The sequence below is a fragment of the Protopterus annectens genome, chromosome 12.part0 (assembly GCF_019279795.1).
Source record: "Protopterus annectens isolate FY-2018-M chromosome 12.part0, PAN1.0, whole genome shotgun sequence".
NCBI classification, from domain to species: Eukaryota; Metazoa; Chordata; order Ceratodontiformes; family Protopteridae; genus Protopterus; species Protopterus annectens.
This window is the reverse complement of record NC_056746.1, coordinates 646,067,958-646,356,315: the sequence shown is the minus strand read 5'-3', so window position 1 is coordinate 646,356,315 and position 288,358 is coordinate 646,067,958. Positions and strand designations below refer to the sequence as shown.

Here is a 288,358-nt window from a genome sequence, read left to right as displayed (position 1 = left end):
GATGTAGCGGACAGATGTTGGGCTGACACAGTGTCTTTCTTTGAGTGCACATTGTCTGTGCTGGAACATGTGGTTGGAGTTGGGTGTCAGATATGTGGATGTAGGCCAGCAACACCATCTGCTGAGAGTCCACATGGCCATGCACACTCACGCTCCCATAGTGTCAGTACCTCCAGCGCTACAAAAGGAAGTGTGCTGTTCACACCATTATGTGGCAGACCATGGGCATGTGGTCCTGGGCAGTCCTGTGGAGGACACAGACCCTGCTGACAGCAGTCACCATCATGTACTAACACCGCATCTGACCTTGGGCATGGTGGTGCACATGCTGCTCCTGGTGAAGCCAGTTCCCATATTCATAGCTGAAGACAGTGAACTGTCCACTCTACCATGAATGGTCTACAGCTATATACCATATGCACATGTAGGGCTAACACTGGCTTGAGAGTGTATACACACACTCTAACACCACTGTCACATGCAGGTCACCTACAGACACACACAGCACCTGTCCATGGCCCATCTAACCACAGCCCCTTCCTGACTCACACACATGCTGCCAACTGTTTGGCACAGCCTAGGCCTCTGGCATCCACACACCACACCCTGTGCATGTGATGATACCTGTGCCGCATCCCTGCCATCTGTGTCATCAATGTGGAGACCTACATATGTGTGTCCGATGCACATGGTGACTATATAACTTTACATGTGTTTGTTTAGTGCAGTAGTGTTATGCCATGACAGTTGTTGTGGGCCACGACAGGTACTGTATGCTGGCATGTCAGGACTGCACATCAAATGTTGTGTATGTTTGTTGTCTGATGCTACACTGGTGGTAGTATTACAGAATGACAGATGTGTCATGGACTTGTGTATGTTTTTGTCCCAGGAGTCTGAGAGGTTCAACTATGGACACATAGTGGCAATACATTGGCACAGGATGGCAAAGCAGAGCAGAGCTATGATGTCAGCAAGGTATGCCAGTATATGTGCATTGCTCCCTAGGTGCATGTGTGTAGAATGGTGTCAGTGACACTGGGGACAATCATCATCATCATGCTTTCATACCTTGTGACACACTCTACCACCCTTGTTACATGTCACCTGGCAATTCCACACATACAACTCTAGATGGTGGCAGACATCAATTATGCTTATGTAGAGGGGGCAACTTAGGGCCAGTGGCTAGTCACAGGGCCATAAAATTCATAACCGATGCACATGGGTAGGCCATATGGGCATGCCTTTAGTGCTGCAAGGGGACATATTTCCACACACACACACACACACACACACACACACACACACACACACACACACACACGTTGGATGCTGTGAGATTAGAACTCCTATCTATCTAGTAGTACACACTATAGGTCACAGTACTTATCGCATTTGCCACACTGTTTATTTGCTATTACACTGTCAGCCAGTGCTCTTAAGATGGATGACATCAGCAAGCCTTGCAAAGGAGGCCAATGCTAAGGCCAGCAGCTAGTCACTGGGCATAAAATGCATAATCATTGCACAGAGATAGCCCACACGGACTTGTCTGAAGTGCTGAATTGAGATATATTTATACACACACACACACACACACACACACACACACACACACACACACACACACACACACACACACACACGCACATGCACACACATACACACACACACAGTTGGATGATGTGAGATTAGAACTCCTACTTATCTAGTTATGCACACTATAGCTTGCAATATTTATCACATACCATACTGTTTATCTGATATTATACTCTCAGCCAATGCTCTTTCAAAATTCTTCATTACCCCTCCAATATACCCATACTAAATAAACTCATCACACCTTATAAAAATCTCAAGACACTCAGATCAGCCAACAAGCTACTAGTTACTACCTTGAAATCTCATAACAAATCAGGTGATTCCCTATTTGCAAACACTATCGGTTCTTACTGGAATAAACTTCCCATTGAACTGACCTCCCTAACATCATGTCACCTTTTCAAAAAACAGATAAAAAACCACCTACTAATTCACTGGCTATGCCCCTGCTCCAATCCTGACTGAGCATAGTACTGTTCATTACTCTAAACAGTCTGTTACTTGCAATTCTTTCCACTCCCTTTCTTACCTAGACTAACATCCTCAGCCCCCTTCACTGGACCTTCACTCTTTTCTCCAATCTTATTGCCTACTTCACCGTATAGCCATCCTCTCTCTATTTACTTTCCAGCCATACCTAGACCATCTTTATCCTACTACCATAGCATTTCATCTCTATCCTGCTTCCTCACTCTCCTTTTCAACTTGACTTTCTTAACATTTAACTATGTTAAAATACTTTTACCCTACGTAACCATATTCTATCCGCAATTCTTTCCACTCCTTTCTTACCTAGACTAACATCCTCAGCCCCTTCACTGGACCTTCACTCTTTTCTCCAATCTTATTGCCTACTTCACCGTATAGCCATCCTCTCTCTATTTACTTTCCAGCCATACCTAGACCATCTTTATCCTACTACCATAGCATTTCATCTCTATCCTGCTTCCTCACTCTCCTTTTCAACTTGACTTTCTTAACATTTAACTATGTTAAAATACTTTTACCCTACGTAACCATATTCTATCCACAATTTCTATCTATCTTTTCTCCATTTTCCCATAGCTTTACTACCTATCTACCTGTTTACCTTCTAACTTGCTTTTTTAACACTTGTAACCATCAGTTTCTTTCCCTCTGCTAACTACCGAATCTGTCTTCTAGCCTTCTGACCGATGATTAAATTATTTAGCTTTACTACAGATATCCTTAACTCAACTTTATATTTTTGTGCCTGAGCTTAACTCCTCAGCCACATAATGTGAACTCTGTTTGTTACCTACTTAAATTAGTCCAGGCAAACTGTATTTTGTCTTTGTACATTTTTGTTTTTTGTTTTTTTAAAAAAATTGATTTATTTAGTAAAGTATTCCTCATGTATTGTCTTAGTCTGATAGTGGAGCTTTTCTCCTCGGGCCTCTGCTGAAAATGGACATGTATCCAGCCAGACTAGCCCGGTTAACAAATGTAAAATAAAATAAATAAAATAAAATAAGGTAAATGACATTAGCAGGCTTTGTAAAGGAGGCCACTGTTGAGGCCAGCAGCTAGTCACTGGGCATAAAATACATAACCATTACACAGAGATAGCCCATACGGGCTTGTTTGAAGTGCCACCTGGGGACATATTTACACATACAGAGTAGGATGATGTGAGATTAAAACTCCTACCTATCTAGTCATGTACACTATAGCTTGCAGTATTTATCACATGTGCCATGCTGTTTAATTGATATGACACTGTCAGCCAGTGCTCTGAAGGTGAATGACATCAGTAGGCCTTGTAAAGGAGCCAATGTTGAGGCCAACAGCTAGTCACTGGGCATAAAACACATAACCATTGCACAGAGATAGCCCATACAGGCTTGTCTGAAGTGCTGCATGAGGGATATATTTACACACACACAGAGTTGGATGATGTGAGATTAGAATTCCTGCCTATCTAGTATTATACACTACAGCTCACAGTACCTATCACATGTGCCACAGGTTAAGTCTGTTGTATATGTTGATGCAGGCACAGTACTTGTGGAGTAGGCAAAGTGGCCTTGTGTTAGACAGCATGTGTGGCCTGCAAAATGATACTGCTTGCTGCTGTTATTGCATCTAGTGTCCTAGGGGTAGGATAACTGCTAATATCCCTGATATGTGTGTACACTTACCAGTCTGGCCATATGTGGCTGTTTACAGTTTGATAGGCAGACATGTGACCAGGGATAATATGTCCTGTCCAAGGCATGTTTGGCACCCATTGTACATTACACCACCTGCATACCTATGTCTGTCTACAGGGTAACAGTCCGCAGGCACAGGGGTCTGTGGGTGAGTGGATTATGTACTGTTGCAGCCTTGGTCTAGTGCCATCGGACAGCTGTTGTGATGTGTATGTGCAGATCACCCCAGCATTTAGGGGTATGTGGAGACATTCATACATCCCTGCCCATACTTATAGAAATGTGTATAACAATCTAGTTGTGCGTGTAAGTAATGTAAATGTGTTCTGTAGATGTATGTGGGGAGCCTATGTATCATTGTACTTTATATAGCTATATATACATCTTGTTATCATATATATATATATATATATATATATATATATATATATATATATATATATGCCATATACTGCTAGAGACACTAATCAAACATAAGGGGGGTAGGGAGAGACAGATATGTATACGTAGCTGTATGTATGTACAGACATATTGACACATAGCAGGTCTTTGGGCAGTAAAGGCAACAGATTCGGGCTTAAGTTAGCTAAGTGTAGGAGCATGCTCAGTGTGATTGTCAGTACTTTCAAGGTGACTCCAGGCCATAGCTACCTATACTCCAGTCCAGGATTATTGTGTACTGAAGTTACCTGTTATTGTCCAAGACATTCCCTGGCCATTTGCTGACCTTAATATGTGACTCATACTTCAGAACTGCACAGAGCTTTACAGACTGTACGGACTTTTGCCTCATATTTTTGGCCCATTTCACATGACATTATTTTTCTGATGGCAAATCAGTGAAGATTGCAGTTAATAAATAATGACAGACATTTGAGTTTCAAACTCCATGCACACCAGGAGTGATGCTAATGCAGAACCTGTTATTCTATCAACATTCTACATTTGTAGGAGCAAATATTTAAAACCTGTCTCAATTTGTGGGCCTTGGTCCCACTTTTATTAATTTTATTTGGCCAGATTTCCTGCTCTAAGAGGTTGAGAGGTATGATGTGATTGGGGTACATGGTGAAACACCACACACAGGGTGATGGTCTGCATACCTCTCCCTGTACATGTTTTTGCAGAATGTCCAGCATTTCACCCCATATGTCTGCTCTGTTCCTCATACATTTGTGGTTTTCTGGTGCCATACTGTAAACAGTGGTCACTGACTTGTAGTACCTACTGACACATTTAAGTGATGGTCTTTACATCCTGCAGCTAATCTGACCTGATGCAGCCTGCTGTTATACTAGCCATCTGCTTGCTTACTCAGAGCATGTATAATGTCTGACCATAGGTATGGCCCTTTGTGCCCACATTCACTTTGGCTTTGTCCAGCTTCCTTGCAGTAACAGATTGAGGGGTTATGACAGTCTGTGGGCTACCACCATATGGGTACCACACAAGCAAAAAATGTGGATGCTGCCAGATTCAAACCATCAGCACCATCACACATGCTATTGTGCCTGGCTCAGTGAGCCACACAAGTCACAAACAGAAGTTTAATCCCTTACACTATCAACAAGATAGAGGAATTGTCTGATTTACTGATATATCATTGCAGAATTTCTGTTACAGCAGTTGTATGGGAACGCTGATGTGCTTGGGGTGGGGGATGACCAGCCTATGCTCTGTTGGCATGGACAATGGTGTGACCATCCTGTGCTCCACTGTTTGGCATCTCCCTGGAATAATGTCATGGAGTTTCCAGCCTTGTGGCTTAGTGACTATTATGGGGCACATACTAGTGAACACAATACCTGTTGTCCCAGATAGCTATTAGATCTGTACAAATAGCCCAATAGCCCACTATAGACCCCTACAAGTAGCCCAGTAGCACATTATATACAACCCACTATATTCCCTTGCATACAGGGGGCAGGTCCACACATATGCTACCATATTGTAGTACCCCTTACAAGGGTGTACAGCAGAATGACTTACCTTGTGAATGCAGCAGTTGACAGACCTGTAATTTGGTGCTGACTTTGCCTGATGCATGCAGTCCACAGCCAATACATGGTGAGGTACAGGTTGTGTGGGCTGGCTGGCATCAGTTTTACTGATATGTATGTGAGTTGGAGTAAGGTGTCAGTCCCTATGGCCCTAGGTTGTCAGTACATGTGCTGTGCATTGTCTCTTGGCCAAGACCAGGGCATATTGGGCACGCCTACATCTGCCTACAGGGTGCAGCTGTGGTGATCTAGGCACTGGAGGGGGGCTGTGTATCCCTTCTCTTTGATGATCCTGCTGCAGCTGTTTCTGCAGGATCATAATGTGTAGCATGGCACATACTGTGAACATCTGTGCACATGTGGCTTGAGAGTACTGCAAGGCTCCACCAGATATATCTAGGCACTGGAGCCGTGACTTCAACAGTCCAAACACATGGTCTATGATGTTCCTGGTTTGTGCATGTGCCTCATTATGCCATTCTCTGGTGGGTGAGTGTGCATTTCTGATGGGTGTCATCATCCACGGTTCCAGTGCATAGCCAGCATCCCCAGTAAATGACCGTGTGGGATGTCCCCCTAGCAAACATTTGGTACAGCTGTGATGCATACCAGATATGGGAGGCATGATAACTGCCAGGGCTGCCAGCACACACATTTGTGATAATGCCCTGGGCATTGCACATGACATGGCAGTTGGAGTGGTACCCTTTGTGGTTGACATAGCTTCTACCCTCTACATCAGGTGGTGCCGTGATGTGTATATGAGTGCAATCTATGGCACCCAGTACCTCAGGGTAGTGTGCTACATGGTAGAAGAGCCGCATACTGCTGGCCCTCTCCTCTGGGGTGTGAGGAAAATAAATGTGCTCACTGGCATGTGGTAGCATGACATTCAGGAACTGGTGGAGTACCCTGGAAGTGGATGCATGTGAGAACCCCCATCATGTCCCCAGTTGGTCTTTGGAAAGTACCTGTAGCTAGTATCCTAAGGGCTACACATACCTTTGTTTCCAATGGGATGGGTTCCCCTCTGCTGGCTTTGGGTCTGAGTTGAGGTCTGCAGAGCTCAGTGAGTTCTTGTAGTATGTCCCTGTCTGCCCTGTAGCACTGTACAAGCTCCAGCTCATGTAGCTCTTGGTAGGTTACCCTGGGCCAGAACACTTTTCTCCTTCTCAGTCTAGGCCTATGGTCAGCATCAGCAACAGCTGCATTGACCTCAACATCTAGCACATACATATGTGGCAAACCCACAGCAGCCCCTAACATTCTCTAGGTTAAAATTCCCAAGTATGTACTCCAATGGTGCAGAGTATGGGGGAAAATCATATTATAGGGTGTATGCATACATTATAGGGCTCTACTGTAGGTGTAGCCTGTATGATTGGCTACCTATGATGCATTCCACCTGCTAAGTACATCATTAATGGGTTTAATGGCCCTAGTTTAAGTGAAATAGGGCTCATCAGTAATTAATATATCATTGGCTTTCTCAGCTTTATTTTTTTTTGACAGCTTTCCTTGCTGAGCACTGAGGTGCACCATGCAAACCAGCGCGGCACAGATAAACAATCTTAGCAGCAAGCAGACACATCCGAATTGAAGGTCACGCTCATCATGTCTGTGCACCATGCAAACACGCTCAAATACACTGAACCCCGCTAAGACATGTGCCCCAAAGTTAAACAAAGTTTAGCAGTCACAGGACACACATCCCAGCTGAGCAAAGCAGTGCACCATACAAACAGGCAACTCTGAGCTCCAATGAGCTTAAAAGTTTTATCCCCTTTTGATGTCAGCTACCTCTTCTGTGGACACCAACATGGTTCTGTGCCTACACAGATGGGATCTGCAGACACATATACCCATTTGTGCTATTCAGTAACCCAACTCATTTGCATACAGATCCGTGCACACTACCTGGAAACCACATGGTTTTAGGCCCTGCCTCATTAGCAACAACAGCAGTGTTACATTGTACATATCCCACGCAGGGTCCTGTACTACATTCATGTTACATACACACAATTCTGTTTTTTACAATATTTTTATATATTTTTCCCATAACAGCATGTTTGGGCACTGTGGTGCACCATGCAAACATACCCAGGGTATTAAAAAATAATAATTTTACATTATTTTCCATATGGTATTGGACACACAGTGGTTAGTTTTGCACATATCTGTCTCCTCTATACTATTTATGCCACTGTATGTACACTTTTACAGCCCCTGATATCATTTTTACATCTTGTACATTGAATTCTTTCCTGTACATTATGGATATGAACACGGGGTCTGCACGACTACCTGTATGCTTGCTGGATTGCTCTACCTGTCTCATTTGCATGCATTTCACATGCTTAGGTGATTTGCATGCCACGGACACTTCTGTGTTTGAATACTTGTGCACACCCCTCGGCTTAATTTACTAAATCGCACATCTGCTTACTTTTATATAAGCACAATGCCACAATGCCGACACAGAAAATAAGTCCATGTAGGCTTTGATAAATCTCCCCTATGTTTGTGAGAAGCCTAGTTATACAAGATTAATAACATAAGGAGCATTTTTAAATTAACACATTTGAAAAATTAAATATTGCTGGGGTTAGTGGATTGATAATTTATATATTCTACCATAATTTACGATATTGCAAATGTTTTATATATTGTTGCAGTTATTTGAAAATGTATGTTGAAATTAATATACTGGATAATTGATGAAGTCACATTTTTTTATTGTATTTAAAGAGAACTGGTGTACTGTCCTAATGTTTCTGATAAAGTCTTGAAATTAAAGGATAAGAGTGCTATAACACAAACATGGATTCACAAAGGGTTAGTGCAAGGCACAGTGTATTACAGTGCAGGTGGTGGCCATGTGCAGGGTGTAGGTAGCGCAAATACAGATACTGCACAACTGCACATGGATCACTTTAACAAAGTAGCCACTGCATACAAATGAGTCCATAATGGCATGTAAATTAAGAACCCCATGCAGATAAAGCACACAGAATATGTAAATGAGGGAATGCAAAATGGAAGACCATTTCAGAGGCATACAAAAAGGTGGTATTGCACGACTGCACTTACCCATTTTGAATGTCTAGATTTGTAGATGAAGAAACTATGCTAGGAACTGCAACAAGCAGTAGTAGAACTGCAATATGTGCTGGCAGCTGCTGTCAGACCCATTCCTCAAGATTCTGTATCTTGCAGCTTTGCTCAGCGATGGAGACAGTACCAGTACTGCCTGCCTTATCATTGCATGATAGATAGGTAGTGGACTGTTTCTGAGTGGAGAGGTATCCTGTAAGGAATCTAGTTGAACTGTCTTTCCCAGAAATGAAGATAAGGAGAATGTGAAGTAGTCTCATTTCTGTCGATACACAGGTGTGTGTAGCATTAACCTTCTTAGCTATGTCAGCCTTGCAGTGACCTACAGGAGAGACGTTAGAGATACTGCAGTTATCAGCCTGATGAATCCTAGACCAGTTCCTTAACATTATACTAGTTCTGGTTCCCCATAAACTATACAGAGAGAACTAACAAGATGCAGACCTTCTGTGAGAAAGACATTTCTACTGAGGTCTTGGACACCACAAACTGCAGCCATGGTGCTAGCCAGGCCCCTCCTGATACACTTTGCCAAGTGGTTTGCAGTTACCATGACATCATTTATAATTTATCTATGCACCACCCAGGCAGTACACATGATTTTATATATATATATATATATATATATATATATATATATATATATATATATATATATATATATATATATATCAGTAAGAGAATTTTCACATGATCACCTAGTTTGTAGGTGCACACACACACACACACACACACACACACACACACACACACACACACACACACACACACACACCAGAGAGATAGGCCTATACTCACAGGTACCATGCTTGCTAACAGCAGACTACATATAACATGTTATGTATTGCATTTGACTCCAGATAAGCCCTAGATCCATGGTTGGTGATCCCAATATGCAGCCCTCAGACATACAAGAAGTGTCCTGAAATACAGTGCATAGTGAAATCCAAAACATAGTGGAGCAGGTATTTATACTAATAATAAAGGGATACTGCTGATGTCTAGACACCTCCAGAGGGGTGCTGTAATATAGTCCAAACATATGAACTAAGATATTTGTTGTTATGTGCTTTGTTTCACAACACTGCATTGAGTAGACAAATGGACAGCAGGGGTACAGCATGGCAGCACCTACTATGTAAGTAACAGCAACAGTAGAAGATTAAGAAGGAGAGTAAGGGAGAAGCATGCAGAAGCAGAGCTTCACATGAAACAGAGGCAGACAGGTCTCATTGCAACACTGACAAAGTGACAGTGTCTAATCCACAAATATGGGCCATGACACAGACAACAGAGAAAAATATACACCTGCATTTTCATACCCAGACTGTGCAGGGCAGTGTGAGTGCTGGCCACACTGTGCGTCAGACATCAGTGCACCCAAACATGTTGGGGGGGGGGTTGGCAGGACACAGTTATCATTACTAGCACAAGTGGTTACAGAACTATAATGTGCGGGTAGGGTCACAGTACGTGAATGTGATGACTACACACTCTGGGAGGTTATGAGGAGTCAGGCATCACATCCACCAGTAGTGGGGTTGAGCTGCCACAATGTGATCATTGCTGGTGATCACTCAGTTGGCTTATGGTGCTGGGGCTGAATTTGGTCAATAGCAGGGAAGGGATAGCACTACACAACCACTCAAGGGGCATGCTAAGTGTTGACTTTGATGAATGATGCCACCCACAAGCTTGATGACAGCAATGACCAAGAGTGGCAGGTCATGGAATCACAGGTAGCACTAATGCTGTCTCACCAATGATCTGTGTAGTCAGACATGGAATAGATTCTGCCCACCCACCTCACATCCAGACCCTCCCACAGCCTGGGCTACATGGCCTGTGTAGACAGATCGAATGGCAGTTGCAATCTATCTCATGGATACACCTTATGAAGTAAACATTAGCCATCAGGGACCTAAGCAGTACTGTTGTCTTCCTGCACCTATGATCCTGATCACTGTGTAGTTGGTTGCCATTAAACTCTCACAAACTGTGGAACACACCAACCAGTTCCACAGTGATGTGTATAGCAGCTGTCTGTACCTAGATTCCTGACATGAATATCCATTGGTTGCTTTTGAGTGTCACATATGTAGCATGGACAGTGCTGGAGTCATGACAACACTGCACTTTCTGTGCTGCTCTCCATCTGATGGGTATGCCCACATTAGAAGCAACACACGTCAGATGCTGTATTGGCTGGGGATATAGGTGGAGTTCATGTGAATGTCTCAGGTAAAAGGTGTATGTCATGCTCAGTGAGGCCACTACCTTTACATAGCCTCTACAATGGTAGGATTATACTTCCTCCTGTAGTTGTAGACAATGTAATTGTGTCATTGGACCATGCCAGCTGCATGTTGTCTTCTTTGTCAGCCACAACTGCCCTGCTGATGACATCCCTGTATTGTCTTGTATTGGATATTCCAGTAGTGGAACCTATCAAAGCATGAAAATACATAACCCCATTGCCAGCACACAGACATATGCCTCCGTATCCCAGTGTGGAACATTAGCTTGATAGCCTCCTTGGCACCGTGTTGGAAGACATAACATGTTGTGCAAGATGTTGCATTTGCTGACCAGGGATCTCTAGAAAGACAGATATGCAGGTGGGCCTTGGTTAACCCCCCCTCTTCAGTCATGTAGTGATGTGTGCTACAGTCTATCATGATGGACACTACTTTGTGTCTCTCTCTACTGAAGCATGGGTGGATGATGCTAGTTCTGTTGCAAACGTCACACCATCTCCAGGCATGAGGTGCTGACCTCCCTCCAGGCTAGTTAAGGACACCAAAAATTCCTCATCCTCAGAAATCTGTTTCTGTGCTAGTAGTGCAGCCCCTGTGGTGGACATGTCTGGCACAATGTTCAATATTTTTTCCACTGCACCTGTTAAAGTGATTTATTATGACTGCATATAGCATTCATATCTTGCACCAGTCCCTGCCACATCTGGTCCCAGTGTTGCTTGCTTGCAGCGCCTTTTCCTAGGAGGTGCATACCATGTGTGCAGAGACTCTATAGTGATATTTCATTCTCCTAGTTAGTGAACTTTTCTAGGCATTTCCCCACTGGGTGGCCATGCCAGTACCTCCATACGTAAGATAAAAACTTGTCATTCAGTGGGTGATTATGCTGCATTCTGATATTCATATGATTATGACACTGGCACATTCCACCATATGGATATATTATAAAAAGCTGCAGTTAGTGTTGTGCAAAGTCTCAAGCTCCCCACCCCCAATATGGTTCTGTAGCCATTTTTCTATTTATGTCAGTGGAACCCCTCACTCTGCATGGCATGCACTGTATGTAGCATCCTGTGTACATAGCTAAATTCCCTCACACTACCTGGCACTAATGTACCATGCAAGTGCCATGGGATCCTACTTAAACATACCGTAAGACACATGCCTTCACAATCATTCTGGTTGTGGATGATGTGCTTTACCAGGCAGCAACCCTTCTTTAAGTCTGTAATGCCCCTGATTCACCAGCTTTTTCTTAAATTCCTCTATGACTTTGGCATTCAGTTGTAAGCAATGTTGCACAAGATGGTAATGCACTTTATATGAAGGCAGTTTTGCTGATAAAACACCAAAGTTTGTGAATCACATCTATGTGCAATAAACTTACCATAAATACTGGTGATAGCTATCCACATAATGTTTAGCATGAGCTATGTGACTTCTATACACATGCATACAGCTGTGTAAACATGAAGTGATGTGGTGTACTGCTATGAAGTGAGACATATGACTCAAAATGTATGTCCATGTGTGTGGGGCTATGATATTGTTCACTAAATGAATGTATTGACTAACCATAGTTATTTCTGGATGTGATAAATGCAGAACTCCTACATGGTGCTCCAGGGAGAGCAGGATTCTAGAGATAACCTGTGAGCCACTATGATGGACCTTCGAAGAAGGCTGACATGGGTCTATATCTTATAGTCGAACTGTGATAAGTTTGAATATGGAAATATCGAACCGAAATCTCTGAAATCTAAATACTTCGACAACTGAAAACATCGAAAATTGGAACTCCAAATAGCAACGGTCGACCAGCTTTACACCTGTACTACCTGAAATAATAAAGATAACACACAACCACTACACCAGTGAAACATTCCATAACACAACCCACCCACCACCTGAACTTATACTTCAAACATGTATGTGAATAATTATTGAAGTGTACTACTGGATATATATCCCACTAGCACATTACATGAAGCTGTGATTATAACATATGTTAAACTAAACAGAAGCAAAGAAACTCAACCTAAGTATTTACAATGCATTGTGCGCTTTACCACCGTCATTGCTATACCAGACTGTTAAAAGCATAGCTACTGCATTAACAAATTCCACGGCAGTATACTCTGACCTGTTTTGTATGAGAGCCTGCAGTCTCCATTGCCTTTCAATGTATTTATGTTTCTTGGGTGGCGAAGGGCAACCTGATCTCATGAATAACCATATGTCATCATCTCTGTTCTGGTCCCTAAGAAGTACGTTGATTACAGATTGTATGTCAGCAATGCATCTACCTAGAAGGCATCGGAGATGCCTATGCCATCCCTCGACATAATTCTGTGTTCTGGGTAGTGACAGTTGGTTCAGAGAATGTTCATCCCAGAACGCAACTGGAAACATTGGAGGGAATCGACTGACACCAGTAGTCCTTGTCTATTGCTTTCTAGGACGACCTAAGATATAAACTTCCGAGAAGTACAGCAGTAACTCCTTAGCATCAGGATAGAAGGTTTCACTAATAGACTTGAATGCTGCTGCTACATCCTCTACATTGAGAAAAGCAAGGGCAATCAGTTGTTTGACATCTAACTGCAATTTAACAGTTTTGCCATACACACTAGCTAACCCAAGCAACTGTATTTCCTCCACACTGCTTGTGTAAAATGTAAGAAACATCCCTTGCTTACCACAGAATTGAAATTATGCCTAACACTCTTAATGGCAGCCAAGTCAAAGTCTGTCAGAATATATTTCATTGTATATTCTAACTGAACTGAGGACAACAACTCATGCACACATTCCCACAGAAAGTTGTATGCCTTATAAGACTTCTTTGACATTAAAGAGAACACTAGCGGTAAACATTTAGTGGAATCCCCGAATGTTATCAACTCATGAATGGTATACAATTGCCTACATAGTCTACCGGTTGTAAGGAATATGCCATCCATGAACCATATCTGTGTAGTGCATAAACCTCGCAGGTTTTCTTTTGTACTAAACACCAATACATGGGTATTAGTATGAATGTCTGCCTTCCGAGCCTGTATGAACATGCCCTGTTTTAACGGGCATTTAGTTGTATCTACAGCACTAATGTTTGCAGCCACAGACCTATATGCTACCATTTTCCTCCGTCTGACTCTGTTAACCTGTTGCAGCATGGACCTCTTAGAAGGTAAAGTCATCATGTTTTCAACAGATGTAGTGCCAACGACATCATCCACCAGTATAGCTGGTATACTTGTACTTAACCTTGCAGTTTTCTTTAACACATGGCAGGCTCTATACTTTATTACCTCTGCCACATCAGGAGCATGCTGGTGACTAACAGACTTTAACAGAAAGTCTCTGTCAACTACCTTTTCCGTAATAGCCCTACCTCTACATTTATGCAACATCTTATATTTACAGCACCAGTACCCTTTTTTGTTGATGGTTTTCTCTAGATTATAGAAATATCTATCCACATGCAACATGTCTGTTCTCTTTTGTGACATTACAGTCTCACGAATTGTACCTACTATTCCAGGAGCAGGATGTGCAGTGGCAGCCATATTGCAATTCGGTCACAGCTAAGCGCACGGAAGAAAGCGTGACATGTTTACTTTTATACAGTTCAGCAGCAACATATATCATAATACACATCATGACATCTTTATACGTTATGTATATTATGGAGCACCTTTACGTGCATACACATTGTTTATGCTTATGACACTTTACATTATTTATTATGCTACTTCATGCATATGCATGCTTTCATCACAATGACGCTAAATGGCAGTGAGTACGGAAGGGCCAGCTATAACCATTCGGAGTTCTAAATTTTGATGTTTTGTGTTTTCGAAGTATTTAGATTTCAGAGTTTTCAGTTCGATATTGTCATATTCGAACTTATCACAGTTCGACTATATGATATAGACCCAGCTGACACTAGGTATGAGCTGGCATAGGTGTTGCATGATGCCACTGGGATCACCTACTCTGGGGAATGCATTCATCAATATAGTGATCTGAGGTGGTGCTACCCCAACCTGCTCTTCCAGTGAAAAGCAGAGGTTCAGCCAAATAAACCTGAGATGTACTGCAAGCATTTTTGATTAATTAGTAATATTTTCTTGTAGTATGTACACTATGGTGCAAATATGCTTAACAGCACATGCTTGGATTGCAGCTCTTGAGGGGAACACCTTAACATGTTTATGTATCACAGAAGGCTGGAGCATCACTCAAGGCAGCAGAGTGTGGATGTGTTCTGTGAAAATCCCATGTATAGCTGCTAGTGTGTTTCTATTATATCTGTGTATTTTCCCAATGTACCATTCTTCTTCTTCAGGTCCAGTTGTTATAGAGGAGGAGGAGGAAGATGAAGAGAAAGAAGAAGAGGTGCAGCCACACTCACCTGAGTCTCTGATAGCTGTATTCTCTGGTACTGGTGAATAGTGCCCACAACATCTGCCTCTTCAGGGGGGAGGGTGTTGCTTTTCTCCTGAAGGTGGACCAGAGGAATTTCCAGTCATATCGTAGCATGATATACAGAGACTGCTTGTTAATGAGGTGTGCCATCAACTGCATGCCTTAGCACCATGGATCATCTTCTGTCATGACTGACAGAGTTGTACAACTAGCAAGCCCTACAAACTGGGCTTCTGAAGGAGCATTAAGCCCTTAACATCAGTTACCCAAGTGATACCCGTGTTTGTTGACATCTGAGTCATCCTGGCAACCAACTATGACAGGAGTTTAACCCATCCCCTTTCTACTTTGTTGTTCCCTTATGTGTTGCTCCCTATTCCTTTTTTGGTAAGACTGATGAGATGCCATGGGTATAATTAAACTTTTGATGATGTATCAGGAACATAAACTAACAGTATTTACAGAATACCCAAATGCATGTTTTTATCACATTCTTTTTCTTAGTCTACTATTAGGAAAATATGGAATATGTGTGGTCTACTGTGTGGCACATAAAATATCTTGCACTGTAAATTTAGGACACAGACTTTATGATAAGTGGTAAAGCTGTGAGTCATAAAATCAAGATATTTATAATTTTCACTGCTGCAGTAGAATTTAGATTATATAGGTATATGGGTTGTATCCTGCCCGTTAGACAACAGCCAGCCAGCTTCACAAAGCACTGGCTTCCTCCCACACCTTCACTCTAACTACTAATTGAACAGCACAGTGGAGGGAAATAAGTAGTCAGAGTAAAGCAATCTTCAGCCCTTTCTTGCTTTCTTGATAGGCATCTAATCTCTTAGACTTTACAGGAGCAGCTGTTGGCCTTGAAGCTTCTTTCAGTTAAATAACTCTACACTGGAGAGCTCTTCCTCTTAAAATATTGTCTTTTAAGAAACATATTTGTTTTCATAGGTTCATAGGTTGGTACTAGGCTATCGGCCCTAGGGTCTATACAAGCCTAGCCATAACAATTCCCTGGCTATTTCTTCCCACAATATTTACTTCCCCAGACCCCTGTCTAGCTGACTGATGTGATCCCCGGGGTGAATTTCCTATCTCCCATCCAATCGTCAAGGTTCCTTTTGAAGAGGGCCAAAGAGGTGCTCTGCTTGACATGTAAGGGCAGTCTATTCCAGAGTCCGGGGAGTCTCTGGGTCAGGAACCTATCCCTCCAGCATGTTTTGTTTATTGTGATGACAAGGTTTAGATCCCTGGAGCATGTGGCACTGAGGGATTGGGATTTCTTTAAGTGTAGCATGTCCAACATGGCCTTGTATGTTAAGCAGAGATTGCCTCTGAGTAGATGATATGCGACAGAGTATAGCTGGAGTTTCTTTAGACGGTCAACACAGGGCATCTGCTTTAGGCCTGTGATTCTTTTAGTGAGGTATTTCTACAGCCTTTCCAGTTGTTGCAGATGTCTTGAGAGGTACATACCAAACGGGGCGTTGTATTCTATAACGGGTCTAATGAGGGATGACTACAGTGGGACAATGACCTCCTTTTTTTCTGGATGAAAAACCTTTAGTGATGAGGTGTGCTACATAGAAGGATTTCCTGACTGTTGTGATGATGTGGTTATCGAAGGTGAGACCACTGTCCACCTGTGTCCCTAAGTCTCTTATCACACTTTCAGTGTTTAGTGTACTGTCACCTATGTGGTAATTCATGGGTACATCTTTTTTCCCAAAGGTGATAACTATACATTTCTTGGCATTGAGCTTGAGCCCATGGCTCTGGCACTAAGCATTTGTTTCTGTAAGGCCCTTTTGTAGAATATCCACATAATATGGGGATTCAATAATGGCTCTCAGTTTGCAGTCATCTGTGAACTTTGTTAGCCAGAGTCCCTTAGTGTTGGCCTGTACTTCAGAGAAGTAGATGTCAAACAAGAGCAGTCCCAGGACTGAACCCTGTGGTACTCCACTTGTCGCTTGTCTGGAGCTGGATTTGGAGTCGGCTACCTTTACAGTGTGGTTTCTGTCAGTAAGCCAGTTGGCAACCCATCGAGTGATGTAGGGATTAATGCCCAGCTTAGTAAGTTTATCTATGATTCCAGAGTGGGGGATGGTGTCGAAGGCCTTGGCGAGGTCCAGATAGGCTGTGTGGATAGCCTTACCCTCATCTACAGCTCTGGAGACTGATTTGAAGAAGTCAGTCAGGTTCAGGAGACATGATCGGCCCTTCACAAACCCAAACTGGGTGGAGTCCAGTGTTTGAAGGTTGCCAATGTCTTTATTTATAAGTTCCATGATAATACGTTCCATGGCCTTGCAGATCAGGCTCGTCAGACTGATGGGGCAGTAGTTCCCAGGATCCAAGGTGGATCCCCCCTTGTGGAGTGGGATAACTGTAGCTGTGCGCCACTCAGTGGGAATGAAGCCTGAGGTGAGGCTATGATTAAACATGACACTTAGGTGAGGTGCCAGTTCATTTTGTAGTTCCCATAGTACACAGCCTGGGATATAGTCTGGTCCCATGGATGCTATATTCTTAGCTTTGAAGAGTGTGGTTTTTACCTGTGGTGGCTGTTATTACCAGAATTTGGCAATCTTTCAGTATTGAGATGGGCCCTTTGGGGGGGTGAGAGGGGGGTGAAGTTAGCACTGAATTGATCTACCTGGATGTTGGCAATATCCTTGGCATCAGTATATTTAATGCCATTCTGTTGTAGCTCAGAGCAGATCTGAGCATTGCCATTTAGATTCTTGACATAGCTATAGAATGCCTTGTGGTTGTCTTTGCAATCTTTGGGAATTTTATTTTCGTAACTAGCTTTGGAGGATTTTATGAGTGATCTCAGCTTCTTACTGAGGCTGGTAAGGGAGTTTTCTGCATCCTGGGATTTTCCTCTTTTCTGCAACAGTTTCTACCTTTTGTTGTAAAGTTTGTTTATGGCAGGGCCCACCAGATTGGCTTCCTTTTTTGGAGGAGAGTGTCTTGGTTCTATTTGGGATGGCATGATTCATGCACGAGTGGATCTGCACATACAGTGCCTTAGTGTAGGATTCAGCAGTCGAACTTTCAGTTCCCGTTTGCATGGGTGTCATGAAGTTTGTCACTTCTGACTTGAGTAGCATGAAGCTGGCTTTGGAGAAGTTTTTTAGTTTTATTCTATTTTTTAACGAAAATGGTATTTCCCCTTTAAAGATATCATTTTTTTCACAAAGTTCTTGTTAGGGACTGCATTTTGAGTTTAGGAGATTTTCTTTGCATGGGGGTGTTCTCTGGTAAATGTGTGCTGTTTTTGCTAATATTTAATGTTTGACGATACTTTGAAGAATCTGGAAGTGTTTTAAAGGGACAGAAAGCATTTTTGAAATGGTAATGCTTGTGCACACTTTCTGTCAACTTACCTGTTTTTTTTTCTGTCAGGGTGTTTCTGTTCTTTACTCATAGGCTGCCTAGGATGCTGCTCTAGCAGGGGCACTTTTCCAGTATTTATTTGATGCAGGTAGACCAAGATGGGGGCACCAGGTGGTGTGGTGGGGGGCTTCGTGGAGCCCTTTTGCCTAGGGCACCAGTTGATCTAAGGCCGCTCCTGTCTTTACTGTACTACATCTGACATGGATTTGTGCATTTTGCTTGTGTTTTACACATAAAGAAGTGTAAGTGTGTACATGCTGCTTGTAAACACTCATTTGGCCACTAATCTTCTGACTAATTCCTGGACTGCTCATTTATGTTAAGACTTCTTTCTAGACCTTAGCATGGATACTTACTCTGATCCTGACGATTCTTCTCCTGCTGTACCTAAAAGAAGAAACAACATTATAAAGAGCCTTAACCATCACCCAGGGCTCAGACAGTGCCTCAGCTATTGGTGGATGGACCTGTAATAGACAAACACTGTTTCTCAGACCACTCACCTGCTTCTCTGGGTTATGCTGGTGTATTCCTTTCAGCTACTATGGGCAGGGGATAAGCCACATCTTCTTCGGCCATTCTACTGTCTGATTCAGGCATGAGAGAACCATCTTCTTTGGGTCTGGGAGACATTCCAGGAGATGTTTATTGTGGCAACCTGGAAAAGAGACCTCTTGTCAGGGCTGAAGTCCCATCTCCTGGCTGGTCTTCTACAGTATTTACCTGTAAGGAAAAAACAAAAGATTAGGCATTGTTTATCTGAAGACATGGTATCTTGTTAGAAAATATGATTATCTTACCTTAGTAAAGTAATTGATAATCCTGGTACTCAAATGGCCATACATGAGGGCAATGTCAGTAAAAAAAAATCCTGAGGAAGGTCTGTCAGAGGATTCTGATTTGGACAGAGACAGAGCTAGTTCTCCTTTAGGCTCACTCACATGCTCGCCAATCTCATTAGGAAGAATTTTCTTTGTCTCTGACTATTTCCAGGATGAATGGAGTGTTTTTCTGGGAATAGGTGGATGTTCCCCCTGAATTGATGAGATATGTATGCTACAAGCAGATATACCTTATTCTACACCCATCCCTATTATTTTGTCAGCATAGGAAGATGTTTTTAATGTTGCCTGTTATAATCCTGACTCAGCCTTCATTCCTCCAAGAGGTAGACAGACTTTATAAAGTACCTCAAACTTACACATTTTTAGGTCTGACCCAGCAGCCATCTCTACCTCTTTGTCAGCGGGTAACAGACTGTTAATCAATAAAGAAGGTAAGGTATTGGATATATTTGGTAACAGATGTTTTTTCTTATTCCACTTTAGTTTACAAAATTCTTTAGCATCAGGCAAATATGTGGAAGTTTATTTTGATTTGTTTAGATAGTTTGAGGGGTATTCAGCAGCACTTCCTTCAAACCAGAATTTTTTATTTGAATTGTTCAGCCTAGTAGGAATAGAACCAGTGCCTAAAGATCAAAGGGTCAAAGGCTTTTACTACTTCTGGCACCAAAGAAATAATTTTTTGGAGACCAGTTCTAGATCTTTCCTTTCCCAACCCGTATGACAAAAGTACCAAAATTCAAAACACTGAACCTTCAAATTCTGTTACCTCCAATTCCTTTTCTGGGTGTCATGGTAACATTAGATTTAAAGGATGCATATCATCACATTCCCATAGCCACAGGCTTCAGGAAATTTCTCAGATTTTCTGTGTCTTGGTGCTTTATCAGTTCTCTGCATTACCTTAATTATTATCTACAACTCAATGGGTGTTTAAAATGTGGCAAGCTCCAGTGATAGCTCATTTCAGATGGAGTGACATTCTCAATTTAACGTATATAGATGACTTGCTTTTCTTTGCAGAGTCTTTTTACATGTGTCAAGTGTCGTTAATATGGCTTTCCACTTTTCTTGCCAATCTGGGATTCCAGATTAATATACAAAAAATATTATTACACAGGGTTGTATTTTTGGACTGCCTTCTAGACACTTCTCAGCAATAGGCTTTTCTTACTTGGGAGAATGTGGAAACTTTCCTGAGTTTCTCCAGCCAATCTCAGGCTTCTGCAAAAAGAATTTCACAAGATCTTAAGGTTCATGATTTCAGTGGCATACCAGGAGTGGGACAAAGGGGGCAGCCGCCCTGAGTGCAAAGTGTTAGGGGGAACAATCAAGAGTTCCTGCACTCCTTTTTTCTGTACTGAAATGCCAGTACAGAAAGGTATTTCAAGAGCTGAGGAGGAGGACATGGATCTGTGTAAAGCTAATTGGTACAAAAGTACCAATTGGCTTTCTGCAGTAGAAGCTGAAGTCTATTTTTTTAATTCTTCACATAGAGCTGGGGAAGGGGTACAGATTTGGCTGCTCCTCAGTTAGAGCTGGGTCATAGAGTTGGCTGATTGGTAGGAAAGTACCAATTAGATTTCTACAGTATAGGCTAAAGCCTTTTGTTTCCCTTTTTTTTTGCTCTAAGAGAGGTGGGGTGCTATTTTATTGGTCAGGCACCAGGTACTTGATGAGCCAACTACAGCCTAGCCAATGACCAGGATCCCACTGGTGATTAAATATTTGTCTGAGTTAAGTTATTTCCATCTGGCATTTCATATTTCTCTGTCAACTTACATCTTGTGACCATTTCAGCAAGTCTGCCCATGGATCCTTCCCTTTTTTTCCCTGTTCTTGATAGAACAGTTTCTGATAGGGGGTTTCATAGTACTGGGATATTAACTTTGTGCTGGAGAAATTAATAATGTCTCATTTTAAACCAGCTCATAGTTAAATAGTAGACTATTAGTCTGAAGACTATTGCAAGCTTAGTCAATAACTGAGATCAGAATCAAACCTTGGATCTTATATATGCGAGGCAAAGACCTTAACCATTATATCAACCCTCTGCTGTTGGCTGAATTTAAGGTTCATTACATGGGAGTCTGTAATTCTTAATGGTATGATGTCTGTAAGAAGAGTATCTGAGTTACAAGATCTCATCGTGGTTAAACCTTATTTGATTTTCCATAGATATAGGGTCTCATTAAGAATAAACCTGTCATTTACGCACAGAGTTCTTTCAAAGCTTATTTTGAATCAAGCCATCAGTCCCCCTGTGTTCTACCCAGATCTACACAACCAGGGAGAAAGGATTCTACATATGCTAGACATGCATAGACAACTCAAGTACTATATTGAGACAAAGTCCTTTACAAAAGGAAATCAGCTACTGATGTCTTACAACTGGACAAAGAAGGGACAACCTGTGTCAAAACAGACTATTCCAAGGTGGTCTTCTGCAATTGCCTTTTGTGATACTCACTATGGTAAATCTATTCCAATCAGTATAAGGCACATCCTACTAGACTCTTGGCATCTTCAATGGCATACTGGGAAGGGGAAGACTCTAAAGCATTCTAGAGGCAGCAATGTGGCCCTCTGTACATACTTTTACAAAGCATTACAAAGCATTACAAATTTGCTCTAAGAGAGGTGGGGTGCTATTTTATTGGTCAGGCACCAGGTAATTGATGAGCCAACTACAGCCTAGCCAATGACCAGGATCCCACTGGTGATTAAATATTTGTCTGAGTTAAGTTATTTCCATCTGGCATTTCATATTTCTCTGTCAACTTACATCTTGTGACCATTTCAGCAAGTCTGCCCATGGATCCTTCCCTTTTTTTCCCTGTTCTTGATAGAACAGTTTCTGATAGGGGGTTTCATAGTACTGGGATATTAACTTTGTGCTGGAGAAATTAATAATGTCTCATTTTAAACCAGCTCATAGTTAAATAGTAGACTATTAGTCTGAAGACTATTGCAAGCTTAGTCAATAACTGAGATCAGAATCAAACCTTGGATCTTATATATGCGAGGCAAAGACCTTAACCATTATATCAACCCTCTGCTGTTGGCTGAATTTAAGGTTCATTACATGGGAGTCTGTAATTCTTAATGGTATGATGTCTGTAAGAAGAGTATCTGAGTTACAAGATCTCATCGTGGTTAAACCTTATTTGATTTTCCATAGATATAGGGTCTCATTAAGAATAAACCTGTCATTTACGCACAGAGTTCTTTCAAAGCTTATTTTGAATCAAGCCATCAGTCCCCCTGTGTTCTACCCAGATCTACACAACCAGGGAGAAAGGATTCTACATATGCTAGACATGCATAGACAACTCAAGTACTATATTGAGACAAAGTCCTTTACAAAAGGAAATCAGCTACTGATGTCTTACAACTGGACAAAGAAGGGACAACCTGTGTCAAAACAGACTATTCCAAGGTGGTCTTCTGCAATTGCCTTTTGTGATACTCACTATGGTAAATCTATTCCAATCAGTATAAGGCACATCCTACTAGACTCTTGGCATCTTCAATGGCATACTGGGAAGGGGAAGACTCTAAAGCATTCTAGAGGCAGCAATGTGGCCCTCTGTACATACTTTTACAAAGCATTACAAAGCATTACAAATGAGATTCTTTTTCCAAATCTAGAAGTGACCATTCTCCAGGGGCTCCTGGACCTATACCCCCCCCCCCAGGTTGGTTAGACTTTGATAATCAACCCATAGAGCCTAAGGCTGCAGTTAGAGCGATGAACATAGTACAGTTGTATAAGCTGCACTTACCCATGACAGTAGATGTTCAAATTCCTCACTGCTGCAGTAGCTACACCCATCAACAAGCCATCCTCTTTTTTGTGTCACTTCTGAGGACATACATTTTTTTACTGTTATAGCGTTAGATGTACAAGATGAGTAAGCTTTTTTCTCTTTTTGGGCAAAAAAATTCTTAAGATTGCTTCACTCTCTTTGCTGATTTCCTTCCATTTGGTTGTCCAGTCAGTCAAAGTGAATGTGTGGGAGGCAGACAGAGCTTTATAAACCCATCTGTCTGTTGTATTCTATAGCCTAATGGCTACCGCAAGAGTGAGGAATGCGAGCATCTACTGTTATTAGCAAGCACAAATTGCACAACTGTACTTTCCATCATCCTGTGGTACAAGATACTTCATGTGTCACACAAACCAAGTCAATTTTCATACAACTTTTTGTTTGAATTATTATTTCCCATTCATTTTGAAATTCTGTTATTGAATATAGCGGTCTGTGGTCTGTTCAAGACATCTTTACATAGTTCCCTTAGTTTTTTATGAATGGGCTTTCTCATGAATTGTTCTCTGTTATATTGCTGAAATAACTTTCAATTAATTTTTAATAATGTTAGGTGTTAATTTGAAGTATGTTAGTGAGGATTATGTTAAGATATGTTAGTTTTATAGTTTAGATATTTTTATTTAGTCTATGATTACTTAGTGTAGAGTTATATATTCAGGTAATGTCATTCTTCTAATAAGTAATTGTTCTTTTTTTTTTCTTTTGTTTAATTATTCTGTTCTACTCATTCCTAGATGTTTGATGAAAGCTGACAGGGCTGTTTTGAAGGTATTTTGTGTGCACAGGTGTGTGTCTGTAAGTGTGTGTGTGTTTGTGTGCAATATGTAAGCTTTCATTTTTTTCTTTTACTTGACTGGGGCAGAGTTTTTTTAATCGATGATGTCAGCAGAGTTATAATAGTGCTTAATAATATGGGTAGGGCGGTGGAAAAATTGTGTGTGTGTGTGTGTGTGTGTGTGTGTGTGTGTGTGTGTGTGTGTGTGTGCGTGTGTGCGTGTGTGCGTGTGTGCGTGTGCGTGTGTGTGTGTGTGTGTGTGTGTGTGCGTGTGTGTGTGTGTGCGTGTGTGCTGTGTGCGTGTGCGTGTGCGTGTGTGTGTGTCTATGTGCATACTTACATCTGTATGTCATTTTTGGAATAAATTATGTACTTATGCCCAGTCACAAAATGGAGTAGAATTTAGTATGATATAGACAGCTGTACCTTTTATTTATACCCTGGATTCAGTAAAGCCTATAAGGTCATTTTTCACCATGTGTGTGTCACAGTGGGATGCGCACACTGGAACCCGAAGGTTTTGGATTCAATAAGCACCATGTAGAGGCGTGCACCCCCATGCAAACATGATAAACACTGTGGCATGCCAATTACAACATAAGCAGCTGAATTACATGCTAATTAACCAATCTAACATGGTGGAGCTATTCAACAAGCTATAAAGCATCCATATAGACACCATGCTGGTTTTCCATGTGAATTCCAAAACTTTTGGAATACAGTCATGAAAAGGAGTCTACACGGACAGAATGTTAGGGGCTGCTGCTGCTTTAATTCATTTGTATGTGCTACAGGCTGAAGCCACTGCAGTTGCTGCTGGTCATAGGCCCAGGCCAAGAAGGAGAAGAGTTTTCAGGCCCCATCTGATGTTTCACAACCTACATGATGTGGAAATTGAAGAGTGCTACAGGGTGGACAGGGACACACTACAGGAGCTCTGTGATCTCTGCCGTCTTCAACTCAGAGCCAGAGCCAACTGAGGGGAACCCATCCCAGTGGAGACAAAGGTATGTGTAGCCCTTAAAATCTTAGCTACAGGTACCTTTCAGAGACCAACAGGGGACATGCTGGGGGTGTCACAGGCATCAGCATCCAGCCACCCACAAAAGAACAGTCTAGCCTTGTTTGTGGCATAACAGTAACTCACCTTTGCTCCCCCACCCACAAAAGAACAGTCTATTCTTGTTTGTGCCATAACAGTAACTCACCCTTTGTCCCCCCACCCACAAAAGAACAGTCTATCCTTGTTTGTGCCACAACAGTAACTTACCTTTCCTCCACCACTACAAAAGAGCAGGAAAATTACACATTTTGCTAACAAACCATCTTTGAAATGCTAAAAGGCCTAGCAAAGGAACTGTCCTTAAAGCATTTGTACATATTTATTACAATGCCTTTCATGTTCATGTATTGGCAATCATGTATACCCCTGAAATGGCTTGGCAAACATGCCCATCTATCAGCACACTTCTAAGTAATGCATACAGATAAAAGTGTAAAATCCTTTGCTTCAGAATTTTCTTGAATACATTCCAGCATATGCAGTATGTAGCTGAACAAATGGAAGCATGCCTTCTGAAGTGCAATACTTCAATGTGCAGATGGGAGTTCCTCATTTGTTTGAACTTTCAAATGTTCAAAACTCATATGGCCGACACCATATGAGCAAACATATGAAAGGCTGACAAGTGATAGCGGAGATCCCACTACAGTGTGGTACTAGGAGATTCCCCTTTCCTGCACTGTAGTGCAATCTCGGAGTGAGAATATTTAAGTAGCAGGGGGTGTGGGGGGGTGCAGGGGGGCTTGTCCCCCTGCATAACACAGTTTTACTGTGTTTGCAGGTAGGTAACTGGTGCTATTTCAGGATGTCAGTCTTTTGGAATGTCGATCATATGGTGTCGGCCATATGAAAGTCTGCATTCTGAACGGTCGACATTCTGAATAGATCCATGCAGATATATCCCAAAGTATATATCTGTGTATCTTGAGTCTTCTTCACATAAACAAGTCTCCTCACCATCAGTTTGCCTAGCTACATGGTTGCATTTTTATATGGTGTCTAACACACATACACAACTGCCTGTACAGTCAAAAACCTTGAATTTGATTTGCTTGCTACTGTTGCGCTCCACTTACCATCGCACAAACACAGTGCTCAGAGGTGCACACTGCCGAGCACCATGTTTGTGTGATAGCAAGAGAAGAGCAGCATTTTCAAACAGTGTACGCACTCCCAGTAAACACAATAGCTGAAACTGGCAGGAAACCATTAGTCTGCATTGCTCTTAATCCTTGATAGATATGACAGACCTTTCTGGAGAAGGTGTCAGATTTAGGGCACAGAGAAGGGGTGTTCAGGAGTCCATGACTTTTATTGGATTCCTAGTTAAACACCACAGTGCCAAGCTTCTGCAGAGGGATTATTCTGGCTCTCAGTATAAGTCGGAAGATTGGGATAGTTTGTCCCAGGCTGTAACCAGTGACACCGGTATCCTGCGCACTGGTGACCAATGTAAGCATCACTATAATGACTTATGGTGGAGGAAGAGGGATACCCTTGATGCTTGGATCAAGGAATTTAGGACTGCAGATACTCCATGACTGTAGAACTATCAACTATAGAGAGCACTTGTAAGACTTAAAAGCTGAATATAGGCAAAACTTGTACTCTTAATGGTATTCTGTTATTTCTGTTCTGTTATTTCCACTACTACCATGGACCAGGAGGTCATTGTAAGAACTCATGGGGCTAGATTGGTGAGGATGAAGGAAGCATGTAGTATGTATTGCAGCAGAAGAGCAATGCTATTGCAGCATTAAAAGTGAAAGATAGCTTTTTTTGGTATTTTATAGAGATGTATCAAATTCAGCATGCATATCCCAACTGTAAAAGCAAGTATGAATGCATTAGTCTGTAACACAAACCAACAGAACAATATTAGACTTTAGTCGGAGGTTGTGAGTTCAAAGACCACAATTCCCAACTATACAATACTGTTAATTCTTTGATCATGTGTAACTAAAAGGTTTAAAGTAAAAGCTCTAGACCAGTGGCACACATACCCTGCTGTAAACGGTTATCTGTGTAATTGGAGCATGCATATGTGCAATATATTCACATGCCAGGGAGTACTTGCTGTAATCTGTAGTATAGTGTGCATCTGTTAGGAGCTGTTAGTCTTAAAAGTAATAAGTTATCTGTTAGGGGGTGGTAGTCTTAAAAATAAAGGTTAAGATAATAGAGTCAAATAATTGTATTAATGCATTGCATGTCAACGTGAAGGTATCAATCTTCTCTCTTTTTTCCCTCACCCCAATCCTTACCTCTGTTTTTTTTCATTTTATTCTTATTTTATTTAATTTTTTTATTTTTTGTTGTATTTTATTATGTGTCATCAAAGTGTGCCCATGTCTTCAATATGTACTACATCACTAAATGCTCCACAGCACAGCAGGGTAGGTCTGCACCACAGGACCCACCTGCCCTCCCTCCACCGGCTCCAGCACCGCTGCCCAACATGTCTGGGAGTCAACCTGGCTGCACCACATCTGGAGTCCCTGCACTACCTCCCCCTTCAGGTAGTCCTGTCCCAGAGGCCATTCCTCTGGTACCCTCCAGGAGCAGTAAGAGAGATAGTGATTTTTATCACTTGCACCGAGATGGCAGGGATGGTGCACAGAGTGGCTGCTCTCCCTCATTTTTCACAATAGTAGGAGGAGCAGAAGGAGACATTAAGTACTCCAGCCAGCAGCAGAGTGAAGTGATGGTGATGACAGTCAAGTGGGTGAGGACTTGATTCTCACTGTCACTCAGCTTGATGACCATGGGTTCTGAATGTCCCCACCCTCACCCCAATCATAGTGCCCCCAACCTTTTGTGTCCATCACCATCCCTGTCTCTTGTCTTGTTTGTCTTGTCTGTCTGCAACTGCTTCCTCACCTACCCAACTTACCTGACCCAGACATACCTACGTCCCTTCCCCAACATTCCTCTCTCTTTCAAGAAAAAAAATGGGCACCTGTCCAACAAAAAAGAATCCTCCCATACATAACTCCATTTTGCACACGTGTCTTCTTGACACACTTGATTGGGTCCAATTGGCTATACAACATGATTATATTATAGTCACCCCTCTCTCTGGTGGTAACAGTCCAAAGTCAGTTAATATTTTACACATATGATCACTTCACACTGTTAAAGAAATGGATAGCTATGGTTCTTTCTTACCTCTCTCCTGCACATTCCTGTCCTGCTTTCCCTTTGTTCTTCCCTCTGCTTGCTCCCCATTTCACCATTGTTCTGTCTTCCCCATTTCTTCTCTTTAATGCATTATTCCATGATGGTGCACATCGTGCATCAATGCACAGCAATGGTAATGCAAAAGTAGTTAAAATTATTACATACAACTGTATTCGAACCCAGTACTATCTGGCCCCAAAAAAGAAATGTATCACTGCATTAACTGCATTAATACATGCTGCCACAGTCAGTAAAGTAGCAGTTATATTCCAGAGACTCACTACTAACTGTCAGACTTTGTCCCCCCACTTGCTCCCCATTTCACCACTTTCTATCTACCCCGTTTTAACACCTTTAATTTGGTTAAAAAATATAATCACACAAAACACATAAGTAGCAGAAAAAGCAATGGATTCCTACACTTTTTGGGCTCCATGTTTGCGAGCAGGTATGCATTGTGCATTAATGCGGAGCAACAGTGAGTGGCGGCAAAATGTTGTGGTTATCTTGAAGTATTAGATGCACCTATATTTGAGCCCAGTACCATATGACCCAAAGAAGGAATGCATCTGTGCATTCACATGTGCTGCCACGGAGTCAGTTACGCAGCAGGTGTATTTCAGAGACTTAATACTAACTGTCAGGCTTTAGCAATGAGGCTCGCATTGGTGCACGGCTTACCTAAGTGCAAACGTGTGCATCTCACATGTGCACGCACTTTGCAAACCATTGTGCAAATCTGCTGCTCAATGTGCTATGAACATTTACATATTATGCTGTATTATTGCTGTTTACTGTCCATTTTGTGCCTGGCTATTCACCTGTGGCTGCTACAAGACTTGGAGTGCTTCTAAGACCATCTGGAAATACCAAGCTGATATTAGTATATTTTTGCACTTGCTTTGTTTCAGTGATATTTAACATTCTTGTGCTGCATTTATTTGTTGGTTGAATTTATCACTGTTTGCACTTAATTCCATCTGCTTTTTACTGTACTGCTCTTAGGTGGTTGTTTTAACAATATTCTGCAAGGGCTATGTTTTGTGAACATATCTCAGGGTTAGTAGACTTCACTGCAGGAATCCTTTCCTGTTCTGATTCTGTCTCCATTTTTCCCCACCCACCCGCCTAACTATTGTTGTATTCTTAAAACTTGCTTGCCTTTGAGTTGCCCACCTCTACTATAAAATTGATATTGTACACTCCTTCTAGTCCTATTGTATCACTTCATTCTATTGAATACAATGAGATCATTTGGAAAGGCCCACCCCCTTATTTTCTTAACCTTAAATTATCTTCTGTTTCCTCCTTTTCTTTCTTTCTTTTGCCTATTCCCAGTTAGGGGTTGCCACAGCAGAATTCCGGTCCACCAATGATTGGCAGTGGATTTTTACGGTGCCGAGTTGCCAGCCCGACACCCAACCTTCAAAGAAGGCACACCCATTCATGCATGCACCTACCTGTTTCCTTCCTTTCTACTTAACTAAAAACAAATTACCTTTATTCAGCTGCTTTTAGGGTATTTGTGCCTCTTCCGACTTTATTACTTTTATTTTGCTTTTGCCTCTTTTCTTAAAATTCAATTGCATTTATTACTGCTTGTTAGTAGCCTGATTAAAAAAAATTACACTTTATTCAGCTGCAGTTGCTGTATTTCTGTCTCTTCCTACTTTATTACTTTATTTTGCGTTTGCTGCTTGTTCTTAAAGTGTTCAATTGCATTTATTCTGTTGCATTTATTACTTCTTGATAGTAGCCTGATTAAATTGTCATTGTTACTCTAAGTCTCTCAGTTTTGATTTAAGGATTTGGGCTTCATGCTAGTTATTTTACATTAAGAATGTTTGTGGTCTAAATTCTTGTGGGAGAAGAGAGTAGCTTCTGCCCTTCTGAGCTGGGAATTGTTGGGTGCAGGCTTATTGTGCCTGTTGTTCTAAGTGTCTTTGTTCTGGTTTAAGGACTTGAGTTCTAAACCAGTTATTTTACATTAGGAAGATTTGTGGTCTGAACACTTTTGGCAAGAGAGGATAACCTACACTCTTCTAAGCTGGGAATTGCTGGTTGAAGGCTCATAGTGTCTGTTATCCTGAAAGTGTCTTAGTTCTGGTTTAAGCACTTGGGCTCCAAACCAGTTATTGTACATTGGGAAGGTTGTGGTCTAGACTCTTGTGGCAGGAGAGTGTGGCATACACCTCTTCTAAGCAGGGAATCGCTGGTAAAGGCTTATTGTGCCTGTTATTCTAAGTTTCTTTATTCTGGTTTAAGCACATGGGTTCCAAATCAGTTACTTTGCACTCGGAGGATTTGTGGTCTAAACTCCTGTGGCAGGAGAGGATGGATTACACCCTTCTAAGCTGAAGACTGCTGTTTGAAGGCTTATTTTGTCTGTTTTCTGAAGTGTCTTAGTTCTGGCTTATGCGCTTGGGCTCTAAAACAAGTTGTTTTACATTTAGACTCTTGTGGCAGGAGAGTGTGGCCTGCACCATTCTAAGCTGGGAATTGCTGTTGAATTGCTGCTTTATTTAAACTATTTTTGCTGTTGTGACTATGATTTTATGGACTTTGAACTTCTAGTGCTTCTGCATTTTATAGCATAGGCTAAATTCAAACTTGCTGAATCTAGACTGTTTGGTATTACTTGTGCACTAAAACCAGCTCTTCACTAAGTTACTGAAAGATCTGAGGCATCCGTTGCTTCCAACTAACTATAAGTGCCTGTTTTTGCTCTTATATTGCACTTTTAATTTGTATTTGCATTCTACTATCTGCTTGAATTGTCTGAACTGTTTTTGCCACATTTTCCTGTATATTGTACTAGTTAAGCTGTAGCATAGCCCAGTTCCACGTTTTGCTATTACTGCATCTATTTTATAAATTCTGAGCATCAAATTAAAGCCATCTTTGTTGGTGAAGACCCTTCTGCACCCTGGTAAAATGACAGTGCTGTCCGGGTCCCATCTATTCAAGGGTGATTGGAGTAGAGCACAGAGAGAGCACCCTTATTGGCTAGTTTGAGTTAAATGGGTTATTTCTTGTTTTATTTTAAGTCCTGTGTTTGGGCTTGTTTGCATGTAGTGCACCATTGTGCAATGCCGCATAGCTGTGGTTACCATTGGTGGTTACAGATGCAAATGTTTTGCTTGTTAAATTTTCCCTTAGCACTTTGCTTGTGCTCCTCCAGAGGTTTTTTGCACCCCTGCTCTACTGTCAGGTGGAACACTAAGCCTAGCCTTAGAGGTGCCAACACTACCTCTCACCCACTAGCCATTCCTAAGTATGACCTCTTTTCCTGACCATATACATTTACCTAACACTATGGATGGACAATTTCCCACAGTTTCTCTAGTCAGCTTGACTGACATGGGCATCCTAAGGCAGTGTAGCAACTGCCTCATGTTCAACGACAGCCATCTATTCCTAGTCCACACAAACTCGACATGCCAAAGATGCAACTATATTAAGAACCTTGAAATCATGCTCTCTCACACACCAGTCAGTACATATGACAATAAGCAGGTTGTCAGCATGCACACCTCACCTCCTACTCCACCCAAACCCACATCACACATACCTACATATGCAGAGATCCTTACCAGAAACATACCTAAACATCAGAGACCTCACAAACACAAACATAAGCATGCTACACATAATACTTCATCTGCAGAGTACAATACACATAATGGCTCAAGCTCCAGTCTCTCACCTGTCAAGCCCTTAACGCAAACCACAAAACCAAACATATTAGTCATAGGTGATTCCATCGTGAGACACACAGATGTCCTTCTCACCAGGCTGGATGAGGAAAAGGTCAGTCAGCTGTGTGTCAGGTGCCAGGATATGCCATATCACACAAGCACTCAAGTCTCTCAACAACAGGTACTGTTATGACTCTGTCATAGACCATGTTGGTGTGACCGACTTGTGATGTACTTCTGTGGACTATATGAAGAGAAACATGACTGAGGTCTCAGTCTATGTGTCTCAGACAGGTATATCCCTAGCCTTAAGCAGCATTTCACCTTCACCTAAAATGATGCCTCAATGCAAACAAAAAATGATTGACTTCAATAATTGGATAGTTTCTGGTGTCATTCTAAGGGGATCCAGTATCTGTCAGCCTCGGATGACATGATCGAAAAACTTTGATGCTTTGCCAGAGATGGTCTTCATCTGTCACCCCTGACATTTTGGCTGTTGGGTAAGGCTCTTGCCACCCTCATAGTGCTTTTTTTAGGCAGTGCCTCAAGGACAAAATATCCAGTGCAAAAACTCCATCTAAAAACAACCTCAAGGTTATGCTGGTAACAGGAAACTGCATTCACTGGAAGCAGTTCTCACCTTGGAAGATGCAAACATTTATGTAGGTACAGAGACCTGATTCAAGGCTGTGGAGAGCACCCCAAACATACCAGGTTACAGCTCCTTCCACACATTTAGACCACAAACTGAAGGCCTGAAAACTATGGGGAGGTGGTGTAAAAATATTCATTAAAGATAAATACACCTCAAGATTGGTTAAACAGCATGGTTCCCTGGAGATACTTCAGATGCAATTAACTATTGGTAGTACACCTGTTCAAGTCATTTCCAGCTACATGACCCCCTCCATGAATCAGGACATGACTCTGAATATTTGGATCTACTTGAGATTATCAAGATACATCTGAACACCATGGCTTTGGGTGACTTTAACTACCCATCCATTGACTGGGTAAATTACTTGTGCTCAAACCCACTTGCCCAAGGGTTCCTTGACTTTGTTATTTCCAAAGCCCTGGGCCAGCTGTTTGACACCCCCACAAGGGGTGCCAACATCCTAGATCTGATGCTTACCAGTATGGGGGACCACTGTGAGGTCTTCCCTGGTGAGATCTGGCCACAAAGCAGTCTCATTTGAAGTAACTAATATACCTGACCGCCCCCCCCCAACACCCAGTATCAACTAAACTAAAACACTTCTCCAAAGCAGATTATAACCTCTTATGGGATGGTATAAATAGCTTTACTGCCCCTGCCCCCTCAAATGGAACTGGCAACTATGCAGAGTTCTACACCAGTGCTTTATACAAACTCCTGTATAACTGTATTGACTCGGCCATACCTGATAGGACCAAAACAAGCTCCTCAAGGAAGAGCGAACTTGCTTGGTGGACAACTGCCATTAACAAGCTTTACAATAAAAGGAAGAGATTTCTATCAAAGAGTAAGAGGGAGCGAGCCCTAAAAGGGAAACACTCCCTGCTCAGCTTAAACAAGTGAGTAAGATTTCTTGTGAAGTCAGTCCTCCAAAGCAAACTATGAATCCAAATTAGCTTCCTCAACTAAAGACAACCATAAGGCATACATCCATAACCTCAAATGAAAGGCACAGATTTGTGCCACACTGGTAGTTAATGATACCACATATACTGAGCCTGTGAACAGAGCTAACCTGTTGGCCAACAGGTTCTGTGAAAACTTCACTCCCTTGTCCTCGCCACACGTACCCCATGACATCCCTACCACCTGTCCCCCACCTTGTATCTCTAAAGAGTAGGTCAGAAACACCCTCTCTAAGGCCAGAAATACAGCATCTATGGACCTGATAGCATCCCAGGCTGCATCCTACATGGGCTCCAACAAGAAATAGCAACACCATTGGGTACTTTTTTTAATCATAGTCTAAGCACCAGCTTCATCCCAGCTGAATGGAAAATGGCCACCATTATTCCCTTCCTCAAAGGTGGTGCTTCCACTGACCCTGGGAACTATAGACCTATTAGCCTGAATAGTCTTATCTGCAAGGCCATGAAGTGAATCATCATGGACCTTATCAACAAAGATAAAGGTAATCTCCAAACACTTGACCCAACTCAAGTTTGGATTTGTCAAAGGGAGATCATGCCTGTTAAATCTGGTGGACTTCTTTGAGACAGTCACCAAGGTCCAGGATGAGGGGAGATCTGTGCATATGGCCTACCAAGACTTATCCAAGGCATTTGACACTATCCACCACTCAGGCTTGACTAACTCACCCAGCTAGGTATCAATCCTTATATCATTAGATGGGTCACTAAGTGGCTCACTGATAGAATCCCTATAGTTAAAATAGGGGACTCCACCTCCAACAGCAGACCTGTAACCAGTGGTGTTCCACAGGGATCAGTCCTGGGACCTCTACTGTTTGGAATCTATTACTCTGAAGTACAAGCGAAAACTAAAGGTCTGTGGCTGACAAAGTTTGCTGATGATTGCAAACTGGGAGCGGTCATAGCATCTCCAAATTATGTCAACATCCTACAAGAGGAATGATTGGTGCCAAAGTCATGACCTTAAACTCAATGCAGAAAACTGTATTATCATCCATTTTGGTAAGGGCAATGTTCCTGCTAACTACCACATTAATAGCAACACAGTAAGTATGCACTCAGTGGTGACAGACCTGGCCACACAGTGGTAAAAATGGCATTCTGTGTTGCTCATCTCATAACTAAGGGCATTGCCTTCAGAAAAAAAGACGCTATTACCTCCCTGTACTCTTCCCTCATCAGGCCAATAATTGAGTACAACGCCCCTTTTGGTATGTACCTTTCCAAGCACCTGCAGCAATTGGAGAAACCAGAAAGGTTCCTCACAAGGAAAATTTAAGGTCTTCAGCATCTCTCCTATGTGGATCATCTGAAATCACTGTCACTTTAGTCTGTTTCATGCAGACTGCTCAGATGTGACCTCTGCCTTGCATACAAGGCAATCTCTGACCCTGCTTTATTGGAAATGCTCCATCTCCATAAGTCAAATGGAATACGGGTTACTCACTCTAAACACCTTAAACTGGTATGTGACATTAATGAAACCTGCTGGAGGGACAGATTTGTCTCCCATAGGTTACCACACCTTTGGAACAGACACCCAATATATGTCAAACAGAGCAGCTCTTTGGCCCTGTTTAAATGCAATCCCAACGATTAGATGGGTAACACTAAATTCACTCCAGGGGTTCCATCTGTGTCCCTCTTGGACAGGAACAATAGGTTCTGATTGTGGAAATAAGGGTAGAACCTGGCTAGGCTTGTAAGGGCCCTAGGGCCATTAGCCTAGTAAATTCCTATGATCCTATCACTTCCTGTGCATGACACAAAATTACATTTGGAAACATTACAAACTGAGGGAACTGTCTAACAGTATGCTACATATTTACAATAGATCCACATGACTGCACCCCCCCCCCCAAGAACTGCAACCCTGGAGTCTCAGTACTTTTTCCTCACAAATATCAACCACACTACAAAATGTAATATCAAACATTGTGTGCTATGCAATGCATATCAACCTGGTAACATGCACAACTACAACTATTGATCCATACACCTAAAAAACCTTAGCTGCAAGGCAAGTGCAGGAATCAGCATGGACCATATCCACAGGGAGATAGGTGACCTTTAGCATACTTGACCCTACTCATTTTGGTTTTGTCAAGGGTAGATCTTGCTTATTTATCCTTGTGAACTTCTTGGATACTGACCTCAAAGACCTGGATGAGACTTAACAGGACATAATGGCTATGTTGAGTTATCCAAGGCCTTTGACACTATACCCCATTCATGTCACAGTGAAGATCTCCCATCTGGGAATTATGCCATACAGTACTAGATGGATAGCCAACTGGCTCAACAATAGAAAACACAGTCTCAAAGTTGGGGACTGCATCTCCACCACTAGCCCATTCACTAGTGAAATACCACAAGGATGTATGCTGGGCCCTCAACTATTTGGAAAATACTTCCCTGAAGCATAGGCAACAGTAGATGGCTTGTGGTTTACCAAGTTTGCAGATGACTCATTGTCCCCTTTGTCAATGATGTACCCCTGCTTATTATGATATATGTAGCATCCCCTAAGCTCAAACACAGTGTTGTGAGACTTGGGAACATGATACCTATCTCCACTTTCATCACTATGTGTCTGTAGTGATGACACACACAATCTGCACTGCGCACATCATACATATGGACATCACATCCAAGACCAGGGTAGTCGTACCTCTGCTGTACTTTACCCTTATCGCACCAATAATGGAATACAATGCTCACATCTGTCTGTACCTCAGACACCTGCCGCAATTGGAGAAAACACAGGGTTATGCCTGGGAGAATCCCAGGCCTCCAAACATGACATACATGGAAAGATTGATATATATGTTACTGTACTCAGTATCATGCAGGCTGCTGACAGGTGACCTATGCCTGCCCTGCAGAGCAGTCTCAGACCCTGTCCTTCTGGAAATGATGGATGTCTGCACTTCAAATGGGACAAGAATAACTTGCTCCAGGGTTCTCAACTTAGCCTGTGACATAAACAGAACATGCTGTGGAGACAAATATATCCCACAATGATTCACGCTACTCTGTAATAGGCTCCCACTGCATGTGGAGCAGTGCTCCTCAATAACCCTGTTCAAGTGCAACCTTGAGTACTGGTTGGGTGATTGTAAAGTCACCTCTGGGCTGGCACCTATGTCCCGCATGGACAGGGCTAGTTGATGCTGCTCACAAACTCATTCTGCTAAATATGACCATCCAACTATGCTCAATAAGGGTACTTATGTTTTTACACAGTTAGGCTTTGAAACACCCTAGTGTTATTAGGATAGTGGCCTCATATGAACCTATGAAGCTATGTGCTTATGCAGGCCTCTAACCTGTTGCCCCCTACATGGCCTGCTATCATCTGCTATAAGTTCACCTGCATTCTAGTATAAATCAGACTTGTGCCGTGGTGCTTGCATAAAGTACTGGGTTCTGTAGTCTGTGTACTTAGGTAGGGGTTCTGTTCTCACTGCAGTTGACTTGGTGTGCAGGTGTGTGTGTGTGTGTGTGTGTGTGTGTGTGTGTGTGTGTGTGTGTGTGTGTTTAGACAGCAGTTGTATATTACAGTTAGTCCTCCAATGACATGGATTGCCACATTGTGATACTTGCATATGCCTACACATCCATTTCATTTCATGTAGGCCTCCTCACCCCTTGTCTCCCATATGGCCTGCTGATGTCATCTACTATAAGTTTTCCTGCGCTCCTATATAAATCAGACTTGTGCTGTGGCATTTCAATAAAGTACTGGGTTCTGTAGTCTGTGTACTTAGATAGGTATGGGTTCAATTCTCTCTGCAGTCAACTGCATGTGCGTTTGTGTGAGCTCATGCTCGACGTTACAGACAGCATTTTACACCAGCACATGGGACACTATTATCTTCTACTTCTCCTCAATAGACACTGTTGATACAGCTAAAAAGTGTTGTCTGGCACACTCCAAGTTGGACTTGAGCTGTGGCACTTATGTAAAGTACTGGATTCTGTAGTCTGTGTAATTAGATATGTAGGGGGTCTATTCTCACTGCAGTCAACTGGATGTGTGTGTGTGTGTGTGTGTGTGTGTGTGTGTGTGTGTGTGTGTGTGTGTGTGTGTGTGTGTGTGTGTGTGAGCTGTTGCTTGACATTAGACAGAGCATTTTACACCGGCATGTGGGATACTGTTATATTCTCCTAAACAGACACTGCCAATGTCATCAGCTATATCACATTTTGGATATACAGTACTCCCACCTGGGCAGGGTCAGAGAATGGCCTGGAGGCCAGGCAGAAGTCACCTCATCCTATACAGTAAAGATTACAGTGACATGGCTTTTAATCTATCCACATACATGATTTCATGGTTTGTAGGCCCTGTGTTATCTTGCTGAAAAGCCCTGTGGTCTCTCCAGCTGCTATATGTGTCTAGTAAGGTACATGTAAAAAATAGCATTATACTCTATTAGTGTTGTAATGAGGTTTGGCTACAGTGCTGTCATATAATACTAAGATCTCAATATGATGGTATGACTTACAATGTGCACAACATAGGCTTTCAGTAGCAGTGTGGACACTTGGTGGTCAGTGTTCAGATTGCTATCTACATGTGTTCCCAGTGCTTGCATCACTGGGTTTCTACATAGCAAGACTGTTGTCAATGCTGTGATTAATGTGGACCTCCACTTTTCAGACAGACAACACTAAAGACACACATTTCTGCATTTATCTGGAGTCTATATTACACCGTTGAAACATCTTTGCATCAAACACCACTTCATCAACACGTATTCAGCAAAATTCACTTCCACAATTCTCTGAATACTTAAAAGGCAAACAAATACTTGCCCTGCAACCCAACAGAACTAAATCTACCTAAACCAAACTCACCCATGTGGGGAGGCTACACCCCCACACCACCCCCCAACTAAATATATCAACTCCGAGATCACTCTACAGTGGAGAAAAAGGCAAAATTGTGTAGCTGGCCAACTACATCTTTGCCATTTAAGTATTCAGCGAATCGCAGAAGTGAATTTCACTGAATACATGTCAATGATGTGGTGCTCAATGTGAAGGTTTTTCAACAATGTAAAATAGACCGTTATTTGTACAACATGTGCTTTTGCCACCATTCAGTTGTGTATATTAGCTCCTCCTGTGCTATGTTATCACCATTGGTGGGCTCAAGTTCTACACAATATGCAAGAATCAGCAAACTTGGTAAGCCAAAGGCCATATACCTTAGCTTGAAATGTCGAGAAATACAGTTTAAACACTAAAGGGCCAAGCACAGATCCCTGATGTTTTCCAGTGGTGGCAGCTCTACTAGTACAGGTTGAGTCACCAAATTTCACATGATATGCTCTGTCAGTCAGCCAGTTGATTGCCCATCAGTTAATCCCCAGCTTCGGAGTTTCTCAATGATACCTCTGTGTGTGATTGTGTCAAAAGCCTAGGCCATATCACAATAAGCAGTATGCACTGTCTTACCTTCATCCAGGCCTATCACATGTAATCAATGGGCTATGACAATATTACAGATCACCTATGGCATGACTCAGCCCATATACCTTCCTGATATGGTGGAATACACACTTTAACACAGCTTCCACATGGCCTATGTTTCTGTGCAAGGGTCTACATCAACATTCATCCACCTGAGTAGGGGGGGGCAGCACCTGATGCATGCATGGATAGAGACATCCTGACTCTCCTCAACTCTGAGGTAGACCAACATGTCATCATGGACTTCTACATGTACACTAGAAATATTTCCGGTGTGTGTAACAGACCTCTGTGAGCTGTTAATGCTACTTCAGGTCTGTTACATCTCATATATGTCCTCATACAGGTCATTGAGGGTATGCATGATGACAACAGTATCATCTTGTGGAATTTGAACAGGTCAAGGCATTTAATACAAATCCACATTGAAGTATTCAGTCAACACTGTCATATGTTACCACGAATAGCATCATATGGGTGGACCGGTGTATGACATACGTGGCATCTCACTATGTCAAAATGTGTCACGTGACATATATCTCAGGTCCCATGATCACGTTAGTACAACAAGGGTGTCTGTTAGGCCCTTTTCTGCCCAGTAGTTAAGTGATGGACATCACAGATGACATGCATATGCTGTGTCCAAACAGTTGCCTGAAAGACCACAGCTTGTGGGCAATCATTGGCTCCAGGGCTGATATTAGTATAATACAGACAGTATCAACACATACCAAAAACTGCTGCCACAGCCTTGACAACACCTTCATGACAAGAAACATGGAGGGATTTGCTGAATCAGCAAACAGACACACCATCCAAGTACAATGTGGATATCACACTTTATAATCAGACCAATAGGTATGTGACCTTTGTCCTGGGGTAGAGGATAAATGGTATACCCACCAGCAAGTGGTCATAGTGCTGACTACTCCCTTGACTGTAACACACATACTGGATATTGAATGACATGCACATCAGAGGCCCATAATAACTTCATGGTTTCCAGCCTTCATTACACGGATAACTGTGTGCAATGCACCCTTCTTCATGTACCTTCCTGCACATTTTCCAGTGATGTGTAACTGAAGTGTATCACGTTTGATACAGTGTGCTGGCATACAGCTTATTGGCCATACCTAGGTATTTTTTCTGTGGAATATACATGACTGTCTGATGGTGTGGAACACCAATCAAGTTGTTACATCAGATGCATGTGTGCTACCTGTTCTGCTTATGCACAAACTGCATACATGGGTGTTTGACAACATTAATGGCATGTATCTCTTACAGGACAGTGTGAATTGTGCCATATATATATATATATATATATATATATATATATATATATATATTTATGTATATATATATATATATATATATATATATATATATATATATATATATGTATATATATGCATGTAGATAGATATCGATATACCATGCACACTAGGCAACTAGCCTGTATTGCCCATACTGTCGCATACAGGCATAGCAGTGTCTCTCATAGCACCTCCAGCAAATGTTACAGTGCCAGGACAGTGTGCATGATTACCCTCATACAGTGTGGATGTATCATAAAGTGTGTGTGTGTGTGTGTGTGTGTGTGTGTGTGTGTGTGTGTGTGTGTGTGTGTGTGTGTGTGTGTGTGTGTAGACTCATCTCTTATCACTCTACATCACATATGTTATGTCAGAGGCACAGGATTAGTGGTGGTATTATTCTGATATTGTCCATGATTGTGGTTGGTTATTGTAATGTTTTCCATGATCCTTTACCTGTGGCCACCTTGCTGGAGACCTCTGCTGAGAGTAAACTCCTATTCAGGCTTATCAGTTTGCACAGCTTCATAGTATGCAACCTACCTCAATTTTATGTCAGATCCCTGGTATATGTCATCTGCATTATTCATGTAAAGATGCTGATCTCACCAGACATCCTCCTCACTGTTATTTCACCTTGTGTGATAACTTACAGACAATGCATTTTTAATGTGCAGTCTGTACTGTACCACATTGACATATCCTTGGTGTTGCTGCTACAGCCATCTTCTATTGACATGCCCTCCTCTGTACATGAGGCAGCCCTCTTTCCCTGTGTTCATTCCTACAATTCATCTGTGTGTCCCTATTCAATACACACACTTCCCATGAGTGATCCTTTTACATGGCAGTCCCATGTCCTGTTACAGATCATTAACACAGCTTCAGTCAGGATGTCAGGAATGGGGTATCACAATACTCTGCACTGTAGGTACACTGTCCTGTACTGTCTTTGGACCATATACTTCACATTCATACGTTTCAACTGTCCTGATATTCCCAGGATGTCCAGATGTTTCCTTATCAAACTTGTGAGTTTCTGCCATATCACTGGGATGCTCTCTGCACTGATGTGACTCAATATTGCATACATTTGAGTGCAAACCTCTCAACTGTCCTGATTTCTGCAGGATGTCCAGATTTTGTCTCATATTTGTGATCTTTTCCTCATTACATTTTTGTTTTCTGGCAAATCATTGGTATGTCATTGCAGAGTGAAGTCAGAAACTGATGACTGATATTTGAGTTTCAAACTTCATACTCTTCAGGCAGTTCATGCTAATGTACAACCTATTTATTTTATCAACTTTCTAAGTTTGAAAGTGCAATATTAAATATCTGTCCCTATTTTTAGGCTTTCGTCCTCCGTTGTGTATGCCTTTGTCCCTATGTCTCGCACAAAGGGGATGGCAGGTAAGCTTGAGTTTCATTCTACCACATGTCTATGCAACATCTATGGCAAATGTGTCCCTATTTCTGGTTAAATGTTCCTGCATTATGTTGGCCCTTGTGGGGATATGTTGAACTAAGAGATTCAAAGCTATCTGTGAAGTCCTGGTAGTCAGTGTGGAATTCTGTGCAAATCCACGGACCGTAGGTGCTCTGTTTTACAAGGAATTTATATCTGTGTTTGCTTACATGGTTTCCTGGCCAGCAACACTGTTGCCAGCCACAAAACCTAGCTTAGGCATGCTGTGCCTCATTAATATGCATCGCACTCTTTTGTGCCCCACCCACCATCAAGCTTACATGTAAACTCCATCTATGTTCTGCACGTAGCCTACACTGAGTTTTTTGAATCCTGGGGATTATCTCTTTCTTTAAAATATATTGCAAAGCAACATGTATAAAAGCAACCTTATCTAATAATTTTAATTTCAGAATAATTTTATTTGCTCTAAAATGTAACACATCTGTAATGCTACAAAGTTTCTTGAACTAATGCTTCATGGCATATTTTACTTGCAGGTCAGTTATTTATCTTCATCTGTGATTCTCAATGACAAGCGTCTATTCCCATCTTTTCTTCGTACAACCCCAACTGATGACAACCAGGCTCAAGGACTAATTCAACTGGTGAAGTACTTTGGATGGACATGGATTGGGATGCTAGCAGTTAATGATGACTACGGACTAACGGGCGGCCAGTTTCTAAAGAATGAACTGGTCAAGGCTGGGGTCTGCATTGAGTTCTATGAAACATTTCCGGTGGTTAACACTGAAGGGCAGATGTCATATATAACAGAACTAATTAAGAGCTGCACAGCACGAACAATCATACTTTTCTCCAGTTATAACAGCATGTACCCATTAGTTGTAGAGATGGCCAAAAAAGGCATTACTGGCAAAACCTGGATTGCAACAGCAGCCTGGGCTGATACTAAAATCTTTTCTGAGAACATATTCTTAAATACACTGCAGGGAACTATTGGCATAATGTTCCGTGGTGGGGAGATTCTTGGATTCCAACAGTTTCTTCATAATCTCTATCCTTCTAGAACACCAGAGGATATTTTTATTGTACCATTCTGGGAAATGGTCTTTAACTGCAGTTGGATGGACTCACGTGGTAACATAACGACAAGTAATAGAAACAATGACACAAGGTATTGTACAGAATTTGAAGTTCTCTCAGGCCTTAACCTCACCTTTCTAGATACCAGCCATCTGACCTTCACTTACAATGTTTACCTTGCGGTATATGCTGTGGCGCATGCACTTAAAAGTCTGTACTCCTGCCAAGCAGAGGAAGGACCATTTGTAAATAGGACATGTGCTGGATTACCACTGTTTCAGCCCTGGCAGGTAAGGAACTATTGTTCAGGCTTCATGACTTTCGTATTTCTTTTTAGAACACATAGTAGTATCACCACTCTCGGCAGCCGCGGTGGTGTAGCGGTTAGTTTTGTTGCCTCACAGCAAGAGGTTCTCCCATTCAATCCTTGGCTGGGGTGCCTTCTGTGCAGAGTCTGCATGTCCTCCCTATGGCCATGTGGGTTTCTTCCGGGTGCTCCGGTTTACTCCCACGCCCCAAAGACATGCTGTAGGTAATTGGGCACTCTAAATTGGCCCTAGGTGTGAGTGCATGCATGCGTGTGTGCCTTCTGTGGAAGGTTGGGTGCCACGCTGGCAACTCAACACCATAAAACTCCACTGCCAATTATGAGTGGACAGGTGACCCACTGTGGTGACCCCTAACCAGGAAAAGCCAAAAGAAGAAGTATCACCACTCCATGTATTCTGAAGTAACAAAGTTATAGGCCTTGTAGATGTTAAACGTCCTTTATTGGACATTTCATTGAACTTCCTTTCAGGAGGGGGTCCTTCTCTAAAACACATGTTTGTCTAGTCATGATTTCAAAGATTTGTACTGCAGTTACTCCTCTCTCACAGCTTTTTCAGTTTCTGCAAAGATAAGTGATAATACCAATTTTTGCCACTAATATAATGCAAATGTCGCAAATGTCCCTGATATTACAAAACATATCTGATTAGGCCTCATGTTATTACCCTGTCTCGTGTGAAATTTTTTGAGTAAATCATTGACGAGTACATTGAGTGAATAATGTCAGTCACTGGTGTTTCATACTTCACATTGTACAGAAAATGCACAATAAAGCACAAGCATTTGTTCCAACTCTTTTTGTACATAGAGTAATATTCTACCCCATTATTTTTGTTTTTTCTCCCTGATTCTTGTGCAAAGAAATTGAGATCTATACTAGAACATATTCCTAGATGCTGCAGTTTGAAAGGCATGTTAATAATTTTGTTTAAGCTGACTGCAGGTTAAGACAGAGGGTCTATATCACATAGTTGAACTGTCATAAGTTTGACTATGTAAATATCAAACCCAGAAGTTCGAAATGCAAGAATTTAGAAGACTCAGAACAGCAATTTGTTTCCCAGGGAAAAAAAATCGCTGTTCCGGCACAAAAGGAAAAAAAAAACGAACACTTCAAACTCTTCGTAATGATTGTAGAATTAAATTGCTGTACAATTTTCATATCAATATAAGCACTTACACACGTAGGACTTCATCAGACTGAATAATAAGCACAACTTCTCCTGTGTGTGTGTGTGTGTGTGTGTGTGTGTGTGTGTGTGTGTGTGTGTGTGTGTGTGTGTGTGTGTGTGTGTGTGTGTGTATATATATATATATATATATATATATATAGATATATATATAGATATACATACATACATACACAAACTCTGCACCCATTAATACTTGCATTGTCTTCCTTTCAATAAAGTCTTAATTGTAATTAATACATTTAAATCTGGAGTACAACCTGCATTTACAATCAGTTATTCACTTAATGCAAGAATATTAAAAAAACTTTACAGGATGAGAGTTGAACAATATGTTTAAACTAATAGAATGCCATAATTAGCAAATGAGATCTTAACAATACACTGATGCTCAACAATACAATGTAGCCTCTGAAGCTTCAGTTCCAGGGAACTTCTTTCTACTGCAAGTTTTTTGTGTTTAAAAGAAAGCCCCGTGTCTACTGTAGATAACATTATCCGACATATGTTTTATTCCTGTATCATGTAGATGTAGTTTATTACTCACACAAGACCTTTCAGAGTTTTTTTATTAATTACCACTTTATTCCTTTATGCAGATTAGCTCTATTCAAATCACACGCTCTTTCGGAAATGAACTTGTCTCATCCAGTATGGCCTAGACTAGACAGTAGAGATTCAGTAGTTTTCATTGCTGGTCACCACCTTCAATTTTATATCTTGAGACTATGCTTTCCCAAGGACAGTAACATGCTATAGACAGTTAAACTGCAAATTTTACTAAGAGTTAATTGCTAAAAATATTTATATGAAGAAAACAGATGAGGTGCCCTACAACATTTCTCAAAGAAGCTGGTAAATGCTCTCATTTTTGGAATAATATGTTGATACCATCTATTTAACTAAAAAACTAAGCAAAGTAACAGACCTGTAGGCAACTTTCATTTGTCCCACTGCCTTTTGGAAGTGACAACTTGTAGCCACCGATGCATGAGCAGAACAGACAACTTTCATACTCTGCAAGAGTTTGGAGAGAGTTGGTTTATCTTTTTCAAGGGCTACACCTGAGAACATATAACAATATCCTACACCTTTACCTCTTGTATGGAGAAAAATATAAATGGACAAATAAAGGCTTTTACCAGGTTCAGTTAAAAAATAGCACAGACTCTGTTTTCATACATAATCTACAAATTCAGTGGCTCAAAGCACTGCCACTGGACCTAAACAGACAGGGAAATGAATTTATGAAGTAGAAGCCATTTCATACTATAAAGGCTCAAACTCCATTCCTGGAAGACTTAAAGGCTCAAACTCCATTCCTGGAAGACTTAAAGGCTGAAAACAAAATCACATGAGATTTGCAGTCCTCATGATGGTCATTTTGGAGTATAAAAAGAAACAATTAAGAGTGATTCTGATACCTGAAGCCATAGTTGTACACAGAATATCAAGTTAGATTTTTTTTTATTTTAGATGGACATTTCTTCAAAGATATATCTTTATGGTATATATATTCCTCTCCATAAAACAAGTTATTCTCTTTCTGTATATCAGCAACATTTGTTGGTGTTCATCTAAAATGGATACCACCTTCCTTGTATAGTCCTGGTTTGTTTAAATTATCTGCATAACCTATATCATTGAAACAAGGCATATTTCTTTTAAAAGTGTTATTTCTCACTATTTTGGAATTAAGATCCTTTCTTCTGGAGTGAGAATTATAGAAGAGATTGTGGCATAAGAAGCTAACAATTTGCTACATTAACCTCCTGTCTATCTATCTATCTATAGTAAATAAGAGAGTGCTTTCCATCCTGATGTATTTGCTTTCTAATTTATTCATGCACACCTACATTTCAGTAATATCCTGCCTTCTCTCTGCTCAGACATTTTAGTTCACATAAAATATGAGCTGTTCAAGTTCAATGTAGACAAGTTAGCATTACAAGTCCTTTTTAAATTTGCTTTTAAGTACACACATATATGGAATATTACACAGTCATCCAGATACAAAATGCTCCGAAGCTTTCTTGAGTTTGGTGCAAATTTGTGCTACTCTCTAGGACTATAAATTCCTTCTTATCATCTGACCCAACATTCATTCCTGTGATGTTGTTTATGGCATCTCCTCGTGACCTGTTCATTGGTTTGAGTCCATGTTTCAGTAGCCTGTTTCCTGCTCATTAACCTGGACACTTCCTTAACTTTTACAGACTCATGATGCTCTGATTTCACTTTTTTGCCTTTCCTAGACTTCATCTTTCTTTGCAGAAAATCATTGATCTGCCTGTCTTTCTCCTTTGTATTGCTGTCCTTTCTGGCCCTCCATTAGTATTTTTCTGTTATTTAAGTTGGCAGGCTGCTTAGCTTATACTTTACTTCTACTAACAGGATTTTAAAGTTCTGCTAAACTAAGTTCCTGTCCCTTAACATGATGCTTCACTCCAAAATCTGTACTATGATTCCTTTTCATATTTCTGAGATGGAAAAGTATTGTCATGCTAGGAACATTTGTCACATGATGAGACAAATCTGTTGCATCTCTTGAATTTTTTAACTTATTCTCTAACTCTTGAGTACAGTTCATTTATGACAACTATCTGACTTACTGGTCCTGCAGTAATGAAGAAAGTATGCAATATATTAAAGCACCTGAAATATGCTTCCTCTTCCAGGACTGGGCTGACACTCTATCAACCAAAATTACCCATCCTTCCCAACTGGCTACTTAAGGAGTCATTCACAACCATGATCCACAGTCAGCAGTGCATTTCCTCTCAGAACTCCATTTGTAGCAGCACAACACTGTTCACAAAACACAAGTAACTTTGGAACATGTGATATGTGCACACTTGGACAGTTCCGTGTATGGAGAAGACATGCAAATGTATGCGGCCAGCATAGTAATTCTGCCAATCATGATTAACAAACATGGCATACAGCTATTCATCACAATCTGCACCTCAATGAAGTTGTATAATATTACATTATATAGCATACATGGTAGTATGACTATAAAAGTGCTATAACAACTACATAATATAATATTGTGCACTCTGTCCTGCAGAATGTAATCAACAACTCAGGATTATAAAACTCTACATTCATTCACACACACACACACACACACACACACACACACACACACACACAGACACACACGCACACACACACACACACACACGCACACATGCACACGCACACGCACACACGCACACACAAAACCAACATAGGACATGCATAGAATAGAGTAAGATGTAATCTTAGCAACTGGCATATCATAATGCTGGTAGTATGTGAGAGTATAACCATTTGCATCCTTCTCAAATGACATTTCTTAATGTTGGTAGCACATGACAGTAAAGAAAGAGGCAACCTTAGCATCAGATATGAGATAGTAAGAAGTAGTAGCACAACGTTGCGAGTCCACAGATAGAATTTATTAATACACAAATAGTTAAGCGCTTTCATCAAACAGTATGACTTCGTCAGAACAATTAAAATGTGAACTTTCAGGCTTAAATAACCCACAGTTTGAATTCATTGGTCTAAAAATTAACAAATCATATTTCAAACATGCCAAATCTCATGAATAATGAAACAAATTAATAAGTCCAACATTAAACATGTGTACCATTACAATATATATATAAAAATAACAAATTTTTATATATATTTTTATATGAAAATTATAATGCAAAAATACAAAAGTATAAACTGTTGACATTTTTTAAAAAATACTTTGTTGCATATTAAAAATTACTTCACTGACTGAACAGCCAGTGTATTATACTAAATCTGCCTTCTCTTTCAAAACAGGCATAATTGAAAGGTGTTCATTAATGCCCGGGGGTTGGTCAGCAGCTAATCGGAGTTGCCACATCAATTCCTTCTTATGCAACCTGTTTTGCCAATCACCCCCCCTCACATCCACTGTGACAAAATCCAAAATACCAAACTTAAAACCACTAACATTTCTACACAAACCACTGTGTTTGTATAATGCATTAGTATTTTTTCCACATTTGATATCATATAAATGCTCATATATCCTGTTCTTCAACATCCTTTCCGTCTTTCCGACGTAGAATGAAGAACAGGAAGTACATTTAGCAAGATATACCAGTTTACTGGAACAACAGTTCCCATTTTTCAAGTAAATGTGACACTTATTGAGATTTTTAATAGTGATGTCACATTCAAACATTATATAGGAACAATAATGACATCTACCACAAGGCTTACTACCATATGAGTTTCTTTGTTTTTCATTGGAGTTTCTGGAAACCTCCACCAAGGATTTTATGTTACTACCTACTTTGGTGGAAAAAATGGGTTTATCACCAAGAACCCGGATTATTTCAGGGTTGGTTCTAAAAATATTCCAATTCTTTGACAGAGTTGTTTTAACTTGAGAATAAAGGAGACTAAACTGCACTACACATGCCTGTTGGAAATTAGTGCCAACCCTGGTATTACCAAAATCAACAGTATCAACTGGTTTGTGATTAATGCTACCCAGTAATGGTTTGTACACGGTACCCCATTTGTCACCAACCTCATGGAGTATTGAATCAATGAAGTACCCCGGGGTAGCCTCTCTCTAAAAACATCTTCCTTAAATTCTGAAATTCCAGTATCACGTCCTCTTTTATAGTGGTCATTCTGGCTATCCTCACTGCCTGCCCCTTTACAATACTTCTTTTTTGGTGGATAGGGTGCTGACTGGTATAATGTAAATATGCATTGCAAAATGTATTTTTTCTGTAAATTTTGGAGTGGAACCTGTTTTGTTTTTTAAAAATCTGCACATCAAGGAAGTTAATTTCCTGCTGGTGGTATTGAAAAGTAAATATTAAATACCTAGTAGTCTGATTTATATATTCCAAGAACCTAGGGATTCCTGCTACATCCCCTTTCCACACAATAAAAATGTCATCCAAAAATCTACCATAGTATGCAATGCAGGATGAAAATTCCATATCAGGTTGAAAAATATATTTTTGTTCCCACCCTAGAAGCACCAAGTTAGCATACAAAGGGGCACATGCAGCACCCATAGCAACTCCCTGCAGTTGTTTAAAATATTCACCACCAAAAAATATGAAATTATTCTCAAGAATCAGGCTCATTAACTCACATAAAAGTGATACCTCATCAGATTTTAAAACGGAGTGGGAGAAAAGAACTTCCTCGAAAAAATCTAGCCCTTCCAGTTTTGGAATACAAGAAAAAAGATCCTGTACATCAACTGTAAGAAACCAACAATCAGGTATCCAAATATCTTGCTTAAGCTGACCCAAGAAGTCCCAAGAATCCTTTAACAAGTGCGGAAATTTGCTGACAATGTGTTTTAGTTTCACATCCACATAAACCACTAGGTTATGCGTCTTGGATCCTGCGGCTGCAACTATGGGTCTGAACGGTGGTTTCCTAAAATCTTTGTGGACCTTCGGTATCCCAAAGATGGTTGGTATCCTAGGAAATTTGTTTGATAAAAAGTTGTAATGGTACACATGTTTAATGTTGGACTTATTTATTTGTTTCATTATTCATGAGATTTGGCATGTTTGAAATATGATTTGTTAATTTTAGACCAATGAATTCAAACTGTGGGTTATTTAAGCCTGAAAGTTCACATTTTAATTGTTCTGACGAAGTCATACTGTTTGATAAAAGCGCTTAACTATTTGTGTATTAATAAATTCTATCTGTGGACTCGCAACGTTGTGCTACTACTTCTTACTGGTTATACTTCAGCACTTCAACACCATCTGGTTGGACTATCAGATATGAGATAATGTAGGTAGCAGTTGCGAAAATTGTAAGACATAACCTTTATCAACTGAAATGTCATAATGAGTGCAGCAGGGAGAATACAGTAAGATGTAACCTTGGCAAATGACACATCATAATAAAGGTAAGAGGTGAGGATGTAAGTAAGGCATAAGTTTGGCAGCAGACATGTCAGTACTCAGGAAGGTGAAAAAAATGTAGTAAGAGGTAACCTTGACAACTGACACATCATAATGCAGATAGCACAAGAGAAGAGTATAATAAAAACTTAGCAAATGATGTGTTATAATACAGGCATCAGATGAGAATAGAATAATATGTATCTTTTTCAAGTGACACATCATAATGCAGGTGGTATATGAGAACAGAATAAGAAATATCCTTCACAACTGACATATAATGCAGGTAGCACATATATGAGAATAGAGTAAGATCTAAAGCTAGTAACTGACACGTTATACTGCAGATAGGGCAAGAGAACAGAGTAAGGTATAACAATGGCAACTGGCACATAATAATGTAAGTGGAATATTAAAACAGACTTAGATGTAACCTTAGCAACTGACATGACATAATGTGTCCAGCATATCTGAAGAGAATGCAGGTAGCATCTGAGAATATAGTGAACCATAACCTTACCAACTGGCACGTCATAATGCAGGTGGCAAAACAAACATACTAAGACATAACCTTAGCAACTGGCAATTCATAAGCCAGGTTTCACATGAAAATATAGTTAGGCATAACCTTAGCAACTTGCATGTCTCAGTGCAGCCAAAACCTGAGAACTGAGTGAAACATAACCATAGCAACAGATATGCTATGGTGCAGATAACATTCAAGAATATATTGCGACATATCACAATGGATGTAGTATGTGAGAAAATAGCAAGAGGTAACCTTGGCTGGACACATCATAATAAAGATAGCAGGGAAGAATATTGAAAGATGTAGCCTTTCCAACAGACACATCTTAATAAAGGTAGCAGATGAGAATACAGTAAATATAACCTTAGCAACTGGCACGTCATTTCACAGGCAGAAAATAAACTTAGCAACTAACACATCATAATGCAGGTAGCACAAAATAATTGAGTAAGATATCAGCTTAGTAACTGACATTTTATAATGTAGACAGCACAAGTGAACATTATAAGATACAACCTTGACAAATGGCACATCATAATTCAGGTAGCATTTGAGAATAGAATAAGATGTATCTTTTGCAAATGACAGGTTATATTGTAAATGGCACGAGAAAATAGAATAAGAAATAACCTTGGTGACTAACAAGTGATAAGGCAAGTACTATGTAAGAACATAGCAAGATGTAATGTTGGCAAATGACACATCATAATGCAGGTAACATTTTAGAATATAGTAGCACATATTCTTGGCAACTGACATGTCACAATTCAGATATCACAAGAGAATATAGTAGGATGTAACTTTGAGAACAAGCATGTCATAATGCAGGTAGCATGTTAGAATGTATTAAGACGTAACCTTGGCAAGTGGCATTCCATGAAGTAGGTAGCACATGAGAAAGTAATAAGACATAAACATAACAACTAGCATGTCATAATGCAGGTAACATGTGATAGTACTGTAAGACGTAACCTTGGTATGTCTCACATCATCATAATGCAGCTAGCACATGAGAGTATAGTAAAGTGTAACTTTGGCAAATGACACGTCATAACACGGGTCACACTTGAGAATATAGAGAAATATAACCTTAACCTTGTCAAATGACATTTCATAATCCTGCTAGCATGTGAGAATATACTAAGATGTAACTTTGGCAACCTACACATCATAACACTGATAGCATGTGAGAATATAAAGATGTAAACTTGTCATCTGACCAGACATAACGCAAGTAGCATGATAGATTATAGTCAGACATAAGCTTGGCAAATGGCATGTCATGATGCAGTTAGCACATGAGAATATTGTAAGATGTAAACTAGGCAACAGACATGTAATAATGCATTTAGCTGGTGGGAATATTGTAAGATATAACCTTGGCAATTGACAGGAGATAATGAAGGTAGGACATTCAGAATTTCTATCAAATTATCAATATTAGACAGTATATGTATCCCAGCACAATCAATTTTAGGAAAGATGTGCGTCATAATGCCATCAAAATTTGACAGCATGTATATCACAATTCTATCAACAATAGACAGGACACTTATCACCACACAATCAACATTCGGCAGATTGTGTATCACAACAAAATAAACACTTGTCAGGACATGTATCACAGCATTATTTATATAAGATAGGATACGTGACACAATATTACCAATATTAGGTAGTCTGTGCATCACAGCTCTATCAGCAATGCACAAGATGTGCATCACAGCTCTATCAGCAATGCACAAGCTGTGCATCACAGCACTATTAACATGATTTGTATCATAGCACTATCAATATTCAATAAAATACATATCACAACAGTGTCAACATTAGACAGTATGTGCATCACAACACTACCAACTTTAGATAGAATGTGTACCACATCACAATCAACATTCAGTAGGGTCTGTAACACAGTACAATCAACCTTAGTATGTGTTATCACCATGCTGTCATAATTAGTCACTATGTGTACCACAACAATATCAACATTAGACAGTATATGTATTATAACACTACTAACATTAGACAGAATGTTTATCACAGCACAATCAACATTCAGCAGGATGTCTGTCACAATACAATAAACATTATCGGTACGTATATCACAACACTATCATAATTAGACAGTATGTATTATCTCTGCTCTATCAGCATTAGACAGAATGTTTATCACAACACAGTCAGAATTCAGCAGGGTGTATATCACAATATAATCAACATTTGTTACAATATGTGTAACTATAATAGCAATATTAGACAGGATGTGTGTTACAACACTATCACTATTAGTCATTGAGTATCAGCATTAGACAGGATGTGTACCACAGCCCATAATGCTATCAACATTAGGCAAGATTTGTATTATAACACAATCAAAATTCAACAAGATGTGTCTTATTACAGTATCATCATTTGACAGGATATGTACTACGGAAGTATTGTAATTTGATTTGATGGATATCATAGCAATCAATATTAGACATTACATGTATCTCAACATTAGGGTGGCCACAGTGGTGCAGTGGTTAGTGTTGCTGCCTCACAGCAAGAGGTTCTCTGGTTCAATCCTCGGGTGGGGTGCCTACTGTGCAGAGTCTGCATGCCTCCCTGTGGTCGCCTGGGTTTCCTCCGGGTGCTCCGATTTCCACTCACATCCCAAAGACATGCTGTAGGTAGACTGGCCACTCTAAATTGACCCTAGGTGTGAGTGCGTGCATGTGTGTGCCTTCTGTGGAAGGTTGGGTGCCGGGCTGGCAACTCGACACTGTAAAAAACGCCACTGCCAATCATCGGCAGACAGGTGATCTACTGTGGCGACCCCTAACTGGGAAAAGCCGAAAGAAGAAGAAGACATATATCTCAACATTATCAGCATTAGTGTGTTTTCACCATCAATATTAGGATATATATCACAACACTATTAACAACAGACAGATTGTGTATCAAAACACCATCAACATTAGAAAACATGCTTGTCACAGAGCTGTCAGTATTAGGGTATGTATGACAACACAATCGTACCTCTCAGCTGTCCATACTTTCATAGAATGTCCAGATTTATGTCTCACATTATGGTCTGTTCTTCATAAAGTTTGTGGTTTTATGGCAAGCCATTGATTAGAGAAGTCATTAAATGATGATGCACATTTGTGTTTCAGACTTTACATCTTTTATAAAATGTATTCTAAAGCAAAACCTGTTATCCTACCAACTTTCTAAGTTTATAAGAGCAATAATTAAAATATGCCCCTGATTTGTGGCCTTTCCCCCCATTAGTTTTGGGTTTGTCCAGAATGTTTGCACTAACAGGTTGAGAGAGAGTAAACTGTCTTTATCCTCAGTGGCTGGTTGCTGTAAGCTGCTTAGCAGGTCAGTGCTTATTTGAATAACCAGTGTGTTCTTTTGTTCTATTATTGTGCTTTTCTGAGTTGCTATATGGTAAGCTGGCATGTGACCAACTATTAACCATCAGACTGACTGATAAACCAGATCCATAACAACTCTGATAAGCTGCTCTGAGTGTAGTCCCAGGGTGGTGAACACTGCATAACAACAATTTTTTTCTGTTTGACTTATAGTCATCTGTCATCCTGCATCTATTTCTCATTAATATTATGATGATTTTTACCTGGTCTTGCAATGTTATACAAGAGGCACTATCTTACTGTACTACCTTAACTATAACAATCCTGTGTTAGTTTGTGACTGACTAAGCAACTGCCTAACAAGAGAATATTTATTTTGATTTATATTTATATTGCCTAACAAGAGAATATTTATTTTGATTTATATTTTATATTTTATTTTTTTACCTCTGTTTTTCACTGTTTGTAAGAAGAAAGGGATAACTTGTAGATCTACTTTGATTTATATTTTGTTGCTTTACCTCTAATTTTCACTGTTTATTGGTTAGAAATGGACAGATTTTAGACAGGCAAACTCCAGCCAGCTAAAGGGCTTAGTCAGTTATAGATTCACACAGACTACAGACAGAACAACCCAGATCTTATCTGAAACAATTCTGTACTGATCTTATGACAAGGTGCTACTGTGAGCGACAGTGAGCAGAAGCTACTGGACCATTTGCATATGATGTAAAAGCAATCCAGCTTTGTGTCATTGGCACAGCTGGCACTGTAGGTCAGAGCAATGACTTTAATTTAGTTATATACTGTTTGTGTGATTTTTACCCGCGGTGGTGGTGCTGCGGTAGCGTTGTCGCCTCACAGTAAGACGCTGTCCGGTTCGATTCTCAGCTAGAGCATCTTCTGCATGGAAGACATGCGTGAATGAGCATACCTTCATTGAAGGTTGTGCATCAGGGCTGGTAACTCGGCATGTAAAAATCAACTACCAATCATTAGCAGACCGGAGTTCCACTGTGGTGACCCCTAACCGGGAAGAGCCGAAAGACACAACAACAACTGTTTGTGTGATTTTTCTCATGTAAGTTGACTTAAAATCTCTTTGAATTCTGTGGTAACCAATTTTAATTATCCATTTCCTTTAGAAGTCTTTGTTTGTACCTAAAAATGGATTCCTTAAACGAGTGTGCCATTAATGATTTGCTAAAGCACAGGTATCTTGTAGAGTGTAGTAATTGCTATGTATATTTAAAGGCATCATCTGATAACACAGTTGACCTGTGTCCTTCATGTCAGAAGCTGGATGATTTGTTTACCATTATTAGTAGGAAATCTAGACTTACTGATGATGGTTGCACTTGTGTAATTGGCACAGCTTGGTGAACAGTTGTCACATTTATCAATGACTGGACTGATAAGATAAATAACATTAGGTAAAGTGCAAATAGAACACATTTAGGAAAGGAAGCATCTATTGTCAGCAAAGATCACAAATCCCTATTAAAAATGATGCTACTGATAACAACTTTGGAATTCAGGGTACAAATGTGCAGCGATCTGAGGATTCAAATCCTGTAGAAGAAAAGAAAAAAAGAAAAAAGAAAAAACGGAAGCAGTTCACAACAAATAAGGATGACATATACATTGACTGATGTCTAAATTCAAAGAGGACATATTAAAAAGGACACTGTTTTGTTATGTAACACACAGATTACAGGGAATGATCATATTGTTCTATCAGAAAACTTTCAGTCGGGGCGGAGCCTAGATGGCCAACTGAGAGCAGTGACTTCTGAGAGCTCCATAAAGTAGTATAATAATATAGGAAAATGTTATTAACTTCAAGTTTAAAACGTCAGAAATCTATAAACTACTAAACTACATAAATATCAATTTTGGTGGAGATATATTTCCTGTTAAGTAATTTGGAGATATATTGAGTCACTGAATATGAACAACTCAAGGAATTCTCATCCAGATGCTGCTTTGAAAAGAGAACTGCAATTGATGACATCTACCTTAAAGGAACTATCTTTGAAGATGGATGGCTTTAAAAATGACTTAGAAAACCTCAAATTAAATTCTCAAAAACAGATTGACACTGTTAAGGAACTATTACAGCAACACCATACAACAATAAATATAGAAACTTCTCTAAATGACATTGAAGGGAGACTGAAAGAGGAAGAATTCCAAAAAGAATTTCTGCTTAAACAGAATACTTGGCTGCTTAACAAAATAGATGACTTAGAAAACAGGGAAAGGAGAAACAACATAAGGATCTTTGGTCTGCCTGAAAACACTGAAGGAGAAGACATTATTTCATTCTTAACCTGGATTCCTGAATTTTTAGACTTGAAAGAGGGACTTTCATTTGGAATTGAAAGGGCGCATAGAGCACTGAGGAAACCTGCTTCTAACTCAACAAATACTCCACCTAGATCCATAGTTATAAAAATTTCTTTCATTTCTGGACAAGGAACTAATATTAAAATCTGCTTGGAGAACATCACCCTTAAAATGCAATCAAAGCCTGATAAGGTTTGACAATAATTATTCTTCCAGAATACTAGAACAAAGGAAAAAAGTCTGGCCAATAATAAAATTGTTGAAACAAAACAACTTTAAAGGGCAGCTGGCCTTTCCAGCCAAGATAAAAATACTTTTTCCCAATTTGGTGAGAACCTTTAATGACTTAGAATAAGCTACTATATTCATCAAAAACAACAACATAGTGTCTATCACAGAAGAAATGGAATGGATGGCCCCTACTTTTAAAAGAATAAAAGAAACAAATCATTGGACTGATGCTAGAAAGAAGAATAAAAAAACTGATTCCAAGATAGCTGTCCCAAAAAATAAATCTTACAACTACATCTCTCAAAGTATCAACTGATATGGTACATCACTTGTCATCTGTTTTTATTTTAAAAAAGGAGGGTTTCTTAAACAACTGAGAAACAGTAATTATTTATTCAGAATGTTCAAAGAGTCCAATAATTCTTCACAAACAAAGGTAGGTCAAGATGGGTTACTATTTACATTATATATAAGCCAAACAAAGCAACATATAATACAAACATAGAAGTTTCTATTCCCCTACTTGAACTCAATGAATACTTATTGTGTTCATTTTCATTGATTTACTTATAATAATTAAAGTAATTAATTAACTGATTCAACAAGGTACCATTCATCAGAGTTCAGACTCAAATGTAACAAATTAACATCATATATAATAGCAGTAACAGTAGAGTGTTTTGAAAAAAAATGTCATGGAGACTAATGCCTTCTTCAGTTAAAATATGATTTAAAAACGTCATGTATATCCTGGTTAAATAATAGTAGCAAGTATAAATGTCATCATTAGTGTGTCTAAATATAATCATTATCAATTATGGCAGGTATCACAGCTACGAGTGCTGTTTGATCACTCCTAATATGGTGTGCATGGATGCAGCCATCTCTGGCAGGTAGTACAAATGTCATTATTATTCTTTCTAAACATAGTTAATATCAATTATGGCAGGTATCATAGCTTTGAGTGCTGTTTGATTAAGCCTGACATGGTGTATGTGGATGCAGGTGTGTCTGGCAGATGTTGTATGTTGCAGTTTTCATCTCTGGGAAGCTGTGGGTTGCGGCTTCTGATCAAGGTTTACTGATGTTTGTGTTTTAGGAAGAGACATTTGGTGTTTTAGCCTGGATCCAGGGGAGGGGGTGGATTAAACTGTGATATGGGATATTTTGGCTGAGAATAGTTTGTATATATATCTGCTGAGTGAGAGGTGGGAAGGCTGGAAGAATGTGTTATCTCTTGTTGTGGTGGCTTGTTGGGAGGTTTTTTTTTTTTTTTTTTTTATCTGTTTGCTCTCCGTTCTTTTCCTGGCTACTGTCTCACTGAAAGGGAGGGAATTTAGGCTTGAAGTTGCAGTGAATTGAAGCTTTGCTTCAGGTGCATCATGAGCCTCTGGTATACAGTACACAGACACATTAGCAGAAGCAGATGCTCCCAGGTTGCTCTGGTAATGGAGTCAGAGTGACGATAATGCTTAACGGCTCTGAGGAGCCTCCAAGATGATTCTCAGCAATTAAGTTTTTGGTTTAAAAAAAAATATATATATATATATATATATATATATATATATATATATATATATATGTTCATAGATTAGTACTAAGCTAACTGCCCTTGCGAGCCATTTTAAGCCTAGTCAATTGTCTTGTGTGAGACTCAAACCCTGCACCTTGTGTTTGTAAGGCAAACACCTTAACCATTAGGCCACCCTCCCACAAATAATCAGCCCTGTCAAGTCTCAAACCCAGTACCCTGCACACTACAGTTAGAGCAATGTACCACTACACCATTTGAGCTGTTTATATATATATATATATATATATATATATATATATATATAAAATAAAGGGGCTGTTTTAAACCATGTGCACACATATTGATGGTCTCCCAACACTTCGTTCAGCTCATTAAGTTGATTCTTGATAAAAAAAAAATAAAATAATAAGCGCAATTTTATATTTAAAATGTATTTTTGTCCAAACTCATTAAGGACTTACATAAGAGTGGAAGTCTGAGTTATTGTGAAAGACTAAGAGTACTTGGTCTTGTGCAATACCCTTTGCAGTGGTCTGGGAGGTGAGCTTGCTTGGATGTGTTGGGCATATGGGGATAGCTGATTCTAGGGGTGTTTGGGTTGCTGGGAAGCGCTAGAGAGTCATCAGATTTCCTTCATGGAAATATCTGTGGGAATGGAAGGTGTGTTAAGTGGTTCACTGGCAGAGTGGCCACTGCATGGAACAGGCTGGTAAAATGGAACAGGACAAATATTGGTTTGGATATTTTAAGAACAGCCTGGAAACACACCACATGAACTAGTGAATGGTATTCTGGCAAAACTGGATGGTCATTGTTGCCCGTGCTTGAAGTACTGATATGTGTGTATGTAAGGATGGAAATATACTTATAACAAATAAGAAACTAGAAGGGTCACATAATTTAAAGTCTATGGACTGTATAAACATGCTTGGAAGGAACTAATTATAAGAATAAGCATTACAGCGTGTGGTCTCTCAAATAAATAAGCAACAGCCAAAAAAAAAAAAACACAATAGTTATGTAATGTATGATTTTAGTAAATCTAGACATAAAATATATAATCATCATATGAGATGAAGCAGTCTGCTGAATTTAGATATTAAAGACAGGATTTAATAACATGGGCTTGTGTATAATAACACTACTGTCTTAACTTGTCATAAATGACATACACTACATTGAACATCAAGGGGAAGCATGATGATTTTCTTATATAAATAAATATGCATAACAAGTCATGTAATTGCTTTAACATGGATTGTAGTTTTTGTAACCCATCTTGACCATATAAAATACTTAAGCGGTTACCAAGGTAACTAATATTTATACATGACATCAAACTGACAAAGTTGTTCAACAGAAACAATAGAAGCTTGAAATGTCACAGAATGTAACAATCATATTCTGATCAAATAGTATTAAATTGACAATAGACACTCAGTTTAATAACATGGCCTTCTGTATAATAACACTACTGCTTTAACTTGTCATAAATGACATACACTATATTGAACATCAAGGGGAAGCATGATAATTTTCTCATATAAGTAAATGTGTATAACAAGTCATATAATTGCTTTAACTTGAATTGTGATTTTGTAACCCATCTTGACCATACATAATACTTAAGCTGTTAGCAAGGTAATTAATGTTTTATACATGACATCAAAGTGACAAAGTTGTTCAAGGGAAACAATAGAAGCCTGAACTAGGAATACAGAATGTAACAATCACACTCTGAACAAATAGTATTAAATTGACAATAATCACTCATTTTAACCTTTGCTGATTATATAAAATAGAATGTTGCTGTTTAAATCTAAAAACTTTCAGTATATGCCATACAATGGCAATTTATGAATATGGAATGGGAACTTGTAATCATTAATCACAATAAGTGAATTTGTTATTTTTAACCTATAAGCTCACTAATTTTATAATAAGGAATGATAGATATGAAAATCCTTATGTGTAGGAAATGGGGGGAAGAGGGATGCACTGATAATTAAAATGCACTAACTTTCATCAATGTTCACATAATACAAACTTGATGCTTTAAGTAAGTTAGCAACAAACAAAGTGATTACTTAAATGCTGGCAAACAATGAAATATAACTTCTGATATATCCAGTAAAATACATTGTATTATAAATATTAGGTATACATATTATTAACGTCTATTTATATTAAGTAATACATTTTGAAAGACTTCATCAGTAAGGGTGACTATGTTAAATAACTGTGTGCTATAATCTTTTATTGAGGTTTTATATATGATACATCCTACTTTACTATGATTGACTTGCTTGTCATCTATCTTTCATGTAAATATTAATTGTGTATACAATAAGCAGACATTTATATTAGAATTCTGTCTAATCTATAATAGTACTATATATGTTCAAGATAATATAAATATTGCTTATTCCTATAACAAATATTCTCCATATGATAATTCAATTTATGGAGCTCGGATGTTCTGGATTGTCATGGTATGAGTGATAATCTGATGGACATAGGTTTATCCATCAGATTAGGAATGATTTTCATTCCATGACTAGTGTGAATCTTAGTTTTGTTAACATTTATTAATTTAAATTTATTTCACAAAAACATTTTTAGTATGCCTGACCAAAACATTACTTTACTGGTAAACACTCAAAGTATAAAACTGATAATTTCCTTTAAAAGCTCAAACATATACTTTATAGTTATCAGAGGAAAATGTTTAATAGTCACAATAAAACAAAAAATACATAATCTAAATAACATAAGATGGATTTAACTTTATTATCTTTAAATACCAATGGCTTAAATAATCCTAGCAAGAGATCACATCTACTGAAATATTTAAAACTGAACAAAGCACAAATTCTCTTCCTTCAAGAAACTCATTTCAAAACAAATGACAATTACAAATGGAATCCTAAGGAATATATGATATTGGCACAATCCACTTATAAGACTAAGACAAAAGGGTTAACAATTTTATGGAAAACAAATGTGATTAACCCAGAAATCATTTATAAGTATGAAGATAAAGAAGGCCTTATGGTATTAGTAATAGTTAAATATAATAACAGATTATGGACCCTAGCCAATCTATACTGGTTCCCAGGCATTGGAACAGGAACTGTTAAAAAAACACTTGGATTTCATTTCCAATAATTATAAAGGCAACTTAATATTAGAGATTAACTGTATATTTTGTATTTATGAAACTACAAATAAAAGACTGCTGCATACATCTGCTGCATCAAAAGCTTTAAACAAGTGGGTAGAATCATTTCATCTTGTAGATACTTTCAAATTTAAAGAAGATAAATCTTTGTTCTTTTCCCCATCAAGATCACAGATTTGGTACCCAAACTAGAATAGATAAAATATTTGCTACCCATGACTTACACTCTAAAATCATTAATTTCTCAATCACTCCCTGCCCCTTTTCAGACCACAATTCATTGATACTAAAACTTCAAACTGGGTACAAACCATTAATCTTTAACTCCAGAATTCCAGCATATATAACTAAATTAAAGAGTTTAAACCCTAATTATTATCTGAATTACAGTTCTTCTTAGATATTAATTACACCACAGAGATAAATAAAATGATATGGGACTCATTAAAAGCTTACATATATGTTAAAACCCTAACTTGGTATAAAAAAATCAGAGAATGGGATTCTGAATTATTAGATCTACAGTCCAAACTTTTGTCAGTAAAAGCTGAAAAAAATCAAAATCATTTGAAGATGAAAAAGAAAGGAGAAGTATTAAACAATAAATACAATGAAATTCTAACACATAAAAACTAGTTTAGCTTTAGAAAAAATAAAAATTAATACCTTGGCCACTTCTCCCAAATAACTACATAATTTATCCACAAGAATCAAAATACAATCAAAAACTAATAACATTAAAAATATCTTCCATGAAAAGAAAGGAAAAAATGTTTCGGATATAGGTGACATTCTTTTTTTTTTTTTTTTACTCAAATGATTTTTATTTTGATGAAATACAATAATTTAATACAGTCATAAGATTCAATAACTATTTACAGTATTTACATTCAGCCTGACAAAAAGGATTCAGATAAAAACATTTGTAGTTAAATAATAATTTAATATATAAACTATGATAGTTAGGAAGAGTTTGGTTCCATCTGTAGGGTATCAATCAAATTCAAAACTTTCCTCTATGGACTATTAACTAATGGCTTAGAAAAAGTTCTTAACTATTTAGTTCTTTTCTCCATTAGTATGCATTTCTTCAGTGATGATAGGAATTCCTCCATTGTGGGTGCTACATTAGAGTTCCATCTTCTAGTTATACATTTTTTGGCTATTGCTAACATTGTTCACAACAAATACAGGTCATCTTTCTTCATATTATTACTATTAACAACATTCAATAAAATTAAGGACTTTGTCAAAACAAATATATCAGTATAGATAGCTTGAAGAAATGTGTTAATCTCATTCCAATATGGTTTAATATTAGTACAGTCATAACAAATATGAGACCAGTCAGCATTAGTGGACAGATGACATCTCCAACATACCTTGCTGTCTGAAGGGTTTATTTTTGAGAGTTTCTCAGGTGTCAAAAAGGATCTGTGTAGACATTTCCAATGAAAAAATCCTCTAGAATTGTAAGTAAGAAGTTAGTTTAACTGAAAACAAAATGTTTGTTTTATCTTCCATTGATAATGATACTTGAAACCCTTTAGTTAGGTATTGCCAGTAAGAATCTTTAGGAGCTATCGTATAGACAAGTAACGTGTTATATAGATATGATAATTCATTCTTAACACTGATATTATTATATAGAATTCCAAAAATCCAGTTTATAATTTTTGGTACGGTTTTGAAGGATGAATTATATATTATTCTACACATATCCTTTTTGTATGTTGTGACACTCTATAGAACCAACCAGTCATTAGGGGATAGGCCATAGATTGACAATATACTTTGTGTGTTCAAAGCTTGTTGATTTTCAATACATTGCAACCAACAAAATATGTTATTTTCCATTAAACCAAAAATCTCTCTATGTGTTTTATCAGGGAAATCCCTTGTAATAGTAAATGGTATTAAAAATCTATGCCACCATTTTAGATCTAAATCTGTGTTAATGAATTTTCTAAACACATCAAAAATATTGTTTATTAGTGTTAGTTTAGTTAATTTTGTTGTACTATACTGTAAATTTAAACTTAAATAGTGCCATATCTTATCTTTGTCAGTTACAAAAGCATTCTTTGATAAACAATTTTCATTCATTGGTATAATGGAGTGTAACTGTTTCCAGTTGGAAGAGTATCTAGGATTTATCCAATTCATCACTATTTTAATTATAGATGCTTTTATATAAGATTCAATCTCTGGGAATTTTAACCCTCCGCCCCCCTGTTCCCATTTTCTGATATGATGAGAATATGCCACTCTATTTATTTTGTGGTACCATAGGAATTTCATCAGAGTTGAAGTGATTTCTTTAAGTATTTTTTTTCCTGGTGGAAGTATAAAGGCTTCTGCTATATATAGTATTTTAGGTAACAAAACCATTTTTATCAGTTGTATCCTATCATCAAATGTTATAAACAAATTATTCCATTTGCTTATTAATGTCTTGATTAAGTCTATGGCTTTAGCATAGTTAAGCTGTAAAGTTTCCTCTATATTCTTGTCTAGGACTATTCCTAAATAGTTTAGAGTTGAAACTTGGTTTCCAATAATATGATTAACTGGAACCTGTATGTTCTTTTTTTTGTTTAATAATAAATATTTTGATTTAGATTTGTTGAAGGATAGTCCTGAAATTGTTTTGGAAATTTGTTGATACTATATCCACTACACCTAACACTTCCTTAGAGTTGGGTAAGGTAAGTAAGATATCATCAGCAAACATCATTTTAGAAATATACTGGTCATATATATTTATACCTCTTATCTTTGGGTTATTATGTATTTAAATGGCAAGTATTTCTATGGCCAGAGCAAATAGGATAGGAGACATGGGACATCCTTGTCTAGTACCTCTAGTGATTTGGATTACTTTGGAAGTAAAGGGACCTAATTTGACATATGCTAAATTATTTTCATAGATTTTCTTTATCATTGTTATAAAAAAGGGGGAGGTCAAATAGCTGTAAGACTTTAAATAAATAACCTCAATTTAAGGAGTCAAAGGTCTTTTGAATATCTAGACCTATTATCAATGCTTCATGGTTTCTTCTATTGAGGTAAACTATCAGAGTTAATACTCTTTTAATATTGTCCTGTGTATGTCTGTTATGTATGAAACCAGTCTGGTCTTCATTAATTATTTTAGATATGGGTATTTTCAATCTATTGACCATAATTGACATAAATAGTTTATAATCATTATTCAACAAAGAAATTGGTCTATATGAGTTGCAATAATTAGCGCCCTTATTCTCATTTAATATAGGGAAAATTAGAGAACATCTCCAAGAAAGAGGAATATTTGCTAATATTTGAACTTCAAGAAAAGTTTTATGTAGGAAAGAAATTATAGAAGAAGGGAACAGTCTATACATTTTGATAATTAAGCCATCTATTCCAGGTGCTTTATTAGACTTACTTCCTTTAATCCCATCTATAATTTCCTTTTGAGAAATAGCTTTTTGTAGATCTAACCTAAGTTCCTCAGGAATTCTTGTTATGTTGGGAACTATATTCTCTAACTTCTCATATTCATTTGTACTTATTTTATCTTTATGATGCTCTGCATAATGATAATTAAAAGTCTTTAGAATGTCCCCTAAGTCTGAGACTTTTTCCTTTTCCTTCATGAAAGATACTATCAATGTTATTCATTTTTGATTGTATCTTAACTTTCATAAATAGGTTATGAAGATGCTTAGGAGAGATAGCATAAGAATTTAATTTCAGTTTTTCCATAGCTAAATTATTTTTATGGGATAATATTTCATTGTATTTCTTATTTGCTTCCTCTATTTACCTCATTATCTGTAGCAATTAAGTTTTTATTACATTTAAGAGATAATATTTGATTTTAGAGTTGCTATAACTCTGAGTCCCATTTTTTAATTTTATTTTTGTACCAGCTAATGGTTTTACCATATAGATAGGCCTTAAGAGAATCCCAAACCATAATTGTGTTTGCTTCAAGTTTATAATTAATCTCTAAGAAAAGCTGAAGTTCAGAAGTTATCCAAAATTTAAAGTCTTTAATTTTTGTGATATATGAAGGAATCCTTGAAGTAATAACTAATTGATTTAATTCCAAGTGTATTGTTAACAACAGGGAATTATGATCTGAAAAGGGGCAAGGTTGTATTAAAAAATTCAAGATTTTAGAATAAAGATCTTTGACAAAGATCATTGACAAAAAGGCAGGAGTTAGAGCTGGATGTGGCAGAGTTAAAGATGTTAAGATTTGCACTGGGTGTGATGAGGGTGGACAGGATCAGGAATAAGTATATTAGAGGGTCAGCCCAGGTTGGAAGGCTTGGAGACAAAGCCAGAGAGGCAAGATTATGTTGGTTTAGACATGTGCTGAGGAGGGATGCTGAGCATATTGGGAAAAAGATGTTAAGGATGAAGCTGCCAGGTAACAGGAAAAGAGGAAGGCCTAAGATAAGGTTTATGGATATGGTGAGAGAGGACATGCAGGTGGTTGGTGTGACAGAGCAAGATGAAGAGAACAGGAAGAAATGGAAACAGATGATCCACTGTGGTGACCCCTAACAGGAAAAGCAGAAAGAAGATGATGAGAATAAAGATCTTGTGATATATAAATTTTATCTATTCTAGTTTGGGTACCATGTCTATAGTCCTGGTGTGAGAATAGTAAAGAATTTGGTCCCAAAGCATTAAAGGTATCTTTTAATTTAAACATTTCTGTCCATTTTTTTAACTGTTTGACTGAGGACAACAGTCTAAGAGATTTCCTATTGGTAGTTTCTGTAATATCTGTGATACAATTTAAATCGCCTCCTAGTATAATATTACCTTTAGAAGTAGTTGTAATAAAGTCTAAGTGTTTCTTAGCTTGTCCAACCCCCATACCCGGGAACCAGTATACATTAACCAGGGTCCAAATTCTATTATTAAACTTAAGTATAACTAAGGCCATGAGTCCAGCATTATCTACATGTTTGTAAATGAGTTGGGGATTTAAGAAAGTCTTTTTCCATAGAATTGTTACTCCTCTGGTCTTATTTTTACAAGAAGATTGCGCAAATAATGTGTATTCCTTTGGGTCCCACATAAATGTGTCATTTATTTTAAAGTATGTCTCTTGGAGAAAAATGACTTGAGCCTTGTTTAGTTTAAGATACCTTAGTAGATTGGCTCTCTTATATGGGTTGTTTAAGCCATTAGTATTTAAGGATATGAAAGTTAAATCCATATCAGAATTCTTTAAGATAGCAAATAATAAAGGAACTTGTATTAATAGAATCCTGTATACATAATACTCTTCCTGAATAGACAATAGAATATCAATTGTTGTAGTTCTATTTATCTCAATCCAAATAACTTTCCCCATGAAAGATAAAAGTAAAACAATTGTGTCAGACATTTTAAAACTAGAAAAACAGTTAAATAGCAAAAAATGTCTACATTTCCGATATAAACTTTAAAACACCCTATACATGGAATGAGATACATTGCTAGTCTAGCAAACAAAATTAAATCTGCTAGACTACCTATCCCAACCATCAACCTTTGTTGGTTCGAAAACAAAGTAAAAAATGGAGAATATTATAAATTAAGAGAAAAACAGTAGTGATAAACAACTAATCAGATGTTAATTCCAGTTAGGATTTAGAGATGAGTTACATATACTATTATTAGAAACATTAAACATTTATACAGTAATTATTCACTAAGGAACCAAGAGACATATTAGGGGATATGTATAATCTGAATTTAGTGTTTAACAGACTAAGGAAACATTAGTTTTATTAACAATCTAAATGATTACCCAAAATACCTAAGCATGTCATCTGTATTAGTTCTAATAAAACCTTCAAAATGGCAGAACAAATCAAAGAATCTTTTAGTATTTGTATTCACTTGCCCTCAGAATAAATCTTATCATGACAAACTCCCACTAAATAAAAACTTCATGAGAATTGGGTGTTAGCACATAGTGAGTGTGTGTCATTCCCAAAAGATGTTAACATAGATTTTTAGAAATATTCCATAAGATATATTTGCCCTTAATTAACTCCTAAACTTTTGGAATAGCAGATGTTTAAATAACTGACTAAAATCAACAATAATTAACTGGCATCAGTTAGAATGACAAAAAATAGTAAAAAACATTATTTATTTAAAACTTACTATGGATAACAGGTCTTAAAAGTGAATGGCTCAAAGACAGAATTAAGATAGAGATAGCTGTAAATATCTACCACAGTAACAGAGTAATACTGAAACTCATAACTTGTTTGTTGTGTTATCAGAAGTCATAGATATTACTGAGCTCTTTCCCTGTCATAAAGTGCTAATATACTAAAAGACATGACTTTATAATAACTGAAAACATGACATCTGAACTATAAAGAATATCTAGGATACAATAAGGAAATCAACATATTAAATGCAAAGTAATTATAGTTCAATCAAAATTATACATACATATATTTGCTAGGATTTAGTATGGTGTTCGAGTATCCTTACAGTTATTACCATTAGTCATAAGCATTTCCTGTAAATGTATAAGCCTATACTAAACACTTGCTAACTGCATAGGAATGTTATTTATAAAGATCTATTTATAAAAAAAAACTCCAGTATATTCACTAGAAATAGTGGCTATAATTAACTTTTTACAAGAAAACATAACATTTCTGTATATATTTGATCACAAAATATGGTCACTATTGTAAAAGGGAACCATGAATATGTTTGCAAACAGTGTAGCTCATAATTTCTGTAAAAGAAGACTACTATGCTATATTAACCAATCAGAGACTTGCCATTCACAATTAGGCTTGCATATACACATTAGATGTAATGTAATCTGATCTGCACGCATAGAATGCATGATGTCATGAGCTAAGTAAGAAATCTTCACTTATTAGATTTTAAACTGACATTTTCCCACCCAGCACACTACACAGTACAGTTTCCTGACCTCACTTTAACTGTGTGACAAAGTCTGCTTATTTACAGTAACAAATGCAAAGTTTAACTGTCAGATACTTTGAAATAGTAAAATAACATTCAATGCCAATGAGAGAGAAAGCAGTACTTTAACATTAAACTCTACAGGAAACATAACTTGTAACCATTTAAAAACCTTGTGCCATAAAACATGCAAGCATACAACTGTTACAGAGACCCCATTTATGTCAAAAGCTGGTAAACAACTTTTTGTTCACACAGGTACCAATATATATTCTGAAACAATCAGAAGTTATAAATATTAAAAAAAACTAGTTAATATATACTAAATTATAGATATGCCCTGTTATCCCATGTATCCAAAATAGTTTTGATAAATTAATCTAAACAGTGACTATGCCTGTGTAATGACTCAGAAGAACATTTAGCAGGGCAAAGGGCTATATATTATTTGAAATAAAGCATGTCATCTTAATGTCATAAAAGCAAAGATAGCTTACTGTTCAATTATATCACTCAATAAACCAGTAATATTATACTAATATACTAAAAGCATAAACAGTTATTTAATTTGTATATGAACAAAAAAAGTATAGAAATGAAAAAGCAAAAAAAAGAAAGAAAAGCAATAAGAAAAATATTGTCATGACATACCTTACTTGAAGATTTAGCAAGTATGAAACAAATTGGTAGTTTTCCATTAAACCCCTACCATGTGGTTTCACAAACTCCAGTCTGCAGACTTATGAAATATTTCAAACTGGAGTTAACAAATTTTCGGATTTACTATAACTAAATGATTCTCAATCAAGATGGGAGTAATTACAAGTAAAACGTCTGGCAATACGTTTCATCTCAGTCCAAAAATATCAATATTCACTCCAATATATTATCTAAATTCTGTAACAATAGTTTCTCTGAAGGAGGGTCAAGCCTCTTGCATCCCCACAAGTGGAAGCCCTGTTTGGACACCCTAACTCTGAGGATGTAAAAACTTGAAGAAAATGGTTAAGTTATGCAAAAAAAAAAACCTCTTTTTTCATCTTCTGCAAGTCTCGTGAACAAAAAGCAGAACACATCTGCGCAGTGCCACTTCCCAAGTACTAAAATGTCAGCAACACTTTTACTACCATCTTTTTCTGATTGGGATGTTTTTGTGAGCCCTTTAATGGTGCATCAACAACACAAGTGCTCCCGATTACTCTTTCCCTCTTTCGGAGAATTTTTATTAGAGAAAATGTAAGACTTCCAGCTTAAAAGCTATAACAGAATACTTGAATTGGATAATTAATGATTTTAACCTGAACTATGATTAGCTTGCACTACAGCATATGCCTTGGACTTCTTTAAAATGAAATATGGATATTAGTAAGTTACAAGAGTAATGCTAATGAACTTCTTGCAGAAGTAGACTTTATCAAATGACTGGAATATCAATATGAGATGAGAAGGTCTCCATAAAACATTAATGATAAACATCAGGGGAATTCTTATCATTATTAAATGTAGCCATATTAAAAAAGGAATTAGACTATGAGAACATGATCTCTGACTGGCATTAATATCTAACTGTTTTTTGACATTAACCTGCATTAATTTAAACAACCCACTAAAAAGAGCACCCACTATTAGAAATAGCCGGGCTGTGCCAAAAAGCTATTACAGACCATGTTGTGCGAAGTGGTAGGGCTTTAATGGAAAAGTAACAACAAATTGAAGTCCAGCTGCAGTAGAGGCTTTGAGAGATTTAGTGAGAACAGCAATCTTTGACTCAGTTTGTTGTTTTTTTTCTTTTTAACATCAGTCCAGGAAGATTTATCAGTAACTCTCTTCACAGATGCAGATGCCCATTCCATATCTTCAGGTAAGGAAATAATGTTATTGTTTTTAATAAAGGCAGTGGCTTCCTCTAGGGCATTAAATGAGCTCATTTCATTATGATATAGAATTTTTATTCTGGCAGGAAAGACAAGCTGAGTTTTGATGTTATTCTGCTTTAACAGTTTTATTAATGGCCAAGCTTTTTTCCTCTGTTCCAAAACCCTGGTAGAATAGTCATTATCAAACCTAATTGAGTTTTGATTAAATTTTAATGGATTTTTCCTCCAGGCAGATTTTAGGACCAACTCCTTGTCCAAATAAGATAGAAACTTTATGACTATTGATCTTGGAGGAGAGGAGGAGGAGGATGTTGACACTGGCTTTCCTAAAGCTCTGTGAGCCCTTTCAATACAAATTGACAGACCTCCTTTAAATCTAAAATCCCTGGAATCCAGGTATTCAGGAAAGAAATTATATCTTCTCCTTCAGCTCTCTCAGAGATGCCAAAAATCCTTATATTTGACATTCTCTCCCTGTTTTCCAGGTCATCCACTTTATTGAGAAGCCAAATGTTTTGTTTGATGAGAAAATCTTTCTGGCTTTCTTCTTCCTCCAGTCTTCCATCAAGGTCATACAAGGATGCTTCTAAGTGTGTTATTCTGGATTGATGCTGCTGCATAAGTTCCTTGAGAGAATCTGTTTGTTTCTGACAGTTTTCCTCGAGGTTTTGTAAATTCTCCTTAAAATCATCCATTTTAGTGAGAGTTCTTGTAGAGCAGATGTCACAAGCTGCATTTCTTTTTTTAAAGCCATGTCAGGATGAGAAGTCTTCAAAGTGCTCATCTCCACAAATGATATATTCTCCTTTATAATTTGACAGGAAAAACTTTCCTAAGTTCACCAAAGTTACTAATAATAGAGTTTATACTTTCATTTATCAATTATAAGTATTTTTGCTAAAATAAAATAAGTTATTTCCTGTTTTTTATATTAGTTTCATAGAGCTCTGAAAAACTGCTGCTATCAGTTGGCCATCTTGGCTCCACCCCGGATATAGGTGACATTCTTGATGCCTATAGAAATCACTATATGGAACATTTCCAAAAATAAGATATACATATTGATCAACTAAATCTAGATGAAAAATGTTCTAATATAAAAAAACCCAAAAAATTAAAACTAGATCTGCATGCACCCATATCCTACAAAGAAATTACAGACACAATACAAGACGGTAAAAATAATAAAGCTCCGGGTATAGATGGCATAATTATGGAAATATATAAACTTTTTCCTTCAAAGATACTACCCATTTTCCATAAAACTCTATTAGAAATTCAGTCACAAGCTTTAATGCCACCATCTTGGAGATATTCCTTAATCACACCAATCCTAAAGGAAAACAAATCCCCAAACCTCTGTACCTCATATAGACCTATATCATTATTAAATAATGACTATAAGATATTTATGACAATATTAACTAACATAATGAAAATACCACTATTCAAAACAATAAATAATGATCAAACTGGATTTATATATTATAGACACACGTATGACAATATTAAAAGGATAGTTTCTCTTATAGATCATGTTAATAAAGAAAATAAACACTCATGATCAGCTTAGATATAGAGAAAGCCTTTGATTCCCTAAATTGGGACTATTTATTCAAAATCCCAATGCTATTTGAATTTCCTGCATCCTTTGTTCATCTCCTAAAGAATATATATATATATATATATATATATATATATATATATATATATATATATATATATATATATATATATACAAATAATTAGGGCGTATGTCAAGTTAGGTCCTTTTACCTCTGAATCGATACATATAACAAAAGGCACTAAACAAGGATGTTCCATGTCACCGATTCTATTTGCTCTGGCTATTGAAATACTGGCAGATTCAATCTGTAACAATATAAAAATCAAAGGAATAGATGTTTATGAACAATACAATTCTAAAGTAATGCTATTTGCTGATGACATATTACTAACATTATCTAATACAAAAGAGACATTAGAAGAATTAGATATATTAATTGACAAATTCCACATGACTTCAGGACTCCATTTCAATAAATCAAAATTTTTATTTTTAAATAAAAAAAAGAACTGCAGACTAAGGGGGATCACATCATAGGGAAGCAAGAATCTTCCTTAAAATATATAGGAATTGAGGTATGCAAGGATAATAATGAATTAGTCTCACAAAGCTACAATAATATCATCAGTACAATTAAAATCTCTGTGGAAAAATGGAACAAAATAATATTAACATTTGAAGATAGACTACAGTTAATAAAATGGTTTTACTGGCCAAGATCCTATATATAGCCTTGGCAATACAACTGTTACCAGAAAGAAATATATTTAAAGAAATAAATACATGCCTAATAAAATTTTTATGGTTTCCCAAAAGAAACAGAATAGCTTTAATGCATCATATCAGAACATGGAAACAGGGAGGATTAAACTTTCCTGATATAGAAACATATATAAAAGCATCAATATCTAAAACAATCTCAAATTGGATAAGTCCAAATTACTCTGCAAATTGGAAAGAATTGCTAACTGTAATATCAATAAATGAATTTGGTTTACAAAAAAAATTCAAATAACAGATAAAAACAACTTGCCATGGCACATATTATGTATTAGTATGCAATATAACATAACTAAACCCACTAAAACTCGTATGATTAATTATTACATTGACTTATTTAGGAAAATTATTAATGCAAATATAGATTTAAAAATCTGGTTTGATCTTCTAACACCATTTATAGTCACAAAGAACTTTCCACATAAAATATATAGAGAAATGATTAATTCCTGGGAACAGAAAGGATTTGTTTGTTAGCTCCAATGTTTCAAAGAACTAAAAGTTTTAGATATGCAAGAAATAAAAACAACATACAAAATTCCACAACAGGACTGGCTAACTTTACAGAGTATTCTGTCATATTCACAAGATTTAAGTAGAATAATAAATTATTTGTTTAAAGACATACCTAACTTTACAAAATACACATATGAAATCATATATAATGACTTTGACATGGGAAACAGCATTTCAAAATTTTGCAAAATATTGATAAACTATAAAACAACACCCAAAACCTCACACTGGAAATATATAACAAAAGGACACTCAATACAGTTAACTGAAGATATTAAAACAAATATCTTATTATCGATAAAATATACATCCTTTACACAATGCTGGAAAGTTTTTAATTGGAAATGCTTGCACAGAGCATTCTTAACACCTGACAGAATCAATAAAATTAGTTCTTCCATAAAATGAATATGTTGGAGATATAAGCAAGTACACAATGCAGATTGGAACCACATTTTCTTTGACTGTGTTAAAATTAAACAATTTTTCAATGGTATTAATAACTTTCTACAAGCTTTATTTAATTAATCATTTTATTTAACTAAAGCTCTTGTATTATTAAATGTGAATGAAGGTCCTCATTTGAATAGGTCAAACATGTATCTAGTATGGACAATACTTGCAATTTCAAGGAAGTGTATAACAAGAGGATGGAATACAAACCCAATACCAACTCTGGAAGACATCTACAACCTACTGAAGACCACAGCATTATTGGAAATTAAAATGAAAGAACTAAGAATTTATCCAAAGTCATTTATCAATAACCCTTGGGAAAAAGTCTTATCATTGATTAACACTATACAATAATTGATCAGATACTCTGATAATGGATTGGACATACTTATAAAGTAACTGTATACATTAAGATCTGTTATAGTGTCAGGCAAATGTAAATAGTGTACACAGTTATTTAAGATGTTATGTATAAATACTATGAAATTCATTCAAATGTATTTGAAAAAAAATTTTGAGAAAAAAAGAAAACATTCAATCTGCAGAAAAAGGCATATTTGTTCAATAAGAAGGTAGAAAAAAGAAGCATGGGGCAGATGGAAATGAAGAAATCAGAACTGAACTTGGAAAGATGAAGAACATTACTGTAAGAAAAAAGATGAGAAAGACCAAAGTTGACAACGTGGCTCAAGCTGTGGATATTCAAAACCAGCTGAATAAGAACTGTATGCTTGCAAATGTAATAAACAATGAAAACAGTGGGATTAATAAGACTTATGGTGTTGAAGATCATTATTTTGTAACAATTGATAGAGCAGATATTATTGAATTAGACGTTGAAGATTCTTCAGATCTGAAGCAGTAAAGCTCTGAGAGGATCCAGTAAACAGTAGTTTAATGCACAAACAACATAAACACCATAAATGCTCACAAAAATATATTTTCATTTAACAGACACAGATGTAGGATTGAATAAAATCACTCCTATTTCAACAATCTCCCTTTACAAATCAATCAATGGGAAGTAAAACAATTAATTGATTAATGCAACTTGAACCAAAGCTAGAAACATATATATACATTACATACATAAACCAGAACCGGATATAAATTGTTCATTTTGCTGGATAAAAGCATAGGACATAGAACATAAAACAAACTATTAATTTAAAACCCATTAAAATCCATTAAAAACTAATGTCTCCTTCCAAATATATATAATTGTTAAAAATATTTGAGTTAAAATATTACTGTGATGTCCTAGAGGAATTTCAAATTTCTTGCATGAAACACAAGAGGGAAAAATAATAGTGGCTGGGGACATAAATTTGCTAGAAACAGACTGGAGTAATATTGATTCAGCAACATTAGTAATGACATTACTTACAATCCATGTTCAGGAACAACATTTGTTATAGATTGTAAAAACGTCTACCATGGAATGGAACATACTAGACGATGTTTGTGTTCCTAAGATAATGAGTTACTTCATGTCAAGTTCTACCACTGATAATGTGCAGTGATCATGGGGTTATAAAGGTTAAATTGTTGTTAAATAATTCTGCCAAGCTGAATTGTAGACCAATGCACAGAAGATTAATAACAGACTGTATGGAAGCAAAACTTTTACTATGCAAAACTAATTGGATTAATATTTTCAGTGGAAAAACTGCAGAAGGAATGCAGCAAATTTTGAAAGAGAATATCTTCAATGCAAAAAAATAAAAAATGTTTAACATTAGGATCTAGCACACAACGTCAGGAGGATATATTTCCATAAGAACAAGATACTTAATTAAAGTATGAGACAAAATATATAAGAAATGGAAAAGAAGTCTAATAATAACTTTGAAAACTGGAATTGACTGGATGGATGGACAAATTAAACAGCGTGAGACAGCATTAAGAAAAAATTTGCAGAAATGTTATATAAAGATATTGAACATATTAGGATACCATTTTATAGATACCTAAGATGTAGGAGTAAAGACATATAATATAAATTGATAAACTCTGATTCTAAAATTTATTCTCAGATACAACAGATTACAGATATATTTACAAAATATTATGCAAAGCAGTTTGGCTCCACAAAAACTGTGGTAAGCTGTCCTAGTAACATCCAGGTAACCTCTTCAGACACTGAAAAAGAACTATGCAAACATGACTTAATGCACAAGGAGGAGGAGTAATTAGCAACAATGACATGAGAACACTTCAGTTTGAATTTATAGTACCATTATATCTGTTATTCACCAGGTCATTTAAATATGGGGAGATTCATCAAGATTGGAGGCATGCACTTTTTAAAACCTGTCTTTAAGGGAAAGTGGAGTAAGACAAACCCAGAACCATACAGACCCAAAAGTTTATTTTCATGTTGTAGAAAAACAATGGGGAAGGTTATTCTGGATAAATTATTGTCAGAACTGGAAAGAGTGGGACTTGAAACATACCAGCAGTATATGTTGAAAATATATCTATAACCACCTGTAGCATGATGTTCTATAACAATATAAGTACAGCCATAAATGAAGAATTGTGTTGTGATGCAATTTATATAGACTTAACTTCAACATTTGATAGTGTCATCCACACAGTGACCCCAGGTACATTAGAATTTCAGAAACGTTAGCTTTTACAGTGGAGCAGGGGAAAGATTGTAATTAGTGCCCAAGTAGTAGGCAGCAGCTGGAGAGCATCACTTCATGCATCAGTGTGGGCTGAAAGAGCTGTAACAATGTAGCAAGCAAGAGAACAGGAGAAAATCAGTAGTAAATGTATCTGCACTAGCAAATGTAACTCACAGAAGGCACTGGAATGCAACTTTAAATAGGCAAATGATAAGCAGAATATAAGACTCTGGCATCCACAATGGAATGTAAACAGCTGTAGAAGCACATAAGCACAAATTCTGCAGCAAACATTACAGTACTGCCAATACTGCAATCCAAACTGGAGTCTAAAGCACCACATCAGGCAGAACTTTAATAGCAACAACGCTTTTGGAAACATGCAGTAAGAAATGACTGAGACTCAGATCCTACAGTAGCTCACAATTCTTCCACAATTGTAAATGAAACTACAACAATAAAGTTCCAGACTGACTTAAATATAAGCAGTTAACTTTTACAAATAATAATTCTTATTGAGATAGAAGTGCAGTATAATATATAAACAATGCTCAGATCTTGCAGTAATTCACAATTCTCCCACAAATGCAAATAAAGCTACAAGACTAATGTCACAGAACAATCTACTTTTTATACAAAATGAGACAAGTGGCAGAAATTTCAGAAATAGATAAATCAAAATGAACACGACTCTAAGTACTGCCTGCTAAGCTTTAGCAGTCTAAGGAGAGGACCTTCCCAGTTTCATTTGCTGATGCCCAATACAATAAGCAGGGGAGATGAAACTGGGATGAGCTTTTTAAGGCCAGGTATGCAGGGGATTAGCCTGGGAGGAGCTTCCAAGGCCAAATATACAGTACATGTAGGAAGCTCAAAAGCCTCCAAATTTAAAAGTACAACCTGGAAAACATGGTTGGGTGGAAACAAAATGGATTTAGACAATAAGAATAGTGCAGTAGTTTAAATATACCTTCCTGGATGCAAAATGGAGTCCAAATGCTTTGTTTGGTTTTACAGATGACATGATTCCCTTGCTTGTATTGTCAACAAATTCAAAGACCTAAGCATAAAGCCTTTTATTATGAAGGGAATAGCAAACTGGTTGTTAGTCAAAATGCAAGAAATTAAAACGGCTAGAGCTACTTCAGGAGGTAAAAAAGTGAGCAGTCATGTCCCTCAGGTATTTGGGCTAGGGCCTCTCCTACTTGGTATATATTTCTCTAACCTTCAAACCAGGGGTTTAGTGAGAGCTGTACAAAGCCTGCAACTAGGAAATGAATAGTCTCAGTGTCTGGAGTCCCTTCTCCTAAAAGGATGGGGGACCATTCTCCTGGTCAGGTAGAGGACTCAAAAAAGTGAAGGGAAAGAAATGATACAACTTCTCTCAGATGTCTCCCCCGCTCCTAGGTTGCAATACATAGAGGACATCATCTCTTCTGAGTCATCTACAGAGCAGAGCTCATCTGGAGAAAGCTTATCAGGATGGGTCTTAATTTCAGGTGGGCAAGGAAGGAGGAAGCAGATGTATAAAAAAGATTAGTTGATCCTGATGCCTCCAAACGTATATTTTGGATGTAAAATAATTCCTCCATAAACAATTACATATACTGCAGTAAGTTTGAAATATTAAGCAGAGGAACTATTTTACATCACAAATATGAAAAATATGCAGCAATAAAATACAGCAAATATAAAATAATTTAACAGATATCCTATTCTGTAAACACAGTAATGCCTGACTAGGTGGGTGTAATCAGGGAATTAACACCTTTTTATGGGTGTTAAGGCCCTCCAGCTGCAGTACCAGATTTCACTTCAACCCCCAGGATGTACAGTAATTCCTTGATAATGTCCACCCTGTCAAGCACTACTAGATGCCCCCTACTTGCCCCAATAACATAGAAGCTATGCTACAAAACCACCCTACTATTGCAAACAGGAAAAAGGTAAGTCAGCAAAAGACAGAAAAGGCTAATTAAAAAAAACTGGCAGGGATATAACCAGGAAAGGCCTGTGAGACCCAGAAAGGAAAAAGCAGTGACTACATAGAACTTCTCTCTCCCTTTTCTAAAACCTCACTCCCACCTCAGCCCCACCAGCAGGATTGTTAGAAGATTGTAACAATGTCTCCCAGTCTGGAGACTAAAAAAATACAAATAGGTTCTAACTGCAGGGAGACTGAGTCATTAAGTCAGTCATATATTATTTTTTTTCATTCTGCTTTATTCTGATTTTCTTGAACAGTCATGCCTGGTCTTCTGAGCTGTTCAACTAGCTCATCTACAGACAGACTCTGAAGGAGCTTTACTTGGGAAGTGCTATATAGACACATTCTCTCACCAAGGAAATAAAACCATGCTATTGCATCTTGCTTATGTCAAAGGTCTGACTATACACAAAGGCAGACCCATTTGCAGTGAGAAAAATGGAAGTTTGCCAAAAAGATGTTCAACTGAGACCACCTGCAATTAAACTGGACTCTTGACTAGAGAGGAGTTAGTGTTAATGTGCAGGGAATTACCTTCAGTTTTCTAGATTTCCCAGAGAGTGGATACAGAACCCAGGACTATTTTTCAGTGCCCATCAAGGGCCAAAGACACTTGCAAGGATTCTGTTAATGAAGGCCTCATGGGATGAAAAAAACATATTTTCATTTTGGACTTACAAGTGGTGTTTTACGTGGTTGACGGAATTACATTGAATTTATGTAAACTATTTTAGGTTCATAGGTTCATAGGTTCATACTAGGCTATCTGCCCTGGGGCATTTATAAGCCTAGCCCGATTGTGTTTGGCTTACGCCACCCCTTGATTTGAGTATACTGTGCCCTTTTTAAAGTTTAGTTTACTGTGCCTCTGTCTAATAGTGACACGGAAGTAATCCCCGGGACAAACCTACGATCCCCCATCCACTCATCAAGATTCTTCTTGAAGAGAGTCAGTGAGGTGCTCTGCTTAACATGAATTGGAATTCTATTCCAGAGTGAAGGGAGCCTCTGGGTTATGAATCTGTCCCTCCAGCATGTTCTATTTATTTCTGTGCTGAGGTTCAAATCCCTCGAGCGCGTGGCTCTAAGGGATTTAGATTTACTGAGGTGGAGCATGTCCATTAATTCTGGGTTGGACATAGCTTTATATGTCAGGCATAGATTGCCTCGAAGTAGGCGGTATGCAACTGAGTAGAGCTGGAGTTTTTTTAACCGAGCAGCATATGGCATCTGTTTGAGTTCCTTGATCCTCCTGGTGAGGTACTTTTGGGATCTTTCTAATTGCTGCAGGTGTCGGGTAAGGTACATCCCAAAGGTGCATTGTATTCTATGATGGACCTGATGAGGGATGAATAAAGGGGCACAATTACCTCTCTTGATCTAGATGTGAATCCTTTCATGATGAGGTGGGCTATGTAGAAGGTCTTTCTAACCACTTTGGCAATGTGGTTGTCAAAGGAGAGATGGTTATCAACTTGGGTCCCCAGATACCTAATTACTTTCTCTGTACTTAATGGGTTACCAACTATGTGGTAATTTGTGGGCACATTGTTTTTGCCAAAGGGTATGACTATACACTTTTTGGAATTTAGCTTTAGACCATGGCTCTGGCACCAGTTATCCGTCTCTGCGAGACCTTTTTGAAGGATGTTTGTGTCAGCTGGAGAGTCGATTATGGCGTCCAGTTTGCAGTCATCTGCGAACTTGGTGAGCCATAGTCCTCCCATGTTGGCCTGTACCTCAGAAAAGTAAATACTGAACAAGAGAGGTCCCAGGACAGAACCTTGTGGGACACCACTTGTGACCGGTTTCGAGTCTGACATGGCTCCAGCAACTCTGACTCTGTGGGTTCTGTCTTTGAGCCAGTTTGCGACCCATCTTGTGACATAGGGGTTTATATTTAGGCTGGATAGCTTATCTATGATGCCCGAGTGGGGTATTGTGTCAAATGCCTTTGCGAGGTCCAGATAGGCTGTGTGGACTACCTTCCCTTCATCTATGGCCTTGGTGACTGTTTCGAAGAAGTCGACCAGGTTCCAAAGGCAGGATCTGCCCTTGACAAAGCCAAATTGGGTAGGATCTAGTGTCTGTAGGTCCCCAATGTCTTTGTTTATGAGTTCCATGATGATCCTCTCCATAGCCTTGCAGACTAGGCTAGTCAGGCTTATGGGGCGATAGTTTCCAGGGTCCATAGAGGCGCCACCTTTGTGGACTGGGACCACTGTTGCTGTACACCATTCTTTGGGCACGTATCCTGTAGTGAGGCTGAGACTGTACAGCAGTTTTACTTGAGGGATTAGTTCTTCTTGGAGTTCATGTAGGACGCAACCCGGGACGCCATCTGGTCCCATAGAAGCAGTGTTTTTTGCTTTGGAGAGGGCGGCCTTCACCTGAGCATCAGAGATGTTTGGGAGGCTGCACTCTGCCGGGATAGATACTTGTTCTTTTGGGAGAAGTTTGCACTGAACCTGTCTGCCAGGATATTGGCGATGTCTGTGGGTTCAGTGTATTTTTTGTCGTTTAGAATCAACTCAGAACAAGTCTGGGAGTTGCATCCCAGGTTCCTAACATAGCTGAAAAAAGCCTTATGATTGTCTTTAGTGTCCTGTGCAATTTTTCTCTCGAAGCTGGCCTTGGAGGATTTTATGAGGGATCGTAATTTTTTGCTAGTACTGATCAGAGATGCCTTCCCTTTTAGGGATTTTGCTCTATCATGTAGTAGCTTCCTCCTTCTGTTGTACAGTTTATTTATGGCTGGGGTCCACCAGACTGGATGCCTGCCTTTGGATGATTGGGTTTTGATTTTGTTTGGGATAGCATGATCCATGCATTCCTGGAGATGTCCGTAGAATGCGTTTATATAGGATTCTGCAGTTTGGGCCATAGTTTCCACTGGCCCTGGGGCCTTGAAGGATTCCACTTCGGTTTTGAGAGGTGTGAAGTTCGCTTTTGAGAATTTTTTCACTGTGGTTTTCTGGGCTGGGGGTTGGGTCGGGATGTGGATATCCAGTGAAATTAATTTATGGTCTAATCTTACCAATGAGGGATATACTTCTGGTATGGAGCATAGAGTCCCCATGTTGGTAATGATCAGGTCTAGTATGTTTTCCCCTCTTGTGGAAGTGGTGACTAGTTGTTCCATAGCATTTGAGTTTATAAATTCCAGGAACCTTTGGGCTAAGGTGCTGGGGCTTGAGTAATGATCCCAGTCTATGTTTGGGTAGTTGAAGTCACCCAATATAATGGTGTTTGGAGAGATCTTCATGTTTTCCAATGTTTTCAGGAAAGCTGAGTGGGATTCCTGACTTTGAGAGGGTGGTCTGTAGGATGCTATAAACTGAAAAGCAGTCTTGCCCACTGTCAGTTGCACATGGATGGTCTCCGATGCTTCATGCAATGCCACTAACCTGGAGGTGTGGGTATCTTTGATGAATATGGAAACTCCCCCTCCTTTTGTGGTTCGGTCCGGGTTTTGGGGCCGAAAAGCATGATATGAGGTATAACCTGGTAGTGCTGGGGTGCTCTCTGGAGCCTTGAACCAGGTTTCTGTCACTGCACAGATATCAATGTTCTCCATACTGAGGACAGCTTCGAGTGAGTGCATCTTGAGGTTAAGACTTCTGGCATTTAGCAGCATTACCCTTAGATTCTTGTTCCTTGTGCTGTCTATGGAGGTGGGTTTGACTTTTGAGCCTTGCCTAAAAAAGGCACTATGGGGGTGGCAAGAGCCTTTGCCAATATCTGAAAGCCCAGGGGTGACAGGTGGAAGCCGTCCCTAGCGAAGCAACGTGGCTTGTCGAGCATGTCATCCTAGGCTGACAGACACTGGATCCCCTTTGAATGACACCAAAATTTTAGCCAATTGTTAAAATCGATCATTTTGTCTTTATACTGTGGCATCATTCTAGGTGAGGGTAAGATGCTGCTCAAGGTCAGGGTCATACCGGCCTGGGCTACATGATCAGAGAGCTCCTCTATGTCTCTTTTCATGTAGTCAAGGGAGGTACGTCTCAGGTCATTCACGCCAGTATGTACAATGACTGAGTCAAATTTGTATTTGCTTTGGAGTGACCTGAGTGCTTGCGTTATGTGGCGGATCCTAGCGCCCGACAGGCAGCTCACTTTGACCTTCTCTTTATTCAGCCTGGTGAGTGGGACGTCAGTGTGTCTGACAATAGAGTCACCTATTACAAGAGTATCAGGTGTGTTATTCAGCCTTAATGGCTGTGACTGCTTGGCACACTGACTTTGTGTGCTACGTGTTGTACGTGTTTTGTTTTGGGGTAGCGTTTGCTTGGATATCTGCTTTGGAGGTCTCTGTTGCTTAGGTAGATTTTTATTTAGAGCCTCCGAGTATGTTTTGTGTTTTATGTGTTTGGTTCGCTGTTGTGGTGGGACTATGTGATACTGGAATTGTGTTGTGTGAGGTTACCTTCTCCTCCTGACTGGTTACACCAGTTTTGAGACGAGAGAGCTCAGCCTCCAGTTTGGCTATATGGTTGCATCTCTCACATATATTTGAACCTGTTTGGAGGAGGAGAGGGTTGTCCGTGTACATGAGACAGTTGTAACATTGCCTCAAAATTCCCAGATTCACCAGCTGGACTGGAGAGGACACCATTGACTGACCTTTGGACATGCTAGAGTAATATAGGGAACTGAATTAAAACGGACCAATAGGGGACAAGGTAATTGCAGAGAGTATAAGAGTAAGTAGTGCTTATGGTTTATTAGTGCTAACTTGTAAGATTACTTATTTGGACCAGTGAGGGACCTTAGAATGAGAATACGGTGTTTAATTTGAGAGATAGAGCAGTTCTAAGGGAAAAAGTGAAGAGCAGACTTTGTGGAGCCAGGAATAGTTTAAACCCAATTAGGCGGCGCTGCCCGATGTTGCGCTATGTGCAAAAACGCACAAAACCGCGCAAAAGAGGGTTTTAAGAGAGGGAGATCAAGGAGTTTGGAATTGACCCAAAATGGCCAATAAAACTACAGTTTCAAGGCAGTAACCACTCCCACAGGGGCAGGCAGGCTGCTCAATGTTTATCACTGCCACTGATGAACACAGAGACTTCCCTTTAGCCCAAGCAAACAATGGCCTCCAAGAAACTTACTAACAGTTCAGAACAGCAAATCTGTAACTGAACTTTTTTAAATCTCAGAAAAGTGGGAAAAAAGCAAGATTGTTTTGGGGTTTTTTTTGTTTTCTTTTAAGGAAAGCAGAGGTTCACAAGTATCAACAAGTTAGAACAGTGCAGTAAATGACCTCACACTTGAGTGCTAGGCCAGAGACAGATAAAATGCAAGTTTTAAGAAAAAAATGATTTTAAAAATAAGTGCACGCAGAAAATTCAGGAATCAGCTCTAGGCTGTGTTCTAAATACAGTTACCAACACAGAAATAAAGTTTAACAAGCCAGAAAATGCTCAAAAGTAGGCGGCAATGCAGAAAAACCTAACAAATAATCTGAAGTAAAATACTTAAAATCTCAAAAGTGGCTCTTTTCTTCTCTCAGCGTTTTCTCCTCTTGGTGGGTGCTTCACCAACAGCCAACAAGTCCGAAAAGACGCCAATTTCTGACTTATTACTGCTGTGCAGCACTTTATGATTAATGCATACTCAACCAATAAGTCATTAATTAATTTTTAATATTGTAATAAATTTCATTGAGCATTTAGGGCCATGAAGGATCCTGACCTCCTTATCTACTACACCTTCACAAAACTAACAGAAATGGGAATAGTAAGTATTTAAATCTTCAGCAGGAAATAAATGGGAGACGGTGTCATGATAGGTATATCTCCCAACAAATAACCACATCTCTGGAATAAATACCTGTTCATATTAAACAGACTGAAACCCTTGAAGCCCTTAAGGTGAACAATGGACAGTCACAGACTTACCTTGTGTCACCCTCTTGGAGGCAGAGGCTGCCATATGAGGGTGGTTACTGGCAAGATGTTAATGGTCCTTGGAATAATCTATCTTTTGGATCCTATGATCATATAAACATATCCCTGGGCAGATCCTCATTGTAAAACTACTGGTGCATAGACACTCTTAGTAAGCGTACTTACGTGTAGAATGCTGAGACTGGTAGGCTTTGTCACTAAACTCTATGCAGTTGTACCACTGATCGCTGTCTCCTTTTCAGCACAATCCTTTGAATTCCAAGGTTTGATAGTACTGTGCGTGGAGTATGTAATGCATGGAGTCCAGGATATCCCCATCACATACAGTGGCCAAACAAGAATGTTTAATGTTACATGCACTGTATGTACTTATACTATTAGTGCTAGTGGTGTAATGCAATACCACATAGCCACCATAACACCCACAAACACAAGGATGGCACATCATGACACAGACACCACTGATCCATGTGGCTGTGCAGCTCTACTATTGTGTTTAAAGTAATTCCTTTTGTATAGTAAATGATTTTGCAGTTTCTGTTGTGAGGGTGCACTGCCTGCTTTTAGTGGGCTCTGCTTAACATGCTTTCTGGCCCAAGCACAGATGTTGTAAGAGGTGTATGTACTTCCAGCCAATGATACACTCACAGACTTGCAGATCTGTAGATGTGTATGACACTTAGCATATCATTATGGTGATTACCTTTGATCAATCAGTCTAAAATATCAGCTGTAAGCTGACTGCCTGATAAGGTGTGCTCAAGATAAAAAAGAAAAGTTATGGCACATTATATTTGTGATCCTCCTGCCTACAAACTAGTATGTGAAACAATTTATTTTACCAAAAGTGACTCTTCATTGACTTTTGTAAATTATTAAGAGTTACAACCTAAAAATATAAATTGCAAGTATATGAAATATTTTTTTATGTTTGTAGGAAGCAATAATATAAAATGTGTTATCTTTGTAAAGTATCAAAAACACATCCATTAATACCTTATTAATCTTATTTCTGCCATTAGTTTTGTTCTGTATATAAAAAATATGTTTCTGCATGAAGTCAAAGTGATTAGTATTCCAAGTGACTGAGTGCTTTCATTTTAGTTATTGTTTTGTAATGTACTTTTTACCAGATAATTCCTGAAGCAAAATGTTTGTAATCATGTGCATGCTTAGTACAAGTTCCATGTGGATTACAATGAAATTTATCTTATATATATATATATATATGTGTGTGTGTGTGTGTGTGTGTGTGTGTGTGTGTGTGTGTGTATATATATGTCTGTGTGTGATCGTATATATATATATGTATATATATATATATATATATATATATATATATATATATACATACACTCACACACTCACACACACACACACACACACACACACACACACACACACACACACACACATCTACATACATAAGTATACATTTGACATAATGAAAATGATAGTATTCAGTTCCAGATACCACCATAAATTTGGATCAGGTTGGCATGTATATTTGTAAAATCTTTCTTTATACAGACAATTGCCAGCTCTTCCAGTGCCTGGATCACTAATCGAACTCAGTTCATCTGGTGAAATAGTTAGTTTTAGTTTTATCTCTCTTTTCCTACAGACTAACCTAGCTTATTTCATAAGCTTAATAATTTTCAGTAAACCAGGACAAAGAAATTGGAGGGGGAATTTATTACCCTAGCCCAATAGGACAATGTTTCAAACCAGTTTGCCCTATAAAAATGCATTTCATGTAGCATCATTATTCATTGGCAAAATATGGTTACATCACTGACACCCCATACTGGCAGATACAGACTTGCCAACTTGTTGATATGTATTCTAACAGGAGAATTTTCATCCAAAAAGGAAGTACAGGCAATTATCACAGAACATAGTTACATTTTTACTCTGACAATTCCATATAAGGATATCTGTTACTCATCCTTAGATGACTTCTAGCAGATTAACAACACTTAATAGCTCAAGCAGCTCTAACAAATTCAATAACTGCAATCATGTACAGATTTCTTAACCTAATTTATTTAATCATTTCTAACCTATGCAGGCCCTCTGCAAAGAATTGACAGAGATCTCTTTCTGGAAGATAGACTCTCATATCTTCATTACTGATTTCTTAGCTTTTAGCAATAATGCCAGGAAGAAATTTGCATCTGCTTTCCTTCTTATATCTGTAGGAGACTCCAAAACAGAACAATCTTGCATGACATTTCCTGCCTTTACAGAAATATTTCTGTAAGGGCAACAAAGCTCTCTTTAAGATTTGAACAAAAACAAAGAATGCCGCCTGTCACAAAAGGAAATACTGCCAGCCCAGCTATCAGGAATTTTGTAAATAATTAAATGTCATTTGTGAATATTGATATGATTCATACAGAAGTGTGTGTAAAGGTGTAAAGTACTGAGCTAAAATATAACCACAGGATGCCCTGCTGGCTTAGACTAGAAATGTATATAAATTATTGTAATTGTATAAATGTATATGTTTTAACAGTAGAAACTAGAACATAGAGGGTTAACTTGCAAAACTTCAAAAAAAATGTTGAAATTAAATTGTGCTATAAAAGTTATCTCTCAGTTTCACTTCAGTAGCAGACACAATCTCTGGGATTCACAAAGGCCAGTTTTCCATGCAAGAACAGTGTATGAGCACTTGTATGTAAAATGACCGCTGAGCGATCCAGGAAAGTGCTGTTTTCACGTGCAGGAGCGGCCCTGCACTGTTCTGCCACGGAAAATCAGCAAATATGCAAATCACCTGATTTGCTGGTGAAAACCATGCAAATGAGATGATTTTGCAATCCACCAAGCTGCCAGATCTCCGTGCTAGAACAGTGTCAGTGCAGAAATGTATTCAGCTAATAACTGAACATTACAATAAGGATGTCAGCTTTTCTACCATAGATGTGGTGGATTTATTTACATCAATACCACACTATAAGGGACTGGAATTTTTCTATGAGGTTTTGGTTGAAAAAAACAACCTGAGCAATACCATTGTCAATTTAATTATGGAACTTAGGGAGGTGATCTTAAAAAAACAACTTTTTTTGTTTTGGTGGGGAGTTTTTCTGACAGGTTAAAGGTGTGGCGATGGGTAGCAGTTGTGCGCCACTTTTTGTACCATTGGGAAACAACGTACGTTTTGGACACCCTCTATTAGGATTCATGGTTATTATACCTTAGGTTTTTGGACGACCTTTTTATACTATGGAAGGGTGGTGAGCTACACACAAAATTTTTAGATTTTCTTAATGGGATTTACGAATATTTCAAATTCACTGGTAACAGTGGGAATTTTTATATTAACTATTTGGATGTTAAATTTAGTAAAGATTTTAGTTCTAATTGTTTTCAATTCAGTGTGTACAGAAAACCGACGTTTTCGAATGATTATTTAGAGTTTACAAGCAGTCACCCCCTTTTTGTGAAAAGAAACATAGTAAAGGGTCAGATGGTCCAAGCCGTTAGAATGTGTTCTAATTTAGGCTTGACAAAATCTGAAACAGAATGTTTGGTTAGTATGTTTGGGGCTAGGGGATACCCACTGGAATTTGTAAAAGGTATTGGTGACCAAGTTATTAGTGAATGGGGTTTAAGGTTTAAACCATTACTTGGTGTTACTGAGGTTACGGTTGACCAAGTCCATGGGTACGGTAGGGACCATTCATACTCCATGGTGTTAACACACGGGGAAACCTCATTTGGAGTTAAAAATATTATCAAAAACAACTAGGCCATGTTCAAAGGGAACCAGGAAGTTTTGACAGTCATAGGTATTGAACCTACTTTCACTTATAGGATTAATAGAAACTTAAAAAGTTTATTAAAAAAACATGGGTTAGTCAAAAATGGAAATACAAAAGGGACAACAAAATGTGGGGCTTGCGATTACTGTAAATACATAGTAGGCACCCCTATGGTCCATTTGGGACCCCACAATATTGAAGTTAAATTTGGGGCAGGTATTTGTTCAACAATTGGTTTGGTTTACCTTGCTATATGTCAACTTTGTGGTTATTTTTATGTAGGGAAGACCGAAAGAAGGTTAAGTAGGAGAATTTACAAACATTTATATAGTATTTCGAAGGAAGATGAAAATAATGCACTATATAAACATGTTAAAATAAATCCGGACCACTCCTTTCCTTTTGGTATTTTAGAGGTAGTCAGTAGGGACATAAGGGGGGGCAACTGGACCAACAAACTGTTAAGAGCTGAAATGAGATGGCAATTTAGACTGAATGCTACTGTAGCCCCAGGTATCAATGATCATATTAGTATTAAACCTGAATTAAAGTATAGGGCATCCAGACTTTAATTTATTTTTATTCTGGCTTTCACCTTTTTTAGGAAAATATTTTGCTTGTGTGCAGTACAATATACTATGATAAGATGTTTTGTTTAATAACTGGATTTGCTATTGTTAGATACTCTGAAGTGGTAAGATGTTTGTAACAGGCTTTATGTAAAAAGAGTAGTGGCATTTTAAGAATTGATTGATTACACTTAATGGGAACAAGTATATGTATATAAGTGATGAACTACTTTTCTCATTGTTCTGATGAAGTGTTATGACGAAAGCACTTGACTATTTTTACCTTGTGTTTTTCTATTTGCTGTGCCTTCAGTGACAGTTTTTACAGAGTGTTTTTACACATTAAATGTTGGATTTTCTACCTTGGTCGTAGGATTATTAGCTACATAGAGTGGTATATTTTATTTTACTGGTGGCATTTTACCACTCTAACACCATTTTCTGTTTTTGAGTTTCTATTGGGGTGAGTTGTAGCCTCCTAGACCTCTGGTCACTTAATATGGAAGGAAACGGGTTGCCTCCGGTCTTCAAGGATGAACTAGATTCTTTGTCTTTTCCTTGTGGGCAGCAAGGGGACGATGTTGGTGACAATATGCTGCAACTGATTTTAAATTTGACAAAGTATCGGAACTGCAAGAAGCAGTTCTTAAGCTCCAAAACCCTACACTTCCATGTTCCAAAGGAGCGAGTGCATGTTTTCAAAGAGAAATGAGGGAGGTTTTACTTCCGATTAGCAGTAAGGCTAACCAAGGTTCTCGGAGCTCCGAAAACTTAACAGAAACGCCAGTGAACGCTAACTTTGCTACAACCAGGGGAACGAGCCAAGGGTTTATCCATGCACATGATTGATTTAAAGACTGCGTAAAAAATGACCATACTTTTTTCAGAAATAACTCTGTTGGTGAACTGGACAATACGGATTAAAGGTTAGCCACACTAGAGCATAAATTACATAAAGTATGTAGTTTACAGTGTGACAACACCTACTTAAAAGAATGCATTGCAAAAATTAGGGTACCGAAGGGACTGCGTGTTTTTAGGGTCCCTAATGGAATTAAAAAAGGGCAACCAGAGTGTGATGAACTTCTACAAATGTTCGACTGGCATGGAATTGAGCTAATGGACTTTATTTTAAAAATCAATAACAAAAGGATTGATGAGTTACTGAAAGAGATTGAGGTGCATAATAATTGTATACTGAATTATGTCGATTTTGTTAAATACACTCATAGATATAACTGTATCTTTGACAAAGCTGAAAATGATGTTGAAATAAATATTGAAAGAAAAGAAAACTGTTGAGGGACGAGTATGAGTATAAAAACAATTTAGCATATCCATTTCCAAAAGCATATACTGAAGGTGAAGAAGCCAGTAATGGCTATCAGAATAAGGAGGGTAGTAACAATAGGCTTGCACCTGGTGCTAGACAGGGCGTTAGTGAAAAAACATATGAATCAGAGTACCCCCCCCCCGAGGAGGTCGGAAAGACTACAAAATAAAAATAACCACAGGGGTGATAATGCTTTTTTTAGGACCAACGGGAGGGGGAAGAAGGAACAGCTACAGGCACCAACCAACTTGGAGGAAAAACAGTTACCACCAGACTTAGGAGTAGGGACGAATGAGGAAATCATTATTACACATGATGGGTTGTTACACACACATAAGGGGTTTAACATCTTTAACTATGCAGGAATTGAGATAAGTAAAGATTTATTCCATTTATTGATGAAGGGCATAAAATGTGTACCTTCTACCAAGGAGAATGTGAGTAGCACCCTAACTGAATTAAAATTATTTGTTAGAAAGATGAATTTAAAGTTTTTGTATAAAGATCACCCTGGGGATGGTCAAAGGGGGAAACTAAACATTAGGAAGAGAAGCTGTTATAACCTACCATTACATCCCCTCCTTAGTACATTTGAAAAGGTTTGTTCACAGGAGATATCCCAGGCCCTACAACAACACTAACCAAAATCATTTAACATCACTAAGACTGAGAAACAATTACTGGATGAGATTAGAAGTGACTATAGTTTAAGGTTAATGAAGCCGGACAAAGGTGGGGGTATGGTCATAGTCAATACTGAAGACTATAACAATAGGATTTTTTGTATGTTACAGGATGAAACCAAGTATGAGTGTGTTTCTAGAAATGAAATTAACATCTCACATAGGAAAATCAAATTGTTACTTAAGGATTCCCTGTTCCAAGGGGTCATTAACGAAGAAGTTTTTAACTTTTTGAATACTGACAACCCTACTATTCCCATAGCCTTCGGGATTCCAAAGACACATAAGGACATTCTAGAACCCCCATACCGGCTTATTATTTCTTGTCAGAATAGTATAACATATCCTTTGGGGGTGTTTGTTGATCGAACAGTTAGAAAAGCTTTAGTCCCTATTGAACACTAATTGACTCTTGGGACTTTTTGAGTAGGGTTAAGAAAGAACATTACAATAAGGATGTCAGCTTTTCTACCATAGATGTGGTGGATTTATTTACATCAATACCACACGATAAGGGACTGGAATTTTTCTATGAGGTTTTGGTTGAAAAAAACAACCTGAGCAATACCATTGTCAATTTTATTATGGAACGTATGGAGGTGATCTTAAAAAACAACTTTTTTTGTTGTGGGGAGTTTTTCCGACAGGTTAAAGGTGTGGCGATGGGTAACAGTTGTGCGCCACTTTTTGCTAACCTTGTATGTACTGTTGGGAAACAACGTACGTTTTGGACACCCCCTATAAGGATTCTTGGTTATTATACCTTAGGTTTTTGGATGACCTTTTTATACTATGGAAGGGTGGTGAGATGCACACAAAATTTTTAGATTTTCTTAATGGGATGTGTGAATATTTCAAATTCACTGGTAACAGTGGGAATTTTTATATTAACTATTTGGATGTTAAATTGAGTAAAGATTTTAGTTCTAATTGTTTTCAATCCAGTGTGTATAGAAAACCAACGTTTTCGAATGATTATTTAGAGTTTACAAGCAGTCACCCCCTTTTTGTGAAAAGAAACATAGTAAAGGGTCAGATGGTCCGAGCCGTTAGAATGTATTCTAATTTAGGCTTGGCAAAATCTGAAATAGAACGTTTGGTTAGTATGTTTGGGGCTAGGGGATACCCATTGGAATTTGTAAAAGGTATTGGTGACAAAGTTATTAGTGAATGGGGTTTAAGGTTTAAACCATTACTTGGTGTTACAGAGGTTACAGTTGACCAAGTCCATGGGTAGGGTAGGGACCATTCATACTCCATGGTGTTAACACACGGGGAAACCTCGTTTGGAGTTAAAAATATTATCAAAAACAACTGGGCCATGCTCAAAGGGAACCAGGAACTTTTGACAGTCATAGGTATTGAACCTACTTTCACTTATAGGATTAATAGAAACTTAAAAAGTTTATTAGAAAACCATGGGTTAGTCAAAAATAGAAATACAAAAGGGACAACAAAATGTGGGGCTTGTGATTACTGTAAATACATAGTAGGCACCCCTATGGTCCATTTGGGACCACACAATACTGAAGTTAAATTTGTGGCAGGTAATTGTTCAACAATTGGTTTGGTGTACCTTGCTATATGTCAACTTTGTGGTTAGTTTTACATAGGGAAGACTGAAAGGAGGTGAAGTAGGAGAATTTATGAACATTTATATAGTATTTCGAAGAAAGATGAAAATAATGCACTATATAAACATGTTAAAATAAATCCGGACCACTCCTTTCCTTTTGGTATTTTAGAGGTAGTCAGTAAGGACATAAGGGGGGGCAACTGGACCAATAAACTGTTAAGAGCTGAAATGAGATGGCAGTTTAGACTGAATGCTACTGTAGCCCAGGTATTAATGATTATATTAGTATTAAACCTGAACTAAAGTATACAGGGCATCCAGACTTTAATTTATTTTTATTCTGGCTTTCACCTTTTTTAGGAAAATATTTTGCTTGTGTGCAGTACAATATACTATGATAAGATGTTTTGCTTAATAACTGGATTTGCTATTGTTAGATACTCTGAAGTGGTAAAATGTTTGTAACAGGCTTTATGTAAAAAGGGTAGTGGCATTTTAAGAATTGATTGATTACACTTAATGGGGACAAGTATATGTATATAAGTGATGAACTACTTTTCTCATTGTTCTGATGAAGTCTTATGACGAAAGCGCTTGACCATTTTTACCTTGTGTTTTTCTATTTGCTGTGCCTTCAGTGACAATTTTTACAGAGTGTTTTTATACATTAAATGTTGGATTTTCTGCCTTGGTCATAGGATTATTGGCTACATAGAGTGGTATATTTTATTTTACTGGTGGCGTTTTACCACTCTAACACCATTTTCTATTTTTATATAAATGTATATGTTTTAACAGTAGAAATTAGAACATAGAGGGTTAACTTGCAAAACTTCAAAAAAAATGTTGAAATTAAATTGTGCTATAAAATTTATCACTCAGTTTCACTTCAGTAGCAGACACAATCCCTGGGATTCACAAAGGCCAGTTTTCCATGCAAGAACAGTGTATGAGCTCCTGCATGTAAAATGACCACCGGGCGATCCAGAAAAGTGCTGTTTTCATGTGCAGGAGTAGTCCTGCACTGTTCTAGCATGGAAAAGTAGCAAATATGCAAATCACCTGATTTGCTGGTGAAAACCATGCAAATGAGCTGATTTTGCAATCCAACAAACTGCCAGATCTCTGTGCTAGAACAGTGTCAGTGCAGAAATGTATTCAGCTAATAACCGAATACATTTCTGCATCTGACAAAACGGAGGCATGACAGCTCATGTAAAAGCATGTATTATGTGTAATACACATGCCAATAGCCAAATATAAGGCCATTGGCATTAAAAACAGTTTATTTTTTTTAAAGTAACTTTTAAGCTTAGGGCAGTGGCGTGCAAATGGAATCATGCCGAAAATAAAAAAAAAATGAGAAAAGTCAATTTTTAAAATTTTTAAAAGATTTATGTTTTGACAGAATTAGCCAGACTGCTGGTATGAATGGTTCATTTTGTGACACATTTACTGGGTCTTTACAAGATTTAATTTATGCTTTTGGGAAAAATCTTAATATAGGGGAATAAAAATCGACAATGCCTATTTAAACAAATGTTTGGCATTGAATATAGTCCCTAAGGGACTACGATTTTTCAAGATGCCTATGGGAGTATGGTTAAACGACCAAACTCTAGATGAATTTGATGCTTTATTTAATCAGTTTGGTTTTGAATTTATGAAATTATTAATTAAGAATAATGACAAAAAACTATGTGTATTAACTGAAAAAGTGGAAAAATTGAATAAATTAATAACTGATAATTTATTGTTTGAACAATGGGAGAAATTATATTACAAACAGTATACGGAGGCTGACAGGAAAGCCCAGGATATAGTACAAAAGAAATTTAAAAAAATTAATAGAGATACATCAGATTATAAAAATAATAAAGTATATCCATGGAAAAATAGGACAAGGAACAATGAAGAAGTGAGAGATACATTGGATTCACATGGTACTACAGGAGACTATTGGTCCAATAATGAGAATGTACATTTTTATGGGGAAAGGAAACGAAACCTAGGGGGGAATTGGCAAAAGAATTGGAAATGGAAGAAGAACAGACGGGGATGGGGACAGAGACAGTCCAACAACCAGGAATGGCGGGATTACAATTAGTAGAATATTGTGAAGAATCTATCAATAACAGCTTATTGTTAGATTTAAATGTTGATACTTCTATTGATGCAACTAACATTGATGGCATTGTTTGTAGAAAAAATTATTTTAACATCTTTAATTACACTGGATTGGAGCTTAGCGATGAGTATTTTACACTATTCTCAAAGGGGATGAAGTATGTACCGAAGAGAAAATTTCAAGTAGTGGATTGTATTACCAAGATTAAGAAATATCTCAGGAAAATGTATCTAGCTATTTATTTTAACAACAAACCGCCTATAGTTAAGAAAGAAGTAGTAAAGAAAAAAAGCACATATATACCACCCACCCACCCCAATGTAGCAATTTATGAAAAATTAGTGGCTAATGATATATATAGGCTACAGAATGAGACTAGACATAAAAGAATGAAAAGCAACCTATCTAATGAGGAATTGCTATTATTTCAACGGCTAAAAAATGATGACAATGTTAGAATTATGAAGCCGAATAAGGGGGGTGGAGTGGTATTATATGATCAAAATGAATATACAAACAAGATGTTTAAAATGCTTATGGAATCAGGAAACTACATACAATATCAATTAATGAAATAAACATAGCGTACAGACATATTGAAATGTTTTTAGAAGAATTTCTTCTAGATGGAAGTATAACTATTGATACCCACAAATTTTTTGGTTGTAGAGTACCCCACTTTAGCCACTATTGTTGGAGTACCTAAAGTACATAAAAACATTACCGATCCACCATTCCATCTAATAATTTCAGGAAGCCAGTCCAAAACTTTCCCTTTGGGTGTAGCTATAGACAAATGGTTAAAGCACATTTATGATAAGATACCCCATTTAGTCAAAGACTCTTGGATGTTTCTTGGAAACTTAACCCCACAATTGTGGAAAAAGGGAGTTATATACATCACAGTGGATGTAATTGATTTATTTTCCTATATCTCTAAGCATGAGGGGTTAGAGAGCTTTTGTAACAGCATCAGACAACATTCAAACTTAAAATGGGATCAGATTAACCTAATTATGGAATTAATGTCTATAGTACTTGAATATAATTACATATATTTCAAAGGAGAATATTACAAACAAACCCAGGGAGTGGCTATGGGGGCCGCGTGTGCCCTCATATATGCAAATTTAGTATTGCTTGACTGGAAAACTGAAAAGTTATTCAAGAGTGAATATTTCAAGTACATTAGACATTATTCGAGATTCCTGGATGATATATTCATATTATGGGATGGACCCGAAAATATAATTGGAACTTTTATGGACTACCTGAATAGTACTAGTCAATTTTTTTAATGTACACATAGTTACAGTTTTGTTGGTATAGCATATCTTGACACTCATATCTCTAGTATTAACAATGGATTCAAATCTCGTATTTATGGGAAGAATACTTTTTCTAATAATTATTTAGAGTACTCAAGTAATCACCCCTATAAAACTAAGAAGAGCATATTCAAGGGTCAGTATATTCGTGCTGCTAGGATGACATCTACATTTAGTGATATGATAGAGGAAATATAATTTATTTGTGGTTTATTTAGCACTAGGGGATACCCCTTAAAATTAATGAATGAGACGAAAACAAATGTAATTAATGAATAGGGGAAAAATTTACCCCTGTCTTAGGTAAACCACTAATAAACAAAACCACAGGGAATGAAGGTGAAGTTAAATATAATCGAGCGTGTATTTTGGAATACACTCCCCAGGCTAAACAAATTAAACAAATTTTAAATAAACATTGGAATATTCTTACTGTGGGCAAAGAATTAAAATAAATAGTAGGTGAAACTCCTTTATTTGTATATAAAATGGGAATCAATATGAAATCAAAATTAGAGAGGAGAACTGTTGTAGGGCATAATTATCAGCAGCAAAAGGGAACAAGGATATGTGGCAGTTGCGGTCAATGTCATGCCATATTAGAAAAAGAAGGTATAATATTAGAGAATATTAATAGGACTAGAATAACTTTCTATAATGGCAATTGCAACACTAAAAATATTATATATATGGTTAAATGCGCAACTTGCCCAAGTTTCTATATAGGAAAAACAGAAAGAATGTTTAAAAAAAGAATTTATGACCACTTATGTGCAATTAGAAAAAATGACAGCACCAATGCACTCTATAGACATGTAGCTATATGTGGGAACAGTCATAGATTTCGATTTGCCATTTTGGAGCAAGTGAAAATAACTAGTAGAGGAGGGAATAATAAAACCCTCTTGGCAGAGAAAGAATTGAGATGGCAAATCTTATTGGATGCATCAACCACACCGGGTTTAAATGATTATATTACAATCAAACCCATATTGCAGAGGACAAGATAATAAGTAAAAAGTAAAAAACAATAAAAAACAGAAAATGACATAAAGGAATTAATTATTGACATTACTTTTTATTAGATGATTTTAAGTCTCATTCTTTATGTACATGAGATGATTTTATTATTTTTTATGCATGGGAATCTAATTTATTTTTATATATTTGAATTCAATTTAATTATTGTACATGTAACTAGAGTTAATTTGAGGTATTTGTTATGGTTCACAGTTTATTTAACCAATGATTGTTATATTAGTATATGTATATACATGTATTCTATAAGAAATCAACTGGACATAGAGTATCTAACATTATGATTTAGATAAATTAGATTATATAGAAGTTAGACTGGAAGAAATTGAGGTAAAATGAATTTTTAATGAGATTATCAGCTTTACAAGAGCATTTCAGCTATAATATATAGAATTTGTAGCAGTTATACAACTATTTAAGAACAACCAGACATTTTGGAGTTGGTTCATAAATTTCGGTTAACTCAGTTGTCACATTATATAAATAGCAGTCAAGGAATGTCTATTATTGAATGGCCATTACATTTTTAATAATTTTACAGGATGTTTTAAATATTAGCTTGTGTCATTACAATACATCAGTTGTATATAGTATTTCATGTTGTTAGAAAAATGCAGTATGTTTCTTTAAATTATACATACAAGTTTGGCGCCAAAAACACATAAATTAAGTTTTAGATGATCGTTTAATTGATTCTAATGAAGTCCACATTGTAATGGATGAAAGCGCTAGATCTATATTTTATGAACATTGTGTTATTTATTCGTACAATAAACAGGTCGTATTATAGCTGGTGCAAGTGAGCTTCTTCCTTAAGGCATCCTGGTTATAGTGTTTCACATTTCTTTTTAAAAGTAAATTTTAAATTAATTCTGCATTTTGCCATTAGAGTCAATGGCATGCAGAATGTAAACAATACCAAGGAGCACTGGTTGTCAAGGGGAATGTGTCCGTTTTAGTGCAGTAACGAATGACATGCACACTGTGGTATGCAAATGAGGGGAGTTAACTGAATCACAAATGTCTTCAAAGGGTCAGCTTGTACCTAACTGTGTAGGTGCAGCAACACAACAGTGCAAGTGGAAGAGCTGAATTACTTCATAAGGGGGTATGTCATGCTTGCTGTAAGTTCATTGGAGCTCTGTGGCCCATGTTTGCCCTTAGCTAAGCACAGCTAAGGAAGGGGGTGTGTCAGATGTGCCTGGGCACTGTGTATATATAACCTAAATGGGTGTGCGCGCTGCGCACCAGGATTTAAACTAAAAGAAAAAAGAAAAAAAAAAGGAAATGGCAGCACTGTTGACATTTAAGCACTAGGTATGTATGGCATGCTTCAGGCTTAAACAGGGAGGAACTTGGAAGGGGAAACAGCAGTAGGGAGGCAATCAAGGAGAACTAGCATAGCTGGCAGGTGGAATGTATCAGAAAGAGCTAAATATAATGCAGCAGCCCAGCACACTACTATAAACTATGCATATACCTTTCAGGCTGGATGTAGTGGAAACAGCAGTAGGAAGGCAATCCAGGAGAACTAGCATAGCTGACAGGTGGAATGTATCAGAATCAACCACTTAGACATGCAGCAGCCCAGCACACTACTATAAACTATGCAAACACCCTACAGACTGTTTTTTCCCATAAACTCTGCACCACCGGTGCACACAGATGGGGGATTTTTTATCTGGCAAAACTAAGTAAAAATGTTAGAGACTGCTGCTGCTTTACTCCATCAATATGTGCTAGAGGCTGAGGGTGATGAGGAGGAGAATGCTGACAACCAACCCACAGTGAGGAGGAGGAGAACAGTGTACAGACCCAGGATAGCCTACCAGGGCCTATATGAGCTGGAGATAGTGGAGCCCTATAGGGTGGACAGGGACATTCTACAGCATATCATTGAGCTGTGCCGGCCATGCCTCACACACAGAACAAATAGAGAGGAACCCATCCCAGTGGATACCAAGGTATGGCTAGGCTTAAGAATACTAGCCACAGGTACCTTCCAAAGACCAACTGGGGATATCATAGGGGTCTCACAGGCATCAGCATCCAGGATACTCCACCAGTTCCTGGATGCCATGACACCACATGCCAATGAGCGCATTTATTTCCCCACCACCCATGAGGAGTTGACCAAAAGTATGCATCTCTTCCACCATATAGCAGAATACCCTGAGGTAGTTGGTGCTATAGACTGCACACACATTCACATCAAAGCACCACCTGGTGAGCAGGGTAGGATCTACATAAACCGCAAGGGCTTCCCCTCCATCAACTGCCAGGTCATGTGCGATGCCAAGGGCATTATCATGAATATGTGTGCTGGCAGACCTGGAAGCTATCACAACTCCCACATCTGGCATTGCTCACAGCTGTATCAGGCATTTGCCAGTGGGGATATCCCATATGGCCATCTAGTGGGGGATGCTGGCTATGCACTGGAGCCGTGGCTGATGACACCCATCAGAAATGCACAGACACCCAAACAAGATGAATATCCCCACTGGCTGGTGGTTATTAGCAATCAGAGGTGTGTCCAAACCACAACACGTACCATTCTCCATTCCATAACAGATGTTGTAAATCAATGTATACCTATGAAAAACCCTCAGCCCTATAATCTGTGAGGCATATGCAATCACTGTGTTACAGACCGGGAATTTCCATGCACATACTGTACCCTGCCTATGACATGGTGGATATGTTACCACACTGCTATATCCCATGGTCTTGCTGCAGGGCCACATCCTGGTGACACACAGACACCTAGAACAGAAATGGGACACAGCATATGTGAACACATTCACTCAGCATTTCACTTGTGGGGGAGAGAGGGGTAAAGCTGGCACTGAATGTGTTGCCAAGACTGTGGCCAATATCTGTTGTCGCAGGATAGGTATCAGCATTGTGCAGTAACTTGCAGCACTTGTGTTTAATGCTGTGGAGGTTGTTGATGTAATTATCAAAGGCTGTTGTGACTGTCGTCAGTGTCTACTGCATGTTTGCCATCATAGATGTCTGTAGGGGATTCCATGAGGGATCCAAAGTTGTGTTTGAGGCTAATAAGGAAGTTCAACAGTCATGGGACACCAACTTTCTCTGCAACAGTGTCATCCTTCTGATGTACACTTTAGTAATGGTAGGGGACCATCACATTGTCTCTCAGTGTTTGGAAGACAGTGTCTGGGTTCTGTTGTCTCTGGCTAGTACAATGCATTCATGTACCTATTTGTACAGTGCCTATGTGTATGATTCCACAGTCATGCAGATATTTCCCATTGCCATGGGTGCAGTGAAGACATCCATCCTTGTTTTCATTGCTGCAAAGTCAGCTTTGGAGAGGTTTTGCAAGGTGGTTACCTTTCTGGGGGTGTGTGGCTGACATGTTGAGTTCCATGTTGATTACAGCCTGTGTTAATCTCACCATGCAGGGATTGACATCTGTGGATGAGCAACAGTCCCATATTTAAGTGGTCAACACAGGTCAAGGTTGTTGCATCTTCTACCGGGGGGCAGTATGAGCTGGTCCAGGGCAATGGAAATGATGAATCCCAGAAGTGTTGGGTCACTGTAATGGCACTTGGCTACTTTCCCCAGGCGATGGAGGGGTAGTTGAAGACTCATACTATGTCAGTGTTGTGTTGGACCATCATAGATGGCAGGGTGTTGAGGAATGTGCATTGACAGTCTAGGGACATAGATGTGGACCCATAGCAGGCTATGGTCTGGACTGCACTATTACCTCAAGGCAGTTGTACAGGTAGTATCTCCAATGCGTTATGATGGGATACTAGTCTAGAGGTGTTCCTAGCCATAATTAATACAGAGACAACACCTGTGAAGGTGTGGTGGGGTCCATCTTTGGGTGCTGACAGCTGTGAAATGCATCATAGCCTGATACTGCAGGTCTGCTGTCTGCTGCTGTGAACCACCTCTCTATTACAGCAGACATGTGTCCTCCACTCCGACTGCTATGAGTGACTGCATCCAGACAGTTAGATGTCCACTGTTGAGCAGCATGACCCTCGGACTGCATACATATGTAGCTGTTATGGTGGTAATAACATTGGGAACACTGCCTAATAAGGCATCATATGGGTGGCAAGACACTTAGCCAGTACCTGGAAACCCAGCAGTGACAGATGTATGGCATCCATGCCAAATCATTGGGTTCTGTCAGTCATGTCATCCCAAGCAGAAAGGTACTGGATCCCCTGAGAATGACACAAAACACGTAAGCCAAATTTGCAGTCAATCATCTGTTGATAGTACTGCAGCATCATTCTGGCTGACAGCAGTACACTGCCCAGTGCTACCATCACACCTGCCTGGGCCACATAATCAGAGAATTCAACCATGTCTCTTGTCATGTAGTCCAGGGAGGTGTGTCCCAAGTCATTCACACCCACATGGATACAAACTGATACTCATAGTTGTTATGGAGTGCCATGACTGGCTGTGTCATGTGTTGTATGCTGGCATGTGATAGATATTTAGTTGTTACCTCCTCTATATTGAACTTAGTGAGTGGGATATGTGTGTGCCTCAGTATTGAGTTACCCATGATCACTGTATTGTGCAAGGTGGTTAGCCTTAGGAGCTTAGGTAGAGGGGCACACTGTGTAGGTTAAATATGTGTCCCTTGGCATGTGCCATGTCACGGTGTCTGAGTGGGTGTCTGTCTTGCTGGTCTGTGCTGTTTGGGTAAATGTCCATTGAGTATCTCTGGGAAGGAGGGTGTGTGGCTTTTCACTGTATGTCATGGCTGTCAAAGTGGGTGTCATGGTGAGCTACATCTTCCACATGGTGTTGTGCAGGTGTTGATCTTATCCTCTTGACCTGCTAGTCCAGTCTTTGCTGGAGAGTGCATATGTCCACTTTGGGTGATATATGGGTAACCCTCACAGGTCTGAGTGTTTGAAGTTTAGAGGGGAGGGGTGTCTGTGTACATGAGGCAGTTGCAACAGTGACTCAGAATGGACATGTGTTCCAGGTTAATGGGTGAAAGCATAGATAACCACCCTTCAAACATGTCAGGAGGGGTGGACATAACTAGTAAGTACTGAGGTTACATCTGTGATAAACAAGTACTGCTGACAGCTCCCAGGTGTGCCACACTTCTTGATACAATAACCTGGTGAAGTGCCAAGCCATAATGCTAGCTGAAGCGCAAGACAGAAAGAACTAGCATGATGGGCAGGTGGAACAGAAGGCAGACTGTCTGCCACCTGTAATACTTTACCACAGCTGTGCAGTTATCAGCAGCTTTGGCCATCTGGAAGTTCAGTAAGTTCTGTAGTGCATGCGGTAACTGTGTAACACTATAGTAGACATACCTAGACAGACAGAAGTTCTAATTCCAATACTGGCAAGTGTGTGTGTGTGTGTGTGAATCATGTATTGTCTGACATATCACTTTTGACCAGTGTACTACCCTTTACACTTTCCTTCACTCCAATTTAGTAGTCCTGTTGATGTCATCCACCTTAGAAGTACCTTTGGAACGGGTGGGAATGTATAAGCTCTGTGGTGTGTCTGATAACTGCATAGCACTATAGTAAGAATACCTTGATATGCAGAAGTTCTCAACCCAATACTGGCAAGTATGTGTGTGTGAATTATGTACTGTCTGGTTCATACCATTTTTGACCTGTGTAATACCCTTTACACTTCCCTTCACTCCAATTTAGTAGACCTGTTGATGTCATCTACCTTAGAAGTACCTTTGGAAGAGGTGGAAATGTGTAAGCTCTGTGGCGTGTCTGATAACTATGTAGCACTATAGTAGGAATACCTAGATAGGCAGGAGTGGTAATCCTAATGCTGGCAACTGTTTGTGTGTGTGGATCATGTCTTAGGTGGATTATACCATTTTGATGTGTATAACATACACGGCTGGTGACCACCTCTCGCTGCTATTACTTTATATAGTGTGGTAACAGCATCTGCCTCACATGCAGCAGGTTAAACCATTGTACAGTCCTCTGTACAGATATGTCTGGAATATCCATATATTTGCAACCTATACATGGTCAGAAGTGGTCTGTGTGCCTTAACAATGCCCATGTATGTGATATTACAGCCAAATAGGCCACAGTGAGTGTACTGGCACATATGACAGCATGAGGTATCATACCTGACTGAAACATCATGCTGATATGACGTCTGCCACCACAGGCGGCCAGTCTTGTAGGTGCAATACATGAGTCCAGATGCTTGGTTTTACAAGTGAACTGTTCCTGTTATGGGTCACATTAAAGGCTGGAAGAGGTTCAGGCTGTCCTAATTAGTATGTAACAGGAACACCCTGCATCTTAAGAGGGGTGTGTACACAATTTATATCCACTGTATACCACTAATATGTCACGCCTGACCCTACCTTAGGCCATTTGTCCATCCCAATTTGCTGGCCTCTGTCCAGATGTCTTGGCACTGACAAGATGTGAGGTATGCTACAGGAATGCTGAATTCACATCCGATAGGCCCCAGTGGTGACCACTGTGATGCAATACAGTTAACCCCAGCACAACTGAACATACACAACAAGCAATATAGCTATTACATAAAGTGATATAGCTATTACTGATGGTTGTGTGCATGGTAAATTGCATGCACTTCAAATGCCTGGGATATTGCCAAGCAACAATAGAACAATGTCATAGTGTAGGTAGGTCATATTCACCAGCTTGAGGTTGCTGTCCCATATGCAGAACAGATGGTCCTAGGTAGTTGTGAGAGGGCGGTATTGTCAGCAGACTCACATGTGGCCTTGGTACAGGATGGATGCAGCATGTCTGCACATCTACAGTACTAACTGTAGTAATACACAATGTCCTGTCCTCGCCATAGAGGTGCACCTCTGTGCATTAGAAAACCCCATCCACGACTGCATTCAGACCTGACACATGTATGTAGATACAATACAAATACATGTATGTCTGATACATTAGTGTACTAATCCTCAATGGGTCCTTATCTGCATGGTCCTCATCCAGTGTGTGTGTGTGCAACCCACCTCAACAATGCTTCCCTCAGCGTCATGTTGTGCCCCAAGTTTGGCAAGGAGCTCCTCGGTGGGTGTCAGTGGGAGCTGGATGGCTGGGCTCCCACTTGTAGGTAGTCGGTCCCTCGCTACAGCAGCAGCCCATTGATGGACATGGCGGATGAAGTCAGTGGCCCGATGCTGCACATGCTCATAAGTTCTGCTGTGCAGGCCAACATCATTTACCCTGTGGACCACACTGTTCCACCAGGTGGTCCTCTCCTGCACATCTTCTGCTCTCCAGCCAAATAACAGGGCATAATGTCCAATCACATACTGGGTGATGATGTCAGTTTCTCCAACAGAGAATGCTGGTAGGCGAGCACTCTGCATGTTACCTGGAAGACATAAACATGAAAAAGGTCACAGATTCTCATACGGTTGTCAAAATGCACATCAGCAGTGGATATTACTTGCAAATAATCCACACTGCACCAAACCCTCCAAGCTATCATGGTTATAGCAGCTTGCATCACACGCCTGTCCCTGAGCTATTTTATTCCCCCCAGTGTTGGACACTTGATTGCGTAATCCTCTATTCTCCATTCATTTCTGTATAAGAGGGTTGACATTGGGCATCTTCCATGTGGATGGTGTGTGGATGGTGGCAGGTCTGCGTTTGACTGTGGTGTGTGATGGAGCTGTGAGTGCATGCCTGAGTTCATGTAGGAGGCAGAAGACAGTGATGTTATTATGCCCCATGGAGATATGCTGTTGTTGCCATCAGTAGGCAATATGTACATGCTTACCATTGCTGAGGGGAGGAGTGTGGTTGATGTGCATATCCCCCTGTACAACTGGGATGGACAGGGTGGCAATGTTCCCACCTAACCTGTGTGATGCAGATTGCCTATATCCATGGCATGTGTGTATGAGGTGTTCTTTACCCCCAGTACAGGGTGAATTGTGTTGGCTCCTCTGATACTTACAACATATGTGGAGACATAGTTGCAATTGTCCTTGGTTGTGTGGATATGTCTGATTCATAGTCATAGTCAGCCTTACAGGAAGTCACCTGTGAACTTACATGCTTGCTCAGATATAGGTAGACTTGCTTCCAAGTTACCTGCACCTATGTCTCCCTGTACAGCCAGTGTAACACCCTATTATTTGGTTTGTGTATTGCTGCTGTCCACCAAAGGGAATTACTCTACCTTGGTGGAGGCTGGATATACAGGTCAGATACTGCTGTGTCCATATAGCTACAGTGGATATAAAAGATACCCACCCCTGATACACTGCCTGGAATTTGTGCAACTGGAACATGACACCAGAATAACTCATTTCATAACAATTCTCACCTATAGTGTGACCTATAGCCTGTACAATTAAATTGAAAACATAACAATCTGGTCTGTGAAAACATATGGAAATAATACTCAGTACAATAAGCCAGTTGAATGAGTGTGCACACCCTTAAAATGATATGTTGTGTATGCCCCTCTTGAGACAGTTACAACATTCATCTGTCTTGGTCTGGACTCTAACATCATCACACATCTTCACTTGGCAATAGTTCCTCACCTTCCTAGAAACACCTTTGATTGTATTTCAATGGAATTCTGCAGGTTAGGGATCAAACTCAAGATGAGAAACATTATGAAATGATCTTCTGTGGTCTGATTGTCATACAGCACACATACCTTGCATTCCAACAGGGGTGTGTACACTTGTGATATCCATGTTTATAGGTGTTGATATAGCTGGTAGTGGTAGGCATGGACAGAGGGTCATAACACAGGTGGACACTTCTCTGATTAATACCTGAATATCATGCCTACTCTAGTACCCAGATCCGTGTCAGGGCAATGCAACAACCAGTAGCTGTACACATTTATGTCTGTTGTATGCAATGACACTGATATTACACACATGTACAACATGCACAACCTATGTACCTGAATGACTGAAACCCATGTGATTAGTTTTGTGCCTTCCAGCTGAACATATGCATACATACATGTGTTCAGGGGATACCTGGTATACATTTCTGTTGTATGTTAGTATGGCACAATGTACTTACAGTCTTGCTGCTCAATCATACTTTTCAACCTGTTACAGCAGTATGTCTGGACAATGGCACATATAAATGGGTGTCAAAAGGGACATCAGTACTGATACCGTATTAATATAGCTGCACCATACATTAGTACATTGATTGCACAGTAGGCTTTGACATCACTGTGGTAACCTGGAAAATGTCCAACAGTCATAAGTTGGCTATTATTTTACAATGTCATTGCTCACAGACCTGCCAATAGTTTGGCTGACATAACACAGGAATATGTGTATGTGACTACTATCAGTCACAAATGTGCTTTTGTCCAGCAGAACAATGTACAGTTGAATGTTATTAATTCAATATATCACATGCAGGTCAACAGACATGTCTGCAACAGTACTTTACTATGCATATGCCCTATATAGGTCTCTTAGCTTTACAAGACAAACATGTGTCATACTCATAATCACAGGTAACATGAATATGGAAAACATCTCATTAACTGGCCTAGCAGTGGCACAATCACAACTGTTTGACAGACTCCCCTGCAGTTGTCATATATGAGCTGTCCTTTCCCAGGGTGAGTCAGGCTCCTGAGTTGTGATCCTACCTCGCAACCTCTCAGAGCATCACAGCTGGACAAAGCCTAAAATGATGGGGGAGGGGGATAAATAGGGACAGACTTTAAATATTCCTGTTACAAACATAGGAAGTTCATAGAATGATACATTTTTTATTATGGTGAATATTCTTAAGGACGTGGAGTCTTAAACTCAAATGTTTGTCATTACTTGATGACGTCAGTCCTCAGCTATTTGCCAGAAAAGTACAGATTTCAGGAGTAACAGACAAACATATATGAAGGTAAAATGTGAACATTCTGTGAATATTTGTACAGTTGAGAGGTATGTCTGTGATACCTCCCACTGCAGAGATGGTCATATGCGATGGCCATAGCAGCTGTTTAGCAGGACATTAGCACAGCAAGTCTTGTTGGGACATATATTCCTCAAAATCATATTTCCAATTATTACAGACCAGGTACTACATTCAATTACTTGCTTTCATGTTCCACTAACATTTTTTTCTTTCTTCTCTTTTCCACTTTATGTTTCATTTATTTCTCTCTCTCTCTGTGCACTACAGGGATAGAGCTGGTTTGAATAGGTGGCAGCATGGCTTTTGTAGGTGATGCTCATGTTCAGGTGATAGCCTGTGCACCTATTGGGGTTCCCCACTTGCTAATTGCATGCAGAGAAGCTGTGTACTTCGTCCAATAGCCAATGTCATGGCAACATACTCCATAAATGAGTACTCCATGTGGACGTTGGCCCTTTCCCTTACTTGTGAGGAAGACATCCTGGAGCTGTGTGAGCTATTACCTCTTACAGCAAGACTTGTGGAGACAAGCCAACTAAATGGTGGAGAAGGTTCAAGACTTAGGGACAGAATGCGAGTATTGATGTTATATGTTTGGAATACTGCTAGTTTAACAGGGTTTGTCTGCACATGCTACTTCTGCATGGGTTTCAGTCTGACAAAGTTCTGTCTCTGCATATCTGTCAACTGTAGGGCCATCCAAATAATGGCCACAGGTTAGCCTGTTATATATGGGCTATTCCCCAGACAGGTGTTGTCCTTGGCAAATCAGTAGCATACTCTGGTGACTGCATTATGCAAATGGTAACATTCATTTGTTTTTCTGACTTTATAACCCTCAGAAAAAGATATGCTACAACAAACCCTGTAACACCAGCAACTTTCTCAGTGTATAACAGCAATATTTCATGTATGGCCATGTATTTGGGCCTCTGTTCACCAATTATGTCAGGCTTTGTCCAGATGTCATATAGTAGTAGGTTGATAGGTATATTGGTCTATCATTATTTAGTGCTGTAATTCCTGCTGAGGGGAAAGACTGGGAAACTTGTTGAAGTCTGTACATTCAAGAGGTCGGTGTATAGAGAATGCTCTTAGATGCCCTTGTAACATATTTTATGTGGGGGACAGTAACGCATGTTTTAAAATTAGGCTGTTAGAACACGTGAGACATATTACTGATAAGAAATATGATAGTTCTATAGCTCTACATTTGAGTAAATCTCACCATGGGGACAGTAGTGGGTCCCAAGGTACTGTTTCTGAAAACGCCTGTTCCTCAGTTTGATGAAACATTCATAAATTGTTGTGTACAATGTATTAATATTAACTGTGATACTTTATCCCGTAGGGGGTTAAATGAGGAGTGTAATTGGAGGCTGTGTATTCAATTATGTAATTAGGTGTTAATTGCTTTTTTGTGATTAAGGCATGTGTTTCTGGTAATAATTTACTCCTTGAAGGTTTTGGCCTAGACATCAGATTATGATAAATGTGTGAATTACTGGCTGGTTATATTTTTCTTTGCTATGTTCAGACATTTTATTTGTTTTGCTAAGAGGTTGTTGTATGTCTGGCCATTGTGTATGGCCTATCATGATTTTGTAGCAGTGTACTGTTCACTTATTTGGACTGTGGGGGGGCAGATGTGAGTCTCATGGCTGCTTTTGTATCCAACTGTGCATGCTGCCCCAGTTGTGGGTGGTCTATCAGCAGTATATGTTTGTATGAGCATTTTGGGACATGTATCCATATATATATATATATATATATATATATATATATATATATATATATATATATATATATGTCTCTGTATATATGGATCTCCCTACATATCTCTCTCTATGTATGTTTCTATTCAGATATATATATATTTATAGATACCAATCCTTCCTAATTGTACAGTGTCCCTTCCCTATTGTAAACTGGCTGTAAAGAAGGGTATGTTTCAGAAAACATCTTAAAGCCATACAGCTGAGGTGGCTTGCTGGTAAACTGCATTGACTATGGTGTGCAGGGTCCTGGGTTCAAGACCTAGAAGGGCTGTTTACTTTGTTGCTAGGCAGCACAAGGACTGTTGGATACAGAGTGGTTAAGGCAGCTTTGAGCATGTTTGTGCGGGTTTGATGGTAAGCAGTGGTAACTTACGGTTAAACGAATAGGCACTTACACCATGTAGGCTTCGCTTACCAGTGCACAAATCTGCTTAGAATTTGCATTTAAGCAATGCTTAAACCTGCTAAGCATAGCTCAGCCCTGGCAACCAGTGATCACATTCCAGTCTGATAAAATAGGAGGGTAATGACATCTTTAATAAGTGTATTTAATTCACTGTACATAACATGCTTCTGTGTGCTGTCATTACAGTAGCAAGGGGTGTGAATATACTGTATGACACACCTGAGTATACATGTGTAGTACCACAATCTTTTCTCTGTCTATTTGTTTCATACATGGGTAGCATCCCACATTATATGCAGTCACACTTGTATGTTACACCAGCTACAGTGCACCGGTTGACAAAATAGTTTAACACATATTGTATCATTACATTAGTACTTTTAACAGTGCTTTTTCAAGTAAGAGTAGATTGCAGACTGTAGTACTGGAACCATACACCCCTGCGTGCAAAGCTGGACTCTGAGTACTGACTATCTTGTTCTTGGTGTTTGAGCTGTATGTTTATATGTATCTCCTACTAGATATTGATCTGATATGTTGATATTAACTGTAGACTACTATGTTTTTTGGGCATGTCATTGAGGACTGCTGTCATGTAGTAATGGCATACCTCTCAGTTTCAGACATCTGTCTTTTCAAAACATTCATCATAATGCATAACCTGTTGGCTATCTACTTTCTATCTGTCCTCTGTACAGATGTGCAGATTTCAGGTATTGTTACTGCCATACCACTATGTAGGTGCCCACATTGTAGTGTTTTGTGGGCCTGGACACTCCTGCTAGGTCCGACATATGGGACATTCCTTAATGTGGGCCTTGCCCCTTTTACTTGCCTGTGTGAGGGACATTACAGAGGTGGTGGCCTACAGATTCACATACAGTAGGTGGCAATACATCACAGGAGAAGACATGTGGAGACAGCCAACCAACATGGGGGACATATCTCCAGATTTGTGAACAGATTCTATGTCATCAGTGCTGTTATACACATGGTGGATTGATAGATTGACAGTGTTTGTGTGGACATGCATATAGGGTGTGATGTCATGACTCACAGTGATATGTCTCTGACATACCTCTCCACTAGCACGGTGTGCACAGACTGGCTATATGGCTGCCTGTTATGTTTTGTCTGTTCCCCAGACAGTTGGTGTCCTTGGTAAATCAACTGTGGACTCTGGGGAATGCAGTCAGTAAATGCTCACATCTATTGGTATTACCAACGTCATATTCCTCATAATGGGTGTTACAACAAACCCAGTAACATTTGAAACTGTCTCAATGTATGACAGCAATATGTTCAATCTACCCCTGTGTTTGTGCCTCTGTTCCCAACTAGTGATATAGGGATTGATGCCTAGCTTAGTGAGTTATTGCATGATTCCTGAGTGGGGAATGTTATCAAAGGCTTTGGTCAGATCAACTTAGGCTATATGTTCCACCTTGCCTTCATCCACAGCTCAGGTGACTGACGCCAAGAAGTTGACCAGGTTGAATGAGCAGGTATGACCTACCCTTCACAAAAGTAAACTGTGTGGGATCCTGAGTCTGCAGATTCCCATATCCCTGCTTATTAGGTGCATGATGATGCATTCCATAGCTTCACATAACAGACTTGTTAGGCAGTTGGAGCAGTATTTCCCAGGGTCTGTAGTCACACCTCATTTGTGGAGGGGTGACTGTAGCAGTGCACAATTCAGTAGGGACAAAGCCTGAGATGAGGCTGTGCTTAAACAGAGCACACAGGTGAGGTGCCAGGTCAATCTGTAGTTCATGTAAAACACAGCCAGGGATATTGTCAGGTCCCATAGAAGCTGTATCATTGGCCTTGGACAGTGGTGTTTTAACCTGTGCTGTAATAATACTGTATGCCTGGCAGTGTAGTGGTATTGTGATTGGTCCTTTGGGGGGAGAGAGGGGTAAAGTTTGCACTCAAGATGTCAGCCAGTATATTGGAATTATTTGATTGCTCAGTCTGAGAGGTACCATTGTCTAGTAGCTCAGAACAAATCTTGGTATTGACATGGAGATTCTTTACATAATTGTATGAGGCCTTGCAGTTGTCTTTACTATGTGCTCCAATTCTGTTCTCACAGCTAACTTTGTAGTATTTGATGAGGGATTTCGACTTTTAATTGAGGCTGATAAAGTTTTATTTCCAGTCTTGGCACCTCACCTTATTCCATATTGGTTCTCTCCTTCTGTTGTACAGTTTCTTTATGGCAGGGGACCACCAGATCAGCTTCCTTTTTTTGGAGGTGAGGGTCCTGGTTGTATTGAAATGGCGGTATCCATGCATTTGTGTAAGTGTTCATAGTGCATTGTTGTTTGATTCAGCTGTCATGCAACTAGTCTACATTTGCATGACTGCCGTGAGGTTAGCCACCTCTGTTTTTATGAGGCCATAGTTAGCTTTGGAAAGGCTTTTCATGGTGGTTACCTGTTCAGGGGGTGGGAGGGCTGTGGATTTCCAAATGTGATTAATTTGTGTTCAGATATAACAAGGGAGGAGTTGACTATTGGTGTAGAGCAACAGTTGCACATGTTAGGAAGGACCAGGTCAATGTGATGGGCATGTGCATCCGTACATGAGTAGATTTCCCAGTTAATGGTGGGGTAGTTGCAGTCAACCAGTATGAGAGTGTTAGGTTGGACACTAATATTCTCCTGGCTGTTTAGGTACATTGAGTGTGAGTCTTGGGACATGTTTGGGGACCTATAGCAGGCTACAGCCTGAACCACTGTCTTACCCAACGTTAGCTATGCCTGCAGGATCTGTAATGCACAATGTTGGTCTACCACTATGGGGGTGTGTGCATCCTTAATAAATATGAAAATACCACCACCTCTGGAGCTTCAGTCCAAGTTCTGCAGCCAAAAGTTGTGGAATGAGTTATAGGCTGGTACTGCAGTGGTGCTTCCTGTGGCCTTTAACCAGGTTTCTGTTACAGCACAGATGTCACTGTTCCCCATTCAAGGAATACTTCCAGTGAGTGCATTTTCAGATTTAGACTTCTAGTGTGCAGCAGCATGACCCTTAGATTGCATGCATTTGTAGCTGTCATATATTTATGTATATGTATATATATATACACACACACACACACACACACACACACACACATATATATATATATATATATATATATATATATATATATATATATGTGTGTATTTATTCACCTTTCTATATATATGCATGTATGCATACATGTGGATATAAATGTGGATGCAGCTCTGTCTCTATCTATATTATATATGTGTGTGTGTATGTATTATGTATAGATTTGTCCACATATATGCATCTCCATACATATATACATGTATATATAGAGTACCTGACTGTTTCTACAGACCACATTCCCTACTGTTGAATGACTGTACTAACTGATATGTTTGGAATGTCATCATTATTTTATAGGGCTCAGATGATGTAATGGTACATTGCCTTGATCACAGTTTACAGGGCCCTGGGTCCAAGACTTGGCAGGCCTTATTATTTTGTTTCAAGGCAGAACAGTTTTGCTGGGGAGGAAGGGATAAGGGCAATAATTAAAACAGATCCCTAGTTTGGGCCCCTTCACCTCCATTTAGACAGACTTTGGTCAGATTTGTTGCAGTAAGAGGTTCAGAGTGTGGATCCAATGTCCGACTGCACTACACACACACACACACACACACACACACACACATATATATATATATATATATATATATATATATATATATATATATTCCCTACTATTAAATGGCTGTGCTGCATATGTCTGAATAAACATCTGACATATCTGCAGCTCATATGGCTTATTGGTTAAGTACTGTGGCTATAGCGTGTAATGTCCTGGGTTTAAGTAATGCAAGGGTTAATTATTTTGTTGCTGGGCAGAGCAAGGGTTGTTGGATACAGAATGATTAAGGCACTTTTAAGCAGTTGTAAGTGGGTTTGCGTGGCGGTAAGCAATGCTAACTTCTGGTTAAATATACTTACAGACAATTAGCCTTAAAAGTGCTTAATCTGTGCAGGCATTGCTTAGCACCATGCAAACAGGCTTAGTTCCGCTTACTACTGCTTACTCCCACTTACCCCTGTCCTAATTTCTTTAAAAGAAAAGAAAAAAGGGGTGATAGGAAAGTAGTGAAAAAGGGGGCACGAAGAGGGTAAAACAATATGAAAGATAGTTAGGGATGTACAGGATGGGTGTAGGGAAGGTCCATAGCTGTCCATTTCTTCTACAGCAACAGCTGTGTATATATACCGAATTTGGAGGTAAATTTGGACACTCAAACTCCTGAGAGAGAGGGGTGAGGACAACAATAATGTGTTGTGAAGCCAGTTAGACAGGATTACATGTGTCCAGTGAACACATGTGCGAAATAAACAGCTATGTATGAGGTGACATTTCTTTTTGGGAACAGATTGCCCTTTTTTTTAAGGTGAGAGTGGGATGTTGGTAAAGGATAGTAGGTATATTTGGGGAGGTAAGTTGGGTAGGAAGACAGACAAGACAGCATACAGGAGCGGTATATGACACATGTGGGAGGTAAACACCTTGGATGGGGAGGGGTGTTTGGTAATCAGAAGCCCACAAGCCTCCAAATGGATACAGTGGGACTGAGGTCCCCATCCATGGGCAATCACCACTGCACCTTCACAGCCCCAAAGGTGGTTGTGCTGGGGGATGAACAGGAGGGGTAGGACAACCCTCTAATTGTGCCATGTGGCCCTCAAGCTGGTGTAGCAGATCTCCCAATTCCTTGAGGAGCTCGCTACACACCAGACCCCAGACCTGGCTTCAGGTGACAGGATCATGTCAGCATCCACACCCAGGGGGGACAAGCCCCATCCCCTGAGGTGGTTCCACCTGAAGGTGGTACAGGACCAGTGGACGAGGAGGTCCCAGGGTGGGTCCCAGACATGCTGGGGCCCAGTGCCACAGCTAGATTAGGGGGGAGAAGCGGATCCGCTAGGATCGGCCTTCCATGACATGCTATGGTGTTGCAGTTTTAGAACAGATGTTGGTTAGTAATGATAAACACATTCCAGGATTAGTTATAACAGCATACATGAGTATTCCCATTAACCCAAAGCACCGATTTTCAACATTTGCATAGCAAACAGAACACATGCATATATGGAACCACAGTAGGCATTACACCAGCATGCAGGTTACATTGATAGCAACAGGCCACCAATGATAGTATCTGAACAGAGAACATTAACTGGAATACATTTCAACATTTGTATAACAACAGGACACATGTCCCAACAGTAGGTTTGGTGGAAAACATACCCATTCATTTATGTGTTTAGATTAGTGGTGAAGATAAGGTGGGGGGTTGAGAGAGAGAGATGTCAGTTAACAAATGTAAATTCTTGCAGTGGTCACAGCTTTAATGATCATTGTTCTATTCATTACTCTACAGGTATTATTACAACAACTGTAGCATTGGATTGGGCAGTGGTATGTTTGTACACAGTATAATTACAGCCGTCTTATAGCTACTTTATACTTTCTCTTAACTGGAAGACCTGTGGAGGGAATGTTTGTTAATACTACATGACTGTTTCTAACCAAATTCACATAGTTAGGGTTACATATGTGCACTCATACTCTGTGTGTGTTTGTGTGTGTGTGTGTGTGTGTGTGTGTGTGTGTGTGTGTGTGTGTGTGTGTGTGTGTGTGTGTGTGTGTGTGTGTGTGTGTGTGTGTGTGTGTGTGTGTGTGTGTGTGTGTGATACTGACAAACTCTGCCTTGATTTCTATTGAGTCACCCTGGTTGTTGGTAGCAGGGACCAGTAGCTGTGACAGCATGACACTTTTGAACATTTCTTGGGGGAGACCACTTGGTGTATGTACTTATCTTGTTGTCATTTGCAGCCTTGGAGTTGGACTGTGGGTATTGGACACAGTATTACTACAAGCTTCTTATAGCTAGTTTATACCTTATTTCACCTAGAATATCTGTAGAGGGAATTTATGTTGACACTACCTGACAGTTTCTACATACATTCACAAAATCCTACTTGAAATTATGCATACAGCTTACTACCACTCCCGAGTTCACAGCCCTCTCATCTGCAGCTGTACAGGAGATAAGTGAAAACATTTATGCATACCTATCCATCACATACACAGCCTGGACTTTGGAGAACACTTACTTAGACTAATTCTTACACATGGCTGGAGCATTCCCCGCTCAGGCGTCTTGGACCCCTGGTCGAAAGGGTCCTTCTTCCTCCACTTCAAGTCGGCAAAGTGGTGCCAGACCTGCTCACCAGTCCGAGGGATGCCAGTGGCACTGGTGAGATCTTGGGCAAGTTGGTCCCAGGCCTCCGCTTTGTATTGGGAGCCCTGGTACTAGTCCTGCAGCAGTCACCCTTCATGGTCTTTAATGAGGAGTCCAACCATGACCCTGGACTCCTGAATGCCCCAGCACTGTGCCCAAAAGTGCACACCTTCACCAACACCTGCCATAGTGCCTACAGTGGGGAGCTACAACTGGTTATGAGAATGTATTCCCACCTGCATGGTTTAAAAAGGGCTAATTTCTTGCCCTTTACTGTGATTGGACAGTTTTGAAACTGCTGACCTATGCTAAACACTGGGAAAATCTATTTAGCTAAGATAACTATTGTTTAAAGGTGTAGATGCTTAGCCCTGCTTACTAGTGTGCAAATCTGCTTAGCTTTGCTAAATCTTGCTTAAACTTTAAATTTCATTGACACCTGATGTTTAGGGCTGCTACACTACCCTGGTTAGCATATACATAATAATAGTCACTACCTAGTTATGAAAAATACATGTTAGTTGTGTTTCACATATGAAAATGTATGGACTGCTGTAGGGCTTGAACTGTGACTGACTAGAGTAGGTGAAAGCTCTAACCACTACACTAGTCCAGTTTCACTATTAGTTTTGCATATAGTTCTATTTAGTTTCTTTTGATGTTTAAACTCTGCTATGCATAGCTGCAGGATGGGCAAACGTGCGCAGCTGTGCTTAAACTTTATTGCACACAGGAAAAAAATAAGGAATATATTTTAAATATTGCTATTTGAAACTTAGAACATTGATAGAATGACACTCTTTGGATTAGCATGAATTTTCTGAGGATGTAGAGTCTTAAACTCAAATATTTGTCATTATTTAATGACTTAAATTCACAGCTATTTGCCAGACAGGTGCAGATTTTAGGAGGAACACACCAAAAATATGAAGCAGAAATCTGGACATTCTGCAAAGATCTGTAAAGTTGAAAGGTATGGCTGTCTCTTATTTTCTCCACAAACACTAAAGTGTCTGTGGAGACATTCATTCATTTTGAATTGCCGAACAGCAATTCTTAAGTGCAGAGGCCATGTGCATTGTGAGAGCACTGCCCCCTGCACTCACACACAGAACTGTGTCCGTTTTTAGAGCACGGCAGTGTGACTTCATACATATGCATGGCACACTGCCGTGCTGCAAGGGAATGGCCCCTTCCATTCAAGAATAAGATATTATTGCACAGAAGTTTGTTGAATCTGGGGGAATGTCTAGAGCTAGAAGTTTTTATATTGTCTTGGAAGAGAAATAATTACTAGGTTTAGATGTAGAAGTGTTTTATTGTGTTATGACTTCTAGGGTCTTCAAACATCTAAGACATCTGATATTTTTTCACACAGAGATGTTAAATTCTGTTAGTTTCTGACAAGGGGAGTTTAGCTTGGGAACTAAAGTCAGATGACAAAAATTATGTCATCCAAGCTAACCCAGCAGTAATATTTGATATTAATTTAAGAACCATGTTAGAGAGAGACTAGGCATTTTGTATTTTGTCTTTGACCTGGAAACATCCACTCATTACTACATCTGCACTTGCCTTGCTGTAGGTAACCTGGAAATATCCAGTCATTACTACATCTGCACTTGCCTTGCTGTAGGTCAGTTTTTAGGGCATAGTAACTCTTTTAGATTCAGATAGGAATACAATAAAGTATAGCTTAGGTGTTTTCTTTATTTATTTGAGACTGTCCTGCAATGTTGTTTTAAATATCCCCTGTGATTTTGAACTCTGAAGTTATTGTGCATATTTACTAAGTATTATATTGTTCTTTTATTATTAAATATATTTAAACCTATCTCTGTGACTATTTGTGAGACATATTTAAGCTATTAGAGTACTTGCAGATCTCCATGGTGACACTGTACAGGCCACTCCTAAATGCGTGTGTGTGTGTGTGTAAATCAAACCTCAAAGTGTGTGTGTGTGTGTGTGTGTGTGTGTGTGTGTGTGTGTGTGTGTGTGTGTGTGTGTGTTTGTATGAGCTACTTGGACAGAGACATGAAGCACTGGTTGGACAGAGAGGGTGCTGGAGGTTTTGGCTTGTCCACTCAGCTGAGATCTCAACCCTATAGCTGTGCCAGTGGGGATTCTTATTCGGGATCTGGAAAAAGAGGGAGAAACCAGCCCCAGACTGGCTGTGAGCTCTGTGTGCTCTTAAGGGAAATTGCACTTTACTGTGTGTGCACTTGTCATCCTCCCAGTGTATATGTCCCCCACTGTTGCAAGTGGTGAGGATTGAGGCACCTTGATTACTGGGCCAGTGCAGGGGTGTCACCCCCACCAAAATATGCTCTGAGGACCCTGTCACCCCAACCCCCCCATATCCAACAAAATGGAAAATACATGGAAGTAATGGGTAAAGTCTATTTAGAGTAAAACAAAAAAATACACACACACACACACATATATATATATATATATATATATATATATATATATATATATATATATGAAAACATTAACAAATATGTAGATATACCAGTGGTAAATCAAAGCCATTCCAGGCAAGTTGACCCCTTCTGCATAATGGGGAAGGGCTGCAACCTTGTCCCACTTTTAAGAATAATCAAGTGTGATAAAAACTCCCCTGCCTCATTAAATGCACCAGTGATATCACCTGCCCTAAGGTAATAGAGGATTCATATTGAAAATAATACAAAAACAGTAAACCCCCAAATTATGGAAGTCTATACTTCAACTATAACTAGCATGAATTCTAGTGAAGATAAAGTCATAAATATTAGCTCTAAAACAAAGGCATACACCAATGCACATGAACATAAAGCATTTTTTGCAGGGATGGATGGACAAGCATCACTGCATCAACCACACACACACACATTAATTTAATATATTAGCTCCATGCATGAAAGCATGGAGAAGGGCAGAAAAACTGAAAGAACTAACTTCATAGATGTAGCACCTAGCATAACATTATTTTATTCATTCATTCATTCATTCATTTTCTCATGCATGCCTTACTATACTCAGGGGTTAAGAAGACCTGCAATATAGCCTCCAAGTTCAAACTTACACAGCAAAAACATTCAACTACCCCTCCTTGATAATAAGAGTTTTAGAAGAAATTGCATTTCTTGGTTAATTCAGTGAAATTTAACAGCTCAGTTAAATGCCATATTCTGTAAAAGCTCATTCAAAAGCAACCCTTAGCAGCTGATAAAAGGAGCTCATGGAAGCAAAGGGTGACAAATCCCATTTCTCTGCAGAGATGTGAAAATTTCCCAAAAGAATGTCCCTCCATTGACCCATCCATGCCTTTCACATCTCTGTTTTCAGTTCCACAAAATAATTCAAATCTTTGTCAGGTCTGAATTGTGAAGAAAGACATGTGTAACTGAATTTATTCACTTTACACTACCCATATTATAGAGGAAAACTGATCTTGGCATATAAGGCATTTTAAAATGAATTACTGGCAACATTAAGCTTTGGAAATTTACAACTCTTCAGAGCTACTAGTTTTAAATTAGAAACATGCACATGTACTGACTGTAAGGAAAGGCTCGTCCAATCAGAAAATGACAACATTTAGCATAGCAACACAAGTAAAAAGAAAGTGCTAACCATCCTTCACAATAAATATTTAAAATTCAGTTAATTATTTATGTCCTTAGCATGGGTGCTTCTAAATCCAAGTAAAAATCAGGAGGGCTACACAAAATGAAAAACTTCACATCTGAGGGATATGAGTTATGTCATATGAGAAAATGTTATGCAACTAGTCTGGAGTCAGATTTATTACAAATATTTTTTATGTACTCAAGTAGCTGACCCTAACAGGTGTAGAAGTCTGTCGTACATAATGTTTAGAACAGGAGTATCTCAAACCATAAACCACACCTGGTTGATAACATTTAATATTTTTTGTTGCATTTGTCAGATGTGCATTTATTTTATGTACAGGAGAAGTGCTCCAAAAGGGCAAACTAACAGCCCTTATAATCACATGCTGGCTATTTGGTCAAGCACTTGGTTGAGGAATGTCCCTAAGCTGATGAGGCAGTCCATGAGTAAAGGGGAGTTTATGTAAGAAACTCTGGGCTGCTTCTTAAGACAGCAAAACAGAGTTACTTAGAATAATGTCCCAATTTATTTTATTATGACACATTCTACATCCTTTATAAAATCTGATGACAAAAAAGTTCCCCTTTGGGATTATTATTTCTTACTCTATGACATGGACAAACCCAGTGTGGAAAGATAACCTTCTGCAGGACATCTGAGAGAAATCAGGTGCTATATTACCTCACCAAAAGGCAGTTGGTGATGGCAGTAGAATGTTGTTCAAAATCATTTATCATCAGTAGAAATCCTATGAGCTCTTACAAATTCCCCATAAGGTAGAGAATTCCACAATTTAGGTGGATTAGGACTAGAATCTTGCGGGGAAAGTACTGCCAGCTGTGGGCTTCCTGTATACAGTTATGTGTATGTTGTTATTCTTAATGTATATGCACCTTCCTAATCTTCTTCGTCTTCTTTCGGCTGCTCCCATTAGGGGTCTCCACAGCAGATCAACTGTTTCCATTTCTTCCTGTTCTCTGCATCTTGCTCTGTCACACCAGCCACCTACATGTCCTTTCTCACCACATCCATAAACCTTATCGTAGGCCTCCCTCTTTTCCTGTTACCTGGCAGCTTCATCCTTAGCATCTTTTTCCCAATATACTCTGCATCCCTCCTCAGCACATGTCCAAACCAACGTAATCTTGCCTCTCTGGCTTTGTCTCCAAACTTTCCAACCTGGGCTGACCCACTAATATACTTATTCCTAATCCTGTCCATCCTCGTCACACCCAGTGCAAATCTTAACATCTTCAACTCTGCCACGTCAAGCTCTGACTCCTGCCTTTTTGTCACTGCCACTGTCTCCAACCCATATAACATAGCTAGTCTCACTACCCTCTTGTAGACCTTCCCTTTCACTTTTACTGGTACTCGTCTGTCACAAATCACTCCTGACACTCTTCTCCACCCACTCCATCCTGCCTGTACTCTCTTCCATACTCACCATTACTCTGAACTGTTGATCCCAAGTACTTAAACTCATCCACCTTCACCACCTCTACTCCCTGCATCCTCACCATTCCTCTATCCTCCCTCTCATTCACACACATATATTCTGTCATAGGCCTGCTGACCTTCATTCCTCTTCTCTCTAGAGCATATCTCCATCTCTCCAGGGTCTCCTTCACCTGCTCCCTGCTCTCACTACAGATCACAATGTCATCTGCAAACATCATAGTCCACGGGGACTCCTGTCTGATCTCGTCTGTCAACTTGTCCATCACCATTACAAATAAGAAAGGGCTCAGAGCTGATCCTTGATGTAATCCCACCTCCACCTTAAACGCATCCGTCACTCCCACCGCAGACCTCACCGCTGTCACACTACCCTCGTACATATCCTGTACCACCCTTACATACTTCTCTGACACTCCCGACTTCCTCATGCAATACCACAACTCCTCTCTAGGCACTCTGTCATATGCTTCCTCTAAATCCACAAAGACACAATGCAACTCCTTCTGACCTTCTCTGTACTTCTCCATCAACACTCTCAGAGCAAACATCACATCTGTAGTGCTCTTTCTTAGCATGAAACCATACTGCTGATCACTTATCATCACCTCCCTTCTTAACCTATCTTCCACTACTCTTTCCCATAACTTCATGCTGTGACTAATCAGTTTAATTCCTCTGTAGTTACTACAGCTCTCACATCACCCTTATTCTTAAAAATCGGTACCAAAACACTTTTTCTCCATTCCTCAGGCATCCTCTCACTTTCCAAGATTTCATTAAACAGTCTAGTTAAAAACTCCACTGCCATTTCACCTAAACACCTCCATGCTTCCACAGGTCATCTGGACCAACAGCCTTTCCATTCTTCATCCTCTTCATAGCTATCTTTACTTCCTACTTGCTAACCCACTGCACTTTATGAGTCACTATCCACACATCATCCAACCTTCTCTCTCTCTCATTCTCTTCATTCATCAAACCCTCAGAGTACTCTTTCCATCTGCTCAACACACTCTCCTCGCTTGTGGGTATGTTTCCCTCATTATCCTTTATCACTCTTACTTGCTGCACATCTTTACTAGCTCGGTCCCTCTGTCTAGCCAATCGGTACAGGTCCTTTTCTCCCTCCTTAGTGTCCAACCTTTTATACAACTCCTCATATGCCTTATACTTAGCCTTCGCCACCTCTCTTTTTGCCATGCACCTCATCTCCTTATACTCTTGTCTACTCTCTTCATCTCTTTGACAATCCCACTTCTTCTTCGCCAACCTCTTTCTCTGTATACTCTCCTGTACTTCTTCATTCCACCACCAGGTCTCCTTGTCCTCCTTCCTCTTTCCAGATGTCACACCAAGCAACTTTCTAGCCATCTCTCTTACTAGCTCTGCTGTAGTTACCCAGCTATTCGGTAACTCTTCACTACCACCCAGTGCCTGTCTTAACTCTTCCCTGAACATCACCTCACAATTACCCTTTTTCAATTTCCACTATTTGATCCTTGGTGCTGCCCTCACACTCATCCTCCTCTTCTTGATCACCAATGTCATCCTACAAACCACCATCCTATGCTGCCTAAGTACACTTTCCCCTGCCACCACTTTACAATCTCCAATCTCCTTCAGACTGACCTTTTTACATAAGATATAATCCACCCATGTGCATCTTCCCCCATTCTTGTATATCACCCTACTCTCCTCCCTCTTGTTAAAATATGTATTAATCACAGCCATTTCCATCCTTTTCACAAAATCCACTACCATCTGACCTTCTGCATTCCTTTCCTTAACACTATACCTACCCATCACTTCCTCATCCCCTCTATTCCCTTCACCAACATGCCCATTGAAATCTGCTTCAATCACCAGTCTCTCACCCTTGGGTACAGTCATCACCACTTCATCCAACTCATTCCAAAATGTTTCTTTCTCATCCATTGCACACCCAACTTGTGAAGCATATGCACTAACAATGTTCATCATTACACCACCAATTTCCAGCTTCATTAACATCACTCTGACACTCTTTTTCACCTCCAAAACACTCTTAGCATACTGTTCCTTCAGGATAATGCCTATGCCATTTCTCCTCCCATCCACACAATGATAAAACAATTTGAAACCACCTCCAATACACCTAGCCTTGCTCCCCTTCCATCTGGTCTCTTGCACACCAACCTTCCTTCGGTCCATCATATCAGCTAGCTCTCTCCCTATACCAGTCATACTGACAACATTCAAAGTTCCGACCCTCACTATCACAGTCCTAGCCTTTACCTGCCTGCAGGCATGCCTTCCCCCTCTTCTCCTCCTTCGGCCAACAGTAGCCCAATTTCCACCAGCACCCTGTTGGCCAACAGTACTGGTGGTGGTCATTGTTAATCCGGGCCTCGACCGATCCGGTATGTATTTCTGTACTGTTGTTTGCATGTATGATTTGACAAAATTTTATGCCGGATGCCCTTCCTGATGCAACCCTCCCCATTTATCCAGGCTTGGGACCGACACAAAGAAATGCACTGGCTTGTGCATCCCCAGTGGCTGGATTATGCACTTTCCTAATGTACAGCAAAATATGCAAAATATTATATTGATATTTTCTGTATCTGATAAGTGAACTTGATCCCAGATCTGTTGTTGCTCATTCTACAAAAATAAATAAATAAATAAAATAAAATAAATAAAACAAAAACAAAAAACAAACAAACAAACAAAAAAAAAAAAACATGAGGGTCTTTAATTATTAAAAAATTCCTGCATATGGAATGATTTGGTCTTTGCTCTGAATTAAGAAGTTGAGTGGTGAAATGTGTCTGTGTTATAGGAAATCAGTGAAATGACCTTCTCACCCATATATTTAAGGAGCCACCCAATCTACATGGGAAATAACTGTGTACACTGTCATTTTTAAAATACTCTGAAACATCCTGTTTGTTCTTCCACGTCAACGCAGTGCTCGGAACATATCCTTCAGTAAGAGCATCACCAAGGGAAGTAATGCTGGTTCAGCTAGTGAAAATGATGGCAAGTGCAACCGAGCAGCTCTAGGAGCATTGTTCCTGCTCACACTTGTTTTGAATGTGTCTTTTAGCCTAGGTAGCTGTCATATATAACAGAAAGCCTATGGATCAATTTGCGGTATTGTAAATTTCTACGGTACCCGCTTATGGTTTCTACATTAAAAAAAAAAAAACTTATCCATAAGCCTACTGATCCTGTTAGTCTCTTTCCTGGGTAATGGCAATGAATAATGTATCAAATACAGAATCAGAGGCAGCAGTGCTTTTTTTACTGTCTGTATTCACTTGAAAAGAGAACAGTTTAAATGCTTCCACTGATCCACCAAATTACACACCTTATAAATCAAAATCAATGCCATGTACATTTTCTTGCACTTGCCCTCAAAGGATGGACTCAGGACCATGCCAGGATAAGTATCCCTGACCCTGTCACATATCCACATTTTAAGTTTGTCATCCTGCTCTTTTCTGTGTATTCCCTTCTCTATCATGGAGACTGTGCATTACGCCATTTCTATCTACATGATTTTTTCCTGATTCGAATAGTGCCCAGAAGTGTGCACAGCACTCTGTATGTAACCATACCATTGATCTGAAAAGGGAAAAGATGAAGTCATCATCTCTGTAATCCTCTGCATTGGCTTTGCATCCTAGCATTCTATTGGTTTTTGTCACTGTCCATTCACAATGCATAGCAAGATTATTACCCAAAAATCCATTTCCACCTCACTACTGCTTCAACCCATTTAAATACATATATTTCATGGATTCCCAATTTAAAAATGTATAACCCAGCAGTTTTCACATTAAACCATTACTTGCATCTTTTTAATTAGATGCAAGTTATCCCTGATCTCTTTTTCTGGAGAGTTTTGCCCTGCCTAAAACCATGACTAAGTTTATTTATTTAATGAAGCTGGTAAACAGGGTAGACAACTAATCCAAATAGACCTATCCTTGATCACCCTGGACAAATATAAATGACAGAAAACAAACAAGTTAACAAGAAGCATTATGAATACAAACAAATGTTGTGTGAAGATAACAATGAATCAATAACAGTATTATTTAATAATAAAGTACACAGTATAGGAGCAATAGGAAGGGATGATTAGAGTAAGAAGGGGAGAAGAAGAAGAGAGTGAAATAGTGAAGGGATGGGACACAACATGTAAAAGATAGCAAATGCAAGGTAAGAGAACACATAAATTACCTATAAACAATATGTACAGTGTGGAAGACACGCAACATATCAGTATACGGAAATAATGTAAGAAAGACAAGGGTACCTGACCGGTGAAGTGTAGAGTGGGGGATTAAGTGATGTGTCCAAAGGAAAACCATTTGCACATTGATTCAGACTTCAGATGATATTTAAGCTTGTATGGAATGAAGGCTATGAGGTAAGGTCTGTAAGATTTAGTAGAATTTACATCTAATTTTTTTTTTGTGATTTTAGGCATTGCTACATTCCTTGTAAATAACTTAATCCTAACAAATTTCTCAAACATATTGCTACTGCATTCTCAAAATACTGTACTTTTGCCTTGTATATATTCATATTGTATATTTCTCTCTATTTCTGTACTGTTAAGTATCTTACAACTTGAATTGTTAGTTTTTTTTTCCTATTTTTTAACTACTTTCCTGGAGCTTTTCTTTTTGGGTCTCTGCTGAAAAGGGGCTCTCTGGGCCCATTCGGACTAACCCAGTTAACAAATGTAAAAATAAATAATAAATAAAATAAATAGTAGGGAGGGATTCTCAGAGTATGGGGCCTAGGCTTGAGAGGGTATGGTTAATGCAATGAAATGTGGTTCTGGAACATTAAAAAGTGGTCCACAGTGGTTAAGACATTTCAGATTGAAACACAGGGATTGTCTGAATAGGTTGGAGACAAGGGAAGGACAGGAGTGTTCTTTGAGGGACCTGTAGAGTTGGCATTCAAGAAGCAAGGAGACACATTGTTGGAGAGGTATCCAATTTGCTTTATTAAGCATGATACAATGATGCTCATTTCTAGGAGAGAGAGTAATAAAATGGCAGCTGCAGTTGCTTATAGTTTGGATGGTGGAGTAGTTTTCTCGGTTGTTGCTGCAACCAGTGTAAGTCTATATTCAAGCTGTGGTTCATAACGTCATCGATAGTTACTAGGCTAATGACCCCTAGAGCCCTTACAAGCCAAGCCATATTTAAACCACATTGCCCCAATTGTTGGTGATTAGGTGAGTGAAGTTCACAGAGGTAAGGGTCTATGGTAGTTAATACCGACTTCCTCTGTCCAGGAGGGACATGGGCACCACCCCAGGAGTGACTTTCTTGCCACCCATCCACTGAAATAGGTTGGGTTTGAAGAGGTTTATAAATTGGAAGCTTGTTCCAGAGAAGTGGCAGTCTCTGGGAGATATATCTATCTCTCCAGCATGACATGTTCATGTCAGAAGCTAGGTTATGATCCCTGGAGTGAGTGACCCCATGCAGTTTGATTTATGAATTTGTAGCATTTCCATCAAGGCCTGGTTAGAGCCTGCCCTGCAAGCCATGCACAGGTCACCCCTTAGCAACTTGTAAAAGACAGAATACAGTGACAGGGCTTTCAGTCTTTCTGCATAAGACTTGATTTGCGTACTGTAATTTCTTGGTAATCTCTCCAGTTGTTGCAGGTGTTTGGTGAGGTACGTGCAAAAGGGAGCATTGTACTCTATTAGTCAGATGAGAGCCAATTATGATGGAATTATAACATCCTTATATCTAGATGTCATGCCCATACTTATAAGATGTGCCACATAGAAGTATTTCCTTACTAATGTGGATATATGATGGTCAAATTCAGATTGCTATCAACCTGAGTACCCAGATCATGTACCACTAGGTCTACACTTAGGAGGGTGTTGTCTATAATGTAATTAGCAGGGATGTCAGCTTTCCCAAAGGGAATAATAATGCATTTTTTTGCATTTAGCTTTAATCCATGGCTTTGACACCAGTCATTTGTCTGTGTTAACTCTGTCTGCAGCATATTAACATCACTGGGGGACTCAGTGATTGCTCCCAATTTGCAATCATCAGCGAACCTGGTCAGCCACAGGCCATCTAAGTTTGCATGAGCTTAAATTCTAAACAATAAGGGGCCCAGCACAGAACACTGTGATACGCCACTGGTGACTAGTCTTTTGCTAGAGGTGTAGCCACCCACTTTTACAGTATGCATCCTGCTGGTGATCCAGTTGGCTACCCATCTGGTAATGTAGGGGTCAATTCCCAATTTGGAGAGTTTCTGTATACTACCTGAGTGGGGGATTTTGTTAAATACCTTGGCTAGGCCAAGGTAGGTGGTATGCACTGTCTTTCCCTCATCCAGAGCCTTGGTGACTTTTTTCAAATAAGTCAACCATGTTTAACAGGCATGATCTACCTTTAACGAATCTAAATTGGGTTTTGTCCAGAGTTTGGAGTTTACCTATGTCCTTGTTAGTAAGGCCTTTCACTTTGTTTTTTCTACAACTATTTTGGGTTTCTAATACCATGGCGGGAATGGACCCCATTCCTAAGTCAAAGTATGATTAAAGTTCATGAAATTAGTATTGTTTCAATCTTTGGTGTTAGCCAGAAGTGCACTTCACAACACCTGCAATGTGCCCAGTAATGACACCTTCTGCAATTCATACGGAGTGACATGTATTGGTAGTATATCAAAGTATGATTGTAAATTTTTTTTTATAAGACCCGTTGCTCCTACTACTACTACTAGAACTGTTGGGTATCTTTCTTCTACATTGCCCTCATTTCTCCCTGCAAATCCTGGTATTTTATGACTTTGTGTCTCTCTGTACGTAAGACACTGTAGTCACTGGGTGTAGCAATTTCAATGATCAATGCTACTTTTATCTTCTTTTCGTGGACTACTATATCTAGTTTTCTCGCATCTATTTTTTGAACTGGTGGTAATGTATTGCCCAATGTAATATAAACTTCATCATTTTCTATGATGCTTTGTGGCTCATGTTTTAGTGTTTTTCAGCTACTTCAGTATTATAATGTTTGCACAATCCCCAATGCAACAGTCTTGCCGCATTATTATGCCTTTCAGTATACAGTCCTTCTGCCATTAGAATATCATAACCAGCATCAAGATGTGCGACTGTTTCCAATTCTGTTTTACAAAACCCACATTTTTCTGTTTCTCCCACATCTTCAATGGACTTTGTACAACATATACGTGGTCCAAAGTCTTGGGCCACCAATATTAAACTTTCATGTTTTTGTTTAAATTCACTTCTCTTTAACCATTCTAGCATTCGATCCTGATCAACATGAGGTTGTTCCAAGAGTTTTCTGTACTTGTAACTATATTTATGCATTTTCCACATTTTTTGCCTTCTCATCTAACCCTTCACCTTATATTTTTTCTTTTGTTTTTTGGCACATTCAGTTGCTGTCTGATTTTTATCTATTTCTGGTTTGATTTCCATTCTCGCTTGACGACAATATGCTTCTGCTAAACTAAGCAGGGAAATCATCTTAGACTTATTCTCCTCATGTTTCTACACTTTCACTATTTGGGTCTTGTGAAGTGAGCAGATATGTATGCAGTCCCACGATTGCAGATCTATACATATAATCAATTTCAAGGAGGCTCATGCCTCCTTCAGAATGGAGAATATATAATCTTGGTATGCACTGATTTTTATAAATCATTTGATGAGCATGAAGCATCCTTCTTGTTTTCCTGTCCAACCTCTCAAACACCTTTTGGAACTAATCAATCACTCCAAAACTGTACGTTAGGACAGGAAGAGCAAATTGGTTTATAGCTTGGACTTTATTCCTAGACGTCAATGCTGTTTTCAGTATTATTCGCATTTGTTTATGTTATATTATTGCCCCTTCATCAATTCCCAAATATTTATACACTCTCTCTTGCTGAAGTTCTTTTATATCATATTCCTGTTCTAAACTGATGTTTTCTTGGTGCTGCATCTTTCCTGCTTTAAAGACTGCTTTTTCACATTTATCAAGAACAAATGACATCCTTATATCATCTGAAAAAGATTTGACCACTTGCAGTTGTGCTTTCAGTTCCTCATTTGATGAACTATAGTTTTATATTATTTACAAAAAGAAGATGAGAAGTCTTTACACTGTGTTGTTTTCTGGGAGCCAAATTGTATCTATGACCTAATTTGCTAAGTAAAAAACTTAATGGGGTAAGGGCAAGACAAAAGAGCAGTGGTGACACTGGAACATCCTCCTTTGAATTTGTATCCCTGGAATAGTAATTTGTCCTTTATCGTGGCTTAACTACAAAGTGGTTTGCCACTGTTTCATTGTTGCTGTAATGTAAACGATCAGTGTAGGGTGTATTTTATACATTTTTAAGCACTTTTTTTTCATGAATGTGGGATACTCTCAAATGCTTTATTACAGTCTATCCATTTAGATTCTTCCCCTTTTTACAGTTCTCCATTACTTTAGTTAACAACAAATGATCCTTTGTTCCATATGACTTTCTTTTATTACACTTTTGTTCTATTGACATGATTGAGTTTTCTTCTAAATAACTATAAACTTTGTTGGCATCAATTCCACTGTATAGTTTTTATGTCACTGGAAGGCAAGTTATTGGTCTATAGTTTTTAGGGTGGCTTGCAGGATCGCTCGTAAGTATTAGAGTATTGTTTTTCCCTGCAGTTAACCAGGCTAGTGTCTGTTGAGGGTGAGCATACAAGTAGTTCTTATTCATGGCTAAATCTTCATGTAAAGATGTTAATACGTAGCCAGACGTTAGGTACTGTATCTGGGCCTGGGCTTTTCCAATTGGGAGCTTAACTTTTTTTTCAATCTCTTTGGCCATTATTTCATCCCATTTCATATCCTGTATATTTGAACTTCTTATTCTTTCATTTACTTCTTTTGTCCATTTAGCATCTTTGTTATGTTCCACAGGATTTTCATAGATATTTCTCAAAAATGTATCTATTTCTTCTTTTTATTTTGGTGGTGTTTACATTCCTTTTGTCTTGTTTTCCAATTCTCTATAAAACTTTTTTGGGTCATCAGTAAATTTCTTATTTTGCACGTTTCCTGTATATTTATCTGCATAACTTCTATGTTTTTCTGCCCGTGTGATTTTTTTTTAGTTTATTATTTGTGATAGTGCAAGATAGATCCTGATCTCTTCTAATACTGTACATTTCTTTTATCACGTCTATCTTTCTGAGTATTTTTATTGATCTGTCCTGTCTTTTATATTCTTCTAACAGTGACACTTCTTGTCTTAATTGCTTTAAAGTTTTTTCTTTTTGATACTTCCATGATGTCATTCAATTTATCCCATTTCTTTCCCTTACTACTCTGTGTTTTTGTGGTAAGACTTTATCTGTTATTAATTTAGCTACACAATAGTATATCCTGTTTACTTCTGTTATATTGCATAAATCTCTATGTCCAGTCCTAATTACTGTGTTTATTTGTTTTATCAAACTTCTAACTTTTGGGGTTTTATTGATTTTCTGTAGTCTATTTCTTTCATAATGTCCATAATGATTCTTTCCATGGCCTTGCAGATGAGGTTAGTCAAGCTTATGCGTCTATAATTCCCAGGGTCGGTTGATGGTCCCCCTTAGTGCAGAGGGAATATTGTCACTATCATCTATTCTGCCGTAACATAGCCAGTTCTTAAGCTGTTTAAACAAGGTTGTTTAAAAGGCAATCTGGGATGTTGTCTGATCCCACTGATGCTGTGTTTTTGGACTTGGAGAGCACAGAGATGACCTGCTCTCTTGAGATAATAGGCTGAGGAATGGTGTCAGTTATACTTTGGGGGATGACTGGAGGGGATGAGAGTGAAGTTTTCTCCAAATCTGTCAGCTAGCAGATTGGCTATTACCTCCGGTTGAGTATGGGTGGTGCCATCCACAACCAGTTCATCGCATATCAGGATATTCCCTTTTAGATTTCAGATGCCTTGTGATTATCCTTAGCTAGGGAGGCTATTTTTACTTCATAATTAGCTTTGGAGGTCTTGACAAGATCTCTATAATTTGTTTGTTTAAGCTAGAGCGAGATTTCTTTCTCTACTGAGCCAGTTCCCTCTTGTTCTTGGTCATTAATTTCTTTCTTTTGTTGTATAGCCTGTTTATATAGGGATACACCAGAGTGGCTATTTTTTTTCGGCAAGACCTGGTTTTAATCCGGTCAGGTACACCCGATTCTGTTCAACTGCATAAGTGGTTATACAGGGCATTGGTGTACACCTTTGCATAGGAGTCCATGTTATTTGTGTTTGAAAGGGCTTTGAAACTTCTTATACCATCAGTTAGTATGAGGTAATTTGTCTTTGAAAAATTCTTAAGCATTTTTGAGCTTGATGGGGTATCTAGTCTTATAATTACATTGAATGAGACTGATCTTACCAGGGAGGACATCACACAGGGGGTGCAATGCTCTCCCATATTAGTGAATACTATGTCCAGGACATTTGATCTTCTTGTGGGAGTGCTGACTAGCTGTCCCAGAGCATTTGCTTTGACAAAGTCCAAGAACCTCTAAGCCAGCATGTTTGTGGTAATGTATGTTTTCCAGCTGATGGTATGACAATTAAAATCACCCATGGGTAAGGTGTTGGGCTGCATGGCAAGTGACAACAGAAGTCCAAGTATGCAGTATGTATTTGCTCCTTCATGGTGCTATAGATGGCTATGATGTGGTAGGGGGCTTTACCTATAGTTAATTGGACATGGAGCAGCTCAAGACAGTCATACTCTTTGACCAGTCTAGATGTGTAGTTATCCTTAATGAAGATGGATACACCTTCTCCTTTGGGTCTTTCATGCTCAATTTGCAGTCTGAACAAAGGGGGTAAGAGCCAAACCCTGTGCCTTGGTATTGATGTAAAAACTTTAACCAGTATGCTGTCCTCCTACTGGTAGTAGAATGTCTTTGCATATAACATTCCTGGTTGTCATGGACAAAAAGGGAGACATTTTATAGGAGCAAAATAGCAGGGAATTTATTTCTAATGCATTTGTTCTAGGAGAAAATTGCACTTAACTTCCATCCATGGTGCTTCTGATAATTTGTCATCTGCAATGGAACAGTTACATTTCCGTTGGTGTTTGTGTGACACAGTAAACAGTTATCAAACATTCTTTCAGCTGTCTTATCCATCCCTGGAAACAATGGGCACTATTCATAAAAATTGTGTGCTTTGGAGTAGGGCTGGTATGCCATAGAACAAATTTAGAAATGTTTGTACACAGTGGAGTAAGAGATTGTATACAATCATTCCCTTTTGTGCTAGATAAGTACTCCATGCACATAATACAAATGGAAGCAATCTGCCATGGTGATATGACATGGAATTTTAGTGAGAGGATTATGTTGAATCAGGATAGGACACTGAGTTAGGGTGAGAGAGATGATGGATTGCTGCATGGTTTAATAGTAGGACACTGAGATGTGGTGAGAGAGGTAATGGATTGCTGCATGGTTTAATGATAGGACACTGAGTTGTGGTAAGAGAGAGATGATGGATTGCTGCATGGTTTAATGGCAGGACAATGAGTTGTGGTGAGAGATGATGGATTGTTGCATGGTTTAATGGTAGGACACTGAAATTTGGTGAGAGAGGTAATGGATTGCTGCATGGTTTAATGATAGGACATGGAGTTGTGTTGAGAGAGATGATGGATTGCCACATTGTTTAATGGTAGGACACTGAGTTATGGTGAGAGAGATGATGGATTGCTGCATGGTTTAATGGCAGGACGTATAACTGCTGTGAGCAAGATGAGGGCTGCTGCATGGCTTAAGGATGGGACACAGAGTTATGGAGACAGAGGATTTCAGGAATAAGCAGACTAGTAAAGTACTGAAAGTGTCTCATGCTCTTCCATATGCTTTTTTCAGATGTATTTAAGGGAACAGTCAATAGAAGCAGCCTCTTCATTGGTGACAAAAAGGTTGATGTAACAGTGGAGTATGGACAGAATGTATGAGATAGGATTTGAAAAGGCTTACAAAGTGGGCAAATAGGTGGCAGCAAAGGTTCAGTGCAGAAGTACAAAAATGCTGCACTTAGGCTAAAGCAACCCTGGATTAATTTATCACTAGGGAGAGAAATTGATAGCAACAAAAAGGGAAAACCATTTTTGGTGTTGGGCACACACACATACTGAATCACAAAGAGAATGCTGAGAGGGTAAAAGACAGTAGCACCAGCCAAAAGAAAGGCAGAGAACTCATATGTCAGTTGCCCTACTTACGAAGGCACAACGTACTGATATGGCAGGCTGTACACCTACAGCCATGCCACTAATATGGGGCAGATCAGATGAATGACAGCCGCATTTTTTTCTGTGACAGAGTTGCTAAAGAGCTATCAAGCAATATTTTTGACAAATGTAACGCTCCATGAATAGTGCATGTTACTCGGAAACTCACTGAAAATGTTCAGCAAATACCTGAAAGCTCCACTGTTTCCCAATGGTAGCATGTCACACTTTCTGAATTGACTCACTCCTAGTGGTAGCATGCACTGCTCTGGAACCAAGGCATTTTAAAAAATGACATAGCACTTTTCTGACAGCACCACTGCTTCATGATGGCAGCATGCAGGGTTATATCTCAAAGTACCACCACCTTGAATGCACAGTAGCAAACCCCGCCCACACTCAACCCATCTCATGAATAGACCCTTCACTGATAGGCAGGCATGTTCTCGTATGCCAGTTTACAAGCAGCATAGTTACTGTACAAGTACAGCTCTCATCTGTACCTAATTTTGCAGAATGTCCTTTAAATTTCTAAATATATTTTCCTATCCCTCCTAAAATGTATTTTCTGGTAATTTGTTGAGGACTACATTCACTCAGTAATGCCAGACAGAGTTTCATATGTCACATTCTTTAGAAAATCAATTATGCTGTTAATCCTGCTGTTCTATTAACTTTCTAAGTGAGTTAGGGTTATATTTAAAAAAAACTGTTCCAGATTTTGGGCCCTTCAATGACTTCAGTACTTTATCTGCAGATTTGTATCCAGTTATGATGTGGTTGTTTGCTTAGTTTTGAGAAAAGGTAGACTTTCAAAAGCAGTGCATTTGGATCAAGTGAACTACAGAGTTGAATGGTGTGGTATTTGTCCAAGAAAATCTGCAAGGAAAAAATGTGCTCCTGACCCACATTATTATTTTGGAAAATAAAAGTAAAGAAATGTTATGAGGGATGGTACCATCCCCTTAACCCACAGCCCTATTACATGTGATATAAATTCAAGCACACAATAAGTAAGATGGACATGGGTGTGTGCGTGAAAATATGAAAGGACTTATTTTTAAATACTAAAACTATTACCTTCATTATTCTGTTCCTTAGATTATGTTAACTGTATTACTTTTTTGTGGATGTCTTTAAAGCTATCATTTGAGCTTTGCATTAACTATATTGTTCTTTTTACTTAGCTAATATTAACTGTATTACTTCTACTATGCTATATAGTATATACTGTACACCATAACTGTATTTTTTTGCACCAGTGCTGTTTGGACAGGTCGTGTGTGTGTAGCCAGTAATGGATTCTTGTCAGTTTTCTTTGTGTCAGTCAATGAAACTACATTCTGTTCTGCACAAAATCCATAGGTCAATGGTACTTTGAGATATAACCGCATGCAGTATTCCAATTACTTTTTTATCTGAAGATGCTTTTCTTTCAACTGCCATGACTGAGCCTGTCATTGGAAGTGTGATTGTATTCCATCTCCACCCCTTCTTTCCATTAAGACCAACTTAATTTTCTTGCTTCGTCTCTGATCCTATTACATATGAGACTGGTCACCACAAAGGATAATGTCCATACTAGGGTTGCTATTCACCTATAGAAAAGTCTACATCCTCTTCTAAGGCCTTATAACTTACACAGTACAGAGGGGGAAAGAACTTAAAAGACTTTTTTCAATCTAGATTAAGCCTCCTTTCTTTCAATCTTCTTCTTCTTTTCCTGGTTAGGGGTCACCACATCAGATCACCTGTCCGCTCATGATTGGCAATAGAGTTTTATAGTGTCGAGTTGCCAGCCTGGCACCCAACCTTCCACAGAAGAAACACATATGCACGCACTCACACCTAGGGCCAAATTTAGAGTGTCCAGTCCACATACAGCATGTCTTTGGGATGTGGGAGAGAACCAGAGGAAACCCACACAACCACAGGGAAGACATGCAGAATCTGCACAGAAGGCACCCCAACTGAGGATCGAACCAGGGAGCCTCTTGCTTTGAGGCGGCAACGCTAACCACTGCACCACCACGGCTGCTAAGTGTGTCAGATCAGGGATGTTTAAATGTTTTGATTGCAACTTTTACTCACTGGAACCACTAGTATTACAGTTAATAATGTAAAGACTAATATTGTTGGATATTACACTTGCATGTCCAGACTCATTGTTTACCTAGCTTTATGCATGTCCTGTACTGCTTTTTATGTAGGACATACTTCTAGGGAATTGAATTGTAGACTATACAAACATAATTATGCAGTTAGAGTAGGTGATAGCAAAAATGCTTTGAGTAAACACTACAGCAATAGTACATGGAAGGTTGCCTTTAAATTTATTATATTAGATCAAGTAAATAATTATGACATGAGATTTGTTGCTGAGGACAAACTCAATTCGAAAAAATACTTGTGGCAAATTAAATTAGACACCAACTATTCGCCTAGTCTCAATAAAGAAAACCTCCGAGCTTTTTTGAAGCTTAAGATATTCAAGCATTAATTGATTGATTTAACAATTTAATAATGTAATTAAAGTTCAGTATATTAGTGTATGTTTGTTGATTAAACATTCAGTCTGATGTACAAGACAAAAGAGCTTACAGGATGTGAATAAATTATCTTTGCCATTTTATTCTTTCTTTTTATTCTTTGCTAGACGTTTTTTTGTTATTTTGTTATTCCCCAGGATTCACGAAGCCTCCGTGTAAGAGTTATAACTCTTACATGGAGGCTGCAGTTAAACAGAGTGATGTCAGCATGCTTTGCATATTCATGAGAGCATGCTGAATCACACCTAAGTCTAACACGGTCCGTGTAAGACAGTAGGGGGCATGTCCGTAGGCCGAGCCCTGCAAGCGGACACGCCCCCAGAAGTGTAAAAGTGCCCAAAGTAGGCACCCACAACAGAGTCCACGGAAATGTGAATAAACACAACACAACACATGCCCCTACAGACTATAAACATAAAAGAAATATAAATGAACATGTTATATTTTTTTAAATTGTAAAGATGTTTAACCGTGAGTGCGCGTTATGCGGGCGTGCCCGTAGCGCAGCTACAGTTAGCAGTCAGTGGGAAAGCATATAAGAACTAAATATGTAAAGTAAGCCAAGAAGCAATAGCGTAGCGGTAGAGATGTTGGCTGAAGAGCAGGCATTCATGGTTCGAGCCCCCACAACACCAATTTTTTTTTATGCAAAATAAGCAGGAAACAAGTCCCTGACAAATATGTACACATAAAACCACAATTCATGTAAAATGTAATGAAATAGCCCATTTATATTGGAGACATGTGAGGTACCAAAAGAAGAAAAAATGCCAGATGTGCTCATAGCTGAGCTACAGTTTAACAGAGTGAGTGCATGTGCCCGTAGATAAGCAGTGGTTTAACTGGTGCAAAATGCGTGCCCGTAGCTGAGCAGTCGTTTAACATGTTGAATCTATGTGCCCCTAGCTGAGCTGAGCGTAATATGTGTGCCGATAGCCAAATGAGGCTTAAAGCAGCGTACCCCGTTTGCGCGGAGCTGCGCACATCGCAAACAAGCTAACCGACGGGCAACGTTGAGCAAACCGTATCAAAACTGCCTTTACACAGACACACCCCTCAGCATGTCTAGACAGTCATGAAAAATAAAAAGCAGTGGCCAGGCTCGAACCCAGGATACTATACACCATAGTCAAGGTACAGAACCACTAAGCCATGACAGCAGTACCTAGAAATGGAATAATAGCTAATATATAGGAATGAATACAAACTACAGCATGACAATGCAGGTTCACTGAAGTTGATACAATTCCAAAATGGCCAATCACAGATATGTGCGGGAAAAATGGACTATATAAGCCCCATAGGCGGGAATACACAGCATAAACGATTGTAGAACAGACCTGCAGGCAGAATGTCAGGAGTAGGAGAGGGTAGTCGCTTTCGAGCACAGAGGTGGGGTGTTGAGGAGTCCAGGTACATGGCCTGGCTCCTAGTCCACAATCATGAGGCCCAACTCATGCAGGGCCAGGTCCTCTGGGGAGCATACAGGGCTGAGGCGTGGGACCGGTTGGCTCATGAACTCACCAGTGCCACAGGGATTCCAAGGACAGGTGAGCAGGTCCGTCACCACCATGCGGACCTGAAGAGACGCAAGCAGGACCAACTGAACCTTTGGATCCAGGAGGCCCGGCAAACACCCAACGCCCCACCACTGAGTAAGTAACATTTAATTATGTATGTATAAAGTTAAACTAGCTGATATTATGGAGATGTGTATTCCAATATTACTTCATTTATATTACAGCTGCAGGTGTCCGTTCTGCGAACCGCAGAGCCTATGGCGATAGGCTGGTGCGGTTGCGCCACCAGGCAGGTCAGTAATCCACTACCAGTAACTGTAAAGAAATATAAAAGTATGACAGTCAGCAAAAGAGTGCAGTGTAGTCAGTAAGGAATAAAATCTGCAAGTAACAGTGTGAAAGTGTATGCAAGTATTGCTTGATTACAACAGTTTTCAGCCTGTAAGTTTAAGCTAAACATGAAAATGTCCGACATATATCCTGAAATAAAAATGCCCTGCCTGTAAGAAAATAGTACACAACCTGCAGCAGGCTGAAAAGTATAGCTGCAGAAGATGATAAATCACATGTGTGAAATATATCCCTGTGGAAATACTGAAACATGACAGAAGTGAGACTGCTGGAAAGGATTGTAATAACTACTGGTAAAACATGTCAATAAAGCCTAGAAGTGCCATCCTGAATAGTAAAATGAAAGCAAGTGAGAGAGTGTGAGAAAGTGCCATGAATCCAGCAATACAGTAGTAATAACCCCTGAATAAAGTATACTGCAGTCAAGACAGAATGAAATGCATGTCAGATTCAAAACCAAACAGCTAAATCTGTTCAAAGTGTTGCTGCATCTGGAATGTGTATCCCAAAATCAGGATATGTTGCTCTCAGTCTGCAATATGCAGATAGGATGTTTGTCTGATATACCAAACATCCACACTTGTCTACAGCCATATAAAGCAAATGTAGCCTTGATGTAGCTGAACAAAGCTAGATATGAATGTGTATGAAGAACCATAAAATGTATATTGATGTTGCATTAACAGTCCTATCACCAAGCTGAAATAGTTAACATATAGGAAACTGTAGTTAGAACAGTAGTGTGTATATAACTGTAGCTATTAGAAATGTACAGCATATGTATTGTTATTCAAGGTGTTAATATTACTTTCTTCACCCCACCCTATAACTACATATAACCCATTCCACGTGAAAATGGTATGTGCAATCACAATTAACACCCCTGGACGTTTGTCCTGTTGGGTCATATATATTTGCATGTCTGTTGATGCATCTGCCCTGTTCATACATCCACACCTGATGGCCTGTTGCCATCAATTAACCCTGCATGTTGTTGGACTGTGTATTTCTGTTCAAATTATGCATGTGTTATGCACGCTGTTCAATGGTGTGAATATCTGGGTGTTTGGTTAATGGGAATACTAATGCATGCTGTGACAACTAATTGTGAATGGTATTATATGTCACTAACCCAAACTGTCATGACATGATGCAAAACATAGTACGACAGGGAAGGCGGGTTCCAGCGGACCCACCTCTCCCACCTCAGCTGGCGAGTGCACCTGGCACTAGTGCCGAGTCCGGACCCTCCTCCGGTGGCCCTGTGCCACCTGCGGGTGGAAGCGCTGCAGGATGGGGCTCGCCTCTGCAAGTGTGGCCGGAGGAGATCCACCACTCACCCTCCGTAGCGTCCGGACTGTGGTGCTTAGGGAGATTCGGGACTCTGTCCTTGAGCCCCTACACCAGCTCGAGGCACGGGTGGCACAACTAACGGGCATGCCTGTTGCCCCGCCTACACAGCCCCCAGCACAGCCCCATCCTGGGCAGTGAAGGAACAGTGGCAACTGCCTATGGGTGGGGATATCAGTTCCACTGTTGCCATCTGTGGGCTCATGGGCTCTGGATATCCAAACTTCCGTCCCCGTCAATTGTGTAACCCCCCCACACATGTCATATACCGCCCCTGTATGCGTCTTGTTTGTCTTGTCTGTTAACCTACCCAACCTACCTCCCCAGCTGTACCGACTACCTTCACCTGACATACCACTCACACCTGAAAAAAAAAAAAAAAAAAAAAGGGCACTCTGTACCCACAAAAAAATTACGCCCCATACATAGCTGCCCATTCCGCACATGTCTACTGGACATGGAACCTATCAATTCCAATTGGCTGTACAACAAGTATTATTGTTGTCATGACACCTCTCTCAGGGGTGGAAGGTTTCAAATGTCACACCAAATTACATATATATGCACAGCTGTTGCTGATGAAGAAATGGGCAGCTATGGGCCTTACCTACATCCCTCCTGCACATCCCAAGCTTGTTTCCCTACTGTCTTACCCTCTTTGTGACCCCTTTTTCACCACTTTCCTGTCTCCCCATTTTTCTTTTCTTTCAAGGAAAATAGCGCGGGTGTGCACAAGAGTAAGCACGTTTAAGTGGTTGTAATCAGGTGTGCGCTTGTGTGCGTGGAGCTAACCGCCAGTGCGCATGCGTGAGCTCCGCACAAACCAGCGCTAACCCGGTTACAACTGCTTAAAAGTGCCTTGGTCACTTTGATTGAAAGGTCCTGTATTCAGTTCAAAAGAAAAATAAAATCCCACTGTGAGTCCCGAACCCAGGACCTTGGCAACTGTAGTCTGCATGACTTACCACTAAGCCATGACTCTTATACAAGAACATTGTGCTAAAGTAAATATATCATGTAACAGTAGGAATGAATGTAAAGGGAATATAGATGTGTAGTACACAAAGCATGACATTCAGAATTACTAACAAAACTGGTGGATTTCCATAATAGTAGTGTGTGAACAGAAACAGCCATGCTAGTTGGAAGATAGTAGGTAATAATGTCACTATAGCACCTTGCAAGACACACACATACTCACAGCAGGATAAGCACTGCCCATACCCCACAACCTCTTACAGGAACACATCTGGACCAAGTAATAAAATATGTGGAGCAAAGGCCCAAAACCAGGGACACATTACAAATAATGTTACAACAAACGCAGACAGTTCAGAAAGTAACAGGGTCTACACTTTGTGGGATGTTTGGAAGGGTATGCAGTCTGGAACTTGAATGTTTGTCACCATATTCTGACTTGAGCCCAGAGTGACTTGCCAGAAAAAGGTGTGCATGAGATATTGACCAAAATATGAGGCAGAAATGTGGACAACCTGCAAATATCTGTACACATGACGGGTCCGACACCACCATATTTGAATAGTTAAGAGCCTAGACATAGCAACAGTGAATGACTTACAGGGATGCCCCACAGACCCCATGTGAAATGTACAAACAGTAGGCAGAAAGGTGTAACACATGCAATGGTAACTATGGAGTCCGGAAAGTATTCACCACTTGCATGGCAGAAAAAGTGTAGTAATACATATGCTCATGCTAACCCACAGTCACAACTGCAGCATACCAGACATTTTAATGGGTGTACCCCACTGATATGTACCATTCCATGAGGCACATAACAGATGAACCTGAAAGTCTCTGGGGCCTGCTCAGCAGCATACTCAAATACCCTAATAGATGTCAAGGCCCACACCATGGCCAGACCACACTGCATGCTGTAACACCCTAGCAGATATAGCAAGCATTCCAAGGTGTGAATGTACATGGAAAATAGGAAAGCTACAGCAGCACACTACAGTCAAGACACCTAGCAGGCATACAAGTAGTGACTGTAAAGGGCAACTATTGAAGCCTTAGCAACAGAGTGCAAGCAAAAGTGAAAGGAAAGCACACACACACACACACATTAACAGTAGTAGTAGTTGTAGGTGTCAGTATACATACACAGTTAGTACAGGAAACTGGAGAAATGAATGGAGGAATGTTAATCTACAACACACCTGGAAAAATGAGAGAGATACCAACCTTTACACTCACAGAACATTGTCCACAGCATAACAGCATGGTCCCTGCCCTTAACATCTGAAAGGGCTACGCCTATCTCACACACCTTTTTATAGCACTGTTCTGAAATCACAGTGAAAACTGCAATCAGTACACAACTGGCTGCATGCAATTAGCAAATGCTGGCTAACAATTGGTGCAGAGGCCATCACATGGGCATATGCAGATACCTACAAAAGTATGCTGTACTCCATGTCCACGCATGCAATACTTTCATTGCACCCTGAGAAGGACGTGAGAGACAGACAGAGAGAGAGAGAGAGACAGAGACAGAGACAGAGAAAACTGCAATTAAGCAGACAGAAACAAATTGTTCAGCAACAGCTACCTGAAAGCTGACAACTGGGAAGTGGAGCAGCAGGACAGAGAACCAGACAGCAACACAAGCAGCTGTGACAAACACAGGTAATGTAAAGTAATACTATAAAGGTCTACATACTGTGAACCCTCCATATGTGTCATTGGTCTGTATCCATATGTATATGAAAATGTGTAAAGGGCAGGGGACATACAGCAACTATCAGTGAAGGCTGTACATACATTTGTATGTGAGAGCATCTATATGCACATATCAATGTTGTTTGATTGTAGGTTGTAGTGCCATGTACAAAGTAGGTTACACAGTTATGTATGTTTAGCAGTATGTTAGTGTGTGTATACAGTATGGTAGACAAATATGCTGATATACCTGTCTAACATGGATATGTATGTATGTCAACATATGTATGTGTATATATATATATATATGTATATATATATATATATATATATATATATATATATATATATATATATATATATGATATCCATATATGTATACATACATAGAGAGAGAGATGTAGGAGTACATAGACAGATGTAGATAGAATATTGTACAAACATATCTATGTAATGCACACATACAGATATAGATATATGTAGATACATATACATAGACAGACTGATCTGACTACCTACAGGTATGACTGTATATGACGACCTGCAACACAGCCTGTCCCACCCCTCTGTCACTCACACCCCTCTGTGCCCCCTCCACATGTATAGCAATATATGTAGATCACTATATATATGTGTATATGTATACGGATATATATATATATATATATATATATATATATATATATATATGTATATACATATAGATATATCTATATACATATATATATATATATATATATATATAGAGAGAGAGAGAGATGTATATAAATTCTGAGTGAGGCACATGTGTACAGATGTATTGCAACAGGTGCCTGGTGACAAAGGCATGGAGTGAACACCAGTGTCAAATCCGGAGTACCATATCACATTCCAGATCACCTACACCAGTAACCACCAGATATGTGATTGGCTGCCCACCACTGCATGTGTCAGGGGTGAGCAGGGTCAGAAATGTGTACAATAGTGGCCCCAATGATATTCACAGTGGCACACTATCCCTGGAATACCTGCACATGGTATGTGTCAGCGGACATGGTGAGTCAGGTATGGACATGTAGGTCGGTGTACCCTCCACACCACATAATGGATGCCATGGTATGGACCTCACATGACAGCTACAGATATGGAGAAGGACACAGTGACATGTACAACACTGTGACAATGCACTCAAACACATTACCAATGCACAGTGACTGACAACACCACAGAGTACACATATGCTACCCACATAGAGGTTACCACTCCCGGATTTACATATGGAGGTCACACCCATGACAGATGTCCAACAACCATAGTAACACCTCCCACCATCCACAACCTAAATGTCTGCTGTGTGTCGTCCGTGCCACTGCAATAGTGTGCACATGTGGAGGTAAGAGTTCCTACCCACAGATAAGACATACCCTGCAATAAACCACACAGTGTTAAGAAGCAAGACTCCCCATGAGTACATGTCACACATACCCCTGCTGAATGTTAGTCAGATAGGTAATATGCCATATGAGTCACCCTGTGTAACTGTGTGACAGCAGCAGGTACCATCACACCATATGTGTCACAATGGTTAGGGTAGCAGAACAGTACACTGCTGTAGACACAGGGGCAATAGCATATTGTATAGTATTGTATCGTAATGTAATGTATTGTGTTGTATTGTATTGGTATGGTGAGGTGCCTCCTTCATGGAGTGGAACCACTGCTGCTGTGCGCCAGTGTACAGGTACATATCCTGTAGTCAGGCTAGTGTTACATAGCACTTCTATATGTGTGTTTAGCTCCTGTCAGAGGTTATGTAGCATGCAACTGGGGATACCATCAGGTCCCATCCATGTTGTGTATTCTGCTGTCCTGCGGGTGTCTCTCACCTGGACATCTGTGATGACAGGGAGGTTACAGTCAGCTGGGATAACTATGCCTTATTTCGGGGGAGAGGGCGGGGTGACACCTGCACTGAACCTGTCTGCCACAATGTTGTCGATATCTGTGGTGTCAGTGAAGTATTTGTTGTGTACTACCTATGGGCATAGAGGATGGCTCCTGACCAGGTTGCTAACATAACTGAAGAAGGCCTTCTGGTTATCTGTAGTGTCACTCTTGATTTCCCTCTCAAAGTTGCCCATGTAGTTTGTATGATGGAAAATAGATCCTTACCAGTGCTGCTCAGACATGCCCTCCCTTTAGTGAATTATGCTCTGTCTTGCAGTAGCTTCCATCTTCTGTAATACAATCTGTCTATGGCTGGGGTCCACCTGACAGGATGCTGTCCCTTTGTGGAGAGTGTCTTGGTCATATATGGGATTGCATGATCCATGCATTCTCTGAGATGTCTGTAGAAAGCAATTGTGTACGGGTCAGCATTGTGGGTTGTATCTGCCACTGGCCCAGTGGGCTGAAAGGATACCATATCACTGTTACAAAGTGTAAAGTTTGTATCTGTAATGTTATGCACTATAGTCATTTGTGCTAGTGGTGGAGGTGGGATATGTATATCCAGGGCAATCAGTGTGTGGTCAGCTCACAGTAGTTGCCGATGTAGGCCATACAGTACCTAGATACAAACCCCCAGAGTGAGGAGGTGCTCTTGACCTGAATCAGTGTTCTGACTGCTGGGGTATGGTAGTATGTCGTATGGAGTCTGCCAGGTACTGTTGCACAGTTGCTGGCCGAGCACTGATACCTGGCCATCTACATGTGTATCCACCAATAGACAGACAGATGCTACATATGTGAGATATGTTGTATCATAACAGTCGAGTAGCATGTGTAGTATGTGTGCCAAATTCTGCTGACATATATTGCTGATACCAGGTTATTTTCTTTCTCAGGTACATGGCCCACCCGCTGAATCCCACCTACTCCACAGCTGAGGATGAGGAGATACACCAGAGCCTGGTGCGGGATTATGCAATACTCTTTTCCAGCACCAGCCAGAATCAGCAGGAGAGGGCTGCACTGTGGCAAGACCTTGTCCGTCGGGTAAATGACATAGGCACGCATAATAGGACATATGAGCAGGTACGACATCACTGCAGTGATTTAATCAGACATGTCCGTCAGCGTGCGTCAGATATCCACAGGCAACAGGTCGCCACAGGTGGTGGGGTGGCTACACATCCCCCACTCACCAGACTGGAGGGACTACTCATGAGTGTAGTGGCTGCAGTCCGCCAGCAGCAGGCATGCATTATGATGGAGGCTGGAGCCACACAGCAGCAAGACACTGAACGTGCAGGTAATATGCCATATGTATAGTTGACTGTTGTGTACACTGGTAGTTAATGCATGTGTGAGGTGTGTCCTTGGTTTGTAGCTGTCACCATAGTATTTAATGTGCAAGTGTGATATCCTCAATATTAGCTGCTGACCTGTGAAAGGCGACTGTTGTACTCCTGACCTGTATCATACTCAGTAACAATGGCACAGTTGTGCCCACTGACATTAGTTTCTTCACGTCTGCAGGACCCTCTGGTATAACAGCAATGCAGCCTATCCATGCTGGTGAGTGTGTATTAACAATTCCTGTAATAGTGTTGATAGTAATAGTACTATTTGGCTCACTTAGTAGTGCTCTTTGTATGCATGTAAATGTGTCTGTGTCTGTGTGTTGATATCACGCATACTGAGTACTGTACAATTGTGTGAAACTGTGTGCATGTGTGCATGTGTGCATGTGTGCATGTGTGCACGTGTGCATGTGTGTATGTGTGCATGTGTGCATGTGTGCACGTGTGCATGTGTGCATGTGTGCATGTGTGCATGTGTGCACCTGTGCATATGTGCATGTGTGCATGTGTGCACCTGTGCATGTGTGCATGTGTGCACGTGTGCACCTGTGCATGTGTGCATGTGTGCATGTGTGCATGTGTGCACCTGTGCATGTGTGCATGTGTGCACCTGTGCATGTGTGCATGTGTGCATGTGTGCACGTGTGCATATGTGCATGTGTAAATGTGTGCATGTGTGCATGTGTGCACCTGTGCATGTGTGCATGTGTGCACCTGTGCACCTGTGCACGTGTGCATGTGTGCATGTGTGCATGTGTGCACCTGTGCATGTGTGCATGTGTGCACCTGTGCATGTGTGCATGTGTGCATGTGTGCACCTGTGCATGTGTGCATGTGTGCACCTGTGCATGTGTGCACCTGTGCATGTGTGCATCGCTGGTAATGTGTAGACATTGTAAACTGTGTTTCCTGTTTCCTACCCACAGGTTCTGTTGCTGCTCTGGTGTCATGTAGCAGGGACTGAGTCAGGTGCCATGGGTACTGATAATGATGACATCTGTGTAATGGCACAGGAAGATATGCCAGGGTCTGCCATTGGTCAGCCGATTGACAGTACACAGCTGTCGACCCCATCAATGTGCACAGTTATCCTGCCAATACACCCTTTGTCACCACTGTCCCTAGGTGATGGACAGCATACAGTGGGCATTGACCAGGGTAATGTGGTATCTGTGGCACATGCCTTCCCACACAGCAGCCATGGGCATGGCCCAGAGATGGTACCACACAGACAGACGTCCAGGGGTTCTCGTGGGAGCATCCATGGGCGTACTGCCCCTGTCAGACGTGCCCACAGAGGTCTTACAACCTCAGCTATGTTTTGGACTGTCATGCAGGCACAGTCACGTATGGAACGGTACACCAGACAGGGTCTGAGGGAGCTGGCAGCATGTCGCACAGCCATGACTGACAGTATGCGTGACATTGCGGCTGCCATCCGTGATTTCACCGATGTCATAGACAGATGTTGTGGGGACATATTAGACCGGTTCCACAACTACATGTCCATGAGCCAGGGTGATGGTGGGCGGTTGAGGCGTCGACGTGGCTGTATGCCAGCAACAGCAGCAGCTGGCAGTTGTCACGGACGACAACAGGGCTGCGGCCACCCCCGTAGTGCCAGCAGCAGCCCCAGCAATGCTGGGTCTGTGCTGTCATCAGACCACGCCAGGAGACCACGTGCACGTGGCTCTGGCCAGGCCCGACAGGGATCTGTGTCCAGTCAACGAACACCTGCTTCTGATGACAGTACCCAGTCTGGGTTGGTACTGGATACGGTCCATAGCACCCCTGCAAGGCACAGGTATCGTGTCCGTGGCCAGAGACACTGATCTGTATGACCTGGCAGGTACAGTCTGTGGCTGTCCACAAACACCAGTATATGGCAGCCATGAGGTGGAACTGTGTGCATCCATACACACATGCGATATGACAACACCTAGGGCTACCGCATACACGCACACACTGCATCAACATTGCCCCACCTTCTACTGCTGTCCCTCACCAACACACATACACATACATGTCAATTGGTGGTATCGGTGGCTGACTCAGGCATACCAAGTTCACACCCTGTGCATATGATGAAACTGTGCCACCTCCTGCAACCTGTAACAACTGTGCAGGTACAGGTTAACATGTTGCTGATGCACAGGGTGACCACACAGATGTGTAGTAATAATATCATGTTGTTAACAGAACTGTGTGCTGAATTAATTGTGGGTATATCACAGCATGCCTGATGCAGTAAGTGTGTGATTGTCATGTCCTGTTGTCTACACCCATGGTAAGTACCATAGTGTATCATCTGCACATGTTGGCATACTGGTGGTAATGATGTTAACAGAAGGCTACATACATAGGTAGCACAGGGGATAGGGTAATAAATGTAGTAATACACAATGATGGACATGTAAATTGCAAGTGGCATGTTGCCCACACTAGACTCTGCATTGCAGATGTTTGAGGATGTTGATATGTGTGCAGTACTACACGACTGGTACAGGACACACAGGAGCACCCTAGCACTGCATGCTCACATCTCATACCATGCTAGACAGCCCCAACACACATAACTAACTGTCACAGGAGGGAGAGTCCCCATATATGTCAGGGATACTGTGGTGGCAGGCCAGGGAGCATACATCCTACTAAGTATGAAACCACTGAGTGAAGGCTCAGTGTCTGTTATTTGACATTTGTATTACTGCAGGTATGAGCACATGGGTTTCTATCCAGTTATTGTACATCCTGACAGTACATGGTCTGTACACTTGTGTGCACTGAGACTGGACCCTAGCCATCTGACCCGTGTATTTCCATGTACATGTGCATAGTGCCTGCATATTTGCAGTGTTACCTACTGGAACTGGTACAGCTTGTTTGTTGTACAATGGACTACATGCAGCCCTGTTTACTGTAGCTTTGTTTGAATGCATGTTTGCTTGCAATTATCCTGGAATACTGATCACACCTGCAATGCATAGTTATAGAGCTTCTGTGGACTCCTAGTGCCATCTGCATAGCCTACTATATGTATGTCCATGTTCCACTTGACAGGATGTCACTGTTTGTCCTGTTCACATGTACATTGCCTGTGACACAGTGCATATGACCTACCTGGCATGTGTCCACGTGAGCAGTCATATATGCTACTGCTAACTAATCACAGGCACTACACCTTCACACATTCATCTTCTGTTGAACTACCTGCTTTGTTAGGGACGGCCTGCACCTGTCACCCCTGGGCTTTCAGATATTGGCAAAGGCTCTTGCTACCCCCATAGTGCCTATGTTAGGCAGGGCTCAAATGACAAACCCACCTTCATAGGTATCACAAGGGATAGGAAACTAAGAGCAATGCTACCCAACGCCAGAAGTCTAAACCTCCAGATGCATGCACCCAAAACACTCCTTGCCATGGAAAACATTGATATCTGTGCAGTAACAGATGCCTGGTTCAGGGCTACTGAGAGCACACCAGCACTACCGGGTTTAACCTGGTTGATTTCTTTGAAACAGTCACCAAGGCCATTGACGAGGGGAAGGTGGTTCACACAGCCTACCTGGACCTTGCAAAAGCCTTCACAACAATACCCCACTTGGGCATTCTAGAGAAGCTCACCAGCTTAAATATAAGCCCCTATGTCACTAGATGGATTGCACAGTGGCTCAAGGACAGAACCCACATGGTTAGCATTGCTGGAGCCATGCCAGACCCCACAACAGTTACGGGTTGTGTCCCACAAGGCTCAGTCCTGGGACCCTCTTGTTTGGTATATATTTATTGGAGGTACAGGCCAACATGGATGGACTGTGGCTGTCCAAATATGCAGATGACTGCAGACTGGCCACCATAATCGACTCTCCAGCTGACACAAGCATCTTCCAAAGGGGCATCATAGCAAGAGACAACTTGTGCCAGAGCCATGGCCTTCTGCTGAACAGTGTTTAGAAAGGGGAATGTGCATCCTGTAGTCTGTTCACCTAGTTGCCAAAAGGGACATTGTCCTCACACACACTAACCCCCCTCAGCCAAAAACACACACTTGCCAATTGCAGGATTCAAACCACTATCTGACTATGTTATGACACTTGAGACAGATGCATTAGCAGAGCACGCTATTTGCATTACTGGGAGTTTTCCCTTCTCCTGCTATACTTATAGAGTGCTGACATCATCAGTGTTTAGAAAAGGGAATGAGCGTCCTGTAGTCTGTTCACCTAGTTGCCAAAATGGACATTTCCTTCACACACACTAACCCCCCTCAGACAGTCACCCACACACACTTGTCATTCACAGGATTCAAACCCCTATCTAACTATGTTATGACACTTGAGATAGACGCATTAGCGGAGCGCACTATTCGCATTACTGGGAGGTTTCTTTTCTCCTGCTGTACTTATAGGGTGCTGACATCATCGGTGTTTAGAAAGGGAATGTGCATCCTGTAGTGTGTTTTCCTATTTGCCAAAAGGGACATTTCCCTCACACACACAACCCCCCTCAGACAAACCCACACACTTGCCATTCGCAGAATTCAAACCCCTACCTAACTATGTTATGACACTTGAGACGGACGTATTAGCAGAGCACGCTATTCGCATTACTGGGAGGTTTCTTTTCTCCTGCTGTACTTATAGAGTGCTGACATCATCGGTGTTTAGAAAGGGAATGTGCATCCTGTAGTGTGTTTTCCTAGTTGTCAAAAGGGACATTTCTCTCAGACAGACTTACACACACACCAACCCCACTCTCACACACACACACACACACAATGAGCATTTGCAGGATTTGAAACCCCTACCTAACTATGTTATGACACTTGAGACGGACGCATTAGCGGAGCGCGCTATTCGGATTACTGGGAAGTTTTTTCTCCTGCTGTTCTTATAGGGTGCTGACATCATCTGTGTTTAGAAAGGGGAATGTGCATCCTGTGGGGAGGCAGACACCAAGCACACTCTGGCTAAGCTGTCATTCCCTAGGGCAAACAGCCTAGTGTTGACCTCTACACCCATATGTTTAATTGTCAAATGCACATTATTTGTTGCTGATAGACTGTTTGCACATCTTTATTGCCATAGCATTCCCTGTTTGTATGAACAACTTGTGCATCTGTGGAAGATGTTTGCATATGGGAGGGATCCACTATATCACGTATGTCTCTGTAGTCATTTAACTGTGTGCACTGGGCAGACTGCTGTAATGTGGTTGGTTCCTGGAAAAACACATAACAATACCAGATATGTGTGTCCAACTGCTAAACCGAGATTTGGCCTAAGTGTGTGAGCATGCCCAGTTCAGCCTTCCCATGGCATGTTGTCAAAGTGTGTGAGCATGCCCAGTGTGAGCATTCCATATGTTGGACTCTGCAGCCCACCACATTTGTGGATGAGTGTGAACTTCAACAACTATCACCCGTTTATGGTTGTGTGTTGTGTGTCATGTTGTGTAGTTACTGTACAACTGCTTTGTGTGTGAACACAACAGGATTATACTGTGCCTGCAGTGTTTGCATGGGATACTTTGCATACAGTTGTCAACATCCTTTCACACTGACCTAACACTGTAGTACTGTATAGTGTACTGGTAGTACTTTGACTGTGGTGGACAGTATCCTGGGCTTTACTGCTATCACTGCTTTACATTTCGATAGTGGGCACAACAGCCTGGTTAGGGGCCAGTTGTGTACATCTGACCATGTTGCATTCTGTTCAAATATGAACTACTTAAACCAGGCTTGTCCAACATTGGTAGTGTATTCCACAATATAGGTGTACATTTGCAAACACTGGCAATGTGCCCTAGTCCATGTCTAATGCTAGTTGGAGAGTGTGTTTGTCCTTCAACACACATTGTAAGTGGAGTTTGCCATGACATATGTCATGGTTAGTATACTGTGCCTCTGTCTACCTGTGACATGACAGTGATACCCAGGATAAATCTACCATCTCCCATCCACTCATCAGGATTCCTATTGAGGAAGATTGATAAGTGACTCTATGGGTAGCCTGTGCTGGGGGTTCACTCATGGGTGGGAGTGGCTTCCGTGTTATGGATCACACAGTACAGCTTGTCCTATGTAAGTCAGTGCTGGGGTTCAGGTCTCTCATGTGCATAGCTCACTGCCATTCAGATTGTACAAGATTCAGCATGTTTATTGATGCCAGCAACACAGGCAACACATGGCATCTGTGCAAGCTCTTTGATACTTCTGATGAGGTACTGTTGGGGACTTTACGGTTGATGGAGGTGTCTGCTGAGGTACATCCCACAGGGGCTATTGTAGTCAATTGTACCGCTGATGAAGGATGACTGCAGAGCCACAATGACCTCCCCTTATCTAGATCTGACAGCCTTCATGATTAGGTGGGTATATGGTATGTTTCTGTAAACACTACAGCACATGTTTGTCCAATGCAGGATATCTATCACCTTGTGTCCCCAGGTCTCTCATTACATGTTAACTACATAATGGGTTAACACCTATGTGGTAATTGGTGGGCACTTACTGTATATCCACGGGGTTGACTATACACGTTTCTGCACTTAGCTTGCTGACATGGCTATGGCACCAGTTGTCTGTTTCTATGTGGCCCTTTTGTGGGATGCTTGTGTCAGCTGGTGGATCATATGTGGTGAGCAGTTTGTAGTCCTCTGCAAACATGTTCGGACACAGTCCTTCCATGTTTGCCTGTACCTATGGGACATATATACCAGACGGGGAGATCCCAGGACAAAGCCTTGTGGGATGCCAGTTATATCTGGTTTGTAGTCTGACATGGCTGCAGCATGTCTGACCATGTCTGTTCTGTCCTTGGTCTGGTTTGCAACCCCTCTACTGACATGTGGGTTTATATTTAAGCTGGTGAGCCTATCTATAATGAACACATAGGGTATTGTATAGAAGCCTTTGCAAGGTCCAGATACACTGTGTGGAGCACATTGCCCTCATCAATGACCTTAATGACTGTTTTAATTGAGTCAAACATGGTTAGGGGCAGGATCTGCACTTGAGAAGGCCACACTGGGTTGGGTCCGGTGTCAGTAGGTCCCCAATATCTTTATGTCTGTGGTACATGCTGATCCTTTCCATAGCTGTGCAAACTGAGCTTCTCAGGATTCTGGGGTAGTAGTGTTCAGTATCCATTCAGGCAACACCTTTGTTGAGAAGAACCACTGTTGTTGTACACTGCTCTTTGGGTACATATTCTGTGGTAAGGCTGACATTGAGCAGTAGTGTGGTTTGGCATTCCATTCATCTTGGAGTCCATGTTGCACTAAGCCCAGGACACCATCTCATACCATTGCTGCTGTGTGTTTTGCTTTGTAGATGTTGGCTGTTACCTCAGCATCTGCAATGTCAGGGGGCCAGCAGTCTGCTGGGATAGATATTCTGCATTTGGGGGGGGGGGTTTGCACTGCACCTGTCAGGATGTATGTTGGCAATATGTGTGTGTGTTTGTGATATTTGTGTGATTCAGGGCATATCTGTGAATTCCCAACATGGTTCCTACCATCAGTTATGAAAGCTTTGGGATTATCCTTAGTGTCCTGTACAATTTGTATCTTCATAGGTTCATAGGTTCATACTAGGCTATCCACCCTGGGCATTTGTTAGCCTAGCCAGAGTGTGTGTGGCTTTTGACACCCCTTGCTATGTGAATATTATGGCCATTTATGATTTGCTTTGCTGTGCCTCTGTCTGGACATGACACAGTGAAGACCCCCAGTGTAACTCTACAATCATCCATCCACTTGGCAAGATTCCTGTTGAAGAGTGTCAGTGAGGGGCTCTGCCTAACATGGAGTGGGATTCTGGTCCAGGGTGTGGGAGCCTCTGGATTATGTATCTGTCCCACCAGCACATCCTATTTCATTATTTGTTGAGGTTGACATCTCTCACTCTCACAGCTCCGATGGATTTGTGTTTTCTGGGGTGGAGCATGTCCATTACTCCTGTGTTGGGCATGGCCTCCTACAACAGGCATGCAATGCCTCTGTGTAGGCAGTATGTGACTGGATTCAGCTGGGGTGTCTACAGCCAGGCAGCATATGACATATATTTGAGACCCTTTATCCTCTTGGTGAGGTACCTTTGAGGTCTTTCTAACTGCTGCAGGTGTCAGGTAAGGTACATCCCATATGAGGCATTGTACTAGATTATGGGTGTGATTAGAGAAAAGTATAGGGGCACAATGACCTCTGTTGCGTAGATGTGACTCCTTTCCTGATACGGTGTCAAATGTAGACAGTCTTCCTAGCCACATTGGCAATGTGGGTGTCACATAACAGGTTACTGTCCACTTGTGTCCCTAGGTCCCTGGTTACTCCTTCCATACATAATGGTTTACCACCTATGTGGTAATTTGTGGTACCTTGTTTGGTATTTGGTGGGACATTCATACTGTCCAGTGTCTTCAGGACGGCTGGGTGGGGTTATTGTGTGTGAGAGTGCGGTCTATAGCATGCTACAGACTGCACAGCAGTCTTGCCTACAGTTAGTTGCACATGGGTGAACTCCAATGCCTTGTGCAATGTCAGTTATCTGGACGTATGGGTGTCTGTGCTGACTATGGATACTCACCCTCCTTTTATGTTTTGTTCCAGGTTTTGGGGCCATGACACATGATACGTGGTATAACCTGGTAGTGCTGGTGTGCTGTCAGGAGGCTTGCAGCAGGTTTCTGTCACTGCACAGACATCGATGTTCTCCATTCTGGGGATGGCCTCGGGAGCATGCATATTGGGGTGTACACATCTGGCATTGGTCAGCATTTCCCTTATGTTTCTTCCCACTTATGTTTTCTAGGGAGGTGGGTCAGTCTTTTCAGCCTTGCCTACAAAAGGCTCTATGGAGGTGGCAAAGGCCTTATCCAATATTCAGATGCCCAGGGGTAACAGGTGCAGGCCATTCCAAGGACAGCTGCGTGGCTTGTCAAGCATGACATCCCAAGCAGACAGACATTGGATCCCCTTGGAATGACACCAGTAAGTGTGCCACTTGCTATGACTGATCATTCCGTGTTTGTACTGTGGCATTATTCTTGGTAAGGGTAGGATGCTGCGAACGGTGAGTGTCATACCGGCCTGGACTACATAATCAGATAGATCATCTATGTCTCTTTTCATGTAGTCTAGGGCGGTACATCTCAGGTCATTCACACCAGCATGGACTATGACTGCATCATATTTCTACTTGCTTTGGAGTGACCTACATACTTCTGTTATGTGGCATATTGTGGCAGCCTACAGGCAGCTTACTGTACCCTTTCCCTTGTTCAGTCTGGTGTGGGACAGCAGTGTGTCTGACTATGGAGTCACCTATTACAACTGTATCAGGCATGTTGTTTCTCCTTCTGGCCTGTGACTGTTTGGCACACCAGCTTTGTGTGCTATGTGTTGCATGTGCTATGTTTGGAGGCTGTTTGATTGGGTGTCTGCTTTAGAGGCCTCTGTTGGTGTGCTGTGTTTGTAATTTGTGCCTCTGGGAATGTTTTTCTGTGTTTATGTGTTTGGTTTGCAGTTGTGATAGGTCTATGTGGGACTGTGTTTGTGGTGTGTGTGGTTACCTTCTCCTACTGACTTGTTTTGGGAGTACTGAGTTGAGGGAGCTCAGCCTCCAGTTTGGATGGATGGTTGCATCTCTCACATATATTTGTATTTCTTGGGTGGAGTTGGGGGTTGTCTGTGTACTTGGGGCAGGTGTAACATTGCCTCAGGATTCACAGATTCCACTTGTTGTGGCTGGCCTTAGTGGATTGCATGTGTGGACAGATTTTATTGCCATACTACTGATCAGTGATTACTTCATTGTTCATGTTTGCTCTATCATGTAGTAGCTTCCTCATTCTCTTGCATGTTTTGGTTATGGCTGGTGTCCACCATGCCAGATTTAGGCACTGTGTCTTGTTTTAATTTAGGACTGCATAATCCAAGCATTCTTGGCAGTGTTCATGGAATGGCTGTATTACAGGTTCTGAGGTGTGGCCCATATTTTGCACCTGCTTCCACATCAGTTTGGAGGAGTGCAAATATTGCTTAACACATGTTTTCCACTGTGGTTTTCGGCCAGGGACTGTGGTCAGGATTTGTATATCCAGTGTGATTACTCTATGGTCTGGTTTTACCAGTGAGCAATACACTTCTCATCTTGACATCCAGTACCCATGTTGCTGATTATCACATCCAGTATGCTTACCCCTCTTGTGGGAGTGGTACGTTGTTCCTGGGCCTTTTGGTTTGTGGATTCTATGAACTTTTGTCCTACACTGTTGAAGCTAGTATAATGCTCCCAGTCTATGTCTGGGTATTTGCAGTCACCCAATATAATGTGGTTTGGAGGACTTGATATATTCATGTATTACAGCATAGGCCGGATGCAGTTCCTGGTGTTGGGACAGTAGTCTGTAGCAGGCTATAAACTGGGGGGCAGTTTTAGCCACTGTTACTTGAGCATGGCTAGTCCATGCTGCTTTTGTTGTGGTACCGACATGGGGTGTGGTTATCCTTGACAATTCTTGCTAGTCACCCTCCTTTTGTAGCTTGTTCCAAGTTTTGAGGCTGTACAGCACAGTATGAGGTGTAACCTGGTAGTGTTAGGGTGCTGTTGTGAGCCTTGCCTCAGTTTTCTGTTACAGCGCAGTTATCAACATTCTCCATACTGGGTGAGTTTAGACTGCATGCATCTTGCTGTTTCAACTTATCCCTTATCTTATTCTTATCCCTTCTGGTACCTATGGAGATAGGTTTGTGTTTTGAGCCTTACCTATTCGGGGCACACTGTGGGTGACAACAGCCTTTGCCAGTATCCATACGGCCTGCACTGATAGGTGCACGCCAGTCCTAGCAGGTGGTGCATCATGTCATGCTCAGCATGTCATCCCAGACGGGCACACATTGGGTCCCCTTTGACTACCTGCGATACTTCAGTCAATTGTTGCACTTGATCATCTCGTTGTCATGTTGTGGCATGATGCTTGGTGAGGGTAGGATGTTAGTCAGGGTCCTCAGGTGTGCATATAGTACTTGGTGTTACATTACTTAACACATAGCATTCATGCCTCAGGTGGTGCTGCAGGGCTGCCTCTGTCGGATGCATATTACACTTCCCTGTACATGTTTGAGAGCAGGTTGTGTCACGTTAGGCATCCCTGTTACTATATGAGTGAGTCAGAGAGGGTATCATTCCCAAGGTTCCTACTGAGCCAATGTATGTGCTATCGTTGCCTCTTTGCCAAGGCCAGGGCATACTGGGCATGCCTCCTTCTGCCTACTGGGGCAGGCTCAGGTTGTTCCTCCTCCGAGTCACGCTCTGCCTGTGATGGCCTTGGCAATGGTGGGGGCTGTTTGGCCCAGCCCTATGCTGCTCCTGCTGCAGCTGTTTTGCAAGATCATATTATGTAGCATAGCACATACCATGACAATTTGGGTACATGTAGTTGGTGTGTACTGCAAGGCTCCACCAGATGTGTCCAGACACCGGAACCGTGACTTGAGCAGCCCAAACACACGCTCTATTACATTACGTGTTTGTGCGTGTGCCTCATTATGGCGTTCCTGTTCAGGTGTGTGTGCATTTCTGATGGGTGTCATCAGCCACGGCTCCAGTGCATAACCTGCATCCCCCACTAGGTGTCCGTGCAGGATGTCCCTATTGGCAAATGTCTGGTACAGCTGCGTCAAATGCCAGATGTGGGAATCGTGGTAGCTTCCAGGACAGCCAGCACACACATTCATTATTATGCCCTGGGCATCACACGACCTGGCAGTTGATGGAGGGGAAGCCCTTGCGGTTGATGTATGCCCTACCCCGCTCACCGGCTGGTGCTTTGATGCGTATGTGCGTGCAGTCTATTGCACCCAGTACCTCAGGGTATTCCGCTATTTGCTGGAAGAGACGCATATTGCTGGCCAATACCTCACGGGCATTGGGGAAATATACATGATCACCAACATGTGCTGACATGGCATCCAGGAACTGGTGCAGTACCCTGGAAGCTGATGCCTGTGATATCCCCATCATATCACCAGTTGGTCTCTGGAAGGTACCTGTTGCTAGTATTCTTAGGCCAACACATACCTTGGTTTCCACTGGGATGGGTTGCCCTCTGTTGGTTCTGTGTGTGAGGCGTGGCCTGCACAGCTCCACTATTTGCTGCAGGAGGTCTCTGTCCACTCTATAGCGCTCTACTATCTCCAGCTCATGTAACCCGTGGTAGGTGACCCTGGGCCTGTACACTCTTCTCCGTCTCCTCACTGTGGGTTGTCTGGCACCATCTGCATTGTCACCACCCTCAGCAAGTCGCCTATGTCTCATTATGACAGCTATGGCAGCCCCTAACATTTCTGCTCTGAGTTCAGCTTTTTCAGTTTTCACTTCTGATAACTTAACTCCTGTCTTGCAGTGTCTCTTGAGAGAAACATTCTGCACTGCTGTTTGCAGAGTTTTAAGTGCTGGGCTGGGCTAGTATTCTGCCTGTGTAATTGCCTGCATGTAATTGTTTTCACCTGCTAGCTCCAGCAGTATTCCCTGCTAACTTCCTACTACATTTGTTGCTTCCTTTTTCCTTTCTGTTTCCTCAGGGTGGAGCCGTGTGCAAACCAGCAGAAACACGCTCACAGTGGCTTACACGCGCGCACACATACTTACACAGTTCAGAATCTGCTTATTCGGTTTAAAACGCGTGCACGCCCGCGCAAACGGTGTTAAACATCTCCCAACACGCTCCCACATGCTCAGTCTGCCTTACACGCGCGCACACTGCCTTACACGCATGCACACTGCCTTACTCGCGCTTCGTGGCGCGCACACGTGTGCATACACGTCCAGCAAGAAACTTTGGTGTAGGCAACAGTGTACACCTTCCATTTCTTGACTTTCTCATGTTTACTTAGTGGCACACCTCTTTCCTTGATATCTGTCTGACATCTGTCATGTAACTCTAACCTCCAATGACCTGCATTTCTTTCTTCCATTCCCCCCTGTGATGTCACCTATCTCCTACTCTGTTCCTCCCCCTTATGTAACTCTTACACTACTCAGAATGTGCTCATTTGCTATGTGACAGTGGAATTCAGTATCCTTACACTCATTTGCATCAGATTGCCTACTAATGCTTAGTTACATCTCTTAGACTCAGCTTCCCCCCTTAGCAACCACTACACGGTGGCCATGTTGGTTTTGCTCTGCTGTTCCCTGCATTGACATTCCATGTATTGCATAAAACCTACATTTGTAGGTTTAAAACCTTCGTTTTTATGTTCTATACAGCAGCCCGCTTGCGCGGGCTGCGTTGTTTAAACATCGGCAATCGCGAAAAAAAATTATATTTCCTATATATTTGCATCAGGTTACCTTGCCAATGGCCACATATTTGGCCATTGGCATGCTGCCTGACACATATGCACCCTTTATTTGGAGCTGACATGGCTCCATTGCGTTTGCAGAAACGTACTCAGTTGTCAATTGAGTACATTTCTGCAGCTAAAACGGCTCTTACACGGGCTGTTCTGGGCTTCCTGGATCGCTAATCAGCCTCATTTGCATGCTATTCAGCTGCAAGTGAGGTGGTTAGCTTATCCACGCCCACTCCGTGTAAGAGCCGTTTTAGCTTGACTCTTACACGGACTTTGGGCTGTTCCTGGATCGCGAAGGCTGCATGGAGTCTTACACTACTCTTAGACTCCGTGCAAGCCTTCGTGAATCCTGCCCATTGTATTTCAGCCTTCTCTAATGCTATGGTGTCCCATAGTCTTGCACTATTTAAATGATGCATGTTTCCCCTTTTTTCACTACTGCGTGCTACCTAGTTACCTCCTTATAAAGTAGCCCAAATAATTTATCTGTTGAACATATAGTGTAGATTAAATTAAAAGCTCAATGTGTTTTAGGGTACCAGATATTTTGGGCCTAAAACAGTCATTTTTGTGCAACTAAGGAATAAAGAAAAACCTAAATAAGAAAATTTCTTCTTTAAATTTTCAGTGGAGTCTGAGCAAAATTCTTCCAGTCAGCAACACTGGTACATACCAAATCCAGAAGTCCCCCATGACAAAAATAAAATAAAAATGTTTCCCTTTTATAATGAAAGAAAGAAAGCTATTCTCTGCTTCCCCTCAGTCACCGTAGTGAAAGCCATCCATCTTTACTGGGGGTTTTTTTCAGCATTTTGTCAGTCAGGTAGTCCAAGTAAAATAATCCAGATTTTCTTTAAGAGCGACCAAAGACAACAATAAAGTTACATGAGTTGCTCAGAGTCACACAGTACATAAGCAGAAAGTGATGAAACTACCCAAATTTCTCCATCTCTGCAGTCCACTTCAGGCTTTATACTTAGTTTTCTACCTATATAGTTAATACCTAGAGATGCTGGGCCCTTTCATTGTCCTGACCTGAAATTTACCTTCACTACTTAAGAACTGGCCATGAAATTATTTAAGCAAACAATTTTTCTGAGTATGAAATTCCAGATCACTATTGTTCTATAGCTTTTAAAAAACAGACATAAAATTAATGGCTTTGTAAATTGTGGGTCATTTAGAGTACTGTTCATGACCAAAAAATAAGACCCATGATTATGATCAAGGGGCTACTACAGTACCCTAGAATTTGTTTTAAGAAAATACTGAGGAATTTAACACAGCTGATGTGGGGGAAGGGGTTAAAATTACCATTAAGTCATTTTGTTTGAAAACATTGGCACTCATTCATGTATTTATGTGGCTTCCAACAACAGTGTTTGAATTAAGTAGCTATAGTTTATTTTACTATTAACTTGATGCTGCTTCAATAGTTATTCATTAATTCCTGCTACACTTCATGGTGTCTAATACAGATCTTTTGTAAATTAAACACTTCTCATTCAAACAATGAGCTCTGAGTGGTTCCAAATGAGCCTATACCTCCTGTGTGCATAAGGAATCTGCTCTACTATCCTCAGCATATTGACAAATTAAGGTGTTGCTAAGACAGACGTGCTATGCGCTTCTCAGTCCAGCTTGTAGGTATTTCCCCAGCTACATGATGACTAGGAAATATTCTAGTGGTGGCAACTGAACACGGGAGCATGTTGCCACATTAACTGGTAAACGATCAACCAGAAAACTATTTCTTCATCATTCCCTGTCACCCCTCAGGCTGATGATTGATAACTAAGCGATTAAGCATTTCAAAACAAAAAATATAGATCTGTTTATTTTAAGATATGTTCTAGGGTAACAGGTCAAAGAGTACAAACTAAAATATAAAGAACAAGTAACATGTAAATTTAAGACAATACTGAAAGGAAGCTGTACAAGAGAAATGTTGAAGAAAGTAGTTCCCAAGAAGCAATAGAGAATCAATCAACCATGCATAATTGGTAGCTAGAAATTCCCGAGTAAAATCCAGCAGCATTACATATATCATTGCTTCTCTCAGAAGGCTGGTTAGTGGTGCCATTCTGAGATTAATTATTTTTCCAAGGACTTTTAGACATAATTTAAAACTCTAAGTCTACAGTGTGATGATGCTCCAGATGGTTATAAATGTAAACCTGCTTTTTTTTCTACTTCATTGTATAACATCATTTTTTCTAACAAAAATGTCGTAAATTATGAGGCAAAGTGACCAAGTGACATGGTTAGGGTCCTCCTTCCAAAGAAAAGCGAGTTTTGAGATTATGTCATTTTTTGCATTGGCATAACACAAAAGTTCATAGTACTGAATAATATTTCAGACAAATTATGATATCAAACTAATTAAAAAGAGTTACACTGTGGTTAAAACACCATCAGCATCTCATGATGTTCTTCTATTTTGCTTACTTTGGTTACAGCTGCTGTATTACCTAAAGAAAGTAAAATTCCAAACCAGTATGAAGAGAGTGTTTTTCTTTGATGCAAGTGGAAATCCACCAGCAGCATATGATTTTTTAAACTGGCAGGTGACTCCGGCGGGTACCTTTCAGCAGGTGAATGTGGGCAAGTTTGACTCTGCTAATCCCCTTGGTCAGCAGCTGTCCTTGAATGTAAAGCAGATTGTATGGAATGGAGGTGGAGAACAGGTAAGGTTGCTTTGTTATTGCAGAAGTATTTATTAACCTTTGCTTTGTCAGTATAAGATATGTGGCAGAGAGAGGTTCATGAATTCAGAGTTACGTTTCTAAGCATGGCCTAGATCCTACTGTGCAGTGTAAGTAAAACACTGCAGTTAGTTGCACAAATCTGCCATTGCACTGCATTTCCAAAATATGAGACTTGTTTAAATGGAATACATTTAAACAGATGTACAGAACAATATTATCATTTGTAGTATATGCAGGTGTGTACACAGAGAAGTGAATAAGCTCTTGACATTCTAGAGGGTGCTTTGAAGCTCAAGTGATAACACCTTTGGAGAAACTCAGACATAGATGAGAGTTCAACCTGGGATGCCATATCAATAACAGAGAGTAATAAATAGCTGGAGCATTATATATTGGTTGGCATGCTGTTTCGGCTCTTTCAACAGTGTTCCGTCATTTGTTAACCGTCCTCTCGATTAAATTATATTAGTAAGGTCTGCAATCTTTTTAGGGATGCTGTGGAAGAATGAAAACCTTACTGTCACTGATTACATAGTGGAGTGTGGTATAGCCAAAGAGTAAAGTGTACTGGATAGAATCACCCTTACAAAAATTATATCGGGAGTTCATCCAGCAGGGTTTGGGGGAAAAACAAGTACGAATCCTGCAAGAAATCTTAATTTATTGCTGACAATACTGACAATACTCTGTGCACAAACAGCATGTAGCAGTTTACTATCATTGTCGAGTCACAGGTGGTCGAGTACACCTGTGCGGTTTATACATCCCAAGCATCAGAATGTCGAAGACTGACATTACCAACTGTCCAACATTGCCCCCTTCTGGACGTATGGTAACTCTTCTTCCTGGTCCAGAGAAGTAGGGAGTTTTGAGGTTCAATGTTTGTCAGGTATACCAGAATTTGGCATTCTGACTTTTGCAGAAGTGCATTGACCATATTAAGACTCGACTGCCTGTGACTCTATATAATGATAGTAAACATCTGTAGCATAGTGGTTATGTAAGAATCATCTTGCCTTATTATCACAGCTATTTCTTTAGGAAGTAGGACAAAATCTTATAGCTGTTGAACAAAATAAACATAGAACCTGCTGAAGTTAAATATCCTTACTCCCTCGAAAGAGTCTACAAATCAGGCACAGTCTTGTATACATAAATAGAATCTGTGAAAATATTAGCCATTTTCCTCTAGCTAATTTGCAAGCCTCAGTAATAGCTTCTAGTTCTACAACTTGTGGAAAACCTCTTTCTAGTCAATTGTGCAGATTTTGTAAAGCTATCCATAATCTTCTGTTAAAATCAAAGATGCAAGATTTAACGATGGGCACCTGATAAATTTTTAGGATGGATTATTTAACAATGACAATCCATAATCACATAGCCATGATTCTGACAATTACTGAATTTTAGCTCTTAGCAATAGTGATTCTACAGAATTTGAAACTGCTACAAAAGTTTCATGCCCAAGAGCTAGTGCTAATGCGATATCTATGACTCTGGTAGTGGCCATCCTAAGGCAGTAGGGAAGGGCAGCAGCCACTGTATCCAAACTGGTTCTAAAATAAGCAATGGATGTGAAGCCATCATTCAAGCATTATTCTAACAATCCTAACACACAGAAAGCATTGTTCTAACAATCCTAAGGCATATAAGAGAAAACAATTTCTTATATATTCTGAAAATCAGAGGGCAGCACGGTTAAGAAATAAAGATTTTAGGTGAGTGAAAGCCTGCTCATTTTGTTCTTGCTATGCATGGGTTCTGGGGTATCCTTTTTAGTAGCACCAAAAAAAAAGTTTTACAACTTCCATGAAATTTGATATCCATTGTCTACTGTAGCCTGTGAAGCTGGGAGAGGCACAAAGGTGTCTGAGAGTGATGGGGCAACAGGGCACAGAATGAATAGCAAAACTGCAAAACAAAAGAATGTTCCTGCTAGTTTTAGAAGTTCTTGAAGAAAATATCAGAGGGGGTGACATTAGAAATAGAACAGAAGAGGCTTAGCAAAAATGGATTCTGCAACTAAATGCAGACAACCCCCCAGGCATTAATGAAACTATTTCTTTGAAACCATTTTTAAAGGCAAGAGCCTTAAAGCACTAATTCCCTTCTACATGGTCTTATAGGCATTCACATTTCAATTTGCATACTGTTTTTAACAGGTTTATGTCTATTTATGTTTTTTACTATTATTTTAAATTAATTGAGTCTGATATGAATATTTAATTGTTTGTTTTAACTGATTGATCACTTTGAAAGTATATATATCAAGGAAGGCATGGGATGTTTTATTAAGTCTGATGAAGTGACCTGGAAGGTCGTGAAAGCACTCACTTTGTCCTTACAATAAAGAATTTCCCTTCTACTGTGACAGTTCGACTTTTTATACATACTACTGGCTCTGAGGTGAAGACCAAGCTGTTCATCTGGTACCTGTGTTTTTGTCTCTCTCTCTTTGTCCTTTTCCCTTTAGTTTTGTTTTTAAATTATCTAGCACAATTATATTAAAGGTTTTAGCGGCATGAAATCTAAGTCCACCATCACTTTTCATTAGCTCAGTCCATTTATCAAAATATGCACAGCTTTCTGAGCCAAAATGCTGACTCATGATCATATCTGGAGTGCCAGTCTGTAGTTATTTTATTGTTCACACATTGCACCCATTTTTATCATGTAGTGAGAAGAAAAATCACTCCCACATACCATAACCCCATCTCACACAGAAAGAAAAAATGAAAGACATCAAAATCCCCTCATACTCACCTACTATGCTCTAGCTAGGAGAAATGTGCAGGAAGAAATGTGCAGAGATAGGGAAAACACTAGACAGAAAACTTTGGGCCTAGAAAGGTGGTTCCTGCTGCAGCAGTTACATACGGTTCAAAAAAACAAATCAACTGCACCAGCTGTTGTTATAAAGAGACAAGACTCAAAATTTAATAAAAAACAGAACTGCCATTGTCTAGTTAAAACTGATTAACCTATAAGAAGGATAACATATTCATACAGTTTATGCTGACAGCACATACTCTTTAACATTCGTATCACATCTATGGCATTCTGAACAATACCTTTCATCCGTGCATAACCGAGCACATTATAAACAAAGACTGCTATGTTAGAGAGGAGAAATGAAGCTTGTTTCAGTCATACACTACAGACTCCATTTTAAATAAAGATGGACTCCACTCTGACTCTGTTTTCCACATATTACGCTTGCCAGTTGCATTCTTGCTTCTTTCTAATTTGGCTGACATTTGCTGCTTTTATTTATGTTTGCATATTCACACTTAATGTATTTCTAGTATTCCATGTTACATCTGAATCCAGCAATTTAAGGCCCCATATCCTAACATGTGACAACTAATTTTAAGCTTCCCATTGTTTCGATGGGAATTGAGGTTTGATATTTAGATTTAGTTAGTACTTTAGCTAAGATTTATAATAAATTAGGCAATATGTTATTCAGGAAAGGCAATTTTTCTAACAACCACCTAAACTTTGTTAGTAATCACCCCCTTTAATGAAGAGAAACATTGTGAGGGGCAAATGATCAGAACCTCTTGCTTTATTGCCCATTATAATGATTTTGAAATATAATTGAACAACATTATAAAGTTATTTGTTGTTATAGGATCATCTGTTAAAATAGTTAAGGAAATAGAGGTCAGTAGAATGTATACATTCAGCTAATTATAAAGGCTATGCTTATTAAAAGTTTCTGTCTTGACATGACTTTGGACAGTAACACCATTAAACACATTATTTTACAAAAATGGAAGATCTTGGAGTGTAGTAGTGAGTTATTTTCTGTTATTGGTGAAGCACCACAGTTTACATATAAAAAAACAAAATAATTGAAAAATATTTTATATGAGGATAATAGATTAATACCACCTCCTATTAGCAATTAAGTCTTGTTTGTGTCTTTCGGCTTTTCCCGGTTAGGGGTCGCCACAGTGGAACTCCGGTCCGCTAATGATTGGTAGTGGATTTTTACATACCGGGTTACCAGCCCTGACGCACAACCTTCAACGAAGACATGCCCCATTCATGTATGCCCCCACACAGAAGACGCTCTAGCTAAGAATCGAACGGGACAACGTCTTGCTATGGGGCGACAACGCTACCGCAGCACCACCACCGCAGTTCTATTAGCAATTAAGTCTAGAGGGACTTAATACATGTGGATCATGCAAGACTTGTCAGTTTATGTTTGAAGGTCCTTATGTAAGTTTACTGCATAAAATAAAACTATCCCTGTAAATTAACCTTTTAATAATAATACTGAAGGTATAGTCTGCGTTGCTCTGTGTTAATATTATACAGCATTTTATATTGGGATGTTGACAAGGAAATTATATAAGCAAATGTATGAGCACATGTGTGCTATTCAGAATGGCAATAGTAAAAATGGTTTATACAGTTACTTGTAGGCACACTCTGATTGTAAAAAAATATTTTAGCATATTGGAACAAGTTTTACCTGATGGTAGAGGGGAAATTATAAAAATAGACCTGGTACTAAAGAGGCAACTCAGACTGAGTGCTGATAAGTCTCCAGGGCTGAAGGACATTATATATTTTTTAACAAAATCACAGATTAATTAATGAATGAATAATTATTGAGTTTTTTATACATTCATAGATTTTATTATGGAACTGATTTTTATTTACTTTGGTATTTTGTCTATTAATATTTATATTAATAGTCATGCTGGTTTGTAGTAATGGTGTGCATACAACTTTAAAATTAGTTGTCATATGTTAGGAGATGGGAATATAAATTGGTGAATATGAATTTGATTTTTATTCTGATGAAGTCCTAGTTACTTGTTAATGAAAGCACTAAACAGATTTTTTTTGTCTTCAGTAGCCATGAATATTAGTTTTGCCTATTATTTTCAGTTTACATTCACCAGGATATTCTGTTTTTCATAGTATTTTATGTTGCAATACATGTGCAGAAAGTAAATCATGTTCAGTCCACACATAAATGATATATCAAATAAGTTGATTAACAGCTCATAGCTGTTATAAGAATAAACATTTAATAAGGTCATATAATAAATGAATTAATTTTATTCAAAACTCAACATCATTAAAATATTATTAAATGATAATGTAGCTGAACGCAACTTTAAAATAGAAACAATGCTCATGCCCTCATTCAGACCTGAGTATCTAGTTGCATTAAAATTAATTGTATTAATTCATTATTATATAACCTTACAAAATGTGTATTCTTATAAAAAACTTTCACAATTAGTTTAGAACAACAAGTTTTTGTTGCTGTAATTTATTTGATCCATGTAGAACTTTTTAGGTAATAGGTTATTTATTAATTACCATAATTGACTGTATTAATCATAACTTATGTTAATTTTATATAAACTGGATTAGTCTTGTTGCTTAGTGGTTCTGAATAAGTCCAAAGTGTGACAAAAGTGCCTAACAAAACTTTAGTGCTAAACAAGTTTTTGTTCAATTTTGAGTTTTTACACTTTAAGAATTGTTCTTATTAAGTTCTGCTTTGTGATATAACCCTTTGGTGGGCTCTATTGTTTTGGGCTGGTTTATTACCTTCTGGATTTAGCTATCATACTGACACAGTTTTGGTTCTCAGGGTTCTGGTTATATGTCCTGCTACCTTTCAGTTTGTTTGGAGCATTTTATTCCACACTGCAACACATTATAAGCGAGCTTAGTGATACAGTATTACAAATAAAGGATACCTCACACTAATAACATATTCATTCTTTAACCCATTTACACCTGAGTATTTCAAGAAGGTTGTACCTCTATTCCTTTTTGCTTTAGGATACTTTTATTCTCTCTCTCCTGAAAGGAATGCAGCTGCAAAGCAGTTTGTCACATTCTCATGGAAGTTTGATAGAATCACACGTGATACTTGCCCATAAAGTAAGAATAAGAATAGTTAAATCTGGAGACTTTCTCAATCACTCTATGTAATTGGATAAATAATGTCTTATCTTTGAGTTAAATCAAGCTACTCAGTGCAAAACTGGAGGTAGCAGTGTGTGAAAATGTCATCTAGTATGTGATGATGGAGAACGGGGAAAGTACTGTTGAAAATATGAGTTAAGAGGAGGAAATGAGTGTCAACACAGACTGAAAGGTGCATCCCAATTTCAAAGGCTCTAATGCTGACACAAAATGATAATTTGACTCTTAATGTTAAAAAAGTGACAAGTGTGTGGGGAGAGACTTTAGTTGATTTGAAGAATTGTGTAAGACGTCTGTATGAGGTGAATATGGGTAGCTGGATCTGATTATACTGAGTTTCTTTATTGCATGACGAATAATTCACGTGATGCTAATTAAGCAGCACATATTACAAAATACATGACAAAGTAAATGAGATGGTTGGACAAGTGAAATATGTAGAACAACAGTACAAAGACTTCATGTTCATTGAGAGTAGAAAAAATAATGCTGTTGCCACTGACAAAAAATATAGAAAGCCTAAAGTTACTGTGGTTCAATTTGTGAGGTTTAATGACAGTTGTAGTAAACCAAGAAGGTGGACTAGATTTGATCATCAATGTGTTTGTGTTTATCATTACTACTTAGAAGCAACATTTTAGCAACAAATGCAGCTTTTGGTAGCAGGCTATTGGTATATTTAATATACATTGGTGTAAATGTGTTCTAAGTTTTGCAAATGTAAAGGAGTTGATGATCAAAATAAGAGAACTCTCAATGTATTTATCAGTTGAAGTAACTGCAATGAAATATTTGTAATTCTAACAATGGGTACACTACAAATGCATCAGCAGTAGAATATGAATGGAGAAACAAGAGAATTTGCATGGAAAAATTGGTTGTTTTTCTTCACTGTTATTGGTATCCAATGGTTTAAAGAACGACTGCTAATACTTGATGTATGGACTGAATAATAGACAGCCTGTAGAAATATGCATTAAACTGCACATATGCTGCACTATAGAAATGTGTCCTTTAAACAAAAATTGAGATATATAGTAAGAGTATTTGACAAAAAGTTTGAAATGCTAAGATACCTCAAAGGTAGATAAGTAGAAGAGTGATGCTGAATTTAAAAATCGTACTCAGAATAATATTACTATATATGACAATGCAATTAGAAGACATTAGCAAAATGTTTATGGGAAGGTAAATTTACTAAATAATTTATTAATTTACCGCTTTTTGTTTAACAGGATGGCCCGACCAGGCACTCAGGCCCAGTTTCAGTGGAGTCCCAGGGAGAAAAGCTCCATTAGAGTTACAAAAAATTACAAAGAATTTACACAGAAAGGTTAAATCTTAATTGATGTAGTGAAGGCAGCACCATAAAGTATGATATATAAAAAAAATAAAGATTATTACATTAGAATGTTTGATAATCTAGTCTAAACAATTCTTATTGTTGAATTTGTAATAAACTCCACATTTGCAAAAGAGACTATAATAATATAATATAAATATAGTATATTTATAATATACATATATATATATATATATATATATATATATATATATATATATATTTATACTAACATAAATAGAGAATATAATATAAGGAAGTCTTTAACAGAAAACATATACATATTACATTTTTAAGGGTCTATATCAGAAAATTGACATTTCAAAATGTCAAAGCACATTTATTCGACACGAAAATGTCAAACACTGACTTTTTTGAATGGCCAAAACATCGATTTCTTTCCCTTGGAAAGAAATCGGTTGGCCGTTCTGTCATGCATGCCCTTTACCTGACTGTAGTGCAGTCTCAGAGTTAGAATATTTAGTTGGGGGGGTCAGTGTGGGGGACACAACCCCCCATGGTAGGGGGTGTGGGAGTCAAATACATTAGTTTTTATATCATGTTGTTTGTTGGCCTTCCGATTTCTTTCCCTTGGAAAGAAATCAGTGTTTTTGCCATTCAACAAAGTTAGCACTCAACATTTTTGTGTTGAATAAATGTGCTTCGACATTTTGAAATAGGTTCATAGGTAGGTACTAGGCTATTGGCCCAAGGGCCTAAGTAAGTCTAGCCTACAAGGTTCCCTGGCTTATGCCACCCAGGAAAGTTAATTTCCTGTGCCTCTGTCAAGTAGAGCTGCAGAAGTGATCCCCGGGGTGTATTTTCTATTTCCCATCCACTCATCAAGATTTTTCTTGAAGAGTGTTAATGAGGAACTTTGCTTGACATAGATAGGTAGCTTGTTCCAGAGTATGGGAAGTCTCTGGGACAGGAATCTATCCCTTCAGCATGCCCTGTTTATTGTGCTGACAAGGTTTAGGTCCCTAGAGCATGTAGCTCAATTGGAATTTCTTTAGGTGTAGCATGTCCAACAGCTCTGGGTTTGACATAGCTTTATATGTTAGGCAGAGATCTCCTAAGAGTAGGTGAGATGCTATAGAGTAAAGCTGGAGTTTTTTGAGACGGTCAGTGTAGGGCATCTGTTTGAGGCCAGTAATCCTCTTTGTGAGGTACTTCTGTGGCCTTTCCAGCTGCTGCAGATGTCTTGTGAGGTACATTCCAAAAGGGGCATTGTACTCTATATGGGTCTAATGAGTGCCGAGTAGAGGGGAACAATGACCTCTTTTTTCCTGGATGAGAATCCTTTTGTGATGAGGTGTGCCACATAGAAGGATTTCCTGACTACTGTGGCAATGTGATTATCAAAGGAGAGACTACTGTCCACCTGGGTCCCAAGGTCTCTTATTACACATTCGGCATTAAGTAGATTGCTGTTTATGTGGTAGTTCATGGGTACAGAGTTTTTATCAAAGGGGATGACAATGCACTTTTTGGCATTGAGCTTGAAGCCATGCCTCTGACACCAGGCATCTGTCTCAGTGAGGCCCTTCTGTAGGATGTCCACATCATTTGGGGACTCGACTATGGCCCCTAGTTTGCAGCCATCTGCGAACTTCATTAGCCAGAGGCCTTCTGTGTTAGCCTGTACTTCAGAGAAGTAGATACCAAAGAAGAGAGGTCCCAGGACTGAACCCTGTGGTACTCCACTTGTCACTGGTCTGAAGTCAGATTTGGAGTCTGCAACTTTTACAGTGTGGGTTCTGTCAGTGAGCCAGTTGGCAACCCATCTTGTGATGTAGGGATTTATACCATGTTTAGTGAGTTGAGCTATAATTCCAGAATGGAGGATGGTGTCGAAAGCCTTGGCGAGGTCAAGATAGACTGTGTGAACCACCTTACCCTCGTCTACGGCTTTGGTGACTACCTCAAAGAAGTTGATCAGTTTCAGAAGGCATGATCTGCCTTTCACAAACCCGAAATGGGTGGGTTCCAGAATTTGGAGGTTAACGATGTCTTTGTTTATGAGTTCCATAATGATACATTCCATGGCCTTGCAGACTAGGCTCGTCAGGCTAATAGGGTGATAGTTTCCAGGATCATTGGTGGCTCCCCCTTTGTGGAGTGGGATAACTGTTGCTGTGTGCTATTCAGTGGGCACAAAGCCTGACGTGAGACTATAATTGAACATGGTGCTTAGGTGGGGAGCCAGTTCGTTCTGAAGTTGATGTAAAACACAGCTTGGGATGTTGTCCATCCCCATGGATGTTGTGTTTTTGGTTTTAGAGAGTGCAGCTTTTACCTGCATAGATGTGATTACAGGGACTCTGCATTCTTCCTGTATAGATATGGGCCCTTTAGGGGGTGAGAGGAGGGTAAAGTTAGCACTGAACCTATCTGCTAGGATGTTGGAAATATCAGTTGGTTCTATAATTTTCGTGCCATTGCGCTGTAACTCAGAGCAGATCTGGGTGCTGCCATTGAGATTCTTGACATGCTATAAATGCTTTGTGGTTGTCTTTAGAATCAGTGAGATTTTGTTTTCATAGCTAGCTTTGAAGGATCTTATAAGGGATCTCAGCTTCTTACTCAGGCTGACCAGGGAGCTCCTCCACTCATGGGAATTTACCCTCTTTTGCAACAGTTTCTTCCTTCTGTTGTACAGTTTGTTTATGGTAGGAGACCACCAGATTGGCTTCCTTTTTTGGAGGATAGCGTCTTGGTTCTGTTTGGAATAGCAAGATCCATGCACTCGAGTAAGTGCTTATAGAGTGCATTTGTGTAGGAGTCAGCAGTCGTAACTGTATTGTCCATCTGTATAGGTGTCATGAAGTTCGCCACTTCTGAATTAAGAAGCATGAAGTTGGTTTTGGAGAAATTTTTTAACGTGGTTTCCTTAATGGTGGGTGGGGACGGGATGCAGATATCTAGGGTGATTAGCTTATGTTGATATTCTGATATAGACCCCTTTTTTAATATAAGTATAACATATAATATTGACTCAGGCAGGCACATGCATACATAATGAAATCACTATCTGTATGAAAAAGGCAGTGAAATGTACATTATGTCTGAAAAAGGCTAAACGTAATGCAAAATGAATTAATAAAGGTAGGGCCCTAAAAGCAAGATATTTATTCTCGCATGAAAAAAGGTCATGCTGTTAGAAATTGTTTGCAGTTTATTTTAGTTTTCCACAATCAAGCTTGCTAAATGTGCATATATCCCTTTACTTCAGAGAACAATAGAATGAAATTGCATTTTAAAAATTGTAGAGTATTACTATAATTAAAATAGCAAGCAGAGAGGTGCATTATCATACTATTATGTTTTATATGGGTTTTCCAGGGGTAATTGAAGGAGAGGAACACAGATTTAAAAGAAAATGGGGAATTGTTTATTGTGAGGTAGCTGTTGCATTAAAGCTCAGAAGGTAAGACATTTTTTACTTTTTTTAGTTCCTAATTATGAGAAGAAAGATTCTACCTAAGTCTACAAGAGGATTTGTCTTTTTCTTTGTGGAATTAAGAAATAATCATGATGCCAACCAGAGGTGATAGTGGTCTTAGTCCTCCAGTTCCTTTTCTATTTTCACTGGAGTTAATGCAGCCTTAAATTAAGTTAAAACGTATTTGCTATTTCTTATCCTCTTATTACATAAACTTAAATTTCGGTCTATGATAAATATGTTTTTGCACCTTTTGTTATAAAAAATATAAATTATTTGAATTTAAAGGTGCTTCTGCCATTATATTTTATTATTAGGAATGCATATGAATATGTGTGGAGTACTATTTAAATAGTACTTTGGTTGTTTGCTATTGTTTAGCATTGATATAGGGATTTAAGAAAGATACAGGGATTTTTGAAGTATTTGTTTAAATGGATATATACAATGCTGCACGTCTGCACTGATTAATTTGCTGGATTTCTGTACTTTGTGATCTCTCAAATACCAAGAAAGCACCATATTTAATACTTTTTAGAACATGTAACACTGATTTTGTGCTTAGTGTTGCTTACTGTGGTATTTTTATATTTGCAATGGGTTTTGCTCTTTACTCATATGAGAGGAGAATGTATTTATTTATTGACTGATTTTATTTGCTTTATACCAAATTTGCAGTGCTTTGAATATTTATTTGCTGTGGGTTCGCTAGCACTCTAAGTTTGGTTTTCCTGCTTGCTCTTTTTGTCGACTTTACTTTCTGCTGGCCTGCGTAGCTTTGCACTTGTTTAAGTAGCCAGAGAGCATCTCATCTCACACTAATTCAAGTGATCTGAAATAAGCTTTGAAATAGCTACATTTATAGAATAACCAACTTGCACCCCCATGCAATACATGAGGCACACATGGCTCTACATTACTGATTTTTTGTTGAAGTTCTTGGGCTTAATGTTGGAGCATAAAGTGTTTTTGTATAAAGATAATTGTTTATTATAGATAAAAGGTAATGCAACATGGGCCACTTTTGCTCCAATTTATGCCATTTAATTAATTGGCTACTTGGACGATCATCTGATCTATAATGAATGTAACATTTATAGACAGCACATGAAAATGTGGCGCCAGTATTTGGATGATTGCGGGGTTGATTTGGAATGGTTCAGTTCAGACATTGAAATCACTTATTTATTTGACTTGTAATTCTTTTGGTTTGGTTTTTGTGGTAAGTTTGATTTTTTTTCTTTATTTTTTTGGATGTAAGTGTTACTAAGTTGACTGGTGGCACTATGCTGACTAGCTTGTATCAGACTTAGAGAAAGCATATGACAGGGTGCCTAGAGAGGAGTTGTGGTATTGTATGAGGAAGACGGGAGTGGCAGAGAAGTATGTAAGAGTGATACAGGATATGTACAAGGGTAGTGTGACAGTGGTGAGATCTGCAGTGGGAATGACAGATGTGTTTAAGGTGGAGGTGGGATTAGATCAAGGATCAGTTCTGTGCCCTTTCTTATTTGCAGTGGTGATGGACAGGTTGACAGACGAGATCAGACAGGAGTCCCTGTGGACTATAATGTTTGCAGATGACATTGTGATATGTAGTGAGAGTAAGAAACAGGTTGAGGAGACCCTGGAGAGGTGGAGATATACACTAGAGAGGAGAGGAATGAAGGTCAGCAGGACTAAGACAGAATATATGTGTGTGAATGAGAGGGAGGATATAGGAATGGTGAGGATGCAGGGAGTAGAGTTGGTAAAGGTGAATGAGTTTAAATACTTGGGCTCAACAGTTCAGAGTAATGGCAAGTGTAGAAAAGAGATGAAGAAGAGAATACAGGCAGGGTGGAGTGGGTGGAGAAGAGTGTCAGGAGTGATTTGTGACAGAAGAGTACCAGTAAGAGTGAAAGGGAAGGTCTACAAGAGGGTAGTGAGACCAGCTATGTTATATGGGTTGGAGACAGTGGCATTGACAAAAAGGCAGGAGTCAGAGCTGGATGTGGCAGAGTTAAAGATGTTAATATTTGCACTGGGTGTGACAAGGGTAGACAGGATTAGGAATAAGTATATTAGAGGGTCATCCCAGGTTGGATGGTTTGTAGACAATGCCAGAGAGGGGAGATTGCATTGGTTTGAACATGTGCTGAGGAGAGATGCTGGGTATATTGGGAAAAGGATGCTAAGGATGAAGCTGCCAGGTAAGAGGAAAAGAAGAAGGCCTAAGATAAGGTTTATGGATGCGGTGAGAGAGGACATGCAGGTGGTTGGTGTGACAGAACAAGATGCAGAGGACAGGAAGGAATGGAAACAGATGATCCACTGTGGCAACTCCTAATGGGAACAGCCGAAAGAAAAAGAAGAAGATATTATGTTGCCAAAATGGCATAAGAATGAATGGCGTTTCAGCAACAAATAAACAGTGAACTCTACATACAGCTAAAGCCCAGGACAGCGATTTTTTTCCTAGGAAAAAAAAATTGCTTGGTCTTTGCTATGACATTGCCCTTTACCCCACTGTGGTACTATCTCAGAGTTGGTATATTTAGTTAGGGGGGTGGGGGGGCAATGTCCCCCACTTTGAATTGTTTTAAACTGGGAAAAAAATCAGTGACCTGGGCTTTCACTAATTGTAGACTTCGGTGTTTATTAGTCGCTGAAACAGCATTCATTCTTATGCCGTTTGGGCAATATCATTTAGACTCGTTTTATGGCACCTATGTCTATAACTTGTATTATTTTCTCACCATATAGTACTGAAAACATTGTTACTAATTGTCTGTTTTTGCTTGGACTATGCTGCTCATTTGCATTATAACAACATTTTTTTGCTATATTTCATAACTCTCCAATGTGAGCTACTGTTACTGCATTGAAGCTAACATACTACCCAATGCCACTGTGCTTACTCCCTAGTCTAAGCATACTAAGCAAAATCTGCAGTATTTATCCCTCATCTGAATTCCAGAAGCCACAAGACTGAAGTCTGCCTGTACATCTTCGGTTGCCAGTCTGCTTGCATCAGGCACATTAAGTCGGTGTATAAACTGTCTTTTGTTCACTGACAATCCTTTAGTGTTACCATGCATAGAATACACTTGTGACAGACATAGATACATATATGAAATAGCAGTAAACCGTTCATTGCCCCTTATGTACCCAGGTTGTTTGTGCTCACTGCACACTTACATCACCACATAATAACCCTAACACTAAACCTGCATATGCTGATACACTAAAACAATCTTCACAAAGCCTCCTAGGCCTCCTAGACAATGTATAATACCTAACCCTCAGCAGCAAACTCACAGCTCATCCACCATATGCATTAGTGCTGCCACCATGCAAAGCCTCTAAGCAAGGCAGTGAATACTGCACACATGAAAATGTCCTTGTTAGAGGAAACTAAATAATCTGACATTCTAATTCAACATTTACTAAGCCAAGGGATGTAGTAGTTTGTGGTGTCAAAATTTTTAGAGCCCAATTCCTCAAATTCACATAGAACTTGGACTTTAAACAAGTGAGAATGAACGCCTTCCTGTGTAACTCTGAGCAAGTCTCTTAACCATATATTGGTCCCAGGTTACCCCTGAAAAGGGACTGTGTCTCCAGTGGACCTATCTTGTTAACACGTGTTTTTTTATTAGTAGTAATAGTAGAAGTAGCAGTAATAGCAGTAGTTGTAAGAGTAGAAGTAGTAGTAGAATAATTGTAGTAATAGTAGTGGTAGTAGCAATAATGGTAGTACTAGAAGTAGTAGTAGTAATAGCAGTAGTAGAGGTAGTAGTAGTAATAGTAGTAGTAGAAGCAGTATTAGTAATAGTAGTAGTAGTAACAGAATGACCTTCAGTACTACAGCTAGGGTTATCGAAACAGAGATATGGTTTGCTCTCCATGTATCTCTGTAGCTGGTAAGTAACTAGTCAACAATGCAAACAAAAAATAAATAATTGAGTCAACAACTGGTAACTGTTGTCATTTCAGGAAGGGTCAAGCACATGTCATCTTCGAGGGAGAGGGTTGACTTTCCTATTTACTTCACAAGGGATGACCTGCAGCTTTTTCCCCTGGGCTTCGGTATACTGACAGTGATGCTTTCTGCCAGCCACTGCTAGTAGTCTTGAAGGATAAAGCTGCAGCTATGATTCAGGTGACCCACATTTTGTTAATGGTTCAGACATTTGATATCACTAAAAGAAGGGCATGTCCATGCTGGAAAGGGTATGGTAGAGAGGAGGGGCAGTGTTGCAGTGAGCATCCTGTGGTGGGTTTATGGCTCACCAATCCATCATTGGTGACAGTCCTCAATCCTCATTAGCTAGTGCACAGAAGCATACACTCATGGTGTATGGGGGTGTGGGGCACTGCGAGTGCTAGTAGTAATTTGAGTGGCCTTTCTCCTCCCACAGTGGTGGGGTTAGAGGACTTGCCTGATAATACTTTCACTGACTGGATATTATTTAGAGTACAACATCTCCATAGTCTACCTGAATGAGAGCCCCTCCAGATGGCATTTGCCCTAGCAGATATGGATCTGGGGATTCCCTACTACTAGGGAATAAACTGATGGCTATCAGATACAGGAGGTAAAATGCACCTGGAAAAAACAAAATTGCCCAAACTGTGCTTTTGTTGGGCAAATTCAGCCTCTTACAGCTAAGCTACCATCCTAGCAGTTTTAAGTCAGACTTAATGTGGCAATGCCTAGTATTAGGAAACGTATTAAAAATGTAACCCATTCTCAAGGTCTTAATTCTTGAAAAGACTGGTATCTGTATAACTAAAAAAATGGGGTTTCAGTGTAATGACACCACTTCTCTACCTAGTTTTAATACCTGCTATTCATTTAGATCATCTGCTCACAATAACTATGCCTGTGATGAGGAAGTATTTTTATTTGAAACCAGTTTTTACACATCTAATCTAGCAATTGTGACATAGAAGTTCTCCATATAATGGCTACGCACAAGTCTACCTCCCATATCATAAACAATTACAGAAACTCTCTATGATACCATCAATCAAAAGTGTGCCTCATGAATTAGAATCCCTGACTATAGCACCTAATACAATCATTGTGGGTGATTCAGGTATCTGTACATATATATTAGCTACCATATACCACAAATAAAAACAAATGTTCTCGCTCCCTCAGATTCAGATGCACTAGCTTTCCTTTCAGACCATGGCTTTCCTCAACTTGTTAATAACCCTACAAGACCTAAACTGATCTAAAACTAACTACTCCCTTCTAGACCTAGTAATCACTAATATCCCACCCCCTCATAACAATAATTCAGGTGCATTCTCCCTTGTCTTAGTTACCAATACCCAAAATGTAATCTCCTGCTTCTCGGGATTAGAACCCTACCAATCCTTATGACCTTTAGACTCAAATCTCAAGATAAAAATCACAGCTCTTACAAACACATTTAAACACTCACACCTGGCACACTTCCTCCACTTCAAAGACACCAGTGCCTTAGCTACCTCACTAACCGGCACCCTCCTCTCCATTCAAGACAGGTTCTCCTCATATTGACAATGATTTTCAAAGCTAGCCACCACCAGTGGATGACCAAAGAACTTACAGCTCTCTACAAATTAAGAGCCAATGCCTAGATCCAAAGGAAATGTGACCCCACTCACTTAAGTAGAGATTACTTCATCACCCTTAGAAACCTTGTCAGCTCACTCCAATCTACACAACAAAAACTCCTTCACAAATCAAAACAATTTTGGAACCATTTTCAGCAAATCACAGGACAAAAGATGAATGGATCATTCTCAATCTCTTCCATGTGAGGTCTGCTTAATCACCAAGACTTCACTAAAGTATTTGTTAATACTACCATGCCTCCCATCCACTCTTTCCAGATTTTCCCTCTGATCCCCACTCTATACCTCACTTTTTCTCTTCAAAATACTCACCAAAATGTCTTCTCTGATCCATCTCTATCCAGGGCTAACCTCCTGGCTCAGGTAACTTAATTTCTTGGTTCATTCACCTCTGCCAAGAATACCAACTGAACCTCCATCACCTATACACTAATACTATGACAGAAGTTTCCCAGCAGGCACTTGTTACACCCATTGGAATGTTCTCCCAACCTGCCACTGCAAATGGCTTTAGACATTTTTCAATCCTCCATTGTGTAGGGGAGATTTTAAAAAACAAGTCTACTTGAAACTATCTGACTATACATACAATTTCATACTCACACCCCCATAAACATGTATTCTTGGTGAATGGAGCACTATGACTGCCTTTTTTACTCTCTCCCATGACATCCTACTAAATATAGACAAAAGGTGGCTCATTAATTAAAGAATGGGTAGTGGAAATTAATCAGGAGGTATTAGAGAAAATAGAAATTTCTTCTAAAAATATAGCTAGGGAGCGGGATAAAATTAAAGTGGAGTTTAAAAATAGGGTGGAAATAAAAGAAAGGGAAATATGGGGAGGAAGTAACAAGAATTATTTAGAGGGACTAAGAAATGTGAAAGTATTGCAAAATGGGGGGATCTCGATGAACAAAAAGAGGAGCAACTGCAGAATGCTAAACAGAAAGTAAGGGATTACCTCATAATATGCATGACATTAGAAAAATTGCTGTTAAGCAACTGTTTTTTGATAATAACTCTCGAACACAAAAACTTTTAGCACGATAACTTAGGCAACAGAAAGTAAAAATGGTTATCACCAAGCCCGGGGCCTATAACAAGGAAGATAACAAGGGATCCTGTAGAAACATTTCAGAAATTCTATGAAAGTCGATAAAGCAGAGAAATATGGAAATCAAGAAAAGGTACAAATGGCAATGTTTGTGGAAGAATTAAATATTCCGAGGTTAGAGGGACAGGAGGCTCAATTACTAACAGTTACAATACGAGGAGATGACATAAAAATTGTGATGTATAATCAATCTACAGGAAAGTCCCCAGGAATTGATGGTATTCCTGTGGATGCTTGGCAGGTAGGAGGGAAAAAACTGATAAAGATCTGGAAGGTTTTGTTTAACAGTATTTTAAGGGAAGGAGAAGTACCGACATTCTGGAAGAAAGTGGTGGTAGCTATAATACCTAAAGAGGGTAAAGATCCATCAGATCCAGCTTCATACAGGCCCATTTCAATACTAAACCATAATTATAAAGTGTTTATGACTATAATGGCTAAACAAATGGCAAAAGTGTTGCCTAAATTGATAGATATGGATAATGTGGTTTTGTGGAGGGGAGGCAAACATTTTATAACACTAACAGAACACTAATGATCCAGAGGGAAGCAGAAAGTAAGAAAATACCACTCTTGTTGGTGGGTCTTGATGCAGAGAAAGCATTTGACAGAGTAAGCTGGGAGTTTATGAGCAGAGCAAGGGAAGCATTTGCATTCCCTGATAAAGCTATAAGGTTGATTAGGAGGATATATGAGGGATTAGAGGTGAACATTAATATTGGTGGGATCCTCTTTGATAATCTCTGCTTGAGCAGGGGAATTAGGTATAGGTGTCCTCTTTACCCCTTTTTATTTGCATTAAATTTAGAGCCATTGGCAAAGAAAATAAGGGACACAGAAATTCAAGGATATAATTGGTATGGTAGTTAAGGAAAGTTGATTCTATTTGCAGATGAAATTATTTTTTACCTGACAAAATCAGAAAGGAGCATTACAGTGCTGTGGAACATATTGAGACAGTTTCAAATCTTTTTGGGATACAAAATTAATGATGTTAAAACAAAGGCAACAGTGGCAAATTATGTACCAACATACTAATTGGTTCAGCAATATCCATACTTATAGGGACATGTTAAATGAAGTATTTAGGAATATGGATTAAAAATTATTCATGTGTGGCAACTGAGGATATATGGGAGGAGACTAAACAAAGGGTAATACAAAAATCTGAGAAAATGGAAGCTCTGTTATATGGATATCGATAGTAAGATACAAGTAGCTAAAATGCTTTTTAGAGTCTTTAATCTTATACACAGATCAGGCATATTTTTATCAACCAAAGGAGAAGTTGTGGATAGTAGTTAATAAAGAGCTGAAGGATTCTATCTGGGAAGGGAAGATGGCAAGAGTCAAGTGGGATAGGCTTATTTTTCCAATAGAACAGGGTGAATTGGGATTACCCAATTCGAAGGGGTATTTCAGAGCAACACAGTTAAGGCTCCTATACATAGCATAAGCAGAACGCTATCATTCAAAGTGGAAAGACATGATAATGAAACAGGGGGGAAGCCCAAGAAACAAGGAGAGACTGGGATTTTGGATGCAGATCTTTAAGGAGAATAACAATAACCATACAAAATGTTATAGTCATAAAGTAGTAGAAAGTATACTAAGAACTAAGCCAACATGGGACTGGAGAAAGGAGGTTCATTCTATGGATGACTGCAATTAGGGATACAGACAATGGGTAGGAGGAGGTTAGAATTTATTGAAGAAAACTGGCAAAGGAACCACTGTCTTGAAAGCAAATAACTAGAGAGTGAAAGGTAATAGACTAGGAAGACGCCAAGAACTTATTTGGACTGCAGGTTAGAGATTGCCTTCCCTATCAAGGATTGATATCAGAGTATAGGCAAAGAAAAAGAAATAGGAAATACTAAATGAAAGATCAGCACTGGTAGAGTTTTTAGTAGAATCTAGAACAGAAGTTGCCATGAAGAAAGAAATAATTAGTATAGCATATAAAATATTGCATGATAACTATAAGAATCAATCAGAGGAGGTTAGACAGGATTGGGAAGAAAGATTAGACAAGCAATTCACAAAGAAAAAATTGGGGGATATATGTATGTTTCCCAAATATGCAACAAAGTCTAGAAGATTTAGGATATTTGCTTGGAAGTATTTACATAGGTATTTTTATATCCAAAGTAGACTCCAAAGAATTTATCCTCGGGTACACAGCAAATGTTAAATGTGTGATGGGGGTGAAAGAGGTAACTGGGAACATATTTTCTGGGATTGTAATCAGCTGGCAGACTATAAAGATGCCCTGCAGACCGCTCTGTTGCTTGGTGAGAAAATTGGTGTAACTAAGGAAATGATTTTTTTGAGCTATGATATAGAATTAGACTTGCCTAGACATATTAAGACCTTTTTGAGTTTAATTATGATGGCTGCCAAAAAAGCAGTTCCTAGTAAATGGAAATCAAAATCTAAACCAACTTTACTAGAAGTAGCGAAGATAGTAATAGAGATAAAACAACTGGAAATTGGGATCTTTAGAAAATGGTAGGAGCAAATTACATAGGAGTAAATGGGAAGTGTGGGATCAACACATGCAGAGGAGGAATGAGGTTTAAAAGAAAGCAGGAACTGAATGAGCTATGTAATGGCTGACTGAGAGTGACAGGATATATTATAAGTAATGTATAATATTAGTAGCTACGGTTTACCTTTACATGTGCATATCGCACAAGGGCAAACAGCAATTTTCTGAAAGGCAGTTTGCAAAGTTTGCAAATGCCGAACGGAAAAAGGTTCAAATGTGCAATGAGCGCACAGTGAGATTCGCTCTTTGTACATTCGACATTCTGGGGCAGATTGCACTATAGTGGGGATCGGGAAATGGTTCCTTTCCCCACTGTAGTGCGATCTCGGAGCTAGAATAATAAAGTAGTGGGGGTGCAGGGGGGCTTCTCCCCCTGCTTCACACTTCGTTTTTTTTTTGTTCGACATTAATGCTCAAAAAACAAAGAATCTGCTTTTCAATTTGCTGTTTTTCGAACATTAAGGACTGTCGATGTTTTCACTTTCATGGTTTCGAGTCGCTCATATGACCACTCGAACCCCTGTGATTTGAGTTTATAAAAGTAAACAGCAGCTACAGATCTGTCGGCATGGTTTGTGCAATGTATGTTTGCAAGTGAGACTGTGTAGGTATGGTTTATTGTCATTTATATTAAAGTAAGATTGCCTATGTCATACATGATAATTTAATAAAGATGTTTCTTGTTTAACTAAAACTTAGTTCACTTTGGCAATCTTTGTTGAACTTACCAAAGCTTTCATCCTAGTAGATCACAAAATGCTATAAAACTCAGTCATCTCCTGTGGAATTAACCAATACTCATTCCCCTGGCTCAATAATTTCTTACAGCACTGACACTTTAAAGTTAAAATAGGCCATTTCACAATAAAATGAGTAATGGAAAATAAAAGCAGCACAAACTTCACCAACCACTTGAAGGACCGAAAAAAGTCTACTGACTTCTCATCTTGCAAAGAAGTACCCTGCTTCTGAAATATTTATTACATAAACTACTCAACCAAAACACTTCACCTTTGCAAGCAGACTTACTAAAAAAAACTCCCCACTACAACCTCATGAAGATCTATCAAGACAGCGCTACCCCCCCCCAAAAAAAAACATTCACACTACTAACCACATCTTCTTTATTTTAGCACAAAATACATGGGAGTCTCCCCTCCCCCAACAACTCTCTGAGAAACCAGCACCTTCTCTAAATTCAGACAGGAATTCCAATTACACATGTTCCAACAAGCCACACACAATTTTCATTTCAGGTGATATAACTTAACCGATCAGTATTTGATCCTGCACCCATACCTTACACCTTACATCCTTAAAAGTAAATAGCATTGCTACGTATGAAAAGCTCTCTTCTACTCTAGCCCCCTACAATGTTTTTTTTTAATTCTTTTTTTTTGTGCATATGACTGATGCTACTGTAGGCTACTAGCTTACTTTATCTTATCTTCTGTATGTAACTACTGAATTCACTTTACTTTCTTTGTGTTTTTTAACAGTTTTCAGAACAGAACATGAGAATGTTTCATTGTGATCAGTGCTCTAGCAAAGTCATTAAATGGAAATAAAGTAAATAAATAATAAATATGTACAATTGTTCCTCAACATTAAATAAATAATAAATATGAGCAATCCTTTCCCGAACATCACTGATGACAACTTTCTCCAACAATTAGTGCCTTCACCTGCTAGGGTCTCAAACTGACTACAGCATTCTATACCCATTCAGCAACATCCCTGAAGTTGTCCCCCATGAGTATGGTACAGTTATGCACCACACATATAGCTGTCACTTCTTCAGTCAAACACTAAGAATGAACGCTGTGCCAAAGTGATCTCCATTAGATACCAGCCTAAGATACCCTCAAATTCCACTGTCTTTATTTACATTTTTTTTATTTACTTACAGTGCATTGTAGGTTCGGTCCGGGTAACATACAGATTGAAGTAGCAGGTACAGCAAAATGTGAACATGAACAATAGCAAAGCAGAATTATTGCAGTGTAAGATAGTGCTTGCTCATAAAGATATAAATACATAGTTACAATGTGTAGAAATTTAGAGGTAACAGTGATGAGGTACCATGTCTGTTCAGAAACAAAGATCTATCTTACCAAGTTCAAACTAAAGAGGTTAATAGTTGTAGTAGACAGTGTGAAGTCAAACAGGCAAACTGTATATATTTACAGAAGGCTGAGCAAGCAGAGAGTGGATGAGAGGAGTCATATAGGGGATGGATTGGGTGGCTAAGTGATATGACCTGTGTACTGTATTTGCATTTATAGTGTTTTGTTAGATACTCTTTGAATTCAGGCCTGAAATCAGAATAATTTATAATGTCAGGCTGTTTGGGGCAGATTACCATAGTTTGAGAGTAAGCACTGAGAAACTAAAATCAGAACTTTGTAGTTTAGAAGAAGGTATTGGGGGTGTAGGTCCAATAGTACCTTGGCTTCTAAGTTTGTAGATTGGTGTTGAAGCAATGAGTTTCATTGCCAAAGAACATGGGGTGTCTTGAAGATGAAGCAGTTTCAACAATAATGAGCCAAGAAGTATGTTGGCTCTTGGGTGTTTTGGTGGAGCAATTTAAATAATTGAGAACTAAGCAGTAGGTTGGCTCTGGCCTGTATAGGTAGCAGTTTGGCTGAGCCAGTATGAGGCAATGATGTTCATAATGAGAAGAATTACTGATGAAGCACCAATGTTTATTCAATAGAGTTTGTAAAATTGTCATATTTTTCTTTGAAGGGATGGTGAACAGAGGTAGGTCATATTCCAGTTGTGAGAGCAGAATATCTTCACCAATGGCTGCTCTAATTGGTAGTGATAGGAGCTGTAATGTTTTGGGCTCCAGAATAGAATGTCATTTATTTATTTACTTACTCTTTTGAGACCATTTTTTAGCAATGGGATTTAAGTTTATTTCTTAGATCTAGGGATTCTGTTTTTCTTGTTTTGGAGTTTATGGATGCAAGGGACTCCAACCAAAGGGTATGTTGTTTTTGAACTTGAGACTTCTACAAGGCTACCTTCCTAGCACTATATTCTGAATTAAAGAGACTTAAAAGCTCATTATCCCATGATAATCCAGTAGCTAAAATACCCACATAGACCACCAATGTCAATTCACACCTAAACTCCTGCACTGAAGGTTTTGTTCCTAGCTTCAGAATCAAAACTCCTTTGGTCAGAGTCCCCTGCAACAGCAAACTCCACAGCAAGGAAAAATAATTCCCAGCCTTAAGTAACAAACCCAAATCCTTTTGTATCAAAAGTTATCTCAAAATGTTAAGTAATGAAATAAGGCAACATATCAAGATCATATAAAACGATAACAATGAATTTAATATTGCTACCACATCCAAAGATAACCATAAAGCCTTAAAGTTGTCAGAAACTTCAAAGATTCATAGACATATACTCTAAGAGACCACTGAGGTGAATATCTAAAACTCCCAACTGCCCAAGAGCATTATCTGATTAAGCAACATCTCCAAAGTCATACACTTGGTGAATGGAGACTGTGGACATTAAACCATGGACTACATGAAGCATTTCCTTAACAGCTCATACCCTTAATCATCTGTTCTGTCAGAAACAATATTCAGCACTGCACTGACTTGATGTCAAAGGGTACTACCCACTCATACCTCAAGGATACTGTAAACATATTAGTGCACCATTTTAGCTCAGACGTTTCCTCTCTGTCCTCAGCATGCTTTCTGCCCTACAGCATCCTGTCAACACTTCCTCTTGTAACTACTTCAGAACAAATACTAAAATTCATCTCTAAAACCAAACAACACTATGTCTATGGGTCCAGACAGCATACAGGACTGTTTCCCTGTTAAAATGAAACACAGCCCTGCATACTGTCTTGTAAAGCTGTTTATCCACAGTCTCTCTGCTGGTTATTTTTCTGATGCTTGGAGAACAATCATTGTTGGCCCACTCCATAAACATGGCCAAGCCATTGACCCCTGAATTACAGGCTGATAAGCCTTACCAGCCTTATGTGCAAAATAATGGAGCATATCATCATAGAATTCATAAATAAGGATACTGGCAACTAACAATCCCTTGACACAAACCAGTTTTCATTGTAAAGGGAAGATACATCAGAAGCATCACAGATGTTTTGCACAAAGGCTCATTTCAATACATTGATTATCTAGGCTTAACTAAAGCTTTTGACACTATCCCAGTTAAATATAAATCCTTATATCAATCACTGGATTGCAAACTGGTTAGTAGACAAAACACTTAATTAGGGTTGATGGCACACTAATCTCAGAAAGGCTAATCCCCAGCACTGCTGCACTCCCCAGGCTCTTTTCTGGAGCCACTGCTTTATGGCATATTTTGCTGACATCACAGATGATATCAAGGATCTCTATCTAACCAAGTTTGTTGATGAATGCAGAGTTAGGGCTGTCAGTAGCACTCCAGATGATGCCCATATCAACCAAGAGGGCCATACCTGTATAAATTCATGGTGTCAGGACCATGGACTAAATCTTCACAGAGAAAACTTTAGTACTGTCTGCTTTGAAAAAAAAAAATAATACTTCTGCACCTACCACATAAGTAACACCACTCTCAGAACTGGTATTGTCATTTACAAAGGTTGCCCCATTTGTGGACAATGAAATCTCCTTTGACCATCATGTATTAACAATCATTAGGAAATCCTTTTACATATCCCAACTAATTAATAAAGGCATAATCTAAGGTTATAGTAAGTTATAATCAGACTCTAGTTCTCCTTTATCAAGCCTGTATTAAACTATAATGTACCTTTGGCTTGTATCTATCCAAGCATATGGTCCAGAATCAGAACCAGAACCAGAATCACATTTATTGGCCAAGTATGCATGCATACAAGGAATTTGTCTCCAGTTTCAGTGACTGTCCAAGTATGAATTACATAAATGTCATACATACAACTATTAAGAACAAGACAAATGACATAACATGCAACTATTAAGAACAAGACCAGACAAAAATGTAAGTATACATATACATACAGGGTGCAAAGTGAAACTCAGTGCAAGAAATACTGAAATAAACTCTGAAAGAAACAAGTATTAACAATATGTAAACAATACTGCAGAATCCTTGGAGGCTTAGGAAAAAGAATACCCCAACCTGATAAGCTGAGTTAACTGTTTATGAACTTGATGGCCTGTGGGAAAAAATGTTCTTATATCTGCTTGTTTTGGTGCATATTAATAAGTAAATTTTCCTCAAAAACAAAATGCTGGTGTTATCTCCCTAAGCTATAAAAAGTGCTTAAAAACTCTTAGTCTATTCTGTCTCTTATAGACTCTGCTGAGGTGACCTGTGCCTGATCTACAAGGTTGCACATGGCTCTGGTCTGTTTGACTCTCTGCCTGTTTGTAAAACTGGAAAGAAAACCATGGCTAGTTCATGTTACACCTTTGTGCAGCAGTTTCATGGCACAGAGGGGTACAACCCTGACTGGAGCCCAGTCGGTTTAATTTAGTGTCCCTCACTTCTGAAGGCTTTGCTTGGGAGAATGGGAAAAGAGTGGACTTTTGGTGTCTCATTTATCCCAGTGGGAGGGCTCTTTACTTGATACTGCCATTGTTAGCCAGTAAGGATAGAGAAAGGTTAAAGAATTTGCTGATTGCATCATTGCATGTCATATGAATGAAGTGGTTCTGGAAACAGGGCATAGAACAAAAACTCTTTTTAGCATCATTTTAATACTGCAGTGAGATGCCTCATCTCCTCTCTAGCCTTTAATATTGGATCAGGAACCATTGAGTATGGAGACCCAGAGATACCAGCAGCAGCTTTTAATCAGCTGTAGAGGAAGCAAAAATCAACTTACTATTAAAGGATGAAAGCATGTTATTAGGATGGCAAAGAAGATGGGAAGTCATCTGGGTTTCTATAATACAAGAAGAGTACAACAAATGTTAAGACCCTGACAGAGTATTTTGCAGTCTCTATATTGCAGACTAAAGTTTATGAAAATAAAAGAATATGATAAAGAGGGGGAGATGAGCACTTTAAAGACAAGATGAAGTTTATTTAGGTTGGCAAATTTTTAAGGTAAAGGTTAAAAAAAACATTATTGTCCTGCCAGGAGAATTCTGAAAGGATGTGTAAGCTTGTTTTAATGTGACTTGATTTATTAATTAAGACTAAGTGAATGTCAGCATAAACCTGTCATGCACTATCAGCTTCAAAGTCAAGTGGATGAAAATTAGAAAAAAGTATGTGGAGTTGTCCTTAATGTGCAACGGCTGTTGCTAAAAGCTGTTCCTGGCTCCTAGTTCAGTTGGATGGATTTGGCTATCTGTTGAATTTCAGGGGTCAACATAAGCAGGGATGCAATATGGAGTGGCATGGTAGCTAAGCATAGTGGATGAGACCAGTGCCCCTCACCACATAAACACATAGGTTCATAGGTAGGTACCTGGCTATCGGCCCAAGGGCCTACATAAGCCTAGCCAGCAAGGTTCCATAGCTTAAGTCACCCAAGAAAGTCATTTTCCTGTGCCACTGTCCAGCAGAGACACAGAAGTGATCCCTGGGGTGCATTTCCTATTTCCCATCCACTCATCAAGATTTTTCTTGAAGAGTGCTAATGAAGAACTTTGCTTGACATAGATGGGTAGCTTGTTCCAGAGTATAGGAAGTCTCTGGGACAGGAATCTATCCCTCCTGCATGTCCTGTTTATTGTGGTGACAAGTTTTAGGTCCCTAGAGCATGTAGCTCAGAGGGATTGGGATTTCTTTAGGTGTAGCATGTCCAACAGCTCTGGGTTTGACATAGCTTTATATGTTAGGCAGAGATCACCTCGGAGAAGGCGATATGCTATGGAGTAAAGCTGGAGTTTTTTGAGACGGTCAGTGTAGGGCATTTGTTTGAGGCCAGTAATCCTCTTTGTGAGATAATTCTGTGGCCTTTTCAGCTGCTGCAGATGTCTTGTGAGGTACATTCCAAAAGGGGTGTTGTACTCTATAATGGGTCTAATGAGTGACAAGTAGAGGGGAACAATGACCTCTTTTTTCCTGGATGAGAACCCTTTTATGATGAGGTGTGCCACGTAGAAGGACTTCCTGACTACTGTGGTGATGTGACTATTAAAGGAGAGACTACTGTCCACCTGGGTCCCAAGGTCTCTTATCACGCATTTGGTGTTAAGTAGATTGCTGCCTATGTGGTAGTTCATGAGTACAGAGTTTTACTAAAGGGGATGACACTGCACTTTTTGGCATTGCGCTTGAGGCCATGGCTCTGACACCAGGCATCTGTCTCAGTGAGGTCCTTCTGTAGGATGTCCACATCATTTGGGGACTTGACTATGGCTCCTAGTTTGCAATCATCTGTGAACTTCATTAGCCAGAGGCCTTCTGTGTTAGCCTGTACTTCAGAGAAGTAGATACCAAACAGGATAGGTCCCAGGACGGAACCCTGTGGTACTCCCACTTGTCACTGCTTTGAGGTCAAATTTGGAGTCTGCAACTTTTACAGTGTCAGTGAGCCAGTTGGCAACCCATCTTGTGACATAGGGATTTATACCTAGTTTAGTGAGTTTAGCTATAATTTCTGAATGGGGGATGGTGTCGAAAGCCTTGGCGAGGTCAAGATAGGCTGTGTGAACCACCTTACCCTTAATCCACCGTTTTATTGACTGCCTCAAAGAAGTCGATAAGGTTCAGGAGGCATGATCTGCCTTTCACAAACCCGAACTGGGTGGGATCCAGAGTTTGGAGGTTACCAATGTATTTGTTTATGAGTTCCATGATGATACGTTCCATGGCCTTACAGACCAGGCTCGTCGGGCTAATAGGTTGATAGTTCCCAAGATCAGTGGTGGCTCCCCCTTTGTGGAGTGGGATAACTGTTGCTGTGCACCATTCAGTGGGCACAAAGCCTGATGCAAGGCTATTATTGAACATGGTGCTTAAGTGGGGAGCCAGTTCGTTTTGAAGTTCATGTAAAATGCAGCCTGGGATGTTGCCCGGTCCCATGGATGCTGTGTTTTTGGCTTTAGAAAGTGCAGCTTTTACCTGCGTTGTTGTGATTACAGGGACTCTGCATTCTTCCTGTATAGATATGGGCACTTTAGGGGGTGAGAGGGGGGTAAAGTCAGCACTGAACCTATCTGCCAGGATGTTGGCAATATCAGTTGGTTCTGTAATTTTCGTGCCTTTGTGCTGTAACTCAGAGAAGATCTGGGTGTTGCCATCTAGATTCTTGACATAGCTATAGAATGCTTTGTGGTTGTCCTTGGATTTAGTGGAGATTTTGTTTTTGTAGCTAGCTTTGGAGGATCTTATAAGGGATCTCAGCTTCTTACTGAGGCTGACCAGGGAGCTCCTCCTCTCATGGGATTTTACTCTCTTTTGCAACAGTTTCTTCCTTCTGTTGTACAGTTTGTTTATGGCAGGGGACCACCAGATTGGCTTCCTTTTTTGGAGGATAGCGTCTTGGTTCTGTTTGGGATAGCACGATCCATGCACTCGTGTAAGTGCTTATAGAGTGCATTTGTGCAGGATTCAGCAGTTGTAACTGTATTGTCCATCTGCATGGGTGTCATGAAGTTCACCACTTCTGTCTGAAGAAGCATGAAGTTGGCTTTGGAGAAATGTTTTACTGTGGTTTCCTTACTGGGGGGGTGGGGGCGGGATGAGGATATCAAGGGTGATAAGCTTATGGTCAGATCGGACCAATGAGGAGTTGACTTCAGGTGTGGAACACCGATCACTCATGTTGGTAATGACTAGGTCTAGGATATTGTTGCCCCTGGTGGGGGTGTGGATAAGCTGATCTAGGGGATTGGAGTTTATGAATTCCAGAAAGTGTTGAGCTAAGGAGTTGGTACACGAGTAGTTTTCCCAATTAATGCTGGGGTAGTTGAAGTCGCCCATTATTAGGGTGTTTGATGGAACCCTAATATTTTCCAGTACATCAAGAAAAGAGGAGTGGGAATCGTGGGGCATGGTGGGGGATCTGTAGAAAGCTACAATTTGGATTGCAGTTTTGCCCAGAGTTAGTTGCACTTGGATAACCTCTGATGCATTATGCTGAGCAACTAGCCTGGAGGTGTGGATATCCTTAATGAATATGGACACACCTCCGCCTTTGGTGTTTCAGTCCAGGTTACATGGCCTAAAAGTGTGGTATGAGTTATAGCCTAGTAGTGCAGGGGTGCTCTCTGGAGCCTTGAACCAGGTCTCAGTCACTGCACAGATATCAATGTTCTCCATTTTAAGGAGTGCCTCAAGTGAGTGCATTTTGAGATTTAGACTTCTAGGATTGAGTAGTATTACCCTCAATTTTTGCTTGTCTGTTCCTGTTATGGTGGTGAATTTGGTATTTGAACCCTGCCTAAAAAAGGCATTATAGGGGCAGCAAGTGCCTTAGCCAGTATCCGGAATCCCAGGGGCAACAGGTGCAGGTCATCTGTGGCAAAGCATTGTGGTCTGTCGACCATGTCATTCCAAGCAGACAGATACTGGATTCCCTTAGAATGACACCAGAAGCTTAGCCAATTGTTGAAGTCAATCATTTTGTCCTTGTACTGCAGTATCATTCTGGGTGATGGCAGAATGCTACTCAGGGCTAGGGTCATACCTGCCTGGGCTACAAGATCGGAGAGCTCTTCCCTGTCTCTTTTCATGTAGTCCAGGGAGGTACGTCTCAGGTCATTCACACCAACATGGACAATGACAGAGTCATATTTGTACTTGTTGTGTGAGTGGGTTATGTGGTGGATCCTGGCACCCGACAGACAGCTGACAGTAACCTTCTTCTTGTCTAGCCTGGTGGAACATCAGTGTGCCTGACTATAGAGTCACCTATGACTAGTGTGTTGGGTACGTTGTTTTGCCTTATTGGCTGTGGTTGAGTGGCACACTAAGTCTGTGGGCTATGTGTCATTTGGGTTGTGTTGGGGGATGGAGGTTGCTTGAGTTTCTGCTTTGGAGGTCTCTGTTGCTTAGGCAGATTATTATTGAGAGCCTCTGTGAATGTTTTTGTGTTACTATGTGTGGATTTTGGTGGTGTAGATTTAGTGAGACTGTGATGAATGTGGTGTGGTGCAAATGTTTACCTTCTCCTCATGACTGTCAAGTTCAGTCTTGGTTGGAGAGAGCATTACCTCCAGTTTGGATAGATAAGTGCATCTCTCACAGGTTGTAGTGTTGGGTGGTAAGAGGAGAGGGTTGTATGTGTACATGAGGCAATTTCTACATTGCCTCAAGATGCCCAGATTCATCAGATAGACAGGAGAGAACACTGGGAGATGACGCTTGGACATGCCTGAATAAAAAACTAGTTTCCTCTAGATAAGTGAGGAAAGTGAGTACAAGAGCTGTTTTTCTCTAAGCAAGTGAGAAAAGTAAGTACAAAAAACTGTTTTCCTCTAGGTAATGAGGAAGACTGAGTGCTATAGTAATTAGTAGCTTATTTAGTGCTTACAAGTTCTGAATAAGTGCTGAGCATGAATAAGCAAATGTAAGTGCTAAAACTAAGAATCTGTACCTGCACTAGATGAGCAGGCTTTCAAATCAGAAAGTTGAGAGAGATGGAAGATTGCCCAAACGGCCAATAACTACAATTTCTGGGCCAGAACCACTCCTTATGTGGTAGACAGGTTACCTAGTACTTACCACTCCCACTGATAAGCTAGAAGGCTTCCCTCCAACACAGAAAGGCTTGGGGGCTCAGAAGCTTACATACAGTCCTGGATACAACAAATCTGTATCTGGAACACTAGTTACAGGAAAGGTAGGAAACAGGCTTACAGTTTTTTTTTGGTTTTTTTTTTCTTTACAGAAAAGTAGCAAAAACAGTAGTAAAAACAATTCACATGCAGTGCAAGCTAGCACACGAGTATGCAGCAATATTAGACCAAACACTGTTTAAAAAATGCAATTAAAATAAAAAGGACTAAAAGCAAGTGCAGAAAGAGTTTATTAGGTAGAATGTGATAAAGAGATGGGACTGGGGGAGTGTCCCAGATCAAATCTACAGTGGGGCGGGCAACTACAAAAGCCACCAAATTTAAACTACAAACCAAAAATAGGGTGGGTGGACAAAACAGTTTCAACAGAGATCTAAGCAACAACTAACTACAAACTTTAAAACCAAAAAAAATATTCTCAGCTCTGTATATTTGCGATCAGTCTCTCAGAACAGTGAGACAACAGTTTCAACAGAGATCTAAGCAACAATTAACAAACTCTATAACCAAAAATATATACTCAGCTCTGTATATTTGCAGATAATCTGTAAAGCAGTCTCTCAGAACACAGGTTCCAGCAATTTGAATGCAGCTGTTACTATACAAACTGAAGACACGGCAAAAAATGGGGGTGGGTGGGGAAAACAGTTTCAACAGAGATCTAAGCAACAACTAACAGTACAAACTTTAAAACCAAAAAAATATTCCCGGCTCTGTATATTTGCCGATCAGTCTCACAGAACAGTGAGACAACAGTTTCAACAGAGATCTAAGCAACAATTAACAAACTCTATAACCAAAAAAATATACTCAGCTCTGTATATTTGCAGATAATCTGTAAGGCAGTCTCTCAGAACACAGGTTCCAGCAATTTGAATGCAGCTGTTACTATACCAACTGAAGACACGGCAGAAAATGGGGGGGGGGGCAGTTTCAACAGAGATCTAAGCAACAACTAACAGTACAAACTTTAAAACCCAAAAAATATTCTCACCTCTGTATATTTGCTGATCAGCCTCTCAGAACAGTGAGACAACAGTTTCAACAGAGATCTAAGCAACAATTAACAAACTCTATAACCAAAAAAAATATACTCAGTGCTGTATATTTGCAGATAATCTGTAAGGCAGTCTCACAGAACACAGGTTCCAGCAATTGTTCGTTATGCATCCGAAAACTGCTTAAAGTTAGGGGAAAACTAGTTTCCAAGTGTCTGTGTCTAAACAAGCCACTGATAAATGCTGTTATGCAATCAACAAAGGAATTTGTAGACTCAAAATAAAAATGACTAAATCAACTAAAAAGCTGTCTTGCTGTTTAAACAATCTCATTTAAGCCTTGCAGTGTTTTTCACAACTCAGACAGACCTATGCTACTTTTTTACTGCCAATAAAATTTCAGTCCCATTCTTCTTAATGTAAAAAATCAGACTTTAGTTAACCAAAAATGAAAAGGTATAAAAACAAACCAGACAATTAGCTACAAGTAATTACAAGAAGATTATAAGGTAGACAAGCCAGTAAAGAGAAACATGCACTTTAAAGTGATTTCAAAGCACATTAGCAACATCTAGACAAAGGAAAAGCAAATACACTTTACAATAATGAAATGCTGAAAAATTCAATAAATAATTTGAAAATACAGCAGTAGTCTTCAGAAATAGCTTAGAAAAGTGCACGCTTTTCAATTTAAAGTTCTTATCTTAGCCTGGATGGCACCAGATGTAAGCCAAACTCTCGACAACACAGATGAGGATGCAAAGAATTTCTGAGCTCTGTGGAACTGAGCCAAGAGCCACACAAATATACCAAATTTATAGACTCAAAGAAAAGTGGCTAAGAACTCTAAAAAAGCCTTCTGGCCAGTACAGCAATCTCATTTTATGCCTCCCTGTATGTTTCCCAAATCAAACAGACCATGCCGCCTTTCTACTGCCATTAGAATTGCAGTGTTACTCTTCTTAATGTAAAAACACACTTTAGTTAGTCAAGAGTGAAAAGGTACCATAAACAAATCAAACAAACTAACTACATCAAGTAATTGCAATGCAATTCTAAGGCAGACAAGCTGGTAATGAGGAACATACATTTGCATGGTGATTTCAAAGCATATTAGTAGCAGCTAGAGCATGGAAAAGCAAATACGGTTTACGATAATGAAATACAGAAAAATGCAACAGATTTGAAAATACAGCAGCAGTCTTCAGAAATAGCTTAAAAAGTGCAATATTTCAATTTAAAGCATGTATCATAGCCTGGATGGCACCAAACAAGCCAGATATTCTGAGAAAATAGGCAAGAATGGCAAGCATTTGAGCTCTGTGGAACTGAGTGGTTCTTACCAACCTAGTCCCCACCTATATTCCATTTTGTACAAAGAACTAGGATGCTAAAGTGTAATGTTGTATTGCACTTATATTACTGCATGGACTTGGTGGGACCTCAGCTTTATTTGGTTCCTGAGTTTGTGCTTATCAAGGTTTTCTCTCTTTTTTCTGTTTAAAGTAAGCCCTTTGGCACCTTCTCTCTTCATAATATCAGTCGAAAAGACATTTCCTATGAAAGGGGCATCTTAGAGGTTGACAACAACTTCCTACACCCATTTAATTTCCTGGTGATTGAACTATATGGAGCTATTGATCTTGATTGTAATCGAAAACCAGTAATACAGTCAGTTTAGTCCTTTTCTTCCATAGCCACACTCTTCTTAAGCATTCAACAATCTAGATAGTTCTCCCTCAATAATTTCACCTATAATAAAAGGCCTGCTAGGGTGTGCTTATCAATCTTACATTGCAACCTTTCAAATATTTAGGACTTGTATACCATAATAACAAAGCTCCTTTATCAATCTTAACTGCAGACAGTACCTATACTATTCTTCCATGGCAAGGATAGCAACACTGAACATCTGAGGCCCTCTAACGTTTTACCTCTTTGTTATATATTTGAAATCTAGTATTGTAGTATCAAGCTTTGTATGGATGGGAACTTGAAACTCAGCTACTGAACAGATCCTAAATTACACTAAGGATTGAAGTGCATATGAATAGGCAGACAAGGGTCTAAGACATTTAGAAGAATTCAGCTTTCATGAATGGACAAAGTAGCTGAAAAACAAGTCAAATATCTTTGCAGATAAGTTTCAAGAAAGCTCTTTTTTTGTCACAGCAAACTCGATTGTATACCCAGTGCAGGGCTCTGAACTCCATAAATTCCTGCTATTTAGTATAATTAGGTCAAGGGTTGATGCACCTGAAGGAAAGGAAAAACCCTCTTGGTGATTCAGCAACTGGTTCAATGACTACCTTTTCAAATGGCCAGTGTCTGATTCTTTCCTACAAATAAGAATTATTGCATGAAACATATACCCACACACAATGCAAAGGACATGACACCACACAGTTTGCATACATATAAATGTTTATTTGTATACTATTTCAGTTGTTTATGCCATTTCTTATAGCATTTAGGTGTTTGAAATGCATAACTGATTAATGCAACTCTCAAAGAAAAACATATGATACAGTAATCTGCAAAACATACATACTTTGCTGTCTGGGCTAAAGCCTTCAAGTAGTACAATAGTAAAAACACACTTGCCTTGAAGACAAGACTCAATCAACACTTAATTACAGATGTAGCTCAACAGCCTCCAATTACACTCTGAAGTCAACCCCCTAGGGATTAAAATGTCACTATCACACTGACAAACAGAACTGTGTGCAAGACAGTAAGCTCTAGCCCACCACTGTTCCCATGGTGAAATGTATGAAAATATACAGCCATATACCTTTCTGTTTCTTAATACTTATATTCCTCACATGTTCTAACAGCCTAGATTAAAAATATTTAATACCCCTCCCCCATAAAATGTCTTACAAGGGCATTTAACGGTGTTCTCTGTATACTGACCTCCAGACTGTACAGGGTCACACATGTTTTGTCCAGCTGTAGTCTTCATATATGTGGACCCTACCCCACAACATGTGTGGAAGTCCACAACATCACTGGAATGATAGGAGGAATGTCAGCACTAAATAATGATAGACCATACCTATCAACCTCTTACTGCATGACATCTGGACAAAGCCTGGCATATAAGTGGAGGACAGAGGCTGAAACACAGGGCCATATTTGAAATATTGCTGTTATACACTGTGAAGGTTGCTGGTGTTACAGGATTGGTTGCAACATACCCTTACTCAGAAATATGAAGTCAGAAACACAAATGGATGTTGCCATGTACTGATAGCAATCAACGGAGAGAATGCCACTGATATGACAAAACATAACAGCCAATCCTCTGGCCATCATGTGGATAGGCCCACAGTTGAGAGCTATGCAGACAGACTGCGTTCCATGCAAAACTAGCATGTACACACAAACCCTGTAACACTGGCAGTATTCAATGCATATAACATCAATACTCACACACTGTCCCTAGGTCTGGAACCTTATACAGACATGTAGTTGGCCTATGTCTACAAGTCCTGCTGTAGGAGGTATTCCTACCTGCTGTCTTTAACACTGATACCCCCACACATGAAGGATGTCTTCCATACAGGAAAGGTAAAGGGACAACGTCCACATGATGTAGTTATTTATAGTAGTGGGTTGTTATGACACTGGCTATTGGAAAAACTACACAGCTGCCTGCATGCAATTAGCAAGTGGGGAACAGCAACTGGTGCAGAGACCATCACCTGAACATGAGCATCACCTACAAAAGCCATGCTTCAACCTATTCAAACAAGCTCAATCCCAGTAGTGGATAGAGAGAGACAGAGAGAGAGAGACACACACACACACACACACACACACACACACACACACACACACACACACACACACACACACACACACACCAAAAAAAAAACAGATAAACAAAACCTCAAAATAAGAAATAAGAAACAAGAAGACAACCTGTACACAGAAGGAACCTGAAGATAAACCAGGTGTGTGAAACATGTAAGCATGTAATGTAATTGAATGTAGTACTTAGTCTGTAGTAATGAGAGAGATGATTATAAAAGATGTATATGTGCCATCAGTACTTGCTGTAATGATGTCCTGCTGAACAAATGCTATGGACATAGCATCTGGCTCTGTCTGCAGTGGGCCATACCTGTCAACTGTGCAGATCTTCACAGAATGTCAAGATTTAACCATCACAGTGTTTGTTCTGTTCCTCCAAACATTTATATTAGTCTGGCAAATAGCTGGAGATGGAAGTAATGAAGTCATGACAGACACATAAGTTTCAGACCCCCACTACCTTCAGAACAGTCATGGTAATGTGAAATGTATCATGATACAAACTTCATAGGTTTGTATCTACGATCTATCCCTATATATCCCCCCTAATGTTAGGCTTTGTCCACATGTGATGCTCTAAGAGGTGTATAGGTTGGGTCACAGCAGAGGAGCCTGAGACACCCTGGGAAAGGACAGCTCACATATGGCAACCACTAGAGTGTCTGTCAAACAGTCATGTCTGTGCCACTGCTAGGCCAGTTAATGGGATGTTGCCCATATCCATATGTTACCTGTGACTATGAGTATTATACATGTTTGCATTGTAAATCTAGGATACCTATATAGGGCATGAGCATAGTAAAGCACTGTTGCAGATGTGTGTGGTAAACTGCATGTGATATATTTAATTAATAACATTCAACTGTACAGTGTTCTTCTGGACAATGTTCACAGTTGTAACAGATATCTGCAGTCACTTATACATATACTTGTGTTATGGCAGCTATATTAATACTTTATAAAAATTGACTTCCCTGTTTTGTCACCCAGTGATGTGGACCATTGACCAGAAGTCCTGGTATAGCAGGTTGAGATGTATGATTGAGCTGCAAGACTGTAAATACAGTGTGCCATAATGACATAGAACACAAATGTATACCAGTATCCTCTGAGCATGTGTATGTATGCATATATTCAGTTGAAAGGCACAGAAGTAATAACATGGGTCACAGGCAGTCCTGAAAACAGGATGTGCATGTTGCACATGTCTGTAATATCACTGTCACTGCATAGAACAAAATAAAATGTGTACTGCTACTGACTGTTGCATTGCCATGATACTGATATGGGTACTACAGTAGGCATGCTTATCACTTAGTAATCAGAGAAGTGTACAACTGTGTTATGGCCCAGTGTCCATGCCTACCACTAACAGCTATGCTAACACCCTTATACACTGGATATCAAAGTGCATGCACCCCTGTTGGAATGCCAGGTCTGTGTGCTGTATGCCAATGAGACCACAGAAAGTCATCTCAAAACATTTCTCATCTCAAATGTGACCCATATCCTGTGCAATTCTATTGAAAATGAAACAAAGCTGTTTCATGGAAGGTGAGCAACCATTGCCAAGTGAAGATGTGATATGACGTTAGAGTACAAACCAAGACAAGTGGATGCTGTAATAATCTCAGCAGGTGTTTACATAACATATCAGTTTAAGGATGTGCACACACATTCAGCTGGCTTACTGTACTGAGTATTAATTCCCATGTTTCCAGAGGATAGGAAGTTATGTTCCCTATTGAACTGAGCAGGCTATAGGACACATCACAGGTGTGGATTATGTTGACATCACAGGTGTGGATTATGTTGACATGTGCTTTTGTGGGGTCATGTTCCAATTACAGAAGTACCATGCATTGTAACAGGGGTGTGTACACTTCATATCCACTGTAGCTATATGGAATCAGCAGTACCTTACCTGTACAACCATCCTCCAGCAGTGATAGAGTAATCCCCCTTAGTGGACAGCACCAAGACACAAAGCACATAATAGATTGCTATAGTGGCTGTACAGGGACACATAGGTGCAGACCACAACTTGGAAGCAAGTGCACCTCTATCTGAGCAAGCATGTAGGTTCACAGGTGACTGCCTGTAAGGCTGACTATGACTAGAAATCAGACATATCCAAACCACCAAGGCCAATTGCAACCATGTCTTCACATATGTATGCAGTCTCAGAGCCAGTAACACAAGTCAACCTGTACTGGGGGTAAAGCACACCTCATACACACATGCCATGGATATAGGCAACCTGCATCAGACAGGATAGGCGGGAACAATGGCACCCTGTCCACAACATTAGTACAGGGGATATGCACATCAACCACACTCCTGCCCACATCAGTGGTGAGCATGGACATAATGCCGACTGATGGCAACAACAGCAAGTCTCCATGGGGCATGAGAACATCACAGTTTGCCTCCTACATGAACACAGGCATGTGCTCACAGTTCCATCACACACTACAGTCAAACACACACATGTCACCATCCACACACCATCCACATGGAAGATGGCCACTGTCATCCCTCTACACAGAAATGAATGGTGAATAGTGTATTATGCCAATAAGTGTCCAACATTGGGGGAACTGGACAGGTCAGGGCCAGGAGTGTAATGCAGATGTCAAACCCATGATAGCTTGCAGTGTTATGGTATAGTCTGGATTATTTGCAAGTAATATCCACTGTTGATGTGCACATGGACAACCATATAAGGTCCTGTGACCTTTTTCCCTGTTTATGTCTTCCAGGTACAATGTCCCGGGAATGTCTGCCAGCATTCACAAAACTGGAAAATGATGCAATCATCCAATACCTCATCATGCATCATGCCATAATATTCGGCCACAGGGCCCAGGATCTGTAGGAGAGGACTGCTCTGTGGAACGAGCCTGTAAATTATGTCAGCCTGCACAACTGAAGTTATGAGCAGGTGCGACACCGCTGCACAGATCTGATCTGCCGCACCCGTCAGCATGCTGCTGTAGTTAGGAGGGACCAGTTAGTCACAAGTGGGGATCATGCCATCCAGCCCCCACTGACACATGCTGAGGAGCTCCTCGCCAGCCTTGGGGCATCCACCCTCCAGACAAGCCAGCAGGCTGAAGACAGCATTGTGGAGGTGGGTGCCACCCACACAATGGACGAGGAGTGTGCAGGTAAGGCACCAGGGCACACATGCATATGTCAGATAAGAAAGTCTGTTGCTGCAGTGTAGTACTGAATAGATGCGCATAATCTCTATTATTGTGGGTTTCTACTGTCGATGTGCTGAAATGCTGCTCCCACCCTGTACCAATGCCACAGGTGTGGCTACTGACATTACTTCTCTCGCACAACTATTTAGGCCCCTCTGGTACACAACTGGGACAGCAGCCTGTAGCTAGTGAGTATGGAGTTGTTTTGTTCAGGTTTGCCAATATACCAGCCATGTTATGGCCATGCTATTTGCCATGCACACATTTAACACACCTACCCATAAAGCATGTTGTACATGTTCACTTATTGTTGGTGTTAAATGCACTGCATCATAGTGGTCACCATGGTGGCATATCTGAAGGGCATGTAAGAGTCCTACAGTATATATAACAACCTGTCAGTGCAAGATGTGTGGACAGAGATGAACATAATGGTGGGACAAATGGCCTACAGTAGGGACATGTCTGAAACATTACCCTTATACAGTGGCTACAACAGTGTATACACCACAATTACATAGGCAACTGTTCCTGATATAAACAACGGCAAATCACAATACCACATTCCACGCCTTTTACAACCTGTAGCATGATCCTAACATGATCAATGAATGTGCAATATGGAATCCTATGTTAGGACAACAAATATGGGGAATACATACCTTAACAAACACTGGAAGCATATGTGTGCACACACTCCAAGTAACATATTGTGGAAGCAGCTTGTGATGTACTGACAGCATTCACTCTTCTTGAGTACACACCTTCCATCAAGTACAGGGCCTCAATGTCACACCAAGTAATGGTCTGCTGTCCAAGAAATATGTCCATAACATTTGCCCACTCACCTGCAACAGAGGCAGCTGTGGCTTGCACACATCATACAAATCATGAAATGGATCCCTTATCTGAAAGATAGTACTCAGGAATGGGAAAAGTAGTCTTACCTCACCATTGCATATACCATGACAAACAGTACAGACAGTCATGTATGTGTGTATGAAGTATGGGACAACATTGATGTAGAAAATAAACAGATGCCCATCCAAAACAGATGACAAAACATGTTGCAAACAGTTCATGGAGGCTGCCCAGAAACACACAGCAAGACTGAGGGACTTGCAGGAATGTCTAGCAAGTACTGCCTGTGCAGTTCCTGTGTCAACAATTGCCTGGCTTCTGCATAAGTGTGGCCTATGGGTTACGGTAATCAGAAGGAAGTTGTCCCACATGATACATCATCCAGGACTATCTACAGGTAGCATAAGCATAACATCAAGTCTCCCAAAAGCATGTGTTGCAATGTGTAATGGTGTCATGAGACCAAGGCTCAAACCTACAGACAGTATTCATAAAGATACATGTGGTGCACAAGCAACATCTCACGCCACCTCAGGGCCACCATCCCCAATATTTAGCTTGCTGGTGTCAGTGTACACCTTTAAGTTTGCTGTTCATTAGCTGGAACTAGGCCGGTAGACATGGTGTTTGGAATTTGAAACACTGCAAAATAACACTCATGTGTATCCCATAGTTGTCAAGCATCTGCAATAAGGCTGAGGATTGGGAGGGGTGTCAGCTTGAAACCCAACAGTGAACTGAAGCATACATGCAAAGCTCGCTAAGAATGGCTGTATCTGAGCACAGTCAAGGTCATGAATTGTGCCAGACATAACCCTGACTACACAGCAATAGTGAAGCCACTGTGTGACCTCCAAGGGCTGTGCATATGAACTGACCTTGCAATCTGGCAGAGTTGGGGGGCATTTGTAGGGCAGAGTGACCAAATAATGACAAGTGAAGATGGGCCATGCTAGTATACCCCTTCCATGAATAGTGACTGCTGTAGTTCACTTAACAGGTGCTTCAAAAAAATTGTGCTAAGGGTGTGCACACTTATGCAAACCACATATTACATGCATCTCATTCAGCATATGCATGACTAACACATTTATTTGATACTGCATTGGACTGCACAGGTCATATGTCACATATCAGGTGTGTGTAATGTTAAATGCAGTATTGTGGCCCCATTGCATATCATAGAAGAGGCTGGCATGTCAACAATGGTGTGTACACTCCTGATATTCACATTAAGCTTTGGAAGTTGTCAGTGTAACTGGATTTTATTGCACATACATGCACTGCTGATGATGAGATCTGCAAATCAAAGGACAGGCATTAATTACTGACATCAATCCTCATATCATCCCAGATGTGTGTCAGACAAACACATACGGGCTTTGAGCAACAGAACAAACATAACTGCTGCACAAATACACATTCAGCAATGGTGTGTACACTTGTGAGGTATGGTGCACAGTACATGCCACTGTGCTGTACAGGTGCACAGCAATACTGTGTATATGGGTGCAGTGTGTTCCATGGGGAACTCATGTATCACAGGGATGTATAATGTTGGTAACAATGACTGAGTATGGCTGCAGTACATGCTGTTGAGTGCCATATGTCATGCATGTTGAATGTTGGGTAATGAGAGGTCTGTGTAATATCTTTGTGCAACCTCGCCTGTAAGTGTGTGTGTGTGTGTGTGTGTGTGTGTGTGTGTGTGTGTGTGTGTGTGTAGGTGTAGAAGTAAACCATAATGTACAGGTCTTAATTTACATTTCTTGGCTGCCCCACACAGGTGGCAAGGTGGGTCAGGGACCCTCCTCCAGGCTAACTGATGTCAATGTCCATACAGACTCTGACAATGATGATAGGCATAGTGAGGCACAGGCAGGGTTGTCAGTGGCAGAATCTGTGCCATTGGTGGACATCTGACTTTTATCCACCCCATTCCCGCACACAGTCACAATGCCCATACATACCCCATCACCAGGAGCCATAGATGAGAGACAGTTGGCTGGTGGTGGCATGGGACCAGGAAGTGTGATGACTATGGCAAGTGTGTCTGTACACAGCAGCCATAGACAGATGACTGGTGAGGTACCACACAGGCAGATGTACAGGGATGCTCATAAGAGGGCTGCTGGCCATCATGCCCTGGCAGAAGTGCCACAGCAGGTGTCACCAGACGCATGTTTTGGGCCATCATGGAGACACAGGCACATGTGGAACATTACACCAGATATAGTCTCTGGCTCCAGAGGGCTAATCTTCCTGCTGTATGTGACTACATCAGTGATCTTGCAGGTGCCCACTGTTATTTTGCAGACGTCATGGATAGACGGTTGGGTGAGATGGTGGGAATCCTCGACCATGTGGTGTCTGTGTTAGAGCATGTGGTGGGAGTAAGGCATCGGCCACGTGGACGTAAGTCAGCAACACCAACATGTGGAGGTCAATGTCGACATGCAACAACTCATGGCCGCTAATGTAGTGGCAGTACCAGCACCAGAACTGTAAGGGGGGTGCTGTCTCCACCACAATGCAGCAGGCCACATGCACATATTCCTGCCCGGTCCCAACAGGGATGCAGATCAAGCAGACAATTGTCATCATCAGGGGAGAGTACCATATCTTGGCTTCTGCTTGGTAGTACCTGTGCAACCCCTGGCAGGCACAGTTCCCGTGTCCATGGCAAGACATGGTGAACTGTACACCCTGCCATGTACGGTCTGCAGCTGTCCAACAAACTCCTGTATAGGGCAGTCACATGGCAGAAATGTGTTCATACACACACACACACACACACACACACACACACACACACACACATCACCAGCACAGTTAGGGCACCTCCATACCTACACACACCAGTCTGCACAGCCCATTTAATAACGAACCTCCTAACCCACACACATGATGTAAACCAAACAGCTCAGCCTAGGCCTCTGGCAAACTCACAGCACACCCTGTGCATATTGTGATACCTGTGCCACATCCCTGTCATCCATGCAGGGACATGCTAATATGGCTCTGATGTACAGGGTGAATGTACTAAGGTTTAGCAGTGTAATGCTGTTTAATGTGTTGTCAGCTGGAATGATTAATGCTTTCACATCAGGGTGTGTAGCTGTCCAGCCATGATGCATTCTAGCTGTTATTAACACTGACTGATTGTGGTCTCCATAATGTATTCGGTTTGTGTTCTAGTTGTCTACGTGTCAGTAGGATGTTGGTCTGCTGTCCTTTCCTACAAGTGGTGTGGCACTGTGGTGACATATTGACTGTGTCATATCTTGGGTACAGCTGAACACAAGTAACAGGTCTGTATAACAATTGCTGCATGTGTCACATGACTGATAGGTCTGAGGGGTGTATACAGGTGAGTGCATGGTGGCTGATGTAAGCAGCCCTTATACAGTGGACAATGGTAAGTGTACTGGGTGGCACACACCAAATGTTTGTGAATAGCACACACACAGAGGCTTTGGTGTTGATGCAATACACAGAGAATACTGTTCACATGGATGTACTTCATTTTGCAGTGAACTCATTTTGGCCTATGTAATTCCACCAAGACCAAATTGCCAAAACATCATATCAGTAAATAATCAATCTGCCAGTTTAATGTCATTGACAATAGTACTGGCAGGGTATATGTCCTCTTCCCCAATGTAGTGCAGCCCTGGAGTTGGTAAACATAGGTGTGATGGTGTGGATGGCACAGCCTCCCACTTTGGAGGGTGTGGGGTGGCATAGAACCACACATAGTGTAATTAACAACTACTTAACCTGTTCACATAAACTGTACAATATAACAGCACACTAAGTGAGGGGATACGCACAACAATAACCCTAATGTGGGTGGCTGTGCCCACAACAACCACACCCAACTTTATATACCAACTCCAGTATCGCTGTACAGTGGGGAAGAGGGCATTTACACATCCACTACTAGTTTTGATGGAATGAATTTCCACAAGATGATTTCTTTGAAATGTTACCTTTTGCCAGTTAGTTCTCGGACAAATGATCTCCTGGGACATATATTTTCTGCAAACTGAAGTAGACCCCTTGACATACAGACACACTTACTTGGCAACACTGAGAGTAGAACCCCTACTTAGGTACTTATTGCTACTAATGTGTTTGGCCTTAATCGCACACACCACAGAGCTTTTAGGGTGAAGTGTGTCCCGAGTTTCCTGTTAAGTGAAGAGCATCACCAGACCTTGTACAATATGTAATGGGGGATGTACTGGCTGTTAATGAACAATACATAGTATGACATACTGTCATATACACATTGACAAACACATACAGTCATAGACACATTTGACAGACCTGGGTTTAGCAGTGGTAACTACCTTGTCAGCGAGTCCATACTGTTACAGAGTTTTTGCACACAGCACATGCATCATTGGGCTGGATAGTGTAATCAGTTACCTGTATGGTTGATAGTGACAGCGGTCCTCATACAGTGTACCTTGGGACATGTTCTGGGGGTACCATGGTGTAAAGACAGTATACCCAGCACCCACACCCCACATTGGATATTGTACTCACTGAAACCCATGATAATGCTCTGACATACTCACAATCACACATTGACCTGGACTGCAATACAAACCCTTCTCTATCTAATCAGTGCTACTACAGATATATGCATTTATTGCACATGCCACAGGGAAAGTAGGGTGAGGGTTCACCATGGCTCTCCTAATGTCAGCAACATCACCATCCCTTATAATGTATGTCAACGTTTAGTGTATTTGGAGAATGTGGCCTCAGAATGCTGTCTCCTACAAATATGCACACTCACACACAATTGTACACACATACACACACACATACTCAAATTTGCCAGGACTCAGAGGGTAACCCACACCTAGCTACCCATTTGTAGAACAGTGTTATGCTGGTACTGCAAGCTCCAGGTAGCCCATAGGGTGAAGAGTGTAACAAGGTATATTTAATGTGAATTACAGCAGCAGCCATTTCTAAGTATAGCAATGGGGGTGTAGTGGATGAAGGCCCTCAGAATATTTTCAACTACAAGTTTACAAATACACACACACTGTTATTCCCAGTAATGCACACTGACACATTTGTCAGTACTGAGGTCCATAGGTGCAGGTGTTCCTAGGTGTGTACCAGGCTAATGTCCATGGATAGATGAGAAGAGTAGGGTATGTGGGTACACTGGTATCATGCCACCTGACATTTGTCAGTAGGCCATCTATCAACCAATGCCACTTGAGTGATCCCCAGGGTGACAGTTAAATTTAACATCCAGTCATCTGGTTTTCTCTTGCAGAGGACCAGTGAGGTGCTCCAATTGACATACATGCAACATATATTGCATAACATGGCCAGTATCTGGGTTAGAGACCTGTACCCAAGCATGTTCTGTTGACTGTGGTAGTCTGGTTGAGGTATCCATGGCATGTGGTGCATACAGGGTGGGGTTTCCTAGCTGTGGCATTCATAACACAGCTGGGCAGACATGTCAGTATCAGTCAATCAGAGATTGTCTGTAAGCAGCCAAGATGGATACCTGACATCTGCACATATGTACAGAGGACAGACAGAAATTAGCTAGCCAACAAGTTATGCAGTAGGATGAATGTTTTGACTGATAGACGTCTGACAATGATAGGTATGCCATTACTACATGACAGCAGTCCACCATGACATGTCCTAAACACATAGTAGTCTACAGTTAATATCAACATATCATATCAATATCCAGTAGGAGATACTTAAAAACATACAGCTCAAACACCAAGAACATGATAGTCAGTACTCAGAGTCTAGCTTTGCATGCAAGGGTGTATGGTTCCAGTACTACAATCTGCAATCTACTCTTACTTGGAAAAGCACTGTTAAAAGTAGTAACGTAATGATACAATACATGCAAGTGTGACTGCATATAACCTAGGATACTACCCATGTATGAAACACATACAAAGAGAAAAGATTGTGGTACTAGCCATGTATACTCAGGAGTCCCATAGAGTATACTCACACCCCTTGCTACTGTAATGACAGCACATAGAAGCATGTTATGTACATGGAATTAAATACACATATTAAAGATGTCATTATCCTGCTATTTTATCAGACTGGAATGTGATCACTGGTTACCAGGGCTGAGCTATGCTAAGCAGGTGTAAGCATTACTTAAATGTAAATGCTAAGCAGATTTGCGCACTGGTAAGTGAAGCCTACATGGTGTAAGTGCCTTTTAGTTTAACTGTACATTAGCACCGCTTACCATTGTTCAGACCCACACAAACTGGCTTAAAGCTGCTCAAAACTGTCTTAACCACTCTGTATCCAACAGTTCTTGCTCTGCTTAGCAACAAAATAAAAAGCCCTTGTAGGTCTTGAACTCAGGACCTTCTAGACTATAGTCACTGCACTTAACCACTAAGACATCTGAGCTGTAAAAATGTCTGTTGCTTTTTCAAATATATCATTCAGTACACTTACTGAATAGTAGTGAATAACTGCTTTGACTAATACAATTGTTTACTACTTGTTAGTGAAAATAGTGTTGAATCAGTCATTTTTATATCTAAATATACACATATCAGACAAACATGGTGGGATACATCTGAGAAGGTATAGACAACACACATGTTTACACATAACAAGGATATGTATATATATATATATATATATATATATATATATATATATATATATATATATTTATAGATGTAGATGTAGATATATATATATATATATATATATATATATATATGTGTGTGTGTGTGTGTATATACATATATAACATATACCCATAACATGTAGTAGAGTCATACCTCAGCACCATAACTCTCAACTTCTTAGTGCAAGGGAATGTAATGTAAGTATTGCAATTATAAATGTAAAATGTTGCTACAGTAACAGGGGTTGTGTCAACAGACGTGTAGGAAGGCTCTTCTGAAACTGACATGTATGCCATCAGTTACTGGCAGACATCATAAAATCATCATAGTGAAGTACCACACAAATCACAGTAATCATCTTGTGGAATACAGCAGAAATATGACCAATAAACGTTAACAGTCTGAAACAATCTGGTCAGTTTAGAGGTATACATAGAATTCCTTAGTGCAAGACGTGTGGACCAAGCCTGAGAAAGGGGATGTTTACAGCCATGAAAATGGGGATATATCACAAATACTGGAGTAGATAAGCTCACACGGTTGATGCATTCACACCGTCCTGTCTGTCCTAACACATATTAACTGGAGAAGCAGAGGTCCCACATACTTCCCACTAGTTAGTGACATACATCTTCACAGCATCCCACTGCCTTTTCAGAAATACACAACACATATGGTGGCAAGGCAACAGTACATCTGACAAATATCTGGACATAACATCACACTAGGTAAATACACTGAGCTGCTCGGCATGTCACCAAGCACTGTCTAAACTACAGGCAAACTGCCACAACACTAACTCAAGTTTCCTATGGGGGAATACACATGTAATTGCAAATATAGCAGGCACTACAGGCATGTAATAGCACTAGTAACAGACACCAGTGTGAAAGTGCATACCCACAACCAATCTCAACACAGTCACAGTCGCATTATGGTAAGCCTAATTAACATTACAGTATATGGACTGTGTGAACAAAACCATCCTCATTATTTGCCACTCACACACTAACCCTACATATACTGGTCCAATTCACAGTGTAGTCTGATGCCTGACTGTGGTATGGGACATGTCTCAGTCTGGCCTTACAAACATATACGCTGATAGGGTACCAGAAACTGGAGCAATATGCAACATGACATAGAACAGAACCAAGAACACTAACATCTACCCCAGTCTGTACAAAGGCAAAATAACATATTCACAATACACTGATACACAATACTGACACTCTGGCAACAATCACCATAAGTACACAGACCTCACTACTGTACAAATTACAACAGAATGTCCAGGTTTTGTCATCAAATATAAGGCCTCTTATACATAACATGTCTGGCAGTCTGATATATCACTGGCTTGATATCAGGAATGATGTCAGTAAATAATGATATACTGTACATAAGCACCTCTTACTGCATGACATATGGACAAAGGGTGACAGACTTGGGGGACAGAGGCACAAACAAAGGGCCAATATTCACATATTGCTGTGATAAACTGAGAAAATTGGGGTGTAACAGGGTTTGTTGTGACATATCTCTTCTGAGGGATATAAAGTCAGTAACACACATGGATGTCACCATTTACTGACTGTGTGTAGGGTAAAATTTACCCAAAAAATAATTTTACCCTACACACACATGCTACTGCATTTCTAAAGACAGAAAATGTGTGAGTAACACACCACATCTAAGACTCCAAACTCTGGCCAGTCTGCAGATAGCCCTACAGGTGAGAGTTTCCTCAACCACATAACACTGTCATGCCAGACTTTAAATCATGCAGAACAGCCATATTCACACAAACCCTGTTAAACTAGCATTACTTCAAATGTAGAATAGCAATACTTACATTCTATCCCCATCTCTGGAACATCCCCCTCCAGTTTGTTGGCCTGTCTCCACAGTGTTTGTTGTAAGAGATATTTCCAACTACCCTCTGTGATGCTGTTTGTCAGGCACCCACATGAAGTCCTGCTCATAGTGAAGGAAAAGGGCCAGCACCCACATGAAGTGCTTAGTTATAGCAGTGTGTTTCCATGCAACTGGCTACAGGAATGATACCACAGTGCACAGGCCATCAGCTGATCATGAGCATTACCTACAAAAGTCAAGCTGCTGCCTATGCAAAACAGATGTATTTTTCCACATCACCAGAGAGGGAGAGGGAGAGAGAGAGAGAGAGAGAGAAAGAGAGAGAGAGAGAGACAGACAGACAGAGAGACAGAGAGAAAGTAAGAAAGGAAGAGAGAAAGAGCCAAGCGTGTTTGTGCATGATCTGTGGGTGGAGAGTGGTCTCTGGGTATTATAATGATTGCCTATATTGTTTACTAATAAATAATGTCATATAGTAATTGCACATGGCAGTAGACATTGATGGCTGTGGATTGTCTACAACAACCTCTACAGTGTTTGACAACTGTTGGCCTTGTAATATTGACATTGGGACATATAGGTCCTCAATATAATAATGTAGCAAAACCTACACTGCAATGGATCCTGTCATCACACAATCACCCCAACACCCACACAGGATACTGATCACACACACACACACACACACACACACACACACACACACACACACACACACACACACACACACTCTCTTTCTCTCTCACACAAACAGACACATTATCACAGTCGTCAGGACCAGGATTAGAACTTTTACCTAACTAGTTTGTTACACTACAGTATTACACAGTTATCGCAAGCGCCACAGAGCTTATAAAGCCGAAACTTGGCCAAAGGGTTATTTCAAGGTGACTGGGATCAGCAGGTGTGCTAAAGTAGAGCAATGGGAGGTGTAATGAGTGTGAATGGCCTCAAAATCATTCATCTCCACACACATGCGCACACACACACACACACACACACACACACACACACACACACACACACACACACACACACACACTTGCCAGTACTGAGATCCATAGGTTCTTTGCTTTACAGGTGTGTAGTAGGTGAATGGGCCTGAAGGCTCTACAAGGCTAGGCCAAGGGAATACCTGGGCATCGGGCCACATGACAATAGTCCCCTGTGTTGCTCAGGGGTGTAGTCCCTGGAGTGGTCCCCAGGACTGGTTATTGTATTCATCATCCACTCATCTGGGTTTCTATTTTGGGTGGCCAGTGATGTGCACTGCTTCCCATGTATATGATCTATATTCCATAACATGGACAGTGTCTGGGTTTTGCACATGTCCCACATGCATGTTCTTTGACTTGTGAAAGTGTACTTGAGGTCTCTGGGGCATGTTGTGTGGACAGATTGGCATCTTCTGATGTAGCATTCCTGACCTCATTTGGTGAGACCTGGCTATGTAACTGAGGTCATGATTGCACCTGCATTGACAGTATGATATGGGTATTCAGTGGAGTTAGTGGCATCTGTCCATACAGGGCATGTGTATAAGGCATGGTATTCCCTTTGGGGGTACATTTGTAGACTCTACAGTTATTGCAGGCATCCAGTGGAGAACATGGCAAAAGGGCCACTGTACACATTTATTTGGCTACTGAGGGGATGGTACATGGTGCGATGTCCTTTTACTTGCTGGATAACACACACTCAGTCAGGAGATGTAACACATCAAAGTACTTTCTGATGTCAGTGGCACTGTTGTGGTCAACAGGCATCTAGTCCACTGATATCACACCGTGGTTACTATCTGGGAAACGATATGCAGAGGAACTACCAATATAGTGGTTATTGCCTAGCCAAGTGTGTCTCTGTATGATACGTGGGTGGAGAGTGTTCTCTGAGTAATAGAAGGTTTGCCTATATTGTTCACTAATCCATACTGTCACATGTAGGGCTGTGGATTGTCCACACCAACCTCTCTGGTGTTTGACATCTGTTGGCCTTGTAATGTTGACATTGTGACATATACTAGGTCCTCAACATAATAATTTAGCAAAATCCACCCACAATGGATCCTGTTATTACACAATCACAGCAACCCCCCCCCCCCCACAGGATACTGATGACAGGCACACTTGAGATTCAAGCCCCTACCTAGCTGTATATTGGTACTACAGTATACTGCATTTATCGCACGTGCCACTGAGCTTATAGGATGGATGCTGTCCCAAGGTACTTCTAAGGTGAGGAACATCACCAGCCCTTATAAATACTGGCATTGGGTAATGTAGTGGGTGAGAGATCCCAAAAATAATTTTACCCTACACACACATTTACATTTGCGAGGGTTGAGGTTCAAACCTTTATTTAACAATCTTTTCAGACTATTATGTTACACATTTACCACATGCACCACTAACCTTACATGGTTTAGGTTTGTCAACAGGTACTTCTAAGGTGGGTTTGTAAAAGGCAGATCATGTCTCCTAAACCTGATAGACTTCTTTGAAGCGGTCACCAAATCTGTAGATGAGGGTAAGGTGGTACACAGAGCCTATCTAGAGCTCACCAAGGCTTTCGACACCATCCCCCACTCTGGAATTATAGACAAACTCACTAAACTAGGTATAAATCCCTATGTCACAAGATGGGTTGCCAACTGGCTCACTGACCGAACACACACTGTGAAAGTAGCAGACTCTAAATCCAACTTCAGGCCAGTGACAAGTGGAGTACCACAGGGTTCAGTCCTAGGTCCTCTCCTGTTTGGTATCTACTTCTCTAAAGTACAGGCTAACACAGAAGGTCTTTGGCCAACAAAGTTCACAGATGACTGCAAACTAGAAGCCATAATCAAATCTCCTAATGATGTGGACATCCTACAAAAGGGCCTCACTGAGACAGATGCCTGTTGTCAAAGCCATGACCTCAAGCTCAATGCCAAAAAGTGCATTGTCATCCCTTTTGATAAAACCTCTATACACATGAACTGCCACATAGGCGGTAGTCTACTTAACACCGAAAGTGTAATAACAGACCTTGGGACACAGATGGACAGTAGTCTCTCCTTTGATAATCACATCACCACAGTAGTCAGGAAATCCTTCTACATGGCACACCTCATCACAAAAGGTTTCTCATCCAGGAAAAAAGAAGGCATTGTTCCCCTCTACTCATCACTCATTAGACCCATTATAGAGTACAATGCTCCTTTTGGTATGTACCTCACAAGACATCTACAACAACTGGAAAGGCCACAGAAATACCTCACAAAGAGGATTACCGGCCTCAAACAGATGCCCTATGCATACCGTCTCAAAAAACCCCAGCTTTACTCTGTTGCATATTGCCTACTCAGAGGCGATCTCTGCCTAACATACAAAGCTATGTCAAACCCAGAGCTGTTGGACATGCTCCACGTAAAGAAATCCCAATCCCTCCGAGCTACATGCTCTAGGGACCTAAACCTTGTCATCACAATAAACAGAACATGCTGGAGGATTAGATTCCTGTCTCAGAGACTTCCCATACTCTGGAACAAACTACCTATCTATATCAAACAAAGCTCCTCATTAGCACTCTTCAAGAAAAATCTTGATGATTGGATGGGAGATAGGAAATTCACCCTGGGGATCACTTCTGTGGCTCTGCTTGACAGGGGCACAGGAAAATAATTTTCTTGGGTGGCAAAAGCCAGAGTACTGTTTGGCTAGGCTTATACAGGCCCTAGGGCCAATAGCCTAGTACCTACCTATGAACCTATGAACCTATGATATTTGATAGGACTGCTAAAGTCAGGCACTGAGATCTGTACTGGGTGCAAATGGGGCCAAACCTTTGAGGTATGGACATACATATGTAGACATAGGTACACACACCCTTGCCACAGATGAGATTCAAACCCATACCTATGTAGTTATTGATACTACATTGTTCTGCATTTATGGCACATGCCATGGAGCATACATGTTGCAGAGCTGTGCCAAGGTATCTTTGAAGCTGAGTGACATCAGCAGCAGTGCTAAAGGAAGGGTAAGGGGAGAGTAGTAAGTGTCAATGTCCATAAAATCAGGTATCAAAGACACAAAGACACTGTCTCACACAAACAGTTTCACAATTGCCATGTCTGGGATTAGAACTCCTACCTAATTAGTATGCTACACTGTAGTATGATGCAGTTATTGCACATGCCACAGAGCTTACATGTTGGATAGCTGTTCAAAGATATCTTTGAAGGTGAGTAACATCAGCAGCAGTGCTAAAGGAGGGGTAACGGGAGAGTATTAAGTGTGAATGTCCATAAAATCAGGTATCATCAAAGACACACACACTCTCTCGCACACACACAGTTTCACGTCTAGGAATAGAACTCCTACCTAACTAGTATGCTACACTATAGTATTGCACAGTTATCGCAAGCACCACAGAGCTTATATGTTGAAGAGCTCTCCAAAGGTATATTTGAAGGTGAGTAACATCAGCAGCAGTGATAAAGGAGGGGTAAGGAAAGAGTAGTAAGTGTGAACGTCCCTAAAATCAGGTATCATCAAAGACACACAGACTGACTCACACAAACACATACAGTTTCACAGTGGCTATGTCTGGGATTAGAACTCCTAACTAACAAGCTTTCTACACTACATTATTACACACGTATCGCAATCACCATGTAGCTTACATGGCTGAGACTTGGCCAGAGGGTTATTTCAAGGTGACTGACATCAGCAGGAATGCTAACATGGGCAATGGGAAGTGCAGTGTGTGTGAATGGGCCATAAATCATTCCTCTGGAAGCACACACACACACACACACACACACACGCACACACACGCACACACACGCACACACACACGCACACACACACACACACTCAGTCACACACACTCAGTCACACACAACTTTACATTTGACAGGACTGGGCATACAAACGCTAGATGAATACTGACTTGTACTATCATGTTACACAGTTATCACAAGCACCACATACACTATAGGGCCCTACCAGAAAGAATGTCTACAGTGATTGATATCAGCACATCATATGATATCGGCCAATTGGATTTGTGGTGGATGGGACAGGCATCATAATGAATTCTCTCTATCACTGTCTCTCTCTTCCCCACATCTCTGTGTGTGTGTGTTTGACATATTATAGTGTGTTTGCCTTGGATATGTGTGAGTATTCCTATCCAATGTGTGTACAAAGCATGAATGATGTACAATTTGGTGTGTGTGTGCACAAACATCTGCGAGTGACAAATATGTATAGTCCACTGTGTTGTCAGACTTGGGCTTCATTTCTCTAAGTATGCACAGACATCTGCGAATGACAAATATGGATAGTCCACTGGGTTGTCAGACATGGTCTTCATTTCTCTAAGTGTAGGAGCATGCCCAGTATGACCTTCTGTATTGAGTGTGTGAATCCATTCCAGGTAGGGTTGTACTCCAGTCCAGGGTTTGGTGATGTACACCTACAGCTAGCAATCTGTTTCTGTAGGATATCTGTAGATAGGTTGAAAATATGGAGTCACAATGGGTGACAGCTAGTGGGATACTGTAACTATTGTTGTCTGTGCTGCTTGTGTTACATGGTTGGTGTTAGCAGAGATATTCAGACATATGTACTGTTTTACACTGTGATGTATTATGTCATCAACTACTGACAGAAATACTTATTTGCTCACAGCTATTTCCTGGGAAATACAAGATGAATGAAGCTGTGTCCAGTATTGTGGTCCACAGCCTACAAATTCTTGTACACTCATGCCATTCTGGAGGAGTAGCTGCAGACACTTGCTGACGGGTCTGTGTAAATGGTCCAGCACATTGGTACTGTGGTGGCTGAAGATCCCCTTCTTGTACATATACTGACGTAACAGAATGGCCATATCCTACTATGGCCATACCTCTCAGCTGTACAGATTCACCCAGGTTACCCAGAGGCAGGGCTCATATATCTGGTCAGTTCCACTTCAAACTGTGGCTTACAAGCTGGTTTGTAGCCACCCATTACTGGGTTTGCAGGCAGGGGTAGTCTGGGCACACATCAGAGTTTCAGACTTCATACACTCCACGACGTCCATGCTTCTACACCCCTCACTCTGTTATTCTATCCTTTTCCTAACATTATGCAAGCAATATCTGAGAAGTATCCCTATAGCTGGCCCTTCATCCCAGCAGTATTTAGGGGTTGGTCCACAGTTCATGCAGTAGGACATGGTGGGCATGCTACTCGGATTTGTCAACATGACCTTGCATTTGTGTTCTGTTGACTGTGTTATGTTGTTAGCTGGGATCCCATGAGATACCTTACATTGGCACTACGGGTGAGGCACAGACTTTTGACAGAGGACTGTAGGCCATTTGGTAGTGATGCAGGCCATCTATAGCAGGCCACTGCATTCTGTCACTCCTACATTCCCAGGCTGCGAGCCAGTGGATTCACCTGGGTTGACAGGGTAAGTGTGTGAGGTGTTAATGGCAATAGTTCCTGTCCATATTAATCCATTGGTCTGGATGCAGGCAGGGTGCTGCTTACAGCTAGGAACACACCTGCATGGGACACTTCTTCAGCATGCTGCATTCTGTGTGCATTCCCATGCAGAAGTGGGGTCATACTGTACTCATTCTCAACAGCAAGGATATGACCTGTGATAAACCTGTGGCTGATGGTGGGGTGAGCTAAGTGCATGTGTGATATGGAAGCTACTTGCAGCTGACTCACAGATATACATGGGACATTCCCTTTATGCTGCCTTGTGTGGGGACATAGGCAGTCTCTCATTACTTCATAACTGTCTTCCAGCGATTGGCCAGACTACATCAATATTCCTTATTACACAGACAACTAATGTACAGCTAACCTGTATGTACAATTCCAAAGTTGTGTGCAATTGACATTTACATTTTATGCACTCTGTCTAGGGTACTTCCACCTGTGTACTGTGTGTATGTATGGGTTCACATTCATGGCATGCCCATCTTTCAGACAGTGACAGATATTGACATCTGGACAGTGAGTATGGATGACTGCTGACATGGGTATTGCTCAGAAGCATTGTGGTTGGCACTGCAGTTGTCAGAACATGGTCCTGTCATCCACTCTACTGCCCATAGGCCACCAAGACACAACCCTCCATGCCTACATGCTGACCACTTCCAGACAATATTGAACACACAACAACCTAACACACAGACCCCTGCATATTGTACACATGCAATAATCTTGAAGAGTGGGCCAGCTTGGGTAATCTGCGCTCCACTGTTATTACACCTCACACTTACATGTTACTGCATTTCTACATAGAATTGTGGGGGAGGGAACACACCTGACAACTTTAAACATTTGCTGTGACTGTACTGGTATTTCAGGTACTCTGTTGGCTTCCATTTAATTTTGTATTCTGACCTATCATGCAGACTGGAGGCATATCAGTAGAGTACAGATCTTAGGTTTTATTGACCTACATTTCAGTTTCAGACTTCTTACCCTTCAGAACTAACATACAACTGCCAGACCTGTTGTAGTCTTGTCTGTGTAGGTCTGGATGGGGGGCTGTTAACCATTGCCATCAATTGGAGGCCTTAGCCCAGCCTTTCTTTATAGGTTCATAAGGTTCATAGATTAGTACTAGGCTAACTGCCCTTTTGGGCCATTTGAAGCCTAGCCAGTTACCCCATGTGAGAATCAAACCCCACACCTTGTGTCTTTAAGATCAACACCTTAACCATTATGTCATCCTCCCACCCCAAATAATCACCCCTGCCAAGTCTCAAACCCAGGACCCTGTCAACTACAGCATAGTGCATTAGTCATCTCGGCCACTCAGCTCTAAAACTGCTGTGTTACCACCATACATTTCACTGCCAAGTATTAAACCCAGGACCCTGTGCAAAATAGTCAGAGCAACATACCACTATGCCAAATCATCTGTTTTTTTTTGTTTTTTTTTATGGTCTTCTACACCTGTCCTGTTGGCTGAGGCTGCCGGTGGGTATGTGAACCTCACAGACATGCATGTGCATCCTATTGATACACATTTGGGCCACCACATGTACTGCAGTGGGATTTGTTACCTTCTCTAGTACTGCCTAGTATATTGACACCAGTATTTGTTATGGATTTCATGCTGCCCATATAGGTGTCCACTATCTACTGCCATACCATTCAGCCATCCGATTCCCTTGCATGCTCACGTCCATACCATAGATACAACTATCAGAACATACTACTCCATTCATCAATTGATAGGAAGAGTGACTTACCTTGTAGCTGTGCCAGTATTGAGGATGGTGCTGGAGGGCTGACTATGTTGGATGCATATAGTAATAGTACACTCCCTATACATGGTAAAGTACAGGTAGTGTCATGTTTGGCATCCCTTTTACTGTATGTGTGAGTCAGAGAGAGGTGTCATTCCCTGGGTCCCTACCGTGTCAGTGTATGTGCTATGCATTGCCTCTTTGCCAAGGCCTGGGCATACTGGGCATGCCTCCTTCTGCCTACATGGCAGGCTCAGGTAGTTCCTCCTCTGAGTCCCTCTGTGCCTGTGATGGCCTTGGCAATGGTGGGGAGCTGTGTAGCCTTGCCCACTGCTGTTCCTGCTGCAGCTGTTTCCACAGGATCATATTGTGTAGCATGGCACATACTATGAACATTTGTGTACATGTAGCTGGAGAGTACTGCAAGGCTCCACTGGATAAGTCCAGGCAGTGTAACCATGACTTCAGCATCCCAAACACATGCTCTGTTATGATTCTGGTTTGTGCGTGTGCCTCATTATGGAGTTCTTGTTCAGCTGTGTGTGCATTTCTGAGGGGTGTCATCAGCCATGGCTCCAGTGCATCGCCAGCATCCCCCATTAGATGGCCATATGGGATGTCCCCACTGGCAAATGACTGGCACAGCTGTGTCATATGCCAGATGTGGGAGTCGTGATAGCTTCCAGGGCTGCCAGCACACACATTCAAGATAATGCCCTGGGCATCGCACACAACCTGGCAGCTGATGGAGGGGAAGCCCTTGTGGTTTATGTAAACCCTACACCTCTTGCCGGGTAGTGCTTTGATGTGAATGTGCATGCAGTCTATAGCACCCACTACCTCAGGGTATTCTGCTATTTGGTGGAAGAGATGTATATTGCTGGTCAACGCCTCATGGGTGTAGAGGAAATATATGTGCTCACCGGCATGTGCTGACATGGCATCCAGGAACTGGTGGAGTACCCTGGATGCTGATGCCTGTGAAATCCCTGTGATATTCCCAGTTGCCCTTTGGAAAGTACTTGTGGCTAGTATTCTTAACCCTACACACACCTTGGTATCTACTGGGATGGGTTACCCTCTGTTGGTTCTGTGAGTGAGGCGTGGCCGGCACAGCTCAACAATTTGTTGTAGAATGCCCCTGTCTACCCTATAGCGCTCCACTATCTGCAGCTCATGTAGCCCATGGTAGGTTACCCTGGGTCTCTACACTCTTCTCCTTCTCCTCACTGAGAGTTGGTCATCAGCATTCACATCCTCACCACCCACAACCTCTTGCACATATTGATGTATGACAGCGACAGCAGCTCCTAACATTTTGTTAGCTTTGTCAGGTAAAATTTCCCCATCTGTGTACACCAGTGGTGTAGAGTTTGTGGGAAAAACCAGACTTTAAGGTGTTTGCATAGTTTATAGCAGTGTGCTAGGCTGTTCCATGTGCAATTGGCTGATTCTGATACATTTCACCTGCCAGCTATGCTAGTTCTCCTTGATTGCCTTCCTACTGCTATTTTCCCTTCCCATTGCCTTCCCGTTTAAGCCCCGAGGCACGCCATGCATACCCAGTGATCAGATGTGAACAGAGTTGCTATTTCATGTTTTTTTTAATTTGTTTTTTTTTTTAAACCCGGTGGGCGGCATGCACACCTGTTTAGGCAATGTAAACACTTCTAGGCAACCACAGACACACACCCTTCCTTACCTGTGCTTAGCTAAGGGCAAGCACAGGCCACAGAGCTGCAATAAGCTTACAGCATGCATGGCACTCTCCCTTATGAGGTCACCTACCTCTTAGACTTATACAGTAGTGTTGCTGCACCTACACGGTTGGGTGTAAGCTAACACTGAGAGGAAATCTGTGATTCAATATCAATCCCCTCATTTGCATAAAACAGAATGCTAATTCATAGTTACCACACTCACACTCAGCCTTTCCCCTTTGCAACCACTATTCCCTGGTATTGTTGTATTATGCACACCATTGACTATTATGGCAAAATGCTGATTTGGGTTTAAAAGCTTATTTCCAACTTTTTTTCTTATTTTCAGGCCAATCCCATTTGCGCACTGCTGCCCTACGCTTAAACAGCCGAGATCAGCCAAAAAAATAAATAAAATTGTTTTTTATAATTTTGCAACTATTTCTCATGCCAATGGCCATATATTTGGCCATTGGCATGCCTACTACATTGAATACATGCTTTCTTTAGAGCTGTCATGCCTCTGTTTTGTAATTTGCAGAAATGTATTCAGTTAGTAACCAAATTCATTTCTGCAGGTTACACTATTCCTACACAGAAGCCTGCCTGCTTCCTGGATTGCTAATTCACCTCATTTGCATTGTTTTCACCAGCAAATGAGGTAATTAGCATATAGCAGTGGTGTCCGTGCAGGAATAATGTAGGCTCACTGTGCATGTCTCGAGGGCTTGTTCCTGGATCACTCGGCGGCCATATTGCATGCAGCAGCTCTTGTACTATGCAGTCACTCCGTACATAACTTGCTGAATCCAGCCTACTGTTTTCCCCTTGCTAAATTAATACTGCTTTCATAGTTTCATAGCTTCTACAAATTGAATGATTCAGTGACTTTTCATATGCTATCACCATTGAGATTAGAGCAGAACCAACTACATCAAATTTCATAACTCTGCAAAAACCATGCCAAGTCAAAAAACTGCCCAAGAATAACCTAGCATATTTCATTGCACAGTTCCAAAGTATCACAAAAACAACCCCACTATAATTTTATTTCTATACTTCCTGAAACTTAAACCCCCCCCCCACTATCCTCACCTCCATCACACACTCTTGCTATGCACAATAACATATCCAATTACAACATATATATATATATATATATATATATATATATATATATATATATATATATGTGTGTGTGTGTGTGTGTGTGCACTTTATTGTTACTTAGTGTACTAACCCAGAATTATTTAGTGTTATATACCCTCCTATGCTATGCTGTTGTATACATAGGTTTGTATCGTCATTTGTATTGTACTTTATATTATTGTGGAATTTTTCTTCTTGGGACTCCACTGAAAGGGCATTATTTGGTTCAGTGAGACTATCACAGTTAAAAAAAATGGAAATAAATAATAAACATATAAATAAATAGTCCTCCTGCCTTACATTCTGTATACACATTAAACTGGATTATTTGCATATTATTCAGCATATGTATTTCATGATTGTGTTTTTGTTTGATTCCCTCAGACTGTGTGACGAAAGCAGGTACTGCCAGCACAGCTAGCTGGAATTTTGTAAATAATTACATGTCATTGGTGAATATTAAAATGATTTATACAAGATGCTTGTGTTACAAATGTATTAGAACTCTATGTCATGTGTATATCAAACTGCTTTAACCAGAAGTGTGTGTTGAAAAGGTATTTGTAAAGTGCTGTGTTTGAAATATATCCACAGTGTGCTCTACAAGAAGATAACTGAAATGTAAATGCATTATTGTAACTGTTTAAATGTATATGTTTCAACAGAGGAATCTGGAAAACAGGAGCTTAATCTCAGTCCAGCAAACTTTAGAGAAAATATCTGAAATTAAATCACTTTATAGGCTAGGCCATAAAGATGCTATCTCACAGGTTTCAATGCAGCTAGAGAAATAAAGTATGTGCTTGGAAGCTTTCTGTATTGTCTTTGGAGTGAACTAATTACTACTCTGAAAATCATGAAGGAATGCAATTGTTTTATGACTTCCAGCATCTGCCAAAACTCTAAGCAAAAGCCCTTGTATGTGTATTTTTATGGGTAGGTGCTATGTCCTGCCAGCTTCAGCAAAAGGGGGGGGGGGTGCATGAGAACTAGAAATCAGATGACCAGAAATTATGCCATTCTGCAAACTATCCCAGCAGTAATATTTTAGGTATTATTTTGAGAAGTCTCTTAGTAATACAGAGCACACTGTATTCTGTCTTGGACCTGACAACAAGATGAACCCTTCATCACCTCATCTGTCTTGCTTTATTAGAAAGTTTTTAGGGTGTAGTAGTTCTCTAAGATACAATCAGGAATATAGTGAAGCTTAGTTTAGATATTATTTTTCTCTATTTATCTGAGCCTGGCCTGCAATGTTATTTTAAATATTTCCTGTGTTTTGAGCTCTGATGTCACTGTGAATATATACTTAGTATTTTGTTGTTCTTTTTTTATTTATTATTAAATATATTTAAACCTTTCATTGTGGCTGATCTTTGTCGAGATATTTAAGTTTTGAGAGTACTTGCATATTTATTTGGTGACACTGTGTGGGCCACTCCTAATAGCCTTGCTCTTGGTCAAACTACCATTTGTATTAATATGAATATTACACAGTAGAATTGGACACCCTCTGTTAAGGAACTTAAGGTAGCTAGCAGGAGTGACTGGTGGCAGTGGTGACTACCTTAAAGTCTGGACAGAAGGGGGCATAGCTACTAAACCTGTGCCAGCCTTTCCCAGGTGTGTATGTGTGTAAATCAAACCTCAGAGAGTGTGTGTGTCAGCTAATTGGGCAGGGACATGAAGCACTAATTGGACAGAGAGGGTGCTGGAGGTCTTAGCTTGGTCACTCAGCTGAGAGCTCAACTCTATAGCTGTGCCAGTGGGGAGTCTTATTGGGGCTCTGGAGAAAGAGTGAGAAACCAGCCTCGGACTGGTTGTGGTCTCTGAGTGCTCTTAAGGGAAATTGCACTTGATGCAGAGAGTTGTATCTGGAAATACTGTGTGCACCTGCTATCCTCCCAGTGAATGCCCCCCTACAGGTGCCAGTGATGAGGACTGAAGCTCCTTGATTACTGGTCTACAGGTGGGATATCCACACCACATATTAGTTGTCAGTGGTGGGTCATCACAGACTGTTCTGCATACAACTCCTTAGTCTAAATCTTGCCGTAGTCTAGCAACTTTCAGTTGTTAAAAGCAGCTCGAGGTTGCAGGTCTGTACCAAATTGGGATACTGATTAGTTAATAGACTTGTTTTTTTATGGGAAGTGTGACAATGTTTTCCTTAAATCACTATTGCAAGTTGACAATGGTTTCAGTGTTTATTTATTTTACCATGTCTGTAACTGTGAAACCATTACAATTATTATCTTTATTGCTGTTCTCTTGCGTGGTTACTGCTCAAACTATAAAAACTTAACAATCATTATGATGTATGAATTACAAAATTAGGTATCCACTTCCATTTTTGAAATAGTGCTTTTGATAGTCTTACCAATACTGTAAGATGTAGATGATGAGATGTAAGAAACAGAAGGATGGAAAGCCCAGTGGCTCAACATTTTTGCAGCACCCATGGGGCTAACACTGATAGGGTTGTGATAACACACTTAAGAAAAAAAACTCTGTGAGCAGCAGTTTGGGAGGTGATGAATTTAAGAGGAGGCTCATTAAGTTAGAAACCAAATTGATAGTGTATTTGGGCACTTTATATCCTAGGGGCCTCAATTTGGATATTGATTGGGGGATGTAGATAGTATATTTTTTAAAGCCAATGGCGGCAAATAGCACATTGTGGGTTTCTGACTAAGTCAGGTTGAGTTTTGGATATTGTGTTGGATGCATGAATTTAGTATTTAACATTCAGCAAGTTAAGCTGTGAGAGGAATAATAATTGGTACATGATAACAGAATGTGGGGATGAATTATAATGCAAGGAATGACTGAATTTCAGACATATTTAGTATATTTGTTAATGAAATAGTATTTAGTGATAAAATCATGTAAAGTTTGTTTGCACATAAATTTTACTAATGGAGGGTTAATGTTTTTTCTTGTTTAACATCTTGTAATAACATTTTGTAAAAAATGGTAAAAGATGTTTAAATCTGTGGCCTGAAGTTCCTTTGTGGGAATTAATGTATTTATGATGTGTAGTATTGGGGGGGGGTACATCTTTAAGCTTTAATTAATTTAAGGAATAAACTAATTAATTATTTAATGTAATTAGAGTGTTAGTTGATGTGAAAATGGAATATATAAGGGCTGCTGGAAAGGCACTGAGTTATTCCTTTGAAGGTCTGTGTGGCCGAGGTACCAGATGAAGTAAATAAAGAACTGGCAGCTACAGCAGTGCTCTGTGTTTTTTTGCAGTTTGAGGAGAATTCCTGGTTCTCTGTTGGGGACAGTTGTGGTGTGTTTTTTGTACCATGTCGTTGGAAGGAGCTTCTGCTATTCCGGGTGTATTTAGAACCCAAGCTAAGTTGGGCAAGCTTAGATGTACAGAGATCTGGAAGGAGAGAGACAACAAAATAGTGGAAAATGATCCTTGGTCCATGGGGATGGACAGCTGGACTAATGAAAGGTATGAGCAGTTGGAAAGGCTCTTAAAGAAAGAAGTGTTTTTGTATTATGATATCAGACTTTTGCAAAAATACGTTGATATGAACATTACACCAAGGGGGCTTAGAGTGGATCGGCTCCCTGCATTTGAATTTTCAGAGGAGGAATTTGACCTCCTAGAGGAATGGAAAGCTGTTTCATTGGCATGTACTACAAACTGGCTTAAAATCCTTATCAAAAGAAATATCCATGCACAAGTGAAGGCACATAAAACAATTGTGCAATTACAGGAAGTGCTTATTGCTGACACCTCGGAAATGAGCTATTCCAGCAAGCTTTATGATATCAAGTCTAATGTGGCCAAAGTGGAGTCAGAGGTTATTCCCAGAAAGAAGAAAAAAATTGAGCAGGGACATCAATGACTACAATAGCGGTATAGTCTTTTCTTGGCAACATAAGGAGATTAGGGGACACCCACAGCAGGTTGGCAGAAGAAGCAGAACTCGTTCAGGCCCATCCTCTCGTGAGACTTCCACATCGTCTGGTGAAGTGGTGTCTAATGGGCGAAAGAGTGTGTCTTTCAAGGATATCAGCAGAGCATTTGATGGTCCAGCCCCAATGGACAATGGTGAGAGCTCGGAGGACCAGAACCAGGGTAAGGAAGAGGAAGAAGGTTCCAGGGACAGGGGAGAAGGAATTAAACTGTCTGGCAGGACAGGCTGTGGTATGTACTGTTTCGTATTCAGCTGATGCTTTCCCTGGTAACCGAAGCATTAACTGTACACTGCAAAGGGCAGAAGAGATTGACATTAGTCCTCCCTTAGTTTTTTTCTTTGTCTAAAGTCCAAACTTTTCCTGGCTTGCTTACAGTTGGCAATGGTGATGTGAGGAATAATTTATCAAGTGAAACAAGCAGTGGTGTAGAGAAGAAATTTAACATTGTGAATTTGTCGGACTTTGTACTAATGGACGTAGCAGCAAGTGTGCTGCTTAAGGGTACAAAGTTTGTACCGATGTTTTGTCCCTCATTGGTAAATTTTGTAAATGAAATTAAAAGGTTCTGCAGGAAATTAAATTTAAGAGTATTTTTTGGTGCTAAGGGACAGTGGTGTATGCAGGGGAGAGATGTGGATTCCCGTTATGAAACAAATCAAGATTCTATGGAAGATTCACTGTTGGACATTTCTCTTCATCACAATCCATTTGTCAATTGGGACTCTGATAATGACTTTGTGGATGATATGTCTGAAACGGCTTGTGTTAATGATGTTTGTTATTCAACTGGGTATGGAGAATTGAAAATACCTAAGGTGCCCTATGTTAGTCCTTTTGTACCCCCAAAAAACTCAAATGCCATTAACGTTTTTGAAAGTGCATTGAATAAACAAATGGAAAATGTGTAAAGTTACCGACCAATACATTTTCACACAGGCAGATAAGGGTGGGAACTGGGTGATTTTAGGTAAGAATGAATATAATAACATGGCTATGGATTTGTTGTTGGACAGCAAGGTTTATAAAAAGTAAGTGGTATGTGGGACAAACTAAAAGGAAGGTGAAATTGAGAATTTTGGAGCATTTGGGAGATATAAGAAACAGAAGGATGGAAAGCCCAGTGGCTCAACATTTTTGCAGCACCCATGAGGGTAACACGGATAGTTTTTTCTTTAGTGTGTTAGCATAACCCTATGAGAGCCACAGTTTGGGAGGTGATGAATTTAAGCGGAGGCTCATTAAGTTAGAAACCAAATTGATAGTGTATTTGGGCACTTTATATCCTAGGGGCCTTAATTTGGATATCGATTGGGGGATGTAGATAGTATACTTTTTTAAAGTCTGTGGTGGCAAATAGCACATTGTGGGTTTGTGACTAAGCCAGGTTGAGTTTTGGATATTGTGTTGGATGCATGAATTTAGTATTTAACATTCAGTAAGTTAAGTTGTGAGAGGAATAAATAATTGGTACATGATAATAGAATTTGGGGATGAAATATAATGCAAGGAATGATTGAATTTCAGACATATTTCGTATATTTGTTAATGAAATAGTATTTAGTGATAAAATCATGTAAAGTTTGTTTGCACATAAATTTTACTAAAGGAGGGTTAATGTTTTTTTCTTGTTTATCATCCTGTAATAACATTTTGTAAAAAATGATAAAAGATGTTTAAATTGATGTGGAGTATTTGATAAAAAATGTTATTCTGAGGCCTGAAGTTCCTTTGTGGGAATTAATGTATTTATGATGTGTAGTATTGAGGGGTACATCTTTAAGCTTTAATTAATTTAAGGAATAAATTAATTAATTATTTAATGTAACTACAGTGTTAATTGATGTGAAAATGGAATATATAAGGGCTGCTGGAAAGACACTGAGTTATTCCTTTGAAGGCCTGTGTGGCCGAGGTACCAGATGAAGTAAATAAAGAACTGGCAGCTACAGCAGTACTCTGTGATTTTTTGCAATACTGTAATTTCTTAGTTGAGTCTATAGTTCCCCTGAGTTAGTTAATTTTAATTTATGTTTGCTTTTTCTTTTACTTTCAAGTTTGATATGCAAAGGGAATGTCTGTTGTGATGAGCCTAGAGGAATTATTCAGCCAAGCGGAAATTAGCTGATTAATAAATTTTAGTGTGCCCTTTTTAGTCTACTGTCCTTCCTCTATAGTTTAATGTTCTTAAATACCAATGGAGCAAGCATGCGATTTAAGAAATTTTGTAGCCAATTTCTACCTCTATATCTCTTTTGGTGTAATTTTTACTTTTTTAACAAAACTTAAAATTTCCGCTGTGTCAGAATTGATTTTCCTGTTTCTCAGCATTTACCATAGTTCTCCTTAACACAATACTGAATTTATTCTATGAACTTTGTTGTGCTGAAGTTCTGTATGGTTCTATTTAGACTGGCCCAATGGTACAACTTTGCAGTCTGCTTTGAAGAAAGTTACAGAAATGTCAGCCTTTTGTCAAGAGGGTCTTTATCCTCTTTGCTCCATGTGAAAGGCCTCTCTGCCAGTATATCTATGTTAAACAAATCACAAGGTTTCTACAATATGGGGTAAATAACAGAAAAAAAAACAATTTCAGCTTTTTATTCATTTTTGATAAATCAAAGTGTGGTATAGTGCAGTATAACTGATGAAATAGTTAAAGTTCTGTACAGTCTACGCACTGGTAAAAAACAGGTGAAACTATTGCTCCATTGCAACAGAACAATTTTTAAATAGATGCACCAAGACTTATTTTGAGTCTGACATTTTCTGATGGTGCCTAATTTTTAATATATTTCATGAACCCAAATGTTTCATGTTATTTCCTATGGGAAACAGCATTCGGCATTATGAATTTCTTGTTATTCTTTGTGCTACTTACAGTCAAGCAATTTCACCTTGAAAGGAGCCTAATCTTAACTGCCTGAGTTCCAAAAACATAGAATATGATATTTAAGGTTAGAGCAGTCATTCACCATAACGTGCATTCCTTCTCATATTTACCACCAGTATTTAACATATTAATCAGATAATTAATAATTCTCATAGCAAGTCCTAGTAGTAGACACTTGGTTTGGTGGGTAACTGCGGAGTATTCAGTTGAAAGTATAAAAAAGTTGAATGAGATGTGGCAGAGTTCATTTTGTAATAAAGTTGTTGCAACTATTCATGAGTTCAGACACTGACTTATTTCAGTATTAACTGTCCTGTTTTTCAGATTCCAGTGTCTGTCTGCAGTGAAAGTTGTCATCCTGGATACAAACAAATAAAGCAACAGGGTAGGCCTGTCTGCTGCTTTGATTGTGTTCCATGTTCAGAAGGAACAATTGCAAACTTAAGTGGTGAGGACGGTAGCTTCATATAAACGTAAATGCAACATTGCATGTTTTGCTGTATTTCTCTGTTCATTCATTTTTCAGCAAACAAGTCAAGTAATACAAAAGGACTGTTTTGGCCATGATTTGAGATGAGAATAGTACAAAGAAGACATATGGAAGAATGAACTACCAAACACCATCATAAAACACCATATTAATTAATTGAATGATCAACCATATATTTATTTATAGTTGTTATTTATTATTTATTTGACATCTGGGTTGGTCCAGCTGGGCTGAAGCCCTTTTTCAGTGGAGTCCCGGGGAGAAAAGCTCCACAAATACAAAAAATTACTCTCATGCAAGACTACAAAAGACATAATACATAGATACATAGAAGAAGATTAAAAAAATTAACAATAATACAAATTAGAGATAAGATATGTGATTGCTAATAACTTCTAAAAATCAGTAATGTACAGCCTATTACAGTACAGAGTAAATGTTACATAATTAGAAAAAAAATTGCATTCTTTATCCTCAGTACACCTGAAAAGTAGCAGTGGGAGAGTATAAGTTAGGTACATGTTTGTCTTTTCGGATTTCCCGGTTAGGGGTCACCACGGCGGAACTCCGGACCGCTAATGATTGGCAGTCGATTTTTATGGTGCCAAGTTGCCAGCCCGACACCCAACCTTCAGCGAAGGCATGCCCATTCACGCATGTCTTTCGGAGGCCACTCGAGTTAGGTACATAATTTGAGTTAACGCCTATATTAAAATGCAGGTGGAGAGAGTAGGAGGAGTTGGAGTTGTGCTGAGAAATTAGGTGGAAGAGAAAGGAAGTAGGGTGACACAGGTGGGGGAGGGGGGTGGGAGGCAGGTTGGCCAAAGGCAGCAAGGTCAATCTGGAGGATGATTACACTGACATATTCTTAAGTTGCTTAGGTGTTTTTTTAATGCAATTCTGAACTTATGTTTGGGTTTAATATTTCAAATGTCAAGTGGAAGTTTATTCCAGTTTTCAGCTGGTGAATAGCTGTAAAGGTTTTTGCCAAAGTTGATTTTTGGTTTGTATACGATAAGGAGATGTTGTTCTGAGCTCCGAAAGTGTCCTGGGTGGGGAGTAGGAGGAGATAATAGAGAAAATGCTGGGACAGAAAGCTGGTTAGTGCAGTATGGAGTGAATTATCTGAAGCTGAGAGAGGAGGAGGTTATGTGGAAGTTCTAACTAGTTTAGTTTCCAGAGTGCCAAGCAGTGGCGAGAAAAGTATGGGAGTTCAGCAGCAAATTTGACCACTTTGTTGTAGGTGGTTTATAATTTAGACAGAAGTGTGGTTTGTAAGTTGGTTAGTATTTGAGAGCACATAGAGAAGCGTTGGTAGTAGATAGGCACGAGACAGGGCTGTCTTGTCTTTACTAGACAAAAAGTTTTTGTTTCTGTAGAGAAGACCAAGTTTTTGGTGGGTTTTCTTAATGTTACTGAGAACATGTAGGTCAAATTTTAACTGGTCATAAATAATGACTCCGAGTAGTTTGGTGTGAGTTTCTACTGTGATGGGGGTGTTCTTTTGGGAGGAGACAGAGGAAGTAGTTTTTAGATGATCCATTGTTTTGGGGACAAAGAGCAAGAGTTTGTGGGACAAAGAGCAAAAGTTTGGTCTTCTTTGGGTTTAAGATTGGCGGATGTTGGTTGAGCCATTTTTTGATAGACAAAAAGGAGTTCTGAGTTGTAGTCTGTAGGTCGGAGAGGGTATCAGCTATGGTGATGACTGTGGAGTCATCAATGTACTGTACCAGCAAAGACTGAGGAGTGGAGGTAGATAATTGATTGGTAAAAATATTAAAGAGTAGTGGGCCAAGTATTGATCCTTTATTTAAAGCCTTTGCTAAGCCATGTTTGTCAAAATACACAGGCATGTCACTGAAACATGTGACAAAATTTAAGATATGCCTACATCTATATAAGCCTATATGGCTTTTCAGGAAGTCCACAAAGATGCTTACACTGGTTTAGTCAGGAGAAAATAAAAACTTTGGTACTTTACAAGACTGCAGAAATACAACCCCCACCTCCACTTGCGTGCACACCCACACATATATGCACACATAACTTTAAAATATGTTACTGGATTGTAGGCATATACCCCCACATGTGCACACACACACGCGCGCACACACACACACACACACACACACACACACACACACACACACACACACACACACACACACACACACATACACATACAAACCTTAAGAATATGTGACTAGATTGCAGATTTTGCAGAATATCCAGATTTTGACTCTTATTTTTGGTTCGTTCCTCATAAAATTTGTGGTTTTCTGGCAAATGGCTGAGGACTGAAGTCACAAAAGAATGACAGACATTTTAGGTTTCAGAGTTCATGTCATTCAAAAAATGCATGCTAACAAAAATCCTATTATTCTAGCAACTTTCTATGTTTATAAGAGCAATATTTACAATCTGTCCCTACTTTTGGGCCTTTGTGCTCCCCATTATTTTAAGCTTTGTACATATTTCTTGAGCTAAGAGTTTGAGAGGTATGCTCCATGTGCATGCAGGAGGTACACACACACACACACACACACACACACACACACACACACACACACACACACACACACACACACACACACACACACAAACACACAACTTTAGAATATGTCACTAGGCTGTAGACATACAGATGGACACACAGACACAAGCACACAGACTAGTAAACTACTTTTGGCTAAGAACAAACTAAAAAAGTACCAAACTGATTCACAAATCAACCTCAAGAACCAGGACACAACCCAGTCAAGAATATGAAAAAATAATAAATTTATTTAAACTGAAATCACCAAATAAAGCAATGTTGTCAGCAATAAAAACAATGTAAACTGGGTTTCCCAGCATATCGCCTACTCCAAGGTGATCTCTGCCTAACATATAAAGCTATGTCAAACCCACAGTTGTTGGACATGCTATACCTAAAGAAATCCCAATCCCCCTGAGCTACATGCTCTAGGGACCTAACCCTTGTCACCACAATAAACAGGACATGCTGGAGGGATAGATTTCTGTCCCAGAGACTTTCCATACTCTGGAACAGGCTACCCATCTATGTCAAGCAAAGTTCTTCATTAGCACTCTTCATGAAAAATCTTGATGAGTGGATGGGAAATAGGAAATACACCCCGGGGATCACTTCTGTGTCTCTGCTCGACAGTGGCACAGGAAAATAACTTTCTTGGGTGGTGTAAGCCAGGGAACCTTGTTGGCTAAGCTTATGTAGGCCCTTGGGCCGATAGCTTAGTACCTACCTATGAACCTACGAACCTATTGAACCTATGTAAGGTACAGTGTAACATCATCACCTGCCTTACACCATGATGTATTGTGTAATTGTATTACCTGCCTAATCCTGTGAGGCACTGTCAAACATCACTATCTCCCGTGCCCTGTGATATGGTGTACAACAGCACTACCTGTAATGTAACAATGCCATTTACCCTATAATGCACTCTACCTGCCTTACCCTATAGTATACAGTGTAATACTGGCACCTGCCTTACCCCATAATGTACTGTGTAACACTTCCACCTGTTCTAATCTGTCAGATACTGTACAACATGACCTTATGCCTTTACTTGTCACATACTACAAAACATAACTATCCCCTTTAACTCATAATATACTGAGCAATATCACCACCTGTGCTATGTTGCAATTTACAGTGTAACAATGATATTACCTATCCATCTTAGCCTACGCCACCTTCTTCTTGTTTTGACTCCAGCCTTTCCCAACATAAGTCCCATCTCTGGTAAATTTTATCTTTGTTATTTGGCCAAAGTATATGAGTTTTAGTTTTCCTGTCAATCCTTCCAGTGAATACAGTGGATTTTTTCCCTTGCATATTGACTGATTTAATCTTCCTGCAGTCCACAGAATTATCCAGCACCATAATTAAAAACAATGACTTTCTAGTACAGAATCTTGCTTATAATCCACCTCATACATGTATCTTATTACTTAGGAAACCTCTTCTTTGAATATATGGACCTTTGTTGATAATGTTGTCAAAAAGCATTTTATTCAAGTTTGCCTTAGTTTAGCATGCAAGAAGCAAGTGATTTCTAACTTTCCGGCTGCAGCCATCATCTACAGAGATCTTTAAGTAAAGGAAACAGAGTATGTCATTGTCTCCACTTCTTCTATTTTCTGTTTTTAAAGAATTCTAGGGTAGATGACATACTCTTAGTTCTTTTAATGTTTGTGCACCAAACCAATGTTTAGCGATTGTTCATAGGTTCATAGGTAGGTAGGTACTAGGCTATTGGCCCTAGGGCCTATATAAGCCTAGCCAAACGGTACCCTGGCTTTTGCCACCCAAGAAAATTATTTTCCTGTGCCCCTGTCAAGCAGAGCCACAGAAGTGATCCCTGGGGTGAATTTCCTATCTCCCATCCAATCATCAAGATTTTTCTTGGAGAGTGCTAATGAGGAGCTTTGTTTGATATAGATAGGTAGTTTGTTCCAGAGTATGGGAAGTCTCTGAGACAATAATCTATCCCTCCAGCATGTTCTGTTTATTGTGGTATCAAGGTTTAGGTCCCTAGAGTGTGTAGCTCAGAGGGATTGGGATTTCTTTACGTGGAGCATGTCCAACAGCTCTGGGTTTGACATAGCTTTGTATGTTAGGCAGAAATCGCCTCTGAGTAGGCGATATGCGACAAAGTAAAGCTGAAGTTTTTTGAGAGGGTCTGCATAGGGCATCTGTTTGAGGCCGGTAATCCTCTTTGTGAGGTATTTCTGTGGCCTTTCCAGTTGTTGTAGATGTCTTGTGAGGTACATACCAAAAGCAGCATTGTACTCTATAATGGGTCTAATGAGTGCTGAGTATAGGGGAACAATGACCTCTTTTTTCCTGGATGAGAAACCTTTTGTGATGAGGTGTGCCATGTAGAAGGATTTCCTGACTACTGTGGCGATGTGATTATCAAAGGAGAGACTACTGTTCACCTGTGTCCCAAGGTCTCTTATCACACTTTCGGTGTTAAGTAGACTACCGCCTATGTGGTAGTTCATGGGTACAGAGTTTTTACCAAAAGGGATGACAATGCACTTTTTGGCATTGAGCTTGAGGCCATGGCTTTGACACCAGGCATCTGTCTGAGTGAGGCCCTTTTGTAGGATGTACACATTGTTAGGAGATTTGATTATGGCTCCTAGTTTGCAGTCATCTGTGGACTTTGTTAGCCAAAGACCTTCTATGTTAGCCTGTACTTCAGAGAAGTAGATACCAAACAGGAGAGGACCTAGGACTGAACCCTGTGGTACTCCACTTGTTACTGGTCTGAAGTTGGATTTAGAGTCTGCTACTGTCACAGTGTGGGTTCGGTCAGTGAGCCAGTTGGCAACCCATCTTGAGACATAGGGATTTATACCTAGTTTAGTGAGTTTGTCTATAATTCCAGAGTGGGGGGATGGTGTTGAAAGCCTTGGTGAGATCTAGATAGGCTGTGTGTACCACCTTACCCTCATCTACACCTTTGGTGACTGCTTCAAAGAAGTCTATCAGGTTTAGTAGACATGATCTGCCTTTTACAAACCCGAACTGGGTAGGGTCCAGAATTTGGAAATTACCAATGTCATTGTTTATAAGTTCCATGATGATACACTCCATAACTTTGCAGACCAAGCTCGCCAGGCTAATGGGGTGGTAGTTCCTGGGGTCCGTGGTGGTTACCCCTTTGCGGAGTGGAATAACCATTGCTGTGCACCATTCACTGGGCACAAAGCCTGAGGTGAGGCTATGATTGAACATGGTACTTAGGTGGGGTGCCAGTTCATTCTGTAGTTCATGTAGAACGCAGCCTGGGATGTTGTCAGGTCCCATGGATGCTGTGTTCTTGGCTTTGGAGAGTGTGTTTTATACCTATGCAGCAGTGATTACAGGTACCTTGCATTCTTCCTGTATAGAGATGGGCCCTTTAGGGGATGAGAGAGGGGCAAAGTTAGCACTAAACCTATCTGCCAGGATGTTGGCAATATCAGTTGGTTCTGTATATTTAGTGCCATTGTGCTGTAACTCAGAGCAGATCTGAGTGTTGCCATTGAGATTCTTGACATAGCTATAGAATGCTTTGTGGTTGTCTTTAGAATCAGTGGCGATTTTGTTTTCGTAACTAGTCTTAGAGGATTTTATGAGGGATCTCAGCTTCTTACTGAGGCTGACTACACAGTTCCTCCAGTCATGGGATTTTACTCTTTTTTGCAACAGTTTCTTTCTTCTGTTGTAGAGTTTGTTTATAGCAGGGGACCACCAGATTGGCTTCCTTTTTTTGGAGGATAGCATCTTGGTTCTGTTAGGGATTACATGATCCATGCACTCATGTAAGTGCTTATAAAGTGCATTTGTATAGGATTCAGCAGTCGTATCTCTACTGTCCATCAGCATGGGTGTCGTGATGTTTGCCTGTTTGCACTTATTTTTAAAATCGTTTTTTTCTCAAAACTTGCATTTTATCTGTCTTTGGCCTAGCACTCTTGTGTGGGGACATTTACTGCACTGTTATAACTTGCTGATACTTGTTAACCTCTGCTATCTCTGAAAAAACAAAAAAACAAAAAAAAATCTTGCTTTTTTCCCACTTTTCTGAGATTTAAAAAAGTTCATTTACAGGCTTGCTGTTCTTGAACTGTTTGTAAGTTTCTGTGAGGCCATTTTTTGCTTGGGCTAAAGGAAAGTCTCTCTGTTGATCAGTGGCAGTGAAAAACATTGAGCAGCCTTTCTGCCCCCGTGGGAGTGGTTACTGACTTGAAACTGTAGTTTTATTGGCCATTCTGGGTCAATTCCAAAACTCCTTCATCTTCCTCTCTTAAAACCCTATTTTGCGCGGTTTTGCGCGTTTTTGAGCATAGCGCAACAACGGGCAGTGCCGCCTAATTGGGTTTAAACTATTCCTGGCTCCACAAAGTCTGCTCTTCATTTTTTCCCTTAGAACTACTCTATCTCTCAATTTAAACACCATATTCTCATTCTAAGGCCCTTCACTGGTCCAATTAAGTAATCCTACAAGTTAGCACTATTAAACCATAAGCACTACTTACTCTTATAATCTCTACGATTACCCTGTCCTCTATTGGTCCATCTTAAATTCAGTTTCCCTATTACTCTAGCATGTCCAAAGGTCAGTCAATGGTTTCCTCTCCAGTCCAGCTGGTGAATCTGGGAATTTTGAGGCAATGTTACAACTGTCTCATGTACACGGACAACCCCTCCTCTTCCAAACAGGTTCAAATATATGTGAGAGATGCAACTATTTAGCCAAACTGGAGGCTGAGCTCTCTCATCTCAAAACTGGTGTAACCAGTCAGGAGGAGAAGGTAACCTCACACAACACAATTCCAGTATCACATAGTCCCACCACATCAGCGAACCAAACACATAAATACACAAAACATACTCGGAGGCTCTAAATAAAAATCTACCTAAGCAACAGAGACCTCCAAAGCAGACATCCAAGCAAACGCTACCTCAAAACAAAACACACACAACACATAACCCACAAAGTCAGTGTGCCAAGCAGCCACAGCCCTTAAGGCTGAATAACACACCTGATACTCTGGTTATAGGTGACTCTATTGTCAGACACACTGACGTCCCACTCACCAGGCTGAATAAAGAGAAGGTCACAGTGAGCTGCCTGTCGGGCGCTAGGATCCGCCACATAACGCAAGCACTCAGGTCACTCCAAAGCAAATACAAATATGACTCAGTCATTGTACATGCTGGTGTGAATGACCTGAGACGCACTCCCTGGACTACATGAAAAGGGACATAGAGGAGCTCTCTGATCATGTAGCCCAGGCTGGTATGACCCTGACCTTGAGCAGCATCTTACCCTCACCTGGAATGATGCCACAGTACAAAGACAAAATGATCAATTTTAACAATTGGCTAAAATTTTGGTGTCATTCAAAGGGGATCCAGTGTCTGTCAGCCTGGGATGACATGCTCGACAAGCCACGTTTTCGCTAGGGATGGCTTGCACCTGTCACCACTGGGCTTTCGGATATTGGCAAAGGCTCTTGCCACCCCATAGTGCCTTTTTTAGGCAAGGCTCAAAAGTCAAACCCACCCCCATAGAGAGCACAAGGAACAAGATACTAAGGGTAATGCTGCTAAACGCCAGAAGTCTTAACCTCAAGATGCACGCACTCAAGCTCTCCTCAGTATGGAGAACATCGATATCTGTGCAGTGACAGAAACCTGGTTCAAGGCTCCAGAGAGCACCCCAGCACTACCAGGCTATACCTCATATCATGCTTTTCGGCCCCAAAACCCGGACCGAACCACAAAAGGAGGGGAGTTTCCATATTTATCAAGGATATCCACACCTCCAGGTTAGTGGCTTTGCACGGCATCGGAGACCATCCATGTGCAACTAACAGTGGGCAAGACTGCTTTTCAGTTTATAGCATCCTACAGACCACCCTCTTAAAGTCAGGAATCCCATTCGGCTTTCCTGAAAACATTGGAGAACATGAAGATCTCTCCGAACACCATTATATTGGGCGACTTCAACTACCCAAACATTGACTGGAAGCACTACTCAAGCCCCAGCACCTTAGCCCAAAGATTCCTGGAAATTATAAACTCAAATGCTATGGAACAACTAGTCACCACTCCCACAAGAGGGGACAACATACTAGACCTGATCATTACCAACATGGGGACTCTATGCTCCACACCAGAAGTATATCCCTCATTGGTAAGATCAGACCACAAATTAATTTCACTGGATGTCCACATCCCGACTCCACCCCAGCCCAGAAAACCACAGTGAAAAACTTCTCAAAGCGAACTTCTCACTTCTCAAAACCGAAGTGGAATCCTTCAAGGCCACAGGGCCAGTGGAAACTACAGCCCAAACTGCAGAATCCTATATAAATGCATTCTACAAACATCTCCAGGAATGCATGGATCATGCTATCCCAAACAAAACCAAGACCCAATCATCCAAAGGCAGGCGTCCAGTCTGGTGGACCCCTGCCATAAATAAACTGTACAACAGAAGGAGGAAGCTACTACATGATAGAGCAAAATCCCTAATAGGAAGGCATCTCTGATCAGTACTAGCAAAAATTACAATCCTCATAAAATCCTCCAAGGCCAGCTTCGAGAGAAAAATTGCACAGGACACCAAAGACAATCATAAGGCTTTTTTCAGTTATGTTAGAAACTTGGGATGCAACTCCCAGACTTGTTCTGAGTTGATTCTAAACGACAAAAAATACACTGAACCCACAGACATCGCCAATATCCTGGCAGACAGGTTCAGTGCGAACTTCTCCACCCCCTCCCCCCCAAAAGAGCAAATATCTATCCCGGCAGAGGGCTGCCTCCCAAACATCTCAGATGCTCAGGTGAAAGCTGCCCTCTCCAAAGCAAAAAACACTGCTTCCATGGGACCAGATGGCATCCCAGGCTGCGTCCTACATGAACTACAAGAGGAACTAATCCCTCAAATAAAACAGCTATACAATCTCAGCCTCACTACAGGATATGTGCCCACAGAATGGCGTACAGCAACAGTGGTCCCATTCCACAAAGATGGAGCATCTACGGACCCTGGAAACTATCGTCCCATAAGCCTGACTAGCTTAGTCTGCAAGGCTATGGAGAGGATCATCATGGAGCTCATAAACAAAGACATTGGGGACCTACAGACACTAGATCCTACCCAGTTCGGCTTTGTCAAGGGCAGATCCTGCCTTTTGAACCTGGTTGACTTCTTTGAAACAGTCACCAAAGCCATAGATGAAGGAAAGGTAGTCCACACAGCCTATCTGGACCTTGCAAAGGCATTTGACACAATACCCCACTCGGGCATCATAGATAAGCTATCCAGCTTAAATATAAACCCCTATGTCACAAGATGGGTCGCAAACTGGCTCAAAGACAGAACCCACAGAGTGAGAGTTGCTGGAGCCATGTCAGACTCAAAACCGGTCACAAGTGGCGTCCCACAGGGTTCTGTCCTGGGACCACTCTTGTTCGGTATATACTTTTCCGAGGTACAGGCAACGTGGGAGGACTATGGCTCACCAAGTTCGCAGACGACTGCAAACTGGGCGCCATAATCAACTCTCCAGCTGACACAAACATCCTTCAAAAGGTCTCACAGAGACAGATAACTGGTGCCAGCGCCATGGTTTAAAGCTAAATGCCAAAAATGTATAGTCATACCCTTTGGCAAAAACAATGTGCTCACAAATTACCACATAGGTGGAAACCCATTAAGTACAGAGAAAGTTATTAGAGACCTGGGGACCCAAGTTGATAGCAATCTCTCCTTTGAAAACCACATTGCCAAAGTGGTTAGAAAGACCTTCTACATAGCCCACCTCATCACGAAGGGTTTCACATCTAGATCAAGAGAGGTAATCGTGCCCCTTTATTCATCCCTCATCAGGCCCATCATAGAATACAATGCCCTTTTGGGATGTACCTTACCCGACACCTGCAGCAATTAGAAAGACCCCAAAAGTATCTCACCAAGAGGATCAAGGGTCTCAAACAGATGCCATATACTGCTCGGTTAAAAACTCCAGCTCTACTCAGTTGCATACCGCCTACTTGAGGCGATCTATGCCTGACATACAAAGCTATGTCAAATCCAGAATTAATGGACATGCTCCACCTCAGTAAATCTAGATCCCTTAGAGCCACACGCTCGAGGGACTTGAACCTCAGCACAGAAATAAATAGAACTTGCTGGAGGGACAGGTTCATAACCCAGAGGCTCCCTTCGCTCTGGAATAGAATTCCAGTTCATGTGAGGCAGAGCACCTCACTGAATCTCTTCAAGAAGAATCTCGACAAGTGGATGGGGGATCGTAGGTTTGTTCCAGGGATTACTCCTGTGTCACTATTAGACAGAGGCACAGTAAACTAAACCTTAAAAAAGGGCACAGTATACTCAAATCAAGGGGTGGCGTAAGCCATACAGAATCGGGCTAGGCTTATAATTGCCCCAGGGCAGATAGCCTAGTATGAACCTATGAACCTATGAACCTCTGTCTTAAAAAGCGTGAAGTTGGCTTTGGAGAAATTTTTTACGGTGGTTTCCCTAATGGGGGGTGGGGCTGGGATGTGGATGTCTAGGGTGATTTGCTTGTGGTCGGATCTGACCAACGAAGAATTGACCTCTGGTGTGGAACACCGGTTGCCCATGTTGGTAATGACCAGGTCTAGGATATTGCTGCCCCTGGTGGGGGTGTGGATAAGTTGATCCAAGGCATTAGAATTTATGAATTCCAGAAAGCGTTGAGCACAAGAGTTGGTACATGAGTAGTTTTCCCAGTTAATGATGGGGTAGTTGAAATCACCCATTATTAGGGTGTTACGTTGTACCCTAATATTTTCCAGTGTATCAAGAAATGAGGAGTGGGAATCCTGGGGCATGGTGGGGGATCTGTACCTTCATCTTCATCAACAAGCTATTCACCTTCTTGCTTCTCAACATCAGATTAGTATCATCTGCTTATCTGAGGGTGTTAATATTTTTCCAGGGAGTTTTGATTCATGCATCTGTTTAACCCAATCCAGCATTATGCATGACATATGTAACATATAAATGAAATATATACTGTGACAATATGCATGCTTTTTGCAATCTTTTCCAGTCTTGAACCTGTCAGTTTTTATATGTTTGGTTATATCTTTTGCTTCTTGGTCTGCACACAGATTAGGCAATGATGTGGCACTGTATCCACATGTCTCTAACAACATGTCACAGTTTATGGTCCACACAATCAAAGACCTTTGAGTGGTCAATAAAGCAAATTTTGTGGTACTCATTTGCGTTCCTCTGCAGAGGCTGTCCGTTTAGTTTTTGGTGCCTATATATTGTCTACACCCAATTAGTACAACTGGCAGATCTCTGTATATTGCTTGAGGCTAGCTTGTAAAACCTTAAGCATACCTTGCTAGTATATGAATCACCTGCAACAGTTCAATAATTTAATCACCATTTAGCACTGTCCTTTTTTAGGATTGGAATCCTAATTGATCTTTACCAATCTAATGACCATTGTTATGCTTTCAAAATTTGCTAGCAAACTAAGTATAACACTATAGCAGAATAATTTTCCACAATTTTTTTTCCTTAGCCACTTTTAAAGCCTTAATATTCTTTATATTGGGAATATGTTTGTTGCCAACTGCTGGTCAGTGTCCCAAAACTCTTTCCATAGTTCTTCAGGCACCTTAACCACCAGATTTATTCCCTTTGATCTATTCTTCACCTCTACCACATATTCATATGTAATACTATTAAGCTTACATCTTGTTGATCTAGGAGGTTTTCCTGCTTTCTTTAATTTGATTCTAAACTTTGTAATGAGAAGTTGATGTTCCAAGTCAACCATTTCCAGGTCTCATTACCAGCTGTAAAGTATGTAGTCACTCTGGTTTTTATAACAACCATTTGGTGATAGCTTGTGTAAAGTAATCTCTTGTTTTTTTGCCAGAGAGTGTTTGCTCTATGGTCTGTAAATTATCTTGGCAGAATTGTACCCCTGTATGTCCCACAGCATTTTGCAAACCAAGGACCTGACTTAACAGTTGCTTTTGACTACCAGCATAACCAGTGATGAATGTAATTTTTATATATATATATATATATATATATATATATATATATATATATATATATATGTAGCCTCAAGCTAAATGCTAAAAAGTGCATAGTCATCCCCTTTGGAAAAAACAAAGTACCCACAAACTACCACATAGGTGGTAGTCCCTTAAATACGGAAGACATAATACGGGATCTGGGGACCCAAGTAGATAGTAATCTCACCTTTGATAATCACATTGCCAAAGTGGTTAGAAAATCCAGGGTTCGCATCCAGATCAAGAGAGGTCATTGTGCCCCTCTACTCATCACTCATCAGACCCATCTTAGAGTACAACGCCCCATCTGAGATGTACCTTACAAGACACCTTCAACAGCTGGAAAGACCACAGAAGTACCTCACCAAGAGGATCAATGGCCTCAAACAGATGCCCTATGCAGCTCGACTGAAGAAACTACAGTTGTACTCTTTTACATACCGCCTACTGAGAGGTGATCTCTGCCTGACATACAAGACCATGTCCAACCCAGAATTGATGGACATGCTCCACCTAAAGAAAACCTTATCCCCTTGAGCCACACGCCCTAGGGATGTAAACCTCACCACAACAATAAATAGGATGTGCTGGATGGATAGATTCGTGTCCCAGAGACTTCTCATGCTTTGGAACAAGATCCCAATCTACATTAGGCAGAGCTCCTCACTAACACTCTTCAAAAGAAACCTTGACGAGTGGATGCGAAACAGAAAGTTCACCTCAGGGATCACTTCAGTGGCTCTGCTGGACAGAGGCACAGGGAACTAATCTAAGGGGGCGGCGAAAGCCAACACATTCTGGCTAGGCTTATAAATGGCTTCTGGCAGATAGCCTAGTACCCACCTATGAACCTATGTATATATATATATATATATATATATATATATATATATATATATATATATATATATATATATATATATATATATATATGTGTGTGTATATACACACACACACACACACACACACACACAGACACACACACACACACATGGGTCTACTTCTAAATTTTGAAATTTCAAAATGTTGACTCTCTTATGGTCGAAACCATAAGATCGAAGTTTTGAAACTTCGAAATGTTTAAATGGAAATCGCCGTACAGTGCAGAACAGTATATTTACCATTTTCCTCAGTGTAGTGCAATCTCAGAGTTGGTATATTTAATTAGCAGGGGGTGTGGGTGGGAGCAGGGGGTTTGTCTCCCTGCAAAAATGTAAAAAAATATAAATATATTTTTTTTTTATTTAAATTTCGAAGTTTCAAAACTTCGATCTTATGGTCTTGACCATAAGAAAGTTGACATTTTGAAAGTTCGAAATTTAGAAGTAGACCGATATATACATATAAAATTTTGTGTTAAATGATATGTTGTGCTATATCCAGACCTTTCTGTTCTTTTTCAGCCTTTGCAGTTTGAACATATACTTGTAGTACAGTAGTATTGAAAGACTTGCCTTGGAATCTAATTGAGATTATTCTGTATGTTTTGAATTGTAAAAGAGCCTTTATTTTCATAACCTTACACTGGGTCTAAAGTATGCACCATTCCTTCTGCATGATTCTTGTATACAGTGGAATATTGGATTTATATCTGATGTGAAATGACACATTCAGCTCATTAGTTCACTAATTCACATGATATCAACGTGTATTCTTATTGCATCATTTGCATAAGAAAATGTGGATATCGCTCAGTTTAAAAATAACTAATATATATATATATATATATATATATATATATATGGGTCTACTTTGTTTCATTGAATCTCATTTCACTGAATTTCATTTCACCCTGACCACTTCGCTGAAAACTCAAATTACTGAAAACTCATTTCACTGAATCTCATTTCACTGAACTGCAGTTAATATATATGTCACTGTGTAGAGCACTGTAAGGCAAGTAAAAGGTATATGCCCTTTTCCCCACTGTAGTGCTATCCTGGAGTTAGTATATATAGTTAGGGGGGTGTGGGGGGACACAGCCCCCACTTACTTTGAGTACATATTGTTTTCTGGAGAGAGTTAGTCTTTGGTGTTGCAACTATGCATGTCTATTGTTTAAAATGTATTGTTTTGAAGTTTTTGGTAAAATACAATATAAAACACCCCAACTTTATATAGTAACTCCAGGATCGCACTAAAGTGGGGAAAAGGGCATATACCTTTTACTTGCCTTACAGTACTCTACACAGTGCCATATATACTAAGTTCAGTTCAGTGAAATGAGATTCAGTGAAATGAGTTTTCAGTGTATGTATGTGTGTATATATATTTAATATACGTAAAATAACAATAAAATGTACACCATTCACAACACACATTGAGTCCATGACTGACCAAAACAGTGGAAATAAATAAAGTGTACTGAAATATATAAAATAAAATGCATTATATAGAAAGCTGAAATAAACATAATGTAAATATGTTCTTTGCAAATGAATATCACAAGGTCATTAGTACTTAAGAACTATTTTAAAGTATTATATTTTGGAAAGAAAGCATAAAACACTAAAAAGCAAATATGCAAAACTCAGATGTAGAATACTATAAACTTATAAGTCATAAACAGTCAAATTAGAACTGCACTGAAAGTTAACAACAGCGAGTGCCAAAGACATACTGTCTGCAGATGATAACCAACTTTGCAAATTGCAGAAGTGATCTGAATTACTAAACACAATGCGGCTAGCAAAGACACATTTGTAATCTTATAAACATACTCTACATTAAAACATAAAAAAATGTGTTTCAGAAGAAAAAAACAGTCGGAAACTAAAAACTGAAATACAAACCAACCAAAGCATAAAAAAAATCACTGCAAAAACATCAGCAGCTTTAGTAAAACTGATGAGTCAATTAATTTGCAATTAAAATTTACCCAAAGCAGATCAACTCTAAAATTAAAATCATTAAGGCACCAAATAATTACAGTCTTCCATATCAATTTAAATAAATAATGAGATCATCAAACTGTCGACGTAGCTAATGTCGATAACAAAAGGTTGACAATGAATGTCAGCACATAGCTACTTATGTGCTGACAGAAAAACTTTTGGTGAATGCAAGCATATAATATTAAATAAAACTTTAAAAACATTGTTTTCCTTGAGGGACAGCCTCTCCTCCCAAAGCAGCCCCTAATTTAATATTCTAACTCAGAGATTACAAAATACTGGGGGAAGGGCATATTCCGCAGCCCTGGTAATGTAGGAACTTGCACACCTGCTGACTATCTGTCTAGTCAAAAAAATTGTATCAACTAAACATAACCAAATTCAACATTTTTATTGGCCTGTTTGTGTGTGTGTGTGTGTGTGTGTGTGTGTGTGTGTGTGTGTGTGTGTGTGTGTGTCTGTGTGTATATATATATATACATATATATATATATATATATATATATATATATATATATATATATATATAAGAGAGAGAGAGAAAGAGTAAGCACTTTCATCCCTAATAAGTTGGGACTTCTTCAAAACCGTAACCAAGACTGAATTGAAACCTTACATACAATAAATTATAAATTGCCAATCATAAGGTCATCATACAAAATATCAGTAACGTAAATGTTTTTAATAACTTGAAAAACACCATGTGTAAGAACTTATAAAAAGCATACAAAAAAGATTATTTAAAAATAAAAATGATATATGTACATACAATTCTCATGCCCTCTCTTTTAAAACAGGGACCAATGAAGTGTTATTATTTATACCATGTGGGGTTAATAGCATTCAATTTTAACTGACATATTAACTCACTTTTCTCTGTTCTGTTTTCCCAAAAACCTCCCCTGAGATCTTTTTTGATAATATCTATTATCCAAAATAAAAATTTAGTGTAACTGTGTCAATGTAAGGTGTGCATTGTTAGAATTCTTACTCTCATAATTGTGCTCATATATAAATTTTCATAGGGGCCTCACTGTTTTCCCCTATGTAAAAATGGTTACATTCCTGGCAGACATCAGTGTATACCAGTCCCCTGCTGGCACAATTATCCTCCTTTAATTTAACCTGTTGAGGTGGATCACCTATGGTAACTAAGGATAGGTTTAAAATGTATTGACAAAAATTGTCTGCAACAGCTGACCTGTCATATACACAGCCACAGTAGATTGGACAAAATACAATACTGCACTGTGTACATAGGAGTAAGCACATACACACAGACTTAAGGTGTAGTACCTCTGCCCTTTAGGAGCAATGTACGCATTAAGTAGAGCACATCATGTAAATGTGATTGCTTAATGCGTGACTATTATGTCCATGTATTTCATATGTCATCTGTAATGTAATGCAGCCTATGACATGATATCCACAGTATACAGCTGGATATAAAGCAGCTATACATGACAGCAATATGCTATGTTTTCACACTGTGCCTATACATTACATTTTGTGGAACTGCACATAGCATGGTGTCAGCATTCCATAATTGGATCACATGGACAATACTTATGGTCCTCAGGGCCCACTCTAATGGGATCAAATATCAAAAATTATCTCCTTAGTGATTTCCAGGAAGGAGTCAGGCATGACCTGCACCATATCCTGAAAGATGTTCCCCATCAGTTCCCTTGTCTAAATCTGAAAGACACCCATCATCTTCTCCTGGCTCTACATACATACAGATAAATAGTTCCTTTAGGTCACAGTTAGTGTAAATGAATCGCCAGTAACTTCCAAAATTATTTCTAAACCACAGAAAAACAGCTAGCGATCCAAACCTCAGCCAAAGAAGTCACTATTGCTTGCCAAGAAATATAGAGTTCTATGTCAAAAGATGAAAAATTCTTTATTGTAGGCAAGCGCTTTCGTGGTGCTGTTCACACCACTTCATCAGAGCTTTTACAACCATCCATCACAATACTCTATACTTTATACAAAAATTTGAATCAGCCCATTAACTTAATTGATTCAATTGATTCAATTAAATTAACTTGTTAATAACCCATGAAAACCTGCTATCAAAGCTATGCATAGGGTGCACAAGCTCAAACTACTATAAAAACCTATATAAGAAATGCATATATAACAAATGTGTATGAGTGTAAAGACACAATAAAAACTCATAAAAACACTTATAAAATTCTAAAAATGCATACTTTTAGACCAGTGTATTCATACAAAGATAAAGATATAAAACAAGTACAAACAGTTCTCTCTTTCTGTACCTAACCCTACTATAAAAACATATATAAGAAATGCATATATAACAAATAGCAATATGTGTATGAATGTAAAGACACAATAAAAACTCATAAAACACACTTATAAAACTCATGTATGCATACTTTTAGACCAGTGCATTCATACAAAAATAAAAATATAAAACAAATACATACAAAAATGTCTCTCTTTCTGCACCTAACCAGAAGGGTGCTTAGGTATTATTTATTATATAACTGTTCCAAATGAGTTTTGTATGATCAAATCAAAGGCCTATTCTGCAAGACAGGCTTAAGGGGGGTTCTATTATTTAGCCCCTGACCCCTATCTGCTCTCAGTCTAATACTCCAACGTGTCTCAGAAGTCTCAGTTCTGTTTATTATGTCCCCCCCTCTATCATTTTCTCTTATTGATTCTATCACTTGGAAGCTAAATGTATGCTCTGGCCCCTTACTTTGCACATGCTTAGCCAATGCATTTGTCACATTCTGGTTCCTAATGTGTAATAAATGTTCTCATATTCTGAACCTCAATTCCTTATTAGTTTTTCCTACATAGAAACTCGAACAAACATTACACACTGCTATATATACTATGTTCTTACTATTACATGTAGTTTGAACATTAAACACATATTCTCTACCTGTGTCAGGGTGCATGAAATCATTACTAGCATCTATGTATGTGCACTGATTACATCTAGTGCATGGTAATGTGCCTTTATGTATGTGCACTGATTACATCTAGTGCATGGTAATGTGCCATTATGTATGTGCACTGATTACATCTAGTGCATGGTAATGTGCCTTTATGTATGTGCACTGATTACATCTAGTGCACGGTAATGTGCCTTTATGTATGTGCACTGATTACATCTAGTGCATGGTAATGTGCCTTTATGTATGTGCACTGATTACATCTAGTGCATGGTAATGTGCCATTATGTATGTGCACTGATTACATCTAGTGCATGGTAATGTGCCTTTATGTATGTGCACTGATTACATCTAGTGCATGGTAATGTGCCTTTATGTATGTGCACTGATTACATCTAGTGCATGGTAATGTGCCATTATGTATGTGCACTGATTACATCTAGTGCATGGTAATGTGCCTTTATGTATGTGCACTGATTACATCTAGTGCATGGTAATGTGCCTTTATGTATGTGCACTGATTACATCTAGTGCATGGTAATGTGCCATTATGTATGTGCACTGATTACATCTAGTGCATGGTAATGTGCCTTTATGTATGTGCACTGATTACATCTAGTGCATGGTAATGTGCCTTTATGTATGTGCACTGATTACATCTAGTGCATGGTAATGTGCCATTATGTATGTGCACTGATTACATCTAGTGCATGGTAATGTGCCTTTATGTATGTGCACTGATTACATCTAGTGCATGGTAATGTGCCTTTATGTATGTGCACTGATTACATCTAGTGCATGGTAATGTGCCTTTATGTATGTGCACTGATTACATCTAGTGCATGGTAATGTGCCATTATGTATGTGCACTGATTACATCTAGTGCATGGTAATGTGCCTTTATGTATGTGCACTGATTACATCTAGTGCATGGTAATGTGCCTTTATGTATGTGAACTGATTACATCTAGTACATGGTAATGTGCCTTTATGTATGTGCACTGATTACATCTAGTGCATGGTAATGTGCCTTTATGTGTCTGCACTGATTACATCTAGTGCATGGTAATGTGCCTTTATGTGTCTGCACTGATTACATCTAGTGCATGGTAATGTGCCTTTATGTATGTGCACTGATTACATCTAGCGCATGGTAATGTGCCTTTATGTGTCTGCACTGATTACATCTAGTGCATGGTAATGTGCCTTTATGTGTCTGCACTGATTACATCTAGTGCATGGTAATGTGCCTTTATGTATGTGCACTGATTACATCTAGTGCATGGTAATGTGCCTTTATGTATGTGCACTGATTACATCTAGTGCATGGTAATGTGCCTTTATGTATGTGCACTGATTACATCTAGTGCATGGTAATGTGCCTTTATGTATGTGCACTTATTACATCTAGTGCATGGTAATGTGCCTTTATGTGTCTGCACTGATTACATCTAGTGCATGGTAATGTGCCTTTATGTATGTGCACTGATTACATCTAGTGCATGGTAATGTGCCTTTATGTATGTGCACTGATTACATCTAGTGCATGGTAATGTGCCTTTATGTATGTGCACTGATTACATCTAGTGCATGGTAATGTGCCTTTATGTATGTGCACTGATTACATCTAGTGCATGGTAATGTGCCCTTTTTGATAGTAACGTTTCTGCTTGATGTTTCTTTGGCTTCTATGGGATAACATAAGTGTCTCTTCAGAGACTTTTTATTTTTAAAGGAGAAACTTGTTTTTCTCCTACTATCTCCCTTATGTTGGAATCATGTATCAAAATGGGCCAGTGCTTCCTAATGACTCCTGTTATTAGGGACATATTACTTGAATATTGGGTAGGTATTCGCAGGACTTTCTTTTATAATATAGGGTTCATAGTTGTATTATTCCTATTGTCAGAAAAGTAAGGCTTCCCAGTAGTGTCTCTTAACTTGGCACTCTCATCTATTATGTCAGTTGTAATGTGGTCAGTGTAACCCCTCTCTCTAAATCTCTGTCTCAGGTCAGTGATCTCTTGGTCAAAGTCCTCGTCCCTTGTGTTAACCTAGATGCTCTCAATGTTTGCCCTTTTACAACATTTTTAAAAATGTGTCTAGGGTGCATGCTCACTCAATACAAAACGGTATTTCTATGACACTCCTTACGATATAACTTAGTAGTTATTTGTCCCTCTTTTGTCTTAAGCACCTTCACATCTAAAAACTCCACTTCCATATCTGAAACCTTTATTTCAAAGGTTAGAAAGGATGTATTGGTGTTAGCATTATGGTAAAACTTATCAAGTTCTTCCTGGCTACCATCGCATAACGAAAAATGTCATCTACAAAATGCTTGTAGAATATTATCTGGTTCCAAGTGCCATTACTTATACTATTATCCTCCCATAAGGCCATGACTAAATTTGCATAGCTGTTGGCACTGGAAGTGACCATGGCCACCCCTTCTTTTTGTAAATATAAAACATGGTCAAATAACATAACATTGTTTATGAGCACCTGCTCCATCAATAGACACATTAATTCTGTTTTTGTCTGTGTGTAAGTGCCATCCTTAGTTAAATATTCCCTTAACATATCAACCCCCAAGTCATTGGGAATTGATGTGAAAAGGGAGCAAACATCCATCGTAACCAACTTCACATTATCCAGATTTAAGTTAGTACTTTTCAAAAAAATCATATAGTTGGTTTAAGAACTGTTTGCTATCCCTTAAAATAGTTACATTCTTGTCTACTAATGGTCTTAATGTTTTCTCCAAATATATGGATATCAGTTCTGCCCAATTCTTACCTGAGATTATGAGTCCCCAATTCTTACCTGAGATTATGAGTCTCTTAGTGAATAGCCTCCTTACCACTATTATTCAAGGGGTTCCCAAAATACACAAGGACCCAATGAACACCCCCCCCCCAAGACCCATGTTTTTATAGTAGTTTGATTAGGTGCAGAAAGAGAGAAATGTTTGTATGTATTTGTTTTTATAGTAGTTTGATTAGGTGCAGAAAGAGAGAAATGTTTGTATGTATTTGTTTTATATCTTTATCTTTGTATGAATGCACTGGTCTAAAAGTATGCATACATGAGTTTATAAGTGTTTTTATGAGTTTTTATTGTGTCTTTACACTCATACACATTTGTTATATATGCATTTCTTATATATGTTTTTATAGTAGTTTGAGCTTGTGTACCCTATGCATAGCTTTGATAGAAGGTTTTCATGGGTTATTAACAAGTTAATTTATTTAATTGAATCAATTGAATCAATTAAGTTAATGGGCTGATTCAAATTTTTGTATAAAGTATAGAGTAATGTGATGCATGGTTGTAAAAGGTCTGATGAAGTGGTGTGAGCAGCACCACGAAAGCGCTTACCTACAATAAAGAATGTTTCATCTTTTGACATAGAACTGTGTATTTCTTTGCAAACAATAGTGACTTCTTTTGCTGAAGTTTGGATCGCTAGCTGTTTTTCTGTGGTTTACAAATAATTTTGGAAGTTACTGGTGATTCATTTACACTAACTGTGACCTAAAGGAACTGTTCATTTTGTATTTTGTTCTTCGTGGTTAGTGCCAGATGGCTGAAGGAAACTTAAGGTGTTACAGTACTACTAGCCCAAGTGATGTTATAGAGTTGGAATAAGCTCCAGGAATACAAGGAGAACAAACCAGCAAAGCACCGAAGGAATCTTATGGGATTCATGAAGTGCACAATTAATCCCTTATTGGCTACAGAACAACCTTCAGAAGATTTACAAGTAAGGCATAAAGATAGTGACTTTTTCTCCTTAACAAGAGAAGTTCATAAGTTAGAGGATGAACTTTATAAAATAAAGAGGTTGCAAGCTAAAAGATTCCACCTGGAAGCTTGCCTGAAATATAAAGTTATACCTCGTGGCCTTAGAATATTAAAAATGCCAATACAGGGAGATAGGATGCCAGAAATGCTTTCGAAATGGCAACAACTCATTTTGGAATTAAGCTTCAATTACATGAGGCTTATTATTGAATATACAGGAGGAGGTGAAGAAACCAGAAGAGAGAAAATTCTAACTCAGCACGAACAATTATATAATGATTATCCATCTGCCCTGGTTGATGAGAAATTAACCAACATAATGGATTCGGTCTCTTTATATGAAAAAAGACTGTATAGGCAGAAATTTGGTAAATTAGAATGAGATAGAAGGAATTTATAGGTTCATAGGTTCGTACTAGGCTATCTGCCCTAAGGCATTTATAAGCCTAGCCAGAGTGTATGTGGCTTACACCACCCCTTAGGATGAGAATACTACGCCCTTTTAGGGTTTAGTTTACTATACCTCTGTCTAGTAGTGACACAGAGATGACCCCCGGGGTAAACCTACGATCTCCCATCCACTCGTCGAGATTTCTCTTGAATAGAGTCAGTGAGGGGCTCTGCCTAACATGGACTGGGATTCTGTTCCAGAGTGTGGGGAGCCTCTGGGTTATGAATCTGTCCCTCCAGCACGTCCTATTTATTTCTGTGTTGAGGTTTAAGTCACTTGTTCTCGTGGCTCTGATGGATTTGGATTTTCTGAGGTGGAGCATGTCCATTAATTCAGGATTGGACATGGCCTTGTACGTCAGGCACAGATCACCTCTGAGTAGGCGGTATGCGACTGAATAGAGCTGGAGTTTTTCAGTCGGGCAGCATATGACATATCTTTAAGACCCTTTATCCTCTTGGTGAGGAACTTTTGGGGTCTTTCCAACTGCTGCAGGTGTCGGGTGAGATACATCCCAAATGGGGCATTGTACTCAATCATTGGCCTGATAAGAGAAGAGTACAGGGGCACAATGACCTCTCTTGATCTAGATGTGAAACCCTTCATGATAAGGTGGGCAATATAGAAGGCCTTCCTAACCACTTTGGCAATGTGAGTGTCAAATGAGAGGTTACTGTCAACCTGGGTCCCTAGGTCCCTGATTACCTCTTCCGTACTTAATGGATTACCGCCTATGTGGTAATTTGTCGGTACCTTGTTTTTCCCAAAGGGTATGACTATACATTTTTTGGCGTTCAGCTTAAAGCCATGGCTCTGGCACCAATTGTCCGTTTCTATGAGGCCTCTCTGAAGGATGTTTGTGTCCGCTGGAGTATCAATTATGGCGCCCAGTTTGCAGTCATCTGCGAACTTTGTCAGCCACAATCCTCCTATGTTTGCCTGTACCTCGGAAAAATAAATGCCGAACAAGAGGGGTCCCAGGACTGAGCCCTGTGGGACACCGCTTGTGACTGGCTTAGAGTCTGACATAGCTCCAGCAACTCTGACCCTGTGGGTTCTGTCCTTGAGCCAGTTTGCAACCCATCTTGTGACATATGGGTTTACATTTAAGCTGGTGAGTTTGTCTATGATGCCCAAGTGGGGTATTGTGTCAAAGGCTTTTGCAAGGTCAAGGTACGCTGTGTGAACTGCCTTACCCTCATCAATGGCCTTAGTGACTGTTTCAAAAAAGTCGACCAAGTTCAAAAGGCAGGATCTGCCCTTGACAAAGCCAAATTGGGTAGGATCCAATGTCTGTAGGTCCCCAATGTCTTTGTTTATGAGTTCCATAATGATCCTCTCCATAGCTTTGCAGACCAGGCTCGTCAAGCTTATGGGGCGGTAATTTCCAGGGTCCATAGAAGCACCACCTTTGTGAAATGGGACCACTGTTGCCGTACGCCACTCTTTGGGTACGTGTCCTGTAGTAAGGCTAAGATTAAACAGCAGCCTTATGTGTAGGTTTAGTTCCTCTTGGAGTTCATGTAGCACACAGCCTGGGACACCATCCAGTCCCATTGATGCTGTGTTTTTAGCTTTAGAGAGGGCGGCTCTCACCTGGGCATCTGAGATGTTAGGGAGGCTACACTCTGCTGGGATAGTTATTTCTCCTTTTGGGGGGGGGAGGAGAAATTTGCACTGAACCTGTCTGCCAGAATGTTGGCAATGTCAGTGGGTTCAGTGTATTTTGTGTCATTTTGGACTAACTCTGAGCATATCTGGGAGTTTCCACCCAGGTTTCTAACATAGCTAAAGAAGGCCTTGTGATTGTCTTTTGTGTCTTTTGCGATTTTTCTCTCAAAGTTGGCCTTGGATGATTTTATGAGTGATCGTAGTTTTTTGCTAGTACTGATCAGAGACGCCTTCCCTTTTAGGGATTTTGCTCTGTCATGTAGTAGATTCCTCCTCCTGTTGTAAAGTTTGTTTATGGCTGGGGTCCACCAGACCGGGCGCCTGCCTTTGGGGGAATGGGTCTTGGTTTTATTTGGGATTGCATGATCCATGCATTCTTGAAGGTGCCCATAGAGGGCATTTGCAAAGGATTCAGCAGTGTGGGTTGTGGTTTCCACTGGCCCAGGGGCCTTGAAGGATACCACTTCAGTCTTAAGAAGTGTGAAATTTGCTTTTGAGAAGTTCTTCACTGTGGTCTTTTGTGCAGGGGGTGGGGGCGGGATGTGGATTTCCAGTGAGATTAATTTATGGTCTGATCTTACCAAAGAGGGATATACTTCCGGTGTGGAGCATTTTGTCCCCATGTTTGTGATGATCAGGTCTAGTATATTGTATCCTCTTGTGGGAATGGTGACTAGTTGTTCCATTGCATTTGAGTTTATGAATTCTAGGAACCTTTGGGCTAGGGTGTTGGGGCTTGAGTAATGTTCCCAGTCTATGTTTGGGTAGTTGAAGTCTCCCAAAATGATGGTATTTGGAGAGACATTCATACTCTCCAGTGTCTTCAGGAAGGCTGTGTGGGGTTCCTGAGTTTGAGAGGGTGGTCTGTAGCATGCTACAAACTGTAAGGCAGTTTTGCCTATGGTTAGTTGCACCTGGATAGTCTCCGATGCTTCGTGCGTTGCCACTAACCTGGAGGTGTGGGTATCTTTGATGAAAATGGATACTCCTCCTCCTTTTGTGGTTCGGTCCAAGTTTTGGGGCCAGAAAGCATGATATGAGGTAATACCTGATAGTGCTGGGGTGCTCTCAGGAGCCTTGAACCAGGTTTCAGTCACTGCACAGACATCGATGTTCTCCATACTGAGGAGGGCTTCAAGGGCGTGCATCTTGAGGTTTAGACTTCTGGCATTGAGCAGCATTACCCTTAGTTTTTTTCCACTTGTGTTTTCTAGGGAGGTAGGTTTGTCATTTGAGCCTTGCCTAAAAAAGGCACTATGGGGGTGGCAAGAGCCTTGGCCAATATCCGGAAGCCCAGCGTGACAGGTGCAAGCCATCCCTTGCGAAGCAGCGTGGCTTGTCAAGCATGTCATCCCAAGCAGACAGACATTGGATCCCCTTAGAATGACACCAGTAATTAAGCAAATTGTTAAAACTGATCATTTTGTCTTTGTACTGTGGCATCATTCTTGGTGAGGGTAAGATGCTGCTCAGGGTCAGGGTCATACCGGCCTGGGCTACATAATCAGAGAGCTCCTCTATGTCTCTTTTCATGTAGTCCAGGGAGGTACGTCTCAGGTCGTTCACACTGGCATGTACAATGACTGAGTCATATTTGTACTTGCTGTGGAGTGACCTGAGTGCTTGTGTTATGTGGCGGATTCTAGCTCCCGACAGGCAGCTTACTGTGACCTTTTCCTTGTTCAGTCTGGTGAGCGGGACGTCAGTGTGTCTGACTATGGAGTCACCTATTACAAGTGTGTCTGGCATGTTATTTGGCCTTAAGGGCTGTGACTGTTTAGCACACTGACTTTGTGAACTATGTGTTACATGTGCTATGTCTTGAGGTGGTGGTTGCTTGGGTGTCTGTTTTGGAGGCCTCTGTTGTTTTGGTAGATTTTTAATCAGTGCCTCCGAGTATGTTTTTGTGTGTTTATGTGTTTGGTTTGCAGTTGTGATAGTTCTATGTGAGACTGGGTTTGTGGTGTGCGTGGTTACCTTCTCCTCCTGACTGGTCTTGCCAGTACTGAATTGAGAGAGCTCAGCCTCCAGTTTGGCTATATAGTTGCATCTCTCGCATATATTTGTATTTGTTGGGAGGAGGAGAGGGTTGTCTGTGTACATGAGGCAATTGTAACATTGCCTCAAGATTCCCAGATTCACCAGCTGAACAGGAGAGGACGCCAGCAACAGACCCTTCGACATGCTAGAAATAGTGAAAAGGATTGCTGTGTAACTGAGTCAGAAAGGACCTATAGGGAGATGTGTACTCAACAGAATTTAGGTGAATGAAGTACTTCCTTTTGTTTAAGAGTGCTTTACCTGTATAAAAATGCTTTAGGAGCAAGTGCTGAGCTTTTCAGATAGAGTATAGGCTGTTTAGATTGCAAGTAGAACAGTTCTAAGGGAAAAATTGAAGAGCAGACTTGGCGGAGCCAGAAAAAGTTTAACCTTGTTTAACCGCGCTGCGCTATGCGACAAGCATAAAGCCGCAAACGCGGATTTTAAGCAGTGAACTACAAAAGAGCTAGGAATGATCCCAAACAACCAATTACTACAGCTTCTTGTGCTGAGGTCACTTCCCCCAAGGACAGGTAGGCTGCTCAAGGCTCCCCACTCCCACTGGTGAGCAAAGAAACTTCCTTCTATCCAAGTAAGGTAATGGACAACACAGGAACTACACCACAGCCCAGAATACAGCAAGCCTGTATGCTGGTCTAAACTAGTCGAGAAAGGCGGGAAAACAAGGATTATTTTTTTGTTTTTTTTGTAGAAATACACAGAAAATGCAGAGACAGTGATAAATTAGTTACACAAGGCCATGTGTTTGTATGGCCATGAACGCATATTGAACCTGCAAACAACAGAGGAACCACCTTAAATAATATAGAAGACAGCCATTCAGTGACATCATGTATAAACAATGTACAGGGTGTCTTGGGGGCAAGGCCGAAGGCAAATTTAGTTGGTTTATCTAAACAGCAGACAGTTTCTTGTATGCAAAGTAAAAACAGTATAAGTGAGAAGATACCCGGCGAGGAAAACAACAGAAACGACAACAAATAACTTAAAAATGCCATCAATACTAACATCTTCCTCAACAAAGGATTTATTGAAGGGAAAACTTCCCCAGGAAGAACTTTTTTCAGTTATTTCCAATGAAGTTAACACCAGCTCAGCAAGGATCCCACAGGGGCAGATCACAGAGCAGAGGAGGATTCAAAAGAAAAGGGCAACAGGCAATATCGAATGAGGGGCCATCAAAGAAGGGATGGTACAGCAACAGAATGAAAGACCCCTAGTCTGGAATATTTCTAGTAGAACACTGACTCAGGATGAAATGAATATGCTGAATAGAGGCCTTTCATTCATACCTGTACATACTACTGAGGTAACGGACAGTATAATAGACTTGAAAATGTTTAGCAGGAATGTGTTGCTAAGACTTTGTTTGGGAACAATAGTGACCAGGAAATGACTGTCTTTAAAAAACCTAGTACATTCATCCCTCCTAGTCACCCCATTGTAGATGTATTTAGTAGCTTATGTGAAAAAGAAATATTTGAATTATTAGATAATGACAAGCGCACAGCCTTTTTAATAACATGTCTAGAGGGGAATATAAAGCCTTAAATGACTTGAAGAATGACAAAAGTATTGTAATAAAACCAGCGGATAAAGGGGACCCATAGTAATTATGGACAAAAGATACTATGACACTAAAATGAAAGAAATGTTGAATGATGTTAAAGTGTATGAAATCATTACTGTTAAACAGAAGGAAAGTCTTTTAATGAAACTGGAAAATGTGTTATATTTATTTATTTATTATTTATTTTACATTTGTTAACCGGGGGTGTCTGACTGAGCCGAAAAGGCCCTTTTTTATATGAGTGTTTACTAGATAGTTGGATAACTGAAGACTTCTATAATTACTTTAAATTGAATAGCCCTCTTACCCCTATTATTCAAGGGGTTCCCAAAATTCACAAGGGCCCAGTGAACCCCCCCCCCAAGACCCATAGTCTCAGGTAAGAATTGGGCAACAGAAGCGATATCCATATATTTGGAGAAAACATTAAGACCATTAGTAGACAAGAATGTAACTATTTTAAGGGATACCAAACAGTTCTTAAACTAATTATATGATTTTTTGAAAAGTACTAACTTAAATCTGGATAATGTGAAGTTGGTTACGTTGGATGTTCGTTCCCTTTTCACATCAATTCCCAATGACTTGGGGGTTGATATGTTAAGGGAATATTTAACTAAGGATGCTACTTACACACAGACAAAAATAGAATTAATTTGTCTATTGATGGGGTAGGTGCTCATAAACAATGTTATGTTATTTGGCCATGTTTTGTATTTACAAAAAGAAGGGGTGGCCATGGGCACTTCCAGTGCCAACAGCTATGCAAATTTAGTCATGGCCTTATGGGAGAATAACAGTATAAGTAAAGGCACTTGGAACCAGATAATATTCTACAAGCGTTTTATAGATGACCTTTTTTTGTTATGGGATGGTAGCCAGGAAGAACATGATAGGTTTTACCATAATGCTAACACCAATTCATCCTTTCTAGCCTTTGAAATGAAGGTTCAGATAAGGATGTGGAGTTTTTAGATGTGAAGGTGCTTAAGACAAAAGAGGGACAAATAACTATTAAGTTATATCATAAGGAGTGTCATAGAAATACCATTTTGCATCAAGAGAGCATGCACCCTAGACACATTTTTTAAAAATGTTGTAAAAGGGCAAACATTGAGAGCATCCAGGTTAACAGCAAGGGACAAGGACTTTGACTAAGAGATCACTGACCTGAGACAGAGATTTACAGAGAGGGTTTACACTGACCACATTACAACTGACATAATAGATGAGAGTGCCAAGTTAAGAGACAGTACTGGGAGCCGTACTTTTCTAATAATAGGAATAATACAACTATGAACCCTATAGTAAAAAAGAAAGTCCTGAGAGTACCTACCCAATATTCAAGTAATATGTCCCTAATAACAGGAGTCATTAGGAAGCACTGGTCCATTTTGACACAGGATTCCAACATAAGGGAGATAGTAGGAGAAAAAACAAGTTTCTCCTTTAAAAATAAAAAGTCTCTGATGAGACACTTATTTTATCCCATAGAAGCCAAAGAAACATCAAGCAGAAATGTTACTACCAAAAAGGACACATGACCATGCACTAGATGTAATCAGTGCACATACATAAAGGCACATTACCATGCACTAGATGTAATCAGTGCACATACATAAAGGCACATTACCATGCACTAGATGTAATCAGTGCACATACATAAAGGCACATTACCGTGCACTAGATGTAATCAGTGCACATACATAAAGGCACATTACCATGCACTAGATGTAATCAGTGCACATACATAAAGGCACATTACCGTGCACTAGATGTAATCAGTGCACATACATAAAGGCACATTACCATGCACTAGATGTAATCAGTGCACATACATAAAGGCACATTACCATGCACTAGATGTAATCAGTGCACATACATAAAGGCACATTACCGTGCACTAGATGTAATCAGTGCACATACATAAAGGCACATTACCATGCACTAGATGTAATCAGTGCACATACATAAAGGCACATTACCGTGCACTAGATGTAATCAGTGCACATACATAAAGGCACATTACCATGCACTAGATGTAATCAGTGCACATACATAATGGCACATTACCATGCACTAGATGTAATCAGTGCACATACATAAAGGCACATTACCATGCACTAGATGTAATCAGTGCACATACATAGATGCTAGTAATAATTTCATGCACCCTGACACAGGTAGAGAATATGTGTTTAATGTTCAAACTACATGTAATAGTAAGAACATAGTATATATAGCAGTGTGTAATGTTTGTTCGAGTTTCTATGTAGGAAAAACTAATAAGGAATTGAGGTTCAGAATATGAGAACATTTATTACACATTAGGAACCAGAATGTGACAAATGCATTGGCTAAGCATGTGCAAAGTAAGAGGCCAGAGCATACATTTAGCTTCCAAGTGATAGAATCAATAAGAGAAAATGATAGAGGGGGGGACATAATAAACAGAAATGAGACTTCTGAGACACGTTGGATTATTAGACTGAGAGCAGATAGGGGTCAGGGGCTAAACAATAGAAATCCCCTTAAGCCTATCTTGCGGAATAGGCCTTTGATTTGATCATACAAAACTTATTTGGAACAGTTATATAATAAATAATACCTAAGCATCCTTCTGGTTAGGTGCAGAAAGAGAGAAATGTTTGTATGCATTTGTTTTATATTTTTATTTTTGTATGAATGCGCTGGTCTAAAAGTATGTTTACATGAGTTTTATAAGTGTTTTTTATGAGTTTTTATTGTGTCTTTAAATTTATACACATTTGTTATATATGCATTTCTTATATATGGTTTTATAGTAGTTTGAGCTTGTGCACCCTATGCATAGCTTTGATAGAAGGTTTTCATGGGTTATTAACAAGTTAATTTAATTGAATCAACTGAATCAATTAAGTTAATGGGCTGATTCAAATAGCATGATTGTAAAACGTCTGATGAAGTGGTGTGAGCCGCACCACGAAAGCGCTTACCTACAATAACGAATTTTTCATCTTTTGACATAGAACTCTGTATTTCTTGACAAACAATAGTGACTTCTTTGGCTGAGATTTGGATCACTAGCTGTTTTTCTGTTGTATACATACAAATTCTTCAAGCACAGGCACTAATGCCCTTTTAGATTGCCAGTATACCAAAACAGTTTCTCCTGTGATAAATGCCCAGGCTGTTCTTAAAAATATCTAAACTAGTGCTTGCTTTAATGTAATTTGGTGGTCTGTAGGACTGGTGCTAGCATTTTGGGAGCCACCAGCAGGTTTCATGTTGGGGACCATACCAAAGAGGATGTAAGGTGTGACCTTTTTTCTGCCATGTCCCATACCCTTTACTTCAATCCTCAAAGTTTGCTAGAAAACCAAATTGTTTTAATGGACAGATTACAAATATTAAGCAAACAGTCTGCAACAGTCTTAAAGCCCATACTCCCACCACCAATCTCTCAGCACAATAATTCTGGACAAAACTAAAAAAAAATTAAAACGGACAAAGACATAAGATTAGAAACTTAAAACACTGTGCTTATGAACTAATAAAGATGTCAGAACAGAGTTTGCAGTAGCATGCATTGCATAAACCCACATATTTTTATGAGGAACAGACCAATAATGCCAGACAAACATTTCAATATTGGGCAACATTCTCACAGCCCCTACCTCTCTTAACGTCTCAGCACAACTCTAGACAAAGCCAAAAATAATCACAGAACAAAGATATAATATCAGGGATAGCTTTAAGTATTGCTAATATAAACTAGAATAACAGTATGCTTTAGTATGAAGTAAAACATCAGTACATTCTGCAGAATTTTCACAGCCCCTACCTCTCAATGTCTCAGCACAATAATTCTAGATAAAGCCAAATTAATTGCAGAGCAAAGACATAGCATTACTGATAGTTGTAAACATTTTTTTATACATTGTTATAAACGTATAAAGATAATATAACAAGATTTGCATTACCGTACATTACAATAATACCTATACATTCTACATTCTCACAGCCCCTACCACCAGCCTTCCAGCACAAGAGTTCTGGACAAAGAAAGAAAGCATAGGACAAATGCTTAACATTAGGGAAAACTTTTAAAATTGCTTTATAAAGTTATAAAAATGGCCAAATGGGTTTTCCTATAATAGGTATTACTTCAATCTTCAAAGTTTTTCTAGGAAAAAAATTGTTTTGAAGGACATACCACAAATATCAAGCAAACAGTCCACAGCATTCTCAATGCCACTACCCCCATCATCAGCCTCTTAGCACAGTAATTCTGGACAAAGTGAAAATAAATAAATAAACTAGACAGAAGCATAACATTAAGGATTTAAAGCAATGGGCTTATGAACCGATAAAGATGCTAGAATAACAGATTTTGAAGTAGTGTTCATTGCTTGAATCAACATTTTTTTATGAGAAACAGACCACTAATACCAAATAAACATTTTAACATTGTGTTACATTCTCACAACCCCTACCATCCTCCTAACCTCTACTCACAACAATTCTACATAAAGCAAAAAATAATTCCAAAACAAAGGTAGAATGCCAGGGATAGTTTTAAACATTGCTGTTATAAATTTAGAAAACTTTGTAGAACAGGGATTGCATTAAAAGTATATCTATACATTCTGCAACATTCTCAACCCCCTATCCCATCAATACCAACCTTTCAGAGCAATTCTGGACAAACCAAAAATAAACAAATAAATAAATAAAATATTAATATTTTTAAGCAGTACTGACTAAAATCGGGACATTAATTATCACAGACAACCCCCACCAAAGCTCTTGGCATAAGAATTCTGGACAAACTAAAATAAAAATATTTAAACCACAGTCCCTGTCAACCCCCATCCCTAATCCTCTTAGCCCAAGAATTCTTCAAAAAAAAAAATACAGTCCTCATCTCCCTGTGTTTCATCAACTCCCCACCCCCACCCCATGCAATAAAAGTTAAAAAGAAATAGAAACTTACCTTTTCTGCAGTGAAATGCTGCTACTAATCCTTTGCTTACTCTAAATGATTGTAGGTTGACCCCTGCTTGCTTCCACAAAGACCAGTTCAGCCATTTTAATTTGCCCTTAAAAGAACAGTTTTTCAGGCCTTTTAAAATTTCCCTCACAAAGGCAGTTGAAAATGCAGCTCCTTGGCTTGTCCCAAAGATCACTGCTGATAGGCTTTCTTCTGAAGTCCTTGTCCTCCTCACACCACCAGTAATCCAATCAATGATCTGTCAAAAATGCAAGTAGTAAAGCAAACTTTTCCCTTGAAAAACAATATAAAGGAATGCTTGCTATGCACATGCCTTTTTTAAAGTAATCTGACACAGGAAGTGCTTTGCAAGGGCCAATCACGTCTTTGCTTTGTCATGTCCTTAAAGAGAAAAAAAAAAAAACATGCAATTTACTTCCCTGGCTGCTATAACCACTCAGGTCCTTGCTTCAGTGAAGCAGACCTGATGGAGTACAGCTTTCAGCTGACATCACAGCTAACATACACGGATTCACAATAAGTGCTCGCTCACCTTCAAATGACTAAAGGAAGAAAACGCCTCTCTCCTTTGTAAGAAAATGCTGCCGTTTATTTCCAAACAAGAATAAAAACAGTTATATATACAACTGTTTTTATTCTTGTTTGGAAATAAACAGCAGCATTTTCTTACAAAGGAGAGAGGCATTTTCTTCCTTTAGTCATTTGAAGGTGAGCAAGCACTTATTGGGGAATCCATGTATATCTGTTATCAGTATTCATTTGGATATCACAGCTAACATGGAAGGCAATTAAAAAAAGTTTTGGTGGTGTCGCGAATTGCACAATGCTGCCATGCAAATGATTTGGCCAGACAGAGAACTGTGCAGTGAGGAATGGGAAACCCACAGCCGCTTTTGTGCATGTTGAATACATGTTGTCAATGGGTGCCCTTGTATTTGGGGAGATAATTGGGAGCCCTCTACTGCAGTGGGTTCAGCAGATGCTTACATGGGTAGCTTGTTTCATGCATCAGTTGCTCTCTCACAGAACCAATTAGTACAGTTCTCAATCATACATAATCTTCTACATAAGTTGTCTGATGATTCTCTATTACTTTTTGATAACTCCAAACATTCTCAAAGGTAGTCGTCTCTAAATGCCCTATATAACTGAATAAGATCTCCTCTTAAATATCTATATGAGAAAATCTACAAGTTCAGATATTTTAGTCTGTCATAATAACTTAAATTTTCACATCCATGGATGACCTTGCTATTTTTTCCTTTGTACTCTTTCCAATTTACTGGTGTGGTTTCTTATACGGTCTCCAAATTAGCATTCCATACTGAAGTTTTGGCCTAATGTAATTAACAAGCAATGAGTTCTTCGTTTCTGATTTCCTTGACTTCATAAATCTTTTTATACAACCAACAGTTCCATAACTATCATTAACCAACTGGTTGATATGATTAAAAAAACTCAAAGCTGGCTCTACCCATATATCCATGTCCTTAAATGAATCTACAGTTTCAATCAACGTGTGCTGTATTAAATATTTCATAGCATATTATTCTCCTGTCCCCTGGTGCAGCGGTAGTGTTGTTGCCTTACAGCAAGAGGTTCTCCCATTCGATTCTTGGCTGGAGTGCAGGGAATGCCTTCTGTGTGGAGTCTGCATGTCCTCCCCATGTTTGGGTGGCATTCAAAAGACATGCGTAAATGGGTGTGCCTTCGTTGAAGGTTGGATGTCGAGCTGGCACCTCGGCATTCATGAAAATCTACTGCCAATCATTAGCAGACCGGAGTTCCGCTGTGGCAACCCCTAACTGGGAAAAGCCGAAAGACAACAACATTATTCTTCTGTCCCCAAATGGTCAATTCAGTCAAGTTCTTTTGCAGACATTCCTTATCTGTAACACATGAAATCAGTTAACTCAGTTTCAGGTCATCTGCATATGGACTGTAGAATACCTCAGATGAAAAAGTTAGGTCTGAAAGATACAATCTTAACAAGTAAGGGCCTAGGACAGAGCCCTGTGGGACACCCTGACTGTAACCAAGGATTTCACCTGTCCAATTGCTGTATGATACTTGCCATGTCCTGTTTGTAAGCCATGCAGCTGTTCATCTTATCAAGAGTACATCAATACCTAGTTGTACTAATTTATTGATCAGTGTTTTGTGTATGACCCTGTCAAATGCTGAAGTTAAATCTATATAAATTACATCACAGCACAATTTTTTTCATTCATAGCTGTTATTATATTGTTATATGATGTCATGTTACAGATGGTAGTAGATCTATTTTCAACATATGTATGCTGATATATGGTTTCTTGTCCCAACCTATCCAATTCTGACAATACCTTATCCAATATTACCTTCTCCATAATTTTTCCACAACATGAAAATAGAATTAAGAGTCTATATGACTCTGCGTTTGACCTACTCCCCTTTCCCTTAAAGACAGATTTAATAAGTGCATATCTCCAATCTTGAGGAATCTCCCCTTATTTATATAACCTAGGAAATAATAGATATAATGGTACCGTAAGTTCTTGCTGAAGTGTTCTCAGGTCATTATTACTAATTCCATCTCCTCCCTGTGCTTTGTTTGGATCCAGTTTGCACAGTTGGTTTTCAATATAATCTAATTTGATTCCAGTACCTAAGGTTAACTGGATATCACTAGGACAACTTATCACCCCCTTTGTGGAGCCAAACTGTTTTGCATAGCATTTTGTAAATATATCTATAATTGGTTGTGTATGAAAATAAAATTTTGAATCTATGCACAGTTTATCAATTTGTATGTCTTTACTCCTTCCACAGCTATTTATCTATAAAAAGGTTTCCTATTATGCTTAATATCTTTATATAAATTTTCTTCAAATATTTCTTGATCTTGTCTCACACTATGCTTAATTTGTTTGTCCAGCTTGCTTATTTCAGTTTTCAAAGTTGTAGTTTGACCTGTCTTTCATTTCTTATATTTATTGCCTCTCAAAACCCGAAAGACACAATAACAACATTGCCTCTCACCTTAATCAGGAATTTTGTTCTTATGGAAATATATCACCCTAACCCTGTATGCATAGATTCTGAAGTTAAACATTTTTTTGATTTTTTTTTAACTTTTTACATAGTGACTGTTTTGCTTCCATATAATCTATAATCAATCTTCTGTGCATTAGTTTAGATTTCAGTTTGGCAGAATTATCCAGCAACAAATTAACCTTTATAACCCCATGATTACTGCACATCAGTTGTGGTAAAACTTGACTTGACGTAACAGTAATTTCTTTAGGAACACAAACAATGTCTAGTATGTTCCATTCCCTGACAGGTGTTTTTACAATCTGAAGCAATTGTTGTTCCTGAACATATGTTGTGAATAATTTCCTTACTCTTGTTGTTGAATCAATATTATTCCAATCTATTTCTGGTAATGTATTCTTCCCTTCTGTGTTCCATGCAAGAACTATATGAATTCCTCTAGGTCATCAGCACTTGACCTTGGTGGTCTATGTACTCCAACAATTGTTATATGTTCCAGGGTTGTCTTTATTGTCACCATTGCACAGTCTATAGTATCGGTGTTATCACTGAATATGCAATTATCACAGGTCTCATAACTATCTTTAATCCCTATCATAATACCTCCACCTGATTTTTTTGTTAGAATGTTTGTTACAGTAAAAAATGTACACCCTGACAAAACTGTTTTCTAGTCATTGTTAACGCAGTGCATCATACTTCACTCACTTAAATTGTGTACTAATATCCTTTATAACATAATATTGAAGTGCCAAAAAATATTACAAACATTTATCTTTCACATTGCCATAATTAGTCCTTCCCCATACATTTTCAGTACTACAGTCACAAATTCCCGTTTATGAATAATACTCTTGTCATAAGCATTAAGATAAATTAACTACATCTGACAGTCACATTAATGAAAAACACATTTCTCCTTATATTTTTTGACCTACATGTTGAATAATCAGTGAGTGCCAAAAATTAATACGCATGTTGGTACTTCTATTGTACTTGAAAAACTTTGCAATTTTTCCAAACAATTGCTGCCTAACTCGACTGATCACAGCTAAATATGGTGGTATTAGACCATGTAAAATTTATTTATTATTGATTCCGTTTTATTTTACATTTGTTTACTGGAAAGTCTGACTGGACACATCCTTTTTCAGCGGAGGCCTTGGGAGAAAAGCTCCACATGGTACATACAATTTAGCAACATTTGTTTAGATTTGATTACATTTGAATACACAGTGTGTTACAATGGATACGGCATTTCTACTAACAAGAAATATATACAATTACTCAGTAAAGTGAGTTATATTACATGATCAAAGGCTACAACATGAACCATATATAACCTATAAAAAGTCAGAGGATTAGAAATAAGGTGCATAGGGTAGAGAAAGAGAGACGGATTCAGCATTATACAAGTTCTGTAGAGTACAAACTTAGATTATTTAGGTTAATTATTCTTCTAATCATCAAGCTGAATGAACCTATATTTTAAGGGTATTGGTGTCAACAAAGTAGAGATGTTAGTATAACCTGAAAGGGGTAGTTTAGTCAGGAACTGTGCATGGGCATAGCCATTTGTTGAAAAAGTGATATTTTAGGATTTTTTTAAATTGTGGCAAGGCTGTAGAAGAGGTAATGTTAGGTGGCAGTGCATTCTAGATTTTGCCTATGTAATTTGAGAAGAGAGATTCTCCTGCTAGGCTTTTGGCTGTATTTATCTTTACAAGGGGTTTGTTTGTGGACTGTAGAGCTCTGGCACAGGAGTATGGCTGTAATAATGTTTGCAGGGCAGGTGTTTTCTCTGGTTGATAGAAAATGTTGTAGGCCATGCTTAATTGGTTAAAAAGTAGTAGTTGGGGAAATTTCAGCCAGTTGAGTTGTTTGAGTGCTCTATAGTGGTACGATCTAAAGGGTGAGTTAGTGGCATACCTGGCTATTTTGTTGCAACAGGATTCAAGTTTTGCTATCACAGATTTTCTTAGATTTGTGAAAATGGGGGATGCATAGAGCAGTGTTGAGATCAGGTGGGATTGGGCTATAGTAGCTTTAGTATTTTTTGTGAAGTAGTGTTTGTTTATGTATAGTGTTCCAAGTTTTTTGTGAACTTTTTTTTATAGTTTAGGATATATGTATGTCAAATTACATGTTGCAATTGATTTCAACTCCAAGAAGTTTGGTGCGAGGGGAGGTTATGGTGTTGTTTGTTGAAACAATGTTAAATGTGGTAGTGGGTACAATTGATTTTGTGGTTTGGAATATCATGAGTTTAGTTTTTTGGGGGTTCAGAATTAGAGGGGAGATTGTCTCTACAGCTAGGAAAAATTGTTGTGTTAGTGTTTGGAGTTCATGTATGATAGTAGCAGCTCATAGTACTGTTGAATCATTGCATATTGAATGAGTGAGGCATGTGGGGCTGAGGGGTTTAGGTTATTCGTAAATACTGAGAAGAGTAGGGGGCCTAATACTGAGCCTTAGTTTACTTGCAGATTTTTAAGCCGCGGTGGTGCAGCAGTAGCATTGTTGCCTCACAGCAAGAGGTTCTCCTGTTCGATTCTCGGCTGGGGTGCCTTCTGTGTGGAGTCTGCATGTCCTCCACGCGGTCAAGTAGCATTCGAAAGACATGCATGAATGGGCGTGCCTTCGCTGAAGGTTGGGCGTCGGCTGGCAACTCGGCACCATAAAAATCTACTGCCAATCATATTAGCGGACCGGAGTTCCGCTGTGGCAACCCCTAACTGGGAAAAGCCGAAAAAGGCAAACAAAAGTTTACTTGCAGATTTTATATGCAAATTAAGGTATTATGCTTATTTCTACAAATCATAGTAGTATGTGAATTCCTATGTCAACATATGCACATAAGTAGACCTCAGATATCTGTGGGCAAGCTGTGCTGATCTGTGCTGAGCCAAGATGCCCTTGTGAATGTGCAAAACTGCCTGATACATCTCAAATTTCTATACTTAGATATATTTCTATATCACAAGATCACATACAAGATTGGCCAATATGCAATTCAGGTGGACTTCCTCCTAGTAAAAAAGGGCACTGGGGTAGAATCAGTGATCGCAAAGTTATCCCCAGTGTAACAGTCATCCCACAGCATAAACCACTGGTTGCCACAATCAGCTGCAAGCAATGGTCAGAGAGGGCTCTAAGGTCAATAGATTCCAGGCTGAAGACCTGGAAGTTGACTGGAGAGAAAGCACAATAGTTCAATTAATTACTCTGGGTTCTAGCATCCTAAAAAGAAGAGAAAATATGTGGAATTGAAGAAGAATGGCAGTGCCTCGCAACAGCATGTGTGAGGACAACTTAACCAGGGTTCAGCTCCAATCTCACTGCTGTTCATACTGGTGATGGACTACATTAGCAAAGAGGTTGGAGGGGACAGATCAACAAAATTGCTGTATGCAAATTATGTGACATTACAGGCAGACTCTGAGCAAGAATTTCAGCAAAGGATAGGGGAATGGAATGCAAAACTGAAGGCACATAGGATGAAACTAAGTCCAGATAAGATAGTGGCAATGGCAGAAAACTGAGGAATTTCAGAAGAAACAGAGAACTGAGATAGAAGAGAAGATAGTGGAACAGGTTAACAGCTTCAAGCATCTGGAAGGGGTGGTTGAGAAGAAGAGAAGTCTGAATGAAGAGGTCAAAGCTAGAATCAGAGGGGTTGCAGCTAACTGGCATAGAGTGTCAGGTGTAGTGTAGTGTATGACAGAAGGATACCACAGAAGCTGAAAAGTAAGGTGTACAAAACAGAGGTGTGACCAGTACTACTGTATGTCACAGAAACCTAGGCAGTAAAGGCAGACCAGATGAGAAAGCTAGAGTTGATGGAAATGAAGTGTCTGAGAAGGGTGGTAGGATGCCCACTGTGGGACAGACGAAGAAATGAGGACATAAGAGTAGAAGCCAAAACAGCTCTAATTGCAGAAAAGATCAAAGAGAACAGGTTACAGTGGTTTTGGCACATGTGCAGAAAAACAGAAGATAATCTGGTGAAGAAGATTTGAGACAGACAGGAAGACGGTAAGAGGAAATGACGGCATCCAGCAAAGAGTTGGATGGATTATATGAGAGAAGATCTGCGACAGTCAGGCATGAGTATCGAAGAAAGCAAGAGTGTGGTATTGAATACAGAGGTACATTAACAGGTAACATGACATCCCAACCCCATATAGAAAAAAAAATGGAAGAAGGAGGTTGATGATGATGATGATGATGACTGACGTTATCTGCGTCGCAGAACTTTTGTGCATATGTCGTCTTTTCTTTACAGTCTGCAGTGTGTTTTTGCTTCCCTGTTTTTTAGGCATTGCTCTGTATGTATGAAAGACAGTGGAATTAACATCCTTGTTCATGAGTGCCCTGCAAAATCCTTACACCAGCAGTCTCCCCTTGTCCAAATAGCATGCTGTTTGTGTGGCTGGCAGTTATATATCTCTATCGATAGTCTTTAAGTAATGTCAGGGACTTAAGTTTACTGAGCAAATGTTCCCCCAAAAAACAATATCTATAATATTCCAACTGACCAAGATGACATGACTGTTTTCTCTCAAGATTAAATGTCCTAATTACATAAATTTATAATGTGCACAACAGGCATTTTGTATTGAAAGTGATATCTCAACGCCATCTAAAAAGTGTGGAATTGTGTTCTGAGTATGTGCTGATGGATGTGTCTACTGTAATGCTTAACAATCCTTCATCCTAACAATTGTTTAGCCCTTGCAGTTCCCCTCTCAATGAACCTTCCCAAAACACTTACAAGTAGTGACAAACTTACTTCAAATTATGTCAACAACTATAATAGCAGTTGAAAACAGCTGTACTTGACAAAATGCTGTTATAAAAAGTAGCATTTACCTTGTATAAGCAGAGCCTTACTTGCCCTTAACAATTATTTTCAGGTACAGCTGCTGCAGGCTCAGCAATTTCTTTGAGTTCTTCTTTAGCACAATGAGGCTCAGTGCCTCCCCTCATGCTTATATCACACAGATTCGCCTACCAGGTTTCAATGATTTTATTAGTCACCAGATAAAATTATAAACAGTTTCACTCATTATTACTTCTGAATCACTCAATTTGTGCAAAGAGAAAACCTGAAACCTGCTGAGCATCATGCTCAGTTGTCCTCAAGGATGTGCACGTGCCTGGGTCCCTGTGGCTAGCACTGCACATGTGCAGCCAATGCCATATGCAGCCTATGGCATGCACAGCTTATGCACCTGTGCAGTCCATGTCATGCCTTTAGGTGAGAGCTCTAATTCCACATAAGTCACTTTAGTTCTGCTTTGCTAACAGCATAAACACGGATACAGGACTGCCATGTTTCACATCTTAAAGTATTGTTCTGAACCATAATAATACACTACCTATATTAGCCTAGCCGGCCATCTGCCAAGCAAATGAGTTGCCAGTCAACGCCCATCATTCTGCAGCAATTGGTACAGGTAAGAACTGTTCTGGGAATGAATCATGGCTGGAGAAGGAGGGGGCAGTGCTCCTTTTTGAGCACAGAGGAAGTCTGTGTGTGGGGTACAAAACTCTTTATTAACTTCCTGCATAAGGATTACCACCAGAGGATCCTGCAGAAGAGCAATATGAAGGGCCTCAGTATAAGATGTAAACCTGGAGTAGTTTAACCTAGGCAGTCACCCAAGCCACTGGCATCCCTTGAACAGGAGAACAGTGACATCACCATTATATTGACATGAGACAATGACATCCAGACCTTCTAGACCAATGGGAGCCTGAAGTTAGATGGCAGGCACCAGCTATGTGCTGTGAGTTGAACTTAATGTTAGCTACACGTATAACCCGACAAATGCATGCCATCTACAATCTCACTCGGTGCTGTTTTTTTCTCCATGGCCCATGATGTGATTTCAGAGTATAGGAAGCTGCAAAGGAGGTGTTTGGAGCAGCTAAGAGTGCATCAGGGTTGCTATGCTTGATTCATAATGTTCATGTTTTAATATTAAAGATAGTATAGCCTCAATTTCCTATAGTAGAGCTTTTAAATATCAGTGTCACCTCAGTGATAACTTCCATACTTTAAAGTTAGCAATATGACTGATGGATATTACAAGTGTGTGTGTCCATGCATCCTTCCAATTAATTGGGTAAATGGCTTAAGATATTAAGCCTTTGCTGTCATATTGTGACAATACATGTGTGTTAAGATCCTGCCCCCTCCCCCCGCCATGTGCATCCTGATACAATTTTTATTTTGAAGTGTCTACTTCATTGTATTAACTACAAGATTAGAAGTGAAAAATAAGTATAAGCTACATATTTCTTTTTAATTTCTACCTTATCTATTGATATTTGTCAATATACTTGTCTCCTTCCATTATAGTAGCTATGGGGGAATGTATGCCTGAGCAACATTTTTCTTTTTGTAAATTTGTTTTTACCACCCTATTACTCTGTGTTGGACTGCACACTCCTACTGGGTTGTCCAGGTAGATCAACATGTTGACATTTTGTCTTTTAGAATACAAGTGATGAGAGCTGCGAGTTCATGCTCCTTTCTCATTTTTGTATGCTAACAGCCTTGGTTAATTGTATTTGTTGCTCATCCATATATATTACATGTAACTTTATCATCATAAAATATATAGCAGCTTAGTTTGTATCATGTGACCTGCTCTCTCATTCACAGTCATCATTGCTGTCTTTTCTATTACCTACATTTATTTGGTTTATTAATTATTTCTCTCCATTTACAATTCTGTTATATGCAGCAGCATCTAGACTTGCACCCGCCTCTCTGGCAAAGCCTTTCAATTCCTCACAGGTGGCAACACCACCACAACTTCCACAAACACCCACAACATCTGGGTCCCACCCTGCCACAGTCACCTCCACATCCCCTGCCCTGTCCACACCACCCATACCCATCTCTCAAGCAAAGCCTTTCGATCCCCCACAGGTGGCAGCACTACCACCACCACCTCCAGAAGCACCGGGTCCCACCTTGCCACAGTCGCCTCCACATCTCCTGCCCTGCCCACACCACCCACTACAAGCAGCTCTGCATTTGATGCTGGGACTGCCATACTCAGCAGTAGCAGTGCCAGTGGTGGTGATGTCACCCTTCAGCAGCTGGCAGACACTGTGGGGGAGATAACTATCTGGAGGTTAGATGCTCAAATCAGCCAGATAGAGAACTTTTGCAGTAAAACACTGAGTGACATTCCTGTCCAGAACTGTGTCCACCACCTAAGACAGGGTGCAGTGCTGACTGTGCCCAGGATGGTGAGTAAGCTCCCTTTGGATCACAGCTGGCAGAAAGTGAAGCTACAAAACCCCATCTTATCCCCCATCCCGGTGTTCCCCTACTCTATTTTGTCTATGTCTACCCCTGTTTAATCCCACGCTCATCATCATCTTCCCTTTTTTGTCTATCACCATTGTGCTCCCCTTTCCCTCATTGTGGTACACACCCCTGTCAGCCTGTCTATCGTCTGCTGCCACCTAAAGTCTCCATCTTACCTTCCTCTTACTTCTGTTCCTTCCACTCCTGAAGTACCTTTTCTTCATGCATGAAATTTGGCACCCGTCCAGCAAAAAAATTAATTTTACCAGAATTTCTCCACCATTATCCTATTCATTCCTTATTTTTACCTCATGTTCTACCCTCTGATTACTGTCCCTTTTCATCCCTTTCCTATACTCCCATTTCCAAACTTTTTATATGGTCAAAAAATAAATAAACACACATTCCTCATGACCATTTAAAATTTCCAGATCACTTTTCCTTCTTGCTCCTACTGTGTATGGCAGATCATGAGAAGTACTGTGCTAGATAAAACACTAAGTAAAAACTGCTTTAACTACTAACTGTGCGCTGAATGTATTAATGTCTTCCTATATCTTTATAACAGAACCCTACCCCTGATAGCCAATAAACTTGTTAATTCCTGCTCCTTGGTCTGCAATAAAAGTACTGCATTGCCTCCTAGCTATTTATATTATCTTACTCTACTCTAATTTCCAGGTAGTTCCCCTCATCTAGCATCTCTAAAAGTGCTCTCTGATTGTAGCTTGCTACAGATCCCCAACCATGCCCCAAGATTCTCACTACACCTTTCTAAACATACTGGAAAATATTAAGATACAACCAAACACCCTAATACTGGGTGATTTCAACTACCCTGCCATTAATTGGGAAAACTACTCAGGTATCAACTCCTTTTCTCAACGGTTCTTGGAATTCATAAATTCCAACGCCCTGGATCAACTAATCCATTGTCCCACCAGGGGCTCCAATATCCTAGACCTGGTCAATACCAACATGGGAGATAGATGCTCCACACCAGTGGTCACCCCCTCATTGGTCAGGTCTGACCATAAGCAAATCACCCTTGACATCCACATCCCACCCCCACCCCCCAGTAAGGAAACCTCCTTAAAAAACTTCTCCAAAGCCAACTTCAAGCTACTGAAGTCAGAAGTGACAAACTTCACAACACCCACGCAGACAGGATCTGGAAGTTCGACTGCAGAATCTTACACTAAGGCACTGTACGAGCACATCCACTTGTGCATGAATCGTGCCATCCCAAATAGAACCAAGATGCTCTTCTCCAAAAAAGGAAGCCAATCTGGTGGTCCCCTGCTATAAACAAACTATACAACAGAAGGAAGAAACTGTTGCAAAAAAGAGGAAAATCCCAGGATGCAAAAAACTCCCTCACCAGCCTCAGTAAGAAGCTGAGATCCCTCATAAAATCCTCAAAAGCTAGTTACGAAAATAAAATTGCCAAAGATTCCAAAGACAACCACAAGGCATTCTATAGTTATGTCAAGAATCTAAATGGCAATGCTCAGATCTGCTCTGAGTTACAACAGAATGGCATTAAATACACCGATCCCAAGGATATTGCCAATATCCTGACAGATCGATTTAGTGCCAACTTCACTCCCCTCTCACCCCCTAAAGGGCCCATCTCAATACCAAAAGATTGCCAAATTCCGATAATCACGGCCTCACAGGTAGAAACCGCACTCTCCAAAGCTAAGAATACAGCATCCATGGGACCAGATGACATCCAGGGCTGTCTACTACATGAACTACAAAATGAACTGGCACCTCACCTAAGTGTCATGTTTAATCATAGCCTCACCTCAGGCTTCGTGCCCACTGAGTGGCGCACAGCAACAGTTATCCCGCTCCACAAGGGAGGATCCACCTTGGATCCCGGGAACTACCGTCCCATCAGTCTGACAAGCCTGATTTGCAAGGGCATGCAACGCATTATCATGGAACTTATAAACAAAGATGTTGGCAAACTTCAAACACTGGACCCCACCCAGTTTGGGTTTGTGAAGGGCCGATCTTGTCTCCTGAATCTGATTGACTTCTTCAAATCAGTCTCCAGAGCTGTGGACGAGGGTAAGGCAGTCCACACAGCCTATCTGGACCTCACCAAGGCCTTTGACACCATCCCCCACTCTGGAATCATAGATAAACTTACTAAGCTGGGCATAAATCCCTACATCACTCGATGGGTTGCTAACTGGCTTACTGACAGAACCCAGACAGTAAAAGTAGCCAACTCCAAATCCAGCTCCAGACAAGTGACAAGTGGAGTACCTCAGGGTTTAGTCCTGGGACCACCCTTGTTTGGCATCTACTTCTCTGAAGTACAGGCCAACACTAAGGGACTCTGGCTAACAAAGTCTGCAGATGACTGCAAACTGGGAGCCATTATTGAATCCCCAAATTATGTGGATATTCTACAAAAGGGCCTTACAGAAACAGATGCCTGGTGCCAGAGCCATGGGCTCAAGCTTAATGCCAAGAAATGTATAGTTATCCCCTTTGGAAAAAAAACATGTATCCATGAATTACCACATAGGTGGCAGGACACTAAACATCGAAAGTGTGATGAGAGACTTAGGGACACAGGTGGACAGTGGTCTCACTTTCGATAACCACATTGCCACAACAGTCAGGAAATCCTTCTATGTGGCACACCTCATCACTAAGGGCTTTTCATCCAGAAAAAAGGAGGTCATTGTCCCACTGTACTCATCCCTCATTAGACCCATTATAGAGTATAATGCCCGTTTGGTATGTACCTCACAAGACATCTGCAACAGCTGGAAAGGCCACAGAAATACCTCACTAAAAGAATCACAGGCCTAAAGCAGATGGCATATACTGACCGTCTAAAAAAACTCCAGCTATACTCTGTGGCATATCGTCTACTCAGAGGCGATCTCTGCTTAACATACAAGGCCATGTCAAACCCTGAGCTGTTGGACATGCTCCACTTAAAGAAATCCCAATCCCTCAGAGCCACACGCTCCAGGGATCTAAACCTTGTCATCACAATGAACAAAACATGCTGGAGGGATAGGTTCCTGAGCCAGAGACTCCCCATACTCTGGAATAGACTGCCCATACATATCAAGCAGAGTGCCTCATTGGCCCTCTTCAAAAGGAATCTTGATGATTGGATGGGAGATAGGAAATTCACCCCGGGGATCATGTCAGTCGCCCTGCTAGACAGGGGCCTCGAGAAGTAAATATTGTGGGAAGAAATATCCAGGGAATTGTTATGGCTAGGCTTGCATAGGCCCTAGGGCCGATAGCCTAGTACCAACCTATGAACCTATAACCTAGAAGGATGCTACCCTGCTGAACCTCTGCCTGAATACAGTAAACTGAAGTCAGCCCACTACAAACTGCCAAGGTTAAAACTTAATACTGTTCTCCATTTTAAACTGTAAGCTTGCTGAAGTGGGTCTAAAGCACCTATAGTTTGTCCCCCACTACAATCTGGCTTAATCTCAACCCTAAATAAAGAGTAGTCTATCCCCTGCCCTCTAACAATAGTATATCTAACCTTAAAACAACCCCAAAATTTGTATAAAACTATAACAAATCCACTAAAAATTATATTAAAAACAGCTAACCTACAGCTAGTATAATTAAGAGCTGAAATACTTACCATACGGCTCTAGGAAGCCTTAGCCTTAGGAAACCTTGTAGATTGCAAAAGCCCCGCTCCACTCACCCTCGCTATTCTCAGGCTCACTTCGCACTCCTCCCTGCCCCCAATTCCGTCCCACCTCAATACCCCTAAATTTATAGTCCAATAGCCACTCCCCCTCTTACTAGAACATATCAGCTTTCGTCTGGCATAATTTCTCACACCCCCATTCCATTATCTATATTTTAATAGAACCCATCAGTTTTCATCTGGCATTGTCCCACCCCCATTCCAGTACCTATATTTTACCACTCCATCTTCTGGTGTTGTACCACCAGGTAAAACATTTCCTTAACTCACAAGCTTGATCACAAATAATGATATACTTCTCTTTACTACCCCTCTTGCTCACCCCATACCTCCTTACCTTGTATGAAAACCAGTTTCTCACGGGAGTTCAGATCCCGAATGGCCATACTATTACCCCACCTGTAAATCCTCCCACCTTTAACCATACTTACAGTACCGTGTCCTGTCCAACATCTTGTTCACTCTATTAATACATCAATCCCAGACACATTAGCTCTAGATCCAAACACTACCATAAACTTATAAACACATTCCTGAAGTTCATCACTAGGTATAGACCTAGCCTCTCACTTGGTGGTGATATCCACCCTAACCTTGGCCCACTTCAGATAAACATAACCCCTCTACCTGTAATCCAGGCTATAACCCTACAATTAATAGGTCAACTAACTCCCTCCTGGCCTGTCACTTCAATATTAGAAGCATTAATAACAAGGTACATGAACTGCATGCACTCCTGGCTATCCACTCCCCTGAGATTTTCTGTTTATCTGAAACCTGGTTAAAACCTAACACTACAGACAATGAAGTGTTACCACCTGAGTACAACATACACAGGCTGGATCGTGTTTCCAGGAAGGGGGGGTGGGGTAGCTGTTCTCTATAAATCTGAGTTGAATGTCACCATAGATGCTATACAACCATCTCAGATTAATAACTCAGAGATTCTTGCCACCAAATTGCAACTTAATAAAAATAAATGTATCAATATCATCTATATGTACATTCCCCCAGGTAACACTCTATCTACACTTGAAGATACCCTTCACTGGTTATCATGTCACTACTCCCAAGAAACCCAACTACTCTGTGATTTTACCATAGACTGGGGCACCTATTCCTCAGAATCCCCAAACACCCATATTAAGCTGCATGCATTTACCCAAATCATAACCACCCCTACCAGGATAGATAAACCTAACCAAAAAGAAAGCATACTTGACTGGGTTCTCATAAATAGTCACCCTCAATTGTACACCTCTGAGACCCTCCCTGATGATCTAAGCAATCACCTTCCCACCTATATAATTAAGCCCAAAGCCATCAACCCCCAACAACCCTTACTCAGAATGGTTGAGAAACAAAAAAAACTTTGACCCTGCCAAACTCCAACAAGAACTAAACTCATGTAATTGGTCTATTCTAAAACACCTCCCCTTACAGGAAGCAGTTGTATACTTTAACAACAAATTCCTTGAGATCCTTGATTCGCCTGCACCTGTTTGCTCAAAAAGAACAAAGGCAAAAACTGTGCCATGGCTTTCTAAAGAGTCCAAACTCAAAATTACCCTTAGAAACACAGCATGGGCTTTATAGCGTACTACTAAAGACCCCCAAGATCACATTAAATACAGGCAATCTAGGAACGAAACTAAAAAATCCATTTTACAAGACAAAAAACAATACTACTGCAATTTACATTCAATAAATAAAAATAGCCCTCAGAAGTTTTGAGCAGGTTTAAATAAGCTACTACATCCTGGACAAACTTCAACCCCTATCCCCACTGCTACCATTGATAAACCCCCTGAGGATGTCTCAGACAGTTTTAACTAATTCTTTACTGAGACAATTCAAGCCCTAGCTAGCCAACTACCTCCTAGCTCCCTCAGCCCTGAAGGTACCACCCCTAGAAACCAACTCTCATTCAGCTTCCAACCAATCACCACTTCACTTATCCGTACCTTGATCAAGAAATTAAAACCCACAACACTCTCTGCTGATCAACTCCCCGCTGAGTACCTACACAAATCAGCTGATGCTATTGCTTACCCCATCTCAATACTAATCAATCAAACCATAACAGAAGCTAAAATTCCCACCATCTGGAAAATATCCTATGTAATCCCACTACACAAAGTGGGCAGCACTACTGAATTATCCAATTATAGGCCAATAGCTATACTATATCCACTTGCAAAGATTATGGAAAAATGTATTCATAGACAACTGATGCACCACCTAACTCAGAATCACATTATGGCAGACACCCAGCATGGCTTCCGACCTCACCACAGCACTACTTCAGCCCTCCAAGCCTTTACCAACACTATAAACCATAATTGCAACAATAATTATATATCCTTAGCCCTCTTCCTGGATCTTTCCAAGGCATTCGACATGGCTGATCACCAACATTTAATCCACACCCTGAAAACATTCTGTCTAGATACTAAAGCCCTTCAATGGTTTCAGTCCTATCTGAATGGCAGACAGCAGGCTGTCCTTTGGCAAAACAAACTCTCTCACCTCCTACCTAACACCCTTGGTGTACCACAAGGTTCTGTACTAGGGTCCCTGCTGTTCTCCATCTTCAACTGTCATCCCAAAAGTCATCCGTATCCAATATGCTGATGACTCTACCCTTATTTGCTCAGCCACATCTCCAACACATCTATGGTCAGCTACCCAGACCACCTTTAATACAATAGAAAACTGGCTTTCTGATCATTGTCTGATCCTAAATCCCAAAAAAACTAAAATGCTGTTTTTCTCACCAACACATAGGTCTACTGCATTCACCTTTACCATAAATGCAAATGATGGCACAATAATCTCCCATGACCCCTCTACAAAACTATTAGGTGTCATCATAGATAATAATCTAAAATTTGACCTACATGTTAACCAATCTATCAAAACCATCAACAAAAAACTAGGGTCATTTTACAGAATAAAAGCCTTCCTAACCCCTCCAGCTAAAATTGCCATAGCTCGCTCTCACCTTCATTCAACTCTTCTGTATGCATTCCCTCTACTCTCTAATTTAAACAAGTCTGTCCTTAACAAACTCTCAATCTGCTACAACCACATTGCCAGATTTGCCATTGGACTGCCTTTTAGGACACATCATTGTATCAATTGAAACCAGCTTGGGTGGCTTGAACTACCCAGCCTAATCCAGTATAACCAACTGATTATGGCCTATAAAATCCTCTATAATCCAGACAACACTCCTGCACTTAAAAATATTATCACCCCTTATAACAATCCTAGACCACTTTGATCCTCTGACAGACTACTAATTGAAACTAGCAAAATTAATAACACAGCCGGTGACTCTCTCTTTGCCAACTCTGTAGGTAGATGCTGGAATTCTCTCCCAGCTGAAATTACTTTACTTTCCACCCTGTGTCAATTTAAGACAAGACTCAAACAACATCTGACACTTAACTGGCTGTGTCAATGTATCGAGCCCGGCTAACTCTCTAGAATGAGTAAAAACTGTTAAATCAGCTTAATTGTGTAACTTAATCCTGACTTACACTCGGGATTAACTCTAACTTGAGGAATTTGTATAACTTGCTTACATATGTAATCACTGTAAATATTCTATTTGCAATATGTAATGTTGTATCTGTATTAGACTGTGGTGGTGGTGTTGCGGTAGCGTTGTTGCCTCACAGTATGACGTTACCCTGTTCGATTCTCAGCTAGAGTGTCTTCTGTGTGGAGACATGCGTGAATGGGCATACCTTCCTTGAAGGTTGTGCATCAGAGCTGGCAACTTGGCACATAAAAATCTACTGCCAATCATTAGCGGACCGGAGTTTCGCTGTGGCGACCCCTAACCGGGAAAAGCTGAAAGACACAAAAAAATGTTGTATCTGTATTCTTAACTGCTTACCTTGGAGCTTTTCTCCCCGGGCCTCCGCTGAAAATGGACATGCATCCAGTCGGACTATCCCAGTCAACAAATGTAAAATAAATGCCCACATAAACTAAAGAACAAAGCTACTGTTCATCATATAGCAAGAAGCTGAGCTGCCATATTGCACTCCTCCAGCTATTATGTAGAACCACTATTATGCACTATTTATATTAGCCTTTTCTACTATTGCTAGCACAAATGAGCTGAGCATCATTGTATAGTGGTTGACACAGATGAAAACAGGAGAGACAGTGCCCTGTGGAACTATGAGGCAGAGGTCTAGCTTGGCACAGGATTTTACATTTGCTTCAGATGTAACTCATAATGGTGAGCAATGCTGCCACCACTATTACATTGATCTAAAACATAGGCATCCTGACCTCATAGGCCAGTTGTGGGAGGCTGAGGTGAGGGAGCAGACACCACCTATATGCTGTAAGTATGCCATGGCTTTAACATCTACATGAAATCTACCCTCCTAGGCCAGTTGTGGGAGGCTGAGGTGAGGGAGCAGACACCACCTATGTGCTGTAAGTATGCCATGGCTTTAACATCTACATGAAATCTACCCTCCTAGGCCAGTTGTGGGAGGCTGAGGTGAGGGAGCAGACACCACCTATGTGCTGTAAGTATGCCATGGCTTAAACATCTACATGAAATCTACCCTCCTAGGCCAGTTGTGGGAGGCTGAGGTGAGGGAGCAGACACCACCTATGTGCTGTAAGTATGCCATGGCTTGAACATCTACATGAAATCTACCCTCCTAGGCCAGTTGTGGGAGGCTGAGGTGAGGGAGCAGACACCACCTATGTGCTGTAAGTATGCCATGGCTTGAACATCTACATGAAATCTACCCTCCTAGGCCAGTTGTGGGAGGCTGAGGTGAGGGAGCAGACACCACCTATGTGCTGTAAGTATGCCATGGCTTGAACATCTACATGAAATCTACCATGCAATGTCTAATAGACTCACATTGCTTTCTTCACAACCCCTGATGAGATTGAAGAAAATGTGCAGTTGCACAGGAAGAGACTCGAGCACCTCAAGGAGTGCTGGGTATGCCTGTTATAGGCCCTGGGACCACTTCTTTTTGGCATTTACTTCAGTAAAGTCAATGCTGACATCAATGGTCTCTGGCTGACTAAATTGGCAGATGATTGCAAATTAAGAGCAGTCATAGAATCCCCCACAAATACTAATGTTCTCCAGGAAGGGCTGACACAGACAAATAACTTGTGTCAGAGCCATGGACTAAAACTAAATGCAAAGAAATACATAACAGTATCCTTCAATAAGCCATCTACCCCTGGTAACTATCATATTAACAACACACCCCATAAGTCGAGCAAGTAGTCTGGGACTTAGGGACACACATAGACAGTAATCTAGCCTTTGATCATCATGTGTCTGCAGTGGTGAGGAAATCATTCTATGCTACACAACTTATAAACAAAGGAATGGCATCTAGGTCCAAGGAGGTCATTCTTCCACTGTATTCGGCATTCATCAGACCTATTATTAAGTACAATGTCCCCTATGGTATTTATCTAATGAGGCACATCCAACAATTGAAATGTCCGCAGAGGATCCTCATTAAAAGAATACAGGGGATAAGTAATATGTCCTATGCAGACTGCCGCAAAGCCCTATCCCTGTATTCTGTATGCCTACAGGCTTTTGAGGGGAGACTGATACCTGGCATGCAGGCATTGCCAGATGCCATCCTGACAGACCTCTTGCATATCTGCAAAACAAACAGTACCAGAATCGCTCATTCTAAATACTTAAACCTTGCCTGTGATATAAATAGGACCTGCTGGAGAGAAAGGTGTGCATCCCAGAGACTACCTTCTCTGGAACGGGCATCCCATCCATGTGAAAAAGAGTTTCTCCTTAACTCAATTCAAGTGCAACTTCGACAATTGGATGGGATACAAGAAATTCATCCTTGGTTTGGTATCTATATTTATAATGGACACAGACACCCTGTTAATGTTTCATCTCCCAGGCCCCTACTTGTAAATGTTTCACCTTCCAAACCCGTTTAAACTTATCAAGGGTACCAGAACTTGTCAGAGATTTGAGATGCATGGCTAGGCTTAAAAAGGTCATTAGCCTAGTACATACCTATGAACCTATGAACAGGTATGGTTGCTTGACTGACATGTTAAAAAAGTCACTTGTCATGCCAGCAGGAGAATACCTTTAAAATTACAGGTGATGAAGGCTGTGGATTCATGTCTCTCTAGATGCTGATTATTGGCACATCACTGCTACAATGGGGTGGTTGTTTCATGACCTTTGCATTATAGTACATGATTAGTAGCCACCCTGAGATGTTTTATCTTCCTTTCTTCATTGTATTTGTACTTTTCTCTTACCACCAACCCTTTTCATTCATTATTTTTCCAATATATCAGTTTTTTTACTTTGTTTCTCTCCATTTCCTTTACATTTATTTCCTGCTGCCATTCAGCCCTGCTACCCTATCACCATTAGCTAAAAAAAACACTGCCACCAACACCATAGGCAGAAGTGTCCTCAACTACCCATGTAGCCTCCAACTCCAGAATAGCGCAAATAGCTGCCACCAGCCCTGCTCAGGACAGGTGGCTGCATGCTCAAATTAGTTGGCTCAGAGACCCACCTCTGATGACTCATGGAGTCCCAAAACCACCTTATAGTTGCATTAACAATGGAGCCAGGGCCTAGTGGTGAGTGGAAGCCATGGCAGAACTCTTACAGGTCGTGGTTAGCAAGGAGTGCAGCTGTGCACCCCATTTTATCCACCATCCTAGTGCTTCCCCTCACTTTTGTGTATCTGCTCACCTCTATTTGTTGCCTAGCCCTCCCCATCACCATTGTCTTTCCACTATGTGTCTGATGCCTCCTCTTCCATTCTTCCCCATCCTTGATTTTGTCAGCACCTCTCCTGTTGGTCTTGTCTGTCTTGTTTGTTTCTCTGCTTCTGATACTACCCTAACCCTCTTACCTTCCTCTTACTTCCATTACTACCTTTACCAAATTATCTTCTCTTTATATATAAGAAAGAGAGAGATATAGATATATAGATATAGAAAGATATAGAGGTCTATGTCAGAAGCCCAAGTTTTTCAGAAACTCGAAATGCATATTGTTGAGATGATATGACAAAGTTTTTGAAACCTCAGACTTCAAAAAGCAACAAAAACTGACCTTTTTTTTATGTCTTTGCATGGGTGTAAACCCCCTGTGCCCCTCACACCCCCTGCATATTATATATAGCAACTCTGAGATTGCACTACAGTGGGGAAAAGGGTAAATTCCCTGATCCTCACTGTATGCAATCTCCATTCAAAAGTTTCAAGTTTACAGAACTAGATGATATTGTCTTGGCAATATGAATTTCTAGTTACTGAAAACTTGAGATTTTGAAGGAGACTCATATATAAATATAGACAGATATATTTATCTATATATAAATAAATATTATATATATATATATATATATGTATGTATATATATATATATATATATGTATATATATATATATATGTATATATATATACATATATATATATATATACATATATATATATATATATATATATATATATATATATATATATAGTTAAATAGATATAGCTGTATAAAATGGCCACCTGAACCAAAATAAGAAAACTAATTCCTCTTTCCCCCACCTCCGTACTGCTCATTCCTTAATTCCTTACCTAATGTTTTACCCTCTGCTTGTTTCCACCTTTTCACAACTTTCCTATATTTCCATTTGTAGACTTTAATTTGGCCAAAGAATAGAACAGCACACAAACATTGTGGCCCTTTAATGCTGCTACCTTACATATCCTTCTTGCTGCTAGTGTGTGAGCAGGGTTGCACAGAACATGACCAAGGCACACATGGATGATCAAAGAGTACTGCTGGTGTTTGTACTTCCCTGCTACTACACATGCAACTACCTTCTCTTCCTGCAGTCCACACTGTAGCCACAACAGGTATATTTAATGAAGTGTTTTTTGCACACTCTTGCCTAACCATATGCATTGTTAATGACCATTGAGGCTCATCACACAGACACAGTTAATGGTAGAGGGCTGGCCATGGTCATGTTTGCACTGTTTCTGAATGCCAGGGACTTTGTATGAGTACTGATTTCGAGGCTACAAGTCATAAAACCCATTTGTTCCATATTGAAATTTGCCCTAGGTAACATTTTTTTTTTTATTTTCCTTGACCAGAGGAAATCTCGAGGGTGTCCTTTGGTACAGTAATGAGTCCAGTATTTGCCAAGTTACTTTAGGTGCCGAGACAGATCAATGGAAATACACACGTGAATTATTCAAAACTGTTGCATTTTATACCCATCTTATTCATGCCATTTTTCTGCGATGAGCTGGCTCTAATGTGGATTTTCCAAAGTTTGTTGATTCAGTAAATAAAAGTGCTATGTTCTTAACCTTTACAGTAAAGATGTTGAGATGCTGTATTCAAAGAAAGTGCCACCTTAAAGGTTTATTTTTATGCTGTGACAGTCCATTGCATTCTTTTTTATCAACAAACATCATAATCAACACTGACTATGGTTTTGAGCATTAAAAAAGAAGAATAAATATTAATGTAAACATAATCGTTTATCACTGTAATTATGATCTAAACATGGTACTTAAATTTAATACAGTTTAAAATCTATGTAAGGCTATTAAAACTACCAGCATTTGTGTGGCATTGGTTTACATTTGTGTGGCATTGGTTTGTATTTGTGAAAAGATTTAATGTACAACACAATAAAAATGAAATGTGGGGCTGTCTGTATATAAAATAAGCCTTACCTAATTTACCTAATATCAGCAGCAAAGAGTAATTTACAGTATAAACCTTCTCTTCATAGATTCAGTTGAGTGTCTAAAGTGTCCAGATGAGGAATGGCACAATGAACAAAGAGATTACTGCATCATGAAACCAGTCGAATTTCTTTCATTTGAAGAACCCTTGGGCATGGCACTAACTTCCATTACTATTGTGAGTGCACTGCTTCCTGCAGTCATTTTGATTGTGTTTATCAAGCATAGAGAGACACCTATTGTTAAAGCCAACAACCGGGACATTAGCTATACTCTCCTTTTGGCCCTCATCTTGTGTGCTCTCTGCTCATTTATTTTCATTGGGCGCCCATCCAAAATAACATGCATGCTCCGACAGCAAACATTTGCTGTAGCCTTTGCTTTGTGTATCTCTTGTGTACTGGCTAAAACAACAATGGTAGTTATTGCATTTAATGCTACAAAACCAAATAGCAGCCTAAGGAAGTATGTTGGTCCAACCCTTCCTAATATTATAGTCCTTGTCTGCACATTGGTTCAGGTCACCATTTGTGTCACATGGTTACAAACACTTACACCTTTTGTAGAAAGAAATATGAAGTCACAACCTGGAAAAGTAATACTTCAGTGCAATGAGGGCTCGGTCATTGCCTTCTGGTGCATTCTTGGATACATGGGCATTCTTGCCAGTATAAGTTTTCTATTAGCCTTTTTGTCTCGAAACCTACCAGACAGTTTTAATGAGGCAAAATACATCACCTTCAGTATGATTGTGTTTGGCAGTGTATGGCTGTCATTCATCCCTGCATACCTGAGCACAGCTGGTAAGTATATGATTGCTGTTGAGCTATTCGCCATCTTATCATCAAGCACTGGTATGCTTGCCTGCATATTTATTCCCAAGTGTCATATTATCTTGCTAAGACCTGAAATGAATAGTAAAGAATATCTCATAGGGAAAGGGTCTGTTAATAAAACCATTAAAGTGTTCTGACTGTATAGACAATATATTATAATTGTACTGATACCACAGGTATTTATTAAATTATTTAGCAATGTATTTTCTGTCCACATTAGTACTTTATGAGCATCAGAGGGAAAGGAAAAGCTACTTAAATTATTAAATATAAATAAAGTGAGAAAGAAACTCGAAGAATGCAGATTATCAGAAATGGACCATCACATGTTAATAAGGTCCAGGGCAAAACTTTTTTTTCTGATAATCAATGTGGACACCTGCACAACTTGAATACATTTTTCAAGAATATACATGTTCATTCAAAAAACAGTGAAAAGGGAACAACAAAGGAGGATACAACATGGCCTGTTTTCCTTTCTTTTCTTTTCTTTCTCTGTCCTCATTGCTAAGGAGGGCAAGAGCCACCTGCAGAAGGCCATCAGCCAGCCATCTGGGTTTTCTGCTTTAGCATGAGTTTCTTGCAAGTGACTGCCCTGAAGCCACTCCCTTAGCAGCTGACATGTATGCATGCTCACAATGTAATGACCCTGCTATACCATCTCTGTGCAGTACTTATGGTAATGCATATATGCATGGTTCTAATGCATGTGTGCATGGTTCTGGTGTAAGTGTGCATGGTTCCAGTACATGACTGTATGGTTCTAGTGTATGTCTTCCCTCTGTACACATTTTCCTGGACAGCTATTACATCACTGAACCTTGCCAGAGCCAAGCGCATATCCCTGGATCATATCCAAGCTGTGATCTAACGTCATTATCACAGCCAGTCTTATATCAGCTCAGACTAAATCCATTCCTCTAGGATGGCTGAATCAGTTTTGACCACTCACTCCTTTCATCCCAGGCTGGGTCCTCTAGCTTCTAAGTCCATTAATCAAACTAGAATATATTGAGTTAAAGTCATGGCTTTAACCCTCTGTGCCACATCTGGTATGCTATATAATTATTCTTAAAGCTAAAATTGTTTGTTGCTGTATATCTTTGTATAACTAATGTTCATTATGTGTTTTTCTGAGATGATGTACTGTAGAATTCACAAACATTCAGATATCATATTGCAGAAATAGGACCTACTCTGCTGTTGTTCTGCCAGATCACTGTGCTGATACATTATAGATATTTGGAACAGTGTGCTGATATGCTATCATCTAATACATTATCAACTGTTATAATGTATTGATGTCACCCAGACTGCTGTTATGGAGAATAGTTAGGGTTTAGTTTAATATTAATCTGCAGAACTGGAGTCACTTTGTTACTATACTATTTGGGTAACTCTACATTCATGAAAATACCTCTCGACTGTCCCTGATTTCGACTCAAATTTTAGCTCTCTCTCTCACTTAATCCCTCCTAAAATTGGTGACTTTTGGAGAAATCAGTTTAAATTAAACAATAAATAATGACTATAACTGGATTTATAGACCTTTTACTTCAGAAAATGTATAATTATATTCTCTTATTCTGTGAATGTCTCAGGTTAATAGTACTATTTTTTAATTGCCCCTGATTGCCCCAGATTATTTCTGGATTTGTCCCTGATTCTGTTGAGATTTGCCCCTGACTGGTTAAGAGGTATGTTTATGAACACTTTGGGAAGATATACGCTGAGGTAAACATCTTTATTGGTGTAAAGGATTTCTGGCAGCATGCTTTACAGGATATATAGCTGAAAACACAGTCAATGTACAGAAAACTGTTTATTTCCCTTAAAGAGTACATTTTCCTATTATAGCTATGTGTATTATATTTTTATCTACTGAAATAATTAAAGAGACAGATGGTGCAATAATTGTTTACTGTAATAATCAGAATGATAATAGTTTATATTTGGATGAATGTTACACCAAATGGTACCATATTTTGACCAAGCATTTAAAAAATATATGAAATTTTGGTTTGTTGTATTTAAAGTTTTAATAAGAACTGATCTTGCATGCTAATTTATTATTAGCTGGATAACTGGCATTTTACTCAGAACAGGTTAGCCTTTATACATTTTTATTGTTGTATTTAAAAACATTATTCTATTGTCCCAGTGGCAAACAATATAACTTATGTTAATATACTGACATCTGCAATAAAATTCCCAGACCAAGGAAGACTGTAAATATTTTATGGCCCCACCACATAGGTTGTAAAAGAAAATAACCCAGGTTTTTGGATCTCACAAGTCTCTTGTTGGTATCTTCTAGAGTGAGTGCTATAAACATGTGGTTAAATGGGATAAGGCAGGTACTAATAAATAAACAAATGCAATTTCCTAAGTTTGATTTGTGACTACTGTCCTTCTGGCTGTCTCATTTAACGGGTTTCCGACTCAGTGGGGTTAACACAGTCATCAGGTTATATTTAAATATATCTGTTGACAGGATAGGTCAGCTGGTCTACAGACAGCCATGACCCTAGTTAGTTAACTATTCTTACATTTCAACAGAAAGTTACAATTCTTTGTTATTGTACAATCTAAAGAATGTGACAGCTCATTTTCAGAGCAACAGGGCTGTGACTCGGGGCAGATAACTATAGATGACAAAGATACAGTGTGAACATGTCATTTACACAATTCAAAGAGCATGGCAGTTCATTTGTGAACCATAGGAAACTGACATTTGGAAGATACAATTAAATATCAATGATGCATTATGAAGCAGTTACAGTTTAAAGAGAGCAGCATATAGATTTATAGAAATAAGAAGTAGAAGGACTGTAAAACAATACAGGATATATCAAACAACTGTGCTAATGCAGTTTAGAAATAAAATAGTGTTTAGCTGTGTAAATATGAGATAGCTTCTACTGGCTCAATTATGCCATTATCAAAACATGTGTTCTTTACTAAGAAAGTGAAGTAACTTCTTTTGAATGTACTTAATTCTTGTTGTTTTGTGATATCTTGAAGCAGTGTGCTCCATGCTATAGGTCCAAGTTCTGTAAAGGCTTTTTCACCTATTTCTTTGTTTAAACAGTTGTGAAGGCTGCCAGCCCAGCTCAATAGAATTTTGTAAATAATTCTATGTAATTGTAAATATTAATATGATCCACAGGCTTGTTTTACAGATGTAAGAAAACTGTATGTGCTGAGCTTCAAGATTGTAACTACAGTGCACCCTGATGGAAAACAGCAGAAATGTGTATGAACTATATGCCAATGCAAATATATGTTTTCATGGTAGAAATTGGGACATGCAGAGATAACATGCAAAACTCTAAGAAAATGAACTAAGTAAAGAGTTTCCCAATGACTTGAGGTAGTCCTGCTGTAAAGGTCCCATTGTGGGATACATCAGGGCATATGTAATGGTAACTTCTATTAGTTAAGTATGAAGTGAACACGTGTAGAGCAATATCATAGAGCATGGCTATTGTTCTAAGAAGAAGAGTGCGGTTGGCAAAATTGAAAAGCATGCTTTAGACTGAGGAAGACAGCACCTGTTAGCTGACCTTTTTCTGTAGCTTCAAAGATAAAGCTAGTTACACTGAATAGTGCTGTTTTGGGCTATGTTCATTGTGAAAGTTGTGTTATCTCTTAGTTAAGAAGTCATATTTGGAGATATGCTCCAGCAGTTGCATATCTAAAACTTTTTCTTACCTTAGCTTGATGACAAACAATTGAGATTGGCCTGTGGACAGAAGGGGACTTGAGGTTTTTAACTTTGGGAAGCGAGACTATGGTACTGTGGGTTATGCCTGTTACAAGAGTAAGATTAATTAATGAGTTGTAGTGATTTCCAGATGTCTTTTTCCATCATTTGGAGAAATACATTGTTGTATGTTTTACTAACTTATTAGTGTCTATATTTTCAAGTTCCCTCAATGATTGTTTAGAGGAAACAGTTTGAAGTAGAATGGTCAGAGATCACAAACGGAAAATAGTGTGCCTACTTTAGAGGTATTTGTTGCCCTTATGTTATGCAATTTGTACAAAGTGAGAGTGGTGGATATGACTGACTATATTATTAAGTAGTATTGTAGGAAAGATGGCCATGGTGGTGTAGTGGTTAGCATTGCCGCCTCCTAGCAAGAGGTTCTCCGGTTTGATCCTCAGCTGGGGTGCCTTCTGTGTGGAGTCTGCATGTCCTCCCTGTGGTCGCGTGGGTTTTCTCCGAGTGCTCCAGTTTCCTCCCACATCCCAAAGATATGCTGCAGGTGGATTGGACACTCTAAATTGGCCCTAGGTGTGAGTGTGTGTGTGTGTGTGTGTGTGTGTGTGTGTGTGTGTGTGTGTGTGCCTTCT

The 288,358-nt window shown here is 39.9% G+C and overlaps 1 protein-coding gene across 1 annotated transcript; it reads left to right on the top strand.

Moving 5' to 3' along the window:
* Nucleotides 1–94,641: 94,641 nt before the first annotated feature.
* On the top strand, nucleotides 94,642–284,136 carry LOC122816205 (vomeronasal type-2 receptor 26-like). The gene is made up of 5 exons (XM_044088953.1): nucleotides 94,642–94,889; nucleotides 132,206–132,228; nucleotides 160,480–160,658; nucleotides 227,137–227,260; nucleotides 283,211–284,136. The coding sequence occupies exons 1-5, from the start codon at nucleotides 94,642–94,644 to the stop codon at nucleotides 284,134–284,136; spliced, it is 1,500 nt and encodes a 499-aa protein (XP_043944888.1).
* The last annotated feature ends 4,222 nt before the right edge of the window (nucleotides 284,137–288,358 follow it).

What these genes read in the sequence shown, in the direction of transcription:
- LOC122816205 (XM_044088953.1), top strand. Translation starts at nt 94,642, where the DNA reads ATGGAAGAAGAACAGACGGGGATGGGGACAGAGACAGTCCAACAACCA. An exon ending in GGAATGGAGGTGGAGAACAG is followed by an intron (nt 160,659 to 227,136) that starts GTAAGGTTGCTT and finishes CCTGTTTTTCAG; the next exon opens with ATTCCAGTGTCTGTCTGCAG. An exon ending in AACAATTGCAAACTTAAGTG is followed by an intron (nt 227,261 to 283,210) that starts GTGAGGACGGTA and finishes TTCTCTTCATAG; the next exon opens with ATTCAGTTGAGTGTCTAAAG.